General features: G+C 40.5%; 12 protein-coding genes across 20 annotated transcripts; 6 read left to right on the forward strand and 6 right to left on the reverse strand.

Annotated features, from left to right (window-relative positions):
* Positions 1 to 12,131: 12,131 nt before the first annotated feature.
* Positions 12,132 to 17,002, forward strand: LOC122640991 (protochlorophyllide reductase, chloroplastic). Its single transcript, XM_043834303.1, has 6 exons — positions 12,132 to 12,143; positions 14,625 to 14,698; positions 14,801 to 14,899; positions 15,453 to 15,990; positions 16,211 to 16,569; positions 16,653 to 17,002. Exons 2-6 carry the CDS (start codon positions 14,645 to 14,647, stop codon positions 16,806 to 16,808), a joined length of 1,206 nt encoding a protein of 401 aa, XP_043690238.1. The 5' UTR covers positions 12,132 to 12,143; positions 14,625 to 14,644; the 3' UTR covers positions 16,809 to 17,002.
* A 6,713-nt stretch (positions 17,003 to 23,715) lies between these two features.
* On the reverse strand, positions 23,716 to 24,555 carry LOC122638651. Its single transcript, XM_043831506.1, has one exon. It carries the CDS (start codon positions 24,553 to 24,555, stop codon positions 23,716 to 23,718), a length of 840 nt encoding a protein of 279 aa, XP_043687441.1.
* A 7,397-nt stretch (positions 24,556 to 31,952) lies between these two features.
* Positions 31,953 to 39,640, forward strand: LOC122640990 (probable polyol transporter 4). 4 transcript variants are annotated; one of them, XR_006329792.1, is made up of 3 exons: positions 31,953 to 32,219; positions 32,669 to 34,125; positions 39,386 to 39,640. XR_006329792.1 is itself a non-coding variant. In XM_043834300.1 (2 exons), the coding sequence occupies exons 1-2, from the start codon at positions 31,994 to 31,996 to the stop codon at positions 39,293 to 39,295; spliced, it is 1,590 nt and encodes a 529-aa protein (XP_043690235.1). In that variant the 5' UTR covers positions 31,953 to 31,993; the 3' UTR covers positions 39,296 to 39,640. The 4 variants fall into 4 exon arrangements, 3 of the variants coding, with proteins under 3 accessions (XP_043690235.1, XP_043690234.1, XP_043690236.1); XM_043834300.1 differs by lacking the exon at positions 32,669 to 34,125 and having other exon boundaries at positions 37,932 to 39,640; XM_043834299.1 differs by lacking the exon at positions 39,386 to 39,640 and having other exon boundaries at positions 32,669 to 34,382.
* Positions 39,641 to 50,251: 10,611 nt separating this feature from the next.
* LOC122640623 (probable polyol transporter 4) lies at positions 50,252 to 53,110 on the forward strand. The gene is made up of 2 exons (XM_043833837.1): positions 50,252 to 50,725; positions 51,343 to 53,110. The coding sequence occupies exons 1-2, from the start codon at positions 50,509 to 50,511 to the stop codon at positions 52,701 to 52,703; spliced, it is 1,578 nt and encodes a 525-aa protein (XP_043689772.1). The 5' UTR covers positions 50,252 to 50,508; the 3' UTR covers positions 52,704 to 53,110.
* Positions 53,111 to 54,728: 1,618 nt separating this feature from the next.
* On the reverse strand, positions 54,729 to 56,308 carry LOC122640624 (lactosylceramide 4-alpha-galactosyltransferase). Its single transcript, XM_043833838.1, has one exon. The coding sequence runs from the start codon at positions 56,163 to 56,165 to the stop codon at positions 54,798 to 54,800; it is 1,368 nt and encodes a 455-aa protein (XP_043689773.1). The 5' UTR covers positions 56,166 to 56,308; the 3' UTR covers positions 54,729 to 54,797.
* Positions 56,309 to 82,712: 26,404 nt separating this feature from the next.
* On the forward strand, positions 82,713 to 98,568 carry LOC122638559 (bifunctional epoxide hydrolase 2-like). 3 transcript variants are annotated; one of them, XM_043831407.1, is made up of 6 exons: positions 82,713 to 82,791; positions 82,891 to 83,105; positions 83,627 to 83,791; positions 83,999 to 84,234; positions 84,925 to 84,989; positions 98,269 to 98,568. In XM_043831407.1, exons 1-6 carry the CDS (start codon positions 82,722 to 82,724, stop codon positions 98,451 to 98,453), a joined length of 936 nt encoding a protein of 311 aa, XP_043687342.1. In that variant the 5' UTR covers positions 82,713 to 82,721; the 3' UTR covers positions 98,454 to 98,568. The 3 variants fall into 3 exon arrangements, with proteins under 3 accessions (XP_043687342.1, XP_043687343.1, XP_043687344.1); XM_043831408.1 differs by having other exon boundaries at positions 84,925 to 85,001; positions 98,308 to 98,567; XM_043831409.1 differs by lacking the exon at positions 98,269 to 98,568 and adding an exon at positions 95,814 to 96,002 and having other exon boundaries at positions 84,925 to 85,129.
* Positions 98,569 to 103,743: 5,175 nt separating this feature from the next.
* Positions 103,744 to 105,500, forward strand: LOC122638558 (bifunctional epoxide hydrolase 2-like). The gene is made up of 5 exons (XM_043831406.1): positions 103,744 to 103,849; positions 103,945 to 104,159; positions 104,352 to 104,519; positions 104,748 to 104,983; positions 105,158 to 105,500. The coding sequence occupies exons 1-5, from the start codon at positions 103,780 to 103,782 to the stop codon at positions 105,417 to 105,419; spliced, it is 951 nt and encodes a 316-aa protein (XP_043687341.1). The 5' UTR covers positions 103,744 to 103,779; the 3' UTR covers positions 105,420 to 105,500.
* Positions 105,501 to 106,741: 1,241 nt separating this feature from the next.
* On the reverse strand, positions 106,742 to 109,527 carry LOC122640788 (lanC-like protein GCL2). Its single transcript, XM_043834036.1, has 6 exons — positions 109,297 to 109,527; positions 109,018 to 109,196; positions 108,824 to 108,935; positions 108,613 to 108,729; positions 108,204 to 108,518; positions 106,742 to 107,342 (listed from the first exon to the last, which is right to left on the reverse strand). Exons 1-6 carry the CDS (start codon positions 109,459 to 109,461, stop codon positions 107,004 to 107,006), a joined length of 1,227 nt encoding a protein of 408 aa, XP_043689971.1. The 5' UTR covers positions 109,462 to 109,527; the 3' UTR covers positions 106,742 to 107,003.
* A 1,827-nt stretch (positions 109,528 to 111,354) lies between these two features.
* Positions 111,355 to 131,515, reverse strand: LOC122640077 (wings apart-like protein 2). Its single transcript, XM_043833198.1, has 13 exons — positions 130,716 to 131,515; positions 127,830 to 127,929; positions 121,997 to 122,336; positions 120,931 to 121,043; positions 119,041 to 119,169; positions 118,848 to 118,941; positions 116,641 to 116,751; positions 114,722 to 115,311; positions 113,653 to 113,921; positions 112,597 to 112,750; positions 112,301 to 112,398; positions 112,149 to 112,230; positions 111,355 to 111,747 (listed from the first exon to the last, which is right to left on the reverse strand). The coding sequence occupies exons 1-13, from the start codon at positions 131,267 to 131,269 to the stop codon at positions 111,664 to 111,666; spliced, it is 2,718 nt and encodes a 905-aa protein (XP_043689133.1). The 5' UTR covers positions 131,270 to 131,515; the 3' UTR covers positions 111,355 to 111,663.
* Positions 131,516 to 159,716: 28,201 nt separating this feature from the next.
* LOC122639457 (cold-responsive protein kinase 1-like) lies at positions 159,717 to 175,494 on the forward strand. Of its 2 annotated transcripts, none has more exons than XM_043832323.1 (6): positions 159,717 to 159,883; positions 160,709 to 160,824; positions 169,087 to 169,297; positions 169,385 to 169,622; positions 174,315 to 174,465; positions 175,090 to 175,494. In XM_043832323.1, the coding sequence occupies exons 1-6, from the start codon at positions 159,802 to 159,804 to the stop codon at positions 175,426 to 175,428; spliced, it is 1,137 nt and encodes a 378-aa protein (XP_043688258.1). In that variant the 5' UTR covers positions 159,717 to 159,801; the 3' UTR covers positions 175,429 to 175,494. The 2 variants fall into 2 exon arrangements, with proteins under 2 accessions (XP_043688258.1, XP_043688259.1); XM_043832324.1 differs by having other exon boundaries at positions 159,718 to 159,883; positions 160,712 to 160,824.
* Positions 161,606 to 213,818, reverse strand: LOC122639456 (RNA polymerase II C-terminal domain phosphatase-like 1). Of its 2 annotated transcripts, XM_043832322.1 has the most exons (18): positions 213,006 to 213,818; positions 211,508 to 211,984; positions 210,638 to 210,848; positions 210,267 to 210,424; positions 210,079 to 210,149; positions 209,792 to 209,897; positions 208,773 to 208,856; positions 207,925 to 208,470; positions 207,756 to 207,819; positions 197,170 to 197,303; positions 197,018 to 197,071; positions 194,862 to 194,958; positions 193,681 to 193,916; positions 193,485 to 193,571; positions 187,395 to 187,460; positions 187,230 to 187,303; positions 185,111 to 185,231; positions 161,606 to 161,630 (listed from the first exon to the last, which is right to left on the reverse strand). In XM_043832322.1, exons 1-17 carry the CDS (start codon positions 213,258 to 213,260, stop codon positions 185,126 to 185,128), a joined length of 2,826 nt encoding a protein of 941 aa, XP_043688257.1. In that variant the 5' UTR covers positions 213,261 to 213,818; the 3' UTR covers positions 161,606 to 161,630; positions 185,111 to 185,125. The 2 variants fall into 2 exon arrangements, with proteins under 2 accessions (XP_043688257.1, XP_043688256.1); XM_043832321.1 differs by lacking the exon at positions 161,606 to 161,630 and having other exon boundaries at positions 184,602 to 185,231.
* On the reverse strand, positions 177,204 to 182,173 carry LOC122639458 (clathrin light chain 2-like). 2 transcript variants are annotated; one of them, XM_043832327.1, is made up of 4 exons: positions 181,550 to 182,173; positions 178,136 to 178,289; positions 177,732 to 178,049; positions 177,204 to 177,686 (listed from the first exon to the last, which is right to left on the reverse strand). In XM_043832327.1, the coding sequence occupies exons 1-4, from the start codon at positions 182,017 to 182,019 to the stop codon at positions 177,504 to 177,506; spliced, it is 1,125 nt and encodes a 374-aa protein (XP_043688262.1). In that variant the 5' UTR covers positions 182,020 to 182,173; the 3' UTR covers positions 177,204 to 177,503. The 2 variants fall into 2 exon arrangements, with proteins under 2 accessions (XP_043688262.1, XP_043688261.1); XM_043832326.1 differs by having other exon boundaries at positions 177,204 to 177,695.
* Positions 213,819 to 220,880: the final 7,062 nt, after the last annotated feature.

Here is a 220,880-nt window from a genome sequence, read left to right on the forward strand (position 1 = left end):
TCCTTGCTTACTGCCACAGAGAAGAGATTAGGGTCTTTGTTATGTGCTTAATGGAATTCATTTTAGTGTATGAGCGATAGTTACTATGTGATATGTTAAAGGGCTTGATTTAACGTGTTTCATTAGCTTTAGAGTTTTTGGCATGTTGGTCAAGTACCAAATATTCGGTATCAGAGCCAGACACCACCTCACAGGTTCGAGTCACGGAAATAGCTATCTGAAGTAGAGTGAAAGCCATCAAGAAAGGGCTATCTGCCGCCAAACAAAAATCCTGGAGCAGTCTCTACCTAGAGTGAGCCGTCGTCATGACCCACTCTAGTGTATGGGTGCTAAATTGGTCCCATTTAGTATGAGATAGATTAAAGGGCTAGATTTAATACGTTCCGTCAGATCTGGAGCTTTTGGCGTATTGGTTAAATACCCAATTTGGATCTTCTACTGCCGAGCTACCCGACAAGATCGTGCTAGCCAAGACATAGCGAGATGGGAAATGACCTCCTTACCCCTACCTCCTTACTGTGTCTTGGCAGCACCATCCTATTGGGTAGCTCGACAATAGAGGATCTAGATCCATTAAATACCTAATAGATCGACTAGGGTAGAACTCATCCAAACTAATTTTTAATTTTGACATATTGATCAAGTACCTAACAGATTGGGGTAGAACTCATCCAAGCTAATCTTTAAAGAAAAAGTGTTCAAGTACCTATAAATTTTCACATCGAGCTTCGACTATTATTGGCATCTTTCGCATATCCCCTCCATGCGAGAGCCCGGATTCTCATGCATACTCTAGTTTTGTTAAAATCTTTACATTACTATAACCTTGATTTTAATATCACTTGTTAGGGATTTAGGTATCTCATCTTCAAAAACTAACCGGTACGGAAAGGGTATTCAATTATCTATAGATTTTTCACATCGTGTATCTCACATGCGATGTGAAATTATTTTTGCCTTTTTGCGCAGAACCCCAACACCTTACACATTGTAGGACATTCCTACAGGTTGAGTAATAGAGGAAATCTCCACCTCAAATCCCTTGTGGCAGCCATGTGTGGAGCTCTACCTAAGATAATGCCCATTTGTTCAATAATAGAGAGAGAGAGAGAGAGGTACGTGTACTGCTACGGTCTATGGCGGGGGGTCAGAAAACTGAGAATCTACTTTCATGGCAGCTTCATTTAGTGCGGTGCAACAAGACAAAAGGGTAGAGAGAGAAAGAGACAGATGCTGCCTGAGATAGTGACTATAGAGAGAGAGAGAGTTTAAGACAGGGAGAGGTCGGTTACTGGTGGGGGCCATAATGTGGGGCCTTAACTGTAAAGGACAGTTGTCCATCACGTGATGGCTTTTTGGTGGGAGATGATTTGGATTGGGGCACTCTCCACTTCCTCTCTATATACCCTAACTGTAGAGGACTATTATATATTTATGGGGCTATAAATATATCCGATTTGATTTTATAGGGTTGGATATAATTGTTAGCAGTAGTAGTAGTAGGAGTGGCTGTGATCATCCTTTAACACGTGATGCCATGTTCTAAAGAGAATTTATGAGTTGACACCACACGTGTTCTTGTTGGGTTTTTGGTTTTCTTTTTTCCATTTTTTTTATCCTCTTTTTTGCATGGGACCACAATTACAACTACGCTAACCCCTCTTACGTTACGTTAGGCAATGGAATTCCTTGACATGATTAACGTGGTCTGCTTTTCGTCTCTCTTTAGAGGGTTTTCTAATAGAAGAATACACCAATGAAATGTGATGGAATGGTATTAAGAGAAGAGAGAGATAGAAAAGATGTTAGTGTACGTATCCTCCCATGCCGTCCATTGATGTTGTCCACTAGATTATTATTGTCTGTGCAAACAATGTGTCTATTTCTCTCCCATTTTTTATTAAGGAGAAAGTTCTAAAATTTTTTCACCATCGTGAATGAATCAAGAGATATAAATCTTTTTTTTCTATTATTGTACATAAAGTTCAACACTACTCTTAGAGTCCCATTCGACCAAAATAAAGATAGGGAGAAACACAATCCATCCTCTAACTAATATTTAGATTTTGTTTATAGGGTAATCTTTGGTGCCTAGAGGTGTAACCTTCGCTATGAAATGATTTCTCTATCTCTTATTGATTGAATCAATAGGAAGTTCTCATTGGCTCTCGCCTACCTGCGTAGACTCTACTACCAGGCAGGAAACACCATCCCTGTCGTTAATTAGTTGGAACGGTCCTCTAAGGATACTCTGTTCGTTTAGGTATCAATTATAAAATATAAATTAGGAAGCTATGTTTGAAAGGCAAGATAAGAAAGAAAAAAAGAGAGAGAGAGAGAGAAGAAAGAAATAAATAAAAATGGAAATTTCGAACCTTGGTTTGTAGGGAGAGGGAGAGGGAGAGGGGGAGGGGAAGAGGAGGAAGTGGCCAGGTTTGATTATGTGTAGAATTAATGAGTTTTACCGACATAAAGACTAAATTGTACTTGAGGAGTAAATACAATTAATACTAATTAAAATATCGATCTGTGCTGTATACAGATATAGAGATAGCCCTGTGAGTAGCATGACCCATGCATGCATGCATGAGAAAGGTTGTATTAATATTTACTAACGTACGTACGAGTTCTGAAGCCATTACATTCCACACCACAGATTAGGTTCTCAACTGTTTCTTACTATATATGTCGTCCTTTGAACAATGGGCACATTTTAAAAGATAGAACCCCCCCCCCCCCCCAACCCTCCCTCTCTTGTCATTTCCCTTTCACAACTTTCTCTTTCCCTCCTTGTGTTGAGGACACTTCAAGACATGAATAAGAGAGAGAGAGAGAGAGAGAGAGAGAGATTTCTTTGCTAATAACTAGAAGTCTTCTTTGCCTTGGTCAAATTACAATTTCTAAGCTCTATATGGCAATGTTTTTGTTTCAAAATACTGTTTCTAAGTCAAAAACAATTCTTCGTGTTTTTGTGATTTTGGAGTAATTCTATATCAACAAATGTTATATGAAACATATATGGATTGCATATTAAGAGAATAATTTGTTCTATTCTGTGGCGGTGGTGACAATGAAGGTGGAGGTGGAGATGGTGGTGGTGGTGGTGTTGCTTTCACTTTGTGTTTCTGTTTTTTTCGGAGCTCGTTTTTGTTGTTTCTCAAAATTGTCAAATCTGTTTTTTTTTTTTTTTTAACCGGTTCAATCTAAAAAAAATTGAACCAGATGACACATACAGGTTTTGTTCTATTTCTGTTCCAAAAAATACAAAAATAACAGAAACAGTTTTTTTTTTTTTAACATTGCCATGCAAACCCCATAATCCATTTTTCATTCTCATATAAAATTTAATTGATGTTTAAGCATACTTTCATAATTTCAATCTAGACAGCTTATGTCCTAAACGACAAAGGGAAATTCTTAGTAGGAATGATTACTCGTGTCATAATTTGATCTCTATGGCCTAACAAAAATTTATGACCCTACCAAGCTGCTGCTTGACAAATATATATATTGTGGTCATAAATGTAGACAACCTTACTTCGGTGGGCTTAGAAAAGAGATTTTTAAAATCTTTTGGGGTAAAAATTGGTAATCAGGCCATGAAGGGGCATTAATCCTTTTTTTTGTAATTTTAAAGATTCGGGTTAGGGACAGTTTACTTCCACCGACGGTGTAGGAGAATCCCTTCATCACGGGATGTCGATGGCATTAGGATAAGTATGGAGGACCAATGAAAGATAGTTTCGATCATTCGTCAAATAAAGAGAATAATGATATGACGATTAGATCTGTGGTTTACTTTCACTATTGGTGAAGGAAAATCTTCTTCCTTAGAATACATATACAACCATCATGGTCTAAGTTAATTTGTGATTATAAAAGAAGTAGACGGTTCCCCACACTGCCGATGTAAGAAGAATCTCTCATGCCACATCAGTAATGGTGTGCAAGATGTTATCGTCAATAAAGATTCACAATGGGTAACAAAGATAGAGAAAATAAATATAAAAAAATATTATGAAAAGGAAAATATTAAGTGAACAGCGAGGGCCAAGGGGAAGGGTTTTTTAGTGTAAGAAAGAATCTGCATACTACATCAATGAGGGTGTGGAGAATGACATCATTCATATGAGTTTACATACGGTTCACATGATCAAAATAAGAGAAAAGAGAATGTGTCAGTGTGGATCCCACTATATATTTATTGTATGAGAGATATATTAGAATTGCACAAGGGCGGCAAATGCTTCCTTTTCCAAGTTAAAAGTATTAAAGAAAGTCCAATAAGATCGGCTAGGTAGGTAAAGTTTCTCTAGAGAAAATTTCCACATTCATATTGCCGCCTACCCCTATTATGTTCTAAAACGAGAGGCAACTCACCCACAGATCCCAAAGACAAAGAAAGAATGTCAAAAAAGGTAGAAGGAATGAAAGAATGAAGAGACTAAATTTAATGAACCACCAATCAAGTAGTATAAAATTAAACCATACACTTATATACTAATATTCATATATTAATATTAATATATATATATATAAAATTAATAATGGATTATATTATACCAAGTGGTTTAATTAAGATAAAGAACTTAATTTGAAAATGTCTAAGAAAGGGAAGGAAGAGACCTAATCTGTACTCCAACTGATGTGTGTGTGGAACACATGAAGTGGGAAAGAACAAAGATACGAGAGCTAGGGACTCCTTATTTGAGTAATCTAGAAATAATAATCAAATCAATAATTAAATATTAAAGGAAGGCATGCTAATGGCTATGGGCCATGAAACAAGTAGAGAGGTAGCTTCTTCTGCTCCTCCTGAGTGAGCACCACCCTTGATTGGACCACTTATTGATGATGACTGACTCTGCATTAATAATAAAAGGGTGAGAGTTCCTTGAAAGGCAGCATGGCCCTTGCACCAGTGCAGGGATCAATGGGAGCGTACCCGAAAGCATCAACATGGGTGGGATTTTTGCGCAGGAATCATATTGTTTCTCAATGTTTTTTTGTTCCTTAATATTAATTAGAGAGAAGGTTCTCTGGATAAGTGTCATTACGAGGAGCGCACAGATGAGAGAGACAATGGTCTCCGACATAGGAAGGAGAGAGGTCATTTCATATGATAGAGAGAGAGTTTACTAGTGTACTCTTTGCATAGTCATTTTTGTATTAATAATTAGGAAAATTGTTTTCTATATGGGAACGTGGCATACACTAATGCTCCCATCTATCTAAATCTCAAATCTCTCATCTCTCATCCCCTTATGAAATCACATCTTTGCCCCTATTAGGGCAGGTGAGAGATAGGCTCTAGGAGTGGTGGCATAGGCTACGTTTCCGGACTGAAGACATCTTCCCTGATAATTATTTGGGTAGAGAATAGATACATTATCGGCCAGTGTGGGATAACATCTTCGATGCCAAACTAAGTCAACAAGAATACGAGAAAGGTGCCCACATTGTTCATATACAGAGGAATCCATATGTCAAAAAAGAGAGAGGGTGTCAGAGAATGTGAGAGAATGTATAATACTAGTAGTTTCGCCATCATTAAGTCTAATTATTTTTTAGATTGATTCAATTCTAGTCCTTTTCATCAAACAAAGAAAAAGGTGTATAGGTTTAATCCCACATCGGGTGTGTGTTGTGTATATCTGCCATTCTACGATCTCAAAAGTCGATTAATCTTTTGAGATTGATGTGTGGTTTGTGTGATTACATTTTCATCAAAAAAAAAAAAAAACAAACCTCTAACCCTTAGATTTTGAATATATATATTTTTTTAAGGTAAAGTGAATGGGTCCTTTTTTTTTTTTTTTTTTTTTCTGATGAGAAGGGCCCCTTAAATAATTCATGAAGATAGACCAAATTTTGTAATGTAATGTGAATGGGGGTCCTTTAAATAAATAATGAATAAGATAGGACCTACCAATGCTGACACATTTTCACCTGGCAAACACAGGTACACTGCGCTGTCAATAACACAAATGGGTTGGTGGAGGGTGTTTTGGTAACTACAGATAACCCTTTAAAAAGACATTCATAGATTCCCCAAATTGGAGGGGTGGGGGCCGGTGGGGGTGACATGTGGAATAATGGTTAGTGGATAGTGGGCACAAGGCACCTCAGCTCAGACAGATTCCTTGGTAACCCAACCCAAGAGGAGAGGTCCACACCTACTATGATCAATAATTGCACGGTCCAGATCTTCTAGTTTTTATGGGTATTGGATGATGATGAAGAACATAAATGGTAAGTGGGTGGGCCCTTTTTAAGGAGTGATTGATGGAAGGTGAATGAAGGGAGAGTTGGAGTAAGGAAGAAGCAAAGAATTATTTAAGAGGTTTAATCACTAATAAGTCACCTAAGTACATATAAATGTATATTTAATACTTCATTAACTGCTAAAATTATTAAATAATAATAATAAGTGAAAGCTTTATGTCACGTTGGTGGACGTATGTTAATATCTCATGCACCACTAAAACCATTGACGAGACCTTCCCATGCACTACTGTAACATACAAAAGACAGAGAAATGACAGAATAAAAATATTATATGTCACTCTCCATGGCTGCTTTTAACTTCCTTAACGACGAAGAAGGAAGGAATGCTAAAGAAGGAATTGAAGTTGAGGGACAGTAAAAGCATAATGAAGAAGAGTTTGATTGAAATGATATCATCTCTCTTGTTTTGCTCATGTACGAAGGCATAACAAAGAACGTACCAAAAGGAAAGAAGGATGGATAACCAAACCTCTCTTAAGATCCAAAGTATCCAAACCTCTTTTTTTAAAATTTTTAAGGTTGTGGGCGTCATAAAGACCCTACCCAACCTACTACTTTCTTGTTTCTATACTCAAAGGTCCTTAGGCTAACTACAAGCTAAGGGGAAGGCTAAGATGAGCCAACAGCTTATAATTAACGAGTGGGGGAGGGGTGTCTTTTTAGCACAATATGCAATCCAGGAGGATTGATCCCTTGACCTCATGGTTTTAGTGTATGGTATCGGAACAACTATCGATAATCTGCAAAATTGATATAATACTGATACGGTATCAGCCTGGATCGACTGTATCGAACAAAATTACCTTTGAATCTCCTTAAAAATGATTTTTTTGACCATTTTACCCCTTTGTTCGTACCTTACTATTGATACGGTATTGGCACGGTATCAATATCGATGACTAGCAAAATCGATACGTATCACCTGATACAGGCGATACAATACCGATACTAAGAACCATACTTGACATCCTGGGGGCATGCATTCAACTGGAAAGCCACCAACCTACTTCGTTGATTACTAAAGAGTTTTGATGTATACCCATATAAGAAGGAAGTGTGTTGAGAGAGTAAATATTTTTTGGGCAAGAAAATGTTGTTTGGACCTCTAGAGTCTGCACTCATGTGCTACCTAATGGGAGTGTGCGCACAAGCATCGACCTAGGCGGGATTTTCGTTTTTACATGAGGACAAGGTGGTATTTTCCAAGGGAGCAAGACGATATTGTGTCTAGGCGCAGGACGACAGGAGCCATGCGGAAAATAATCCTCTCCAATTCCCTAGAAGTGTGCAGTGCGGTAGTTTAGGGTGGAGATGTCGACACCTGGCAGCTCGGACATCAAAGATGTCGAGCTCGAGAAGGGAAAAAAAAGGGAAATCAATGAGCTCGGACCATTGGATGTTCAAGATGCCAAGTGTCAACATTTCTAAACTACCGCACTGCACACTTTAGAGAATTGGAAAGGATTAAAATCCAGAACCATGCTGGCCATGCGACTAGGTAGTGTTATTTTTTCAAGTTTTTTAATTACTATCTTGCCCATTGTTTTATGATAAAATTATGAAAAGAGAAGAAGGTTAATTTAGGAAGAAAATGGATAATATATATATATGGGTTGATGATTTGCTAGGTGGATTAAACCATCGTCCCACATGTTTGCTCATATTCTAACAACAATGTCCCAACATTCCATTAATTTGTCGTTGGAATTATAATTTTTTTATTAATAATAAAGATTCCTATGGAGCCTTATGCCTTTATGGGTTATGGTACAGACCAAGAGACAGAATCTTGGTCTTTTATGTAGAGGGTCATGATTCTAATAATGGAGGAGATGACTGATGAGTTTCTTCCAAAGCTGGAGCTGGGAACATTTTCATTTTAGTTAAAGCTCATTAAAGCATGGTTTCAGGGTGGAAAATTATCCTCTCCAATTTCCTATCCCGGCAGTGCGGTAGTGCTAGTGTGGATGTTCGACACGTGGCAGCTCAAATATTTAATGGTCTGAACTCATTGATTATGTTGAGCTCAGACCGTTGGATGTCCGAGCTGTCACGTGTCGAACATCCATTGCCGCACTGTCGGGCTATAGGGAATTGGAGAGGATAATAATCCGTTTGAGGGTTGAGTATGTTTTCCAAAAACAAAAAAGGGATTAGTTCAACTCATTCCTCCTCCCCCACCCCCCCCCCAAATCGGATGTTAGAAATCCCTAGTCTCCCCCCTTAGCCGGCCTCTCTTCCTGGAGCTAGGACGCGGCCTTGGCTGCCCTCTTTGGTTGTCACCTTTAGTGGTCTATGGGTCCTTGGTTGGATTTGATAAAAATAAAAAAAAATAAAAAAAAAAAAAATAAAAAATAAAAAAAAAATAAAAAAAACTAGATATTCAATATAATTTTTAAGTTGGGAAAAGATTTCTTATGCTGCCAGTAGAGAAGGAATCAACACACCGCATCAATGGTTGTCTTGAAAAATGTATCATTTGATAGGATCCACATATTTGGAGGAAGAGAGAAAATCATAAGAAAAAGAAAAAACTATATGGGAGGGGAATTGCACTCTGACAACGAGGGGAAATTTTTTTCAAATTTTAAATTTTATTTGAAATGGGCTTGGCCCATTGGGTTGGGCTACACTCCCACGTCTGATATGAATAGGGAAAGTGAGGGATTTATAGGTATTTGAGCACTCTCTTTTTAACGCTAGTTTTTTAAGATGAATTCTACCCAAGTCTCCAACTAGTGATATCAGAGTCAAGGTTGTGATAGGACCAAACTTGGAGCAATGTTGTGATCATTTTCCCTTTTAAAGATGGGAGGGTTAAGGGGGTTTAATAATTAATATCTTTTCACAACAACAAGCATATAACTGGAGGGGCTCAAAGCAACAAATGACATGGTTCCGACCCATTTGGGAATCCAAGAGGAGGACTGTAGCCCGACCCAATCGACCAAGCCCATTTCAAATAAAATTTAAAAATACCCATTTGGGAACTCACGTGGGGGACTCTTATTTTAAATACTTCGAAAAAAAGCAAAACGTGATTTTTTCCGACTTTTATTTTAAAAGCGTGGATTCAGGAAGAATTATTCGGTTCAACTAAATAATTCGCGAATAATTCGTGAACTTAAATAATTAGGTGTGGGACTATTTTTTCCGCCTTCCATATGAAACTTCCGTATCCTTGGCACATAGTTTGTAAAAGGATTTGTCTCAACTAATTAGTTGGTCCTCACAGTGGGGTTCCAGAAGGGAGAAGAAAAACGTGAGATATTAAAGATTCTATATTTCATTTTGGGTGCGTCTATTTGTAACCAAGAAGACTTTGTAACCGGACTTTCTTTATCCCTCAACTTAATGTGTTTTCCCTTGGATTGAGGGACAAATACTGTAATTTCACACTTAGTTGTTAAACCTCGTTTTTTTAAGCTCTTCCTCCCCGATTATATCGTCGACGTGAAAACCCTCTCAACTCGCTGTGAGAACATTGTTGCAGAACTTAAAATTGTGAAACTCTAGGGAGAGAGTGAGGAGTGTGAAAGATAGACATACAGAGAAGAAATTACTCTCTTCTGAAGCAAGCCTTTAATGGTGGAAATGTGATTCATGTTGGCCAACTAGTGATAGAAAGTCAAAACAGGGGAAGAAAAAGAGACAATTTGATGGATTCCTTGATCTTCATTTTGGGTGTGCTCCTTCAAAAAGTGAACTAAACGTATGCAAAATTGAAAAAATAAAAATAAAAAAAGCTGAGCTTTAGCGGATATCTCCACTTGTTATCTGCGTGAGTGAGATTGGGTTTTGAGGAGTATGGTCTGGATCATCTTTGGTCGGTTAAAAAATGAAGGAAAAACTTGACAATAAAGAAAAAAAACTTATGGATTTTTATATTCAATAGCAGAGGTTGCAAGAGTTACGATGTCAATTTAGTTGTGATTTTTCCTAATTTAACTTCTTCTTTAGAAAGTGAGACGAAGATCTGTTTTTGAATGCAAATCAACTGGGTGGGGGAGAAGGGGGCATAGAGTTAAGGGGGAGGGTAGGGTAGGGTCGGGGACGGGGAGTTGCGATGGGAGCGCGGAGGAGTTTGTACAATATTTCGAGAAAATATCAAAGCTGAAGAGAGAAGTGGAATGGAAATCAATTCAAACGCGTACGAAACGGTGATGCAACCCAGACACGATACAACTGTGAAGAATCATAAAGACAGGGACAATGAATAGAACTATGGTAATGGGAGTTGCCCGGTCACCACCATGTCGTTCTTCTCGTTCTAAGTATCAGGGGTTATCAGTTGTTTCATCTTGTACGAAACCGATAAGTTGCAGGTGACAACGGGTTTAGGATGGGCGTAGGAAGCCGTAGGAAGCCGTAGGAGAGCAGAGAGGGGTAGGAGGGAGGGACGGAGGGAGAGAGGAAGCCAGCCGAACTGCAGAACCCCGGGAAGGGAGGGGCCAGAGCTGGAGCTGGAGATGGAGAAGAAAATTTACAAAAAACGCCCTATCTTAAAACGTTGGTGAATGGTGTGGGGGTGGGTAAATATGTCCGATTACTGTGTTGTAATCGGATCGGTTACAAACTGCTTTACCCTTTCATTTTATCTTATTTATTTTGCTTTCACAGTTATAATTGTAGATCTGAATGGGTGATATGAGGAGTGTTGAAGGGATGGATAGTTTTTGCTATGGTGGTTGTGTTTAGAAGAAAGCAGCCTTCAATGTGAAAGAAAGAACCACAAGGCAAATTTGCGGGGAATCCACTAAAATCAACTTTTCTCAAGTTTTGCCTAAAATTTGAGATTTACAACAAGAATCAAAGAAAAAAATATCACTTGAAGTAATATGTTACCTCACAAGCATCAACTAGATGATGTGTCCTCGCCCCCCCCCCCCCACAAAAAAAAAAAAAAAAAAAAAAACCTCCCAATAGCTTGGAGAAACAATCAAAAGCATAAACACCAATTTTGATTTTCCAGTTAAATCAAGTGCGTGGGAGAATAGAAAATGGCCTCAAGAATGACCCAAATGTTAGAGAAAACTCTTGTAGAAATTTTACACTACTTTTTCTCCTAGATAATTTGAAAACCCTTGAGTTTACTTCTCAAAAAGGCTTGTCTGTCTCTCGATTCCCCAAACCTGTATATTTCTCTTGGGAAAGAGATCACTGTCTGGTCCTCTAGAGCTTGCATGCACACTGGCCAATGGGAACGTGAATGCAAGCATCAACCTGGGCAGGATTTCCACCTTTCCATGGGGTAGTGCGGTTTTTTTATTTTTTTGCATATTTCTGTGTCAAGGCACAGCAACCATGCGACCAAGTAGCGTTCTTTTCCCCATTTTGCTTTTAGAAAACTCTACTTAACTCCTGTAAAAAGTGACTCTTGGTCTTGTACAACCAATTAAAGAAAAGTGGGCTGACCCTCAAATGGGGCTGGATTCCACATGGACTAGCTTAAAAAGGTTGAAAATAATAGAACAAATGCCCAAGCCCATCTGGGTATTGTTGAAAATATTTGTGTTCTTTCCATATTGTTTCTGCTGCTCTGTATTATTAGTTAGGGAGTTATAGTGGGTGAAGTTCTTAGCTGCCATTGTTGTGATTTCAAGCTTACTAGTGTGCTTCATCTCTACTAAAAGCACAGGTTCATGTGTGGTGAACAATCCAATGTGCTTCCCTAGCGATTATGCAAACTCAATAACTCATGTTAGGCCCAAACTAGTCATATTGACCACCCACTCTGCCATTCAGCCCATTAGGCTGGGCCTAGAGCCCAGAGGCCCACTCCTTTATTAAATCATTGGTGTTTATTTTTGGTCAAGGGCCAAAGGCCTCAATGGTGGTGATGTTTTCAAATTCTTGTCCTTCAAAGGTTGTGTTAAAGTTGAGGGGGAAATTTGCAGGAAAGTGAAGCTTGTTGGAGGGTCCAACCCAAAATCTTGAAAGTATTAAGTGAAATAAGATCCTCAAGTGCACGACGGCACCAAGGATTTAAACAAACCAATGTGAGACTATAGCTCTCTAACTCCAAAGTCCAAGTCTCAGGAAAATTATCGCCTCAAGTACCAGGGGCGGTCCAGTGCGCATCGTGCTGTGCAGCATTATCGATGTGTGCACAGTAGGCCCCACTGTGCACACATGGATCGTGCTACGCCGCACGATGAGCACAGGATGCCCCTAGTACTGGGGGCGATAAAGATCCCCAAGTCCCAACATACTCGATGAGGGTCTTAGCTGATTGTAACAAGGACTTTAGTTAAAATCCATTGGCCTACAGATAGAGGGGGTAAAATATAATATGGGAGTGTTTCCTCTAGGGACGCCACTAGGAAACACCCAATGACTACCCTTAAAAAAAAATTTTCATGGGGTAGAGAGGTCAGTTCAGGGGATGGGAGGAGAGAGATAAACACAAGGGGGCGTTAGCATAGGCTACACTCCCGAACAAAAATCTTTTTTTCCATATAATTTATCTTTCCTATTCCTAGAGAGAGAGAGAGAGAAATCAATGAGATTCCAATCTAAGAGTCGAGAAGGCCTTGAAACATGACTTACCTCTTCAAACATTCAAGGTTCTTTTGTAAATGGAAACGGGTATAGATGTCAAAATCTAGCATGAACCAGTTAAACCAGTCCGAACCAAACCGATATAACCCAATACCATACCAAAACTTAAAAAAAATATATCTTTTTAATAATTTTGCATACATATAGGACTAGGGATGTAAATGAATAGCCGAAATCCGTTTCCGAATTCGTGTCCGTATCCGTTTAGCACTATCCGAATCCGTCCGAAAGCTAAACGGATACGGATACGGATAGGCTATAGCTATCCGAAAAGTTATATTTACATGTAAACGGATAAAATATCCGATCCGTATCCGTGTCCGTATCCGTTTAGCACTATCCGAATCCGTCCGAAAGCTAATCGGATGCGGATGCGGATATAGCACTATCCGAGCCGAATCCGATCCGTTTACATCCCTATATAGGACCTGCATGATAACACTTCTATTTTTGGGCCATAATTCTATTCCAAAAATGATTTCTGTTATTGGGCCAAATTTTTGGGCAAAAAAACACGTTTGGTAACACATAATAATTTCTATTTCTAGGCCCAAAGGGAAACATAAACGCGTTTGTTATGCACAATCATTTCTATTTCTAGAACTTCTATAAAATTAAAAAAATGTCACTAAATACCCAATAATTTGGTGGAGGTGGGGGTGATGGTGGTGGTGGCGGTGGAGGTAGTGGTGGAGGTAGTGACGGTAGTGGTGGAGGTAGTGACGGCGTCGATGGTGGTGGTTGAAGTTGCATTAGAGGTGGTGTTTTAATTTGAACATGAAATTACTTCTTTGCCCATCAAATTAAGCATGAACTCATTAAAGAACAACTCCCCCCTCTTATTTATTCCTTGTGTGTCTAGGACAGAGAAGCTTCAAATTGAAGCTTTTTTTTTTCTATTTTTCAGCAACTTTTTTGTCCCAGTTTATTCCCAGGAACAAAAAAATGAACCGATGTTGCCAAACAGATTTCTCTTATTTTTTTGTTCCCAAGAATTAAAAACAAAGAAATAGAGAAACAAAAGTGTTATCATGTTGGCCCATATACGTCAAACGAAAAACCGGACCAATGCTGAAATTACCAAACCATAATTGTTTAATTCACCTTATTATTTGCGAATACAAGGAATATACCAAAACGGTCTTGCTGAATCGACAATAAAGTGTCATGGAATGCCAAGTCAGAAAGAAGAACAAGATGATTGTAAGTATATAAGAGGGTCCACGTTGGCAACCTCTTGTTATCAAGATTTTGCTGACATGGAACGACTAGATAATCTAATCACATCACATGATATCTCTCTCTATCTCTCCCTCCCTCGCTGTCCGTTGTCTAGTTGGGCCAATAATTATGGGACGCCCCACGCTGCATCGTATCTCTTCGGGCGTTGAGCCCAGAAAAAGAGGCCCACCATTTATAATATCTTTCTCTAAAGTCTCAACCGTTCCGACCAAAGTAATCCAAAGAAGAAGAAAGCAAAAAAATCTCAGAAGGAAATCCGAAACACAAAATCTGATTGGGTGGAAGAAGCCGACGTGGAGGTTCTCCGGCGATAATTACCTTATCCTCCCCTTCCCCCACGGTCCACCATATCCCTCTCTGCAAATTGCAGAGCAACCTTCAGACTTGATTTGTTTGCTCATATATCTATCCTATCTGCTCTCCCGTGCCTTAACGGTTCCACCTCCTTCAAATCTTTCCTGTATAAATACATAAATTCAATTTGCAGCTCCTCATTCCCTCATCTCACTCTCACCGTCTCAAGGTCGACACAGAACTACTGATAGGATCGCCCATGGCTCTCCAGGCTGCTTCTTTCCTTCCCTCTGCTTTCTCTGTCAACAAAGAGGTCTGCTAACTAATTCCTGGGTACCCTTTATCTTTAATTCTTCTTTTGCATTCTACTAATTCATCTGGGTTCTTTTTGTTCTTTTTTGATGAATGTTTGCAGGGCAAGTCCAATGTATCTCTGAAGGACACGGGTTTCTTTGGGATTTCACTCTCTGACCATCTCAAATCTGATTTCAAGCCTCAATCCATAAGAACAAAGGTACCACATTTCAATTTCTTTTCTGCTTTTCTTGTACTTGTATGCAATTGCTTCTGGTTTCAGAAATTAAAAAGTTAAGCCCCACAATGGGGAAAGATGGAACTTGTTTCTTACTGTTGGGAATCTTCAAATGTAAAGGAACAGTGGTTTTAAAATTTATAAGAAAAATAATTGGTGGCTGGAAAAGCAAAATTCATAAAGTGACAACCATCATATGAGATGAATCTGTTATTTAAGTTGTGAATTCAGATTTTAGACTATCCATTAAAGGGGGGGAAAGAGTGAATTCAGACTCTGGAATGGGCCATAGTTGTAGTGAATATATGAACCTCAGATACAGTCTCAAAGTATGAAAACCTACCTCATTAGAAGGAGAGAATTCATGAATGTAACGAGGAAAGAATGGCTGTTTAATCCTCAGGTGTTAGAGTTTAGTTATGCCCAGAGCTTGCATCACTAGAACACAAGAGTATTTTGGTATTGCCTAATTGTGTTCCTTGCATCACTTGGCTTTGGTTTGTCTATCCATGATATCAATGAAATTAACTTGCAGAGGGAATTCAATCAAAACAAGCAATCAGTTGGAGCTGTCAGAGCTCAGACGGCAGTAACAACTCCGGCAATAAACAGGGCCACACCAGAAGGGAAGAAAACCTTGAGAAAGGGGAGTGTGATAGTCACTGGAGCCTCATCAGGTTTGGGTCTTGCCACAGCCAAGGCTTTGGCAGAAACAGGGAAATGGCATGTAATTATGGCCTGCAGGGACTTCCTCAAGGCTGAGAGAGCTGCAAAATCAGCCGGCATTACTAAGGAGAATTATACCATCATGCACCTGGATCTTGCCTCCCTTGACAGTGTCCGACAGTTTGTTGATAACTTCAGGAGATCAGGGAGGCCACTTGATGTATTGGTCTGCAATGCTGCTGTCTACCTACCCACTGCGAAGGAGCCTACATTCACCGCGGAAGGTTTTGAGCTGAGTGTGGGAATTAACCACCTTGGACACTTCCTCCTATCTCGATTGCTGCTGGATGACCTGAAGGGGTCAGATTACCCGTCAAAGCGTCTCATAATTGTTGGTTCAATTACAGGTACTAACTTTCACAGTCATAAGTGTTGGGACTTGGGTAGAACTCATCCTTAAAAACTATCCATTAAAGAGAGGGTGCCCAAGTCCTTGGTTATTCACATTCGATGTGGGATTTTATTGCTTTTGCATGGAACCAAAAACCAAAGACCCAAGACCCTCTACGACATCCCTAGTTAAACAAAGACACTGATTGTGATTTCTGTACTTCGTTGTGATTTTAGGAAACACAAACACCTTGGCTGGGAATGTACCTCCAAAGGCTAACCTTGGGGACCTCAGGGGACTTGCTGGAGGTTTGAATGGCCTCAACACCTCAGCTATGATTGATGGAGGAGATTTTGATGGGGCCAAAGCCTACAAGGACAGCAAGGTCTGCAACATGCTTACCATGCAGGAGTTCCACAGGCGTTTCCATGAGGAGACCGGCATTACCTTTGCATCCCTCTACCCTGGTTGCATTGCTACAACAGGCTTGTTTAGGGAACACATTCCCATGTTTAGGCTTCTCTTTCCTCCCTTCCAGAAGTACATCACAAAAGGCTATGTCTCTGAAGAGGAAGCTGGCAAGAGACTTGCACAGGTCAGTAAAAGATCTATACTCACTGTAACAATCATAAGTTCAAGAGCATCAATCTTAAACTCAATTTTTGGTTTCTTATTCAGGTTGTGAGTGATCCAAGCCTGACCAAGTCAGGAGTCTACTGGAGCTGGAACAAGGACTCAGCTTCCTTTGAGAACCAGCTGTCCCAAGAAGCCAGTGATGTAGAGAAGGCAAGGAAGGTGTGGGAGGTCAGCGAGAAGCTTGTTGGTTTGGCTTGAATGAACAACCGGGGATGAGGTTTCTCTTACTGGTGGATCTTCGCCTTGAAAGGGGGACCAAGAAACATTTAGCTCCAGATGATTATGCTCACCATGAATGTCTGTGTGCTCTTGTATGCAAAATTCCTCTTTGTTGAAGTAGAAAATTTTGAATTGCCTGGAGACAATAAAATCACTCGGTTCCTTTTACAAAATTCTTAACAATCTTGGACAGCATGAACTGGAAATGTGTATTAGCTCCATAATCATGTTTGGAATTAATATAGTGGATGCTTGAGATCCTAGTCAAGTAGGCTGATTCCGATTCGATTCTACCTGGATCAGCCAGAATTGGCACACCAATTCCCTTTTTTTTAATTGGAGATCTCCGCAAGGCTGCATGGCCATGCACCAATGAGGGGGCCAATGAGACCGCATGTAGGGGACCTGGCTTTCCTCCACCCATGGAGGGAGCTGGAGGATCCAGCCCAGCCAAAACATGGGGTTTGGTCATTTCAAAGGGGGGTCCTGCCTGTGAAATGACCCAAACTCCCCTATTTTGGCTGGGTTACATCCTCCAGCTCCCGCCACAGTTGGAGGAGAGCGGTGGGATTTTTCATTTCACGGGAGGTGAGAGATGTAATAGCAACACATACATCTTCACATAAGAAATATAATTAAACTACATAATGAAATGAATTTAAATCCAAGTAAAAGGTGAAGAGACGTTATATAAGATGAAGAACCGGAATATTGGGGTGGAGAGCATGCACAACTCAAAAGAAGAGCTAATTCTCTCATTGAAAACCTCAAATTCAAGTTTCAGTATTAGGGACTAATTTGGTTAACAAAAAAGTATATTCAAAGTGGGTCCCACACGACTAAAATATAATCTTTTCCGAATTACGTGTGTATATAAACTCATTTTCAAACCAATTTTAAGTAGAAAGATATTCAATACGAAAATCAATTTAATTGGAAACTTAAATGGATTTTAAAGACTTTTAAATATATTTTAACCTAATCAATCCTATAAGAGCATTTTTATGATTTTACTAAATTGATTCCTGACATCTTCAAGATTACAAGAAACCTCTCAAATTACAAAATCGAACTTTCCCATAATTCCCAAACACTCGTTCATCATTATTATGAGAGTTATTGAGAGTGACAAATGAAGTGTCTACACTTGTAGATTGCAGAATGGGGCAAACCCCTAATTTTGTTTGCAGATACAAACGGTTGAGTGTGGTAAGGTAGAGATTGATAGAGAAATTGTATTTGTTTTGTTGGGCTTTCGTAATTTTTTTATTGGGTTTTTTCATGGATGTTGTTGCAAAGAATGTGATTGATTCAAATGACCACCCTTCTCCAAAAGCTGCTGCTCTTGTTGGTGATGTTACCCCAAATTTCTTTTATTCTGAATTCTGATTCTAAAGTTGAGTTTCAGAGCAATGCATGTAAGCCTCATCATCCCTCTAACTGCTTCAGAGTTCCTCCCTCCCTTTCTGTATTGTATTAGGCCTGTGCATTTAAAGAATGTCAATGTGTAGGGAAAGGGGATGAGGTGGTCAGGAAAATGAAAAATACTGGTCCATGCATATGATTAAAAAACACAAGTTCTTGCCATTGCAAGTTGCAACCCTCCTCTTCCAAGTTATTGCTAGAGTCACCCAATGAGGAAGGCCTAACCAAATCAAACAAAAAAAATAGGGGGAGAAAAGATCATGGGAGGCAGGGAGGGTCAGAGGGAGCATTTTCCGGCGATGCTGTGGACTATGAGAAAGGGGGAGGTGGTGGTGGAGACGGAGGATGTAGAGGGTACTTTCAGAATGGCGATGGATCGTGGGAGATGCTACAATTGTGGCAATGAATGATTGAGATATCTTTTGCTCTATTCGACGGTCAATAAGGTGTTAGTGTGTAAGATTCTATTACACTCAGTTAGTGTGTGTATCATTTTCCCTAATGTATGATACATTATTTTTTTCATTACCAACTATGCCCTCTACAAGACGAAAAACCATGCATCCCCTATTGTTTGAAAGAGAATTCCAATCAAATAAGGGCAAGAGATCGTTGTTTGGTATTTTAGTCCGTACATCAGCATAGGGCGAATGAGAACATGCACAACAACATCAACATAGGTAAGATATTTTCATGGATGGTGGGGAGATAATTTCACACTCTTCTGTCAAGCTGTAGGGACCACGCGACCAAGTAGTGTTCTTTTTCCTAATAAATAAATAATATTTCTATTATATAAAAAAGGATAATAGTATTTAACCTTGAAAACCCAAGCTTGTTGGTAGGCAATTGTTACATAACTGTTGATGAAAAAACTCCCAAACACTCACACGTGGGACTCCGCACGAGGTGCGAATAGCGCAGGCGTGCCAGGACCTTTGCGCAGGTCCAAACGAGGCTGAAAACAGCCCAATCTGACTCCTTGCCAGGCTAGTAGGTCTCCCTCCTGCCTGAGTAGCTCTAAGGTCTTTTGGGTTAAGCCAACCACACTTAAGCATGAAATACTACAGCCTTATGAATGAAATAAACAACTATACTACAAAGAAGAATAACAAGACTGAAACAGGAATCACATTAGCCAATCATACCCGATACAAGCATAGGCCTTGCGCGCGTAGCCTTGCAGCCTTCAGCATGCGGCTGTACATTCCCTCAATCTCGAAATGCTAAGCTAGTAGAAAAAAAACGTAAATGGCAAATGAAGAAAGCAAAAAAAAAAGAAGTGCGAGATGTGTGTCTGGTTCTTGTGTGTACTTTTCAGATCTGCCTCCATCCTTATAAAGGACAGGCACCGACGGTTACCAATCTGCCAACCATTCCCCCCTAGGCCCTTCTCTTCAGCCCATATCTCTCAGGCTCCAACCGGGAACTGCCATGTGGATCACCACGCCCCAACCGCTGCAGAAATGGTGGGTCCCACCTCTAGCTCCATCGCCTTCATTCCTCATGGAATGCAGACCTGCGTTGGATGACTTCTACCCCCTGGCATGTGGCTTAGCCCCCCAACTGCTAGATCGTGGTTGCGCTGTTGTGCCTCCTTTGGCCCAATGATGATGGCTTGGCCCTGGTCCACGCCTGGCCCACTCGCATCAAAACCAATTAATTTGGGCCGCAAACAATGCCCCTCACAATCCTCCTAGGCGATGCCACGTGGCTCAAGCTCAGGAAGGGTTGTGACAGAAACGGCAGCCTAACTGAGCTGCCCTGTTGCGCGAAAACCCCGACGTCGTTCCATCTCCTCGGGCCGTTAGGGTTTTTAAAATTCAAACCCTGGCGCCATCATGATGGCATAAATTCCAGCCCCTCATAAATTGTCGCTACTTCTCGAGAGCCCTCCATTCTCCCTCTTCTGCTCTTAACCAGCTCCTTACCACCTTTGCCATCTCGTCCTGCTCTTCCTTCCCAATACGATGGCCAAGAAGAAAACCCCAACGCCGATGGATGAAGCGGAAGAACTCCTTGCATAGAAACGGTCACTTTTGTTGTCCTCCGTCATGATCGACATCCAGATTCCCTGTTTCGAGCCTACTGTCTTTAGGTTGGGTCCAGCCTTCATTTCCCATCCCCACGGTATCTCAGGTTTTCCAAAAAATGACTGGGAGCAACTGCTCTCTCAAACCCCTGAACCCTTGCACCTCAAGGACAAAGCTTTCTCGCGCCTGTGGCCCCATCACCTCCCAGACTGGAAGACCTGGTAGATAGGGTTGCCTGTGACCAGTCTAAGCTATTGAATAAGCTTGGAATTTCCCATGCCGTCCAACTTTCTACCACTCCGGTATCCCCTTACCGTCCTCTGCTTTAGGTTGCGCTCCAATTCTGGTCGCGGTCCACTAATACCTTCCATTTTCATTTCGGGATGCTAGCTCCCACGCTCCTGGATGTCGAGGCACTTACTGGCCTGAAGGCTGTGGGCGAGGAATTCAATGGCTCCTCGCGCGGTCTGCTTGATGCCAGCAAGCATGAGATCAAACATGGCCTTGAATTTTCCAAGTCCGCCAGTTACTCCTTTTACCTTCAGACTTACTGGCAGACCCGTGGCTCCGTCGAGACCAGGGAACTCACCACTTTCTTTCTAGTATGGATTTGCCGCTATGTCCTCTGCGTCCGGTCCAACAAAATTGCGAAGACCTGTCTCTGCCTGGCCAATGCCCTAGGGCAAGGTCGTGTGATTGACCTGGCCTCCATAGTCCTGGCTGCCCTTTTTTGTGCCTGTAATGATGTCATTGAGTCCGATTTCAATTATGGTGGTGGCCCGTTCTGGTTCCTCCAGATGTGGCTTCTCACCCACTTTGTGGAGATGTATACCATCACTTCACCACTCCCGGTCTGTCCTGTGGCGGCTACCTGTTCGCCTCATACCCTCATCTTGACCTGAAGTCCCTTCACGAGTATTATGAGTTCTTTTGTTCCTTTGAGCCCGACTCTGGCGACAGCTCCTTCCTCCCTTATCGTACAGGGGAGGCTATTCCAGAATGGCTCCGGCTGGCCATCGAGTGCCCTTCCTCTGAGCCAGACCTGTGGGCCAAATTCCTTGTCTGTCGGGACCTCCACGTCGGGCTGACCTTAGAGCCTTCGGGCAACAACTCATGTGGCTTTGAGACGTACAATCCTCATTTTTGTGCGCGCCAGTTTGGTCATCGCCAGGCCATTCCTTGCCCGAATTACTATTCGTTTACCAACTACGAGCTAGATCGAATGGTTTATTCTTTCGTGGCCGAACTCCATCAAGCATTGTCCATGAACAACCTTGTCCTATATCGGTTCCGTTTGCAATCCTTTGCCAAAGCCCCAATGGTGACCAAAGACTTCACCGCCTGGTGGTACGCATACTTCACCTCCCTGGCGCCTCTTCGGTCATGCCTTAAAAGCAGCAGGTGTCCCCCTTTGGCCTCTGACGCAGGTCATCAATCTGCTGCCCCCAAGCAAAAGAAAGCCATGGTCTCCAAACATGCCGCTGGTAAGTACATGTCCTATCCTATTTCTTCTTTATAGCCTGAGAAACTTCTAGACTAACCCTTCTTTTGCCACAGCAAAATCTGTGGCTCATTCATCCTCCTCAGGCCAGTCCAATCGGAGTGACGAGGGTTCCTCTCTGGAGACCGCGGAAGGTTCTGAAACTGTGGAAGAAGAGAATGAGGAGGACGAAGAAGAAGAGCCTCCTCCATCGAGCAAGAAACCAAAAATGGTCAGTCCATCAAAGGTTGCCCCGCGTCAGGTCTCCCTTCCAAGCATGTTCCAGATGGGTCAGCCTACGGGTGCCCTCCCCCAATCTTCAACAGCCTCTCCCTCAGCTGCTCCCCTCTCTGTCAAGGATCGCACCCGATCAAGCACTCACCCTAAACTGGTTACCCAAGGCCAACCTGTCTAGGTTGTTGTTGCCAGCTCCTCCACGTCCGGATCCTCCTCCTCGCAAGATAAATCCAAAGGTAATCCTGAGGGAGACGACGAAATGGAGGAAGTGGGGGCCGACGAGGAAGAGGATGGCGACGACGATGTCGCCAGGTACGACGAGGCTAAACCAAGCGGGTCTAAAACTCCCCTGTATGACCGAAAGTCTTCTTCCCCCTGGGGTCAAGTTCTTCCTGAGATAACCCCCACGGTATGTGTTTCTACATTCGTGCTTCATCCCTTTGCGCTTTGCCGATGCTGATCTACCCCCTGCCTCAGGTTCCTGGCATAGAAGCCTTTCTGGCAGACCTGAGCTCCTCCAAAGAAGATCAAGAGACCGACGTCGCCTCAGTCTCCGAACCCAATGAAGCTCAAGTAACCGAAGCGAAGGCACTTCTTCGCTCCTTCTATAGTTCCACCTTTCATGAGGCCGTGAAAAGCACTAGTCTGACGCCGATAGCAACAGCTCTTCTAACCCTACTGTCCCTGCCAGACCTTCCAGCCTCGGTCCGTGAATGGCTGGATGAGGCAGTGGCTTTTATGTTTGACGTGACCACCTCAGCCCCTCTTGTCCTCCAAAAAGTTCAGGATTTTGACGCCCTTCTCAAGGAGATCGATACTGCGAACGTGCGCTATCGAAAGCTGAAGAATGATCTGAAGGCCCTGGTTGATGAGGTCAAGGAGGGACAGGGTAAGCTTGCTCAGCTGGACAAAAACATACAAGAAATGGAAGCCCGCCTGGAAACTCTTCGGGCGGAGAAGATTGCCTTGGGCGAGACTATCAAGCAAAAGCTCATCGACTCTGAAACCCTGTCTGTCGAGACATCAACAGCCCTGGCCCTAGCTAAGGAATAAAGAGCACTGAGGCCGAGCCATGAAGCAAGCCTGGCTGTTGCCAAAGAGCGTCTAAACGTGATGGACCAGAAATGGCATGAACTCCAGGGCAACATTCTTCATAACTTTTTGAGTTAGGCCTGTGTGCCCACCCCCCCCCCCTCTTTCTGTTTTGTTTAGAAAAATAGTGATACTCCTTGGTTCTTCCATTTTGGTGGAGGCGTCCTTGGTTCTTCCATTTTGGTGGAGGCGGCCTGCTTAAGCCGTCTCATTTTCGTATTTTGCTAGTAAAGCCTATTCTCTTTTGCCCACAGCTCTATTTGGAAGAAACTTGCCCCTCTCCGATTTCACCCTAAGTCCCACATCGTGGGATGGTATGCTTTTAAGAACTTTCCATTGATAGGTCTGACATGGACGCTCCCTTCCATGTCTTACAATCTGTACGCCCTGTCTTTGAGCACTTAACAGATTGTAAATGGTCCTTCCCATGTAGGGGACCACTTTCCCAACCGGGGATCCTTCGTCCCAATGGGGAGTACAGTCTTTAGGACAACATCTCCTTCTTGGAAGTGCTTCAGTTTGACCGTTCTATTATATATGGCTACGATCTTCCTCTTCTGGACCTGCATCCTGTCCAGAGTAGCCAAATACTCTTCCTCCAAGTCATCAAGCTCGGTCATCATGGCCTCTTGGTAGGCTGTTGGCGAGAGTCCCTGTTGGAACGCCACCTTGCTGACCTTATGCTTACCTCCACTGGCAATACCGCGTCATGACCATAGGTTAGGGCAAAAAGTGTGGTGGCGGTGTTGGTCTGTTGAGATGTCCTGAACACCCACAGGACCTCTGAGAGCATGTCTACCCACTGTCTTGGGTTATCGTCGACTACCTTCGATAGGCACCCCTTAAGGATCTTGTTGCTCGCTTCGGCCTGCCCGTTGCCTTGTGCATAGTATGGGGTAGAGTGAGTAAACATTATCCCTAGCCCAGTCATAAATGCGACCACTTCATCCCCTACGAACACACTCCCATTATCACAAGTGACAGTCTTTGGGAGGTCGAATCCGTGGATGATATGGCACTTTAAGAACCGGATTAGTTCGGTCTGATTGACTCCCTTCATTGGCACGGCCTCCACCCACTTGGTGAAGTAATCCGTTGCCACAATGATGAAGCAATGCCCCCGTGTTGCTGGCGGCGAGATTTTCCTGATCAGGTCCATAGCCCATCCTCTAAATGGCCATGGTTTCACTACAGGGTTGAATTCTGCCGCTGGAAGGCGTTGCACCGGTCCATGGGTCTGACATGCCCAACAACCTTTAGCATATTTGACATAATCTGACATTACTGTTGGCCAATGGTAACCATGACGCCTGATTAACCACCTCATCTTGGGACCCGCTTGGTGAGCTCCGCAGATGCCCTCATGTACCTCGGCCATTACCAGCGTGGCCTCATTCAAGCTGACGCATTTCAGGAACAAATCATCCTTCCCTTTCTTATACAAGTCCTCGCCGATCATTATGTAACCTGTCGCCCTATCACGAATCTGCCTGTCGAAGCTTGGCCCTGGGTTGCTCAAATATTGGTTAATGGGTGTGCGCCAGTCAGGCTAGGCGTCTCTTAATAGCGAAGGTACTTTCCATATTATTGTCAAGCAGGCCAATTCCCAATGCGGCTTGGGCCAGCCCATTCGTAGCCCATTCGCCTGCCCTTTAACAGCCTTCTGGGGTACGTATTGTAGGGTGAATTCTGTCAGGGCGAGTGTCCACTTCCCCACTCTTCCCCTTGAGATCGGGCGTGTGAGCATGTGCTTGATGATATTAGTCTGGCAAACTACGTCCACCGTGGCTGGCAAGAGGTAATACCTAAGCTTGCTGCACGAAACGAACAGCGCCAAGCAGAGCTTCTCTATGGCGGGGTATTTTTGCTCAACCTCTGTGAGGACCCGACTAAGGTAGAACACTACCTGTTCCTTTCCAACCTCATTGTCTTGTGCTAGCAAACTCCCAATCGATCCCACTGTTGCAGAAATATATAACTTCAGAGGCACTCCCTGCCTTGGCGGCATCAGGATCGGTGGTTGAGTCAAGTAAGCCTTGATCTGGTCGAAGGCTTCCTGGTGAGACCTCCCCCATCTGAAGTTTTCTTTCGCTTTCAGCCTTAGCAGTGGAGAAAAGATCTTTGTTCATCCTGCGGAATTTATGATGAAGCGCCGTAGGAAATTGACCTGCCCCAGGAATTTCTACAACTTCTTCTTGTTCAAAGGTGGCTTGGCCTCCTGAATGGCTCTGGCCTTATTCTTGTCAACCTCGATTCCCATCTGATGGACCAAGAACCTGAGGAAGTTCCCAGCCGCCACCCTGAAAGCACACTTTAACGGGTTCATCTTCAGCCCGTGAGTCCTCATCCTTAAGAGAACCCTCCTCAGGTGGTCAAGGTGCTCACGCTCAAGCTTCGATTTGTCCACCACATCATCGATGTAAACTTCCATGAAGGTGCCAATCATGTCGTGGAAGATTGTGTTCATGCCTCTCTGGTAGGTAGCACCGACGTTTTTAAGACCGAATGGCATAACCTACCACTCATACGTCCCAAGCGCCCCTGGGCAACGAAAAGCTATTTTCAGGACATCCTCTTCCGTAATGAAGATCTGATTGTATCTGGCATGACCATCTATGAAGGACATAATCCGGTTCTTTGCGGCCGCATCCACCAGTATATCGGCAACAGGCATTGGGTATTTGTCCTTCAGCGTGCCCTTGTTTAGATCCCTGAAGTCCACGCACACCCTTAACTTCCAGTTCTTCTTCATGACGGGGACGATGTTGGACACCCATTCCACATACCTGACGGTTTGGATGAATCCTGCTTTTAATAACCATTCAATCTCGTCCTTCACTTTTAAGACGACATCCGGTGACATTCGCCTAGGCAGTTGTTTCATCGGCATATAGTTTTCTTTGATGGGTAACCAGTGTTCTACCAAGGCTCTGTCTAGACCAGGCATCTCAGAATAGTCCCAAGCAAAACAATGTTTAAATTCCTTAAGTAAACTTATAATTTCATCCTTGAATTCGGATGAGAGTAGACCACTAATATAAATAGGCCGGTGGTCTTCGGCCTCTCCTAACTCTACTTTTATTAAGGGATCTTAGACTTTGGCTAACGTCTCTTCCATCTTTGGTGGCGCAGGAGGCAAATCCTGCAGCCCTATCTCTGGCATGCTTAGCGCGTATTCTTTAGCTGACGCTTCCCCGACCAAGTTTGTCTCTTGGGACACCCTCTGCTCCAGGCTTGCAATTGCCAGCCGGCACATTATGTCCTTCACAACTGTGCGGCCTGACATCAGAAATAATCTTCGTCAGTCTTCCTCCGCCGCTCCCCCAGGTTCGACAGGGCTAGCTAAGGGCTCTTTTAGTCAGAACACCTCCTCCAGAATGGTGGACAAAGTGACCAATGAGGTCGGCCTTCCATGCTCATCAGTCCCCATGAACCGGATCTGGCCGATGCACCCATCATATAGGACGGGCTCTGTGTGGCTGGCATCGACCATGAACGGCTTGTTGTCAACCATTACTAGCTCAATCTTTCCCCCTTCTCGCCACAGGATAAGAATCTGATGCAGCTATGAGGGAATATAAGAGTTGGCGTGTATCCAATCCCGTCCCAGTAGGGTGTTGTAATTGGCTACTGCGTTCATGACGAAGAATGCCGTTAGTGATGCATGATTTCTAACCTTTAGGTCGATCCAGAGAACCCCCTTTGACCTGGTTGTGCCTCCCAGGAAATTGGTGACTGAAACGTCGATGGGCAAGAGATCTGTCTCATCTTTGCCAAGGCGCCTCATCATTCTGGAAGGGAGGATATTCACGGCCACTCCATTATCTATCAGTACTCTGGTCACAGGTTTGCCATCCATATGGGATTGGATGTACAGTGGCTTCAGGTGCCGCGTCATCTCTCGAGTTGGCTCTCCAAAGATGTCGACCATCTTTCCTCGCCGCACTGGAGTGTCGAACGTATATTCGGTCTGTCTTGTGATGATCGTTTTAATACTGTCCCCTGTGTCCTATCGATCTGTCTGTCCGCCAGCCATTTCCTCATCCCCTAGGACTAACTCTATGCCCAATACCCCAGGGGGTGACTCCCCTTCGTCCACATCACCTTCGAGCTCAGTTGCCTTCCCTGGTTGTTACTGAAACGTCCTGGGCAGGACATAAACCATTGAGATCTGTACCTGAGTAGGGACTGTTCCAAACATTATTTCGACCAGCTCGCCGAAATCCACGTCTGGGGAGTGTATGGGATTATCCAGGCCTTCATTGCTATCTCCTAGGCTGGCCCCAGTGACAACATCTCCGAACATGTCCGAGTCGTTGTCTTCGATCTTGTAGTCCAAAACTTTTGGCTCCAAGAGCTGACGATCTATCGGCTCTATCTCTGACTCCCTCTTCGCCTGGCACCCTGTCATACAACCTTGCCTGTGGAGGTTTGCATCTGGCTCATCCCACCCCTGGTAGGCCGAACTTTGGTGACTTCCGTTTGCTTGCCCCTGTTGGTGGCATCTTTGGGCCGCCCTTTTCCTCTGCCGCCTCCTTTTTCGAGCCCGAGTCATACGACTTGGACCAGCGTCGGCTGGAAACTTCGATGTTTGGCAACTCTCCATTCTTCGTCTTCAACCTTGGGCAAGACCATCCTGGGCTTGTGTTCCTCTGGACCAAGTAGGCTACTTCTAGCGGGGCTGGTCTTTAGGTAGCCTGTTCCATACTGCTCATAAGTCAAGCGTCTTTGTATGGACAATCTCCTGAGCCGGTCCTTAGCTGACGGCCTGGAATGACTGTCCAGCTGCTGGGATGTTTGGACTCTTCGCTGCTCCGGAGGTAGTCCGTTTCCAACCTTCTCTTTTGGGGATGGCTGCCTACTTTGCCCATGCACAACCTCCTCCATTGATGGCCGTGGCATCTCTCATAGCTTCCTGACTGGTTGGCTGCACTCGGGACACACGTCATGATGACGCCTCGGTGCTTCTTTTAACTTAGGTGTAACTCCCCCTCGTTCCCACCAGCCTCTCAATCCTCCGTGTGGGTCGAACTCGTAATGGGGCTTAGTGTAGCGGTGTTTGCCCCTCCTGTATCGCCTCTAGGGTTCTTCTAATTTCTCAGGCCGTACCGGGACATTACTGGACCGCCCCATCACTGGTGCCTTGGGCGGCTCTGGTGGCGCCCATGGCGCTACCCCCACTCCTTTCGATGCGTTGTGCCTGTTCTCACTGTCACAACTAGCCAGCCCGCGATAGGGAGGAGCCAGCAGGTTTAAGCGTGACTCTGATGGGCGTGTTGACTAGCTCGACCTGACTGGACTGGCCTCTAGTCCGATGCTCAAGGGTGGTGTTGCACCTCTTCTCGGCCCGGCCATCCTGGAGAAATCGGCACTGATCATGTTGACTGGAAATGGGTCTTCGTCCACCACCATGACCCCCTTTTCCTTTGCAGGAAACTGCAGGCGCCCAGCCGTGATAGCTTTCTGCAAGGCATTGCGTAAAACCACACAATTAGTTGTTGTATGAGTTCGGGTGTTATGCCAGTTACAGTACTTTTGGTCCTTCAGTTCATGACTAGGAGGTATCTGGTGCCCTGGAGGCAGTTTAATCTGCTTGTCCTTAAGCAGCTGGTCGAAGATTAACTCAGCCTTGGAAATTTCAAAGGAGTAATTTACTTTTGGGTCGTAGATCCTTTGAGGTGCGGCCTTTGATTCAGCCTATTTAGCTTGGACGCTGGGCCTTACCAAGGCCTTGCATACATATGGCTTCCCCTCCGAGATCTCTGCCGCATCGATCTCAATTTCCATGTAGTCCACTTGCTTTTGGTCACCAGTACCCCGTAATGGGAATGCCCGACCAGCAGAATCTTTATAACATGTTTCGATTGAGGCCGCTTGACGCTGGACCTCCTCTTTCAGCAACTGCTCGTAAGGCACGGCCTGAAGTACCAACTGCCCCAAGTCAGGGAAGTACTGGCCAACAAACCATTTTCGGAGCTCAAAGTTGAGCCCTCCCAAGGCCATCTTTGTGTATTCGACCTCAGGCAGAGGATTAGGGCACTTATATTTCGCCGTCTTGAAATGGGTAATGAACCCTTCTATGGTCTCTCCTGGCTCTTGGGTCATCTTAGCCAAGTCAGCTATTGTGACCTCAAGTTCAGTCCGATAGAACTGGGTATGGAATAACTCCTCCATCTCCTGCCAACTTTGGACTAATTTGGCAGGTAGGTTAAAGTACCAGGTAAAGGCTACCCCTGTAAGGGAATTGGGGAACAGCCTGAGCTTTGCTGCTTCGATTCCTCCCAAATTTCCACATTGTACCATGAAACGGGCTATGTGTTCAATGGTGGAGACCTTGTCTTCTCCAAAGAACTTGGAAAAATTTCGGGATTTTGGGATTCCTATTAAGGTCCACCATATCAAAATACTCCGGGTAAGGTTTCTGGTAAATGGGTCGTGGCGTGGTCCTGTAAAAGGGGTTGATGCTTTCTTGAATGATCTTAGTCAACTCCCCTCGATCAATTGTCACGGGTGTCCCTTGGGCAACGGGGTGCCCTGTCGCATCGGGTGGCCATGGATTACCATGGAAAGTCTACCCCGGATGAGGATTCGCGGGAAACTCTGGTCTCTGGTCATACCTAGGAAAGCCCTCTCTGGGACCCAACCCCGTAGGCCGATGTCCCGCGATCCTGGGTGCGGATACCCTCCTATAGGGATCGCGTTTGCCCCTGAGACCGCGGCATTGTGGGACCCTGGATTAGGTCTGATGCTGCTGGCCTGGGTGCCACCCCTAATGGATGACCACTGCAGGCCTGTTGGGATGGGGGCGACAGGCATGTTGGTAGTGCTACCTGCCTGGAGGTTCCCAACAGGATTGGCGGCGCCAAGCTGAACCGCCGGATACAAAGGGTTGGTGAAAGTCATTGCCTGAAGACCGTCTCAGGGTCGGTCCCCTATAACAGGGTTCTGCCTCTAGCTTCCGTCGTATGCGGTCTGAGCCGACTGGACGCCTCGGCCTGTCTCAAGCCCTCTCCCTTCGGCCATCAGGAAGTCGGGGTCAAGCTGTACTGCCACGACATGTGGTCTTGCCCCTGGCGTTACTTGCTGCCGAAGGGCAACCAAGGTCTCGCGGAACTCATCACACTGGCTCTGCTGACTAGCCACAGACTTATCTACCGCGGCCATCATGTGTCGTAGGTCATCAGGGATCGGTTTGAAAACATCCACTAACTGTTGTATCCTACTGGCCAAAGGGTTAACCACATCGCGGACCACAACGGCCAGCTATTGTGCAGAGTCATGGCTGGCATTACTGCCGTGTGACCTGCACGGGTCATCTTCGGCCTGATCGACGAACTTGGCCGCTGTGGGGTTTTCCATCCCTTCGTCATCATTATTTCTCTATGAGTACGAGGTCGTCTGGGGCCTCTTTTTTGTCTGACCATATCAATGGTTGGCTTATGAGGGTCCCACCGGGCGTGCCAAAATGTGTTGGTGAAAAAACTCCCAAACACTCACACATGGGACTCCGCACGGTGTGCGAATAGCGCGGGCGTGGGAGGACCTTTGTGCAGGTCCAAATGAGGCTGAAAACAGCCCAATCTGACTCCTTGCCAGGCTAGTAGGTCTCCCTCCTGCCTGAGTAGCTCTAAGGTCTTTTGGGTTAAGCCAACCACGCTTAGGCACGAAATACTACAGCCTTATGAATGAAATAAACAACTATACTACAAAGAAGAATAACAAGACTGAAACAGGAATCATATTAGCCAATCATACCCGATACAAGCATAGGCCTTGCGCGCGCAGCCTTTCAGCCTTCAGCATGCAGTTGTACATCCCTTAATCTCGAAATGCTAAGCTAGTAGAAAAAAAACGTAAATGGCAAATGAAGAAAGCAAAAAATAAAGAAGTGTGAGATGTGTGTCTGGTTCTTGTGTGTACTTTTCAAATCTGCCTCCATCCTTATAAGGACGGGCATCGACGGTTACCAGCCTGCCAACCGTTCCCCCCTAGGCCCTTCTCTTCAGCCCATATCTCTCAGGGTCCAACCGGGAACTGCCATGTGGATCACCACGCCCCAACCGCTACAAAAATTGTGGGTCCCACCTCCAACTCCATCGCCTTCATTCCTCACAGAACGTAGACCTGCGCTGGATGACTTCTATCCCCCTGGCACGTGGCTCAGCCCCCCAACTGCTAGATCGTGGTTGCGCTGCTGTGCTTCCTTTGGCCCAACGACGATGGCCTGGCCCACTCGCATCGGAACCAATTAATTTGGGCCGCAAACAATAACACAAGACGATATTGATACTGGTGAATCTGTTGAGTTTTTGTGCATGGCAGGGTTTGAAGAATCGAATAATTATGTCTATCAAAATTTTTGTTTATAGTTTTTTTTTTTCTCTCTTTTTCTCAACATCGAAACATATTGTAAAGAAAGGATGAAGAAAATAACAAGTGCCGACCCAAGTGGCCAATGACACTACACTGACGTGCTTTTCGTTTTTTCACGGGTCACATCAGACGTTGAAGATTGAAGAAAAAGAAAAGATGAAGAAAAATTGCCAACAAGACATGGATGGTGGACCCAACCATGACCATGTGATCGCCGATTTCGACGATATGCGAATTATACGGCTGAGATACAGCTATGGGTGACCACCACGCGCTCAGACATTAAGGACTGAGGATTGAATCATCCCGCTTGGAGACTCGTCTTGGAATGCTCTTATACAGTCAGACTGAGCTTCCATTAAAGGGTCAAACCTCATACAGAGTACGGACAAGTTTCTCTCCCTCAACTTCCAGGGTTTCTTTTCCTCAAAGGGCTTTTGTTCGGGAAATGGTAACTCCACATTAACATGCTCTGCTCTCTGAATAACTCTCTCTTCTTCTTGTAGAGTGGGACAATTGTAGAGATGGGGTTGGTGGGTCACCCAGGAGATGCAGATGCAGATGGAGATGGCTTCTCTGACCTTTCCTCCGGTAATAAGCACAAATACAAGAAGATGGATTCGGAACTAACAGAGGATGATGACCTCTCACATCACCACCATCGTCAAAAGAGTGAGAGCCACAGTACCCAGAAATACGTAATCGCCTGTGCCACTTTCGCTTCTCTCAACACTGTACTTATCGGCTACGGTAAGTCTTTTTCCCCCCCTTTCTCGGTTTCTCCTTCTCTGTTTCATAGTCTGTTCTATACTGGTTTTTTTTTTTTCTAATCCGTTGTGCATTTGTAAGAAATCCAACATTGCTCTGTATGCTGCGTTTTCCTTTTATCAGAGAATATCGACATCACTGGTTATGTTTGTAACAATCTAAAATTCAGATCTTTTATGATCAGAGGACCCATTACTGTAGAAGTGCCTGGATCCCAACCATTAACCCCCCAAACACAACCCTCGATGAGAGAAGGTGGTGAAACCCCAATTGGGGTGAAATGTCACTATAACAGCTTGTGTAGTCTAAATAGTTGAATTGGTTTTTTGAAGCATCCTTCATACCAATTTCCTATACTGATTGTTGTGCAGTTTCTCGAATTGGTAGAATTTTTTTAACTTCTGATTTAGTATGGGCCTTATTATATGCAGATTTGGGTGTCATGAGTGGAGCACTCATATTTATTTTGGAAGATCTTAAGATAACAGAACTGCAAGAAGGAGTTCTTGTTGGTTGTTTGAGTGTCATCTCGTTATTGGGTAGTTTAGCAGGTGGAAGGACCTCGGATGCTATTGGTAGGAAATGGACAATGGCTTTGGCAGCCATTGTCTTCCAAACAGGTGTTGGTATAATGGCACTTGCTAATTCTTTTAGAGTATTGATGGTTGGAAGACTTCTGACAGGGGTGGGGATAGGATTTGGAGCTATGATTGCTCCTGTTTACATTGCTGAGATATCACCCACCATTACTAGAGGATTTCTTACCTCATTCCCTGAGATTTTCATAAATGTAGGAATCCTTCTCGGCTACATATCTAACTATGCATTTTCGGGTCTTCCTGCACATATAAGTTGGAGAGTAATGCTTGGTGTCGGAATCATTCCCTCAGTTTTTATGGGATTCGCTCTTTTGATCATCCCTGAGTCACCCAGGTGGTTGGTAATGCAGAAGCGGGTTGAAGAAGCAAGATCGGTGCTAATGAAGACAAATGAAAATGAGAAGGAGGTGGAGGAGAGACTATCAGAGATACAACAAGCAGCCGGGACTTCTAAATCAGAGAATTACGAAAAGAAACCTGTATGGCGTGAACTGTTGGCCCCTTCTCCGTCAATTCGGCGAATGCTGATCACTGGGTTTGGAATCCAATGTTTCCAGCAACTTGTGGGAATTGATACAATCCTGTATTACTGCCCCACGATCTTCAGAGAATCTGGGATTCAGGACAACAGCACACTTCTTGCTGTGATTGTTCTTGTTGGAGTTATCAAGACTGCAGTCATCTTAGTGGCTACTTTTCTCATTGACGAAATGGGTAGGAAACCATTAATGTACATCAGCACTGTAGGGATGACCGCTTGTTTGTTCACTTTGGGCCTTTCTCTATCTCTGCTAGAGCATGGACATGCTGCGGTCATACTCACAATCCTGTCAGTTTGTGGTTATGTGTCTTTCTTCTCTGTTGGAATGGGCCCAGTTTGCTGGGTATTGACATCTGAAATTTTCCCATTGAGGCTGCGTGCTCAAGCAGTTGCACTTGGGACCATGGGGAATAGAGTTATAAGTGGCCTGATTGCAATGTCATTCCTCTCTGTATCTCGTGCCATTACAGTGGGAGGAACATTTTTCATCTTTTCTCTGCTTTCCGCGTTCGCTATTGCATTTGTTTATGCATTTGTTCCTGAAACAATGGGGAAATCTCTAGAGCAGATTGAGTTACTATTTGAGGATGAGGGAGCACTGAAAGGTTGTGAAGTGGAGCTTGGAGATGTAGAGCATCTTGTGCCAAAAGAATGATGTGTTTCGCAAGTTGGTTGGTTTGATTGACAGAAGTCTTCTACCTCTGCAACTTGCTTGAAATAGAATATGAATCCTTTTAATGCTCTAAGAGCCTTTCATATCTCCAAGGGGGATCTTTGTCTGCCTTCTACTGGTGTAGTATATCTCCGGCAGAAATGTTATCACCTACAAGAGATGCAGTGGCAACCAAGATGGGGCAATCAGAAGTGTTCCTGAACTTATCACAACTTGAGGCGTATGGCTCTTCCTCTTGGATTGATATACCTCTTAGAGCTATTAGTACTTGAGTTCTGAGTACTTATTCTTTCCTTGGAAAATTGAAATCATTGATTATTTGATTTGGTCTTTATGCTGCTACTGCTAATTGCCTTTATTTAATAGGTTCTTCTACTTCAATTGTAATGTTCCTTGTTGGTTCTTCAACAAGAAATAATCAAAATTGTCAGTCTTCTGTAAGATATTTGATATTTTGATGTAATAAATCTAAGATGTTGTTTCAGGTTCTGTTATGGTTCAGTGTTGTTTGATGAAACCCTATCCAGGCTGAAGAGAGGGTATGAACAAAGCACCCATGTGGGCTGGATTGACCACCTCAGCACTCAGTGGTATATACAGACCTTGTATCAATACATGGCTTCTTCATTGATTGGAAATATGTCAATGTTAATTCCCCAATTCAAATATTCAAACCATATTTCTGCCTGCCACATATGGAAATTTCCCTCTGTATTTTTTACCATGTAGCCCTTGTTCACCCTTCTTCAAACTGTTTGACTTCTTCAATATTTTTCAAAGTTCTATTTGAGTTGAAACATACCACATGAAGGTAAGAGACTTGGAACAGGTCAGTAAAAGATCTAGAGTCACTGTAACAATCATAAATTCAAGAGTATCAATCTTACTTTGGTTTGGTATTGCAAGAAGGTAAGCAATTAAACTTAATTTTTGGTTTCTTGTTCAGGTTGTGAGCGATCCAAGCCTGACCAAGTCAGGAGTCTGCTGGAGGTGGAACAAGGACTCAGCTTCCTTTGAGAACCAGCTGTCCCTAGAAGCCAGTGATGTATGTAGAGAAGGCAAGGACGGTGTGGGAGGTCAACGAGAAGCTTGTTGGTTTGGCTTGAATGAACATCCGGGGATTAGGTTTCTCTTATTGACAGATTTTCACCTTGGAAGTGGGGATCAAGAAACATTTAGCTCCAGATGATTGTGCTCACCATGAATGTCTGTGCTTTTGTATGCAAAATTCCTCTTTGTAGATGTAGAAAATTTTGAATTGCCTGGAGACAATAAAATCACTCAGTTACTTTTACAAAAGTTTTAACAGTCTTAGACTACTACAGCTTGAGCTGCGAAAGGGTATTAGCTCCATAATCATCTGTGAAATTATCTATCCATGGAGATTAAATTATTGACATGAAGACAGGTTAGAATAGGATCTGAAACCAGGAGGAGCAAATAGGAGATCAAACAGATGCAAGTATAACATGATGAAGGCAACACTAAAGAACCATTTACATTTCAAATAGGAAGAGAAATTAGCCTAAAGAGAGTTAAAATGAGATTGGAAGAGAGCCAAGAGAGATTCATTTGTCCAGGATTATGTACGGACCCTAAAAACCCTGACAACCCAAATGTGCTTGGTAAAAGAACATCACCAGAGACCATTTTACAATCCAACTCTTGGTAGGTAAACCATTATAAAATAATCTCCAACCAAAAACTTTAAACATGGTTGAGCAGCTTCCAAAAGAAAGACCACCATCTTTTAAAATCACAAGAAACAACTATCAACCCAAAATCTCTCAAACCATTACAAATTGAAGCAATAGAGACAGGAGGAAATAAACTATAAACAAGATTAACATTCCACTGTGAACTACAGATCAGATCTGAAATGACAGTATAAGCACTATGACAAGCAGAAGATTGAGGAACAAATGAAGCCACACTAGGAATCCAGGGATTAGTTCAGATGTTGGTACTCCTACCATTACCAATCAAATAAGTAAGGGCAAGAATCATTGTCTAGTATTGTACAGGGTCCAATGAGATCGCACGCAACAGTATCAATATGAGTAAGATATTTGATTTTATGGAAAGTGAGGTATTAATTTCACCCACTCTTGTATATCAAGTTGGAGGGACCACGCGACTAGGTAAGTAAATACTATTTCTATTATTAAAAAAAATAAAGGATAATAGTATTTAACCTTGAAATCCTGGGCTTGTTGGCAGGCAATTGTTATGTAACAGAAGACAATATTGATGTTGATTGCAGAGTTATAGCTGTGTAATGAAATTGGATGTATCAGATGAGTTTTTTGTGCATGGCGGGGATTGAAGAATCAGAATCAATCATTGTGTCATCATAATTTTTATTTTATTACTTTTTTTTTCTCAACATCCAAACATATTATAAATTTTTTTAATTTTTTGTTTTTTGACAAAAGGTTTCGAACACCGCCGTGCATGTTGCACAACCATGACTGTAACCATTGAATGGAAATAATATGTACAAGATCATGTCCATCCAATAATTGCAAATACAATTGTGCACCATTCATGATCATATACAAAATCTCTTCCTTTTTTTCATGTCTACGAAAGATGATTTGGATATAACAAGTGACACCCAAACTGGCCAATGCCAAGTATAGATTGTATAGTTCTTCTCTAATGACAATGACGTTTAACATTATAGTTAATCTCACACCACTCATGGAATATAGGAACCATGTTTGGGGTGTGAGAACAACATCCCATGGATGGTGTGAGATCGAGTGGTTAAACTTCATTAGAGAGGATCTACGTGCATTTTTTTGTTTAAATCTTTGGTGCAATACATTTAACTTAAAAAACAAGGAATAAGGAGGTTCACGGTTCACATCAGCCGTGGAAGATAGAAGAAATAGAAAACAAAAGATGTGGATGGTGGACCCCACCATGACCATATGTATCGTCCCATTTTCTGTGAGAATTATACGGCTGAGATACTGTAATGAGTGACCGCCACGCGCTCAGTCGTTGACTCATTAAGGACTACTACTGAGGAATCATACTTCTTGGAACCTTGGAATGCTCTTTATACAGTCAAACAGATAGAGCTTCTCTCCCTCAACTTCCAAAGGATTTTATTTTGTCTGGAAATGGTAAGGGTTAAATTCACATTAACAAGCTCTGAAGCTCTGCTGCTCTGCTGCTCTGCTCTCTTGACTCTGTGATATGCAACACTCTTAACTCTGTCTTCTTCTTGTAGAGAAGGACTGTTGCAAAGATTGGGTTGGTGGCTCACCCAGGTGATGGAGTTGGAGATGGAGATGGAGATGGAGATGGCTTCTCTGACCTTTCCTCCTGTAGGAAACACAAATACAAGATCGAAAGCATTAATACCCAGAAATACGTAGTCGCCTGTGCCACTTTCGCTTCTCTCAACACTGTACTAATCGGCTACGGTATAGTATTTTCTTCCCTTTCTCCTTCTCTGTTTCATAGTCTTCTCTATCTTGTTTTTTTTGAATCCGTTGTGCATTTGTAAGAAATCCAACATTGCTTTCTGTGTGCTGTGTTTTGCTTTATCAGAAAATATTGGCATCACTAACCATTTTTTTGTAACAAGCTAAAATTCATATCCTTTATGATCAGAGTACCCATTACTGTAGAAGTGGCTGAATCACAACCCCTCGATAACGGAAAGAAATAGTATAAAAGGATTTTCCGTCTACGGGGGTGAACCCTCAATTGGGGTGAAATGTCACTGTAACAGCTTGTGTAGTCTAAATAGTTGAATTGGTTCTTTCAACCATCCTTCATACCAATTTCCTATATTGATTGTTGTGCTGTTTCTCGAATTCGTAGAATTTTAATTTCTGGTTTAGTCTGGACCTTCTTATATGCAGATTTGGGTGTCATGAGTGGAGCACTCATATTTATTCTGGAAGATCTTAAGATAACAGAACTGCAAGAAGGAGTTCTTGTTGGGTGTTTGAGTGTCATCTCGTTATTGGGCAGTTTAGCAGGTGGAAGAACCTCGGATGCTATTGGAAGGAAATGGACAATGGCTTTTGCAGCCATTGTCTTCCAAACAGGTGTTGGTATAATGGCACTTGCTAGTTCTTTTAGAGTATTGATGGCAGGAAGACTCCTGACGGGGGTGGGGATAGGATTTGGAGCTATGATTGCTCCTGTTTACATTGCTGAGATATCGCCCACCATTAATAGAGGATTTCTTACCTCCTTCCCTGAGATTTTCGTAAATGTAGGAATCCTTCTCGGTTACATATCTAACTATGCATTTTCGGGTCTTCCGGCACATATAAGTTGGAGAGTAATGCTTGGTGTCGGAATCATTCCCTCAATTTTTATGGGATTCGCTCTTTTGATTATCCCTGAGTCACCTAGGTGGTTGGTAATGCAGAAGCGGTTTGAAGAAGCAAGATCAGTACTAATGAAGACAAATAAGAATGAGAAAGAGGTGGAGGAGAGACTGGCAGAAATACAACAAGCAGCTGGGATTTCTAATTCAGAGAAGTACGAAGAGAAACCCGTGTGGCGTGAACTGTTGGCCCCTTCTCCTTCAATTCGGCGAATGCTGATCACTGGGTTTGGAATCCAATGTTTCCAACAACTTGTGGGAATTGAAACAACCCTGTATTACTGCCCCACAATCTTCAGAGAAGCTGGGATTCAGGACAACAGCACACTTCTTGCTGCAACTGTTCTTGTTGGAGTTATCAAGACTGCATTCATCCTAGTGGCTACTTTTCTCATTGATGGAATGGGTAGGAAGCCATTAATGTACATCAGCACTGTAGGTATGACTGCTTGTTTGTTCACTTTGGGCCTTTCTCTATCTCTGGTAAGTCATGGACATGCTGTGGCCATACTCACAATCCTGTCAGTTTGTGGGGATGTGGCTTTCTTCTCTGTGGGTATGGGCCCGGTTTGCTGGGTATTGATATCTGAAATCTTCCCATTGAGGCTGCGTGCTCAAGCAGTTGCACTTGGGGCCGTGGGGAATAGAGTTATCAGTGGCCTGATTGCAATGTCATTCCTCTCTGTATCTCGTGCCATTACAGTGGGAGGAACATTTTTCATCTTTTCTCTGCTCTCCGCGTTCTCTATTGCATTTGTTTATGCATTTGTTCCTGAAACAATGGGGAAATCTCTAGAGCAGATTGAGTTACTATTTGAGGGTGAGCGAGCACTGAAAGATTGTGAACTGGAGCTTGGAGATGTAGAGCATCTTGTGCCAAAAGAATGATGTGTTTCGCAGGTTGGTTTGACGGACACAAGTCTTCTAGCTGTGCAACTTGCTTGAAATAGAATATGAATCCTTTTAATGCTGTAAGAGGCCTTCATATCTCCAAGGGAAATCTTTGTCTGCCTTCTACTGGTATACTATATCTCCGGCAGAAATGTTATCACATGCGAGAGATGCACTGGCAACCAAGATGGGAGTGTTCCTGAACTTATTCACTACTTAGGCGTATGGCTCTTCCTCTTTGATTGATATACCTCTTAGAGCTATTAGTACTTGAGTTCTGAGTACTTATTCTTCCTTGGAAAATTGAAATCATTGATTATTTGATTTGGTCTTTATGCTTCTTCTGCTAATTGCGTTTATTTAATAGGTTCTTCTACTTCAATTGTAATGTTCCTTGTTGGTTCTGCAACAAGAAAGAATCAAAATTGTCTGTCATCTGTAAGATATTTGATATTTTGATGTAATAAATATAAGATGTTGTTTCATGTTCTGTTATGGTTCAGTGTTGTTCGATGAAACCTTTTCCAGGCTGAAGAGAAGGTATGAACAAAGCACCCATGTGGACTGGATTGACCATATCAGCACTCAGTTGTATATAAAGACTTTGTATCAATACATGGTTTCTTCATTGATTGGAAATATGTCAATGTTAATTGCCCAATTCAAATATTCAAACCATACTTCTGCCTGCCAAATATGGAAATTTTCCTAGGTATTTTTGTCCATCTAGCCCTTGTTCACCCTTCTTCAAAGTGTTTTACTTCTTCAATTTTTTTTCAAAGTTCCATTTGAGTTGAAACATACCACATGAATCAAGGGTGGTGCCAGGCATGATCAGAATTAAGCCACCCATAGCTAATGATTGTGCTGCAAATGAATTGTAGTAATTTTTGTAGAGTGCTAGTAGTGGTTGGTAATTGCTTTAGCTAATAATTCCAGTGCAAATCTTATTTGTTATACTGACTTTGAGGTGGTCACATGCACAAGCACTGTGCATTTTCCTTTCATTTTTTGGTCTATTTTTTATTATTTTTCTATTGGAATCTACATGTGAGTTTTCCCTCTCTCCTCAACCCCACCCAAAATTCTCTCTCCTACTGATAAACATTGACTCCCTCCATGTCTCTCCCCACTTCACTTGCATGCACTCTCTTCTCTGTTTCGGTCTCCATCATTGCTATCTGTCTCTTGGCTCCATTACTAATCCAGACATCATAGTGTGAGAGACTGAAGAGGAAAGTTATCTTTTTTTTGGGTTTCATATAAATCTAACCTGCCTAAGACTTTGATCTGTGATTGAGTGAAAGGAAATCGATGGTACAGAGCCGAGCCAAATCAGATCGAAGATTATGAAAGCTGGAAAAGAAACAGATAAGGTTTAAATGATCCAACAATCACAGCAACGACGGATCTGGATAATACTTCTTGGACGTGCTTTCCGATCTGGTGGGGTTTAGAAGACACTTTCTGGTGCTTTAAAATGAGAGTTGGATTAGAATATAGTGCAGTCTGTTTTCTATCAGAATTTGATGGTACATATTTTTCTTTTCCCTTATTTTATTTTCCTAATGAAGACTGATTCCGAACCAAGAAAATCCAGTAGGAAATTAGCTTAAACAGGATCACACTTGGAGAAAAATTGTAAGTCAAGACTGGGGGTTCAGAATGGGCTCAAATTCTGGTCGAGTGCTCTTTCCTAAAAGAGAAACAGTCCTGAAGAACTTCGTAAAGGTCTGTTCACAGAATAAGAAGTTCCAGCTGTGTCCTAGTGCTATTACGAAACCAGGTAGAAGAACTAGATAGAGACAGTAACCAGAATTCTTAAGAAACTGAATCAAAATTCCAAAGAAAATAAGAACAGAAACTCAGGATTCAGATTTAAACCACATCGGAGCAATATGTATGGCATGTGAAACAAAATCAGAAAAATAAGTGAAAACAGGGTCTTCACAAGTAGTAGAAGAATGCATAAATATGAGCTGTTTGAATAAGATAAGAAGAATAGGAAGATAGATAGAAGGGATAATAGAGCAGAAATCCACCTGCAGTGGTTTTGGAATCCTTCAAAACCCATGAAGAGAATCCACTCTTCAACATAAGGAATCCACCAAGCACACAACTGAATCCACAGCAGTGAAAATTCAGGGGAAAAAAAAAAGAAGAAAAAACTGAACTGATGTTACTTCAAATGGATGGGATGGCTTAAAGGCTTTACATATATTTATAGTAATGAGTAAATCCTGAATCATGATTGGCTTCTGAAACGTAAAGTCAATCCTGTTCAGAAAAGAAAACAAAAAACATAAACCAGATCTGACTCTTTCTCTTCCAATGGACCAGCCATGGAAGAGACCTAAATTGACCTGAAAACTTAATAATAAGGAAAATATAAACCAAATAGTACTGGAAAAATTTTAAGCCTAATCCAGTTTGGCTAATGATACACAAGAACAATTAAAAAAGGAAAATAAAACTGATGGACATGATTTGGATGTATCATAAGATTCTGGAAGTGACCAGAAATCTAGAATCTGTAATAATCTGAAACTGCAGGCTGTCATTGCTATCAGATGTAGGAACCTGATCTGATCTGGTTTTCTTCCTCCTCTGGTAGTGCTGCTGGCCACTTGTAATAGGAATTGGCTAGAGGGTTTCCTAGACAGATTCAAACATTGGTTAGTAGTATCCGGGTGTGACTGGTGTGAATCCAGCCAACACATTGCTGCGGGAAGCCTGGGTGCCATTGCTCTTGTTATTGTCTACTGTAAGGTACTGTTTGCAATTGCTTCCATATTCTGATCTGCAGTTCTTCAGTCGTATTCTTACTAGGATTATTAGATTTTCAGAGTTTTATATTGCTGACCTCAGTTCTGATGAACTGTTTTGTCGACAATATTTCCTTTGAGATCCTGTTTTCAGTTTTCAAAGAGGCCTATATCAAGTAGCATCGCTTTAGAGGTTTGACGTTTGAATTTGATGTAGCTTTCTTGCTTGACTGTTTGATCTGAAATTAACATTACTTACTGGTCTTCTGTTGGATTATACGAATCTGTGATCTGTCCTTTAATCTGAGCTCTATAATTTGACATATTTGCCTCTCTCCTATTGTCATTAGGAATCCTATATACCTTCTGATCCAGCCACTGGATCAAGCTGATATTCTCAGCATAGTTAATACCCCTTTAGAGTAGAACTCGACCGGACTTTCAGCCTGATCTGATCCTATGATTTCATCCTATTTATTTTCTCCTTAATCTGGAATTTATTGTCTCTGTTTTCAATTTTACTACTGTCTTAACTCTAATTCAGTATTACATTAACTTCTCTCTTAGTTCCACTTCTTATTATTCCTCTTCACTTACCCACCCCTTATCTAGGCACAAAAAGAAACAAATGTTTATTCTTTCTCTACTCTCCTGGCAAGGGTCGGTGGGGAAAATGGTAGTAGTGACAGAATTTGATGTGATTCAATTGAAGTTCTGAACTCAGAGTAAGTTCCTCTCTCTCTACCTACCTACCTACCTATATGTATTTTTCTTTTAGGGTTTGCATTATGTGATTCTATAATGACAGGAATCCTAATAGGCAAAAGACCTGATTGTGGATCTCTGTAAGCTTGATATCTTAGTTGAAGCTATGCAAAAGTGAGCATGGATTGGGTTTTGCTTCTTTTATTTGGGTGTGGGATTACTGCTGCTACTTGACACCACACTTGTACACAAACTATTAGTTTGTTTGTGTTTTTTTTTTTGTCCTTTGGGGCTCGGGGGCGGGCTAGCTGCTTTTATGTCATTTGTATCTTGTGTCATGTGCACACAAGTCTTCTTTGTTCCTTCATGAGTTTCAACTCAAATCTCACAATATTGGTTAAGCTGCATCCCTTCTAGAACTCTCTATCACTGTATATGGTGATGATGATCACCTACTACTACCATTATCGATTTGGGGGAGTAGATCGGCATGCGGGCACCGTGAGATGGTATCCCCATGCCCAGCCAATGGGGACACAGGAAGGGGGCACCTCATGGTTTATCTACTAGGGCCCACATGTCAGGGAGGAGAGAAAATGTGCGAGGATAGTACATGCCGGTACTATCCAGACTGTGTCTCACCGAATTTGCATCTAAATTGATTGCAAGATTAGCAAAGAAACAATCCAGACTGTGTCTCACACTTGATCCAAAAGATGGCACTCTTAATTTTAGACTACCCAATTTTCTGTAATTTATGTATTACTATCAACTCCCATTTATCTCACAATCTTTTCATCTCGACACTCTAATAGAATCTCACCACTTTTTTTCATTTTCAGCTCCATGAAACCTTGAATGCCGTGGAAACATGAGTTCCTTGATTTGTATACAAAATGTAAAAGTGAACTGTTGAACAAAGAAGCAAGATATAGTTAAACAGGGGCAATTCACAATATTGTAATTAGAAAAACCATTTATATATCTATTAAATTTTCTTTATTAACCCCAATTCATCATTCAGAATTCTTTTTGCATAAGATTAGTTTCAGTTTAAATGCTTATATATGTGGAAAGGTATTAAACTGCATAAAAACATAACTCAAACCTCTCCACTCCATTCTTACCCAGTGTGAGGTGTGTACAATGATTCATTTTATTGCTTTGGAGGTCTTTTTTTAACCTTCCAGTAATGTTTTGAACCATTTCAAATGGCCAAGAGTAATCTTGCAAAATGACCAAAATACCCCTAGAAGGTTAATCGGGTCAAAAAGCTAATCAAAACAATCTTGAAATTAGTTCAAACTTTATGATTAGATGACTTTTATTGTTAAAATCATTATATTAAAAAATAATTTGTAAACGATTTGATTTGATTACTATTTTATAAAAAATATTTTATTTTTGACCTCGTGAGACTCGTTATTAAGCAGATTTTTCTTCTAATATTTGGCTAAAATGGTTTCTAATTTTCATAATCATGAAGGTTGCTAGAAGGCCAAAGAAGGACAAAGACTAGGAAAAAGCACGGCAACGACCCAAAGAACTCACACCAACCTCTCTGTCTCTCCCTTACCGTGTTTAGCAGATTCTTCCATCGACTCTGTCAAATAGGAGTGGCAGGGTTTTTATGTCATTTTGTATGAACATTTATATCAATTTGACCGCATTTAATGTCAGTCTTGCACAGTGCACAACCGTGCATGAAAACTCTTGCCATCGATCACTGCCAATATCGATACCGATATGTATCAACTGTAGCGGCTGGATTCCAGATCACAACACCCTTTTTTTTTTTTAACAAAAATCATATGTATACCATATTAGCAGATCCATACAGGTCAGGTATTAAAATTGGTCAAGGCCAATACCATTATGAATCGACCGATACGATCGATCCAGTGTTGATTCCTAAAACTGTGTTGTAGTTTAAAGATATTTATTACTAGAAATGCTATGCAAATAGAAAAATCGATTTAATTAGGTGGAACGAGGTGCCTAACACATTCCCTTGTTGCAATCTGACTGAAACCTGATCTCATGGTTTAATCGGTTCATATGGAGTCATGCACGTTTAATGTGATTTTAAACCCTAATCTGAGTAGTGACTTGCTCTTCTTTCTCTCACAAGAGAAGAGTAGTCTCTTGATGACAATTTATTATTCTCACACTCACTTGACTTTTATACAATAGTATGATATGATATATAAGATTTAGTTCAGGTTCGGTTGGGTTTAACCCAAAACACGGTTTAACTTGACCCAAAGTTGGAAATCTATACTCTAGTTCAACTTGTGGTTAAGAAGCCCAGTCTAGGTCATGGTTTGAGGAATTCGGATTGGATCGGCCTATTTGTATTGGTATCGGTCGATCAATACGGAACAAGGGTAAAAATGTTAAAAAAAATAATAAAAAATTCTGATAGTTTTTGAAGAATACAGGGATAAATCTGTCTATCCAGATTGATACAAATTGATATCGATCGAGACTGATATTGCTTACTAAATCCCTAGTCTAAGCCTTAAAATTTTCAAGGCCAATACCAATATTGATTACTAAAACCCTCGTGTAGGCCCTAAAGTTTTCAAGTAGGCTTAAGGCAAGCTCGGCTTAGGCTTGCCGGGTCAAACTTGCAACTGTAGTACTATTACAGTAAATGACTTTTTTGTTTTTTGTATGTGAAAATAACTTATGGGAAAATGTTCTTTGTGGGGGTGTAGACCACGTCCAAACATAATAGAGTTAAAATGATCACCCCACCCCTATGAAAGGTGAAATTTTTGCCCTCGGGATACCAGCATGCACTCTCTTTGGTTGCCACGCATATGTGGGCCCTGCACTCCGTGACGAAGAACGCTCTCCCATAACCTATATTGCTGAAATAGAAAGGTTTACAGATCTGGGAAGGGAAGCCCTAATACGACTCTCCTTTAATTGAAAATATGTCAAAGTCTGTGGTCCGATTCAAGCTGTCAAACCATATTTCCTGCCTGCCATTCATGACCTTTCATTTGTGTTTTTGACCATTTTACCCTTGTTCTGTTGCCTTTCTTCAAAGTGTGGACATAGTTTTCTTCCACCCATGGAGGACACGGTTCAGATTTTGGTATATTCTAAAATATCATCTCGATACTCATTCCCGTCCTCTCCAGCCCCTCGGTGAATAGAATCCCATTTACCATGGGTGGAGGGAAACTAGATCCTTTTATAAAATTCAATTTTCTATGTGACAGACTCCTTTGAGTTTAATATACCTCATGAATTGTAGTAATTTTATTAGAATGGTAGTCGTAAGTAATTGCATGGGCTGATAGATATGCTACAAATAAATTGTAGTTATTGCTTGTAAATAACTGCTATGATGGAAAATGGATAGGAATCACATGTGAATAGGAGGAAAGGGTAGAGAGTGGCACTTGAATGCATGAATCATAAAGGGTACCAGCATAAATGATAACAACATTTTACCAAAGTAGTAGTTGAGGTGACTTTATTTTCTGTAGGGATTAGTTCTAGACTTCTAGTTGTTCATGAACTAATGAGCTGTGTGAAGCATGGGAATTTATATAATTTTCTGGGAAATAGAACGCAACCCGGTCATGCGCCTTGTGTGACTCCTACACCTAGACACACAAGGCACTTTGACCACCTGGAATTTTCACCTTGGTATGGGGCTAAGGCAGTCATTTCTAGGCGATCAAGACTCCTTGTGTGTTTAGGCGTAAAAGTCACGCAAGTTGCACAACAGGATAGCATTCTTTTTGCCTAAGTTTTTTAAAATATTAATTAGTAATTAATTATTCATGTAGTGTTGTTTTCTGTTAACAATGACTATTTAACCAAAAAATTAATTGTTGATTCGAGTATCGTATTACTGTTATTTTTATTGTAAAGCACTAGGTATGCTATTTTTTTATATCATAAATAATCCATGAATGGCTACATGTAATGGTTTCTTCCAAAAGATATTATGTAATAATTATAATATATTATAAAAGTAACATATATTTTTTTGTTATTTATGTGTATTTCTATTTATCTAATGCAATAAATTGATCACTTGAACTAAAATGTAATGCTTATATCAAAATAAACATGTTATATAATTCTTGACTTTATCATTTACATACTAAAAATTAAATTAATAAAATTAAAACTTAATTATCTAATTAATATCTACAAAGTAAAAAATTTCGAAATATAATTTGATTCCATTGGAAGAACATATTGAGAAGCACTTCAAAATAGGGAAACTTAAAGGTGAATACTAGAGCATAAACAACAATCTTAATACTTGATCAATAGATCTATTTGGGAGCATTAGTCTAATTAATCTTCTATGTGAAACAAGTATTACTCTTCTGCAAAAAAAAATGAAGTTTATGATCTTAGTAATTTGGATCACATTTCAAACATTCTTGTAGAATCACAAAGCAAAATTATTGAACGTATACAACTTACAAATATAATATATCTAAAAGAACCAATTAAATAATCAAGAAAGCTATTTGTTGAACACCTTCTTTAAACTCTAATAAAACCCATTTGATTTAGATTGGTTAAAGTTGACTTAGTTTTTTTTTTTAATAGAACTTTTCAAGTCCCAAAAAACACCACAAAATTTAAAATAAAATGGGATAAATTTTATAGTTGTCTATATTATTCCTCTTGATAGAAATGAATAGATTAATAAGGCGTGAGTTGTGATAATTGTAAGTCAAGCTTGGTACTAAGTTATGTAACATTTTGATTTAACGATGTCACATAATGATAATTTTACATGTGAAAAAAATGACACAATATTTTTTTTTTTTTCGCTCTCAAATAATCAAGGATAATGAGATACAGATTTTGATTGAGAGACGAAAATATTTGAAAATATGAATAAATAAGAAAAAGAAGACCAAAATATAAAGAAGCACAAACTCATTTCAAGGTTTTTTTTCTAAGCCATTAGTCCTTGCATTTTCTAATTAGAATGTTGCCTTGATGAGTATGTCAAGGAACTAGAGAACTCTTTTACAGACAAAAAGTGTGGAAGTTTGATTTCTTATTTACACTTCACTAATGATTAAAAAAATAGTCTAGAAGAGTAAATGCTATATGATTCAAGTACCAATGATAAATATACTATATTATATTTATATTTTTAATTTGTGAGGGAAAAAAAAAATGGAGGAGACCACCCTCCTCACTTACTTTATATGAGTGTAGAGACAGAGAAATGGTGGATTTTCATAAAATAAATTTTAATAATAAATTGTATATAATTTCATTGAAAATTATTACTTAGAAGATATTAAAGATTTTATACCTGTTGGTTTTCTAAATCATAATGAAATTTTAAGGTTTTGGCAATCATTATAGACTGTTTATTATATTAATTTATGAAGAGTATTGATTTTTCCATTCTAATTGTTTAATTGGTGGGTCACATAATGGCCTAGCCATGTAAAAAATTCCAAGCTTCAACATTCTTTTACAAGGAGAATAGATATTCTTATCCAAAAAAATAAAAAAGAATAGACATTGACATGAAAGATTAACAACAAAAGGTAAGCACCAACTTCCCCAGACCTATAAAATATTGAGGTTGAGAAGATGAAAAATAAACATTCAAATGTTTAAGATCATGGGTGGAAGACTAAGCTGCCTTTTGTATGATTTTTTGGAATGCAGTATCGACCTAGAATGCATATCGAACATAGATATCGAAGTTATCAGGGCTTTTTGGGCTGTAAATATAACCTTATCTTCTTTTTTATTACAATATTTTAAAGATATCCAAACATCCTGTGTTCGATTAGCCAAACCTGAAACTTTATGGGGTTAGGCTTGGTTCTTTAGAAGTCCAAAATGTTGTTATTCTTTTAGGCTATGTTTGGTTGCAAATGAAATGAAGAGGAAGGGAAGTGAAAATTTTAAAACACAGAACAAGAAACTTTAGTAATCATTTACCCTTTGCGATTGTATAAATTAGTTAAATTTTTTGCTATATTTAATAATGATATATTTTATATATAATTATTTTACTTTTCCAAAAAGAAATTTAATAACCAAATATACCTCTCACATGAATTTTTTTTTTACTGTTTTCTCTTTTTTTACTTGATCATAAGGGTGATGATATTATTCTTCACACTATCATTCGACGTAGAATATTCCACAAAACCCCCCTCCCCCCAATCATTATCCCCTCTAATTTGCTATTCGCTCCAATTCCTCCAATTCCTCACATAGGAGCAGAAATGACCACCCTACTCGCCATAATTCGAGAATTCGCGAGATCTCGTCGAGTTTTTCGATTTTTGAAAAAGCCAAGACGATACTGTCTGCGAGTCTCAAAAGTGCAATATCTCGATGAGATCTCGGATTTCGGTTAGGGTCTCTGTTTCGACCCATTTTTTAACCCACCTACCACTTAAATATCTCATATAATTCAACCAAACTCGACATATCTTGACGAGATCTCGGATCTCGGGTTGACCCATGAAAATGACCCATCTATGATGTATTTATCTAACTCGACGAAAAACAAAAAAATGCACCAACTCAGCTTATTCAAAAGCCGAATTGATACCAAGTCCAAAAGTTTTAGTATCTTGCTACACGCTGCCCGAACATACTAGGGTGGTTGGAGGAAATTGGAGCGGAGCGGACGGCGAATTGAAGGTGATCATTATTCCTTCGGTGATAATTATTCCTCCCCCTAGACAACACTGTCGGCAAGAAACCGTTGCCCTTTATTTCATATGAAGTAAGTAAAAAACAATCACCCACGCGAGGATGGAAATTTCATCCTTCTAAAAGTGTAAAACTGCTGCCTCTTTTGCGTATTTTTTTAGCCCTACCATTTATGGTACACTTGTAAATCCACCGTACAAGGGAGAACGGACATTCATTCTCCCACTGGTGTGGAGTCGTAGATATTTCCCCAGAAAACACTAGACAAGAGAAGGCTCTGCTGTCAAAGTTGAAGAAAGAAAGGAAAAATGGCAGAGAAAAGTATGACTCCGTATTCGTCGCCGTATTGCAATGCATCAATCCATGAAGGATTTGTGATTCATTGCTCCAACCAATCAGATGCTTTCCTGAAAATGGAAATTATCTCAGTGAAAATCGACGAATCCCATAAGAAATGGGAGGAAAAAAAATTGTAAGAATCTGTTCATACCATCCTCCATTACTGCTTCTGCAAATCTGATTTGCTCAAAAAACACCCAAAAATCACAGACGGAGTCAACACGGAAAGGAACTCTCTACTTGTCTGCTTAGTGCTTACTTCAGAATTTTGTCTTTATTTTTCATTTCTTAGAAAATTTCAATATTTTACTTGTCAACGCTGCCTCGGTTCAGTAGTTCCCCATTTCTGAAATCTGAATAAGTTTTTATAAGAAAATATATGGAGATCATGTCAAGGGCCTCAAGGCAAGACCTGGCCTAGTCAGGGGGAATTTTTAGGAACAGGGTTGCTTCCGAGTTAAAAAATACTTGAGACCCACTTGGTCTCAGGTTTGAAGTAAAGTAGCTATCCCTGGGACCCATGAGCCAGCGAATCTGCACGACGACATAGACATGGTCTTCTCTACGGCTTTCCCTTAGATCTGGAGCTCAAGTTTCTGTTCTGAGATTCAATTCAAGAGCTGAGACGCCCAGGAAAGCAAAATAAAAATCTGGGCTTTTTCCTCTCTCTGTTTCCTTTTTCTTTTCATCTTCTTTGTGTATACAGAACATAGAGAGATGGGATTCGTGGGACTTCAAGAAAACGGGGATGGAGATGGGTTCTCTAACCTTCCCTTGGGAACCAAAAACAAATACAGGAGGATGGATTCGGAGCTTACAGAAGACGAAGACGCCTCACATCTTCATCATCAACAGGTTGGGACTAACAATACGAAGAGATACGTTTTCGCCTGTGCAGTCTTCGCCTCTCTCAACTCTGTGCTTCTGGGCTACGGTGAGTTCCCCCTCTTTAATCTGCTGTTCTTTTCTGTAATACCCCACCTGGCAATACATGGGCTCTATTACTTTTTTTTTCCCTGATAGAGAAAACTCACATCTAAATAGCCGTTCTTTTCTGTGTCTCGTATTGCCACACAAAGTTGTCGGTTTCGTCATCTCTCATACTGAAAATGAAAGGGAACAAATTTGTTTTTGTGGTTGCTGAATTTAGGGGCTCATGTCACTAATATGGCTATATTCTGTGAACCAAGATCTTGGCCAGTTCCGATTATGTTTGTTTAAGAAGAGCACACTTGCCTGAAATTTGGTGTTCTGGAATGTAACATCAGCTTAAGCAAGAACTCCCATTTCTGTAACAATGCAGAGTCGATTGATATTGTCTTCTCATTTGCATTTCATATATTTATATTATTTTCATGGTTTTCATTATTTAACATTGAAGTTGGCATAGCTAGATGAAAGGTTTAATTGGGAAGAATACCACACAACAGCTTATGTATTTTGATCAGCTGATGATGTTGCAAACAATCCAGATGTCAATTTTCAATATTTCCAGCGTTTAATTTTAGAATGAATGTGAAGTCTGAGGCTTTTGGTCTTTATGACCTGCAGATGTGGGTGTTATGAGTGGAGCCATCCTATTCATTCAGGAAGATCTGAAGATAACAGAGGTGCAAGAAGAAGTTCTTGTTGGCTGCTTGAGCATCATCTCACTTTTCGGCAGTTTAGTTGGTGGTAGAACCTCAGATGCCATTGGTAGAAAATGGACAATGGCCTTTGCAGCTATTATATTCCAAGCAGGTGCAGCTATAATGACGCTTGCTCCTTCTTTTAAAGTACTGATGATAGGAAGACTCTTAGCCGGGATAGGGATTGGTTTCGGAGTCATGATTGCCCCTGTTTACATTGCTGAGATATCACCCACCATTGCCAGAGGTTCTTTCACTTCCTTCCCTGAGATTTTCATCAACTTTGGAATCCTTTTAGGTTACGTCTCAAACTATGCATTTTCTGGTCTTTCGCCGCACATAAGCTGGAGAATAATGCTTGCCGTTGGAATCCTGCCCTCGGTCTTTATTGGATTTGCTCTGTTCGTCATACCTGAGTCACCCAGGTGGTTGGCGATGCAGAACCGGATTGAAGAAGCAAGGATGGTCCTTCTGAAGACAATTGAAAATGAGGGAGAGGTGGAACAGAGACTCCAAGAGATACAGCAAGCAGCTGGGACTACTAATGCAGATAAGTCTGAAGAGAAAGCTGTGTGGCGTGAACTCCTAAGCCCTTCACCTGCAGTTCGCCGCATGATGATAACTGGGTTTGGGATTCAATGTTTCCAGCAGATCACAGGTATAGATGCAACTGTATATTACAGCCCCACAATCTTAAAAGCAGCTGGAATTGAGGACAAAACCATGCTTCTTGCTGCAACTGTTGCTGTTGGATTTTCCAAGACTATTTTCATTTTGGTTGCCATTTTACTCATTGACAAAGTGGGGAGAAAACCACTGCTATATGTGAGCACAATTGGGATGACTGTGTGTTTATTTGGATTAAGTCTTACTCTATCTTTAACGAGGGGTGGAGTAGCCATTCCATTGTCAATTTTAGCTGTCTGTGGGAATGTTGCTTTCTTTTCAGTTGGAATTGGCCCTATTTGCTGGGTTTTGACGTCTGAAATCTTCCCTCTCAAATTGCGCGCTCAAGCAGGAGCACTTGGAGCTGTGGGGAATAGGGTGAGCAGCGGCCTAGTTGCCATGTCCTTCCTGTCCCTCTCTCGTGCTATTACAGTGGCAGGAACCTTCTTCATCTTTTTCCTGATTTCGGCTCTCTCCGTCGCCTTTGTTTATTTTTTTGTACCTGAAACAAAGGGGAAGTCTCTGGAGGAGATTGAGTTGCTTTTTCAGAATGTGGGAGGATTGCAAGGTGGTGAGGTGGAGCTTGGAGATGTTGAGCATCTAGTACAAAAACAATGACTGCCTTGTGGGCCAGTGTGATGAACCGAAATCTTCTAGCATGTCTTTCAACTCTACAATTAGCTTGAAGGAAGATAAGGAGCCTTCCCATGGTCACAGAGTAGGCATGCTTCAGTTGGAAATCTTGCTGGTTTCCACTGAACAGAGTTGCTCATTGAATCCTAGCTGCCATTCATGAGTTATACAGCTTCAAAAAGTCCTCTTTCAAAATCCATTCAACCAAGAGGGAAATTATCTGTTATTTTGGGGTTATTATCTAGTCAGAAGCCTTCCTAAACTTATTGAAAGCCTGCTGCAACCAGCCCCTCATGTAAGGTTATAACTGAGAAAATATTAGAAGTTGATTTTAGCTCTAGAGTGCATTTTCTTTCTTCAGGAAATAGCAACAATTGATTTGGCCTTTGTCCTGCTTCTGCTACCATTTTAAAAAAGAAAAGTATTATTTTTCCTTGTCTTTAAATGCAATGTTCCTTTGGGTGGTGTATACAACAGTCAGATTTGAGCTACAATAGATGACAGTACCTGCAAAATCTCTAACATAGTGAACTATTGTATATTTTTTCTTGTTTTGTTCTTCAATATTATTTAATGAGCCTCAATATACTATTGTTAAAGAAAAGAAAATCCAGGCATTGGGGTTTGAATGTTTTGGGTAGCAAGCTGTGTTTGGTAACCATTTTCTCCCCCCCCTCCTCTCTAAATGAATATTCTTCTGTATCTTAGTATTTTTTTATCTACCACCTTGCTCTTTGGTACAAAGATACAAATGCTTGATTAAAATTTTACCAAATGGCATAAAATTATCAGTTATCATTTACATTCATTAGAGGAATAAACTCCACCCTATATATCATAAAAAAGAAGTTAAATGAATATCACCCAGATAGGGATATTAAAATGGCTTATTCGGACCCTCTTACATGCTAGTTTGACAAAAGACTAGTTAAAATTGGATGTGTTGCCATGAGTATACCTGTCTACTAAATGATTTGGAGTATCTGCAATGATTCAAGAGGTACTCCAAATGCCATGGTGGTGCTAATTTTCCTTGAGATATCCTGACTTTGCATTGTTGTCTTAGTACCCTTCAGTACTACTTGAAAATACAATTTTTTTAAATTATATAGTTGGAGTAAGATTAGAGATGAATCACAAACACCCATCCTTGAGAAGGATTGTAACAAAAAACAGCAGCTACCAAAGACTTGACTGCTTGGTAGGGACTGCGCCGATTCATATATGAAAGACATTGTTGGGAAACAAGATCCTAGTACCCCCTCAGTATTTTACTCGATTCAACCAAAACTTGTTGAGTTTGGTAATTTTCCCACCCCCGCATTTCTTGTTCTTAAACAATAGTAATAGTTTATAACTACTTAAATGTATAGCAACTCGTCTTTCTCGTCGGCCTAAAAGACCTCTATACGCAGTTTTGTGATTCTCTTATTATTTTTTGAAAGTTTCCAATTTTTTTTTGTTTTTTAATGTATAATTATTGTATTTAAATTAATCAAAAAATTTGTATTCAAAAAATGAAAAACATGATTCATCCTGACCAAGTTTGACTTGCCCAAATCACCATGTTTTGTTCAGGACGAGTCTGAGTCGAAAAATCTAGCTATCCAACAATGATGAAGATGACATTTAACAGGAATTCAAACAAAGTAGAGATTACTCAATGTGAGCAGGTACTGACATTTACAAGCTTAAGCGTCAAGAGGACCAAGGATCTGAATCTATAAGTTTCAAACATGAAAAATCACAACTAATTTCAACTCACTTTCCTTACCAACAAAAAGTGCGAGAAATAATCCAAGGAATTGGGTTAAAGTGAAGCAAAATTTCAGAGATGCAGTTGTTAAATTCCTATACATTCTTTATTGTATTTTGTACTGGGACAGTGATTGAACTTGGAAAAGAGAAACCAAATTCTCTACACTGTAGAGCAACAATTAAAGGAAAAAGATTTTCTTTTCCCCATCCACGTTCTTTTTTCATTTGAGAATTGAAACAGGGAGAATCAAACAGAATAATGGGAGAAGAGAAATGGGTTGACGAGATCGATCACATTGCCTCATCCCTCTCCTTTAACACCTATGAAGCTAACCTTGTGGTATTGCAGAAGATGCAGTAATCCAACATTATATGACCAATGACACTACCTTCTTCAACCTTCAGCTTTCTACTGTGTTTGTTCCACAGGTGAACTGCCATGCTCTGCCTGCGAATGTATCTAAGCTTTGCAGATACCCATTTTGAATGTACATCATCTTCAGAACTTTGAAAAAGGCTCTGTACTCTACTCCATTCAACTGGATAAAATGCCGGCGGAGGCAAAACAGTGAAGTTAAATCCTGGTTGTCCAGTCATTCTTGAAACAACCCTTGAAACCAGGTAAGGGCCATTGTGACCCCATTTACTTCCATCAAAGGTGAGTGCGAATTCCTCTATGAATTTGAGGAGGAGTGGATGCTTTCTGTCAAATATTAAAACAGCATTATTCAATCGACTCCAGTTTCCAGTTTGAAGGTTAAGTGTCTGTGCTCCGATGACATTTCTTAAATTGGAGAAACTCTTCAAGATAATAACATCAGTGTCGATGTAAACGCCACCAAATTTGTACAGGACAGCCAGTCTAAGCAAATTTGATAAGTTCTGACCCAGAGAAACCTGCCCAGGATCAATTTTTCCATTCTTTAACCGATCGAACCAAGCTTCTGCAGGAGTATTCTTGAATATATAATCGAAATTGGGGGGAATTGCAGTCACCCTGAAGCCTTTCTCCAAGAATGGTTTTAGCATTGGAACTCCTCTTCTCGAGTCCATGGAATTCGAAAGTATGAGCAAACAAGCATTTGGGTGTGACTTAAAAAGGCTCTCTATGCTAATCAACTCTCTGGGACCAAATGATTCCAAAGAAGAAGAAATCCAAGTCATGAAAAAACGAACCTTGCAAGGAGAAGCGGAAGAATTCAAAGATGAGGTGTGAAAGAATTTCTTTACTCTCGTGGAAAATTGCATCGACATGGCGGTGGGCTGCAGAATCATGAACTGGGTCTTCCTCCTTTTGAACGCTCTAGGCCTGTGGGGTTTAGAAGAATTTAATGGAAGCACCGATGACTCCAATTCCTGCCGAAGGGGCAAATGGGTCTTCATTTTAGAACGTGGGATTTCCTCCTTGACTACAGATATGTTAGAAGAAGAAGAAAAGTTTCGTGCTGCTCTTTCGAGTACGTTTTCAGGCGAGAAACTATCGGATTCCAGAGGGATTTGGGGTGAAATACGAACCTGGACACTCAAATTGCTGGCACCACTATAGAACATAAGGACAAGGAGAAAGAAAACAAGAAAAGAGGTTGGGATACAGCAAAGGAAAGCGGAAAGAGAAGTCTTTATTTGATGGAAATGTAGTGGAAGTGAAGAAGGCCCAGAAGGGTCGGTGATGTCTTCATCTATCGCCATTGCGTCTAATTTTTCCTAATTGAGGAGTTTCATACTCCTGTTCCTTTCTTCTTCTTCAGAAATCAGAAATGCCGAGAAGCTCGAAGCTCATTTCAATGGCGGACGCGGCCAAATAGTAGCAACAAAGAAATTATTAGTTAATTTTCATGGAGTCTGAGTTGGATTGATTTAAGAGAGAAAGAGATGAAATGGGAAATGGCTTGGGAGTTGCTGGGTCGGCTTCTTTTGGATCGGCTATTCCTTTGATAAGTAGATAAGTCATGTATTGGTAACGACATGCACATGATTGTGTTTGTTGGCATTTGGCAACCGCATCCCCAACACAATTTGTCAATTTATGTGGTTCTGTCACACTCACACCTCTATGTGATGGAGAAGAAGATCCCCACCAAAATCTCCCCAAATCCAATCAAAGTTCTAACCATTTTGTGAAATTTTCAATCATTTATACTGCTTATTTTAGGTTAAAATGTTGTGGTATCCATAGTTGGAAAATTGGGTTTTGACTGAGGTGAGTTGCTCGAGTTGAGTCAATATTTTGGAAAATTGGGTTAAGAGTCGTGTAGATTTGGTCAAAGTAAAAAATGATGAAACTCAGTAATAAATCGTCTGAGTTAAATAGGATTCAGTATTTTTACTCGAGTCATGACAAACTCAGCGAGTTTAGTCACTTTTAAGAAAAAATCATAAAATTGGTTCACTTAGAAATTGAGTTGAGTGAAATAGTAAATCTACATTCTAAAACAGAAAGAAACCCCCTACTCACTCCATTCTCTTATTCAATGGTATAAACTCAAAATGCCTTGAGATGTGATTCCTTTTGACATTTTTTTTATTTTCTTATAGTTATTTGATTTTATATTAATTTGTATATATATATATTGCATTAAAAATAAGAAAAAAATGTGATTTGCCTTGATCGAGTTTGACAAGACTGAGACACCAAGTTTTTCTCAAAATGAGTCACGAAAAATTGTAAACTAGAAATCAAGATCCGAATTGGTCTAAGTTGATTATGAGCTGGATCAGTCCTGGCTGATTCTATTTTGAATTACATCAGAATAGACTAGAATCAGTGGACTTCGAGAGAAAACCCCCTAAACCCTAGTTTCCATACAAGATTGATCCGATCCAGATTGGTTGGAATTGGGATCAGCCTTGGTAGATTCTGATCCAAGTCGACCCGAATCGCCTGATTTGGTCCGAATAGACCAAGTTTAATCTCCTTTGGATATGACTATTAGGAACCTTTGTATGATTGGAAAGATGAATATTCCTGATTATTTAAAGATGAGGATTCCATTTCTAAAACATGATATATAACTTAATCAGTCAAGCATCTGTTCTTCACTTATAAAAAGAAAGGGAAAGAGAAGCTTGAATGGTTTCAAGGTCAATGTCGGTGGTTAGAATATTTTAATGGTAAACAAAGATAAAATATACATACAGTAATGCTCATCTCTCTTTTGTTATACACTTGAAAAAATGGCATTTGTTTTTTTACAAATTAAGAGGTTTACAACTACCAAAGAGAAATTAGTTTTTTTAAATAATTATTAGTTCCAAAAACATGACAAAATGTATTGTAGAATTATAATCATTACAGCAATGGTCAATAAAGTGGTGTGGAAGACAACTCATTGTTCAATTGGTTAGTGTCTTGTTTGTAGAGTGTAAGCTCCCACGAGATCATGGGTATCATTCCATCATCTTTTACTACTAAGCTCCCATATGCGTTTGCTTTGAGAACTCTCTCTATTTTTTTCCCCTAAACCATGCCATGGAGTTTTGAAACTCATCTTATTGTTTAAACAAACATGTTATGGATACCATGGTATAAAATCTTGCGATAAATCGTCATATTTCGTAAATCTTGACATGTCTGAGATACGAAACACTTTCGAAACCAAAAAATACAATATCTCGTCGATATATCGTGAGATATCGACGATATATCGTGGATCTCACGATATATCGCGAGATATTGAAAAAGTGACAAATAGTGTCACACTAAGGCCCCTTTTATACCATATTTATGAGCTCTTGGTCGATATTTCCCAGAAGCTCTTAAAATCAATTTTCTCTCTTCTTCCTCATTTTTTGCTTTTCTTCCTCCCTTCTAAGCCTCATCCAAGCATTGTTGAAGCTCCTTGTCGCCGGGAAGACGTCGAAGGGTCATCTAAGCTCATCATCCAAGCCTATTTTCATTATTTAAGGTAAATTCTATTTCTCTAAAACTATTTTTTTTAAAAATACTTTGTACAAATGTTATTAGATGTTGATGATATTAATATATATTAGACATCACGAAATTTTTTTCCCATATGTATTTTTTTTATTTTTTTTCTGGTTTTAAAAATTCATTTTCCTACAACTAAAATAGGAAATAATTAGGGATAATATGACTTAGATGGTAATGAATTAAATATATGTTAGACACCAATGGCCGATCTACGGCTTCACAGTGTCGGATTTATTTTTCTGCTCTTAAATAATTCTTTTAATTTTCAAAAATTAAGAAAAATATATAAAAAATTAAAAAAATAGAAATAAATAAGGAAAAAAATGAGTTTTAAGTTTAAAAAATACTGAAAAAATATGAAGGTTATTTCTATATGTTTTGAGATGCATTACCTGTATATTATGTTTACTAATTTTTGATTGTGTTGTGTTAGGTCAATACTTATATTAACATTATATATAAAAAATTGGTTTTAATTATGTGAAAAATATAAGGGTTATGGGAAAAATATTAAATAACTATACAAGTGTATTAGTAATCTAAAAGTGTCAATTGAAGTGCATCTACATTAAGTTTTTTAATTATTTGTGTTACTTACATTGCAGTAAACAAGTATCATTATGGCGGATCGTGATAAACAACATGCGAAGGGCAAGTAAAAGATGGGGGAAAGTAGTCAACAAAGGGGGCGAAGGGAACAAAGAGAACAGAGGGAACAAGAGAGACCAACCAGCCAGCATAGGGGTGACATTGCATGGTTACATGGTACTCCCATTGATGGGGATAAGAGAAAATCTATATGTAACTATTGTCACATGCAATTTATGGGAGGTGGGTCCAGTAGACTTAAACAACATCTGACTGGAGGATCTAAAGATGTTGTAGGTTGTCATATGGTCCCTACTGAAGTAGTCAGGGAGATTGGTGATAGTTTGAGGGCAAGAAAGAAGAGGAAGGCTGACAAGCAAAGGATAAGAGAACAACTTAAGGATACAGTGAGGAGTTCGATGGGAGGAGGAAGACGATACAATGATGATGATGATGATGATGACTCCTCGATGATGATGATGACATTGCGATCGATGACATACAAACAAGCGAGGAGGCTAGGGATTTTAGGCGAACTGTTTCAAGGAGTAGAGTAAGTTTTCAAGATGATCGCAGAGACAAAGAGTAGGGGGTAGTGGAGGAGTGGCGATTCTGGAGGTCCTAGTACTTTGAATCCTTTTAAAAGATCACAAAGTGTGAGGGCAGCCCCAACACCTCTACCAGTACCAGTACCACCATTAACATCTGATCCTAAATTGCATAAGAAGAAAGGAAGCAGTCAACCCAGAATCAAAGGAGTATGGAAGGGGATGAAGGGATTGGTTAAAGAATCAATAGCTAAGTGGATGCTATACCATACCATCCCAGCAAACACTGCACAAGGCCCCCATTATGATACCATGATAGATACCATTGCAGAGGTTGGCCCAGGATTCAAGGGCCCCACCCCATATGAGGTAATGAATGTTTATCTACCTCAACAAAAGAGTGAGATTGATGAGTACATTAGTGAGATGAGGATTATGTGGGAGACATATGGGATGACTATAATGACAGATGGATGGACTGGGCCTACAAGAAAGTCCATCATCAATTTCATGGTTTATTGTGATGGGAGGACAGTGTTCCTCAAATCTGTGGATGCATCCAAAGAGATAAAGGATGCAAAATATATTTACAGATTGTTAAAGGAAGTAGTGGGAAAAGATGTGGGTATTGAGAATGTTGTCCAGATTGTAATGGACAATGGAAGTAACTTCAAGCTGGCCGGTGAGAAGATGATGAACAATAGTAAGTACCGGCTCTTCTAGACTCCTTGTGCAGCCCATTGCATTAACTTAATGCTAAAAGATATGGGAAAGTTAAAGTTGGTGAAGACTGTGGTTGAAAGTGCAAGACAAGTCACCAACTTTGTATACAACCACTCCTATGCACTCAATCTATTGAGAAAAAAATATGGGGGTGACTTGGTTAGGCCTGGCATCACAAGATTTGCCACCAACTACATTGCCCTCAAAAGCATTGAGACAAAGAAGGCCGGGCTGAGAAGCATGTTTGCTTCTGAGGAGTAGTTTGAATGGAAGGGTTCCAAGACTGCAAATGGGAGGGAAGCACAAGCAACGATGTCATCTGAGGACTTCTGGACCAAACTAAGCAAAGTGGTGAAAGTTTTAGAGCCAGTAGTTAAAGTTCTACATGTTGCTGACTCCGCTCTGAAGGGCCCAACCATGTCAGTCCTATATGCTGCAATAGACTTGATGAAAGATAGTGTCTATAGTGTGACTCCTCGCAGTAGCAAACACTTCTTAGATATCATAAATGCTCGCTGGGAGAATTAACTTATGCATCCACTGCATAAGGTTGGTGAGTAAATTTATTTTATGTTTACTAATTCATAGTATTATTATTTACTAATTACCTATGCATTTGACAATACCTCTATTCTATATGTCATATTTCAGCATACTACTTGAACCCTAAGTATCAATATAACAATAAGCTTGGGTTGGAAACTCAACTTATTGATGCTGTGAAACAAGTAGTGAAGAAGTTGGAGCCAGATGGTGCACTACAAGTAATTTGCAATAATGAGGTGAGTTCATTTGAAAACTCAACTTATTGATGCTTTCAAATAAGTAGTGAAGAAGTACTTACTAATTTTTCACATGGGTGTAGATCAAGGTATTTAGGGATGCATTGGGAAGTTTTGGAACTGAGGCTACGATACAAGGCAGAGCACGTGGTGATGCTGGTAATTCTTTTAAGTTTTAAATTACATATGTATTGAAATTTAAAAGTTGAAAGTTGAAACAACATTTGACACATGTCTTTTTTGTTGTAAATTTGTAATGCAGCTGAATGGTGGGTGTTGTATGGGGAATCGACTGAAAACTTAAGAAGAATAGCAATTAAAGTCCTTGTCCAAACATGTTCTGCATCTGGTTGTGAGAGGAACTGGAGTACCTTTGCACTCATCCACTCCAAGAGCCACAACAGATTGGGGTCTCAACGTTTATCTGACATGGTGTATGTGCACTACAACTTGAGGCTGAAACTGCAACACATACGCATGGGACATGAGGAACAGAGGGGCACCATTGATCTAGCTGACATCTTTCAAGTTGACTCAGACGATGAGGACCCTATTGTGGATTGGGTGAGGGATAGAGGTGAGCCAGTGTTGGATGAGGAGGGAGGTAGGTCCGACCCCATGATAGCTTCTGAGATTGGTGCTGATGTGGACGAGTATATGGCTGACGAGGGTCAGATACATGCAAGGGAAGCCTCACCTATACCATTCCAGCCCACTGGTGGCAATGTTGCTGATGATGAAGACTGGTATAAGTCCTCAAATGATGATGATGGTGATGATGGTGATGCTAGTGGTGGTGATGGTGATGCTGGTGGTGGTAATGCTGGTGGTGGTGATGTTGGTGGTGGTGATGCTGGTGAAGAATTTGACGGCATTCTAGAGCGTTATGTGGTAGGCCAGGAGGCCCAGGATACGACACCTGTAGAGCCACTCTGATTCACTGGAGAGACACAGTTTGATCATGCCACACAAGATACGGACCACGGAGCACGTGCCCCTGCACCCCCACCCTCGAGAGGCCCCCTACATACATACAACAGGAAGCGTAGGGGTCGACAAACACAGTTGTAACCTGATCACATGGACATTGATAACCTATCTAGCTCTATTGGTGGTTTGAGTATGGGTGATAGGGAGGGAGGACCGACTGGACATTGGCGTGCCCCATCTTTTGACGCACATACCACTCCATTGGCATCGGATTATGGTGCATCACAACCTTACGGTGGATATGGATATGGATCATCATCATATGGGCAGTTTAGTAGGGTAGGGGACTATGACTACCAGTCCCAGTCCCAGGGACATACTGGATCATCTTTTGTAGATAACATCTTTGCATACCCTAGCGGACCTAGCTACCAACCTCACCTGTCACGCCCCTATTCCAGACAAGGAATATAATATCATATAAAGGGTGACTAGGACGACGCGTGTCATCCTACTAAACCGCCCGGATCACTGACACAGTGTCCCAACGCACAGTCATATCCAATATTAACACAATATAATATCAGAATGCAGAAAAGAGGAATATTACATTCCAAGGATCAGTAGTATTGCGGAAGCGTATAAATCGAATAGTTACAAGATGTTCAAAGCTAGATGATAAATACAGTAATTAGTTACATTTCCAATGATCATCTAATAACTATCAAAAATGGTATTACAGTAAGTATTTCACCATAGGCCTTAGCCTCAAAAGTAATCAAAAAGGGATCGAGTCCCGAATATCCTCACGGCCCGTAGGCACAATCATCGCAAGGACACCCGTCGCCATGTTCCTCAAACACGGCCTCCGGTTCCTCCTCACCGATCTCATCGTATCCCGAGGGCTGAACTCCAAGTCCCGCGAGATATCCTTCACCTGCACCATAATCTAAAAAAATGTGCGCACGAGGGGTTAGCTCCAGGCCGAGCGTGAGGGGATGGGAATGCACAAACACGCAATTCACATAGTCCAATGATGCATGCACATGTTAAGTTCATTTTTCCACCTAACAAACAACTAAGTCAATGGCATATGCTATCGTGACAACTCGGGAGACACGTGGGTCACTTAACTTATCGCCACAATGAAACCTCAATTGTCACGTGGGACCTACGCCGATCGAAGCCTCCAAGACCACTCAGTGGCAGACCCCTGATAACCAATACTACCATGACTGGCCTCTCCCACCTCCACAGAATCCGGTGTACTGATTACCCAACACCTAAACCCCTGTTGGTAAGGGTCGTAGCATAAGGGTGTGAAATCCTAGCCACAATATACTACATGCAAGTCCTATCGTCCCGAGAGGTAATCCGGGCGCATCAACTTTTCATCTGGTTTAGTGCCCGGTTACCAGCACGGCACGGCGCATACAGTTCAACATGACATTCAACATAATTTCTTCATAAATGTTTATAGAGTTCGGGGTTCCGGCACCGGTACCCACCGGCACCGAGACCCATCAAGATACAACATTACCAATCAACATTATAACAAATAGATATAAAATTATGCAATATGCGCAAACATGCTTATTAATTATAATGAGTACATAATATATAATGCAATAATAATAACAAGCCCATACAACCAAACCCACTCACAACGTATACGCCAAGCACCCAGTTTATCAGTTGTCGCCTCGATCAAGCAATAAGCCACAAAAGTGAATATTTTAACCTATACAAAGAGTGGAATAAGGTTAAACGAGCGAAAGGAACGGATCCCCAAAAGATCTCCCATAAACACTTAAGTATAAGGTTTCAGAGACGAAGTGGTTGCAGGAGTGGTTTCATGCCCAAATTCTGCAACCACATGTAAATCCTAGGAAACCGGGACAGTTTTAGTCAAGGTCGGATGCAGATGTGGTTTCAGAAAAACTGAATCCAAGTGTAAATCCGACCTTCACAGAATCCTTCTCGGGAAGGTAGTTTCAGGGGGGTTTCTTGCAGGTCTGAAATCACATGTAACCCTCACACCTTCAGGTCCAAAATCCGAAGGATTCCCCTCCAAGGACCCCATTTCAAGTGGTTTTTAAGGCACAAGGACTTCTAGAAAACTCTATCCTAAGCTCCTTAGGGTCCAACCTTAAATCTCCCAAATGGCAATGAGAACCCTCACATTAGAGCTCATAATGGAGTGAACTAACTCCACCATAGCTTGGCTTTAAAGCTCCATCTACTCCCTAGGTTCCAAGAGAGATCTAGGTCAATCCCTCCCATTACCCAACCCCTTTTTGAAATCCAAAATAGACGAAGGAAGAAGCTTACCTACCCCCAAGATGAGAGCTCCACGATTTCTGGCCCAAGAGATGGGGTCTCCACCTTCCTCCAAGCCTCTCTCTCCTTCCTCTTTCTCTTCCTCTCCTCTTTCTCTCCTCTTTCTCTCCTCCACGATTTAGGGTAGAAGAGGATGTTGAAGAAGAAGTGATGTTCTCTCCCCCTCCTCCTCTCTTTTATAATAAATGGGTCTATGGGTACCCTTAGTCAAATGGGTCATGAGGCCTAATGGGTCAACCCATTAGTCCTATGTGGGTAAGTGGATGGAATAACCCATCATTGGGCCAATAGGTTAAATGGGCCTGCCCACAACCTTAATTAAGGAAAAGCCCATTCTTAGATGGGCTCATATGAGATGGGTATAAGTCCCCAATGTACTTCCTAAAGGTACGCGGGACCCGAACTTAAATTATTCCCTTCTCTCATGAAATAGCTCGAGCGGTTCAAGCCCGGACCCGCACTTCGAGGTTACCAAGGGAAGAATAATTAATAAGACTTGAGGCTAGAACTTACTTTTCCCCCTGTCATGGTTTATTACCCATGACCCCGAACAGCTTCGCCACGGCAACGCTAAGCTCATCACCGAACGAAATATCCAGCTGAGGTGACGGTCCAGGATGCTCTCTCCTGAACTCCTCGCTTCCCGGGCTGGTACTTGGAGGGTAGTCGACGAAGTCGCCGTCCACGAACTTTCCCCACTGGCGGTTGAGGAATCTTTCCTCCACAGGCAAACCCGTGCTGTGGTCAACGATTTTGTAGCTAGGTTTGACCATCATGGAGAACAGGTCACCAGCATACATGGCAGCGGTATCTACACGTCACGAGAAGAAATGATATTTAATTATATCCCGGGGTACGGGTATAACATCCCCCCCCACCTTATAAGAAATTTCGTCCTCGAAATTTGACGTACCTTGTAAATAGGCAAGAAAAGGGTATTTTGCCCGCATTTCTACCTCTGCCTCCCAAGAAGCTTCCTCTTCCGGATGGTTGCACCATTTTATCTTCACATAATGAATGGGCGGTTGCGAAGATGAACAACCTTCTGTCCAAAATCTTTTAGCGACTCTTTATAGGACATGTCGGCCGCAAGTTACGGTGGTTCATGCGTCAATACATGGCTTGGATCATGGACATACTTCCTCAACATAGACACGTGGAAGACGTCGTGCACACCTTCTAAAGATGGAGGGAGTGCTAACCGATATGCCACCGGTCCAATCCGTGCAAGGATCTCAAAAGGTCCTATAAATCTCGGACTCGGCTTGCCCTTCTTGTGAAACGCATCACCCCTTTGGAGGGTGATACCTTAAGGAACACTTTATCGCCAACAGTGAACTCAAGGTCCTTCCTTCTCAAGTCCGCATAACCCTTGCTCTGGATGAGCCGCCTTGATCCGCTCACGAATCAAGTCCACCTTCTCGCATGTTGCCTGAATCAACTCGGGTCCAAGAATACGCCGTTCACCTACTTCGTCCCAATATAACGGTGTCCGACACTTCTTCCCATATCGAGCCTCAAACGGTGCCATGCCTATAGTAGCCTGGTAATCGTTATTGTAAGCAAACTCAATAAGTGAGAGATGCTCGTCCCGTGCCTTGCATATCAATGGCACAAGCTCGGAGCATATCTTCTAATGTCCGAATAGTCCTCTCCGATTGTCCGTCGGTTTGATGGTGGAAGGCTGTACTAAAACTCAACAGTGTACCCATTGCCTTCGAAACCCTCCCAGAACTTAGATGTAAATCGGGATCCCGATCGGAGATGATCTTGCGACAGAACTCCGTGTAGACGAACTACATTATCAATGTACAAGTGAGCCAGCTTGTCCATCGAATAGGTAATCTTCATGGGGATGAAGTGAGCCGTCTTTGTCAATCTGTCAACGACAACCCATATGGTATCGACACCTCTAGGCGTGCGGGGCAACCCGGTGACAAAATCCATGGTAACATGCTCCCACTTCCACTCTGGAACAGGCAATGACCGTAAGAGGCCATGAGGTCTTGTCGTCCGCCTTCACTGCGACAAGTAAGACATTTTGCCACATACTCAGCCACATCCCTCTTCATTCCACTCCACCAAGAATATTCCTTGAGATCTCTATACATCTTCGTACTACCTGGATGAATAGAATAGGGAGAGTCATGGGCCTCGCTAACACTTCCTTCCTCAACTGAGGGTTACTAGGAACACATAGCCGTTGTCTGAACATGAGAACACCACTCTCTGTTAAAGTAAAATCCAGTTCCCGCTGCGTGTCCCCCTTGATAGCCTCGATAACCTTTTGAACCTCCTCATCAGAAGCCTGGGCTGATTGAATTCGCCCTACCAGTGTGGATTGTATTGATAAAGCTGATAGAGATAAGGTAACACCATCAACCAGTAATTCCAGGTCCATCCTTCTAGCTTCCTCGATGAGTTTCTCACTGGCTGCTAGTGATGCCAGTGACAAGGACTGAGATTTCCGGCTCAGCGCATCCGCTACTACATTTGCCTTGCCTGGGTGGTAATGGATAGTACAATCATAATCTTTCAACAACTCCAACCACCGTCGCTGCCTCATATTGAGCTCCTTTTGTGTAAAGAAGTATTTGAGGCTCTTGTGATCACTGTATATTTCGCTCTTCTCACCATATAAATAATGTCTCCGGATCTTGAGCAAAAACCACATGCAAGCTCCAAATCATGGGTCGGGTAGTTCTTCTCATAGTCCTTCAATTGCCGAGAAGCATAGGCCACTACCTTCCCATCTTGCATTAGAACACAACCCAAACCCATTTTAGATGCATCATGTAGACTACCATCCCTCCAGTACCATTAGGAATGGTAAGTACTTGGAGCGGAAACCAACCTCGCTTGAGCTCTTGGAAGCTCTTTTCACATGCTATCGACCACTCGAACTTCACTCCCTTCCGGTCGATCGTGTCATAGGAGCGGAGAGCCTTGAGAAGTTCTCAATAAATCTCTGTAATATCCAGCTAGTCCCAGGAAACTACGAATGTCCGCCACATTCTTGGGTATCGCCAATCAACTATCGACTTCACCTTGCCAGGGTCAACCTCTATACCCTTACCAGAAACAAGGTGTCCCGAAATGCCACTGTTGTAGCCAAAACTCACACTTACCGAATTTGGCGTACAATCGCTTCTCCCTTAGGCGTTGCAATACTAGGCGGAGATGGTCCGCATGCTCCTCGTCGCTCTTGGAATAGACCAAGATGTCATCAATGAAGACAATGACATACTTGTCTAGAACATCGTGGAACACCCGGTTCATCAACTCCATAAAAGCGGCCGGGGCATTGGTCAGCCCGAAGGACATGACCAAGAACTCATAATGACCATAGCGAGATCTCGAATCTTTGTCTTGCGATATCACTATTTCGATCTTCAATCGATGGTACCCGACCGGAGATCAATTTTCGAGAACACCTTCGCACCTGTAGTTGATCGAATAGATCATCGATCCTAGGCAAAGGATACCGGTTCTTGATTGTCAATTTGTTGAGCTCACGGTAGTCAATGCACAGACACATACTACCGTCCTTCTTTTTCACAAACAACACAGTGCTCCCCAAGGAGATACACGGTCTAATGAAACCCTTCTTCAACAGGTCATTCAACTGCTCTTGTAGCTCCTTTAGCTCAGTTGGGGCCATCCTGTAAGGTGCCTTGGATACTGGGGCTGCACCAGGAATCAGATCTATCATGAACTCTGTCTCGCGATCTGGTGGCAACCGCGTTAGATCCTCAGGAAAGACATCTGGAAAGTCTTTCACCACGTACAACTCTTCCAAAGGCCTGCCTTTGGCTTCAGTGTCTATCACAGATGCTAGATAACACTGACATCCCTCTGCCAACAACTTCTGTACTTGGAGGGCAGAGATGATAACTTTCTTGGGTCTCTCCCGCTTAGTACCCATAAACACAAACTCTTCACCTTCAGCTGGTTTGAATAGAACCTTCCTCTCTGAACAGATTAGACTGGCTTTGTGAGTTGATAGCCAATCCATTCCCAAAATCACATCAAAGTCTTTCATATCCAGCAGTACTAAGCTTGCTTCGAGTCCGTGACCACCCACACATACCGGGCAAGGATCACAAACCGAGTTAAGTTCAACCTTGCTACCCGTTGGTGTACTGACTATCAGTTTCTGGGCCATTAGCTTTGGTTCAATGGACATCTTCTTAGCAAAACTAGGGGACACAAAAGAGTGTGATGCCCCCGAATCAAATAAAGCATAAGCAGGCTGAGAGCAAACAAGAACGACACCTGACAAGCAACAGACAACCAATCATAGAAACAAAAGCTATTATATGCACATCTTAAGAGTAGAGTGCATTACCTGTAATAACACTGGGATCGGCCTGGGCCTCTTCATTTGTCACAGAATACACCCGACCTTGAGATCTATGGGCCGGAGCAGAAGAAGAGAACGCACAATCGCTTGGCTTGGGGTGCCTTCGTAGCCGCACTGGAGGACCTATCATCCGCGGATGAGGACAGTCTCGAACCATATGCCCGGACTCCTTGCAATTGTAACATATGAGAGTCTGGGAACCATAGTGAGGAGTTGATGTAGGCCTGGGTGCTTGCACCGCATCTGACCTCCGGGACTGGACCGGAAAAGTAGTAGTGTAAGATCCTCTCTTTTGGAATTTTGTGGATCCCCTAGGTTCATGAGAGGTCATGGGCCTTTTACCAGCCTGAATGGCCCTGTAATTCTCTCTCTGCTGGTCCTCAATCACCTTAGCGGCCTGGACCGTCTCAGCATAAGTACGGTACTTGTGTAGCACCACAGAAGTACTAATGCTAGGTCTAAGCCCCTTCTCAAACTTTCTAGCCTTCACATTCTCGGCCTTCATGTGTCCGGGCGAAGTAAAACGACTCCTCAAAAGCTTTTGGTACTCAAGGACCGATTTGGATCCTTGAAAGAAGCTCATAAACTCAGACTCCTTCCTATCACGGAAGTTTTGAGGGAAGAAATTTTTGAAGAATACTTCCTTGAATTGAGCCCAAGTTGCCTCTCGGGTGAGTTGCCCAAAAATGGTCTTTAGAGGAGAGCCACCACGCATCGAATCACCCCGGAGCTGGTAGGTAGCACACCGGATCTTGTCCGTGTCATTGCACTGTATCACTTCAAAGATTCTCTCAAGATCCCTTATAAATGTTGCCGGGAAAAAGGAATCATGGGCCATCTTGTAGAAGGTTGGAGGACGATGTTTCTGAAATCTCTCCGATAACCTAGCAGCATCCACCCAAGCCGGAGTCACCGCTTGGACCGAAGGAGCCACAGAAGTGGAAGGTAGAATAGGTGCTGGCACCTCTTGTGTCAAAGGAATTCGGCAGTGGCTTGAGCCAGGAGGAACACTAGGTACAGCAGAACCCACGGGCAGGTGGGGAGGATTGACTTGCACAGGAGGAGGCACTGGCTGCCTTTCCCTAACAAAGGCTTGGAACATAGCAGTCATGTTTTGCATAAATTGGCGCTGCTCTTGTTGCGCCTCCCTATGCTCTCGTTCCATGGATTGCAACCTATTGCTCAACAACGCGGCGACATCCGCATTATTACTAATTGGCGGTGCTACCGGTAGAACCGTATTCGAAGCCTCACCGGCCTCTTCCCTAGCAGGAGAACGGTTGGCATTTGACCGTGTATTAACCATGGTTCACACCTGGTTACAGTCAACACCCACAGTTATAGGCACAATTGCAATATTAAGCAAACCAATCAAAAAATCGATTTGCAAAGGTAAACATAGGTTACACGAGGGGTAAGGGAAGCAATAATGAGGGTAATAAACATTAGAAACAAGTTGGTTAAGCAAAACAGGGTCAAAAAAACCCTTTCTGGCCGGGTCGGATTTACATGCGGTTTCACTAGGCTGCATCCGAGTGTAAATCCGACCTTCACAGGACCAAAGGCTGGTCTCGGGAATCCGCGGATTCACAGTCGGATTCAAAATCTTGCATCCGAGTGTAAAACCGCATGGCCCAAAAACAGAATTTCTCACTCGAACTCTCTTTCAAAACCCAAATTTCTTTTTCCAAACACTCCCTACGCTCTGGAGAACCCAAAACCGCACTCGTTCCTTGCTCCCTCTCCCTTCTAGGTGGATTTTTGGCACTCAATCCACGCACAACAGCTCCGATCGAGTTCAGGTATGCCCTCTTCCCTCTCTATCGATCTATCTCTTTCTCCTTTCGACTTCTATTATGGAGAAACCCCAAAATCCATTTCGGGTTTACAAGATTTGGGTTTTTTTGTTTTCTCCTAGCTATTTAGATGGATTTTTGTCCATCCTACCTTCGTTTCCCTTCATATGCAACCTAGTTGGGGCATTTCCCCCAATCTTGCACCATCACCAAGGGTTTGGGTTGGATTTTGGAGAAATCCCCAAACCCTAACCGAAATTCTATGTCTTTTTGCCCAATTCAAGTTCGGTTTTGCTAGGTAGGCTTGGTGTATATAATTTGGGGTTGTCTCAAGCCATTACTTATTTATTTCTTGCAAATTGGAACTTCAAGAATCACATCTGAATTTTCTTTTAGAGATTCAAGCATTATTTACCACAATTTAGCTCCATATATTGCTTGAACTAGGTATTTAGTATAAACTTCATGTGTTAGGTGTACTATGGCCATGTATGTATATTGTTTACCATGTCATTCAACTTCCAAACACAAAACTGAAAATTTCCTCTTTGGATCTCTTAGTATATTTCTTATCAAATCAGTCCAACTTTGTTTGAACTAATTGCTTGTATGATATAATGCTTCTCCAAGCATAATGTGGCCATGTACATTTATCCTCTATGAGTGCATCTACATGTTGGCCATGCATCAAGGTCTAGGTTCTAATTCCTTGTTTCTTTTCATTGTATATCTTCTTAGGCCTTAATATCCAAGCATTAACTTAATATATTTCTGTATTCTCGGCCTTCTTTGGTTGCAGGTTAGGGAATCTAAATGGCTCCTAGAACAAGGCGTGCACGGGCCGAACAAGCTGCCCCAGTTGCTTTGGATACGCAATGGTTCCAAGACCTAGAGAAACAGGAGATGTACCAAGACCACTTTCGCTTTAAGAATATCTTGGAGGGAAGAGATGTGGTACTGGAAGACCTCAAGGCCTACAAGGTAGGGCCGAGATTTGAAGCACTGGGGTGGTCCAACCTCCTCAACCTTCCAGAGCCATTCTATCCCAAGCTCGTTCGTCACTTCTACGCCAACCTGCACACCGAGAACCTAGGCACACGAGATTACCGGATCCTCTCTTATGTCAAGGGAGTCACCATATCCTTCACAGGGGCACAGTTGGCAGGCATCCTCAATGTAGCTATCTGGGGAGAGAAGACCTATTGCGCACCATGGAAGAATCCCTACTCCTTTCTCAGGAGAGAGGCATACAGGGAGTTATACAGGGAGCTTACACGTGGGGCATTCGAGAAGAAAGTGCCTGAGACTTCTTTTGCCAATTCTCCCAGGATACTGAGTCGGATTGTGCAGCACAACATCGTGCCTATAGCCGGTCACCGCACCATGCCTTCCATCTTCGTAGGCTATGTGGCCTATCACCTCTACAAAGGTATCCCCATCTGCCTGCCCTACATTATCATGCGGACCATGGATCATGCGGGGCGAAATCCCAGGAGGAACTTAGATTTACCCTATGGGAGGTTGCTCACTACTATTTTCCAGCATTTTGGAGTTGACTTGAGTGAGGAGGATCAAGACTTAACCGAAGATCCACCTCTAGATCGTAACGCAGTGGCGAGGATGCGAATTGCGATGGATGCATATAGTGATGGGGAGCCATTGGTCCCAGCAGAGGGTCACGGGCCTGAGCCTCAGGTACAGGAGCCTCCTCCTCAGCCGGCTGTGCATGCGGCCTCTTCATCCGGCACTGCTCCTAGTGGGTCTGACATCGACAGGATTCTTGCAACTCTGGGCCAGATGAGCACCAGCATGGCTCAGGGGTTTGAAGGAGTGAACACTAGGCTCGATGCATCAGACAGACGCATGGAGAGCCTCGAGCAGCAGATGGAGGACTTGCACTCCTACCTCCATGATGAGGGCACAGAGGACGAGCCCAGTAGTGATGATGAGATGGAGCAGTAGACCTCCTGTCCATTCCCACCATGCTCTCAATGGACCCCTAGCTTTTTGTCTTACCATGCAGCAAATTTATTTTTCTTTTTCTTGGTTGTAAGAATTCGAAGTCTACAGTTCAGCTGAATTTTGTTGTAATCACTCATTTGGCTTATGGAAATGTATTAACAGCTGAACCTAAGGAATATATCTATAAATATATACACATGTCTTTTCCTTCCACTGTTGTGCCTATTATTTGCTATTGTCTTCGGCTTTCTCCCTAAGCTAGCCTTCTCCCTAGCATTCACACACATTCAATTATGCATTGTTAGAAGCTTTTATTTTAGCAACCTATTGTGTAGAGTAAATCACAATTCCGCTAGACTGTGGCTGGTGCAGAGCATCTCGCTCTGATACCACGCTGTCACGCCCCTATTCCAGACAAGGAATATAATATCATATAAAGGGTGACTAGGACGACGCGTGTCATCCTACTAAACCGCCCGGATCACTGACACAGTGTCCCAACGCACAGTCATATCCAATATTAACACAATATAATATCAGAATGCAGAAAAGAGGAATATTACATTCCAAGGATCAGTAGTATTGCGGAAGCGTATAAATCGAATAGTTACAAGATGTTCAAAGCTAGATGATAAATACAGTAATTAGTTACATTTCCAATGATCATCTAATAACTATCAAAAATGGTATTACAGTAAGTATTTCACCATAGGCCTTAGCCTCAAAAGTAATCAAAAAGGGATCGAGTCCCGAATATCCTCACGGCCCGTAGGCACAATCATCGCAAGGACACCCGTCGCCATGTTCCTCAAACACGGCCTCCGGTTCCTCCTCACCGATCTCATCGTATCCCGAGGGCTGAACTCCAAGTCCCGCGAGATATCCGTCACCTGCACCATAATCTAAAAAAATGTGCGCACGAGGGGGTTAGCTCCACTGAGCCAGTGAGGGGATGGGAATGCACAAACACGCAATTCACATAGTCCAATGATGCATGCACATGTTAAGTTCATTTTTCCACCTAACAAACAACTAAGTCAATGGCATATGCTACTGTGACAACTCGGGAGACACTGTGGGTCACTTAACTTATCGCCACAATGAAACCTCAATTGTCACGTGGGACCTACGCCGATCGAAGCCTCCAAGACCACTCAGTGGCGACCCGATAACCAATACTACTATGATGGCCTCTCCCACCTCCACGAATCCGGTGTCGATTACCCAACACCTAAACCCCTGTTGGTAAGGGTCGTAGCATAAGGGTGTGAAATCCTAGCCACAATATACTACATGCAAGTCCTATCGTCCCGAGAGGTAATCCGGCGCATCAACTTTTCATCCGGTTTAGTGCCGGTTACACAAGACGGCACGGCGCATACAGATTCAACATGACATTCAACATAATTTCTTCATAAATGTTTATAGAGTTCGGGGTTCCGGCACCGAGACCCATCAAGATACAACATTACCAATCAACATTATAACAAATAGATATAAAATTATGCAATATGCGCAAACATGCTTATTAATTATAATGAGTACATAATATATAATGCAATAATAATAACAAGCCCATACAACCAAACCCACTCACAACGTATACGCCAAGCACCCAGTTTATCAGTTGTCGCCTCGATCAAGCAATAAGCCACAAAAGTGAATATTTTAACCTATACAAAGAGTGGAATAAGGTTAAACGAGCGAAAGGAACGGATCCCCAAAAGATCTCCCACAAACACTTAAGTATAAGGTTTCGAGACGAAGTGGTTGCAGGAGTGGTTTCATGCCCAAATTTCGCAACCACATGTAAATCCTAGGAAACGGGACGTTTTAGTCAAGGTCGGATGCGGATGTGGTTTCGAAAAACTGAATCCAAGTGTAAATCCGACCTTCACGTAATCCTTCTCGGGAAGGTAGTTTCGGGGGGTTTCTTGCGGTCCGAAATCACATGTAACCCTCACACCTTCAGGTCCAAAATCCGAAGGATTCCCTCCAAGGACCCCATTTCAAGTGGTTTTTAAGGCACAAGGACTTCTAGAAAACTCTATCCTAAGCTCCTTAGGGTCCAACCTTAAATCTCCCAAATGGCAATGAGAACCCTCACATTAGAGCTCATAATGGAGTGAACTAACTCCACCATAGCTTGGCTTTAAAGCTCCATCTACTCCCTAGGTTCCAAGAGAGATCTAGGTCAATCCCTCCCATTACCCAACCCCTTTTTGAAATCCAAAATAGACGAAGGAAGAAGCTTACCTACCCCCAAGATGAGAGCTCCACGATTTCTGGCCCAAGAGATGGGGTCTCCACCTTCCTCCAAGCCTCTCTCTCCTTCCTCTTTCTCTTCCTCTCCTCTTTCTCTCCTCTTTCTCTCCTCCACGATTTAGGGTAGAAGAGGATGTTGAAGAAGAAGTGATGTTCTCTCCCCCTCCTCCTCTCTTTTATAATAAATGGGTCTATGGGTACCCTTAGTCAAATGGGTCATGAGGCCTAATGGGTCAACCCATTAGTCCTATGTGGGTAAGTGGATGGAATAACCCATCATTGGGCCAATAGGTTAAATGGGCCTGCCCACAACCTTAATTAAGGAAAAGCCCATTCTTAGATGGGCTCATATGAGATGGGTATAAGTCCCCAATGTACTTCCTAAAGGCACGCGGGACCCGAACTTAAATTATTCCCTTCTCTCATGAAATAGCTCGAGCGGTTCAAGCCCGGACCCGCACTTCGAGGTTACCAAGGGAAGAATAATTAATAAGACTTGAGGCTAGAACTTACTTTTCCCCCTGTCATGGTTTATTACCCATGACCCCGAACAGCTTCGCCACGGCAACGCTAAGCTCATCACCGAACGAAATATCCAGCTGAGGTGACGGTCCAGGATGCTCTCTCCTGAACTCCTCGCTTCCCGGGCTGGTACTTGGAGGGTAGTCGACGAAGTCGCCGTCCACGAACTTTCCCCACTGGCGGTTGAGGAATCTTTCCTCCACAGGCAAACCCGTGCTGTGGTCAACGATTTTGTAGCTAGGTTTGACCATCATGGAGAACAGGTCACCAGCATACATGGCAGCGGTATCTACACGTCACGAGAAGAAATGATATTTAATTATATCCCGGGGTACGGGTATAACATCACCAGCCATACATGCAGCCAATGCCATCGCCTCTTACGCCGGCGCCAACATCATATCACAGTGGATCATCTTCTTCACGGACTGGATCGATTGGTAACCCTAGTTTATATCCTAGGATAGGTTACCTACAGTATGTTGATGATTCCATTTACGTGACACTTGTAGATGACTACACTCGTTTCTTCTCTGATTCTATACCGTGGTCCACATATGTCCTTCAAATAGAGAGCAATGGACGTCGACTCCAGCGAGGCATGAGTGGGATTGATCCAGGGAGGCACATCAACTACTATTAGCAGTTTAGCACTTGTAATTTGTAACTTAAGTTGTGATTTCATTAATCTATGTGTATTTAACTATTTATACATTAGGGTCGGCGACCGTATGTCAATCAAGGGTGCAAGCCCAAACACCAATTGGAATTCACATTTTTACAATTTTATGGTTTAAATGTGTTTATTAAGCTTAAATAAGGCTGCCCATGAAGTTTCAGGCCTAGATATGGCCAAATACCCCCCGAGATGGACCCCAGAAATATTATAGAAAAAATACAATATTTCGATCATATTTCGCGATATATCGCGAGATATAGTTCTATGATGGATACAATAATGGTAGGGTAGGCATTCAGGAACTTTTGAATATGTTAGGTGTATCTTATAGTTAAATCAAATTCTATATATTCCACCAAAGAAAATATATCAATATGATTTTAATTATTCACTCCGATCTAACCATGAAAAACATTCTAATTGTATGGTTGTGATGCTTGCGTTTGTGGGGGGAAGCGATTGCTGTTAGATTTCCTAACTTCTATTTGCGTTGATGATTTGACTCATGTTACTATCTTCTCAGACTATCAATTGCTAGTTAAGTGTCTCTCTCCTCTGATCTTTATCGTCTCCATTTATCTGCCCCCTCCATTTTCTTCATTACATCTAATAGGGGGCGGAAATGACCACCCTACCCCTTGCCCGAACACACTATCTGGATGGGGTCCATTCCCCCCTATTAGATGTAATGGAGGAAATGGAGGGGTAGATAAATAGAGACGCTAATTTTCCCTCTCTCCTCCCATCTAGTATAACCATTATAGTTTTGGATATTTTGTTGTTTTCTCCATGAAATTTTGCAAATGTTTTGGTTCACTCTATTTCAAAATGTGGGCAAAAAGATTTTAGGGATTTGTCCTTACAGCGAAGCTTCTCAATATTGTAAAGTAGAGGCAATATTGTAGCTTAATATATCTCCTTTTGTAGAGGCAATATTGTAGCTTAATATATCTCCTTTTGTAGAGGCTTTAATCAAAAACATGCATGAGCCAAGCTAAGCCAAATGATGTTGAGTCGAGCCGAGTCGAGCTGAGCCAATCCAAACCGATCTGTAGAAAGGGTTGACCATTGACATTTTAAAATCTTGAAAAGAGAAGTGGCTAACTGCTTCAACGTAATTTCGGAATGTTTAAGTTCAATAATAAATAGTAAAACGGTATCTTTTCATAAACGAATTTCAGGTAAACACGTGGCAAAGAAAACCTATCTTTCAGTGCTGTTTGTGACCACCCAATTGTCCGTACTTCCTCTACATTGACCGATATACCCTCGTATACATTTAATTGAGACAGTGTTTCCATCAAGGTTTTAAAACACGGAATCCATCATTTGCTTTACCAAAAAACCCAAAAACAGAATCCATCATTTGCAACTCTGATCTGGATCGGATCAGAATCCATCCGATTTGGTGCTCAAAAACCCTAGGATTGATCCTTACATTCAAAACAAGAAAATTTTAAGGTTTTTAGGTGTGAATCAGTCGTGTCAGATTGGTGGAAATCGAGATTGGTCATGTGTTTTTGGATTATGGAGGGAAGAGCATTGACCCTACCCAATCATGGCGTCCCAGGAAAAGGTTTCGTCGTGTAGGAAATCGAAGTGATAAGGGAGGAGAGTAAGGCTGTCAATTGGTTTGTTTCAAGATATAATATGTAAAATTTGAAATCAAATTGGAACCGAATAAGATCTCTTTCTAACCAAATGGTTTAATTCGGAATTCATTCTATTCTAAATTAGTTTCTCGTATTTGATTCTAACCGGGTTTTTTTGTTTTTTGTTTTTTTTTTCATTTCCCATAATTCCTCAAATAAAGTAGGGTCTTTAGCTTGCCAATTGAAAGCCATTTTAAACAAAAATCGAACCATTTTTGTTAGTTAGATTTGGTTCCATTTTAAACAGTCAATTTCAGTCTTAAATTGACACCCTTAGAGGAGAGAGCATCAATGTGAGACCTACATAGTTAGGATGTGAGAAGGCATGAAAATACATCCCAACATTGTCGGCATGACAATCTTTTTCCCTTACAAATTACTTCTTAAAGTCGCGACGAAAGAGGTCAAGAACCGAATATATAAACAAAGGAGGATTAGTCGATTAGTGTGTGATTTAAGGGTTGTTGGAGTGCTAAATTGTTGTGCATAATGAACTAAGACAAGTTATGGATGGGAGAGATCAGTGCTGTGTGTGTGTGTGTGTGTTTATTGTGCATTGTTTACAGTTTGGTCGTTGGGCAATGCAGCAAGTGTGAGCTAAGTTTGAGTTGTGTGTGACATCTTTCTCTCATCTTTCTTCTTTTGCTTCTTTAATTATGCCATGCTCACTAAACCTTAATTAATAACAAGCCAAGCCAAGGCAATTCAACCAAGTATGAATTTCTATTATAGGGTTTGTAATATCATTCTCACTATCATTAATTAATAAAATAGCCAGAATAAATGTAAGCCCTCTAAAGAAATCTCTTGCTTTAAAAAAAATTAAGGAAATAAAGTGTTCAACATTCAAGAGAGAAATAAAAAATTAAAAGATAAAGCAAATAAATAAAAAGTCTTTTCAGATGACACTACGCCTAGTGAAGTATAAAGATTCACTGTTTGTTATTTCGTATTACTTGAGTTAATTCATATGATAGAGGACACCTCGTATATTTGCAATACATGAGTTAGTTCATATGATAGAGGACATCTCGTATATCTCAATGGCCAAATTTTAATCCAAAGAATGTAAGCAAGGAAAGTTGTTCAAACTCTAATATAATTCAAAGTATGAGTCCAATTATCAAAATGTCATCAAATGGAGATGAATATAAAATACAAAACATAACATCTTTTTTAATTTTAACTATTTCCTCTACTCATTCTAAGCTGAATTTATACCCAATGAGATCATGCTTGCCTGATCCTCTATCACACGGACAAACAAATGTTGTGTCATATGGCAAATAGTGAAGCATTATACTTATACTTCACTGGGCATAATGACATGGAAGAAAACCAAAAAAATATTTATATATATATACTCTTGAGCAATAAAAACATTTCGTCTGAGAATTTGAAATCAACCTAGAATGCATTCTAAGAATACATACCAAACACAGCCTAAATGAAAACATATAATTTAATATATCTTGTGAATTTTAAAAGCTAAAAAATATATTTTGGTGAGATTTCCCTCCTACATAACTCAAAATAGATTCCAGATTGCTCACTCACATGTCTTAAGGACCAACCCAATTAATAAGTGGGGTTGGCATGTGACTGTCTTTAATTTTGTCTTTTGTTTAAGGTGGTGCATTTTGGATTAAAAAAAGACTGGACAACCAGTACATGGGTGGAGTGTCAACCTCAAGGGTCAAGGACTCTTAAGGCAGCCCACAAATAGTCCAATGAGGGATGAGGCCTATAATTATCTACCATGTGATCTTAAATTTAATAATATTATTAGGTATATGGATCTTACCTAATAATATTAGGCATTAATCTAACAACCCAGAACTCGAGCCCAACTCTAAGTTCACTTAACTCAGCCCAGGCCCAATCCAACTCGGCCCAGTCTTAATTGTCCTTGATTGGGCCAGATTAGCCCTAATTGACCCTGGCAGCTCCTATATATTATCATTTGGATGAGAGAGAGAGAGAAACATAGACAAGTTGACGCAGGACAATGTATATTAAAAAGGAAAAGCCAATAATGCATATTAAAAATTTGGGAGAAAGTTCTCTCTCCCGGGAGTGTGGCCTACGCCAACACTCCCATGAGTCTATCTCTCTCCTCCCCATATGAAAAGACATCCCTACCCCCTTGTTTTGAGGAGGAGAGAGATAGACATATGAGAGTGCTGATGTAGGCCACACTCCCAAACAGAAAACTACTTCCCTAAAAAAAAAATTTTTTTAAAAAAAGAAGTAAAGATAGACGCTGGTGGTGTAATTAAAAAAAGGGGTCTAGGTGGTGAATGGAGACTTTTAAAAACCCAAAGTAGTATGACATTTTATATGTTAATATAATACATTTATTGTATACTTAAGGTCGGGTTGGGCCGGGCCAAAGTCAGCCCAGGCCCTGTTCAGATCTGAAAATCCCAGCCCAAGCCCACTCTACGGGCTGAAAATCTTAACTCAGGCCCTGTTTGGGCTCAGGGCTAGCTTGGGCTGGCCGGGCTTTTTTGACACAAAGTGAATTTATCAATGTGGCAAACAGTATGTTTTGTTCAGTTTTAAACTGGTCTATTGAATCAAAATCATAATTGATAATTGTCGGTTCGATCGGTTTTGATTTTTTATTTGTTTCTCTTATTAATGCTTTCTTAATGGCTTTTTTTTTTTTTTTTTTTTTTCTGATTAATTATTTCTCATTGGTTTATATAAAAGGAAAATGCTTTCTATGCCTAAGGCACACATTGTGCCTTTCTCACATCTTGTTTTTTTTTAATTATTTTTTCGTTTTCCTTTAATAAATAAATATATAAATTTCTTTCTTTGCTCCCTGTACGCCCCCCTCCTCCAAAAAAAGAAAAGAAAAGGACTTCTGGGCTTTCTTCTACACTTATTCGATCAACCTATTGCATCTTCCCTCATCTCTCTATCGAACTAGGTAGAAAAGAGAAGAAGACGACGAAGAACAACGACAATGATCTAATATTTCAGTTTTTGTTCCTAACTGCAGGTTGATGGGATGGGATGGGATGAGTGGTTCGGTTTTTGGTTAGGTTTTAGAAGAAGAAGAGCAAAATAATATCAATCTATCCTATCATGGGTATATTTATCTTATCAAGGGTATATTGGTCATAAAATGTCTAAAACATTCCTATTTGTTTACAACTATCGGGAACAATTAACAGAGTGGGTTTATTTGTTCATTATTTTGAAAAGCATGGATGGTATGCATAAATATTCAAAACTCACAGAGTGAATTTGTAACTAGGCCTTACCTCAGGGGAGGTAGTACATGTAAATTTTTCCAAAAAAAAATGAAAAGAGATGATTGCTGCCTAGGCCTATAGAGTGGCGTGATTCCGGCCTTTTCATGGGGGCAGCATGGTATTTTTACACATTTCAATGTCTAGGTGCAAGAGCCATGTGGGTCAGGTAACGTTATTTTCCCTCTAAGAAAACAAACATATAAAAAAAGGGAGAGAGAAGAAGAAAAGTAGGAATGTAAGCATGGATTTAATTATCGTTATCGGAATCGCCGTTTGTCATAACATTCGGATTGGCTCGTATCGACCTGGATCAATTGGTTTTGCTTCTACTTTTCATAAAACAAAAAAAACAAAAAAACATATTTTAGTATCTCTTTACCCTTGGTCTGTATCGATTCACTGATTTGGGAATGGTTAGGATCTCTGTCAATAACATCTGGATTGGCTCGTATCGGCCTGGATCGGTTAGTTTTACCCCTACTTTTCATACACAAAAAAAAAAAAAATATATATATATTCTATTATCTTTTTAAACTTAATCCGTACCGATTTACCGGTCTGGGATTGGTTAGGAATCGGTATTGGCCTTTAACGATACGAATATGAATTGGTCGATCCGACCAATCCGTTAAGAATTCCTCAAACCATGATCATAAAAGAGAATAGGTAATCAATCGGTTACATCCAACTAGGAGGGTCAAATGTATGCAGCCTTACCCAGTTACCCCTGTTTCCAGAGATGTTGTTTCCAGGACTTGAACCTGTGACCAAGGGTTCAGCAAGTGAGCACTTGACTAACATGCCAAGCACGACCTGCTATTCAAAGGCGTATGAAACTCATAAACCACCTATTTGTTATTAAAAGTCTAAGTGTGTGGGAATTTTTTTAAGAAGTAGTACGTGGAGTGTTTTGAGCATGGTTTAAGGTATCCATATCAGATCGTCTGATACGATTGATACTGCACCGTTTTAAAAGTGGCCGATAACGTATCAGTTAAGTGGTATGGAAGAGATATCAATAATTAAAACAACGGAAAAAGTTCTCTGTCCGGGAGTGTGGCCTACGCCAGCACTTCCATGAGTCTATCTCTCTCCTCCCCATGTGAAAAGACACCTCTGCCCTCTTGTTTTAAGGAGGAGAGAGATAGACACATGGGAGTGCTGGCGTAGGCCACACTCCCGTACAGAAAACTGCTTCCCTTAAAACAATATATTGGGGGAAGTTTTCATACACGGTCGTATCCCCTCTCACAAAGAGCTGGAAAAGTCATAAACCGCCACCCATTAATTAATGCCTTGAAACTCCCACCCTCTTACACACGGCTTACGCAACCGTATATAAAAAATTTCCCCCCAGTATATTTTAAGAAAAACTAAGGGTAAATTTGTTCGATAAAACCAATTGGTACTTATATCGTATCAATATCATATCAATTTTGAAAGTGATAGATACCCGATCCATTACCAAACATTAAAAGTCTGAAACCATGGGTTGGAGATTGCGTCTTCGAAAGAAGTTTTTCCTACTGTTTCACGTTTGTAATTTGGATCCTCGGCCTCCAGGCAGCGACGCTAGCGTGTGGTCTCACACAGGCAGGGTGTAGGGTGTAGACCCCACCTGAGCAGGGTGCTCGGGCAGTGGATGGAGCGGTCATTTCACTCCTGCCTGTGTGGAAGCACACTGGCCGTGCGGCTGCCAGGACGCAGGGGATCAGGGTCCGTGGTTCCTATCCAACCTTGTCGAAATATCTCAAGGCCACCTTCATTTTTCTTTACTCTATATCAGACTCCAGTGACCAAGCTCGTAACTGATCATGACCTGATCGAGTAGAAGCATCTCTCTTCGCTCGCTCGCAGTGTTGGTTACTCGCTAGTTGCTTGCTCAAATTGAAAGCTCAATGGATCAAATAGAGCACAAGTACATTGATGTAAGAGGGCTCAAGCTTCACCTAGCCGAGATCGGAAATGGTCGGAATTCCATGGGCGTTTTCATTTACCTTCATCCGTCTTACTATCTTCTTCTTTTTTTTTTTTCTGTTTTTCCTCCCTAATTACTCCCTCTTGCAGGCTCCTCAGTGGTGGTGTTCTTGCATGGATTCCCGGAGATATGGTATTCATGGAGGCACCAGATGATCGCCGCCGCCAATGCCGGATTCCGGGCAATAGCACCCGATTTCAGAGGCTATGGTCTCTCCCAGCAGCCCCTCGAACCCGAGAAGGCCTCATTCAAGGATCTTCTTGAAGATCTCCTTGTCATTCTCGACTTCTTCTCCATTCCAAAGGTATAATTAAATTATTCTTTAGTTGTGATATACCAATCCAATTCTCCAAGTCAATTCTGTTCGGTTTAATTTTCAATTTTCATTTCTGGGTTTGCGCTTGGGCTCATTTCAGTTAGTTTTATACATATCTGTAACATCTCAAAAAAAATAAATAAATAAAATTCTGAGTAATTTCATTAATTACTCTGCTTGTCCTGATCTTCTAACTAGTTAGCTTCTTCTTCATATCATCAATTCTTGATAAGAAGTTCCTGTAAAAGATTTTGGTGTTTTCAGAACTCCCTAGATGAAGCTTTTACCTAGGTTAATTAGCCTTTGGAAGTCAATTAATCTACTTGTTCATCATAACTTGTAGCTTTGGAAATAGAATCTCAATCTTTGAAAATAAGAATAGACATTCTGGATTCTGTCATTTGTATTTAAACTGTACACATACACACATGCATTTCATTTCTTAGACTAAAATAAAAATTGATATACAATTTCCCACCATGTCTGTCTCCTTAAAACTATGAGTGCAGGTTTTCATTGTTGGGAAAGATTTTGGATTCCGTCCTGCTTACCAATTCGCACTTCTTCACCCAGAGAGGGTGTCAGGAGTGGTTACTTTGGGGGTTCCATACATTCCCTCTCCTGTATCATTATTTGGTGACCTTCCTGAAGGCTTCTACATTTTGAGATGGCAGGTAATGTGTTCTTGTTCTTGCCATTTAGTACTTCTCTGTCACAGAGATCACTTCATATTCAATCCAAAATGTTTGTGTGAAATTTTCCTTGCTGTAGCGCACAGAACATTTGAATACAAGTATTGATCACTAATTCTGATTCAGAGATCCTTGAGGAATTCATTTATTTGAAGAAAATGTTAATTGCTGTATCTGTGATCATTTTAGAAACCTGGACGAGCTGAAGCAGATTTTGGTCGATTCGATGTTAAGACAGTGATACGGAACGTCTACATTCTCTTCTCAGGAAGCGAACTACCAATAGCTGCTGAGGATCAAGAGATAATGGACCTGGTGGTTCCTTCTTCTCCTCTACCAACATGGTTCACTGAGGAAGATCTTGCTGTCTATGCCTCATTATATGAAAAATCTGGATTCTGTACTCCATTGCAAGTCCCGTATAGGTAAAAGGAACTCTCCTATCTTTCAAATTAATTTAATAAGGACAAATGAATACATATAAGCTCCCCAAAGGGGAAGAAGGAACAGAAAAAGGTAAAGAACAAGATAACAGAAACCATCCTCAAGAGGAAGATCCTATGAGAGAGCAACAAGCCTATTTTTGGGGGGTGTCCAAGCAAGATTCAACAAAATGTGATCAAGCTTATTCCAGACATTAGAGGAGATAGTATCCTAAATTTGCTGATAAGATCTAGATTTACTGGTTTATCTTCTCAAATTCCTCTCTATCCAAATATGATTGATAGTTGCACAGAAGGCAAGCTTGCCCATTAAATCACAACAAGACTTCCCACTGAATCTTCTACTAACCCATCTCCAGTCCCCTTCAAAATCAAGGGGCCTTCTCCTAGTTGGCTAGCATCTGCTGAGCATTCCTCCCTAAATATGAGAGAAAAAGGCGGGACATTTGCTATGCTGGAGAAAAGACTGTTGGGAGAGTTTGAGTTAGGGCTCTCCACACTACAAAGTTGTGGTGCGGGATATGACCTTTCAACCAGACAATATCATGCCAGGGGACGATGGGTGCTTGGAATCGCACTAAATTCCAAGCCAAATAGACATAGGACTCTTTTTTTTTTTTTTTTTTTTGTGATAACCATGCACTTGTATACTTAAGCTAAGGCTTTATGCAGGACCTTACAAGAAGAGTTGAGCTTGGCTGATGCAAGAGTCCAAGTTCCTGCATTGCTGATCATGGGTGGAAAGGACTATGTCCTAAAATTCCCTGGACTGGAGGACTACATAAGGAGTGGAAAAGTGAAAGACTATGTCCCTGATTTGGAGATCACATTCTTGCCCGAAGGAACACATTTCGTTCAGGAACAATTTCCAGACCAGGTGAATCAGCTCGTCCTAACCTTCCTCAAGAAGCATGCTCCCTAAACTTCTCAGTAATGTTTGTAGAAGATTATTGAATGATATATCTCATGGATGCTTGAAATATGTAATAATTAGATTTGAACAAAAAATGAAATTATTCAGGACATATCCAACAATGTACTGGTTACTCCCCCTGCCCTCATCAAAAGCAATCCTTTTCTCAAGGAATCGTCATGTACACGGGTTGTACAAATCGGGTTACAACCGTGCCTGAATCAATTATGGTTCCGAGTTGTACTTGGACCACTTATTCGTTGCCGATATTCAAGAGTTGTCCTTATACGATGAGAGCTGTGGTTTGGTTCTTTACAACGAGGTTGGATAGGTAGGTGAAATGCTGCGTCCTTGGCAGTCAAGTGGATGACCGTGTCAGTCCATGACTCATGACTCGGTTTTGGGTGGATAGAATGGCGAGCATTTTCCGTAGAGATGCAAACGGAACGAATACGGTTGGGATATTGATTGAATTTAGATATTCCCAGATGTGGATACGGATGCAAATGGAATTTGGATTTTTAACTATCCAGTTACATCACTGACTTGTGTAATCTAGACTGTTCTTCCTCCGAGCACTCTCACTTCATGTGTCTTGGTAATCTTAGTCTCATGATTCTCATTTCCTCATTCTCTAGAACTTGTTGAATCTTCAAAAACCTTCAAGATCATTAGTACTTAAGTTTTAATTATTTGTTGAATACCTATTTGAATTGGAAAATTGTTTTTTGGGTTATCTGAATTCGAGTCTGAATACCCTTAATGCTTAAAATGATACAAATACCCTTAAATGAATACATATGCGAATTGAATTCCTATTGTCGAATTTCCGTTTACATCCCAAATTTTCCATAGATGTGGCGAAAAGGAAGCTCGGAGTGGTTGAAAGGGGTGAAAAGGCATGGCTCATTGGCTTTGGCTATTGAGATATCCTCTAGTTCCCTACCCGGCCTAGTTTCTCAGTTCCTCTAATTGGGGGGGGGGGGGGGAAGGGGGTGGACCCCACCCGAGCAGAGTGTTTGGGCAGGGGTAGGGTGGTCATTCTCGTCCCCCCTTGTTAGAGGAATTGGGGAACTGGGTTGGGCAGGGAACGGGAGGAGATAATTTTCCAATAAATAGGGAGAAGAAGAGGAATGCTAGATTATCACCTCAATTTGCCTGCCCGTTAATTTCCTCAATTCCCTCTAATAGAGATACATTCACGTTGATCTCATAGCCATTATTGGGATTCTCCCCTCTTTGATGGATGGAGAGTGTATGGTGGCTGCTTCAGAAATAGATGTAGAGTAATTGCCCAAAAAAGAAATCTTCAAGCTTTGGTCTTCTCGATCAGAAGATAAAGAGTATTACTGATCAGAAGAGCATAATAGAGTCTAATTATATATACACTTATTGTCATCCTCCAAATATTTATAAGATCGAATTCACAACTGAGCATGAAGCTACCTATTCACACAAAAGTAACTCTGACTCATGTCTTCAAAACTATGTACTAAACATCTCACTGCAGAAACAATGCAATACCATCTCTTTGCTTAGTTATTTTGGTGCCTTGGATTGTAGACTCAGCACTTTTTGAACATCATCAAAATGCCTCTGTGATTTGCAGTTGAATTTAGGGAAATAGAACGCTACCAGGTTGTGCGCTTTGTGTGGCTCCCATGCCTAGACACACAAGGCGCCACCTTGACCGCCTGAGATTTTCGCCTTTGCATGGGGACCAGACAGTCATTATTTTCAAATGGTCAAGGTGCCATATGTGTTGCACATAAGGATGTAAACGGATCGAATTCGGTTGGATAGTGGTATTTTTATATTCGTATCCGATTATATTCGCTCGGATTCAGATAGTATCCTATTAGTTTTAGGACGGATTCGAATAGTGATTTTTTTAATATTGATTCTCCTAAATGGATATGAAGTTAGATCGAATACAGATTTTTGACTATCCGTTGACATTTTTACTGTTTTGCTGATGAGGGTTAGGATTGAGACTTGAGAGTTCAATGACTACTCTTTCTTCTACTCTTCTTTGGCTTCTCTATTCTTCTTTGGCTTTGATTTTCTTACCTTTTTACTTTTTACTTTATCTTGTATTTATTTTAAGGGTAAAGTACACGTACCCCCCTATAATGCACCCAATATTCCTCGTACCCCCTGAGCTTCTGATAAGTCCATGTATCACCCATCAATATTCCACGTACCACCTCTGCTTTACCCCCCCTAATGCCATTTAAGTCCACACCAAGTATTAAATGCTAAAAGATTACCAAACTACCCTTTCTTTTATCTTTTCTAAAATCTGAAAAGACCTAATTGCCCTGACCTATTTGCTAAAATTTGAAAAGATCAAAATGCCATCATCTTCCCCAAATCATCATCTTCTTTTACATACCCACCACCACCACCGCTTTAGAATAGATATGCAAATACCACCACCTCTCTCTGTTATTTTTAGTTTGGAAAAGACTATTTTACCTTTGTGCTAAAACATTAGATAAAAAATTACAATACTACCCTTTTCATCATCTTCAACTTAAAACACCCATATCTATCTTTCTCCTCCACCGCCACTAGCACTACTGCTGCCGTCTCCTCCACTGCCTTTGTTCTGAGTGTTTATAGTGTTGTTCAAACGGCAGAGCTGCAAGCATAGTGGAATCATTCTTACAGTAACAAATGATGTATCTATACCACCGAATATAATCTGCAAATCTAATCGATCGCCCACCTTGCCCTATTTGCACCACTAGACATATGAATGCAATAATGAACGGGTTACATTTCAAGAATGGGGATGAAGCTCGGTTGGACAATTTGATGATTTGAACAAAAATCACCCACAAGGCCGCAATGTCTGTGAATGTTGAGTTTCCATTGGACTTGGGAATTGTGAGGAAGAGAGAGAGATGGGTATTTGATTTCTACCAGTCCCACCGTGTTGATCGCCCCTCTTTGTGGTTGTTTTTCAATTCCTAAAATTCTTCTTTCTTTGTTTATTTTTTTTTGTTTTCTCCATTTTTTCCTTTCGTTTTTCCTCCAATCATGCCTAGATTTCGTAAGCGATTAAAACTCAATTAATCCCAATTTTTTCACTTTTGCCCAAATGAAATTGAATTTAATCCATTCTAGAGACCAGATGTCCGATTCCCAGAAATTAGGTTAACCCACCCAACCTCTGTTCACTTTCTATGACGTAACCATAGCTAACTAATTATCACCCCAAATGTTTATTGGGTTCTCGGCATCTACTGAAACTTCTGCAGAGGCACCGAGAGTTCTGGCTTGGAGCTTCAGTGATGAAGGAAGCGCTAAAGACATACAGACGGCCAAATTATCGGTAGGTGCAGCTTTAAATGAATAGAGGGATTGAAAGAGCGGGAAGTTGCAGTAAAGGGGCGGGATTGCAAAGGGGTGCTGTTGATACAGTGATACTACTGCTACCGCTCACAGGGCTTCACGGTGGGATGGTGATGGTGTTAATGGTGGGTGGTGGTGGTGGTGGTGGGTATGTAAAAGAAGATGATGATTTGGGAAAGATAGAGGGCATTTTGATCTTTTCAAATTTTAACAAATAGGTCAGGACAATTAGGCATTTTCAAATTTTAAAAAAGATAAAAGAAAGGGTAGTTTGATCATCTTTTAGCATTTAATACCTGATGTGGACTTAAATGACATTAGGAGGGTAAAGCAAGGGTGGTACGTGGATTTATCAAAAGCTTAGGAGGATACGAGGAATATTGGGTGCATTATAAGGAGTACGTATACTTTATCCTATTTTAATAGATATGTGATTCCATGTATCAAAATGCAGGAAACAATATATATAAACTAATAGAAAATCTAAAAAAAGAATCACATTATTTTTATTTATATAATTATAAAAATAAGAAAATAAAATCCTAGCTTAATCGGATAGATGGACACAAAGATATATTTCAAACATTTGCTAAATAAAATTGAATAATAATCGATCGGATAGGGGGATTATCATATTCATATCCGATTAGTTTCGAACGGATTTGAATTCTCTTAAACGGATACAAACATGGATCGAATATGGATTTTCGAATATTCGTTAACATCCTTAGTTGCGCACGACCAGATAGCGTTCTTTCTTCATAATTATTAGTAATACTGAAAAAGAAAATTAACAATTAACGCTTCCAGATTTGAAAAAATATATATTTGATTGCAACTCCCAAGTCTAATTTGCAAAACAAGGAATATTCTCAAAAAGAAATGAAAAAGGCAATAATCAAGTGAAATGCAAAGCATGAAAGCACAAACACTTGAGCTGAAGTTTAGCTCAAGAATTTTTTTTGTTCTTTAATCAAATCTTCAAGGGATACTTCAGTCCACTCATGGCCCTCTACTGGAATGGAATTGGGTTACCATAAAGTGGGAAGGCACACCGGCACCGGCGCATACAAAGGGGGATTAGAAGTGTATATAGTGAGCATCAGGTGTTCCCTTTTAATTTTGAGTTAATATCAATGAAATTTTATTTTTTCTTTCCCCGAATTATCAAACGACTACCAGTAAAGCCCCCCGTGCACGACTCTGCATGCTTCTTGTTAAGTTGTTATATTATTTTCAAATAATGGTTTTTAGTCAAAGTTTCAAAAAAATGCTTTTTACACCTTCCCTCCTTTTGTCTCTTTTTACACTTTCATTCTATTTTTTTATTTGAATTTGTTGTGTACTTTTGTGCAAGAAGCAACTTGAAGCTCAAGAATAGTCTCACATTGATTTTGGGAGAGGAACTTGAGTGGTTTATATATATGATTGGTTTATTGAGGATGTGAGCCCCTTGGAGAGATAGTCACCCTTCTCTCACATGTGTGAGGGGTTTCTGAGATGCTTTTGAATCGTACACGCCGTAGCCACAGTGGCTTGCAACTCAATTGGTGAAAAGGGCTGTGGCCGTGGCCGTTTATCACCTCCAATTTGCTGCCCACTCCAATTCCTCTAATAGGGGGAGTGGACCCCACCTTGGGCAGCCTTAGGCAGTTTGTTCAGGTAGGGGATAGGATGGTCATTTCCACCCCCTATGTGAGGAATTGGAGGAATTGAAGCGGGCAGCGAATTTGAGGGGATAACGATTCATCACTCACATTGATATTTCTTGTTACTTTCCTTTATGGATACATGTAATCCGGAAATCATACCAAACCCGACTATAGTCTTATACAAATCGATAAAAAAAACTAGGCCAACACAAAACTGAAAACTTCCTCAACGGTTTGGTTTTGGGTTGGCCCAATTATGAACCAAAACCGATTAAGATTAATCGAACCTACTGATTGACATCGTTAGTGGGAGGCTGTGGTACATATAATAAGGGAGGGAGGATGAAGGAGAGAGAAAATGTAAAGAAAAAACAATAAACATATCAATGTGATTGAGTTTCTTTGAGCACACCACTTGAAGGATCTTTTCCCATTAACAGAAATAAATTAAGGTTCATATTACTTGAAGGATCTTTTCCCATTAATAGAAATCAATTAAGGTCCATATTAGATATGCGCTTAATAAAGTAACCCCAAGGGGTCAGCACTATTGGCGAAAGGGGTCATGAGTTCAAACCATCTTAGGGCCTATCCCTCCGTCCCCTATTAAAGCTCTCTAATTTCCAAAAAAAAAAGTACGCCCATACATACCATGCACCATGGATCCAAAATAGGTTTTTTGGCTCAATGGGCAATGTCGATCTAAACATAAATGGTTCAATAAAATGGGTCTACAATAAAATTTTGTGCATGAGCTTTCTTTATTCAAATCCTTCTATACTAATTTTTTATTTTATTTTATTTTAAGTCCAACATAAAAAACCATTACACAATCACAGAGAAGAAAAGAAGAGAAAAGAAAAGCGTCTGTCAGCTGGTCTCACGGCTGCACAGATATATATTAACTGAACTAGTTCGTAAGAAACATAATGGAGAGACTTACCTCTCCGTGAAGGATCAAAGGATTGTCTAAAGCAATAAACACCTGCAATTTATTCATGAACGATCAATGAAACCGGTTGTGGAAGTGACGAAGATTCACAACAACGATCACAAAGAGTCTGTCTATAATATTTTCCAAGAAACAGAAATAGGCACGCCTCCATGATTTCTTCACAATCAAGCTACCACAAACTCCCCAAAATCCCACGATGAAACCCAATGCCATGCCACTGTAGAACCATATCTTTTCTTCTTCATCATCGTTGCCGTTAGAAACCCCCTCATCTTGGGGTGTTTCATCACCATCATCATCACCGGGGCACTTGTTTGAAAGCGGTGGACCACAAAGTTGTGGATTACCAAAGTAATTGGATGATTCACTGAGCGTTTGAAGTTGGTTCCCAGAAGGTATTCTCCCTGACAAGTTGTTATGGGAGAGATTCAAGTGACTCAAGAAATTTAAGGATGACATGCTTTGTGGAATCTCCCCAGAAAGTTGGTTCCCTGAGAGATCAAGGCTTTCTAATAATTTCATGTTCCCAATATTCTTTGGGATTTTCCCAGTTAGATGATTTATCGACAAATTCAAAAGAACCATTGTTGAAAGCATTGTTATCCCTGTTGGTATGTTTCCTGATAAATTATTGTTTGAAAGGTCCACAACCTTAATTTACCATTTCAAGAATCCAACCTTGGTATGCAAGTTCTCTTCCTTTTGCAACAATACTCATGGTTTCATGATTTTCAACAGGCCCTATTATCTCTCGATCAATAAAACCACTCAAATTGCCTAAACATGTTGGAATGAATCCTGAAATTTTGTTTTGAGCTAGAACCAAGATGCGAAGATAGGTAAGATTACATACCTGTTGAGGAATTTTTCCAGTGAATGAGTTTGCCCGTAGATTTAGCATCGTCAGATGCAGTAGGTTCTCTCCAATCCATGTTGGTAAGATTCCGGAGAAGTTATTATTGCCAAGGTCAAGACTAACCAAAGATGTGCAATATTTTAGAGATGACGGAAGCTCCCCATAAAGACGGTTGTTGCTCAATATCAATCTTTCAAGGGAAGGCAGAAAACCTATCGAACTTGGAATTTTACCAGATAAGTTGTTGTTCGATAGATATAGAAATCCCAAACTTTGCATAACCTTCCAATCAATAGACGACAGTTCTCCAGATAAATGATTGTTTGAAAGATCTAATTCAAACAACAATGGCATTGTTTGACCAAAGTTGGAAGGAATTGGCCCTGAAAATAAATTTTGTCCGAGGAATAGGGAGGACAAATTAGTAGAAGAACATAGAGAAGGGAGAGGACCTTCTAAGTGGTTTGAGCTCAAGTCCACTTGGTAGGTGTCCTGTCTAACAATGCTTGCTGGCATGGTACCACGCAGTCTGTTTCTGGAGAGATCCAAATATTGGAAGGAGAACGACTTCCAAAACCATCCTGGTATGGTGTCTGAAATACTGACATTCCTGAGGGTTAAATCGGTAAGTAGATTTTGACTTCTAAGCCATTGTGGAAAATTAACCATTGGAAAGTCGAACAATTCCAAATAATCAAGTTTAAAAGGAGGAACCCATTCTTCTGCTTGTTCTCACATCAAAAACCAAATTGTTGTTTCTAGACATTGAAGATATTGATAATTTTTTCAAATTTGTGAGTTTTGTAAAATGATGTTCCGAAGTTGAACCCTCCCAGTAATTCCATGATATATCCAAAGAGACCAAATTTGAGAGTTGTCGCCCGAAGCTTTCAGGAATGGGCCCACTTATTTGATTATCAGAGAGATCCAAATAGACCAAATTTGAGAGTTGTCGTCTGAAGCTTTCATGAGGAATGGGCCCACTTATTTGATTAGAAGAGAGATCCAATTGTTTCAAGGACAAGAAGCGTCCAATTGATATAGGCAAATGCCCACTTAGCCCACTATAACTCCAAACTAAAATCTCCAGGCTCTTGTTAATTACTACCGAATCCAGACAAACCATCTACAAATGCACCCACATCACCACCACCACCACCAACGTAGTTGGATGACAAATCTAGCCTACGCAACTTCCATAGACTTCCTACCAGCAACTGCTGGGCTCTTCCAGATGCAGCATCTCCACCTCCAATACTGTGAATACTACTAATGTTGTTGGAATAAGAGAAGTTAAGGATGAGTTGATTTGAGTTAAGATCAAGATCTTCAAGGCTGCTAATATTTAACAACCAATGTGGTAGAAAGGAATTATTAAAGTAGTTCCCAGAGAGATCAAGCACCGAAAGGGATGTAAAATTAACAACAATTGATGATGGAAGGGTATCAGAAGAAGAAGGAAGTGTTTGGAGTTGGCAATAAGACAACTTTAACTCTCGAAGCAAAGAAAGCTTATTAAAAGCTTGGAACCAATCATCTGCTGCATTGCTAAGGTTGACGTATCCCATATCGAGGTACTCCAAAGAAGAGAGACCGGAGATCCAGTCCAAGTTGTCTACACGCAAAACCTTATAATAACTCTCACTAAAGGAATCGAAGTCATTACCCAAAGAAGAAAGATCTAGATGATGCAAGGTAGATAGGTTTCCCAGGTGAGGAGGAACTGTGCCAACAAATAATGAATGAGAGAGATTGAGGTACCTCAACTTCTTGAATGAACCAAGAAAGTTTGGGATTTGAATTCCCCCAAAATCATTCGAGCTCAAATCCATGTATTTCAACTGTTTCAAGTTTAGCAAAGAAGGGTTTATCTCACCGCTCAAGCGTGACCTCATGAACGCTTCAGTAGCAGTATTATCATCATCAAAAGGATATTGAGATGGGTTGTGGAGGTTGAGGTGGATCACATGTCCAGTTCTGTTACTGCAACGTACCCCTCTCCATCTGCAACAATCTTCTTCATCGCCAGTTGTCCAAGAAGAGAGCCGGCAAGCATGATCTTGATTGATACCTTCTTTGAACTTGAGGAGTGCCTTCCTCTCCATCTCTTTGCAACGCACGTTGTTGGGGGGATCTCCATTATTAATAATAGGATTGCACGAACTGAACCCCACCTGTAAGAATATAAAAAGCAGCAGCAAAAGAAGAATGGACTTATTGCTGCTGCTGCTACTACTGCAATCCATCATGAATTCATAACTCACTCACTCACTCACCAAAATCAAGAAAACTAATTAAAAGTTGTTAGTTTCACTAGCTTTTTTTTTTTTTTGGTTTTCTTCTTTCCAGCCCAAATCATACGGGTCTTCTCTGTTAGTCCAAGTCTTCCAACTACTACTATTCTAAATTCCAACTAGTCAAATTCATAGAATTCCTATTTGCAATCAGAAGATATTTCACTAGTTTTTGTTTTTTTTTGTTTTTTTCCAACCCAAATCTTACGGATCTTCTCTGTGAGCCCAGCCAAATTGGACTATTTGCCATTTTGTTTACCGGTCTCTTTCATTCATTTATTGAATGGGCAAATTTTCAACCAAAAGAAAAAAACATTTGAAGTAGAAGTCATCCTATTAAAAACATAACCTCCTGCGAGTGGGGAGGGGGGGAGGTTTGAAAATCGTTTAGGGTTTTTTCGATTTTTCAATTTTCAATCTAAACGATTTGAAGAATATGCGAGCAATTTGATCACTTTATTCTTTAATTCTGATGAATTTTTATCATAAAGGTATTTTTGGTCATTAGAAGTAGAAGTCATGCTATTAAAAACCTCAAATTCGATTTGAAACTGAATAGTTTTGTCTTTAATCCTTATCTCCAATTCTTAGACGTTAAACCCCAAGTGGTACGTAAGTCAGCAAGGGACCCCACACCTCAAGTAGAAGTCTAGAGTTGGACTATTCTCCACTCCACCCCTTGGGGTTAGCCTACGCAGCTTCCATAGATCTAGTTCCTCTCCAACAACCTGCCCCACTTCCCTGCCTCCCTCCTATTATATACAAACGGAAAAAATTTTGCTACTATCCTTGTAGTAAGAACAAGGCTAGCAGTCAAGGAAATGGAATAAATCATTTTCCCTTTGGGTTCATAAATATCCTCTTAGGTATTAATATTTTCTAAAACACTCCTTAAGATCTCATATCTTTGACTGCCAGCTAGCCTTGGACCAGGGACATTCCTACTTCTTGTATAGCAACAAAATTTTGTTCGACACAAACAAAGGTGGATCCCACCTGGGCAAAATATTCAGTACTAATACCATATCAATATCATATCGGTTTTGGATGTGATCGATACCCAACCCAATACCATGCACTAATAGTCAAAACCCTTGGGTTGCACTAATAGTCTAAAACCATGGTCTGGAGATTGCTTCAATTCATCTGTTGAAAGTTTGTTAGGTTTCTATCCCACCTTATCAAAATACATCAAGGACACCTTCATTTTTCTTTACTATATATATCCCCTGTTACACTCCGTTCAGACCCCAGTGACCAAGCTCGTAACTGATCATGACCTGATCGAGTAGAAGCATCTCTCTCTCTCTCTCTCTCACTCGCAGTGTTGGTTACTGGGTAGTTGCTTGCTTAAACTGAATGCTTAATGGATCAGATAGAGCACAAGTACATTGATGTAAGAGGGCTTAAGCTTCACCTCGCCGAGATCGGAAACGGTCGGTCTTCCTTAGCGTTTGCATTTACCTTCATTCCTGTTACTATCTTCGTTTTTTGTTTTCTGTTTTTTCTCCATAATTACTCCCTCTTGCAGGCTCCTCAGTGGTAGTGTTCTTGCATGGATTCCCAGAGATATGGTATTCATGGAGGCACCAGATGATCGCCGCCGCCAATGCCGGATTCCGGGCAATAGCACCCGATTTCAGAGGCTATGGCCTGTCTCAGCAGCCCCTCGAACCCGAGAAAGCCACATTCAAAGATCTTCGTGAAGATCTCCTCGTCATTCTCGACTTATTCTCCATTCCCAAGGTATAATTAATTATTCTTTAGTTTGTGATATACCAATCCAATTCTCCAATTCAATTCTGTTCGGTTTAATTTTCAATTTTCATTCCCCAACCCCCTCCCCAAAAAAAAATATCTGAGTAATTTCATGAATACATCTCTTAGGCCTCTGTCGTACTCTGTTTGTCCTGTAAATGAACTTAAATTGCACATTCATGGAATCAGAGGATTTGAAAATTTGATGTGATTTAGCAATTTCACAAACCTATAAAAAATAAAAAGTTGTTTGTTCCATGGGCTTTCTGGAAATATAGAGGGAGTGGAAAAGAAAAGAAGCTAAAAACAATCTGGGTTTCACATAGAAGCACAAGCTTTATGTAGGTAAGTCTACACCTTTGAATAACTTGAAGAGAATCATCAGCAGTAAGTAGTCTGTGTCTGTGTCTGGGTGTTTTAGTTTTCATCTGATCTTCTAACTAGTTAGCTTCTTCTTCTTCTTCATATCATCAATCCTTGAAAAGAAGTTCCTGTAAAAGAGCTTGGGGTTTTCAAAATTCCCTAGATGAAGCTTTTACCTAGGTTAATTAGCCTTTGGAAGGCACTTAAACTACTAGTTCAACATAACTCGTAGCTTTGGAAATAGAATCTAAACCTTTGAAGATAAGAATAGACATTGTAGATTCTGTCATTTGTGTTTAAACTGTACACATACACACTTGCATTTCATTTCTTAGACTAAAATAAAAATCGATATGCAATTTCCCACCATGTCTGTCTCCTTAAACTATGAGTGCAGGTTTTCATTGTTGCGAAAGATTTTGGAGCTCGTCCTGCGTACCAATTCGCAATTCTTCACCCAGAGAGGGTGTCGGGAATGGTAACTTTGGGGGCGCCATACGTTCCCTCTCCTGTATCATTATTTGGTGACCTTCCTGAAGGCTTCTACATTTTTAGATGGCAGGTAATGTGGTGTTGTTCTTGCCATTTAGTGCTTCTCTGTCACAAAGATCACTTCATATTCGATCTAAAAAATGTTTGTGTGAAATTTTCCATTGACTAGCGCACAGAACATTTGAATACAAGTATATATTGATCACTAATTCTAGTTCAGAGATCCAACATCTCTCAGGTTAATTGAGGTTTTCATTTATTTGAAGAAAATGTTAATTCTTGTATCTGTGATCATTTTAGAAACCTGGACGAGCCGAAGCAGATTTTGGTCGATTCGATATTAAGACAGTGGTACGGAACATCTACATTCTCTTCTCAGGAAGCGAAATACCAATAGCTTCTGAAGATCAGGAGATAATGGACCTGGTGGATCCTTCTTCTCCTCTACCAACTTGGTTCACTGAGGAAGATCTTGCTGTCTATGCCTCTTTGTATGAAAAATCTGGATTCCGTACTCCATTGCAAGTCCCTTATAGGTAAAAGGAGCTCTCCCATCTTTTTTCAACTTTCTACCATTGTTTCTTTTGCATCCTCAAAACCCACTTCAATGAGGACAAATGAATACATATAATCTCTCCAAAGGGAAAGAAGGAATGGAAAAAGGAAAAAAAAAACAAAACAAAACAAAACAAGAGATCAGAAACCACCCTAAAGGGGTATTTCTTTGATCCTAAGAGAGAGCAACATGCCTATATTTGGGGGTGTCCAAGCAAGATTCAACATAATGTGATCAAGCTTGCCGCACACATCAAAGGAGATAACGTCCTAGATCTAGATTTCCTGGTCTATCTTCTCAAATTTCTCTCTATTCAAATATGATAGATAGTTGCACAAAAGGCAAGCTTGCCCACTGAGTCTCCATTCCCTTCCAAAATCAAGGGGCCTTCTCCTAACTGGCCAGCATCTACTAAGCATTTGCTATGCTGGAGAAAAGACTGTTGGGAGAGTTTTGAGTTGGATCTCTCCACACTACGAAGTTGTGGTGTGGGATATGACCTTTAAACCAGACAACACCATTCCAAGGGACGATGAGTGCTCAGAATCGCACCAAATTCCAAGCCAAGGAAGAAAAGAACACTCTAGAACATGATCGACACTCCTCTTTGGCCTCAATCAAACTAGAAGATCTAATATAGCCATCTTACTAGAACACAACAAGACATAGCTCGCTATAGACATAGGATAACTTTTTTATTTTTTGGTGATAACCATGCACTTGTATGCTTAAGCTAAGGCATTATGTAGGAGGACCTTACAAGAAAAATTCAGCTTGACTGATGCAAGAGTTCAAGTTCCTGCATTGCTGATCCAAGGTGGAAAGGACTTTGCCCTAAAATTTTCAGGACGGGAGGACTACATAAGGAGCGGAAAGGTGAAAGACTATGTCCCTGATTTGGAGATCACATTCTTGCCCGAAGGAACACATTTCGTTCAGGAACAATTTCCAGACCAAGTGAATCAGCTCGTCCTAACCTTCCTCAAGAAGCATGCTTCCTAAACTTCTCAGTAATGTTTGTAGAAGATTATTGACTGATATATCTCATGGATGCTTGAAATATGTAATAATTAGATTTGAACAAAAAATGGAATTATTCAGGACATATCCAACAATGTACTGGTTACTCTCCTCCCCTCATCAAAAGCAATCCTTTTCTTAAGGAATCGTCATGTACACGGGTTGTACAAATCGGGTTATAATCGTGCCTGAATCAATTATGGGTTCCGAGTCTGACTTGGATCGAACAGTTGTTCGGTTCCTCTAATAGGGGGTCAGAAATGACGGCCTAACCCCCTGCCCGAACACATGGTCCGAGTGAGGTTAAGCTGTCATTTCCACCTTCCTATGAGAATAACTGGACAACTGTACCGGACAAGGAACCGGACAGGATAAAAGTTCTCACTTAGTTGCACATATTCAAGACTTTCCTTATGCGATGATAGCTGGGTTTTTCTTCTTTGCAACGAAGTTGGGTAGGTAGGTGAAACACACTTGGATGACCATGTCTTGGGTGGATAGAATGGCAAGCATTCGCCGTAGTCGAATACAGTGCAGATGTGATGGTATTCAGATATTCCCTGACTAGATATGAATATCTTAAATAGATACGAATGCAAATCGAATTTGGATTTTCAACCTTACCTTCTTTCGCCTCGATAGATTAGAAATTCACTCTCAATCCATGTTTTCTTAGTTGTCTTAGTCACATGATTCTCATTTCCTCATTCTCTAGAAGTGGTTGAATCTTCAAAAATCTTCAAGATCATTAGTTAATTTTTTATTATGAGTTGGATTTCTATTCCGATGGAATAATTTTTTTCCTCGATTATCCGAATTCGTATACCCATAAACAAATACAAATGCAAATTGAATTTGGATTTTCAAATATCCGTTTAACAAATTTGTCGTCTCTCTACTTCTCTCTCTTCATAAATGGGTTGCACTGTGATATTCCCCACTCTGCTGAGGGAAGAAGAAAAGATACTACGGTTTTTTTTTTTTTTTTTGGGTAACTGTTACGATGGTTATTGAGGTGAGAGGAATCTGGGGGTTTCAACCGGTCCATTTCTAACGGATTTTATTCGGTCCTGCACATTGAGGCACAAAACTAGAACCAATCGATTACATAATCATCCTACAAAGCCAAAACTATTATATTAGTTCATTATTAGGTTGGTCGGTTACCAATTTTTAATCAGTCCTTATTCGATGAGTTAAATTATATTTTTATGCAGTTTAATCAATCAATCCTTAATTGGTTGATTAATAGGTCTTAATAGATCAGGTTTTGGGCGGTTTAATTAAGGATGTCAAAATGGAACTGAAACCGAATATCGGAATCGAAATTGACTATTTACGATTGAATCGAACTGCACCGTAGAAAAATGATCTAGTTTTGACTTTATAGGTTCTCTTTCCGGTTCGGTTTTGATTTTCACTGCAAAACTGTGATTCTAAACCGAATAAGAAACTGGAAAAATCGAATAGAAACCGATAACTCTTACTCTAATACTAACTCATGCATCACTTGGATTAATTAATAACATATAATTAATTTAATAAATAAAATTATTGCATCAACATGAAACATAAAATAAGTAAAATGTCAAGGGTTAACTATATATTATATTTGTTTAAGTATGAATTGAAAATCCTACTTTTTAATAGAAAAAATAGTTTGTTCATTATGTGAGAGAGGAGAGGAAAAAAAAACAAAGAATAGGAAAAGAAAAAGATAGGTGAAGAAGGGAAGTTTTTTTATTTTTATCACATAGGCATAGGAAATATGATGAATGAGGGAGGAGAGAATGGGAAAACATAGGAATATAAAGACCTTGAAAATCAAGGTTATCTTCATTACTGATTCCCAAAACGATACTACACAAACCGCGTGTAAATCGGTTGTGAATCGGATAACAAAAACCGAATAGAAACCGATAAAACTGGACCGTATACAAAATGATTCTGATTTTGGCTGATTCCTATCTGGTTCAGTTTTGATTTTACCTTATCAAAATGTAAACCACACCACAACCAAACCAAATAACCAGAACCACACCGTTTGATACCCTTAGGCTTAATTAATCAATCTTAATTATTCGGTGTATCAAGTTAATTGGATTGGATCAAAACCGATCATTGGTCGAGTAATCTAAATATTATATCTATTAAAATGGAAATTAAATTATTTATCAAACAATCAATTCGATTTCATTTTTATTGGGTTGGACCCTCCATGTAAGGAAACTCGAAGAAGATCCATTTTTTGACAGAGAAGATAAGTGTTTCAAGTAAATATGTAGACATAATTAAAGATAGGGAAAAAGTTCTCTGTCCGAGAGTGTGGCCTACGCCAGCATTCCCATGAGTCTATCTCTCCTCCCCATGTGAAAAGACACCTCTGCCCCATTGTTTTGAGGAGAGAGATAGACACATGGGCATGCTAGCGTAGGCCACACTCCCATACAGAAAATTACTTCCCTTAAAGATATGTATGAATGTGTGGTAACTAGTGTAAGAATTGTGGGTGTTCAAGGTAGTGAATCTCAACAACAATTGGATTACATCACAGATCAACTTTAAACCATTGTTTGTCTGCGTTTTTCATGGATGTTAACAGGAGTTATTCAGGATGAGTTTTTGGTGTTTGCATTTTGTTGATAATATTGTTTTGTTGGAGGAGACAAAAGCAGGGATTGACGTCAAGTAGATAAGCAAAACGAAAACAGAGTATAGAGTGTGTAACTTTAGTTATACTATGACGGATAATGAGGTGGTGAAATTGATGAGAGGGAGATTCCCCAAACTGATTATTTTATGTATTTGAGCTCAATCATAAATAAAAAAGATGATATAGAAGATGATGTTTCACAAAGAATTAAAAAAAGAACGAATGAAGTGAGCTAATGCATCTGGAGTGTTGTGTGATGACATATTCCTTTAAAACTTAAAGGAGAGTTTTATAGGACAGTCGTACGACCGGCTATGACGTATGATGCAGAATGTTGGACAATTAAAAAGCATCATATAGATAAATTCAGTGTAACAGAGATGAGGATGTTAATATGGATGAGTGGCAAAACTACAAAAGATTAAGGAATGATCATATTAAAACTAATTTGGAAGTAGCTTTGATACATGATAAGCTACGAGAAAGTGATTTGAGGTGGCATGGTCATGGTCAACGGAAGCCTTTAGATGCTCCAATACAGTGGTGTGATTTGACTCAGATTGAAGGAACTAAAAGAACCAAAAGCCACCTGAAATGTCCCTACGAGAAGTGAGGAAAGACTTGCATAACTTAGGCCTTGTATCAAGTATAACCTCAAATAAAGCTAATTAGAGGCCAAGGATCCATGCAGCGGACCTCATTTAGTTGAAATAAGGTTGAATTATTGTTGTAAAGTTGAGTATTACAAAACTATCCAAAATATTATCCCTCCCTCTCTCTCACATACTCTTTTTTTTTTTTGTCCCTCACTTTCCTCTTCCTCCCCTCTTCCATTCACCACATGTGCAACTTCCCTGGCTCTGCAGCCAATGTTGGTTGGTATTCAGTGCTCGTCATCCCCATCCGAAGTTTAGCAGAGTCCCTCCAAGCATATCCTACGTATCCCTGAGAAGCAATTCTTTAGTAGGGAACATTCTAAAGCTGATTTCGATGTGCAAAGCTTGTAAAGTTTGGATCTTAGTAGCAATTTTTTCACAGGTTAGGTAGCTTTCAATCTTCTTAGACAAAAAATCTGAGCCATTTCAACTTATGGTCAAAACCAATTTCTAGGGGAAATCCTCAAAATACGAACCTCCAACGATTGATTAGAAAACTTTTGATGTTTCACAAAATGATTCAAGTTGAGAGATCCCACCAAGCTTCAAGAATTACATAAGCCTAAAGATTTTGGATGCAAGTTTTAACCAACTCAATGAGAGTATACCGGCTACAATCGGAGAATTGAAGAAACTCTCTGTTCGTATGTTAGTTAAGCAGCAGTAGAATTCAAGGCACGATAAGCATTGAATTGCTACAGATTCTGGATTTGCACAAGCTTGTCTTGACGGGTGAAATCCTTGACGAGCTAAGCACTTGTAAATTTTTTCTTGAGCTGTTAGTCTTGTCTGTAAACTGTTAGGTACTTGATCGATATGCCAAAAGCTTCGAATCTGGTGAACGTGTTAATCAAGACCTTCAACATATCCCATATTAGGCTGATCCAATTTAATACCCATACACTAGGCTAAACCCCATTAAGCACATAACATAAACCCAATCAAATCTACGTATCTTAGTTTCTTTGAAGCAAACTTGACATGTCAATCCAAATTAGAATTACTTTGCCTCGAAAGGCACAGAAGAGTTTGAAAACTATTGAGAGGCGTGAATGGATACTTCCTGCAAAGTTCATGGTGGAAAAACAGAGCACAAAGAATTCAGCCACAGAGATAAAGATGGATGAACCTCCAACAAAGATCACATGTCTAAAATTCCGGCGCAAGGGCATCAATCTGGGTCCATTGGAATTCACCGCCAAAACGAGATCCACAAGTCTGTTTCCAACATCCAAGCTTCCAAACAAGCACTTACGATTATAGGATATATAGGCTCAAAGAAATTTGTGAAACGAGATGATTCATTCATGCCTCCATTCAACCCAAAAATCTATTCAATGTTGAGAAATATTTTGCCTTCAATAAATTTGATATGTCAAGCTCATTTTCTAAGGAACTTTTGGGGAATGGCTTAAAGGCATTGGTGGTGGATGAAGTGAGGGAGTATAGGGGAAGGTAAACTGCATATGGGGGGAGGCATGGTTTTAGTGTACGGTATCGGAATGGGTATCATCAGTAAACTGCAAAATCGATACGATACTGATAAAGTATCGATCTGGATCGGTTGTATCGAACAAAATTATCTCTGTATTTCATTAAAAAAATAAGATTTTTGACCATTTTATCCCTTGTCCGTACCGTGCTACCGATACAGTATCCGTAACGATGATTAGCAAAACCGGTACATACGAAACCAATACTTAGAACCATGGGGGGAGGGGAGGGAGAGGAAAGTGAGGGTGAAAATGTAAAGAAACTGTATGTGGGTGGAGGGAAAACTAGGAAATATTGTGTGGGTAATTTGGGAAAGAAAAACCCAATTTTGAGTAATCTTGTAATTTTCCCAAATCCTCATTGATTCTTCTCCTATATATCCGTTGCACTCGGTCCAGATATGACCATGTTCGTAACGGATGATGAGCTAAGTAGAAGCGTTTCTCTCTCTCTCTCTCTCTCTCTCTCTCTCTCTCTCTCTCTTTTGCAGTGTTGGTTACTCGCAATGGATCAGATAGAGCACAAGTACATTGATGTAAGAGGGCTCAAGCTTCACCTCGCCGAGATCGGAAACGGTTGGAATTCCATTCTTTTTCGTTTACCTTCATTCCTCCCCTAATTCCTGCTCTTTTTGCTGAAGCGTGAGTATATCTTTATATGCAAGTTGCAGGCCCTTCAGTAGTGGTGTTTTTGCATGGATTCCCAGAGATATGGTATTCATGGAGACACCAGATGATCGCCGTCGCCAATGCTGGATTCCGAGCAATAGCACCGGATTTCAGAGGTTATGGCCTCTCCCAGCAGCCCCGCGAACCCGAGAAGGCCTCGTTCAAGGATCTTCTTGAAGATCTACTCGCCATTCTCGACTTCTTCTCCATTCCCAAGGTATATTTATTCTATAATTAGTTGCGGTTTAACATTCCATCTCACTCCTGTTAATTTAATTTTCAATTTTAATTTCTGGGTTGTGGGTAGTAATTTCGTGAATTCCTTTCTTTAGGCTTCCATGGTACTCTGCTTGCCCTGTAAATCAATTTTATTGCACATTCATGGAGTCCGAATCTATTATCTGTGCAGGTTTTCATTGTTGGGAAAGATTTTGGAGCCCGTCCTGCTTACTTGTTCGCAGTTCTCCACCCAGAGAGGGTGTCAGGAGTAGTAACGTTAGGCGTGCCATATGTACCCTCTGGTCCATCTGCATCATTTACTGACCTTCCTGAAGGCTTCTACATTTTGAGATGGCAGGTAATGTGTTGTTCTTGCCATTTAGTGCTTCTCCGTCACAGAGATCACTTCATATTCGATTTAAAAAATGTTTGTGTGAAATTTTCCATGGACTAAGCACACAGAACATTTGAATACAAGTATATATTGATCACTAATTCTGGTTCAGAGATCCAACATCTATCAGGTTAATTGAGGTTTTCATTTATTTGAAGAAAATGTTAATTCCTGTATCTATGATCATTTTAGAAACCTGGACGAGCCGAAGCAGATTTTGGTCGATTCGATGTTAAGAGAGTGGTACGGAACATCTACACTCTCTTCTCACAAAGCGAACTACCAATAGCTGCTGAGGATCAGGAGATAATGGACCTGGTGGATCCTTCTTCTCCTTTACCAACATGGTTCACTGAGGAAGATCTTGCAGTCTATGCCTCTTTATATGAAAAATCTGGATTTCGTACTCCATTGCAAGTCCCTTATAGGTAAAAGGAGCTCTCCCATCTTTTTCAACGTTCTACCATTGTTTCTGTTGCATACGCAAAACCCACTTTAAAGATCACCACTCGCCCTTGGTCTTCTTGACAATAGGACTACTTTTTTATTTTTTTTTGGGTAATAACCATGTAGTTGTATACTTAAGCTAAGGATTTATGCAGGACCTTACAAGAAAAGTTGAGCTTGACTGACACAAGAGTCCAAGTTCCTGCACTGCTGATCATGGGTGGAAAGGACTATGTCCTCAAATTCCCAAGACTGGAGGACTACATAAGGAGCGGAAAGGTGAAAGACCATGTCCCTGATTTGGAGATCACATTCTTGCCCGAAGGAACACATTTCGTTCAGGAGCAATTTCCAGACCAGGTGAATCAGCTCGTCCTAACCTTCCTCAGGAAGCATGCTTGCTCAACTTCTCAGTGATGTTAGTTGAAGATTGACTAACACCTCATGGATGCTTGAAATATGTAATAATTAAGTTTGAACAAAAATGGAAATTTTCAGGACATATCCAACAATGTACTGGTTACTCCCTCATCAAAAGCAATCATTTTCTCATTTTTCAGTTTTCAATCAGAATCAAAAGGAATCCATTTCTTCCTCAAATTCTGGGGGATCATTTACCCCATATCAAGAAGCTTTAAGGGTGAAAGAATATGTTTCTTATTTGGAGACCACATTCTTCCTTGAACCTACCCATTTCATTCTCAGGAACAATTCCCAGACCAGGTAGATCAGTTGATCGTTCGTAAAGATCAAAATAAATTTTACATGTCTCAAAAACAAAAGGGCTTCATGTCCAATGTGTCTGATGGGAACCTTGATTCATTACTTGAGCAAAGATGAATAAGATGAAAAATAATGTTCACTGGCATTTTCAAGTTGGTCAATTTGTTGTTAGTTCCTAAAGTCCTCATTCAGAGTTCAAATCCAATATTTCACCCACTACCAATGGAGATGTTTGATGGTTAAGTTGCACTGCATCTCCCACACATTGATGGTTCTTAATGATATACTGCCCAATGCAATGGTGACATGGGACCTTTTAACCAGTAGGAAGCAATGTTCAAAATTTTGGTCGAAATGGTCGAAATTTGGCAAAGTATTTCAGTTTCAATAGACCTCGAAACAAAATTATATATGAAATACAAAGAATACAATAATTGGTTGAAATGATTGAAATGTCAAAATTTTGGTCATCACATTCCTCCTTATAAAATACTGAATAGAGATTATTAAAATGCTTCAAATTCGTTCAAAAACTTGCTAATCTTTGGAGATCCAAACTACTCTCAAACTCATCTAATCTCCTATGACATTTGCCAAAACTGTTTTTGGTTGAAACTTCAAGAAAGAAGTGTCTCTATAACTTATCTTGGTTCAATTTTTTTGCTAGTATTGAGTAATGTTTGAATGCTTACACAAGAAGAATAGGGTGCAAAATCTAACCACCACTTTCAGTGTTCTTTTTTCTCCATCTAATCATTAATACAAGTTTGTTTATTGCTTAAATAAGCATCCTCTAAAGTTTCATTCCAAAATTCTCAGTATTTCCTCTTATTTCCCAAAATTTTACACAATTTTGATCATTTGAACAGAATTCACCCATTTTGACAAAATATTTCATTTATAAAGGTAAAAAATACCTATCTTGTTGAAATCTCAAACCTTAGTACGAAGACATGACATACGAGATCATAGCTGGGAAGAACTGTGACAAGGCTGAGGTAACCAAGCACCCTATAATACTAACTGTTAGCAATAGAATGAATGAACATGAAATTTTGAAGCATTAAACAGGGAAACTTCTGGGGCATTATCATTTTTACTGGTCGTGGGTAAGAGTGAGATATCTAGTATTAGACATTTAGACCCATAACATACACCAGTAACATATACCAGCAACATCAATGTACAAAACTTTGGTATTTCTTTACACCTATCTAGTAAGTTCCATCTAGAGATTCTCAAACTTGTAATTCCAGTTCTCCAAAGAAAGGAGGGTTTTCAGAGCTCATAAGCCGGGAACCTGGCCTTAGAGGGTTCTATCATGTCCAGTAAGAGATAGGCCATACCTCCAATCCCTTCAAACAGTGAGTAGGGGCGATCACCTCCATGCATCTTCCCCTCCGATATAAGCTTCTGAGCACTGTCTAGTAGAAAGCAAGCAAAGGCTTTGGCCCTGTACAGAAACTCCACTTTACCCGTCAATCGGTAGAGCGAGAGGAATGTGTATGCATTCCCGCTCACGCCATGGCAAATCCCGACCCGCTTAAGCAAACCTCTGTTCCAAACCACTTCTCCACCATCGCCAGCTGCTCTTAAAAACTCCTCACCTCCAAAAACCTGACCAACATGACATTAGACTGTGAGCAAACACAACTAGGAACACCAGAGTGCCTAGTTTCTATGAGCCAAAAAAGACCAAAACCTTTGGCAGATAATATAGTTCTAAATCTCGTTTCGGTAAATGACATTAGACTTTGAGCAAACACAACTAGGAAAACCAGAGTGTCTAGTTTCTATGAGCCCAAAAAAAAGACCAAAACCTTTGGCAGATAATATAGTTCAAAATCTTGTTCGGTAAATCGTTAACCGAAATGAACGAAATGCTAAAATTTTGCCGAAACAGCATATTTTTTCAGTGAGTTTTGCTTGGCCATTTCGCAGGTGGGAACGAGATGTGCAAGAAAACTTGCAAGAATCCCAGGCAAGACCCACAGGGACACCCTCTTCAGCTGACTTCGAATCATTGAAAAGCAAATGGTAGAAAAACCGAAATGACAGAAATTTTGACAAAATAATGCACTTTTTGTGACCGAAATGATTGAAAGTTTGGCAAAATACTGTTGATTCTGGATTTTGCCTTCTGTTTCGTCTGGCCATGTCGAAATTAGCATATTTCTGCTAGTTTTTGAACTATGGCAGATAACTACTCACTACAGTCAATGAAAGCAAAGGAAAAGCAGACTAAAAAGAAACTCGAATAAGGCATCAACTGACAATGTGGACAAAAATCTGGGACCTATGCATAGCCATTCCTTGGGATCTCTTTCACAATATAGAATTGTGACTCTTCAGACAATGCAAAGCATAGTTTAAAAGGATCTAAGGAATTTACACTAGCATTTCTCAGCTGAACCATTGTATCTTAATCTTTTGGAAATTGGAATTGTAAAAATAAAAAGGGAAAAAGATGAAAATTACCTCAGCAGCTTTAGCAAGTGTGAGGGTAACCCCAGGGGCACCGTGACACCAATGGACGAGACGATCCGAATCACTACCCTCACTCGAGGGGTAATTCCCGCTTGGGTAGCGATTCTTAATCATGTAGCGAAGAGTACCCTTGACATTCTCAACTTCATCTGGTTTGAGTTGCATATGCATCAATACATGCATAATACCAGCTAATCCATGGGCAGCACCCCAGTACTCCTTGCCATGCCATTCATACATCAAAGGTGAGTTACCCTCTTTGGATAATCTTCTTCCGTTCTCAATAATCTTACTCACCACTACACCCTACAAGATTTGTAACATAGGTTTAAATCTCCATTAACCTCCAGTCTCCACTGCAAAAAGGGATAACTAAATCAGAAAGGGAAACAACTCCTACAGTGTAGCTGGGAGGAATCGTCCCTTCACCAATGTGTTTGTTCAAGAACGCACAAGCCCATAAAAACCCAGCTCTCCCATACAACAACTCGTCCGGGACATCTTTAGGAAGCTTAATCTGTTCACGACATAGGGAACCAAAAACTAATTAATCAGTCTCCATGATAACACAAAACAAGTTCACACACAAAAGAATACATTTAAAAAATTACCTCCTTAAATTGGGTTATATAGTAATTAAGCAACCGTTCATCGCCTGCCTGCCTCGCTGCAGCAGCACCGAGAGCGCACACACCGGCTCGCCCACATATAAATGTCACAACACTAGCATCACCACAGACGATATAAGAACCCAACAGAGCTGAACTGTGGAGATAGCAGAGGAAGAGAGAAAGAGAGAGAGTACTTAGAACCACGAGAAGCAGAATCGCAAGCCTTAACAATATCAGAGCAGAGGTTGAGATCGTTCCGGTTGTTAGTGACTTGGAAGGCTTTGAAGAGCAAGAAAGCAGTCCCAAGAGCACCCGTATAGAATGAGAAATCCTTAACGCGTCTTCCCCTAAGTCCCCATGTCTCCATAACGATCTGAAATCAATAAAAAAGAAATAAAGCATAAACACCTACTTGATCTCTCTCTACATTCAAGGAAGTGGAGATTTTCACTTTGGTTTTTGAAGTTGAGTACCGTTTCCTTGAGATCCAAAGCCGTTTGCTTAAATCTCTCAGCGAGAATTGGGTAAGGAAGAGAGAGGAGCTTTACAAGAGAATCTCCGACACCTTCCACGGCTGTCTCCTCAGTAGCTTCTGGGACGAAATCCGGCATTTCATTGTGGAAGAAACGGTCCGCCATCTCTCAATTCTCAGATAGTTTCTGGACTACACAGTCACTCTGATCGATCGAGCTCTCACCGAAAGCAGCATTCGGACCTGATTTCAGGTTCTTAAGTTCTTTACTATTTTAATTTTAATCTATCCAGTTACTCAAATTACGAATGTACCCTCCAAGTCAATCATATTCCCACGTTGACGCCACTTCACTACGTGCACCACCACACCACACGTGATATTGAACGGTGTTGGACACTTGGATTGGCGAAGTGAAGTCGGGAACGGTGTTGGACACTTGGATTGGCCTCGGATAGTTCTGGCCCATGGGTTGAAAGTTTGAATTCGAATGATCCAATAGCTTTCCAACCCGATCAGACTTGGAGCATTGTCCAAATACCTGGAGCCCGTTTCAATTCCGACCCAACGATCAGCCCGTGGGTAATTTTGGAAATTCAACAGTCAGAGATACCATATGGTGAAATGCAAGTGGTGGGGTCTAAAAGTTAACCCTAGGGTCGTAGAATTGGTCATATGCAAAATGAGAATTCCATTATCCAAATCTGGGATAGGTTCTCAAAACTTTTATTTTCTAAGGTGAAACTTGGTTAGATCTCACCAACCAATAATATACTGAGCGAGCTTCAGATGAAAAGCCTGGGAATTATTTGGACGGATCCAGAATCGGTTTTTTAAAATAGAAACGTTAGCCATCCAGAGCCTTTTTTTTATAGAATGTAAATATTAAGACCATACCGATTGAACCGAATAAAATTGATCGACCAAACTCCTCTCATCTGTTTGGTATTGATTTTGATTTTTAGAAACTGTCAAAAAACTGAAACCGTCCCGCTTGGACCAAAACCAAAATACCTATAAAAGAAACCAATAAAACCGATCAATTGAATTTTTTTTTCTTTTTATACTTCTTCTCTTATAAACGAAAAAACCGAATTCGGAAAATAGGCTAAGAAGTTATAGTTAAAAGAAATCGGTTTGGCTTTTTCTGGCTGAACCCTTTAGTGATTGAGTTTCAATCGTATATGCAAAAAAAACCAGGGAAGAAACCAAACCAAACCGACCATTTGACACCCTTAATTTTTGATAACCTAAATGACTGGATTTAGTTGGGGTGTGTCGGTCCAACAATCCGAGTGTTCCACTGACATATATACGTTAGACTTATGTGTGCAACCAGGCAGTATGATCCTGAACAGGGATTTAAGAATCCAAAATCGGATCAGTGAATCAGCCGTATCACCCTATAAATTTCCTTTTTCTTTATGTGAGAACCGATTCTAGGGTTCTAGGAGATTGATTCCAGCCGATACTGATCTGATCCGGATCTTAATCACCACAGCGATTCCACGTTTTAAAACCCTGGTCCCAAAGGAAGATGATGGGATGGCCGGTTAGGAGAAGATGGGAACTCGGTAGAAATCAGAGTTTCAGGGGGGAAGACAAAATAAATAGCATAAGGTGGAGGAGGAAGACGAGGAAGACATAATAAATAGCCTTCAGGCTACTCAAACCATAAACTCAATTCATTCTTGAAATTTGCCTCCAACGATGAGGAATTACATCATATATAAAGAGAAATAAAAGACTACTAAAAATAAAGACTAATTCTTTAACTATGACTAATAAAAAAAAAAATTCTTTAACTAGGAAACTAAGAACAATAGGGATACTAATTATCCTGTGACTAACTTATAAAATAAACAGAATAAAATAAACTAAAAGACAATATTTCTCCAAATAACATAAATTCCAAAAACTCAATCTCTACCTGGTTCATCTCCATCTGGATAGCCAACTGGTTTTGGGTTGGTCCAAGGTAATGTATTTGCATCAGAAGAAAGTGAAAATTATAATGTCAATGCCATGAAAGAGGAAACGGAAACACATTGAAGACAGTAGAACAAGAACAACAATTGAAATTCTGATATTATTTAGTTAGTATACAACCATTCAGCAGTAGGAGTGTAACACCACCCGCACATAGAGCTGGCAAATAATGTAGAAAAGAAAGAAGGGGACCCTCCCCCCCCAAAAAAAAAAAAAAAAAAAAAAGAGAATTCATCAACCAGAATACAACCTGTTTCAAAATCCAAGATATTGTTCCACAGCCACCCCAAATAACCACAGAGCATCATGTTAGTAAACAAACAGTTAGTCCGAAACTTTGAGGAAGAGATGAGTGAGACTATACAAAATCTCTACGTTCTCAAGGCCCCCTACAAGATTCTATTACTTCGCTCACTACTTTGTGGGTTTCCGGTGAGATCATATTCAACGTCAGATGAAATGCCTGCAGAAGGAAAAGGAAGAGTGTGCAGCAAAATATCATCACGTCCATCTCTATTGAATTAGACAACAAACATCATGAAAAGTGACACTATCAAAAAATAGAATTAACATTCAAATTTTGTATATGAAATGGTTAGATTCGCGAAATCAGACTAGGTCTCAGATAATGGCCAATCCTAATTGGTAGCCTACAACTTCAATAAAAATCAACAAAGAGATGGCTCACTCTTTACACTAGTAACTACAAAATACTGTCTTCCATTAGTTTTTCTGGTGGTGGGAAACACAAGAACGAAGAAAAATAACATCCTCATGAAGCCTCCCCCCCCCCCCCGCCCCCCCAAAAAATGACAATTCCTTACTCTACCCATCAGAAGGCCCAACTAATAATAGGATACTTACCACGAATCTTTCCAATACAGGAACAAGAACTTCCAAATTGTGATCTGGGAGACAGCTAGCAATAGCTTCACGTGCACTCCAACTGTCAGCAGTCAAACTGTTAATAACCTTCTTGAGAGTAATCTACAAGTGAAAGTAGAGGAAGGGCAAACCTTGCAGTTGAAAGGAAAGCAAGAAGGAGAGCTGCATAAGCCTCTATAATCATCTTCTCGGCCTCACGCTCACCTTGCAGCACAGCAGCCTCATCATCCTGTCTCGATGTGAACACAGGTACAAATTTCAGAACGTAAACTAGATTAAACCAATGAACCCAGAAACAATTTTCCCCCAATTTTCTACAGGCACCAATCCCATTACACTCTTCTATACATGGAGCACTAGATGACTACCAGGAAATGATCCCAAACCAGCCAGTTCATTTTGCTAATAAACTGCACAACTGACTTACCCAGGGCGATACTTTTCCATCTCCAACTGCCTCACCAGCTCCTTGGTTGGCCAAAAAGATGGTGCACAGTAGTTGAATTACATCCCTGCAACCCTCCTTCCCTTTTGATCCTCTTGAGCCAGGTAATGCAATACTGGCTGCCACTAGCCGTGATCTGCAGCATCACTAACCATAAGTTCTACAAGCTAACAGCGGGGTATTCCCTTCTCATAAACCAACATGCTATGAGATTGAAAACATGGGCAGCTTAAATTATCTGGGTATAAGAGATTATAATTATATAGGTCTATCAACTACTGCCTAGTGCCTGTGTGTAGTAACCATTGGGTAAGCTCGGTCAGATGGGAGGAACCATCCCTCCCATGTCCCAAGTCCCAACCATGCCATATTTGTTGAGTGCTTGCAGGGGGAGTTGGCATGCATCTTCGGAAAGGGCACATGGAAAATCTCAAATGCCAGAATGTAAGCATCTGACAGCAATTCTTTATGACATCCAGATAAAAAGTGTGTACAATTAGCATACACAAGGATCATTCAAGCACGGGATCGAAACATAAAACAAGGTTAGATTGCCTAGGGATCAACAAATTGATTTTAAGAAATCTAAAATTGCTGCAACAATATGCCAGCTAAGTCTTTAACAAAACAAAATTTCATCATTTAGAAAATTCATGAGAAATCTAGCTGAAAATAATTCTTTTGTTATTTGTTAATCAAAATAATATCTGAAATTCCAAAAAATCCAAAATTGGAAATTTATTTTTCATATTTATATAATTTTAAAGAATGGGAGCAGATAAAATGGGGGAAATTAACTGAACCAGACGAGCAGATGGAACCATAACTTAAACATGGAGAACATTCAACATAGGAAAGGAGAAAAAAACAGAGTGGAAACAGAAAATATTTTTTCAAATCATTAATTTTTCCTTCAAAATAGCAATCTCAGGAATTTCCTATGAAAGATAAAACCTTGGCTACTTATTTTATCTATGCGATGACAGTTTTAGGACAGAAGCTGAAGCTAAATAATCAATAGAAGGAACAAACTATAACCTGTTGTGACTGTCCTTCTCAACCAAGTTCACAAGCAAGCCCAAAATAGCAACAAGAAAATCTAACTCTTGATCTGTAAGATGTCTGTCATCCGGACGATCGAGTTCAATAGATGATAAGACATTCTCTTCAAGCTGGCTGTGGGGAGATAAGCATGAGCTAAATGACGGGAAGTGGCAAATAATCAAATCAGACATGGTTTCTAGTCCTCCACAAGCAGCTATCTGTTGACATCCTACAGGATTGTCATTCGTCAAATTCATTAGAACCTGCCAAGATATAAAAATGAAAAAACATTGGAACCTTGCTCTGTTGGTGCTGGTACATATGTAGCAAATCATGTCCAAATTAAAAAAGTACAACAGTAGGAAAACTTCGCTCAACTTGACCTAGTCACCAAGTTGATTCATAGTTTCATCACAGCTGAGGCCAAGAGTCAAGAAAACTAGGTCCCCCTTTAGAAATTGTGCCAAGTCACACGCAATTCTATATGGAATCACAGCTGAGTCACACAGAGTTACATGATTTGGATCAAGTCAAGGAGGGATATTACTAGAGACCCAACAAAAATAATCATAAAAAGCTCTAAAACCAAGACTCAAAATTTTATCTTCTTATGGTCCTTCAGCTTTTCCTATTAAGGAAAGGAAAAAATAAATAAAATCTGCCTCATTACATCCTTTCACTCTATCCATTAACAATGACGGAAAAGAAGGGGGGGGGGGGGAATCTCTCTTACCATCTCTTATTGTGTGTCCATATAAAAGAGAACAAAAAAAAGTAACAAACCCTGTATTTCTCTTGTAACACCAATGGTTCTAAATTTGGTCATGAGCATTAAACAGAAGTTAGGCTAGATAGAAACCTACACTAGGTCTTCATATGGAAAGCGGAAACAGCATGCACAAATGCAGCTGGGACCCACTCCTACCCAGGATAGGGAGAAATTCGCATGATCCAAAATATCCAGTTTAGTACAGAGACATCTGTGGAAGAGAAGAAACAACAAAAGACAAGGAAACCCCACCCCCCCCCCAAAAAAAAAAAAAGAAACATCGGACTTTGGTACCTTAACAGCAGTAAGAAGACAGTCATCAAGAAGTTCAGAGTTTTCCTTTCCAGCTGAAGATGAACAGGAGGGTTCACAGGAATAATGATTTTCTGAATTACTTGATTCAAGGTGACTTGTTCTCAATAGGGGTTCACATCCCTCCTCAGGCTCTCTAATTGCCAACCTACTTTTCCTAGTTGGGGGTACTTTTTTTCTCTTAGATAATAAATCCCATGTGGTGGGTTCCCATTCATCTTCATCAAATGCAAACGGATCTTGACTGTCTTCTTGACTTCCATATTTAATGTCTTCAGTGACATTAGGTCTTTTGCTTGAACCTGCATTCATCTTCGATCCATCAGCATTTCCAACAATTCCACCATGTGAATTCTTTAATCTCCCAATGAGAGAACCTGAAGTGAATGAATTTTCTCCCTTCTTTACCGAACATGCAGTAGTGGCCTCAAAACTTGACACAGACACCCTTGATTGGGAACTGGATGACAACCTTTGACGTTTTTGAGGTACTTTGAAGCCTTTTATGTCAGTTGCACGCTCTGTGTTACAACATCCTATAGAAGAATAAGCTAAACTACCATTTCGGTCATCTGCAGATTTAGGAAGAAAGTGTCATGATCAAAACCATTCGCCATAGAGTTTGCAATTTAAGATGAAAATATAACTACTCTGAGATCTAGATTTGTAATGAGTACAGTGAGTGACTATTTATTACGAATCCACTGCATGATCTGTATTCATTTATGATGATGATATAAAACAACAACAAACAGAAAATAATTAAGGTAACAATTTACTAAATCTCCTTCCTATAAAAATAATTAGTTATGACTCTAAAGAGAAGCAAAATAATCATCTGCAGCTCCCTTTTCAATGATTCTGTTAATTAGTGTCAACTAATACATTTCCCATTTTAACTATTAAATATATTTGTTAAAGTTGTGGTGATATTTTAATATTAATGGTGGCATCTATAATTTATGTTAGTGTTTAGGCTTATGTTTATGAGACATGCTATTAGAAAGTGTGGTGGTGTTTAAGTTAAGTGATAGTAAGGGTATTTGTGTCATTGTAATAGATTAGGGTTATAATTAATAAATGCTACTATTCGTGGTTGGACAATCAAGCCAAACCATGAACCACTTTTCTCTCTACTTGATCTGTCTCTCGGTTTACTTCTTCCTTCTCTTCTCTTCTCTTCTTCTTTCTTTCTCCTCCTCTTCTTCTTCTTCATAGATTCTGGTTGGTGATTTCTGATTTTGTTATAAAATTCATATTGGTTGCATTAGAAGAGATGGATTTACTGCAAGTAAGCTTGCTTTCTTTCGAGTCTTAATTAATTATTTTCAACGTGGAGACTGGAGAGGTTCAACTAATTAGTTTTTTTAATTGCCTAGTATTGTTAACAATACCCGTAACAATAAAGTGATTCCTTGACCAGTACAAACAAGAAAGCCATTTCCTGTCAAGAAGCCTTAGCCACATTGAGGACTGATCTGTTCCTTGATTTTTCATACATATCTAGGATGCAAGATTTTCCGGTGACTTGACTCTGACCAGATTTAAGTGTTGCCCTTCATATGTGCAACTTTATTAATAAAAGAAAGATAATTAGTTTTAATACGGGATAAAAAAAATATATAAATAGATTTCACAACTAGGTGCCAGTTTGGGTAACCACAACCATATTACTGAATGCTATGAAACCCGGAAAACATATAAATAGGAAAATATAATTCCCTGCATAAGGTAAATCTTTAATCTCCAAAAGGTAGTTTAAGCAAATCTCTTCATGAAAATGTGAATGCTTCAGTAACTGATAACATACTACAGCTTAGAGGTTCTAATATTCAATAAAAGAAAAAAAATAAAAAGAGGAGTTATCCCCAGAAATTAAGGAGAAAATTTGATGGCAGTACCTTTTTCGTCTTCCTTCAAAGAAATTTCAGAAGCACGATCCATCCCTTCAGAAAAAGAATGATGTTTTTCATCATTGGAATGGGTGGATGAGCTGTGAAGCAAAGAGAGACCTGGAAACCAAAGAAATACATCATTGGTAGGCAAAAAGGAAGTACTTATTTGGGGAACATTCTCAGACTTGATAAGCCACAACCCATAAATGTATCATTCTCTAAGGCACTCTTTCAATGAGAAAATATTCCTGGAAAATGAAGTTTTAATTATAAAATTTATTTTGCATGACTTTTTCACTGTTGTCCTTTTTCTTTAATTATAAAATTTATTTTGCATGACTTTTTCACTTTTGTCCTTTTTCTTTACAGTAGGACAGGAAGCATATTGGCATAGTTAGGATAAAATATCTGACCATATGATGCAGGTAGTGTCCTCCATGGATGGTAATTTTCTAAACAGCACTAGAAAAATCAAATAAAAGTTCTATTTCTGAGAATTTTCTGCAACTAGAACCTTTGCTTCTAGAAGATCATATACAAGGTATATGAATTAGAGATAGGAATATCAAACCATTGGAATCTATCCAAAATTTCTATTCCTTTTAAAACGACCTGATGCAATACAAGTCTACCGTAGGAGGAGAAAGAACCAGGCTAACTGATTTTTGACCTGGGTTTTGGTTCTGTTTTGTACCAGGTTCTGGTATGGACCAGAACTAGTACTTATCTCATGTGTGGGCCATGTGGGGCCATAGATGTGACTAGAAGATCTTTATATGCTGCTGTAATAGTCTGTAGAGGCTATGTTAGCAAGTTTCTATTTTGTATTGGAAGTTGTTCTAATTTAAGTTGGTAGATCTTTAGTAGTTGCTGTTTTGGGAACTTTCTATTCTATTGTTACTTAGTTGTCAAGGATATCTCATTACATTGAGAGTTTCCTATTTTGGATGTAGCAATCACTTTTTATAAAGGGAGTGTCAGAATGACACCTCTATAGGTGTATTGAGAACTTGACAACAACAACAACAACAAACTCAGTCTTATCCCAACTTAATGGGGTCGGCTACATGGATCCAATCAAACAAATTAGGTAAAATTGAGGTCTAGACAAAAATAAGGGAAACAAGAGATGTACAAGAGTGATGGGAAATGAGATGAGAAGTTCCCAAAAGTTCTTTAAGTTGAGGGTATTCGAATATAATTTGAAAGTGACATCATTATGTTATTATCATGCTCATTTATCAAGTACACATGTGAAATGGCAATATTTACCCGCATTGAAAAAATTGTATGCTATACTAAAAGGGCAAAAAACATAAGGTTACAAATTATTTGACACCTTGAGGGGTGTCAATAAGAAAATCCCTTTCATAAATAAAAAGAGAGAGAGACCAGCATCAAATGGTTTGGCTATATTTGGTGTCTTTTTCAATGGAGCAGCAGCTCTTGTGGTGAAACAAGTGCAACCCAAGGTGGTGAAGCCTTACCTAGGTTGGTGGCAAAGCCAAGCCATATCCTTCTCTCATCTTCTTTCTTTCTCTTTCTTCTTCTTCTTCCATACTGTTCTGTCATATTCCAGGAACCATCTTTTCTTCTATCATGGTTATTAGTAGTTAATCTCTATCCCTCTTTGTCTCTTACTATTACTTTAATACAGCTAGTTGTTAGTCACTTTTCAGCAGGATTTTATTAAATCCCCCACCTCCCACTGTGGTTTCTGTTTTTTACCCTATTCTAACTGTGGCTTTGTCATACTGTTTCTTCCAATCCAACCATCCAATAGGGCTCAAACTTTAATCAAATATTCTGCCGTATGAGTTCTTTCTTCGAAATGAACTGGAGGTCCATCTGACATCTGGTTTGTGAGTTATCATTGTTTTTTTTCTGTTTCTAAATTCCATCTACTGTTCCAGCAGATCCGACCAGTGGATCAGCCTGATATTTGGAGGGCTTAAATAAACTGTTTAGAGGACTATTCGATTCTATTTCACCTTCATCCAACCATTAGATTCTATCATAACTTTTATATTCTGTCTCCCTGTGATTCTGTCCTGTGTGGTTGTTGTCGAGTAATCTGACCCACAGGTAACTGGTCTTCATCACGACTCCTCTAAGATATTCCCATTGAAATAAATAGAGCCTAAGGAGAAAAGGAAAAAAAAAAAACACTCACGCTCAAAACATATAAAGGGAAGTGCAGCATATTCAGTTACCTGAAAGAATTTTAATGACACTTAGAATGAGTCCTGCAAAAGAAAGCAGGGATCCATCCCGGTCCAAGTTTCTGTCCACCCCAAGTAAATGATTCTGTTACAAAGCATACATGAAAGATAAAAAACGTTATAAGCATCTAATGAGACCAAAGTCCCACATCTCACCCACACTGAAAACGCATTCAACATTTACCTGATTATCCTTGCTCAGGAAAGTTGCATTCTCCATGATCTTCAAACATTTTAAGAGGAACACCAAATTTTGCAGAGCCACATCATCTTTTAACTCCCAAATAGAGGACAAACTAGATGGCGACCATCCCTGCAAACAAACTTATTGGTATGAAAAAATATCTAGAAGCAGTATCAAGTAAATAATGTAAATTGCTAAACAAACACCAACATCTAAAAGTAGAACACATGGCATCCTTCATCAACAAATGAATTGCAATTAATATCGACATTATAACCGATGCAACACAACAGTAATAACCAATGCACCAACTTATCATCCCTCTGAAACATCATTCCCTAGAGGTGATGAAAAGATCCAGTGATCAAGTTAAAATAGTTCCAGCCAATGGATCAGAGAACTACTGGAAGATGTCAAAGAATATGAGCCTAAGTCTCTAAACCAGTACAATCAAACCACGAGAACTGTCAAGCTGTCCCAACTCCCAATAATGGTCGTACTAACCCTGCACTGCTTCAAAAACCACTGACTTGGTAAGAAACCATCCAGAGGGATGAAAGACCCGTCAAACTAGACACTTGGGGCATAGACCCATGCTCATCATAATAAAAGGATGAAACTTTAAATTGACTAGAAACCTCTCATTTGGAACAAAGCAACCTCACACACCAGCCCACAAGCCCATTTGACATTATGGTGAACTGCATGATTGGAACCATCAGACTGTCTAATTAATAGCCAAAATAGCCCGACCTTCACTTTGACACTTTGTGTTACAAACAGTATCTCCAAACTAAAAAAAAAAAATAAGCAAACAAAACTTTTCCAGCTCTCTTAGCTATCTTGGCTCAGGGTGTTGAGATATAAGAGCACTAAAAATACACTAAAGGTGCATCGATGTAAGAAAAAGAACAAGAACATATATGCCAGCTATTGAGATATAACTATAAGAGCACTACAATACACTAAAGGTGCACCTACGTAAGAAAGAGAACAAAATGCCATGTTAAGCTACACAATAAGCTCCATTACTAAAGATATAGAGTGATAAAAACCAATGAAAAAAGATAGAGAGCAGATTTGAGACATACAAAAAAAATTCATTGAAGCCATCCATATTTGAACTGGTCAAAAATGTATTAAGTGCGTACCAAGCAGGACATTCAAGAAAACTGGCTATCCTCCCGCTTATTTCTTGGTCACCATCAGTAATTTTGGCAGAAATGCCTTTTTTATGGTTCAATTTGATCTTTATATTTAAGCACAAAGCCAAGCATGGACGTTCAGGAAAAAATTGGATTTCCTCCTGGTTTTTTTCTTGGTCATGCCAGTAATTTGGGCAGCTACAACTTCTTTTTGGTTCAATTTCCAATTTTAGAAGACAAATCTAACCTGATCCCAGATTAACCCATTTCTGAAACTATTTGAGCTAGGGAATGAAAAAGAAATGCTCGAGAATATAAATATGCTGCCAAACTCATCTGAAAATGTAAAGCATGACTTTTCATTAGTAGTCACAAGATTCTTTAATTTCGTTATCCTCCAACCATTGGATCACTTCTCAGGGGAAAAATACAATATGACATTCTCAACAAAAATGAATGATTTAGACTGTCATAAGTAACTCATTCACCCCAGTTTCTTAATAAAGGCTCATGGATGATCACAATAAGGCAATAAAATGCATTTGTAATCGAAACTGCCAGTATTATAATGCTTCAGCAAGTTACTATCATGATTATTTTAGCATTAAAGCCTTAAATCATTTATTTATTCCATTTTGACTGTGACGTATCATAATGCTCATGACAACAACAACAACTCAGCCTTATGCCAACTAAATGGGGTCGGCTATCATAATGCTCATGAAATAAACATAAAAGGTCAGACCTCCATAATGGAATGGCAATTTGCTGCCACATCAACCACAGCATCTAGTCCTCCAACTTCTCGAAATTTTTCCTTGAAATTTCCTCCAATCCTTCTCACGGTGCCAGAGGTGTCTGAAGGAATAAAAACACAGAGAGCCCATGAGCAACCATTAAAAGGGTAAGGAGATCATATGTTAATATAAAACACGATCCTCTGAAATTAGTACTCTATTTTCTCCACTCTTATCTTTGAACAAAATCAAAATAAAAACAATAAAAAAAGCCTCTGAGCTCTAAGAAGTGATCAACTTAAGCAGCTCACAGAAAGCATCTTGCAGAATTGGAGCCCAGAAATTTGTCTTGAAAATAAAGAACTCTTTGACCATATGGATGAATACTCGTATAAACTTAAACAGTTGAGTTACAACATGAATAATTAAAGGAGTGCAGCACCCAATTCAGGATGCCTCATGATACATGCTCAGCGACAAACAGTGGTGACCTGCTGACTGCAGACTATCCTTCAGTAACAGGTGTTCTTAGGAATATAATACAAGAAATGAAAAGAATATGGTATAACCTACACTGAACAATCAAAGAAAACCTAAGGTACATCATAAAATCAAAAGAAGGGAAACCAACGAAAACATAACAAGCTGATAGGAAAAACTAAAAGATGTGGTTCATTAGTGGATCAGAAGAGAAACAAATGAAAATGATAATCCGGCTAAACAAACAAAGATTCCTCAATCAAAACCCTGAAATTTTATCGTTTTTTATTGAATGATGAGGGAAAAAAGAATAGATTCAAAAGAATGTCATTAAGGATTTTTATCAATCTACATTAAGAGAGGAGTCCATCTCATCTTCAAACATATCCATTTACCAGTCATAGACCTGAACCAAAAGGATTCTACAAACGTTGATACATTTAATGTTGACTAGGAGATTGATCCAATCATCAATCAAAGTTCTCTGGCCAATCAGTAGTATATCTTGAGACATGAAACAATTACAATGACAATATTGACAAAGAAACACTTCAGGCTCCCAAAAAGAACAAAGGAGAAAAGATGTTGGAGTACCTTCAAGAGAAACAGCAGATAAGCATGCTTTCTCCATTGTCAGCAGAGCTATCCATTTTGGGCTCAACTCTGGCCTGCCCATCCCATCATTGTCCACATTGCTTACTTTTATCTCCTTGCAACTCAAAAGAAGCTCATGAACTTTCAAAATGATAGCATTGGAAGTAGAATCTAATATTTTTGCGGCATTTCTCAAAGCACCAGGATCCTTATGTAACGATAGAAGCTTAGAACCAATTGTTGGTGCTTTTTCTACTGTGGTATCAGCAATAGGTGGTTTCAATAATTTAAGCAGAAAATGAATGCAAATTGGTGAATCCAAAAGGTGATCATCTTGACCCTGAAATGCCAAAATTTCAAAAACTTCAGGAATTTAACTGAGAAAAAATGACATGTCTGAACATGTTTGCTACTCAACTGTCTTATCTAATTAATTGTGGTTATATCAGGCTACCAAAATGAAATTCCAGACGTTCAGAAAAAAAGTGAAAAACTAGGACATGCAATCAAAGAGTCCCATGCAACAAAGTGCTTAAAATATCAGAATATGAAGTCCAGAATAAAAAAAGAAACCATCCACAAAAAGCATCATAAAAAGATCCATAAATGGAGAATGGAGAGTTTGGAAAAGGAAAAAAGCTCAAACATTCTATAACAAACCATCAACCAACCCAAATGATATATTCAGCAACAGATGCCAAAATGCCAACAAAAAAACTGGAGGATAAAAATGCAAAATGTAAAAAACCTAAGACCTCCAACCAGTAACTTGAGAGAGAAGAGAACAGAGAAAAGAGAGAATAATAACTTGTTTTAATTGATAGGTAAGCCCCTCTATTTATAATAGAGGGGAAAGTTACAAGAGACTAAAATAGGCGATGTGGGACTAAAACCCACATAGCCGACTTACACTTAATAACATAAAAAATAAACTAACCCCAAAGGGACCAGAATACCCGTGGGGGTATTCTGGATTACATATTCCAACAAAACATCCTCAACTCAATAATGAATGTAGTTCCATTACAACCAACCTTCTGACAAAACCACCAAAAAGACTTAATGCAGTTTAGTTGTGATGCATCAAGTTTACTGTATAAATCATATTCAACATACTGCTGTTTTTAAAGATTTGAAACCTCCAAATTCTCTTTCTGAATAGACATAAAACAATTAAGAAAAGCAAGTTGTACAGAGGGAGCATCAAACAAACTAATTATATTTGCTTAGCTTAAGTTGCACTCCTGATCAAAGCCCACAAGTCATGATAAACAACAAAATTACCAGATATTTTCAGTGAAAATGAGGAAGATAGCCGAGATTGGCATGTCCTCAATACAACAAAGCCTTATCCCAAGTAAATGGGGTCGGCTACATGGATCCTTTAAAAAACAAAGTAGAGAAAACTGAGGTCCTTACAAAGGGGAAGGAAAGTAAGAGAAACTTTAAAAAAAATGGGATAAGAAAGGTAAGTAATGGAAAATGAGAGATGAAAGTAAGAGGAAAGAGGATAGCCTAGGAATTCAGGAAGATCTCAATTACATGGTGTCGATAACAGGGATCCTTGCCCTCCAATAGGCTCTATCGGAGGTCATACTTGGCACAAGACCTAGACCATGCATGTCATTCTTCACAACCTCACCAATGGTCATTTTAGGCCTGCCCCTAGCTCTTTTAGCTCCTTCATCGACATCAGATCACTTCTCCTTATTGAGGCATCCCTAGGCCTCTGTTGCACATGGCCAAACCACCTCAGGCGACATTCTCGGAGCTCGTCATTGATCGAGGCAACTCCCACATCAGCTCTAATACGTTCGTTCCTCACTTTATTCTTCCTAGTTTTGCCGCACATACATTTTAACATACTCATCTCTGCAACACATAGTTTCGTTATATGGCACTTCTTAACTGCCCAACATTCCGACCCATACATCATAGCCGGTCGGACAACAATCCTGTAGAACTTTCCTTTAAGCTTTAAAGGAACATATCGGTCACACAGAACTCCGGTCGCACCTCTCCACTTCATCCATCCTACTTTAATTCTTTGTGAAACATCATCTATGTCACCTTCTTTGTGTATGATAGAGCCCAGATATCTAAAATAGTCACTTGGTGGTATCTCTCTCTCCTCGATTTTCACCATGTCATCATCCATCATAGTGTGACAAAAGTTGCACATCATATGAGAAAGAAAGACCCCTTTAAATATGATAAAGAAAGCAATTGTGTTGGCAAACCAACAAACCCTCAATCATGAAATCTCAAACCCTACCCTTGGTTTTTTTGATTCACTCTAACACATACAGCACATGGATATAGTAACATATGCAGCACATCAATAACGGCAAATGGATGCTAATGAAAGCTCATTAACATGTATTAGTTTTCTCTCATGATCTTGTTCATATATGATACTTATACAGAAGAACCAATAAAAATTAAAACAGCATCTAGGTATATATTTTTAATTGATAGGATGATCAACAAGGCAAAATGGGCTTATGCGCATGCCTTGTCACCAGGTATATACCTAAGTACTGAAGCAAGTTCCTAGAAAGGCTTTTCCCAGGCATATGTTGCCTAGACTACCCATAGTTGATTCGGCGATGGGGAAAATACAGTATGGGACATGTAGGGGATAATTTGGCTTGGACTTGGAATAAAATGGTTGAAAGATAGGTCAAAAGAGTTAAAGGTGTAAAAAAATGTTGGGGAAAGTTTCTACAGCTACTATGCATTTGTATTTGAAGAATTCAGGATAAAACTACAGAAAGAGGTTCATGCAAACCTGGCTCACCAACAATAACTCAATTTTGACCCCATGGCATGTTCCCTACATATGGTAGTGTTTATTCCACAACTCTGGCTTGCTTAACCACCTTACATCTTTATGTAATCTGGAGGAAGATTATTCCAATTTCAATTTATCTAAAATAGAAGTGAAGGCCTTTATTATCTTTACATGGGTGAATAAATAAAACCCTAGTGAAAAAATCCTCATACTTTTTGTCATGTTGCTCACTCACACACACAACGAAAAGTATATCAGATGTAAAGGAGGAGAAAAAAAAGAAAACCCAGAAAAAGATCCCATAATATAGCAGTAAGAAATAGGGATAGCCAAAGAAAAAAGTAAAAAATGGCATGATTAATCAGTCAAAAGCCTTTGTTCTTTTCTGGGCCCAGAAAAGTTCTCCTTAATTGAAATTTCTAATGGAAAGATGATTTCTGCTAAATTGCACAGGAGCATAGATCAGCACATCTCAGTACACACACACGCGCAAACAGAGAGAGGAGATGAGAAGGGGCAGCAATTATTCATTGTCTCAAGTTGCAAAGAGAATGCAAGAAGAGAAAAGAGAAAGAGAGCAATGCCGCAGTAGTCACATTCACGCACAAACACAAGAGAAAGACAGCAGCAATTACTCACCATCTCAAGTTGCAGAGAGAATGACAGAAGGGATATGTGGAATAGAGAACAGCACAATGGCTTACACACACACACACACAGAGAGAAGGGGAAAAGGAGTAGGGTGCATACATTTTTCCACTGTCTTTATCATCTTTGCATCATACCTGCAGTGGCTGGTAAGATCTGAAGGCAATTTTCAGAGGGAGAAGGGAAAGGTCTGGGACTTAGAGCAATACAAATGAGATTTGCATTCTGCAGTAGACCCACTCAGAGAGTTGGTGGGAGAAAAGGAAGAGGCTGTGAGGACAAAAGGTTCTCCCCCCGTTTCTTCCCCTTGTTGTTCTCTTTTTAATAGGATTTTTTTCAAAACATTTTATAGTTTAAAATACACATTTTACCGATTCTTTGACAAAGAAACAAATATGGGCTCTTTTCCCCAAAAATCTGGTAATACGCAAATAAACTACCTAGCCGCATGATCTCCTTGGCCGTGCCCAGCAGATGATGCCTTGAGAACATAGAAATAGTAAAAAATGAAAGGGGAAATCCAACACCTCATACAAAACCATCCAAGAATAGGTTATACCTTGAAAAAAATCAAAAATAGGGGGGGGGGGGGGGGAAATCGTCCAATCAAACCTAAAACATACCGATTAAGCTCTTTAAATTCTTTAATTCCCATCGGAAGTACTCTCACTCCACATTGGGGCAATAAACCATTGTAAATAACCATTCCAACGAATATTCTCAACTCTTCATGTGCAAAACATTATATATTTGTATTCTTGAAATTTTTTCTGTTAATTATTTGGAGTTTGGGTTTGCCAATAATCAATGTTGGAGTGAGCTCAATATGATAGGTGAAATGCTCCCTCTTCCAAAAAGTAGGATGTGAATCAACCATAACCCTTATGCTTTTTCCTGTTTGATGAAGAGTTTGTTCTTTCCATATTTTTCATGATGGTAAAGCTGTAGAGATTTAGTTTAAATATAATTGACTCTTCCATGTGGGATTATGAGTGTATTACTTGCGACATGGTTGGTTTGATCTGGGTGGATTTGGTTCATTATTAAACCAGTTCTTTGACTCAAATTGAACTTATGTGAGTGAGGATTTGGGGTTCCGTAGGATCAGGAATTTTGGGCCAGTTGGTATCTTACAGCTTCTTGTCCAGCAAGGCAGCAATTTTATCTCCAGCTACAAGTTTCCTGTATTTTAGGAAACTGAAACTGCCATCTTTATTTCCCACGTATGGAGCAATTTTATCTCCAGCTCCTTAAAATCAGCCCGTGGGCCCAATATGGGGAAGATATGGCTTTATGATATGGAAGTTACACAGATCCTATCTTTTAGGATCTGTCATAACCATGGAAGCTGTTTTATAGAATTATCACATAAGGATATTTTCTTATATGATGACAGCACTTGTGGGCCCAGTTGAAGACAGATTTGGCAAGATTCAATGAGGCTTATCTTCAGCCCGATATGTTATTTGCGTGGAAAATTTATGGTGGGGCCAGCTTGGGGATATTTATGGGTTACTTCTGATTTTTAGGATCTGATTAAATTGTAGACGTGGGCTGAGTGGGAAACAAAGCTCCACAGAAGTATTCTCAAGGCTCCATCAGTCCCTCCTTCACCAACTATGAAATTTTGTATCATCCAAGAATTTCTTAAAGAGCCAATTAATCAAATCAAAAGAGGACAAACAACAATTACTGAAAAAGCTTCGTAGGAATTAAAATTGCAAAGAATAGAACACCAAACTACTGAGCAAGGATCGAGATCTCGGTTTCAGAACTGGTTTCGGTCAGGCCCAAAACTGAGATGTGTCAGATCTCGTATCGAAGTTTTGACACTAGGCTTTGACCCTGGGCCTCCCTGGGTTTCGCTTCAGCCAGGCCCGAAACTGAGACAACTAGGAGATTTCGGTCAGTTTCAACCGAGATTTAGTTCCAAGCTAGTGCGTATGCAAGAAAAGGAAAGATAAGGTGATGCATTTTTGTCCTATTGGGATTTAATAACAGGAGTTCATTTAAAAAAAGTTGAGGAAAGCCAGGACAGCCCACAGAATTTCCAGATTTTATGCAAATAGTTGATTAGGAAAACACATGAAATCTTTAGGCGATAAAGTCTTCCCATATTCTCAAATGGTCCAGACCCTTCTTTTCCTCAAAGCAAGCAGTTTTGGGAGGGGAAAAAACATACTAATATGAATGGAATTGCAGCTAATATGTGGAGGCAGCAAGCATTCTTCTCTGAGCAAATCATGAAGTCCTTCCAACATCAACAGTTACAGAATGGGAAACTACACGGTTAGGAGGTTGAGCATTTTGGCATTCTATTGAAAGAAAAAAATATTGCATTCCATAATATGACACAAAGAAATTTCCAGTGCAAATTTTCAATTAACTTACATCACTTGCCAAAATGTAGAAAAGAGCAGCAGCAGCCAGAGTGCTGGGGGAATCATCAAATTTGATGCCCAGAATAGAATCAATAATTGTCTTCGCGGTCCTGAAAATATGGTATTATGAGAGTTAAAGTATGCGTGCAGTAGACCTTAGCTACACTTCCAAGCAGGAAGAATACATCTATGTAGTATACATATATCTATTAGAGAGTAAATCACAAAGAGGAAAAAGAGGAAAATCGAGCTACTACTAAAAATAGTTGATCTGCAAATGGTACACATGATGCATGTCAAAGTTTATTGAGCCCACACTTCAACAAATACCACCCAGTAGACTGCATGCAGAACTTTTCACACAATCAGGTAATCATCAGTCAAAAACTTCCATCTCTCAGTCTTGGGTGCTCAGCAATGGGGGAAACAGAACAGCTAACAGTCCAGAAATAAACGAATTGTTCTGGTTATTAGAGTAAATCGATCGGTTAATCTCTTGATTCTCTTTCACCCATCAGACCAGCTCAGTTGGAATTTTACCAGCAGAGAGTTGTGTGGACAATATTTGAAAGTATATAAGAGAAGAAAGGTAATAAATGAAAATTGGTGAGGGCAGTATTTGTTTCTTGAGTTGTGTCTACACCTGTGGTGCTTCCTAGGACCAGAGAGTTTGGAACTTGATATAATCTGGAAACCCCAGGTTGTTCATACCAGGTAGGAAAAGAAAAACATACACTAGTCCACTAACACAAACAAGCATTACCACGGCCATACCTCTCTATGAGGACCAGTCTTTTGTTAACTCACAGGAACTAATGTTTAATTTTTTTTCACTGTGATTATTAATCCCCTCATTCAATTTGCACAATCAGTCCTCATTCGGGCAGTCACTGGGCTTCAACATACAAGACCAAGACGGGTGCTACCAATAGGTTCCTTTAAATCCCTCTATTTCTAATTTTATCCATGCTAGTCTCGCCAATATATATATATATAGAACGTGATTGGCCTTATAGTTGTCTTAATAATTCCACTCACTTTAATGAACAAACAGAACTGCAAAAGGCCCTCTCCAGTTCATACACCACACTTTAATCCTAAGGACAATCTCTCATCCTTATGGATGATCAGACAAACAGAATGGTTGCTTTGGGTATATCTTCGTCACAAAACTATGCTCCCATGCCTGCTCCCATTTTAAAATAAAATGAGGTAAAATATTGTATAGTAGTTTAGATCATCTTCAAACTTCCTGTTTCTAAAATGTCTCCTTATGGTTCAGATTTAGGATTTAACCCCTACCTAACCACATGCCATCAAGCAAAACCATATCATCCCAAACACCATACACCATAGCCCTTCCTACTGCATTTTCCTAGTCAACTCATCCATAAAGCAAAGCAATTGAATCACAATGCTGACCCCTAGTAAACCGACCATCATGCAAAACCACATAATCCCAAACAATGTACACTGTAGCACCTCCTCCGCATTTCCCTAGTCGACTCGTTCATAACTAATGCAAAGAAATGGAATAACAATGCTCACCCCTAGACCCTAGTAAACCAATTATTATTCAAAAACCAACCGTCTTTCTATTACCAACATCTTTTTTCTTCTCTTTGAACATTTCCAATAACTTCTTAGAAAAATGGCATCAATACTTGGCTAGTATTATCAAAGCACAAACAGATGAATAATTAAATGAATCCACTACAGGCCATTCCTTTGCACCTAATATTGTTTCATCAAGAATGTGTCTTTGAGCACCTGTGGCTGGGCTTCACTATTTGAGCAAATAAAGCAAAAGTTCTATCCATTCAACTACTATAGCCCTAGGGGCTTTGATGCAGCCTCGTTGCAAGCTACAGATCGGGAGAGTCAAGAACACACTCTACCAAGTATGTAACTGAGAACACGAACACTGTAGTCAAAACTCTATGTAACTCTTCAAGGACATGGGAAGACTGCAACTCTTCAATGATGCAACATAACTTCCTAGGGTTACGGGGTAAAACACTTCAAGGTTCCGATAAACAACTAAACGGTGGAATAAAATTCTATTTTATTCTCCCTTCAATGAGCACAACTCTTACAATTTATAAGAAAAATTAAACCCTATTGTCTCAAGCCTACTATGATAATCTAACGACTGAGATTGAAATGCGAAACAAAAGGAAAGAAAGCACAAGGTAACCCTAATAGAGATGGGATCCTTGGCACATTATTGTCATTAAAATTAACTAAAATAAGCTTAGAAAAATATCACAAAAATTAGCTCAACAAAAGAACCCCCAAAACCGGGAACTACACTTCCCCATCTTGGCGAGATTTTGTGATCAAATCCCCTTAGTGGCGACATCCCCTTAGTGCTCCTAGTCAACACTTTTTCCAAATATGAACAAGGCCAATCGTTAGCCAATAGCAATGACAGTATCTTTATTTTCTTTTTTTGCTAATCAATTATATATGTAGATAACATTCAATTAGAAGCCTCTCCCCCCCCCCCCCCCAAATAATTACAGTCTTGGTGTCTTTCTTTTCCCTCCATCCATTCTACTGGTCCATGTTCGCAATGACGGATCAATGATTAGAAGGGAATGCACATAATAGTGTAATTATGTGTAGAACACATGTTCACTGGACACATTCTCGAATATTGTTGACTAGAAAATTGACCGTTAACACCCTCCACAAAAACATATATATTTGGTGGGAGAAAGAAAAAATACATCAATAAAGAACATAAGAGATATAAACTTGAGCGCCGATTTTGCTGGTGTTTCAAGAAAAAATTGAGAATGATTATGGAAATACACACTACACAATTCAACATATTGTCCAATCTAGATAAAGTTCGCAAATTTATGGGAGAAAAAAATACATAATGACCTACCCCTGAGCTCTTAGAAGCCGCCGTTGTTGTGCAGTGGAGCAGATGGATAACAGAGACAGTAAGCTTGCACGCCGTATACGTGATGGCTGGCCCTTCCGGAGCCCATCCAACGCAAAATTCACCTCATCTACGTGCTCCATCATCTCCCCGAATTCTTGCGCTTCCATCAAGGTAGAAGTAGCAGGTACAGAAATCGACCGAACCCCCATAGAAATCGACGACTTGTTTTTCTTAATTTCTTCTGATTTGCGAGCTATATTTACCTGCTTCTTTGACTCACGAACGATACCATTTCCCTGCGACGAGGAATCGCCAGCCGGTGGTCGCGGAGGTAGGGCGGAGAACGAACCTTGAGACGAATTCAAAGGGTAAACATCCGAATCGAAAGACCAAGGAGACGAGTCTTGAGATGAGAACGCAAAGCTACAAATTTCTTGCGAATTTTCTTGCGAGTGAGGATCCCTGAAGCTATCTTCGAGACCTCCATCGAATCCCGAGTCTGAGTAGCTTCGACTGATGCAGCGATTCCGACGAGCGTAGGTTCGAACAATCATCTTCTTATCTTCACCAAATCTTCAATATTGGACAAAAGAACGAAAACCCTTCTAGGGCAAAATTCTTCTAAACCAGCTAGAGGTTGGTGAGAAGAAACCAGTATCAACTGAATAGGAGCTACACGAGCTCCATGCTCTGGGTCGTACCTTCGAAGGAAAGATCAAGAACTGATCATCCAGAGCATAAAGAAGCCATGAAAGAAAAAGGTTTTGTTTTTCAAACAATCAAACTCTCTATCCGTTTTTTCTTTTGCCCTTTTTTTTTCCTTTTAAATTTCGAGCGTTTTTTTTTTTTTTTTGGTTCCCCTTTTCTTTTCTCTCTCTTGGCCTATACTGTCATGAGGCGATGAACCAGTACTAACCTTCAAGTTCTTCGTGTGGATGCGGTTTCTCTCCAGTCACTTGAAAAGTACCGGTAAAACAAAAGAGGGAAGCAACCGGTTCCAACGCCCAACGGTTCGGACAGTCATTTTCTTTTTTTCAAGTACTTGCCAATAACTGGAGAAGATATGTAGCCTTCGTGTGTACGAAGTAAGGATCTTTTGGTCAGGAAAGAAATTACTGTTTGAGATCCACATGATTCTGGGTTGATCATGATCACAACTGCCACGTGTCTCATCTTTGTGTTTTGGGTCCCATCACTGCATGTCATGGGCCCATGAGAAAACTATTTTTGACCGTTGAGATTGTACACTAAAATATATGGTCGTTCCGGTTTAGTTGATATTTTTGTGAAATTACATAAATATCTTTTGAGTAGAAAATAATTGGAAAAATTACGCAAAAATATGTTTGAGTTTACGAAATTATCAATCTTTTTTTTTTTTTTTGGGTTGAAATACGAAATTATCAATCTAAACTTAAATAGTACAAAACTACTCAAATCAGTGCCCCTGTGGCCCACCTTCACCCACCTATATTTTCTGGCATTTTTATCATTGGCTTCCCTCTCTCACCCTCATTCATCAACCCCCCGCGCATGGCCACCACCAGAGATCAGACCGATCACCCTCACAAAACACCAGTTCTCCAGTTAGAATTCCCTTTTCTATCCTTTCTTAGCATAAAATAGAGTAACCGCTTGAATAAGGGTTAGAGCGAGTAGGGGTGCAAGTTTGGCCTGATGGCCCGAGCCCGTCCCCGTCTTGGTCTATCCTGAGCCCGAAAAGGGCCTGGGTTGATATATTATGATCTTAAGAGCAGGTCAAGATTAGGAATTTCTAGCCCTGAGTCAGGATCAGGGTTGAGGCCGCGGGCTAAACCCGACCCAACACGGTCCAACCCTGTTTTCTTTTTCAAGTTTTTTTCTTTTTTTATTTTCCTTCTTCTTCTTCTTCTTCTTCCTTCCCTTCTTTCTTCCTTCTTCCTTCTTCCTTCTTCCTTCTTCCTCGTCCTCTTCTCATTTTATTTTTTTCTTCCTCTTCTTCCCAGTCTAGCCAGCCCATGCATCTCCCTTCCCCCAATGGTCAGGGTCAGCTTGGCTCAACCCTGCGGGCAGGTTAGGGTTGGATTTTTTTGGCATGAAGTCAGGTTTGCGTTGGGTTGGGTCTGGGCCCAGCTAAGGGGACTCAGTTGCTCAGGGTTGGGCTCGAGTTTTAAAAGGCCCAGCCCAAGGGCAAACCTACTTAGAGGTGCTTTCCCGTTGACAGTAGATAAGAGATATAGGTAAATCAAGGGTAAATTTATCAAAAAAACGTATCTGAGTTAGAGAAAGATATTGTTTTGGATAGTTTTGTAGTGCCATCTTTATAGTTTGGTTAAACAAAAGATTGTGGGGGTAGTTTGGTAAGCCCAACCCCCTTTTTAGTAACCTTGCAAATTTCCCAAAATAATTTGTTAAATATCTCTATTTAGGCCAAGATTAATTAGAATTTGTTGAAGAATCAAAAGGTAAGATACAGAAGTATGCATTTGTTAAACCTCGTTTGAAGAGATGTGAAGTGAATCAAAACTTTCTATTTTTCTCGTTAGATTTTAGAGAAAAACCCCCATCAATCCATGATACCTGTATATTTTACTTCATTCAATATTCATGGTAAAACTAGTACAATCTCAATGGATTGGATTCTTCTTATCAAAAATTACCAAAAAAAAAAAAACGATTCTTATTATAAAAAATTACGCCTTAAAATTATTTTATTATATAGTTTCACATAAGTCCACTTCCAAGTACAAAAATTATAAAATCTCAGTCTCTGATTAACCTGGTGTTGCGGGTGAAAACCTTCGATGCCCGGTTCGCCCACGGAAGAGTTTGCAAAAATCAAGCGATGAGCACAAGAGAACCGGAGTGGCTCCGGCCAAGGACTCTCCGACGCTCAAGTCAGGTTTCCAATGCAACAGCATAACTGCGTAGTGAAAAGCAAGATGAACAATAAAGCTCCATACCTGAGTATTTATAGAGGGAGATGAGGCGGTTAGAGGAGTCCAAGTATGGTATGAGTCCTTGTTTGGTAAGGCTCTTCCCCGCGGAGCGGAGTGGAGAGTTTCTTTAGGGGGCCGGAATCTTGTTAAGGTAAGAGTCCTAATGGGAGTGTGATTCGGTATCGTGATGAGATCGTGACTCGATTTTTATCCCGTGATTCTCGGGTGGTGCTGACGTGGCGTCGTGATCTCCGATGGGGCGTTATAGTAGCCTTCGTGGAGAGCTCGGCCTCAGAGTTCGACTTAGGAGCTTGGCCTTGGCCTGTATGACCTGAGGGTCATCATTAGTTGTGTGAGCTTGGTCGCGCTATGGTGCTCCAATAGAGACCGACCTGCGTAGGCTCGGACCCTGGGGTCGACGGGCATGCTGCTCTGCCACGATGGGGGATCAGTTCAGCCCAAGAGTTATAAATAGGCGACTCCACCCTGTTCATTCTTCACTGTTCCAAGTTATTGACTTCTCGGCAAGCTCGGATTTCTCAGCTCTGCAACGCTCGGTGCTTTCTGGTTCTTGATCAGCTCGGCTTTTGCTTCTTTCATGTTCAGCTCGTCTTCAACTCTTCTTCAACCAGTAAGTCCTCTCCGCCCAGCATGTCAGTTGGTAGTAGTCACATGGGCGAACTGCTCGTCAGGGCCGCAGAGGGCGCGAGTCTGAGCTGAGAGCTCCCCGTTCGTAGACTTGTTGGGCTCGACTTCGGACGAGCCCGATGTAGTGGAGCCTCGTTAGGTCGAGGTTACCGAGCCTCCGTTGCCCCTGGAGTCCAGCCTCGTGGCCCAACCAATTGCCGGGGACCGAGCCGAGAGCTCTGGATCGTCCTTGTCCGATGATGAGGAGTCAAGTGAGGGCAATTCTTCAGAAGTGGGGGTTGGTTTGGTCAACTCGTCCACTGACGCCATTGAGCTCGAAGAAGGGAGTGTCGGCACCGTTTTGAGCACGATCACGGATGCCGACCTCAACTATCTCAGGACAACCTATGCCATCCCCGAGAACATCCAGCTCCGAGTTCCTAACCCAGGGGAGATGGCCTGCAACATCAGGCCCAGCGAGGTGGCTTTGTACGAGATGCCTTTCAAGTACACGTTCAGGCTCCCCATCCTCGGCCTGGTGGACCAGATCTTGGACCACTTCCACCTGTCCGTAGGTCAGCTGGTGCCGAACTCTTGGTTGGCTATGTACGGCTTCTACGCCCTATTTTACGAGATGGGCCGAGGTGCAAGCATGGCGCTTTTCTCTCGGTTCTTTTTCTTGAAGAAGTCTCTAGAGAAGGGGTGGTACTATTTCAGCCGCCGATCTGGGAAGAGTGCAGCCCTGGGCGGCCATAAGTTTTTGGTCGGTACACCGAGCTTCAATAAGCATTGGAAGCCTCATTTTTTCTTTGCTTCCATTCCAAACAGCCCTCTCCGAGCCGAGTGGAAGGAGATCAACTTGAACTACGTCAACAGGGTACTGCCCCTGACCGAGAAGGAGCTGACCTCGCTTGACTTGCTCCCCCAGCATCCACCCCTCGATGTCCTCCAGCTTCAGGACGAGGGGTTCCTTCAAAGGTGGCATATGACCCCTGGTAGGAGCCCGGGCCGGGCCCATTTTTGTCGCCCTAGCTGACCACTTTACTTAGTCTTCTTTTCTTTTTTGGTTTGTTTCTGACGTTTTGTTTTTCTTGCAGTGGTCGGCCATATTCCCCCAATGGATTCAGCTCGGTTAAGGGCCGAGACCATTGCGGACCGAAGGAAGAAAAACGCCGAGAAGAAGTCCCGGGGCGAGTCCTCCAAGGCTTCCAAGGGCAAGGCTGCGCTGCCAAGCCCGTCAGACGTCGTGGTCAGCCTTGAGGCCAAGAAGAGTACGGACCCAGTGGGGTCTCCAAGGAAAGGAGCCCGCCGAGAGATACCAAGAGTCAGAAGCTCTCGGTCAATCTGACGAGTGGTGGTCTTCCGCCCATGGCCTCACCCCCCAACATCTCCCGATATGTCTTGGGGAGGGCCTCGGCCAGCAACGTTTTGGTGAGGCCGACCTGGCTCCTCTTCCCAGGGGACTTGGCATTGATGTCGGCCGCGCATGCCAAGGAATGGCTGGACGCAGGTCGACTATCGGTCGACAGGGAGAAACTCGAGGTGCTGTCCGACCCCGAGCTCCTCTCCACCTTGTTTCAGGACTTTAATATGGTAAATTTCCTGTTCGACTCTTGTAACTAAATCTAACTTGTGTAACCCGACCTGACTTTTGTTTTAATGCTTTCTTGTAGGGCTTCGCTAAGGCAGTGGAGACCATGCTTCATTTTGAGCGGCTGTTGACCGAGAGTCACTCTCTCGGCATCTAGTGTAAAAAGGCTTACCAGGATGCTCAGGATGCCATTCAGAGGCGTCAGGAGACTCAAGAGAAGCTCACTGCCACCGAGGCTGAGGTGAAGAGCTCTAGGGCCAAGGTGACCAAGCAGAAGGAGAAGGTCAAGGCTCTGTAGGCTCAGCTCGATGAGGTGAGGGAGAAAGCCAAGGAGGACCTGGCTCTGGTTAGGGACGAGGCGATCAACGACTACCTCCAATCGAAGGAGTACACTGACGTGTGCCATGAGATCAGGAAGCCTCCTTATGCCGATGGTTATGGGGCAGGCCGAGCTGATCTCTTGGCCGAGATCAAGGCGACCTACCCCGATCTCAATCTCTCACGCTTTGACGATGATGCGACCACTTTTGCTGAGGAGTTGGGAGATGAGGAGGGCGCCGAGATCACGCAGGCTCTGCCAACTCAGGACCCTACGCAGGCCGACCCCCTCGCCCTCGACGCTGAGGCCCAAGACCTCCTTGTCGAGCATACTACCATGGAGGTCGTCGAGGTCGCTTCTAAGTCTGCTACCGAGGAGATTGAGATGTAATTATTATTGGGTTTTTTTTTTTTTTTTGCGGGCTGAACTGCCCACTTTGTAACAATGCCGAGCAATCGGCTTATACTGACTGAAAATCTCTTTTTCTCAAAATTTGTACAAGTGTTTTAGCTCGGCAATTTTAGCCTGCTTTTCCTTGTGTATGTTATTCCACTAGATGTTGTGGCCGAGTTGACGACCCGTTCTGTTAGTCGAGCTTAATGACTTGGCTATTTTTTAGCCATACTTTACTGGGTCGTCAGTTCGGGCATGCCATGTACGAGGTCAGGATGACTTTTACCTTGGTTAATTAATTTACTATTCCCAGTGGTCAGATTAGATCGGCTACCATATAAGCGGTTGCGTGGCCGAGCAGCCTCCCTAGCTGAGCGTAATGCCTTAGCTTAGTTTTTGACTTTGATCAGCTCGGCCGTGGGGAGAGTTTGCTTCTGTTGGTTTAGACGTCAGCCAGTCTTTGTGGGCTGGTCTTAAGACTTGGTTGCCGACCTATGAGGGTCGATCTTTGAGGTCGGCCAAGTCTATGAGGATCGATCTTATGACTTGGTTGCCGACCTATGAGGGTCAGTCTTTGAGGTTGGTCAGGTCTATGAGGACCGGTCTTATGACTTGGTTGCCGACCTATGAGGGTCGGTCATTGAGGTCGGCCAGGTCTATGAGGATCGGTCTCATGGCTTTGATTTTGGAGCTTGTAAAAACGTCAAGTGGTGGAGAAAGACTTTGTTTTATTGAATCAAACGTCGGGGCCGAAGTCGAATACAAATATGCTCGTCATAAACCTTGCCGAGCAGGATACTTAAGGAAATTACTGAAAAAAAATTTTCAAATTTTCCGAGTTCCATGGTCTCAGTACCTTCTTGCCACCCGGAGTCTGCAAGCGATACGTCCTTGGGCGAATTTGCTTGGAGACTATGTACAGGCCTTCCCAATTTGGTGTTAACTTTCCTTGCTGCCTTGGCTGGGATGCGCTGAGTTTTCTAAGGACGAGGACCCCTTGATGAAAGTGCTGCTCTTTTACTCTTGAGTCATAGTACTTTGCCGTCCTCTGTTGGTATGCCGTGTTTCGGAGTAGGGCATTTTCTTGAACTTCGTCGAAGAAGTCAAGGTTGGCTCTCAGCCCATCTTCATAGGTCTTCTCATCGAAGTTGAGCACTCGATATGACGATGCCATAACTTCGACCGGGGTGAGGGCTTCGGTTCCATAAGCGAGGCGAAAAGGGCTCTCCCCGATTGGTGTTCTTACCGTCATCCTATATGCCCATAGGACACTTGGGAGTTCTTCCACCCATCTTCCTTTGGCCTCATCTAACCTTCTCTTAATGCCGGCGAGTAATGTTCGGTTGGACACTTCTACTTGTCCATTTGCTTGTGGATGAGCTACCAAGAAGGGTCAAAAGTCGATGTAGAAGTGCTCGCAGAACTTTCGGAAGGTCGGATTGTTGAATTGCGTGCCATTATCTGTGATGAGGACCTTTGGTAGTCCGAACCGGTAGATGACCTTATCTCGAAAAAACTTCTCCATGTTCTTCTCGGTGATGGTTGCCAGGGGTTCGGCCTCGACCCACTTAGTGAAGTAATCGATCGCCACCACCACGTACTTCCTGTTCCCCGACGCGGGGGTAAAATCTCTGAGAATATCCATCCTCCACATAGTGAAAGGGATTGGGCTCAGCATTGAGGTCAGCTTTGTTGCTAGTCGGCTCAAAATTGGTGCAAATAGCTGGCACTTCTCGCACGTCTTCACATACCTCATGGCCTCTTCCTGCATTCTTGGTCAATAGAATCCTTGCCATAGTATCTTGTATGCCCGAGTTTGACCACCCATGTGACTCCCGCATATTCCCTCATGTACCTCAGCCAAGGTGTACTCGGCTCCCTTTGGTCCAAGGCATCGAAGAAGAGTTGCCGAGATTGCTCTTTTGTAGAGCACTCCGTCAATCATGGTGTACTTGGCCGCTTGGATCTTGACCTTACTTGCTTCGTCTCGGTTCTCCGGGAGCTGGTCATTCTCCAAGTAGTTGACAATGGGGTCCAACCAGGTCGGCCCGTCCTCTTCAATGTGCTTTACACTTTTTTCTTGCAAGGAGGGCTTCTCCAAGATCTCTATGTACACTGATCGGCTCAGATATTGGAGGTCGGCCTCAGCCAACTTTGACAGGGAGTCAGCCTCGGCATTCTCTTTTCTTGGTATTCAGGTCATCTCAAAGTGTTCGAGTTCGAAGATCAGATCCTGTGCTCGGCTCAAGTAAGCTATCATCCTTTTGTCTTTCCCCTCGTAGTCTCCGTTGACCACGAGTTGGGAGTCCCCTCGCCCCTTCACCCGCTTTATGCCAATTGCCTTGCTGACTCGAAGTCTAGCTAGGAGGGCTTCATACTCGATCTCATTGTTTGAGGCGGGGAACTTGAACCTTAGGGCATATTGAATCCGAAACCCCTCGAGGCTCACCAGGATTAGGCCAGCTCCACTTCCTCCGAAATTGCTCTAGCCGTCGACATTCATGGTCCAGGTCGGGTCAGTTTCAGCTTTTGTATTGGCATCTTCTGCTGTCTTCTCTTCCTCGACCCCGAGGTCCGGCATTGTGCACTCGACGATGAAGTTCGCCAGGGCTTGCCCCTTGATCACGGTCCATGGGCTATAGCTTATATCATACTCACTCAGCTCAACCGCCCAAGTGATCAGCCGTCCTGAAACGTCGAGCTTGTGCAATATCTTCTTAAGAGCCTGGTCGATCAGCACCAAAATTGGATGAGCTTGAAAGTGTGGCCTTAGCTTTCTTGCGGCCGTGATAAGGGCGAAAGCTATCTTCTCGAACTTGGAGTATCTCGTCTCGGCGTCGACAAGAACATGGCTGATGTAGTATATAAGCTTCTGAGTTCGTCCTTCTTCCCTAACCAACACCGCGCTGACTGCCACTAGGGTGGCAGCTAAGTAAATTTGAAGTTCCTCCTTTAGCTCGAGTCGGCTAAGAAGAGGCGGGTTCTCCAAGTATTTCTTCAGCTCTTCAAAAGCTTGTTGGTATTCGTCGGACCAGACAAAGTCCTTCGGGTTCCAGATGTTCTTGAGGGCCTTGAAGAATGGCAGACACTTATCGTCCGATCTCGACATGAATCGTGCCAACGCCACCACTCGCCCGTTTAGCCTTTGTTCTTCTCGGATTGTCCTTGGAGGGCTCGTCTCTTGGATGGCCTTTATTTTTGTCGGATTGGCTTCGATGCCTTTGACAGAGACCATGAAGCCGAGGAACATTTTTGAGGTCATGCCGAATGCACACTTGGTGGGGTTCAGCTTCATTTGGTTCTTCCTTAATACGTCAAAGGCTTCTTCCAGGTCGGCCAAGTGGTGCTCGGCCTTCAAGCTCTTCACTAACATGTCGTCCACGTAGACTTCCATGTTTCTTCCAATCTGCTCGTGGAATATATAGTTCACAAGCCGCTGGTATATCGCTTTGGCCTTTTTCGATCCGAACGGCATGACCTTGTAGCAAAAATTTTCTTGGTCAGTTCGGAATGGCGTGTATGGCTCATCCTCCTCGTGCATCATGATTTGGTTATAGCCGAAATATGCGTCCATGAAGCTCAGCATCTCGTGAACTATCGTGGTGTCGATCAAGAGGTCGATCCGAGGTAGCAGGTACTCATCTTTTGGACTAGCCTTGTTGAGGTCGGTGTAGTCGATACACATTCTCCACTTCCCATTCGGCTTGGGGACCATGACGATGTTAGCCAACCAGGTCAAGAATTTTTCTTCTCGGATGAACCCTGATCAGTGGAGCTTCTCCACCTCTTCCTTGATTGCGGCTTGTCGATCAAGGGCATAGTTCCTTCTCTTCTACTGGATCGGCTTTCGGCTCGGATCCATGTGGAGTTGGTGCTCAGCTATATGCCTTGGTATGCCCGGCATGTCGGTAACCGACCAGGCGAAGACATCGGCGTTCGCCTCTAAGAAATTTCTGAGCTGATTCCTTTGATCCTCGCTCAGCAATGATCCGAGCTGGACCACCTTTATTAGGTCTTCCTCGTTGAGGGGGAATGGGGTCAGGTCTTCCATGGGTCGTCCTCTCCTTTCAATGAGCTCATCCCGTTGATCCTCAGGGAGGTGCTCGATGCACATTGCCATTCCTTGGACATTGCCTTTGTTTTGCTTGACAAAAGTAACATAGCACTCCCATGCGTTCTTCTGGTCACCTTGGACTTCGTCAATGCCGTTCTCGGTAGGGAACTTCATCTTCAAGTGCGTCGGTGAGATGATGGCTTGGAGAGTGGTCAATGATGGGCAGCTGAGTATGGCGTTGAAAGCCACTACCGACCGTACTACCATAAATTTGACCTGGATCGTCGCCTGGTATGGAGCTTGTCCGACCGTGACCAACAAGTCGATTGAGCCCTTGATGGTCGTGGCAGCTCCCGAGAACCCGTGAAGTGAGGTACCCTCCGGCTTGAGCGCTTCGTCGTCGAAGCCAAATTGTCGATACGCGTCTAGCAACATAAGGTCCACGGATGCGCCAGTATCGACCAATACCTAATGGACGGGTCTTTTCACAATCTCTACCTACACCACTAAAGCATCGTCATGAGGCAAACTTATACCTTCGAGGTCAGCCTAGGTGAAGGAGATCGTCGCCGCTGGCTTGAGCTTCTTGGTGGGCATCTCAACGACTCCGACGAACCGTGCTTTTGCCTTGGCCTTTTGAGTAGACTCTTGTCCGGGCCCTCCGAAGATAGTGTATATGGGAGCTCCCTTGTCACTGCTAGGCCCGGATCCGTCCTCTTTCTTCTCAGCTCAGGCTTTATCTTCGTCTCGCTCGACTCGCCTATTTTTGGGCCTCGGTTCGGCTCTCCTTTGATCGCGATCTTTGGGTCGCTGACCTCCACGTTCTTCCCGGCCTCCCTTGACATATCGCTTCAGGTGCCCCGCTTTTATCAGCTCTTCGATTTCTCTTTTCAGCTAATAGCAATCCTCGGTGTCGTGACCAGTGTGCTTGTGGAATTGAAAATACTTGTTGGGATTCCAAGATGACCCGGCTTGCATCGGTCGAGGCCGACGGATGTACCCGCCATCCTGTATTTGCATCAAAATCTCCTTGCACGAGGTATTCAGTGGGGTATAATGGGGACTCTGAGCTCGGTCTGATCTCTCGGCTGGGCGATCCGTCCTGGGCCGCTTGTCCTCCTTGCGGTCATCACTCGTCGGCCTCTTCTTATCGACTCGGCCTTCGTTTTCCTTCCGGGTTTAGAGCACCTCAGCCATATTTACAAATTCATTACAGCTCTCCAAGAGCTCGGCTAGGTTTTTGGTCGGCTTCCGGGCCAAGTACTTGATGAGGTCCACGTCGGTGAGCCCGTTGCTCATCGCAGTATGGGCCGTGGCCTCATCCAAATCCTTGATGTCTAAGGATTCCTTGTTGAAGCGGGAGACGAATGCTCGGATCGACTCATCAGACCTTTGCTTCAAGCTGAGGAGGTTGATCGTCGTCTTCTTGTGTTTTATACTACTCTGGAAGCGCGTGACGAAGGCTCGACAGAGCTGAGCGAAGCTTGTTATGGAGTTCGGCGGCAACCAGGAGAACCATGAGGTCGCAGCGCCCTTGAGGGATGCAGGGAAAGCCCGACAAGTAACAATCTCGGTTCCCCCATACATGATCATCATCGCATTAAAGTAGTTGATATGATCCGTCGGGTCAGTCGTCCCGTCATACCGGTCGAAGGGAGGAGGTTTGAACCTGATCGACAGTGGCACGGTCATGATCTCAGGAGGATAAGGGTGTCGCCCGACTAGTGAATAGGCGTTCGGGGTTGCCTATTTTTTCAATCCCTCCACCTGCTCGGCCAAGTCTCGTAACCACCTTTCCAACTCGGTTTCAGGTGCTCGGTCGTTAGGCTCATCCACCCAGTACAAATTGTCTTGTTGGCTCGGCCTAAGTCGGCCATTTCGTTCTTCAGCTCGAGGTCAGTATGCTCGGTTGTCCCGTTGTGGTCGGCCATTCTGGTCAGCTCAGTCTGCACCATCCCTCCTTATTCTTCTTTCCACCTGGAAATTGGACCCACGAGGGCTCCTCTGTTGCTCTTCTCGGGAAACGGGCTTTGACGCCGAGGGCTATGGCGAGATCCTTCTCCTTGTCTGGCCACACGTCTCCCATTTGGCTCATTCCCCTGTTCTCGGATTCCCCTCGGCTGCCCATCTTCTCCGAGCCGACCAAAAAATACCGACCTTCTCACCACCGAGCCCGCTGGTACGATTTCTTTCCCTGTCCCCCGGCTTCAATGATGCTCTTGTTCATCCCGTCGAGCGCCTCTACTAGGGCGTGGAGGAGGAGTCTTCTGACGAGACGGGCGTGATGATGCGGCCCGGCTAGGCTTGGCCCGATGCCAACCACCATTCTGTTGTAAGTTTCCCTCTACGCGCGTCAGGGCTGGAGGGGACGTGACCAGTGGCTAGCCCATCAGCCCACCCCGGGCCATCTGGTTCATGAAAGTACGGAGCTTCTCGTTGGTTTGGAGCATCTGCAGCTGCAAGTCCATAACTTGTCGGTTATTTACCGGGGCTCCAGGGTCCAAATTCTCCGGTAAGGGCGGCGGCGCTGGTAGGCCTAGCCCGTTCAAGTTTGGCTTGACCTGTGCCCGATCAGCCGCTGCTATGTGTAGCATACTTCCGCCATTCCCACCCTCTGGCGGGGGAATGGGATTGACAACGGCGCCTGTGCTGGGCTACGCACCCCTTGCCCAAGGGGGTCTTTCGGTCACTCCCTGCCGCGAGGCTTCAGGGGGCGGTGATTGCCTCGCCTGCACAACGGGCTGTAGCTCATCCCCACGGGAAGTCGAGCCATGCTGCCCTGATCTCGTGTGCACCATTGTTATTGCTCTTGAAGTTGGTAGAAATGACGATGGCTTGTTGATGTCGTTCCCACAGACGACGCCAAATCTGTTGCGGGTGAAAACCTCCGATGCCCGGTTCGCCCACGGAAGAGCCTGCAAAAACCAAGCGATGAGCACAAGAGAGCCGGTGTGGCTCCGGCCAAGGACTCTCCGACGCTCAAGTCAGGTTTCTAATGCAACAGCGTAACTGCATAGTGAAAAGCAAAATGAGCAATAAAGCTCCATACCTAAGTATTTATAGAGGGAGATGAGGCGGTTGGAGGAGTCCTGGTATGGTAAGAGTCCTTGTTTGGTAAGGCTCTTCCCCGCGGAGCGGAGTGGAGAGTTTCTTTCGGGGTCAGACTCTTGTTAAGGTAAGAGTCCTAATGGGAGTGTGATTCGGTATCGTGATGAGATCATGACTCGATTCTTATCCCGTGATTCTGGGGTGGTGCTGATGTGGCATCGTGATCTCCGGTGGGGCGTTATGGTAGCCTTCGTGGAGAGCTCGGCCTTGGAGCTCGACCTCAGAGCTCGGCTTAGGAGCTCGGCCTCGGCCTGTATGACCTGAGGGTCATCATTAGTTGTGTGAGCTTGGCCGCGCTATGGTGCTCCAATCGAGACCGACTTGCGTAGGCTCAGACTGTGGGGTTGGCGGGCATGCTGCTCAGCCGCGATGGGGGATCTTTGGGTAGGTACTGGTCTGCCGTGCTGTGCGGCCAGAGATCGGCCGAAGAGCTCGGCCTGCTAGGTCGGCCTCGCTGAACCGGCATGAGTTCGGCTCAGCGTCTGGTTGACTTGGATGTGTTCGACGAGCTCGGCCAAGCAGTAAGGCTTGTCAAAGATCGGGTCTGCCCGGTCTTTCGCTGAGCTCGGTTCGATTCTTGGAATGACCTCGGCTCAGCCATGTGGCAGCTTCTGATTGGTGGGGTGTTTTATGCCTTATCACCTAGTCACCTTAATTAGCTATTCTCAAGTAGTCTTGCATATTTATATATTCAACATTTCAACCATAAGGTGATGGTTTTAGTGCATTTTATAAAAGGGTGCAACCTTCTTGTTACTAGAGTGGTGAAAAATTAAAATGTAACATTGTTTTAATTACCCTTTTTATTCTCACAATTTTATTTTGTTTTTTCGAGAAGAATTCTCAAAGATTAGTTAACGTAGTATTTAATGTATGAGTAAAAAAAGTTTTCAAAAAATTGAAAGTGGTTTATGCAGTCGTTAATGCAATATTTATGTGAAATAACAAGATTTATCCTTGGTCGATTGGTTCGGTTTCGATCTGGTTGAATCGGTTTCGATTGGTCAATGAGTGAGTCCAAAACCACACTGTTAAGGAACTTTGATTTTCAATCTTTTTTAATTTTGGTTTGATATGTTGTGGTTTTCCAATATCGGGTTAATACTTAATACTGGTTTAAATTGGTTTGTTTTTTGGACTTGAACCACAATGAAATCTTATATTCATAACCTGTAGTAAAGAAAGATTCAATAGTTTTCTTTGATAAAAATAGGTAGTTGAAAAACATATACATATTAGCGCAAACCTAATCATATCTGAAGTTGACAGACCATACAGAATTAAGTGAGGTATACTAGAGTAGTTACACATAAGTTAATGTCCAAAATAACCCAAACCCCTATCAAGCTGGTCTGGTAAACATCATCAGGACCATATCATTGGAATAAGCCCTTTGATAATTCACGCGGTATAGATTTCAATCATCGAAAAAATATGGTGACTGGTCTAAAATGTTCCCTTAATTGAAATATGTGTATTTACTATTTAGTAATCTTATCCATAGAGGATTGAACCAAATCGTGGTCACAGTACATCATTATACAAGTAAACCATTTGTATGGGCTAATCTGTAGTCGGTGTTTCCCTTTAGCATCTAAATTCAATTTTCAATGAAAACTCAAACAATAGAGAGAGTAACTTGGAGTAGAGAAATTGCATGATATTTTTGTGAAATCTTAAGATGACAGAGATATTGTCTAACATTTTTCAGAAGATAAATTTAGATATTTTATAATTGGACATGATTTCTAACACTGTTGGCCTAGAGTTCTCCTGAGTTGGGATAAATTGCTTGTTAATAAAGGAAGAAATGGTCATCTTTCATCCTTCAATGAGCACGATCGAGTACAAATTCTATCAAGGGGTATGTGTTTATTAAATAATATTATTTATACTAGATTTTTTATCAATTTTATTTGGCCCAAATATCAATCGGTTTGATGCGGTCCAATTTTCAGTTGGTTTCGTCATACCCCAATCAAAAACACTACTATAAAAATGGTTCAATTTGATATTTGTTGGGGGTAAAAGAGCATATTTCTAGTTGGGATGGCCAACTAAGGTTATTTGGGTGGCACCTAGATCCTTTTTTTTTTTATTTTTAAAATTATAGAATGGCACCTTAGACTCGTTGATTTTATGTGGAAGTCAAATGGGCTAAAATTGGTGGATAGGTAGATCATACGCTAGACTACATATATTAAGTTTTCAGTCTAAATGGAATTTGCCAAGTGACAAAAATAATGCATGGAAAAAAATTAAAACTGCCAAGAAAAAGGGTGCATATGCTGGAAATAATCCTCTCCAATTTCCTAAAGCTGTGCAGTGCGGCAATGCTAGGGGGAGATGTCGACACGTGGTAGCTCGGGCATACAACGGTCCCAGCTCATTGACTTATATGACTTATGTTGAGTTCGGACCGTTGGATGTCCGAGCTACCAGGTGTCGACATTTCCACCTAGCACTATCACACTGCACAACTTTAGGAACTGGAGAGGATTAAAATCTGCATACGCTATAAAAGGGTGCATAGACCTTGGGGTGTCAAAAGTTGGTCTACATCAGTAGGTCCGATATGAACTGATTGGTTAAAGCTTGAGATTGGTATGACTGATGACTAAATGTGTCGAGTTCAAGCACTGATTGATTAATAATCTATCATTCCCAGTGTAAGGTAGTAGCACAATTAGGGGTGTCAATTGGTCGGAGATCAAACCTAGTCCCCACCAATTTTGAAACCCCGCACCATTTCCACCCGTTTAGAATCAGGTTTCGTAGGTTAGAGCATGGACACAAATTCTATTTGGTAAGTCAATTACCGATCCGTAATTAGGCTTTAAACGGGTTAATCGATTAATTGGGCTATAAAATGGTCCTTAAATGGTCTGGATGGGCTTAAATGGGCTAATCGGGCTATAAACGATTAGTTATTGGTCGGTCACAGTACTCGGTCAGTTCTAATCAGGCAACCATCGGGTCACTACCTTGCTCAAGGAATGCCCGATTATTAATCAATCGATGCTTGAACCCAGCTTCAACCGGTCAGATTCAAGCCGAACATTGTGACTGACCAATTACCAACTATATGATTTATAGCCCGATTGTACCCCGTTTAAGGCAAGTTTAGGACCTTTTATAGCTTGATTAATAGATTAACCCGTTTAAAGCTTGATTATCATTCAATTACCTTGAGCCTAATTATGAACTAGTACCTAACCGATCAATAAAAATATGTCCAGGCCCTAGCTTACGAGGCTTGACTACCTAAATAGGAAGAAACCTTACTAGGCCTTAAATTGGTGGAGACCGATTAGGCCCAACCGGTTGACACCCCTACATAGACCTACATGGAAAAGTATATCCAATACATAATTGAACCTTTTTTCTTTTTGGGTAATCTATATAATTCAACTTGTGTATAAAATTAGACATGTCATTCATTTCCTAGACATCCAACAATAAAAATGGTTATTTACCAAAAAAAAAGAAACACTAAAAATGTCACATCATCTTTTTTTCTTTTATTTTTTGGAGACAGGAGGGGTATTCGGCTTTAGGCCGACTAAATCCCCCCTAGGCTCGTATATGACCCCCGCGCCATGCACGAACCAGGACCTTCTGGGCCCTAGTGAGCCTCAAGCGGGTGGCCCCAAGAAATTATGCAGCAGCAAAGGTTTGATCACAAGACCTCGTTTCCTGAGGCGGAGTCTCATGTCCCCTCCAAGCCAGCTGCGCTAACCCCTTTTACTGTGTGTATGACCTAGCCATCTATTTGTCGTGGATCATTATCACCTCCAATTCTGACACCCTCCAATTCCCTCCAATCCCTCACATAGTAGCTGAAATGACCACCTACCCATTGCCTGAACACACTGCCCAAGGTGGGGTAGGGTGGTCATTTCAGCTATTAAAAAAAAAGTACAAAAATAGACTGAAAAGAGATCGTGTGCCACCAATTTCAATTCAAATCAAGCGTTTTCACCCAGTTTTTTATTCCGACTCTTCAAACGGACAAATCGGCCATATCTATATCAATATCACGAGTATGGTTTCAAGAATTGGAATTAAATCGACCAAATCTATATCGATATCAACAAAGGCTAATGTTGATTCTTAGTCGATCTTATATCAATATCTTATAACATTAGGCATTTGAATTGGTCAATAGGTGTGACAATTGGAAAGCATGTTTGAATGATAAACGAAACATGTCTTGTAGAAAGACACGGTATATCATCATTTCCTACACATATAGAGAGAAGGTTTTGCCCATTTATTTAACAGATTTTTGTAGACAATTCCATCTTTGCCTTTCTCTCTTTAGTGTTTATGTCCAGCACAATTCTTGGTCTTTTTGGGTGACCTAGTAAGTTCATCACTAATAGATAGCTTCACATTAAAGTCATATGTAATACTAAAAAAATATGACGTATCTCTTATGTAGCAATGTCCACAAATTGAAGAAAAGTGTATGAACTTTGTTAAAATTGAATTCTACCACACCCCAATTTGTTCGGATTCTGCAATACTTTGAACGGATTGAGTCATGCCAAATGATCACTTACCTTAAGGTTGTAGAAGCCCCCTATGGTATAATCGAATTTACTTACCAATTTAACCCCAAGATCCCTTAAAATGTGAGGTTATATAGTACTATTACAGACACTCACTAGGCCACCTAAGAACACCAAGAGTTGTGCTTAATTGGACATAAACAATGAAGAGAAAGAAATTAAATAGAAAAACAAATGGGAGAATGTTCTCTGTGCCGCAGCGTAGGCTGTGCCCAGGCACATGGGTCTGCCACTCAGGGGGGTAGAGTGGTCATTGCGCCCACCCCCATATCCCTGGGCGCAGCCTGCACTGGTGGCACAGAGAGCACCGCCCCAAAGCAAATATAGTATTGTTTCCAAAAAGCTGTTAAAAAAATGACAAAACCTCCTCTCTCTATATATAGAAGAGAAAGAGACACCACCAATGGGTGTCTCCAAAGGACATGCCAAAATACTGTCTTTTCCACAAAACATGTTTGTTAATTATTCAGGTATATTTTTCAATAATCATGTTTATTAGTCACTTAGATTTTATTTATTTTTAGAATATTAGTCACTTAGATGTCTATTGGGAAAAGATACAATCCTCTAATAAACCTATATAAAAAAAATCATTTTTTTAAATCATTAATTTGAAACCATTTAAGATTCCAACGGAATATAATTAATGATTAACTGAGGCACTACTCACTCTGGTCAAATTTAGAGGTACTACTTAACTAATGAATCTAATTGAAGAAGTATTCAATTCTCCAACTTTGTTTAAAAAAATCTAAAATACTTTCATTTGATCGTCCTCTTGTTGCGTACTTGCAAACTTCCAATGCAATTGGATATTCTTGAAAGGTTCTAGATGCCGCAAATCCAATCTCCACAAATTCAGGGTCCTAATGAGTATATGAAGGGTCCTCTTCGATGGTTCTTCGATTTTCCCAATTATCTAACTCAGGTTTTTTTTTGTCTCCAACTTTGTGATGAGCCATGAACCATTACATGTACAAACGATTTTTCCTTTACTTTGAGATTCATCAGCTGAATGTTGTAGTGACACTGCACTTACCTAAGATCTCGATGCTAGGATGTAAACGGATCGGATTCGGTTCGGATATGGATTGGAGGTGATCGAATCCGGATTTTTCCTGGCCGAATACAGATACCTCTAAACAAAATCGGATTGATTCGGATGCAGATCGAATTCAGATTTTTGACCATCCATTTACATCTTTTGTTCTGTGTAACCCGGACCTTCCTCCCCATAGCGGATACAATTCACTCTCAATCTATATCTCTTAGATCATGATTATCTTTCCTCATATTCTAAAACCTGTTGAATCTTAAAAAAACCTTCAAGATCATTATTTACTTAATTTTTTTATTATTAAGTATTCAGATTTTTTACCGAATGATTTTTTATTGGAAAATTCGAATTTTTTTCCGGATATCTGTAAACGAATACTTATGTCCCTAAACGGATATGGATTCGGATTTTTGGTTATCCATTTACATCCCTACTCAGCGCTTCTCTCGTCTGGCCCATGGTTTGAGGAATTGATATCATACCGGTTGGATCGATAGAATCGTATCGGTATCGATGGAGACTGATATCGATCCTGTATTGGTGGATCAATACGAAGTCTACGAACAGAGATAAAATTGTAAAAACAAAAAAAAAAAAATCAAAGGAAATAGGGGTATATCTATCCAATCTGGATTGATACGGGCCGGTATCGACCAAGATCAATATTGATTACTAAATCCATGGTTTGGCCCCATAGTGGGAGATGTGGTCAAAAACTGAAAGGACAACGTGCGTCGTCGTCCGATACGCCAACCTGCACAAAAGAAAAGATAACACAAGAGGTGAACCAGAGCTGGCCCCAATGTAATGCTCTAATGCCTAAGTTAGTTTCTGGCACAACCAATCAAAGGGGACAGATAGGTTTGAAAAGAAATGTAGAACCACAACCAGTCAAAGGGGACAGATATGTTTGAAAAGAAATGTAGAACCAAACCAGGGTCCTTTGACTGTAATCGAGTCGCGTCCAGAGTTGGTTCTAAGATGTGGGGTCGGGTTTTTTTCTCCCTCATTACCAAGTGTCTTAATCTGATTTTTATAGGCGACTGGAAAGAAATGCCATGATGTGACATAATGGGACTTTGAACCCACATGCGACCCAAGATTAGTAGGCTTATGTAAGCAGATATTAAATGAGAGGAAGCTTGTCAGAGGATAATTAACCCTTTCAGTGGGCATCTTATCTCTTTAAACACACATTCATTAAATGCAACCGATTTATAGTGTGACTTGATACATTGAGATGGGATGTAATGGGAATGTGGATTATGGAGGTTCGTTCCCCGTCTCCCAATGTCGAATGATTGACGACCTACGCCGTCCTAATGTGTGTGTCAGATGCAGTTTTTACATGTTATGAAATAGTGGGCTGGCCACTCTGGTTTCCAAAGACTTCTATGAACCAATATTAAACTCTGCTTCTTCATGAAACGACTTCAAGATTTGCCACATGTCATCCATCCGTGGAGCTATCTTTTAGTGACACATTCGTGGGTCTTGCCAAAAAATAGAAAAATCGACTTTTATCTAAAGAGGCAAAGATATCAATACTATGTAGACGGTTTCTATGTTGTTTTAAAAGATGACATGGTTAAAAAGACCAAATCAACCCCCAATGAGGCAATTGTTCTTCCTTCAGTCCTTTATTCCTTGTGAAAGAAGTTTTTTCCTATGTTTGTAAATATCCAATCCAAAAGCTCGGAATGATAGGTGGAGGGACTCATAGATATAATGTAGGACTTCCTCTCAGGTGTAGGCACGATATAACTGCGTACACTAGCACGAATGGACAAAGGTAAGTTTGAAAATATTTATAGCAGGACTAGAGAAAACTCGTTCAAATACCATGTAAATTTTCATCACAAAAGCTCAAACTATTGAGTGGAGGGACTCACAAAGGGAATGGAGCATGGTTTAAAAACCCAAAATCAACATCCAAATCGGAATCGGTTAGGAACAGTGAGAAATTGGCCAAAATATGCCTTAAACCTAGTTTTTGTTCAAGGATCGGTTGATCTAGATCGGCCAATATTGAGATCAGCCTTGGCCGATTCCAAATCCAATTCTTAAAATCCTCCGATGGAAGACCTAAGGGGTAACCGATGAGAATGCTAAAAATCAAACGAGGTATTACAATGGAGATGAATGTTTAAAATTTTCAGGTAATGCATCCATCCATCTATGGTTAAAAGGGGCAATTTCCCTTCACTCATGGTGAACAGAGAATCCCTTGCCTATGGGTTTAGGTGTCTTGAGATGGGTATTAGAAACAATCTTAGGAGGGTATTATTGACTTTTGTATAGTAAGATAATCTATTCCACTAGTGGAGGAAAACTTTCTCTTAATTAAAACAATCGACCAAATTATCCTCATATATGGTGTAAGTGCATAACTAATCTCTTTGCAATTTGACATTCTTCGTTGGAAAGTGTCCACAACCGGTTTAGTTCATCCGTTGATCGTGTCTTTTACTAATTTTTTTTGAATCCTTATAGATGTCATTATACACAGTAAAGTATAATGTTTCACTATTTACCATTTCAAAGTACATGGTTTAGTCCATGTGATAAAGAACCCCACATACATCTCAATGACTAAATTTTAATCCAAAATAAGCAAAGAAAGTTGTTTAAATTCTTATTGAATGTTTTAGTAAAATTACCAAAATATCATCAAATAGAGATGATTATAAAATACAAAATGAAATCTTTTCTAATTTTAGCTATTCACTCTACTTGTTTTAAATTGAAATTATACCAACAAAATCTTTATCTAGTCTTCTATCACATAGACTAACCCATGTATTGTCCCGTGACAAATAGTGATGCATGTTGAAAGACATACTACCACGAAGGAAGAAAGAGAAATAGAAAATGTGAAAACATTTCTTCCTTTGACCGCGTAGAATACTAAAAGTCTAGAAATGTAGAATGGCAATGCGCAAGTGTGATGTGGTGAGAAGTGTGAACTAGTTTTATCAAAAAAAAAAAAAAAGAGTGTGAACAAGTTACCTCCTTTGAGCCTGAAATTATTGACTTTTGAATGGTTTTTTAATGTTTGACTTGGGCTGCCAAATAAGACGTTATTACACAAATCATTATTATTGAGATTACAATGTCTAATGATGATCCATCCATCCATCCATTATAGCCTTTTAGAAGGCGGAGGAGTGATTTGAGTGCAACATAGAATTTTGATAGAAGGGGCGCGTCGCACCAACTCCTACCACAAGACAACAACTAACTCAATGCTGTGGAAAAACGATAACGGGTAAATTTCACGGACACCCCCTATAAGTATTTAATATGTCACAACGTGCCAAATTTGGTTAAATTGGCAACTTTCCTCCTGATGTTAAACAAGGTTACCATCCAAAATTAAAATATCGATTTTACCCTTTTAATAAAAATTACTAAGATTCCATCATCTTCCCAAATCGAACTTCCTCATCACCACCACTCTCTCTGACCGCCACTGATTTCACACAGTACAGAAGCCCATAAACATGAAAGTATGGCACGGTGAGCAGTAGCACCGCTGCCGACGCTCTCCGCCACCACTGATTTCACTCTATCCGAATGGACTTATTCGAGCACAAAGGTGAGAAAGGGCTTACTATATAAGATTATACTGCACCCAAAAATGGCACAAATTTTGTAGTAACAGGTATACTTTCTCCCCTAATTTTATAAAGGATCCCAAACACAGTATCTAGAATATTCCATACTACCAACCTAATTACCAAGGAAAAAGTAATGTCTCCGCAGAGAATGTATCAGATGCCATTTTCGTTCCAAGTAGCAGTCGAAGCATTACGACAATAATAATGATAATAAGTTATTTTCTTCAAATCAGATCCACCATGAACCCTCTACATTACATCATAATAGCCTACATTTCCAACAATTACTTAATGAAACAGAATTTCAGTGCTCGGAATCAAGGTCCGCTAAGAGAGTAGCACCATCGGGGAGCAGTAGCACCGCCGCCGACGCTTCTGTACTTTGTGAAATTAGTGGCGGTTGGAGAGACAGTGGTGGTGATGAGAGTTCGATTTGGGGAAGATGTGGAAGGCGGTTGAGAAGTTTAAGATCACACATATGGCGGTCGCACCACCCGTACTTGTTAGAGACAACGTTGTGAACAAGGGCTGTAATATGAGCGAAGAAGATGAAGAGAATGATTTGTATTTGGGGTTCTAACTTTAAGGGTATTATGGGAAGTTCACATGTGGTAAGGGTAATTTCATCATTATAAAAGAATTAACAGTAACTTAACTAATGGAATGGACTAAGTTGAAATATAATCATAAAATAAGGACAATCTGTGATATTTTTTCAAAGTTTGAGGTATTTGTGACCTATTGAATACTTAGAGGGGGTGTCCGTGAAATTTAGCCAAAGAAAAAAGAAGAGAAATAGGTTTTTAATAGGTGAGATCCACACCGTTTCGTCCTCCTATTTGTGTTACGTCTTGCGATCCTCCGATGGGACCCACATGTACTTGGCGGTGACGTGTACGAAAACCCTCACTTTTTTGTTTCAGACTTCGATTAATGTAAGGAAGAGAGTGACCGTATGTGTAACTTCTCTCTTCTCTCTCTCTCTCTCTCCCTCTGTCTCATCCTGTTTCCGTATGCCTGGAATGTGACTGGTGCTCTCTTGTGGTGTTCTCTCTCTTCGAATAAGTCTGTAATTTTTCTGTGGAGAATAATATATTTTTATGAATTCAATTATTTTCATGATTTTTTTTTTAAAATTCAAGAAGTAAATTTTCAATTTATGTTGGTAACCTGGAGATGATTTTAACACCATTATTTCTCAATTGAAAGATTTATTAATATTGAATTATGGAGTTTTCCCATTCATATTGGAAGGGATTTCAATAATGAAAATTGATGTGTAATTCTGTGATTGTTTTGTTTTGTTTCTTTTTTATTTATTTATTTAAGTAATTATTAGTTTTTTGTACATTTTTTTTGTTATTGTATTTTTCCATTAGTTTACACCGAGTTGGAAGAAGTTTTTTTTTATTTATCTGCATTACTGTTTTCCATATATTTTTTAAGAGGAAAAAACATTGTCCCACAACGTTCCTGCGCCCTCTCACATAGGACAATGAAATGACCACCCCACCCCTTCACTTGGATGCCATTCCAAGTACTCCCATTGGTCTTGCGCTCTGTACTGACGCAAGGCTACACAGCCTAGCAGCAAGCCCCCTTCCCATTTTTTATTGTTATGTATGCTAGCGCAAGTGCTCCCTCTTGTTGCCAACCAACCTGGAAATTCAAGCAATAATTTTCATTTTTCATGATAATCATCAAAGCAACAATACACTCAATCAAAACCTTATTCTCCTATATTTCTCTCCCCTTTAAGAGTTTGGATCCTCTCCAATGAGCGTCCAATGAGCATCCAATGACTGAGCTGATTGGGCATACATTGGGATGTGTAAAACCATCAAGCATTCAGTTCGATTCGATTTTCTAACTATTTCCAATCAATCCAATCAATTCCAGCTATAATTTGACACCCTAAAACAATCTTAAGAGAGTAGCATTTCGTGAGAAAAAAAAGCAATTGAGAGATTATTTATCTCAACAATTGACGACATTTTTTTCGTAGTTTTCAAATACAATGGGTTTTTTTTTTTTTTTTTTCATTTATGGGTTCTCATGTAATTTGATGATCTTCAAGAAAACAATGTAATTAAAACGATGGGTAGAGAAGTAAAGGTTTTTGCTCTATGTACGTTTAACTAGGTTTGATTACATTGAGACTATCATTGTATCGAATTAGTCTTTCTCCGTACATGTAAAGAGTGTGATCATAATTATATTGCAAGGGGACATAAATTGTATTATAAAAAATTTTATACGGTATCATATCGTCAAATTATGTAATTATCTTTTGTCTTATTTATTGCATGTTATATGATTATAACAATATATAAAGATAACTTACTCTTGCACCCCCAAAAAAAAAAACAGATAACTTACTCAAGTTTTAGAGTGTCAAAAAATAAATAAATTGAGTTTGACCCTTGATATGAGAGAGAGAGAGACTGCGAAGGTCAAATATGGGGACTTGCTTAAAACAAAAGGAAGGGAGCAATGATGTGTGTTTGAAACTAAAATCAAGTTGCACAAATATAAAATAATAAAAACCCTAACTTAGTATTGAAAAGAGCAAGTTGTTGAGTGGCTTGTCATGATGAATGTCATACTTCGATGAAGACTAATTCGAATCCAGATCCTCTCCAATGACATTTAACCACCATCTCCACACCCTCTGGCTGGTGGGAGATTGACTTTTGTGGTTAAATGTTATTAGAGTCGATCCGGACTCGACTAATTCTACCAAGATGGAAGTTGAGTTTTCATATATAGATGATGATCTCATCTATGTTGTTTTTTTCTCCTTTGAATTTTTTGCCAGAAAGACTATAAAGTTATTTTCATAAAGATTTATGGTATTTGTTTAGTTGTAATATGAGCTGGTGCCCGAATCATTCTCTTTTATTTTTGTAAAAAATTTATTATAGTTAGCATGTAGCAAGAATCTCATTAATGGGTAAGTATGACTTGGATTTATAAGAAATAATCGGTATCAAAATTCAACATTAAATTCAATTATTATTTTTTCCCACCTAATGCCATAACTTCCTATTAGGTAACGATCTAAATAGTTATACGTCAAATTTCAACTTCAAATTCAATTGTTTACCCTCACATCCAATACATACTCTTTCATGTATGTCCATGCACGGGTCTCCCATAATGTTTTAATTTTTTTTTTGTTATGTATCTTCTTTATTGATTAAATCTATTTAGATTGCAAGGCAACATATGAACATGGGGCCGGGCCTTAGCTTCTAATTATCCACAAAATTTCTGCCTAATTTGGCATTTAATGTGGCAAATCTAGTGCTGATTAAAGAGATTTTCCTTACAATATATGGGAATACCGAGTCCTTTATTAGTTATAAATTAACAAGATAATATTTTTATAAAAAAATTTACGATTTAGTTACTAGGGAATTAGAAGGGGATGGACGTAAAATTTTAAAACCTAGGAAAGAAAGTTTTTAATCATTACTTTACATGATTATATGATTAGCTTGAAATAATTATGTATTTAGTTACTAAAAAATTTCACTTTAATTTGCATCCAAATCAATTGAATTTGAAAAATCAAATAAAACTACATCTAAAAAGTATCATTACTAAATAGAGTATGAAATTTAAGTATGTTATTATTGGGCAACAATTTTATAATTTTCCTTTCCAAGTTTGAAAATTTATCTTTTCCATTGAAAATATGTGGATTCAATTAAAAATGATTTTTTTTACCAAAAAGAAAAAACTAAAGGGATTTTTAACTCGGTAGGAGATCAAAGAACTTTTTCTCTATTTTCTTTTCGGGAAAGAGAATGCTATCTGGGCTCATGTGGTGCGCTACCCCTGCCTAGACATAACAGTGTGTGAAATGATCGTCGTCCCCCTATAAAATTCCAATATTTTATGGGAGCATGGCGGTCATTTTGTATGCCCCTCTGTTTGGGCACAGGGGACCTGGCTCCTATCTAGTCGTGACGAGAGTTGGACGGACCAGCGCTCGAAAACCACCCCGAAACACAGGAGATGGTCATTTCACATGTGAGGCCCAGGTGAAAAAATCACCCCACCCTTGTTTTTGCTATCGTTTAGCGGGGCTGGACGCTCCAGCTCCCGCCACGGCTGGACAGAAACAAAATCCTTTTCCAGGCTCAAGGGCAGCGCACCGTAGGCGCCCAGTTAGACTTAGACTTCACACGCAAATCATATGTCGATATGACGATGGCAATCTCTAAAAGGATTCTGGTCTAACAATCTTTGCGTGTATGTCAGGGCAGCACTAAGGACTCGTGCTCGTGAGTCGTGAGACCCGTGACACGAACGGCTGGGATTTATCTCGACGTCAGTAGACTAACGGGTCCCACAGTAACAGAAAATCTAAGCCATTCGAAGCATTGACTTAATGATGATTGGTGCTTCTCGAATCTTTTATAGAAATATTGTTGTAGGTAATTTGTCTGGACTTGGCAAAGGTCCGTATCAACAAAGACGAGTCAAGACTAACAACTACCCACACAGTTGGAACCCATCGGTAGGTTCTTTTTGCTCTTGAAAATAAATTGGCGGAAGCGTCGTTTTCACATTTGAGTTCTTCCTCGTAGGTGTTTGTAGGTGAGAAGAACGCTTTTTGTACATTTTGAATGCGTGCAATGATTCGTGCACTGCGGTTTGTATACTTCGGTCCCGATTCTCGTAGAAGAAGCAGCAGAAGTTGCAGGAGAAGGAGAAGGACGTGAATGGCAAAACGAAGCTAAATTAACGATTCATTGAGTCCACTTGAACAGTTGTACATTTCCTCCTCGGCTTTCTAGGTTTTTTCTTCTTACGATCAGTTTACTTACTTTGTTTTCTCTTTTAAATTTAATTTCATGTTCAGTTTCATGGATTGATCTTTCGTTGTTTCGCTGATTAATAATATCTCTTGAATTGCGGTTCCATTTCACTATTTTTATTAGAACAAAGGATTCTAGTATTCCTGTTTTTGATGGAATCAAGAGCTAGAATTAAGCTAATGACATTTGAAATCGCTTTAATATGTGCAAATTTGGAAACAAAATTTTCTCGATTAGAGGTTCTGGTTTTCTCTTTCAATCTATTGTTGTATTCGATTTTATTTTATTTTATTTTTGGAGTGGGGGGGGGAGAAGAGGGGGGTGTTGGAGGTCATTCGAATACATGACGGGTGTTGGGTGTTTTGTGGGTTACAGTGAGAGTCGAAGGTGGTCCTCCTAAATCGTTTCTATTGCTTGTTTAATTTACTTTTTGAGTTCCTTATGAAGTGCAACAATGGGAAACTGAGTTCATGATTAAATTTTAGGAGCCATTCTAGTTTGAGATTTGATTCTACCTGAGTTGATTACTGGACTTCGTGAGTCAGTTTCTGACTTGGGAGTGACTGTATTGCTGTTAAATGCTTTACAGTTAATTCTGACCTCCCAAAGCCAATTCCACTATCCTTATCGGTATGGGGTGTCCTTTGGACCTATATTTGCATCTCTGTTTTTAGTATTGGAAGGTGGCGTAAGCCCTGCAGTACTTTCTAGCAGCAGAATGTTGGCAACAGAAGTAAAGAATTCATAAAGTGTATAACTGAGATGAGGCTGTTGAAATTTTGGATGAATGATGAGGAAACTGTAAATGATGTAATCAGAAATTCAATGCACTTAGGTGAAGTTAGAATTGATGTAATCAGAAATTCAATGCACTTTGGTTAGTTAGGAGAAGTTAGAATGGATATAATCAGAAATTGAATGCACTTGGTTTCATCTTCTGTGGCAAGGATAATTGGGGTTCTGCTCTGTTTTGAGTTTATATATATCGAGCACTAGGGTGTAGTCCTATCTCGATTAGAATATTCCTATTCTAATCGAGATAGCTAACTCCTTGGTGTCTCTCTTTATAGTTGTAATTAGAGTCAAGTCAGTCCTAGTTTATCTATGGTTAGTCTAGTCCTAGTCCTAGTACTAGTCCTATTATAATTATGCTTCTATTTTGTTGATTCTTAGTAGGGTTAGGAATCTTTGCTTGTATCTTGATTCTATATAAATAAATGCCTGTGGGGGGGGGGGGGACTGCTAGTTCGGTTCATACTCTCTAGACAGTCCTCCTTCCACCTCTCTTTCTCCCATCTCTTATTCTCTTCTCGGTTTTCCTGTTTGCATCTTTGATAACAGTTACACGCTCAAATGAGAATTAAGTGATTTGGTGCAAGAAGTGAAAGCAAATAACTAGCATTGAGGAAGTGAGGAAAGATATGATGCTTATGATTTAAGAGAGGGGTGGGAGGGGGACAGAGATGGATTCTTCTTCCCCCTATCCTCTTCTTCAGAAATGCAAAATGAATTTTAATTGCTGTAACATTAATGATCTGCATTTGGCCTTTTAAAACAATAGAGTCATGCTATTTGGCTTTCAAACAGTTGAACATGTGAGAGAAAAATTATGGCCTTTTGAGGTTTGTTTTCCTTTATTCCCAATTTATGGTTTCAAAGAAAGTTTAGACAGAATTAAATAATTTTTAAAAATTATTCTGGATTTAATGTCTTATTTGATGTGGAAAGAATATGCATTGAATTCCTCTGACTTGAGGAGAAAATTCAGTTCTCTTTTAAAGATTCAAGGTATCCTTTATTAAAAATGGTTTTAATTCTTATCTTAAGTGAGGAAAAGTCATCTCAAAAATGGACCTGTTATGGCTATCTTGTTGTCTTTGTTGTTGTTATATATGGGTCTCACAATATGAATTTGTTTCATATGGAAATTAATTTGGCAGATTGAAAGGTGTTGTTCACAATTGTAGGAGATTGAAATCAGAAATCGTACATTGACATGAGTTGTCGTTGCTTCGGTTCCTGCCGAGTAAAAAGAAAAAACGCTCATGCTCATGCCCATGCTCATCAAGATGCAAATGGTAAGAACTCTTTGGTGCATTCGTTGTCCACATTTTTATTGATTATGCATCCAATAGAAGCTATTAATGTATATACAAATTCTATCCATTAATGTGGTAGGACATCCCTACACCTTTTCATCTAAACATCCACCCTGCAAATACAGATAGCTTGAAATTTAATGCATGTCGCTTAGTGCTTCCCTTTTCTTCTCCCTTCCCCCCCTAAAAATTTTTGCTACTTGTAACGCCGCACCCGGGCTAGTGGTCTGTTTTGTTTTTTAAATCCAGTGCATGCTACATAACTAGACTACTTCTCCCTTGCATATGTAAATTCTTAGCATTTACAGACTAGTAAAAATCAATAATTCACTTTTAAAACTAATTCTGAGTTTCCCCCTGTTTTGCCATATGCTTCTTGATGATTTTTTTTGGCCGTTGGCTGCTGGAGTGAGAGCATATCTACTTTGTTTGGACTTCAGACTGCAACCTTTTGGGCGACCTTCCCCGGTTATTGGGGTTCGTTTTTTAGATAGATGCATTCAATTTATATAACATAATTCAGAAAACTGTATCTAAAGCAGTCAGCGAACAGGAGAATCTTCTTCTCATATTCTCTTGATGGGTGAAGTTCTGTTTTAGAAAAGCAATATATTTGTCACAACTTCCACAACAGCTCCTTTAGAGAATGGAAAAAAAAAAAAAAAAACAGATAATGATCCAAATTGATCAGTTAAATATATTTTCTTCTGTCCCTTCCTGATAGTGAAATCACTGCTAGAACAGAGCCATGGGGGATTATAATGACTAATCTGTTCTCATTGTTTGAGTTGTTGGGTATTTTTGCAGTGTCTTTGGGACGGAATATTAAAATCTTCTCTTTCAATGAATTGAGATCTGCGACAAACAGTTTTCATGTAAGCAGTAGGCTTGGTCGAGGAGGTTTTGGAACAGTTTACAAGGTACTTACTAGCTTGTTTAAATTTCAGTGGCAAAAGGAATTCCTATGAACATGCTTTTCATTTGTCTGTCTTCCTTCATTTATCAACATTCTTGAAAATCTTGTAAGGTAATAATGTTTGAGAATTTGATACTTGTGACAGTGTCTATGTCCTTGTACTTCAGATGTATTTGTTAAAGAAACAATTTACAAGGTACTTATAACCTTGTTTAAATTCCATTGTGGTAAAAAGAAACTAAACGAAACGCTTTCAGACTCATTATATGTCCATATTTTTCATTACTGAACATTGTGAAAATTTTTGAAAGCTAACAATATTCAGACTATGTTATTTCTGAGGGTTTGTCTTCCCTGTACTTTGGGATGTATTTGTTGTAGAAACAGTTTACAAGGTTTTTATGGCATAATTGCCCCTACATGGCCCAGTGTAGTAAAGCTTCTCTCCACAGTCCACCTAATTCTGCCACATGGCAGATGATGTGGTAATTTCAATGTTGGATAGACAGGTCATGTCACACCCCTATCCCGACAAGGGATAAAGTACAATATCAGGGTATGATTGGGGTGACACGCGTCATCCCACCTCACCGCCAGGATCTCGATGCAGTGGCCAACTCACAGTCATAAACCAATATTAAAATACAATAATATCAGAGTGCGAAAGATAAAGGAATATTACATTCCAAGATAGGTCAGAGTTTGCGGAAGCATAAATGAAATAATTATAAGATGTTCATTGGCTAATGATAATAAGTAACATAGTTATAAAATTCCTATGACCATCAAGTAGCTACCAAAAAGGTAAAACATAAAAGTTTATACAAAACACAAGGCTCTCAAAAATAACAAAACGGGAACGATCTCAAGTAACGGTACAGCCCGTAGGCACAATCATCATGGGCAACCATTTCCATGATCCTCAGTCACGGTCTCTGGCTCCACAGTAATCATCTGCAGCAAAATCTAAAAAGAATGTGTACACGGGGGTTAGCTCCACCGAGCTAGTGAGAGAGAAAAGGGGATGCACAATCACACAATCACAAATAGTCCATGGTGCATGCCATTATTAATTCATTTACCACCTAACACACAATGCTAAGTCAATGGGTATATGCTATTGCAATAACTCGGGAAGACACTGTGGATCCTTCCATTCTCACCACAATGCAACCTCAATTATTACTATGGAGCCCGCGTCGGTCGTAGTCATCACCACCCAGAGGCAGACCCCGATAATCATTACTACCCCTGGCCTGGCCTCTCTAACTCTCCACAGGCAGCAGGTGCTCTGGCTACCCAACACCTAAACCCCTGTTGGTAAGGGTCGTAGCATAGGGAACTGAGCCTAACCACAGATATACTACATGAATCCTATCGTGTTGAGAGGTACATCCGGGTGTGTCAACGTCCCATTCCATCTAACACCCGGGTACCAGCACAACACGGCGCATACAGCAAGAATGAGATGCAATATACAATTCCACGAATCTGGGGTTCCGGTGCGATTTCCTGGCACCGTAACCCAACACAAATCCATATCATCCTAATCAATCATCATCATCATCGAATAAGAATAAATGCAAATATGCAATCATGCTTGAATGATAATGTCACAATATAATTCATAAATGCATGAATAAGCAATAGTAAACAAGCTCAACAGTCACCCAAACCCACTCACCAATTACTTCAAATAGACTTTGTATAAGCGCAACGATTCCCGCTCAAAATCACTCCATTGCACATATGTTGGCGCCTATGGAAGTGAATAAGAGTGTGAGAGAGTGTAGGGGAGGCCTCATAGAGAAACCCTACAGTTTACATAAGTTATAAGCCTTAAAAACTACGTCGGAGGCAACGTCGGACTCAGCAGAGATCTGCCTCCGACCTTGAGTCCGACCTTCACTGCAGACTCTGGCCACATCGGAGGCAACATCGGACTCAGCCGGCTTGCCTCCGACCTTCCTGCAGGCTCAGGCCACATCGAAGGCAACATCGGACTCACACAGTCTTGCCTCCGACCTTGAGTCCGACCTTCACTGCAGACTCTGGCCACATCGGAGGCAACGTCGGACTCAGTCGGCTTGCCTCCGACCTTGAGTCCGACCTTCCTGCAGGCTCAGGCCACATCGGAGGCAACATCGGACTCACGCAGTCTTGCCTTCGACCTTGAGTCCGACCTTCCCTGCAGGCTCAGGCCACATCGAATGCAACATCGGACTCACGCAGACTCTGCCTCCGATGCAACCCAGGTGTGATTTCAAGGTCTTTAAAAGCCCAGGGTTGTCCCATTTGGTTCTCTAAGCCTCAAGGGACTAGGGAGGGGGTGTCTTGGAGTCTATTTGGGTCTTAGAAACACCCAACATCCAAAGATTTAAGGGGGTTTAAAGGATCAAAAGCTCAAAAATCCAGATTTGGGGTTTCCTTTGGTGGTTGAAGCTTTAGAATCAAATAGATTCAGCAAGAGGTCAAATAGAGGTCTTTATAGGATTGTAATACATTAATGGAGTCCCAAAAACATAGCTTAGGGTAAACCATTTGGTTCCAAGAGGAAACCCAAACTCAAGACTGAAATTAGGTGAGCCATCTAAGCTAAAAAAGAAGGACATGGAGGGCCTTCCAAGCTCAACCGAAAAGAGAAAAGAGAAGGGAGAGAGGCAAGAGGGTTCTTGGCCTACCTGATTTGAGGTACACAGGAGGTCCTCCTTGTAGATCCAAGCTCAAGCAGCCGATCCCACCTTCTTCTCTTTCTTCTCCTCCTTGCTGCCTCCTCTCTTCAAAGCTCTCCTCTCCTTTCACGATTAGGTTAGGAAAGAAAAAGAGAAAGACTAAGGAATAGTCCTACCCATCTCTCTCATATAGAAAATCACCTTTATTGGCCTATTTGGATAAGGCCTCATAAGTGTAACCTAGGGTCTATTTGGATAGGGTCAAACAACCATCCAACCCTACACAAGCTTTAAAAATCCTCACCTGGGCCCCAAGGCCCACACAAGGTCAAGTTAATAAAAAGGGGTAAGGGTAGGGTCAAACATGGCAAGACACCAATAACACCTTAGCCACATGGTCTCACCCACAAGAGTCCTTATCAGCAGCATTGGATGCAGGGTCGGAGGCAGCCAGTAACCTTGCATCCGATGCGAGTAGGAAGGTGGTTCCCACCATAAGAGGTCAGGGCCTTTGGACCACACTTCGAGGGCTTTGAGAGGGCAGTAAGCACACAACAAAATTTGGTCAACTACTTATCCCTGACACGTCAAGGTGCAACCTCCGTGATCCCGACTAGTTTCCACAGGCAAACTCGTACTGTGGTCAATAATTTTGTAGCTGGGTTTGGCCACCAGTGAGAACAACTCACCAGCATACGTGGCAGTGATAACTACATGTCACGGGGAAGAATTAATAATTAATTATACTCCAGGGGTACGGGTATAACAGGTCAAGGTCTGGCTTAGCCACATGTCATATTTCAAATTCAAATTCAACCATTTACCCTCCGTGTAATGTCCATGCACCTCCTCCGTAGTCCTGAATTTTAATACTTCATTTTGCTACTCAACAAACTCCATTTCAGCTGAAACTTCATATATGAGTAGGGGACCTTGGGGTCCTACATGCCCACAAAATTTGGGCCCACAAACATGCCTTGGGGTTAAAAAAAGGTTGGGTAATGTGGAGAAATGCCTCCCACAGCCGCGGAGGAAACTTTTTAATGCAAAGCTAGAATAGCAAGCTAACTAACCCCAAATACCCACAGTATAGCAAACCAGTCAACCAATAACAAACTCTAGTTGCAGGGTATAACCCAGGTCCAAAATCAGAATTAGAAGGTGGTCTGATTCTCTCTGCAACCAGCCAATTAATGGGGCTGGAATCAAGGTCAAGTGTAGGCCTTGGTAAGGTCAATTAAGCCTCCAAGTTGGGGCTAATTTGGGTGGCCAGGAACACAGGTAGAAATCAGTCACCAAATTAGAAGGTAGGATGTAAATAGGGTTTTGAGTGTAGAAACCAAACCAGCCAGAAGATGGCTACCGATCCTGGGTCGAGTGGAGTAGGAGATGGAGGGAGCCTGTGCTCCAAAACCCAGCCAATCCTGATGGCTAATGGCTGAGATATGAAGTAGACTCAAAATTAGAAGTTTAGATGAGATCTTGCAAACCAGCAGTAGTCTGGATCTGATGCCAGTACATCACCAAAAGTGGCTTATTTTGATGGGAATAAGTCTAGGGTTAGATTATATACATGTTGGGCCTTTGATCTCATGGGTAATATGGACCTAAAGTAGGGGTACATAGGTTGCATACGGGATTAGCTCTATATTTATTTATGGGTTTTAAATTGAACCGGTTGAACCACTGGTCCAATTTAAGTGATTTTTGTAGTTTTCTTTTAAGTGTTTAGTGGAGCTAGATTAGGACTCTGTTTTGAGTCTATTTCAGATTCCTAGTCAGCTTAAGTTACCTAATAGGTTAAGGATTGAGTTAAACCTTTCCTTTTTAGTGTAGGAGTCTTTTATATAAGGTTATAAGGGGGGTAAGTATTGGACACGAATTTTGATAATGAAAAAGCTTTTTGTTGCTCTCTTCCATTGAAGATTTGTCTTGTGTTTGATGAAGGCTGGTGGGATTGGTGTTTGATCCAATCGACACCTTACGGTGTGAAGCCCGAGTAGTTCGTTGGTGGGATTGGTGTTTGATCCAGTCGACACATTGCCGTGTGAAGCCTGGGTGGTTCTTTTGAAGCTCTACATTCAAGTTCAAGTTCAAGTTCAAAGATTCAATTTTTATTCACGTTCCTCCATCAACAAGTTGCTGCCAATAATTTTCTGCCATTACAAGTAAGTTGGAAGCATCCCCATCCTTCTTCTTCTTCTTCTAATCCTCTATACTACCAAACCCTGGCATCCCCTCCATCACTGAACAACATTCCCATAACCTAAATTCTGCCTAGCCCAAACCAACCATCAGAAAAGTCCACAAATCTGGCCGATTATCCATCATACCGATCTAAGAAAATCATTCAAGTTTGGTTTACTTCTGTCCATCCAAACCCTAGAAATCTATCTTTTCCTCTTTTCCAAAACCTGAAACCCTAACCCTAACTTGCTGCCCATTCAAGTTTACACACTTCCATCCATCAAAACATCTCAGGACCTTCACTGATAGACTTCCCTACCTTGACTTGACATGACTCTAACACCAAACCCTAACCCTAATTTAACCAAAAACCCTATTTTAACCTAGCTGAATCACCTGTTCATAACAGATCCTGGTTTACTGGCTCCTAGTTGGTCTCCTACCTATCTAGGACTACATTAAGTGGTATCAAAGCATGAATGAACATCTCAATAAATCTTAAGCAAATTGTTTCCCTTGTTTAGTGCAAAACAGATAAAGAATTATGGTACTTTGTTCTGTTGATCCAGTAGTGACTAGGTGTGCTTCTTGTGGAATTTACCCTTCTCTTTTCCCTTTGGTTGGATGAAGAATGAGGGGGCAGGAAAAGCAACCAAAGGAGACAAAATCTTCACTTTACATGGGCTTTTTGGTTGGACATAAAATCCTAGAAAGTGGAGGTATCCCTTATTTTCCTACATTTGGGAGAATAATGAGATGGAGAAAATAAGTATATTTTTCAATAACTATAAACATTGGCTTGCACTTTTCACCCAACCAAACATATGAAAGTGCGGAAGGGAAAGATAGTTTTTACACTTTCCTCTTTGCAGTCCAAACAAATGTAACCTTGGGGCTTGCTTGATAATATTTCAAACGTTCTTGCTTTGCATATCAACTAGGTTTTGGGTTGTGCGGTTTTCTCTTTTTTTTCTTTTTCAGTTTTTGAGATGCAAATAGAAGACATATGGTTTGTTTAGGTTTAATGATATAGTTTATTTATAAAAGAAATTGTGAAAATCCAAAATTTTGAAGAATTTCATTCAGGTCCAAACTCAAAAAAATTTAAAACCCTGAAAATTTTCTATATTTTTAAATTTTGACTGCAGTGGTGGAATAATATGGTGCTAATTGAAATTATAAATGATGTTTGTTGAGGTTCTGAGAATGGATTTAAACCTTGGGATCTGAGAGTGGACTGGACTCAGCCAATCCCAATCTGATCCTGAGTTTGGCCTATCCTGACCAAGTATTGATGGTAAGAGGAGCTGTTGAGACCTTCTTTTTTTTTGGGGGGGGGGTTAATGTAGCTCTAGATAGGTAAAGGTCCTACTAGAGGCCAATTATCAAGGATCCAATGACAAAGGACCAAAGGGGCTGCTGGTTCTGCAGTTCCAATAGAGCAGAATAGGAGTTTTAGGTCAAATTCTAGGGTTAAGATGAAGGGGATGTGAGATTATGATAAACAGTAAATCTGGGCAGGTGTTTAGGATGATGTTGAAGTAGGTTTAAATAAAAATTAGAATTCCAGAAAATTTAGGGTTAGGGTTTTGGGTTTAGGGTGGGAATTTTGGGATGCACTTTGGATCAAGTGTAAGGGACAGTGGAAGGGAGGTTCGAACCAATTTTGGGCTGGTTTTGATGGTTAGGGTAGGCTGTGGAAATTTTAGGGTTTGTGGAGCTTTAATGGAGAAGAGGGAATTAGGATTTGAATGACAATTTGGGGTAGCAGCCTGGGATCGAGTGGAGGGGATGCTAAGGGGAAACTGTGGTCCAAATCTGATGAGATTCTGATGAGGGATTAATGCTGGACAGGGTTAAGGGTGATTAGGGTTTATGAAATTCAAACAAAAACAAAGGGGAATCGATTGGGAGGGGGGGGGGAAGTAGAGGGTTAGAAGCAGAATTGGATCTCAAAATTACAGAGAATCCACTGGCAGAAAGCTTGGACAGCAGAGAAGGATAGAACCACCTTCAATCTTAGGGATCCTCCCGGCCGTCACGGCGCAAGGAGTCGTAGGAGATCCACCTACCCTTTCCACCTTGATAGAACTACAAGGATGCAAAATCTCTGCAGAGCAGAACAGCAGCAACAATGGCAGCAAAACACATTCACAATTTTGGGAGGCTAATCCTCTTCTGAAATTTCATTAACTTATATGAAAAGCCAAGGGCCAATGTCGATTCAGCTTTGGAATAGGATTCCTTAGCTGAAAAGACTTACAAACTATTTCCCCTTTTAAAAATCGTGGAAAGGGAGGAATTCAAATCAAAACAGCTAATTAAAAGAAGATTTCTTATTAGCCAATAGGATTTAAGTCCCTATTAGCCAATAGGAGCACTTTACTTAAATTGAACCAATTGAACCAATTGGATGCAACCAATTTGAACCGGTTCAATTGGAAACAGGAAAAATAAACTAAGTATAGAAATTTAAACAAACTGCTAAGCTATTAACTAAGAATGGGGGGGCCAAGGGCCAACCCTAGCTAACTACTCAATGGGCCCCATGTGGGAGTGGGGCTGGTTCTTCTTCGTCCTACGGATGTGGGGCTTTGATGCTGCATCAGGTAGGGGGGGTGTCCATTATTGAATTAAGGTTTGGGCTCGATTGATCCTGAATTGACTTTCCTGAGTTGCCCGATCCAATCCCGATACTTGAAACCATGGTTGTGAGAAAAGACCTATTATATGACCTAGCAGAAGTATGCCCTATATTGATAAGAGTGGAAGAGTAGGATCTATCTTCCTCACCTCAAATAGTTGAGAGAAGGCTCTGTTGAGTCATGGGCCATTTGGTTTTCAATCTCACACTTCTCAGATCATGTTCACTCATGCGCTGCTATGTCCTAAATGAATAGAGTTCTTGCATGATCCATTGGGATTTTTTTTCGAAGGTTGACAGGAAGTTAATTGGCTATGAAGTTTTGCTAATAGTTAATCCTTCTAAGTTCTACCCAGTGGTTGTGGATGCTCAATTTATCATCTACTTTGCATATTACGGGAAAATTTGATCCATACCTTTCTTGGAAGCCTTATGGGAGAACTTTGATTGTTATTACCTACCTCCTATTACTTCACCTAAATTGAATATATATGGAAAGCACTGCTGGCAGAGAATTAGAAAAGAAGACAAGTTTAGATGTTTTGACCTTTTAATCTCATTGTTCTACTTTTCCATTACCAGCAATTGGGAGCTTTATCGTGTTAGTGTTTTAAAGGGCATAGATTATTAGATTTTGCTAGTGTTCACTAACTTCGCATTTACCTTTTTACCCTGGAGATGTTGAGGCATGGAAAGATGGTTTCTGTTATTCTAATGTCTAAAATGTGTTTATTTAGTACTTTTCATTGTTACTTTTTGCTAGGGAATCCTTACGGATGGAACACAAGTTGCTGTGAAGACACTTTCTGCAGGATCAAGACAAGGGGTGAATGAATTTTTGACTGAGATCCAAACTGTCACGAATGTTAAGCATCCTAACCTAGTTGAGTTACTTGGCTGCTGCATTCAAGAAAATAACCGGATTTTGGTCTATGAATATGTTGAAAATAACAGCCTTGATCGAGCATTATTTGGTAATTTTCAATGACCAATGCAGGTGAATAAATTGTTTGATGCTTAAAGAGGAAATCTAAGGAAAATTGTTCATCTTGTTCTTGAAGGGTCTATGAGTAAAACCATTAAGCTGGACTGGAGCAGAAGATCTGCCATTTGCATTGGTACTGCCAGAGGTCTGGCATTCCTCCATGAAGAGCTGGAGCCACATATTGTGCATAGAGACATCAAAGCTAGTAATATACTTCTTGACAAGGACTTTGTCCCAAAAATTGGAGACTTTGGGATGGCTAAACTTTTCCCAGAAAATATTACTCATATTAGCACACGAATAGCAGGAACAACGTAAGTTATATTTCACATCATAAATATGTTGGCAGTTTATTTATTGGGATAATGCTCTTTGTTCTTGGCATAATATTGCACCTTTCTGCTTTCATTGAACACTAAGAAAAAGGAAGATTACTAGCCTAATTTTTGTTGAAAATTTTGATTCACTTGGTGCTCTTTCTTGACCATATATTGATTAAATACGCATACATAACCTGTAGGTCATTTGTTCTTTTTTTCATTCTTCCTCTCTTTTTTTTTAAACCTTCAGAGATCTAATAGCATGATGCATCTAAAATTTCTCAATCAGATACGATCTTTGCCTTAGATCTGTGGTGTAGTCCTCTGGAACTTCTTGTACTGGGAACTAGTTCATAGAATCAACCAAAGAAGATATGACCGTGAACCTTCCAATTCAAATGATTAAAGTTATTTTGTTGTTGATTAACTTTGTGTAAATGAGGAAACTCATAAAATTTATTATATGTGCTTTCCTTGTTGTTGGTGTAATGACCATAATACATATGCTTTATATCTATCAGGTCGTTTTGTGGTTTTTTGTAGCTTTGGTAGATTAGCACGGGTGAATTCTCTGTAAAATGTGAGTATAATGGAGAAGTTACATTCTTCCTCCCCCCATTCTTGCCTGTTGAAAGATCTTATGAATAAATAATTGAGTTTGAAAAGAAGAGAGTAAAGGGTTTGGGCAAATCCTGAAAAGGGCGAACAAAAGATACGAGTCTTTTGAAAGCTGTTCCCTCAGGTTTTTTCCAGAATGATGGAATCCTAGTCCCTAACTAGGAGAACCCAGTGGAGATTTTCCTAAAAGAAGGGAGATATCCTTGCTAGAATCAGATGAATTTGATAAATCTGTAAAACAGTAAAACTGATTTCTTACAGCAGTAAACAGCCAATTAGAAGTGACTAGTTAACCTATTTCTAACTTGAAAGACCACAATATACTCACTTAATTCCTTATCTGGTTACAGATAATGTTCAAAACTTACAAAGCATTAAAAGACTGAGTATAAATTGTTTTAACCTCAATCAACAAGCCACCTAAGGGAAATTTAGTGTCCAAATAATAAAAACCAATAAAAGAAGGCTCAACTATTGAAACTATTCTGCTAAAGGCTAAGGAGAGAAAATAAGCGCCAACGAAGTCGTATCCTGAATGGAGTCTGCTTTGATTTCTATCCTGAGTTTATGACAAGGGCTGATGTGGCATAATACATCCCACATTATCTTCATCCAGGGAAAGGGATTATGGGCAGATTATTCCTGCAATCAATTTGCTTCTACACGTTGGAAACTTTGCTGCTGCAGAATTCTTCCCAAAACTTAAAATGATTCTCATCGATTCTTTTCTCTTTGGCTACTCCAGTTTAAACAACAATATAGATTAGGAAACCAATGAAAGAGAGTGAAACTAGAGAGATAAAACCTCATCAGATATGCTGCTATATCCTCAGATTGACGCTCCAATTGATTCCCCTTTTTCTTCCTAAATTTCTCCAATTGAATGCCCTCCGTTTGGTCTCAATCAGCTGTCTTCATCCAAGAAACCTCTTGCATTTTTTGTCCAATTGACATGATCAGATTTGGCACAGATCAGATCTATCTCGGCCCCTTGTTCCTGAACCTTGATCTGATCAATCAAGTCCTATTAAAGTTACTGATTTCTCTCCTACATTACTAGGAAACACCAAAACAACAGACAAGGTTTCCTCGGAAAATATCTACACAGTTGTAAGCCACTTAAAATAGTTTTCACCACTATTGTCACAACCAACTAAGAGACCATAAGAGGAGGTATCTGGAAGGTACAAGTCTATCATTGCAACTTGATGCATATGTGTGAGTGTTGGCACTATTTTAATTGTCCATGCTATGCAGGTGCCAGTTCAGGTGTTAGATATGGGTATAAGTCTCAATATTGGACTTGCTAGGCCCCCAAGTCTTGAAGTTTTGACTTGCTCAACTAACTATAAAATCCCAAAATATTGGGCTTAATTTTTATATTCATTATTTTTTTTTAATATTACAAAATCCTAACTAATTTTTAAAATTTTTAATGTGATATATTTGTTGTTTGCAATTTGAGAACTTTCATGCTTTAAAATATTTTATTTATTATTTATAAAAAAAAAATTTCTTTTGATATCAAATTCAGACTCTGGTTAGTAAAATTGTTCCACTATTTGATATCCACACTCGTACGTCATACCCATGTCTTGTTTTGTTAACTTAAGAATCTCTATGAATTAGTTTGGTACAAATAGTAATTATAGCTCTCAATATGTTGTCATAGGGCTAATTGAACCTCCACCTTGTGGATTGGAACTAAACATGCCTTCTTAATTTCTTAGCAATCAGAAAATATGGTGTTGATGCTGTCATAACTGATGTCTTTGTCATACTGTTGCGATTCATCAACTATTGCTTTTTCCATTAATATTTCCAACTAGTTTCATCATGAGCTTGTGGGATTCTGCTTTCAAAAATAATCTTGTGCTCTTATCCTAACATTGGCTTGCCAATGCATCAAGTGCTATTTTCCATTGTCATGTAGCATGTGTCCACCTGATTTCTTCCATACTGACTGGCTCACTAAGATGGCATTATTTTGTCTTGTACTATTAAATTTTGGGGATCGGTGTAATTGTTTTGAAATGTTTTAACATTGCTTGGTTTTATGCTCTTGGATATTGGATCTCTTCATTGTGATTATTTGGAGGCCAACTCACCCCCACAAAAGAAGAGGTTATAAAACTATTTGACATTTCCACTGTGTTGAACATCAGTTCGACAACTGAGTCATACTTCATTTACTATTTGCATGGTTTGATGGATGTCAACTGCTGTATAAATCCATTGGATGAGTCAAACACAGAATTTGGATTTGTAATTTAAGTGGTTGAAGGATAAAAGAGTGCTTTTTAAAGTTCGCCTGGTTGCTTGAAGAAAGTTCATTGCATATAATAGCAGAAAGCTTGGCTTTCAACCACTTTGAATTGATGAAAAGAGAACTAGTAGTGGATTTTATGATTTAGTGGTGGTAAAAGGTGATTCTTTTTACGATTTGGTAAGGAATAGTTTGAAGAGTGTTTACTTGGCAAGTTTTGAAACCCTAAGTACTTTTATACTTTAGTCCTTTCTCTACCTTGGGTTCCCTCCATTTTTTCTGATAAGATCTGGTGTTTGCTGGTACTACTAAGGTTGCCTTTTCTTATGGAGTGAGGTGCTATCCTAAGTGACAGTTGATCACTTTTCCCAGACTGGTATTTCCAAATGTGTTTTATGTGTAAAGAAAGATGGAAGTGAGTCTTGACAGACCTTGTAATTTGTTTTGACTTTGCTTGAGGGGAGTGAAGTATGAATTGAATTCTTAGCTATCTCTGGAGTCTATTGGGTGCTCTTTAGTATAGCTGATTGATGTCATCTGCTGTCAGAATCTTAAGCCTCATGGAAGATGGTGGTGGATTCTATGAACGGACCCATTTATGGTGTCTTGGTGCATTTGGAAGTAAAGGGATTGCAGAGGCTTTTAAATCAAACTTTCAGTGGTTGTTTTGGTGATTGCAATTTTTGTTTTAGTTGATGCTCTTGAAGAGTTCCAAGGTCATAAAGTTTGCCTACTTCAATTTCAATTTCATTTTGAAAACAGTGGAGAGTAGGCTGCTTTTAGTGTCTTATTCTTCCTGTAGAGCTTGCTTTGGCTCCTAGGTGTTCCTTTGGGGTCTTCCAATATTACTTAGTGGGAAACCACATACAAAACCTCTTTTTAATACAATAATTTCTTCTCCTGTCACAAAGGAAATATTAAAATTAAAAAAAAAAGGGTAAACTATGCAGATGGAAGAAGTTCCATTGTCTGTTGTAGTCAAGGATACTTCACCTCAGATAGTGGCGCTTTGTTATCATTTATAGATTTGTCATATAGAGAATCAATTGGCACAACGGTTAAGTTGCAAAATTTGGAAACAGCCTCTCCTGCGAAGCAAGGGATAAGGCTGCGTACATTTGCCCCTCCCAGACGCTGCAGTAGCAGGAGCCTCACGCACTGGGATGCTCTTTTTTAGAATCACTTATCCTTGGTGATAAATGATGAGGAATTTCTCCTCATCAAGTTTGTAAAAAAAACTTAGGTTTTAGACTTCACAGGCAACCACACAAAAGGTAATGTCAGAGAACAACATGATGAGATTGACTTGCTGAGCATCAATAGATGTTAGTGTACCTAAATGAAGTGGAAATTTTTTTTACAAGCCAACTGGTCATCATATTTTTGACTGCCAGGTACCTTTGTAAGCATGCTCTTCTTAGGATATAGTCACTGGAGAATTTTGGTTCATTTTTTGAGGAAATAGTTGGTATTTCCTTGAGCTGTCATCTTCTCCTGATGTCATGGAACTGTGAAAAACTTGTGTGTTGTGCTCCACAGAGTAACCTTGTTGTGCTCCACAGAGTACAACAAATGATTAGGCCTTCATTGCAACCATCTAAATGATTAGGCTTACTGCAAAATTCTGCTCAATCAGATGCTGTCTGAAACCATTGTAGCATTTTTCTTAGACTTGGTGCACATAGAGTCTTACTATTTTGTGCATTGAAATTTACAGTGTCCCATGCCCTCGTTCTGTATTGTTTTTTTTTCCCTCTAATTTGCTATGGTTCTGACACATAGTGTGATATTATTCCATGTAGTGGTTATTTGGCACCAGAGTATGCAAGGCATGGTCAGTTAACCAAGAAAGCTGATGTATATAGCTTTGGGGTCGTCGTGCTTGAAATTATAAGTGGTAGAAGCAGTGCAAAGGCAAAAAGGGGAGAAACGCAGAAATTTCTTCTCGAATGGGTGGGTCAACTTCCCTTTGTAAATTTTGTCAATCATCTCAACAGTAGCATCAAAAGTCTGAAGCCATTTCCCCTCGTCATTGCTTTGGGCAATCATCTTTTGCATAAAAAATTTTGAGTTTTAGTTGTTCATTTTTGATTAACTGGTGAACTTTCAGCTGCCAAACTTTCTGTTTACCAATTGACTTTTTCTTTTAATAATAATCCATATACTCTTCTTGCATATGTATTTACAAAAAGCATTGATTGGATTTCACAGACAATTTCAATATTTTTACCTGCTTAGGTTATTCTGTTCAGTTTTTTCCCCCGTCAAGCCTCTTCTGCAGTCAGCTATTAAGTTCTGTTTTGTCCCCTATGTTCAGTCAGTTGGGTAAAGAGACCGAAAAATAAAGCAATTATTTGCTCAGCCAATAGAGCTCTCATTGAAAGGCAAAAATATCTCTTCCTATTGGCTCTTGTTGATGGACTATGATGTGAACCTTTTTGTTGGAATTTAAGTCCATTTTATGTAATGAAAAAAGAAACTCGGAACTTATTCATGATCTAAATAATTCATCTTTACTGTTCTTTATTTCCTGCCCATATTTTTTTTTCTGTGATGTCTAATGTTATGCATTGACAGATCTGGGAACTCTATGAGGGAGGACAATTATTGGAGCTAGTTGATCCAGGGGTTGGAGAATACTCTGAGGAAGAAGTCCTTAGGTACATCAAGGTAGCCCTTTTTTGCACCCAAGCAGCAGCTAGCAGAAGGCCTACAATGACGCAAGTTGTTGATATGCTCTCTAGATCCATCCGGCTCAATGAGAAGGAACTGACTCCCCCAGGTTTCTTTCGCGAATCAGGAGGGCTCAGTGGCTACCTGCCTTCTTCATCAAATAAAGAATCAATTGACTCTACTACTACTACTACCCGACTGGACAGCTCTCCTTCCAGCATCACTGAGGTGGATCCTAGATGATTGAGTTATCGCCTTAAACCGGCGCAAAATATTTTTGGAGAACATATTTTTTCTATATATATATATTTTTTTTTTGGGAGAGGGGACCCTGGAAAGGAGTAGGCACTTGTATTTTATTTTAGGTGTTGTGAGTATATTTGTATTTGTAGTGTGTGGGATGGAGGGGTAGGGATGGAGTTTCATGTGTTTTTATTTGGGTTTCAAATTAGTTCGGTTTTAGGTTCCCCAAAAAGAATGGAAAACGAACAATGGAAAACTCTCCTTCAGTGGAAATGCAACACCTCCCTCTCTCCCTCTGAGAGCGTTCTTCTACCCCATATAACATTACTAGGAAGCCTGCCATCAAGCACTCATCATGAATTAATGGAATACTTTTCAACATGGGTCATAGCTTTACTGACTCTAAATTCTTACTCTAGCACGACTTAATTTGGTCCATCAATGGTGTAATTAGTGACCATTCCTTTTAGTGTTAGTTAGCTTTGTCCCCTCAAAAAGGACTTTTTTATGTAATATTGTGTTAGTTTCAGTGCTGAAAGACTGAAGGGGTTTTTTTTTTTTTGGTGATATGTAGGACCCAAGGAGAGTAGGACTGAAGGATAGAAAAGGTGAAACCGCACCAACAGTTGGACCTAAGGATCACCTGATACCTGCTGTAGATGTACCACCAGTTAATGCATCATCCCTTGATGTTTAACAGAAAATAATGTAAGGAGGAAACTGTTAACACCCAGGAGAAGCATCATCCCTTCAGTGCATGATTCATCAAAACCACTGACTGGTAAAATCTAAAAGAATTGAACCCAGTCACAGGAAATACATTCTTTTCCTGAACTGTATGCAATGATGATGGTGATGATGGACACTATAGATTGGTAAAAATAAATTAATCTGCGTTTTCTCAAGATGCTTCGAATTAACTATGATGGACTACGATCCTCTGGGAAATGATCTGTGAAAACTGATTGTGTAACTGCAGTTGCTTCTATTTCCTCAACTGAAGTGGCTTGAGCAACTCTGGTGCGACTGTGAATCACTACATCCTTAAATCTGCCACTCATGTAGCGCTTCATCTGTATTCACATTTAACCATTTAGTGGTGGGATCCAACTATTAATATCAGCTTGGCTTGGCACTGAATTGAGAATTTTGAATGCTGTTGCTGTTCTCAGTTAAAAAAGAAAATTTTATCAATCCATGCCTTCAACATTTAGCATAAAAATTATTCCTGCATAGAAAAAACAAACTTGTCCGGAGTCCAAATTCGGTCACTCCATTACCCATCCTTCAAAGGGCTGAATGGTTACAGGAATTGCTTAAAAGTAGAACTGAAAATCACAGTGCCATAATAAATTAACAGTTGAAGAATAGTTGTTCGAGAATTGAGATCTTGAAATTGTTCACCACAGAAGCCACAACTGAACCCAAGTCATGTGAATCTATTGGCAAACCCTGCATGAATTGTACACTAAACATGCATCTCTCCAAACAGAACATGAAATTTTAACTGTTACCCATACTCGTGAGTTTCCAAACTGTTGTCTCACAAAAAATGAACTAGTCATTGTTAACAAGGACGATCTGATTATAAATGGCATTAATCAATCCGCTATGTCTTTACCACCCAAAAAAAACAAACACCTGCTATGTGGAACAACTAGGTGCACTATCTAGGAAAATTGCTCTTCCCCAGTCCCTTCACATCCCAACCCCGCGCCCCCCCCCCTCCCCCCCCCAAAAAAAATAAAATTATATTCCAACCTCTAGAAAATGAGTTCCTGTTCCAATAGTCAGATTCCAAAACATAATAGAAAAAGTACAAAGATTAAAAAAAAAAGAGGTAAAATTCAATCTCATATTCCCACAAAAAAAATCCTGAAGATAACAAAAGATAGCTTTACAGTTCAGACGGCCCAAACTGCAAAATCATTAAGTGATCTACCTAGCTTGTTTATTCTAGTAATGAATGGCGTGGTCAAACATAGTAAGCAATAGAAGATTTAATTCATGTAAAAATAAAACTATAAGAAAATTTAAGGAAAAAAGGCAGAAAATCCCATCTTATGCCATCACAATCATGCATGGATGGCTGGCTCGGACTCGGGCTCTGTGGCAGGCTGGTCCTCAGTTACAGCAGGAGCCTCCTGAGCGGATGAGTCTGGGGTACCATTAATGGTGATGTCTTTAGCAGCAGTCGTGTCTCCTGCTGCTGCTGGTTCCGCTGCAGTTGGTGAAGCAACTTTTCCACCATTGGCTTCCTTACCATCCTTGGCATCCTTGGCATCCTTGGCTTCCTTACTAACCTTGGCATCCTTGGCTTCCTTACCATCCTTACCATCCTTGGCTTCCTTACCATCCTTCGCAGGTGCAGGTGGGGGAGGTATCATGTGAGGTGGAGGTGTGTGCTTCAGCTTCAGGAGTATCTGCCGCATCCTTGAAAGATCAGTGGGTTTCCCAGGCTTTGGACCTTGGATGACCACAATTGATGGTTTCTTTTCTTGATCTTTCTTTCCTCTCCTTTTCTCAATATTGGGGACCTCGTGAGGGATGAGCTCTGCTATTGCTTTCCAGTACTGCTTGTCTGCTTCTTTGTGGAACTTCTCTTGATTAGCCAAGTAAAGCTGTCAAATACACATTTTCATCTTAATAAAAATGAATGTGGGTTCCAAAAACAGAAAATGGGAGAAAATTCCTTCAGCAGTTCTACCTTCTCTCTTTCTCTATTATTAGCTTTGTTGGTTTCACAGTTAAGTATCCTTTTTTCATAGAAAGCCCGCTTATATTCTTCAGCTTCCTCAATAATCTGGGCCCGCATTTCCTTCTCCCTCTTCTCCTTCTCCTCGAGATGAATGGCATTTTGGCTGACACCAATTGAAACACAAAATTCACCACCATTAATGGGTATCCATACAAACCCAAAGATATAAACATTTAATTGACGAGATAAATAATAATGTGGGCCTAGAGCAACGAAACAAAACAATACAAGCAACATATTTAAATGAGGATTGGGTTTCAAAAAACTGAGTTTGAAATCGGTTGATTACATATTATTTTTTAGGGCTGATGTTCTCTGTGCCGCAGCGCAGCCTGCACCTAGACACATGGGCCTGCCATTCAGGGGGGCAGGGTGGCCATTTTGCCCATCCCCATGTGTTTGGGCACAGCCTGCGCCCCCGGCACAGAGAACATTTGGCCTATTTTTTATTTCTATTTTCCTTCCTTTGTTCTTCGTTTTGAAAAAAGAGTTTCGTGAAACTAAAATCCAAAGGAAAGGAGGTTCATGGCTAAGGGTAAAGATGTCAGAGTCATGTTTGTTTCGGAATGTATCAATTGTGCTGAAAACAATGTTTATAAAGAAAAAGAATCACCACGGAGATTACCAGATATGCTACTCAAAAGAATCAACAAAATAAACCTAGTGGATTGGAATGTATTTCATCATGATCAAAGGACTTTCACAAGAATTTTGGAGTGGCCACCATGTGCAATGGCGAATTTTAAAAAATTTATGTAGTATTCCGGATCAAAGATAGCCCTAAAGTTATAAAGGTCATCAATTAAATCAGGACCAAGACTATCTAAGACATAAAAACATTTCAACTGCACAAGAAATGCAAACAAACTCGACAAAAGTACCTCTAGCACGGTGGCATCCTATAATCAAATTGTAGAAGAAATGCTGAGAAACACACAATCTTAAAAGGCACATCCTACACTTGGTGGCGAACCCAATTCTGATTATGCCCGATTTCCAAGCCCCTCTTTGAATCGGCCATGAATGCACTTGAATCTTCATTTTTTTCGTTCTTTTAGTCAGTAAAATAACAGAAAATCAATGAAACTTACCATATATATATATATATATATAGTTTCTTTGGATTGATGCAGTTCTAAGATGTTTGATGGCTGAATGAGGAGATGGTGATTAGGTTTTCATGGTACTGAATAAAATTTGATGAGGAGTTGCATGCTTAGTTATTACAATGATGAATAAAGTTCAGTGTATTGAGCTGGATGTACCTAGGAAAACTCAGGGGTTTCCAAGGCATAACATGCACAAACACAGAAGTCTCCATGGAAGCAGCAAATTCTTTCATGATCCCCAAAAGGAAGCCGGGGGGGGGGGGGGCGGGGGGAGGTGAGATATGAAATGCATCCTTATGCACATAGGCTGGGCACTGAGCTCTACTTAGCACCACCACCCCCACCATCCCCAGGGGTAAATAAATCCTATTTGGATCAGGACTTGGGATTGAAAACCCATACCTGTATTCTGAATCAAACCATAAAGAATGAAGTACTGAATCACACCAACATTGGTTTGAACCAACAAGAAACAAGGGCCTGATCTCAAGACCTAATACCACAAATGGTCAAATGGTCAAATGGATCCAAACTCCTGACCATAACAGTAATCTTACTTTCCAGGTTGGAGAAAATAAACAAACAACCACCTGACCCAACCAACCATCACTGTGCAACTATTATCCCCTTCAACGCTTCATGGTTCCATGACCTGAGGAAGCTCTCAGATAGGGCATGCTTAATAATTACAGGTCCAAATCGGACTTTGTGCCTTAAGATTGTGCCCTAAGATTAAGCCCCTGCCTTTGTCTATGGCTGTTATTGATCCCCCTCAGAACAATGGACAGGAAATTTGTTAGGTCATTTATCGGGAAGTCCAATTTTTTGTCATCACCAAGAAGGAACAGGGAAAAGGTATAGGGCTCGCTGTCAAATGAGAAATTAATAAGTGTGCATCTGTCAAAGGAGCGGAGCCAATTTGGTTGGCTCTACTCCAGATGGATTCTAGCAGTGGAGCTGTGCCTAGGACATCCAAATGAGGGAGATGACGACCCAAGTAGTAAACCCCTCAACTTTCAGTTTCCTCCCCCCCCCCCCCCCTTCTCCTTTCTCTTCTCTCCCTCATGTGGAGTGGGATTGGGATTGAGGATCAGAATATAAAAACAGGTGGACCAAGAAAAAAAAACTGATTTCTCAAGAGGGAACAGATCAATTGTCTGTGGAGCCCACATGGGTTAGTTTTCCAGTTCTGATTTTATTTTGGGAGTAATCATGCGTCATAATTGGGGGCGCAGCTGACAGAGTTATGGACTTGTGGGTTTCCTTTTTTTCATGAGATATTCAGAATCAACAATAATGATGGTCCTAGGAGTATTTCTTGTATTTTATAATTTATGTTCCAAAGCTAGCCTTGTCATTTACAATGTGCCTAAGGGCTCGACAACCAGCTTACTATGTTCTTTAGCAATTGGAGTTAACTACAGAAGGTTGTTGTTCACTACATCTATATTTGCATTCGAATATAGAAAATTTTTGCAATATTCATGCTCTTACTGTGTGGGATCATGGTGAGAAGAAGGATTACAACTCGACAACATTAGTAGAGCTCCAGGATAGATCCCTGAGGAATCTTTTTTCTATTATCCTCTTTCCATTAATAATTTTCTGCAAACTGCTAACAGCCTAACCTATTCCTCAGAAAACCCCTTCTTGAGCCAAGAAAATTTCTAACGGCAGCTCAACCAAGTGAAAATGAAATTTCAGAGTCAGCTGAGCATCCACCTTTACGAAATAAAAGAACATACTATATTTATCTTTATGGAAGAATATGTATCAGATCAGTAGAATATAGTTGGAATAACTAAAATATCTGGTCATTGTGATAATTATCAACCAGTAACTTTCTGAAGATTTTAACTAAAATATCTTTCTTTCATCACTTTCTACCGTTGCTTTTCCCATTCAATTGAGGAAACTGGTGTTTTAACATTACCATATGACCAGAATAATACATATAAATGCATTCACAGAATATAAAAAATTAGATTCAACAACCAAGTATCCGGATTCACAAACAGAAAATTATAAATAACAGCATTGGCAAAAACCTAAACCCTGAAACCATAACAAAAGGAACAGGAACGGATCTAACCGTGTACGCAAGCAAAACGCAGATAATAACAAAGGGAGAACAAACCGAGAAATGAAAAAAGTCAATACACATCTCAATTCCCTGAATTTTCAACGGATCAGCACAATTGAGATCTAAAATTATAGACAAAAGGCAAACGAATCAAACAATACGAAACCTCACCGGCGCCATTCGCGAAGAGCAGAGCCTTCTTCTTGCATTTGTTCCGGAGGAGGAAGCATGGGCCCGTCAGATGTGAATAAACCATCATCGTCAGCACCAATGTCGTAAGGCTTCCCATTCCCGTTCGATTGGGGCATTCCAGAGAAGGGAGAAGACGAGTAATCAGGATTTGGATCTTCATAGCCGTAGATTTCAGGAGAAGGTGGGATGGCTTCCATGGAATGAGAGACGTGATGAACTGAAACCTCTTCTTCAGCAAGGAAACCATCATGATAACCAGATGAAGGTGGAGGTTCTTCAATTACATCTTCCACCTTGCCTTCTTCCTCTGCAGCGAAATTCGAGTAAGATTCGTAACGCTGGGACGGCAACCGAGGATCATAACCAATGTATCCATCATCGTCGAAGGGACGAGTCGAGTTCCTCGCCACCTCATCTCCGTCGTTGCTGAATGTATCAAACGACGACATTTCTGCGTCTTCTCTGCCTCTCTCTCTCTTAATAGTTGTTCTCTCTATACCTGGTTAATAACGAAATTTGCTCTTTTCCACTGTGATTCTTCCTCTGCAGATCGATCGATCGATAGAAAACTGATTGGGGAGAGACTTCTCAAGTCTCTCTGTTCTTGCTTCTCAAATCTGTCGGGAAAATGAGATGAAAGAGTACGCGGCACTGGCAGATATGTATAGAAGAGAAGGGAGATCTGATTTGGTAAAACCATATATCAATCAGAAAGACCGAAATACCCCTCTCTTTTTTTTTTAGTTTCAAAGTACCGATTATTAACTTTAACCATTAATTAATGGGGTCGGTTTTGACTTTTGATACACGGCAGCGTAAACATGTAAATGGGGCATGCAAATGGTTTGAGGAATCGGTATCGGATCGGTTGAAATCGGTATCGATGGAGACCGATACTGATCCCTGTTCGATTCTGTATCGGTGGATCGGAATGGACAAGGATAAAAATGTTAAAAAATAGTAAATTTTCAAAGAAAATATGAGTAAATCTGTCCGATCTGGACTGATATTGACTGATCTAGATCGGTATCAGCCGAGACCGATTACTAAAACGATGGCCATGCATGATTTGAGGCATCGGTCACGGATCAATCGATCCCGTATCAGTCATCCAATCCGAATTGATACGGCAGATCTGTATCAGTACCGGCGGTGATGAATACTGAAAGCTAAATCCAGGCTAATTTTCAATTTTGTGTTACTAATAAATCATTGACATCAGTCCAAAATAATCGACTTTAAGATGAAGGGCCCAAAATCGGTATATAGATTTGGGCCCACAATACTAGTCTTTTTAGATTTTAAGGTAAGAATTAAGACTTACAACTATATGGGATGAAAGTGGACCACTGGACCCCACGAGTATGATTCCCATGGTTTGAGGCATCAGTATCGTATCGTTCATATCAGGCGATACATACCAATTTTGCAAGTAACCAATCAAGATATTGTGTCGATACCATATTGCATTTGGTATGATTTTTTAGACTGCATTACTAACATGCATACCAGACGCAGCCTAAATATGAGGTAAACTGGCTCCTTCATGTTGTTAAAAGAGAACATTAAGGAAAGGACGAAGTTTCCTTCCACCCTTGCTGAAGAGAGAGTCTCTTAACCAAATCATTTGTTGGCTTTCATATGAGACTTTAAGAATAGTGAATGACATTTTGAACCTTTGACTGGTTAGTGGAAGAGTACTTGTGAAGAGTATACACAATTCCACATGGTGTACAGGAAAACTTTCATCTCAAGGAAAGTTTTCTATGTGATCAGATTAACTTCAAATACTCATACCACATACGATAAAAATCCTCTGCAGTACCGCTGGGTGTGGGGTGCACATCCCGCATGGCCTCTGTTGTGCCGCCGGATGTGCACCCCACACCCGGCGGTACTGCAGAAGATCCTGGTCCTACCAAATACCCTCATGTATTACCATGCCTCCCACACATGCCCATGTAACCTTTGTGTAATCTGATAAATTTCTGGGTCGGCGTTCTCTGTGGGGGATTGTAACCCCTGCATGCACACAGGTCCAATAAGAGTGCATGCGTCAGCATCATGGGGATGGGATTTCCATATTACATCAGCAACGTGGCAGTCATTCCCCCCTCTGTGTTTGAACGTGGACAGTACACTCCCAACAGAGAAAGCCGCAATATAAGCTAGGACAGGGCAAATATTTTAACCACTTAGAGAAACTCTTCCTCTCACACCCCTCCTCCAAAAGAAAGCCCATTCATTACCAAATAGTAGGGCTAAGAGTGTTTTGCAACACCAAATCAGGAGATTGAATTGGGCAGAATCAGTCCCAAAAACCCTGATATCTGCCCTCAGATCTGAAAACTCACCAATTCTAGGATTCCTTCGCATGAATCAGCATATGGAATCAGTCAGAATTGGTCATGGCAGGATCCAAATTGGCCGATTCACCGATTCGTTCCCCAATTTTTGATACCGTGGTCCCAGAAGGATATGCTGGCAAAGCCAAATACCCTTCTCCACACTCTTTTTTTTGGAGAGGGAGGGGGGTAGGGGGGAAGGCGTTTTTGAGAATAAAATCTAACAGATTTATGGGCTATTTAGAGAATTAGGAAAGTACTAAAACATGTATAATGAGATGAAATTAGAAATCAAATTGTGGATCATCCAACTTGATTAGGAGCAACAAAAAAAAATCCTCACAAGGTGGGAGACACGTCTGATAAGGCAAAAAATTATAATGTTTAAAACTGGCCTACCAATACCAACAGCAACATCAATCTTAGATCTCCAGAGCACCTGTTGCAGGAATCATGATCAAGAATGTCAGGGCACAGAACTGTGATCGTGGTTACATATTCTGCTTTGCCTCTGATAAGTAAAACTGTTGACTTTACCTCTAAATATAATATAGTGAGTTCAAGCGGAGGTAATAGAGCACAGGGACTTCAACTTACTACATGCGTATATCTGTGTCCTGCTCTGGCTTCCCTTGTACCTCCACAGCAATATCCTACTCAACTTACAAAAATGGACAAAAGCTGTGTCAAATGGCATTCCATCCTTTCTTTCATGAAATACACATCATATTCAGTAAAATTGAAAATCTTAACCCAAGTCAGCTCTCTGCCAGACTGACCCCATGGCATTTGAGATATATGTCAAGACCTGCACAAAAAAGGATTGGGGATCTGCAACTCAATCATATTTTACACTGAGCGGCCAGCACTTCCTGAGCCTGAGGAGAAAAGCTAACATCTCAACTGTTAAAATACCATCTCCACCCAACCCCACAAAAACAATTGATGCCAAGATCCTGAGAAAAAAAATGTACAACTCAGAACTGCAGTAAACACAGAAATGTCCGATTTGAAACTCCACGTCTCCATCCCGTTGCTTTGCAAAGACTTGACAAGGCGAACAAAATCAGCACCATTCCAATCAGTACTTGGAACCATGTCTCAAAAGTAATTGCAGGTTGGTAGTTGATAACAGCTCTGGAAATCGATCTTGACCGTCCTGAGCTTTCTGCAATGTATTGCTAACAAAAAAAAGATGGTGCGCTTGTTGTCAAGGAACAGGAGGGGTGTTCTTCGCATATCTTGCAGAAGGTATCCGCTGCAATACTCGTGATAACTCTGGCTTCAATCGTTTACTTGGGGTTGATTGTGATGATCTGAAGGAACATAGATATACTTGGTGAACAAGCGAATAACGAGAATAGAAAACATAAAAACAGGGAGTATCTGATCAAAGTTTTGAATAACATTAATGAGAACTAAAGCATATTTAGAAAAAAAGGAGGTTATAAAGGGACAAGTTTTACTCTTCTTTTAATTTGTTGCTGTGCTGTTAAATAACAGGCACATGGGGCTACAGAATCTGAACAAGCAAATGAGGGGGTACAGGCGTACAGCAACAAATTTTTTCAATGATTACCTATCTAATCTAAGTGCATCCCTTGACAGTCATGGCCCATCAAATACCCTTCCCACCTGGCCTAAAAAAAAAAAATTTTTTTAAAAAGGCAAAACAAAAGCAAAAGCACACAATTCAAGCAGGTAATGGCAAATTTTACACAGGGGTGCAGCAAACATTCCATGAGGCTCTGTTTGGTTGCAAGGGATATAGGAAAGGGAAGTGAAGAGAAGTGAAGGGAAGTTTTTTTCCCTTTTCAGTGATTTGGTTGCAAGGGAAGTGAAGTGATATTAATTTAGCAGAGCACCTACCAAGCTTCAGAGCACCGAGATCTGAACATGCCTTAATTACAGCCAAAAGGGTGAACCCATTGGGTTCGATGCCGAGTTCGGACATTTTCCAAAACAATTCAAGCGATTCCAAGGGCTTTCTAGGACGAATGTACCCTGAAATGATAGATGTCCAAGATTTGCATCTTTAACAAACAAATTATCAAACACTTTCCGGGTCCATATTTGTTTTGCTTACTTTGATCAAATTTTTTGAGAATATGAAAGTTGAAAACTGGAATTCATTTTCGGTCTTCTCTGTATGTTGTTGCAGTTGTCCAAATGGTCAACAGAGGGTATCTTCACTGATCTAATGGTCAATGGCCAAAGGAAAATCATCATCACCAATCTCAAGTTCACTGAACACTCTTTCCTTAAAATTAGGTAATCTTTCGCAATTGTATTAGGCTTGACAAGTCTGGTCATGGATATGAACCCTCAAACATCCGACTTCTCTAAGGATTCCAATTCCCAATTCGTCCGCACCTTGAATCTCGGTTAACTACTTGCAGCCATGTTACAGCATCGCTCATCTTTGCAGAATGGGAATATGTATGGATGCACTACTAATTTGGTAAAGCCTATAAAGCAGGAGCAAATGACAGGAGATCTGGGATTTTGTGTTTAGTGATGGGCCATTCCCAGAGGGCATCATGTATCCATCGTTCTCTTCTTAAAAAGGTAAGGCACGAATTTGAATACTGGTACTCATTTGATTTGCGAATTTTCTGGAAAGGACCTCATACAGAACCATCTCACGTTCTGCATCTATAATCACACGATCCTTCTGCCCAAACACCATTGGCCTCGTGGTTTCAGATGCAATGGGCACATCATGCTCAACTCTCAGATGATGTCCAAGTCAACTGGAAATTTCATGACATTACGGTAAGCAATTGAGGATTTCTCTGCTGATCCGACATGGTTCTCGCAGGCCGGTGCTAGGACAGAATGGATGATGTGAACTTTGTCTTTGAGACGACCAAGGCTGCAATTTTGAGACATTCTCAAAAGAGAACAGGTCCTCTCCGTTGGATTTGCTTCCGAACTTCTCCCGAGAAAGAGAGCCATTGCAGAGCAGAGACGGTTTTGATTTTATTTTACATTTCAGTAGGAAAATAAAAAGGGGAATGTTAACCTAGAAGTGAATTTTGTTTTGCAGGTAAAATGCAATCCCCTAGCAACCAAACAAGTAAAATTACTTGCCCTGGAAAATAAATTCCACCTTACATTAAAAAAAATATGCATTTCCCTTGCAACCAAAAGTTTAAGTGAAAAATACTAAAAAGGGATTTCAGGGTGAGATTAGTCTCCAGATGTCTAAACACAGATCTTGGACTTGCCCATAAGAGTAGGGAACTTGCACACAAGGAAAGAAACAGTAACCATTAAAAAAAATAAAACCAGCTAGAGATGAAATCACTCACCTTGGAGAGCCTGGACGTTTCTGAGTATACTGACCAAGCATTGATTTCAGACTCGTAAGGGCCTCTTCAGCAGCCTAATGAAAGGGCAACCCAAGTGTTCAGACTAAATGCATATGCAAAAAATGGAGGAACAAGACGAAGAGGACAATGAAGGGAATGCAATACCTGCAGTTTAGCTTCATCCCATGTTGACCCAATTCCCTTCCCAAAGACTTGGCCTCCAATTTCGACCTAAAACATATTCCCCAACCAGAATTATTCATTTTTCCAACCAGATAGCTTTATATTCAGAAAGCAATTCACTTAGTCCATGGGAAGTATTAGCTTCAATCAAGCATAAACCTTAGGTACCATTCAAGCATATGCATATAGAGATCACTAATGAATTAATCAAGTTAGATGGCTGTCTAGAAGTCATAAATATTGGGAATCATATAGATCCCTTATCATCAAATGCATTTGCTTTCTCTCAGACTGCTAAACAACATTATTTTGGCTCTCAATTTTTCAGTAATAACAGATGTCAAATTGCCCATCCATACGCCTTTGAGATGTAGCTCATCCAAGAGATGGCCCACTAGCTGAAAGGTCTACATTTAGAAGAATAGAGGCACACAAAATTGTTTTTACCACAGTTACAATATGCATTCCCTTTTTCAGTACAAGGAATACAAGAATAGGAGAGACAACCAAGAAGTTTAAACTTGAAAACGTCAACCGAATCAATAAAATCTTAGGTTCAAATTCAAGTAGAGGGAGTGCTCAATCAAATTTGTTCTGTACATGTGATCTTGGATATTTTAAAATAATTGTAGAGGATAACAATGTCCAGATTCATTGTATGTAGGCTAAGGGCTGTGACTGTTATGACTCAACCCAAGCCATCATACCTTATTTGTATTTTGTAACCTTTATTCTCAATATAAATAAGAGCAGCCTCTGCCATATCTGACAAGCCAAAACATTCTCTTTCTTTTCTTTCAACTTGGTATCAGAGCGTCCAATCCTTTTTGGGATTTTTCACCACCGCTGAGGCTTCGGCCTCAAGGTTCAGCATGGTTGACTGAACATGTTTTAATGCATGTTGGACCATGCTAACCATCCAACCATTCTGATTCTTACATGCCTTTCTAGGGCTACAGCCGCTGCCCTGCTTCTCACCGCCACCGCCATCCTAGCGGTTCGTTTTTCTCTCACCTAGGGCTTAGTAGAAGCCCTAGCGCTGTCCACCAGCCTCCGCCACCTGCCTGGCCGCCAGCCCTACCGCTGGTTACCGCCCCCTGGCGACAACCCTAGGGGTACCGCTGGCCCTCATCGGTCCTCCCAGGGGCTTATTTTTTCTTCTGCCGGCTCTCCAAGACCTTGCATGCCTGCGTCGAGGATTCCTAGGGCTCCGCCTGCCCCTGCCAGTGCTTTCCTGCTCCTCCTAGAGACCCGATAGCCCCTGCTGGTGCTTCCCTGGGTCATTGCCACCTCCTGCCAGCTCCACAGCACCTCGCGAGTCTTCTGCCAGCCCTTCGAAGCACCTCGCTGACTTCCTATTGGCCTCTTGGGGATCTGATAGCCCCTGTCAGCCCTTCCTAGTGTTCTGCTTGCTATTTTTTGCCCATTCTGTGAGCATCACTGCTGCCTTAATCCATGGTTCTTTGAGGATGGCATTCTTTCATCGACTGTGAGGTATTTCTTTCCACCCTTATTGTGAATTTATGCCTGGCAATATGACAGAAGGTTCCAGAACGTCTTTTGGTTCTGGGAGTAGCAACTTGGGTCGCCCTCCTGCTCCTCATCATCCCCATTCTCTCCAGCTAGGACTGTAGGACACACAAAATTGAATGGATCGAACTACCTTGCATGGTCACGTGCTTGCCTCCTTACCATTTGTGGTAACCACTTTTTAGGGTATATTACTGGTAACACACCCATGCCCATTGAAGCTTCGGCTAAGAAAATTGGTTAGCTAATGATGCATTGATCATATAGTTCCTATTGAACTCCAAGGAGCCTACCATTAGTTCCAGTTTTGCTCTCCTTAATTCAGCTAAGGAGTTATGGGATGTAATGAAGCATAATTATGGTCAAGCCAATAACTATGCACAAATCTATGAGATTCGTTGCTAGGTTTGCAACACTACACAAAGAATTATTTGTGTCTGCTTATTACTCTGCTCTCACTACATTATGGCAGCAGTTTCTATCACCCTGGTTCCCATGACTAGCCCTATTGATGCAGCCATGTTCCAAAGAACGTGAAATGGAACGGGTATATGATTTCCGCACCAGTCTCAACACAGAATATGATCAGATTCGCATTCAGGTCTTGAACAAGAGCACATTCCCTACACTTCTTGACGCTTATAATATGATTCAGCATGAGGATCGTCGCCGTTCTGTTATGATACCTTCTGCTGTCCCTACTTGGTCTGCCCTTGTCACTACTCCACAGCCCTCTTTATCTGTGGATACTGCTGGTACTGTTAGCAAGACTGGTCCTACTCGTGACCCTGTGAAATGTGATGTGGTCGTCCTAGTCACACTAGGGAGACCTACTGGAAACTTCATGGCCGCCCTAAAGGGGGTGGGAAAGGAGGAAAATCTGATTCTACTCATCCCCAAGCTCATTTGATCGAGACTATTGAGGCTCCTACTGGTACTTCCTCTCTGTCTGCAAAACAACCTATGACTCAGCTCCAACATATGATGACTCAGCTTGGTTCTGCATCTTCTACCACGGCACTCTCTACCACGTCTGCCTCTCATTTAGCCCAGTCATGTATTTTTCTCGCTTCATCTAAATCCGGTTCCTCCTGGCTCCTTGATTCTGGAGCATCAAACCATATGACTAGTACTTCGAATCTTTTCCATACCTACTTTCCTTATTCTGGTATGGACAAGGTCCAGGTTGCTGATGGTTCCCTTTCCTCCATTTCTGGTAAAGGCACTATTACTTGTTCTCCTACCATATCTTTATCGTTTGTTCTCCATGTCGCTAATTTATGTGCTAACTTGCTTTCCAATTCTCGTCTCACTACTTAACTTAATTGTTGTGTTCACTTTTATTCTACTCATTGTATTTTTTCAAGACCTAGTGACGAGGGCAACGATTGGATATGGTCTCTATTACTTGGAACAAGGTTCTCCAACTCCCTCTCCACCGGTCTCAACTAATACACTTACCCGTGCAAAAAGCTATCTTACTTAGCTCCAGTAGTGGCATCATCGTCTGGGACATCCATCTTATCATGTTTTGCGTCATTTATTTCCTTCCTTAGTTAAAAATTGTTCTTTGGATGATTTACAATGTGATGTTTGTGAATTTTCCAAACATACCAAGTCTTCTTATTTTCCTAGTGAAAATAGAAGTTTGATTCCCTTTTCTATTATACATTCATATTTATGGGATCCTTCTAAAGTTGTTGCTAGGGGTGGTTTAAGTGGATTATTACATTTATTGACAATTGTACCCGCTTAACCTGGGTTTATCCTCTTCGGACATAATCCGAGGCTTTTCTAGTTTCCAATCCTTTCACAATATGATTTGCATTATGATTAATGTCAAAGTCTAGATCTTACGTAGTGACAATGGCACTGAATACATTGGTGGATTCTTCCTCCACTACCTTGACTCTCATGGCATTATTTCTCAAACTTCCTATGTTCGGACACCGGAACAAAATGGAATCCCATAACGGAAAAACATTCATCTTCTTGATGTTATTCGGGCTTTGATGTTTACCAATCATGTCCCTAAATTCTATTGGGTGGATGTGATTCTTACTACTGCTTTTTTATAAATCGGGCTCCTAGTGTCATTCACTTCAAGACCAAATCCTATTACCAGTCATCTCTTCAGGGGTCAGCCAACTTCTGGACCCTTCCCTTGCCTCTCACCTTCCTCCCAAGGAATTCGGTTGTGTCTATTTTGTACACAACTCTTCCCCCTCTCGTTCCAAGTTGGATCCTCGGGCAATACGATGCATCTTCTTAGAGTACTCCACCTCCCAAAAGGGGTACTGGTGTTACCATTCCCCCACTTGGAAGCTTTTTGTTACCATGGATGTCACATTTCATGAGACCGAATCTGATTACCAGTTATTTCTTCAGGAGGAGCATCTAGTAGAGGAAAAGATTCCTTCTACTTCTACTACCCCTTTGTGATTGATATTGTTCGCCTTCAAGGGGAGAAGCCCACTCCAAGTAACAAGGACGTCATCACTTACACTCAAAGGAAAGAAAAGCCTGCCCCTATTTTGCCATCTCCATATATGACACCTGAGCTAGATCCAACACAAGGTAATAGTCTCTCCCCAGGTAATAATTCCTCTCCTCCTTCTGATGCTGACCTTCCCATTGGTATTAGGAAAGGTGTCAGATCATGTACCTTGCACCCTATTTCCAATTTTGTCCTATAAGTAGTCATTATCTCCTTATCGTGCCTTTGGTTCTTTGTTATCATCAGTATCTATCCCACAGAGCTGGAAAGAAGTTATCTCAAACCCGAAATGGAAAGATGTTGTGGTAGAAGAAATGCATGCCTTAAAGAAGAATGATACTTGGGAGCTGGTTCCTTGTCCTGAAGGGAGAAAACCAGTAGGATGCAAATGGGTTTTTACCATCAAACAAAAGGCATATGGTACTATTGAAAGGTACAAGGCCAGATGGTTTACCAAGGGATTTACACAAACCTACGGTAATAACTACCAAGAGACCTTTGCTCCTGTTGCTAAAATGAACTCAGTTTGAGTGTTATTATCTTGTGTTGCAACCTTGGATGGAACCTTCAGCAACTTGATGTCAAAAATGCCTATCTAAATGGGGATTTGGAAGAAGTCTAAATGGACATCCCACCTTGTTATAGTTCAGACTCCACAGTTGGTAAAGTATGTAGACTCCGGAATTCTATTTATGGCGTCAAACAATCCTCAGGCTTGGTTTGGCTGCTTCCAAAAGGCTCTGCTGAAGTTTGGGTACAAACAGAGTCAAGCTGACCACACCTTGTTTGTCAAACACAAGGAAAAGAAAATCATTGCCCTTATTGTTTATGTAGATGACATAGTTATAACGGGCAACGATGATGCATAGATCTCATTGAAGACTCAATTAGCAGCAAAATTTGAAACTAAAGATCTTGGACAGCTCATATACTTCTTAGGGATTGAAGTTGCCTGCTCTATAAAAGGCATTTTCATTTCCCAAAGGAAGTATGTTCTGGATGTTCTTGAAGAAACAGGTATGTTGGGATGTAAGTCTACTACTTCTCCCATTGAGGTAAATCATCATCTTAGCTGTACAAGAGGTGACCCAGTTGACAAGGAAAGATATCAATGCCTTGTAGGAAGACTGATATACCTATCTCACACTAGACCAAACATTTCCTTGTGGGAATTGTTAGCCGATTTCTTCATGATCCAAAGGTTCCTCACCTTGAGGCTGAATACCGAATCCTTCAATACTTAAAGTCTGCTCTAGGGAAAGATCTTCTATTCTCTAATAACAGCAGCTTGAAGTTAGAAGCCTTCACTAATGCTGGTTGGGCAGGGTCCATAGATGATCGGCGTTCCACCCTTGGATATTGTACCTTCCTAGGAGGAAATTTGGTCACATGGCGTAGCAAGAAACAGTCAATTATATCCAGGTCAAGTGCAGAAGCTGAATACCAGGCCATGGCACAAGGAATTAGTGGCTGGTTAAAAATTCATCTCAAAGATCTAGGTGTGACTTCTGAAGACCCTATGAGGCTCTACTGCAATCAGCATTGCCCATAATCCAGTTCAACACGAACAAACTAAACATATTGAGCTGGATTGACATTTCATTAAGGAGAAGCTTGAAGAAGACCTGATCTGCATACCTTTTGTCACTACTGAAAACAAATTGTCAGATGTATTCACCAAATGTTTGACTTCTAAGTCATTCCATCCTGTTGTATTCAAGTTGGGCATGAGGGGGAGTGTTGAGTATAACTATGTCCAGATTCATTATATGTAGGGCAAGGGCTGTGACTGCGTTATGACTCAGCCCTAGCCATCATAACTTATTTGTAACCATTATTCTCAACATAAATAAGAGCGGCCTCTGACATATCTGACAAGCCAAATCATTCTCTCTTTCTTTTCTTTCAACAATAATAAATTGGTAATCATTTTACCAAAGTTGAAAAAGAAAATATTCCAACCAAATAACTAGTCTATTTGAACATCACAAGAAATAAGTAATTCTATATTTAATGTCAAAAACAACATAATGGAAAATGCAAACCTGAGCATATGCTTCGCCTTTCTGCATTGAACTTATTGAAAGTGGAGGCTGAGGTTGAAAAACTAGATTAAACCCCTCCATCACACACTGAAAAATAAATTCCTTCATGTCATTGATCAACAAACTGCAAACCTGACACAATATGGATAGGAATAGACAGAGAAATTTGAACAGAAACAAGCAATTGGTATCTCACTAATTCTTTAAGGGCAGCAACAGATCCCATAGATTTTTTAGATCCGTCTGTCCTTGGGTCTAGAATCCTGGATGGCTCTGATGTAGTTGAAAATGCAATAGATTCTTCCTTGGAGAATGGCAGATACCCAGAAGAATTTGTATCATCTACAAAGCCATTCTCATTTGTATGCGGAAGCTTGTTCAAATCCCCATGTACCAAGCTAGGGTCAGGCTTGACATGTGAGAGATATTTATCTGCAAAAGAATTCTATCAGAAAAAATGTAGATATCTAAGAGGCACAATTTTTCAAAAAAAAAAACTCTACCTTCTATTGGACAAGCAAAAAGAGGAAGCAAATAAAAAAGGGCGTACCCAGTGCATGAGGCTCCCGCCATTGCGGGGTCTGGGGAGGGTCATAATGTACGCAGCCTTACCCCCTGCTTTCGCAGAGAGGCTGTTTCCAGACTCGAATCCATGACCATTTGTCACAATGGAGCAACCTTTACCGTTGCACCAAGACCCAGTGGCCCACCATCAAAAAGAAGCAAATATAAAACAAAAATACGTGTAAAAAATTCCATCCCTAATAGCAGTATATGAAGATAATCTGGAAAATTCAGGACATGGCACATTAGATATGCCTGATAAGCCCAATATACTGAACACAGAAAGTTCAAATATGTACATAGGAATGGAGCAGCACTAATCATGTTGACTCACTGCTGAGTGTACTTCATATAAGCTGGCAAAATGTAAATAGAAGTATAGAACTAGGGCAGATTTTTTATTTTTAATGGAGTAGAAAGAAATATAAATAAAACGAAGATAGCACAGCTTTATACATCCTTCTCTCCTTATCCTCACATCCCTTGGGTGGATGGACCATAAGGTATTAGTGATGTACTGGACACATCAAAAGGATAGACAATAAGTCATAATTTCAAAAGAAGGTAAGTTGGAGCCAACAAGCCTTGTTGTGAGAGGCTTTCAAAATCCACGAGACACTGAATATGATGAAAGCTAGAGGGAAATTAATGCATACAGAAAAGCTTTTTTTTTTTTTTGGGGGGGGGGGTGTGATAGGTAACAGTAACAAGACAAGCCTTGCATTGCAATGTGCAAGTACATATCAAAATAAAAAGAATTTCAGTGCCATCGGCAAACACTAACAAATACAAGACAAGGTAGGTTATTCTTACTGGCCAAATTCCTAAGAGAGCTCTCGGCAGCCTGCTGCTGAGCCTCCTTCCTTGTCTTACCAATTCCTTCACCAATTTTTTCCCCAGTAAACCAGACCTACAAAAGCAAAGACATTATTATTACTATTAATATTATTTTGGACAAGGCAAAAACACATTAATTGATTGGGGCCTTGATTAATTGCTCTCATACAAGCACAAGTAAATCATGTCTTGAACCAAACATGTTCAGATCCAACAAACAATTGCCTATAGGTATTATGTACATGAGTTTCCACAACAATGTGAAATACACATATAGAGAGCTATCCCCAGAACAATGCATAATAATAATTATGATTCTAATATATCAAAAAGAAAAGAGAAAGAATCAAAATAAGGAATATCATCTCCTTGGAGTAAAAGAACTTGATTAACAAATGGGGAAAAAATAACCAGTGAATCTAAATCTCTTTTATAGGGAAAATCTGTACAATTAGTACTATTACCTACTATAAGAGCAAAAGGGGCTAAGAAGGGTTTTTGTAAGGTACTCAGTAAAACAAAACCATGGATTTCTCTGAATACAGAAATAAAACAATTCAATAAAACTTAATATCAAACCTATCAAAATATCTTTGATGGTTGAAAAGGAATAAGGGAAAGAAGAAATACAAGATGGCGGTCGCTGCCAAAAAGGAAATTGTGAAATGAATGGATGCGATCATCCTTCAGGCTAAGTTCTGAGTTCTGACCAATGAAATCTTCTAAATTGGAACTGTCATATAGCACCATATGCCCACTTCACCTGCCCACAGATGCTAATATTTTACATTGTATCTGGACCTTACAGGAAAACAATCTACTAATGGGTTCCTAGGTTCAGCAACAAATAACCACAGAAAACCACCCACAAGGTAGAAACAGAACTCAGATGATCATGAAACTAAGGTCGAACAGCACCCTAGTATAGGTGAACAATCCCTCAGAGTATGGCAGTAACTCAATGGACAGGTTAGGACATATGAGCCATCAGCCACGTATTGAAATTAGCAAATAATCTCAGAAATCAGTAAGTTGCTAATATCCAGCAAACTAACCAGTTGATTGAGCTCAAATCTAGGTCAATGGTAAGGGTACTAACAGAGTAAGAGTAGAAGAACACGTCAAAATCCCTTGGAGAATTGATGGTTAGATGAGGAGATAATAACACAGGTTTGAAATTAGAAACTAAGGACAGATCTAGCAACTTACATACTTGTAGTAGAGCCAGCCATTGAATGAGGCTGAGATCAAGGTCGACGGAAGGGTTCCAATGGGAGAAAACTCTCAAATACCACAGTGGTCTGTTGGACAGGATATGAGTTACCATGGATGGCAGCAGCAGCAGAAAACTCCAGGTAACAGCAACCACAGGACTTGAAACAAACAATGGATAGCTCTGAGAATTATCTTAACCAAGTCTATTGTGTAGATCAGCAACCAGTATCTCAGTAATGGCACCAAACAGCAATAGTGGGTCAACCGACAGGTTGGTTATAGAGGCAGGAAACCAGGGAAATTAGAAAGAAGAAAGGAAGAGAGAGGAGGGAAGGAATAGGGGATATGACCAAGGCCTCTCACCTATGGCCTTGGTCAGTATCTCACTAACCATAATGGAATCTCACCACTCAACTGTCTCTCGCAGCAACTAGGGCAAAAAAAGCCAATCATTCTTCATTCAATAAATCGTGGGGGTATAGGCACTAAGGCCCTTACAATATATAGATGGTTGTAGGCTTGTAGCAACCTCAAGAAAAAAAAATAGAAAGTTAGAAAAAGAGGCCCACAAATGTTAGTGGTTGCCTTGTGCAATAAAAAACTGCATAAAATAGAAATATACAAGTAATAGCCAAGTAGTAACTACTAAAACTCAAATTATTAACGAATTTAACAAATAGAAACTACTTAATCATCCCCCACAATTCTGGTTTTCAGTGAACCAGTAACACCCAGACCATGGGCTTGGTATGGCCTGAACCAAAAGGCCCAGTTGAAGAACCATGGGCCTTAGTATAGGCCTGGTTCTTAAGCATACGACTATTCTGTTTGTTGTAGTGCTTGTATACATCATCTATGTTAAAAAAAAAATTTTGAAGAATTGAAAACATTTCTCTTAAATCAATATGCTAAGATACCTCAATGGAGAATTGCAGTTCTGTGCTAGCAACCAAAGCAGGTCTGAACTCCACCTACAAGTAAGCAAAAGGAACAGCGGTAACATAAGAAAGATCCAACTGAATAAAGCATTCAATCTCTAGCTTTATTACATCAGAACCTTTTTTAATACCTTGCTTCCACATTTTGTTGCAATTTCTTGTAGGGCCACTGCAGGACTTTCTGAATATGGTGGTGTACCACGTCCAGAATCAAAATGAAGATCCCTCTTGGCAGAAGGAGATCTACCCAAAGGCACCTCTTCACCTATACAATGGAACTTTGATAAGATTAGACAAGATCGTACACAAAAACTAAAGAAATCATCATCAGTCTTTACTTCTTTTTTTCTTTTCTGTGGAGTATGGGATTGTGCTAAAGAAGTTATCAATTATTAACAAAATGCAGAACAGAAGTACATGAGGAACACAAAATATGGCTTAACATATTTCAATTAGAATTATAAAACACCATTAAGATATCAAAATATTGATGCCTCTACTGGAGGAAATCTTCTGACAAGATTTTCTCCAGGGCATTAAAACAATTTTCTGTCCTCAATCCCCTGCCCCCCCCCCCCCCACCCCCAACAGGAAAAAAAAAACCCCCAAAAAAAAGAAAAGGTGGGAGAGGAAGCAAGACAGTAGCAACTATACTATGATCTACCACTTAAATTGCCAGCTCTTTTCTAAAGTCAAGTGTATAATTCCATAAAGAAGAGTAGGTGTATAGATAGAAAGGGACGACACTAGACAAAACTCCTAGCTCTATGCACAAAGGAACAAAACTCATGACACTATTTTAGAAAAAGAAAGATATATTTTTCTTGGTTAATGCAACCAGCTTCAAGGCTTCAAAACTATCATTGAGAGATCAAAGTCTTGATGCTTCCGTAGAAAACTATAAGCAGACAAGATTTTCTCTGGAGAGTTGGAAAATTTGTCTATTTAGGTAATTGCCTCAGCCTCCCCTCCACACACACCCCCAAGGGGAAGCAGAACAGTATCAACAACACCATGATCTTCTACTTAAGTTCCCAACTCTTTTCTACAGTTTAATTCAGTAAAATACAGTAGGCATATGAAAGAAAGGGCCAACAGATGGGGGGGCAATCCTTTTTCCCCAGTTGTGAAATTTCTAGTAAGGCTCCATTGTTTCTGTAGTTGTAGGCGTCCAGGCGCCTTGGTCACCTTAGTGGTGTCACCTTAAGTCCAGACTCCCTCCAACGCCTTGGGTCACCTAGACACCATGACAATTATGGTTGTTTCCATGTAAAAAGGCTGAAAATGTTCTGTAAAATAAGATTTTCCTCAAAAAAACATTGAAAGTATTAAAAAAAAAAATACATGAAGGAAATTTTTTATGTAAAATATCCTTTGCACGAAAAATTTTACAACGAAACAAACAGTAAGGAACAAAACTCATGGTTCAACAATAATAAAAAAAAAACAAAACAAAACTAACGGTTCCATTTTAAGGGGGGGAAAAGGATCTTCTTGGTCGTTGCAACAAGAGATTTTTTTCCAAGGCTAGCAGCTCACTCCTAGTTCATATCAAAACATGTATCCAACTGGGTTCGAAAGAATGTGATTGAATGGAAATCTGAACTACCATATTTACCAGAAGTTCCAGAACCCATTTTTATTGTTGTGTTTTTTCCTACTTAAATTAGAACTGAATTTGCTTAAGGTTGCCTGAACATTTTTTGTCACTACAGTTCTGGATACTGCTTTCTCCATCATAAAGTGCCAAAGAAAAAGGCACGACAAATTACCAAAGCATCAGTCAACTTGACAACTCAACAGTCGTAATAGTGATGGTAAAGCTGAACCAGAGAATTACTTGGAATACGCTATATATTTAAGGAAACGGCCTCTCCATGAAGCGGGGGTAAGGCTGCATACATCTGCCCCTCCCTATTGCAGAGCCTCGTGCACTGCGTACTGATGCGAAACCCGGCTCATAATGTACCCAATTGGGTTCGCTTATGGGCCAACTCAAGTAACCCGCAGTGCCACAACTGAAAGAAATGGCAATATTGAAAATATTCTATAGTTGCAAGGGGGAGTGGCGGGATTGTAAATAATCAGCATTTTAAAGGTTTAATTAGGAAGGCAAAGAAGAAAGGAAGTAAAAGGAATTATCTTTTATTATGAGATGGTGAATACTGCTGAGAAGGAGATCCCACAAAGTGACTATTTTAGATATTTGGGCTCAATCATACATAAAGAAGGTGATATAGAGGACGATGTTGCCCAAAGGATTAAAATAGGATGATTGAAGTGGAGATATGTGTCTGGGGTGCTATGTCATCGGCATATTTCTTTAAATCTTACAGGAAAATCTTATAGGACTGTCATTCGACCGGCTATGACGTATGGTGCAGAATGTTGGGCAGTTAAGAAACACCATATAGATAAGCTAAGTGTTGCAGAGATGAGGATGTTGAGATGGATGTGTGGCAAAACTAGGAAAGACCAAAAGATAAAAGGAATGATTAGTATTAGAGCTGATTTGGGAGTTGCCCCAATTCAAGATAAGCTCCGAGAGAATCGTCTAAGGTGGCATGGTCATGTTCAACGGAAGCCTTTGGATGCTATAGTTCAGAGGAGTGACTTGATTCAGATTGAAGGTACTAAAAGAGCTAGGGGCAGGCCTAAAATGACCCTGGGAGAAGTGGTGAGGAAAGACATGCATAGCTTAGGTCTTGTTTCAAGTATGACCTTAAATAGAGCTGATTGGAGGGCAAAGATCCATGTAGCTGATCCCATTTAGTTAGAATAATGCTGAGTTGTGTCAATATTGCTGGCTATGTTTTTTCCTTTCTACCTCTATTAATCTTTTGTCGTTGCAAGTTCCAAGTAGCTGACCCCATTTAGTTGGGAATTTGGGATAAGGCTGAGTTGTTGTCGTTGTTGTATGTAGGGACAAACTTGAAAACAAAACAAATTAAGGGATAGGAGGGGTTAATGACAATATGGAAGAGTAAAATTGGAAAGTGAGGGAATAAATTAATATAAAGAAGGATCATGAGAAGAAGTGATTATCTCCTTCCTTCGAACTCAACCAGAACCCAGCAGAAAGAGGAACTAGTTGCAGGCTCAAGAACTACTTCACGAGGAACCCAATCAACCTGAAACAGAGGGCGAAGAATCGCAACCTGTCTCTAATAAGCAATATCAATCTCAACAGATGGTAACTGACGTTCAAATATTCTGTAACCCTTGACCTGGCGGACAGATTCAGGGACTCCCTAGTTGCAGGCCTGATTCTCAAGGTTGGAGGAAATCTAGGGTCTGATTTTCTGGGGTTTGATTCTCTGTAGTATGAGGAACAAACAAACTAGATCTGAGAAGGAAAAGGGATAGAACAGAGGAGATCGTTACAGTCTTTGCAGGCTGCTGTTACCGCAACAATAGAATAGGGAAGAATGAAATAAAGGAAATTGCAGGGGAAAGTGATGCAGATCGATGGCAGAAATCTGCCTAGATTTTTTTCTTCATCGAACCAGTATTTTGCAGCCTAAATATTTCTAGAATATATGCCATTGATTAGCCCTACTTGGGAGATAACCAACAGCTTTTTCTTGGGCCCCACAGACAGCTTGCATGGTGAAGAAGTTGGAGATAAATTAGGGATCGACCAGTTTCCTTTTGGGAAGAGACTAGCCATATCGGCTAACCTATTTGAGAATAAATTCCTAATATTTTGGTGGGCCTCATGGCCTTTGCATGGAGGAGATTTTAGAGGAATATCGCAGCTTGAAATCACCCCTATAATTTAGGGAAATTATGGGTCTTGTGTGGGATTTTATTATTTTAAAATTAGTTTCTATTTTATAGGTTTTATTAATTAGTTTCTCACTTAGATTAGGATTGGATTGTTTTATTAGAAATACATGTATGTGGTTAAGCAGAAGAGGACAGAGATTGAAGAGAAAAGAGTTATAATTGAAGCTGTGAGAGGTGGCAACGGTGAGAGACCGTGGGTGAGAGGATGATGGGCTAAGAGAGCTGATCCTTTCCCCCCCTTCTATATCCCTTTATGCTTCTTTTCCTTATCCTTTATGTTCTCCTTCATAAATAAACAGAAAAATAGCAATAAAAAAAGAGTTTGAGTTATTCAATTTTGTTCCTTTTACGGTATTGAACCTGCTGATCTCCTACTGGTTTCCCTGGTTCGAAGTCGACTTTTGCATTAGAAAGGGAGAGAATGAAGAGTCACGCTGTGAAGGAAATAGAAGAAGAAGATAAGAGAGACTGCACAAAGGGGGAGGGGAGTTCACACAATCAGCCACGCAAGCTTCAACCCAAACACTCAACTCATCTTTTCATTACCAAAATCTACTCCCATCGTTGGGTTACACATTTATAAAACCCAAAAAACAAAGACTCCTAATTACTTCCTAAAACTTATACGCAATCAAAGCGGAGAAATTCTGAGTTCATGCCACGACGATCTATATGGAAGGACAGTTTTGTTGATGCTTTCCTGTTGAGAATGCAGAAGAAAAGAAGATGGAAAAACTCCTGTTCGTTGACTTCCATTGATGAAAAGAAAGCAAGCATTACTTTTTATAAACCTCATAGGGTATCAATGCTATTTGGCAATGATCAAATTTACCTTTTCCATTCAAGGAAAACTTGATAGTATAGAGCATGCAGGACAATTCCACCAGAACAATCATCAACAAGACTAACAAAAATAGAAATTCAATAAAACTCAAATTGGAAATAACTCTACATGTCTAATAGCTACCCAAAATAAAAGAGTACATATCTTTTCCAAATTTTTTTTAAAAAAAGGGCGTACCCAGTGCACGAGGCTCCCGCCACTTTGGGGTCTAGGGAGGGTCATAATGTAAGCAGTCTTACCCCTACTTTCGCAGAGAGGTTGTTTCCAGACTCGAACCCGAGACCACTTGGTCACAATGGAACAACCTTACCATTGCACCAAGGCCCGCCCTCTATATTTTCCCAATAAAATAAATCCTAAATATCCTATTGAACCAGAACAAGGTTGGGACCGCTTCATCTTGGTATGGGTTCCCAAATGGATTCAGCCCGGTCCAAAGAACTTCTCCTGCATAAATTCCCTTGGTGTTGATAAAAACTCAACCACAAGTTTTGTAAAACGGGTGAATCAGCACCAATCGATCGGCATAAATCCTTGGCTGTATGAAATCATCAATTAAACCATGATCGAACAATATAAAATCTGTGACACAAAGTTTGTTGTTGAAGTAGTGACTTCGAAATATAAAATCGACCGGTTCACTCAAGAGATCAACCGGTTTATTCTATTCCACAAGTTGATCTTCAACGACCATCGGCACCATCTCACCTTCCATCATTGGTGGCTCATCTTCTGTCTCTTCCATCTTTGCTCAACGACTGAGATCAAGTTGTCGAAGAACAGTCCATACAATCAGATGTGAGCAGTTATTGGTTCTTGATTTCCCTGCATTTTCGCCGAATTTCCATGCATAGTCGCTGAGTTTCATCAAGCTTCTCTCGCATTAGTTGAATTTGTTAACGGATCTCCAGTAAGCAAGGTTTAAAATCTCGTTTTGTTTCGGTGTTTCGGTCTGACTGAAATTTCGTCGAAATATGGTATTTTTTTTATGAGTTTTGCTTGGCCATTTGTGAGCGTAAAATGCCGAAATAACCTAAATTTGCAAAACGAGATGACCGAGATTTCCAAAAATTTTGAAATATTGCATTTTTTCAATTCGAACTTGTGTTTCGTTTCGACTCGACCAAAATATTCGAGATTTCAACCGAGACGAAACGAGTTTTTGAACTATGCCAGTAAGAGAGTTAAATCCATCAACCAGGTTTGCTCTGATACCAATTGATGCGAAACCCGGTTCAAAAAATACCCGATTGGGTTCTTATGGGCCCATCCAAGTAACCCACGGTGCCACAACTGAAAGAAATGGAAATATTGTAAATATTTTATAATTGCAAGGGGAGTGGCAGGATTGCAAATAATCAGAATTTCGAAGGCTTAATTAGGAAGGCAAAGAAGAAAGGATGTAAAGGGAATTATCCTTTATTATGTAGGGACAAACTTGGAAACAACATAAATTAAAGGATAGAAGGGGTTAATGACAATATGGAAGGGTAAAATTGGAAAGTGAGGGAATAAATTAATAGAAAGAAGGATCGTGGGATGGGGGTAATTATCTCCTCCCTTCAAACTCAACCAGAACCCAGCCAAAAGAGGAACTAGTTGCAGGCTCAAGAACTAATTCACGAGGAACCCAATCAACCTGAAACTGAGGGCGCAGAATCGCAACCTCCGTCTCTAATAAGCAATATCAATCTCAAAAGATGGTTAACTGAAGTTTAAATATTCTGTTACCCCTGACCTGGCGGACAGATTCAGGGACTTCCTAGAGCAGGTCTGATTCTCAAGGTTGGAGGAACTTTAGGGTCTGATTTTCTAGGGTTTGATTCTCTCTAGTATGAGGAACAAACAAACTAGATCTGAGAAGGAAAAGGGAAAGAACAGGGGAGATCGATACACTCTTTGCAGGCTCTTGTCACCGCAAGAATAGGATAGGGAAGAAACGAAATAAAGGAAATTGCAGGGGAAAGGGAGAGGAGGAAGAAGAGGGGTCACACTGTGAAGGAAATAGAAGAAGAAGAAGATAAGAGAGACTGCACAGAAGAGGGGGGGGGAAGTTCACACAATCAGCCATGCAGGCTTCAACCCAAACACTCAACTCATCTTTTCATTATCAAAATCTACTCCCATCGTTGGGTTACACGTATATTAATAAAACCCAAAAATCAAAGACTTCTAATTACTTCCTAAAACTTAGACTAACAAAAATAGAAACTCAATAAAACTAAAGTTGAAAATTTTCTCTACATGTATAATAGCTACTCAAAATAGAAGATTACATATCTTTTCCAAATAAAATAAATCCTAAATACCCTATTGAACCAGAACAAGGTTGGGACCCGGTTTATCTTGGTATGGATTCCCAAATGGATTCAACCCAGTCCAAAGAACTTCTCCTGCATCAGGTATGCCCTTTTTACTCTAGATATTTAAGGGTAGAATACAAAAGCAAGGTGTAGTGAACTGAAGATAAAGCATAGATTCCTCATTTCAAATAGATGGGATGGGGCAAAAAATAACTTAAATTGAGGGTTCACAAGTTTCTCATGATCCTAAAGTTTTAAGATAATTAGTGAAGAAAACTCTAGTTATGAATGCAAGTATTCCAAGAGTTGGGAAAATTTCACACCATGGGGAAATCCGTCCTTTGGTTATAAGTCCATGATGCTACACCTGTGAGAAAGAAGCATGAATCCCTCGCATGGAACTTATATGTTGCCTTGATACCAAGACAAATATATGATTGTTTCTACCGCATTCTACAATCAATTGAGATATTAATTTCAAGGTTCTTAAGGGTATTAATGGTGCTAATCATATTTAAACATGGGGTAGTTACAGTGACTGTTTGTCATACAAGGGGGCTTTTAGTAATTCATTACCCATGCAATGGAACTAGAAACTTGGAAGTCACATTTCGGTGCAAAACAGGAGGCTGGGTTCGACAATAGGTGCCAATACTACTTTTAGTCATTTGATTAAAAACATGATATGAAATTGACCTGGGATCCACCCCACCCCCTTTTAATGGGTATTCAAATCGAACTGGGAACTTGGAAATTTCATTTCTGTGCAAGACAGGAGGCTGGGTATGGTAATAGATCCGCCATGTGGTGCAGGGCTGGTTAGGAGAAGAGGGGAAGCTGGGAAAAATCAGAGTTGCAGGGGGAGAGAGAAGAAATCGCATAAAAAGGGGGGAGAGAGTGCACACGCACCAGCCCACAGGCTTCAACCAAACTCAAACTTCAATTCATTCTATTCAATCTGCCCAACGAATTGGATTACAAGCATATTTATATAAAAAGAAATTAAGTGTCCTAATTGAAGTCTAAAACAGAATTAAAATTTATTTCCTAATTAGACTAAATAAGACTCAAATGGCTACCCAAATTAAAAGACTGCATATATTTCCCAAATAAAATAATTTCTAAATATCCTACTAAATCTAAAAACCCATGGACCCGGATCGTCTTCATATAGGTCCTCCAACGGGTTTAACCCGGTCCTAGAAATTGCTCCTGCATCAACTCTCCCGGCGTTGATAAAACTCGACCACGAGTTCTAAAAAATGAAAGGATCAACACCACTCGATCAGCATCCACAATCAACAGCTTTGATGGGGCGATGATCCAGCGCATCTCACGATCAACCGTCACAATCTCTTGATGGTCAATAGGAAATGACATCTCTTCGATGGTAATCTGATCGTGGGGTTTCACAACTGAAATTGGACAGTCGATCAATTCTTCAACTGCAACCTTGATCGAACCGTTCACTTCTGCTTGATCAACGTTTGCATTGTCCTCTTTGTCTATCACCACTGACTCGTCCTCTGAGGCTTCGAGCACGCTGCACACTTTATCACAGAAGCGGTTGGTATTATCTGTAAGCTCTCGAAAACACATTCGAAAATCCAATTGAAGATCCCGAAAATCTGATTTGATATCGGACAATCCATCCTGATATTTCTTTGCGAAACGCTCCAAAAGAGATTACAATTAATGGTCAAATGCCATCGTAAATAGAAATCTACTTGGAACGAAATAAAATTAAACAGGATGAGGTGATAAAAGACAATGACGGGTATTATGGGAAACTTAAAAAAAAACATAATGGAACCATGAGAGGGAGGGGCATACTTGGAAGAACAAGAAAATTTTATAAGGAATAAGGTGGGGGGCAGGGGTACTATGGGAAATAGGAGAAAATTAAAAAGATTAAATAAATATAAGGTTTGAAAAGTGAGACGTTAAATGGGTGGGGATAATTCTGGAAAATCCAGGAGATAAAAAGAGAGACTTATCGTTTGGAGGCAGAGATGTGATGAACTCAGTCTTCTACAGGCAAACAAACTGCAGCGAATGGAGGAGTTCGAGTTTAACGTGGATTCTGGGCTTCGACTTCAGCAAGGAGAATGCAATCTCGAAGGAGGTGGAGTCGACGACTGCGGCGAGGAACCAGGTACGAGTATATATATCATAGTTATCAAGGCGACGCCATGGCGTACAGGCTCCTTGGACGCCTAGCCGGTCACCTTGCCGCCATGGTGGTGTCGCCTTGCCTTTCGACCCTCTAAAATGCCATGGTCGACTTCCCGCCTTGATATATATATATATATATATATATATATATATATATATATATATATATATATATATATATATATATATATTTTCACTGTTACAGTGTGTAAGAAGGGAAAGGGAAGGTTGGTCACTGGAAGTCTGGAACTGAAAGGAGAATTTTGGGGTTTCAATGAAAGATGGGATGGGGTTAGGGTTTCAAAGGTAGAGTAATAAAGAGATGATTTCTGTGGGTATGAAAAGGTTGGTGTCAGAAAGGTTGCAGCAGTAAGGGAAAGAGATATGGTTACCGTTGTTACCGTAGAACAGTAATGGGAAGGGAGGGAAAGAGATTATGGGGAGGAGGATGGATCCTTCGGCTCTGATACCAATTTGGTGGTGGGCCGGTTAGGAGAAGATGGGAAGCTGGGAAAAATCAGAGTTGCATGGGGGAGAGAGAAGAATCGCATAAGAAGAAGGGGGAAGAGTGCACACGCACCAGCCCACAGGCTTCAACCAAACTCAAACTTCAATTCATTCTATTCAATCTGCCCAACGAATTGGGTTACAAGCATATTTATATAAAAAGAAATTAAGTGTCCTAATTGAAGTCTAAAACAGAATTAAAATCTACTTCCTAATTAGACTAATAAAAATAGACTAGATAAAACTCAAATTGCTACCCAAATTAAAAGATTACATATATTTCCCAAATAAAATAATTCCTAAATAGCCTACTAAATCTAAAAACCCATGGACCCGGTTCGTCTTCATATGGGTCCTCCAACGGGTGTAACCCAGTCCAAGAAATTGCTCCTGCATCACCATGCCTTGCCAGAAGAAAAAAAATTCCAAAGTACTGATTCTGACAAAAGGTCCATGAAATCATGCATGGTAACTAGTTAACATCATTTATTACACATCATAGTAGCGTCTAGGCTACCCTAGGTGTTGGAGGGGGGAAAAATAAGGCGACACCAATAAGGAGCCTAAGCAACCAAGGTGCCCTTCCAGCAAACGACGCCTTGACAACTATGTCACACACACAAAAATATAAAAAGGGAATGATAATTTGTTTTATGCATCCAAAAGGAAAGCATGCTATTCTGGATGATCTCAACTGACTATAGACAGTGGTGGCCACAAGGTCAACCACCATACAAATCACAGGACAATAAAGGTCAAGACTTCAATGCATCAAATTTCCACCCAAGTGTGACAGTTAGTAAACATCTCAAATACAGCATTGTTATGTAACAGGCACATGATCAGCCCACTAAGCAAAAGTATAACAAAGAATTTGAAATTGACAGTTAAAAACTCATAGCAAATGGAATACAAGACAACAATGAACAAGTAATAAAATAAGCTACACAATATGAAACCAAAAATCAACCCATGAAACCTCCAAAAGTTAATAGCAACAAGAGCCACAAAAAAGAATCAGATATGGTTAAATTCTGAATGCAACGTCCAAATTTAGCCACCATTTCTAGTGAGCAATTATATTGTAATCACAGCTTACCTAATAATGATTGAAAACTTGATACTGATCGGTTTAACCTCAACTTTTCATCTCCATTATGTCCCTGCATATGACCAGTCCATCAGATCATTGTGCTTAATCAACCACAATTTTTCACATTATGTTTCAGCAGCAAAGTCAAGAGTATAAGGTCAAACTAGAAAAATACCTCTTTAGGCAATCTTTGGTTTTCATTAAGAGTTCTATCAGAAGAAATAGAACCCTCCACTCCATGTATGAAAGAAGGATGATGAGATCTCCGCTTATCAAAATGCATTGCTTCTGATTCTAAAGAAAATTCCTTGGGTACTGCTCGGTTCAGTTGTCTAGGGCTCATCTCTTCTTCCAATGGAAACCAGCTTCCACGTGATTGGACAGGTGGGACTGAAACTTGTAGAGAAGGTCTTATTGGAAATGCCGGTTCACTTGAGGTATGGTCTCTTGTGTCTTGCCCATGCTGCAATATAAGAAGTCTCCTCCTTGTATCAGGATCTAATTCTGATTCTGGGACCTCGCCTTCTTCTCTAGCAGGAGAACTTTGCAATGTAGATTCTGAAAGGCCCACATGAACCAATGAGGCTGCTTGAGCAAACTGCTTATTAGTTAAAGAAATTGGTCCTTGAGAAATTGGCTGTGAAATTGAAACAGATGAAGACGTCACTGCATGTTGGGAAGGGGCAAGCCTTGGGTCCAGGGAAGATGCTTGAATTGCATCCTGAATGCTCAAATAGAATTCAAACTTTCATCAGTATCATCATATTTAAATGCAAACTTGGACACCGATTTTCTTGATTGAAAAAATGAAGTCCAATCTACAGAATAACAAAGGAAGATCATTTGGCCTAAAAGCCGGACATTTCTCTCCAAAAAGAACACATGCATAATAGAAGGAGAACATATTTCAAGGATCTAGATCATATATTAGCCTCAGTATATTTCCAATACAGAGATATCTTTTCACATAACCCCCATAAGCAAATATACAAGGACATCGATAGAAACAATAATATAAATAACCTTTAGTCTTCTTTCAACTTCAACATCGGACATTCCCTCAAAACAAAGGGGATCTTTGTTTCCATTTGAAGCAGAAGCATCATCCTGAACAGCAATTCATCGGAGGGTGTCAGTTACTTGATACACTAACAAGATATCTGAAATAAAAGTTTGATAAACAGTCTTCCAAGTTAACATTCCAGAACCAGCATCCCAAATTTGACCTGGGATTAGCCAGCATTCCCTTGGTCAAGTGACTTGAAATAATACAGGTCCAACTTTTTTGTCAGGGTCGCAAGTCATATAGAGTCAGTCATATTCATATGAATAAAACAACATATGCTGAGATATAGAGAGAGCAAGGCTCATATAATGAGACCTAATCACATTCAAAGAATCCAGCAAGGAAAAAATTCTGTAGAAAGTCTATGGACCATGGCCATGTTTTCCTCTGACTATAGGTCAAATAATGAGACATGCAACTCAACTCAACTAAACTAAGCCTTATCCCAACTAAATGGGGTCAGCAACATGGATCCTTGTTCAAAACCATATTAGACATCAACCCTAATCCATGCATGTCTTTTGACTCTTTTCTCACCATTTCTCCCAAAGTCGTTTTAGGCCTGCCCTCACTTTTTTTTTTTTTGGACACATAGAGTCCTTTATTGCAAAGAAACAAAAGATATGAACATACAAAGAGGGCAGCCCCACTAAATTCTAAAGGCCATGCCCCAAGAATCAAAGAGGGCCCCAAAGCACAAAGAACCAGAATCAAAAGGGGAAGAGAGACAACCTCGCGAAGAAAAATACACTCAATGAGAAGCAGAAGGAATATTGAGACATTATAAGAAGGGAGACAGCCCCACTATTTTAGTCAAATAATGAGACATAATGGAGTGAATAGAATTATTCAATCAGGTCAATGTTTTCTAATGTATTCGTAGGTGCAACCCACTTCTTAGATGATTCCTTTTATATTGTCCAGCACAGTGCTTTTGTTTTGAGAGAGAGAGAGATCAAACTCTATCACGGTTTACCTCTGAGATCAAATAGTTGCTCACATCAGGAGCAGAAGGAATATCTGTCATGTCATCTTCATAGCGAACATCAAGAATCTTTTGTAGAAGACCCTCATCAAACTCTCTGTCAAAATTAAGTTAAGCAAGATAATGTCATGCCACAGGAATTCTGCAATTCCACATCAAGGGGGTTTAGGACTTCCATAGTTGGGTATAAAGATGACAAATGATGGATGCAAAGGTTGGTAGGCTGTCACACCCAATAATGACAAACAATATAATTGAAATGGCTTTTATTTTCTTACTTGAAAAAACCACCTCTAACATTACAAGCAACATTTCTTGCAACACATAGGACTGGAACTGCATTGTTTGCCTGCAAGTGGAATTGTAATGATAAGTAGCAGTTTCTTTTGAGAAAGAGTAAACAAAACTTCATGTTTATAGATTGAGAATAATGCAGTTGTAAAGTTTGTAGAGGAATCTGGTATACTTCAGCTTGAGGAGCATAGTATGGAGCAAATGCAGGAACAACGTGCACCCGAGGTTGATCTTTCTCATTCCACACTTTCAAGCGATCATCAATCACCAATGCCATTCTAGGATGGCAGATTCCATCTTGAAACACATTGAGCAGAGACTTCCTTAAACCTATTAAAACACACAAACGGAACAAGGGTAATTTAGAAGGTAAGAGTACACTTGAAAGCTCAACAATAGATAAAGAGTAAAAGTGGCATTGTCTACACTCTACAGAGCTCAGATCACAAGGTGAAACTTCATTAGACTTTCCCATTAGCACATGCAAGCCACAGATGAGAAGCAACCATGCAACTAAAGAAGAATACTTTGTTCACGACTTACCAGACTTGACACAGACTATGCGATTCAACAGTTCTATCGAGTTTATTAAATTTGATTCTGGATCAAGAAGCCTCCACATTTCTAGGGCATAATCTCTTTCAGCCATTGTGCAGACATAAACCTCAAAACGTTTGCGACCTCTTGCAGTTAAGTAGCTTCGGAGATCCTCCCATGCAGGTCTCAGCCTTACAAGTACACTTGTATCACGAATCTGTAAGGAAGGAAAATCCATTTTATTACCCGCACATGAGTTAAGATCTGGACAAACATTTGTATAAGATGTAACACATATCACAAGAAAGTTAATTAGTAAGGTTATATTTCGAATATGCTGTTTGCAAGCTTAATAATCAAGCTAATACAAATCCAGGATATGAGTTTCATTAGGTAAGTGATAAATATTCCAATTGATGAACCTAGTAGCTAAATACTAAAATAGACCCTTTTGGACAAACAAGTAGAGGGACCTTTATTTTTCCTTATGCCAGGGGAAGGGGACAAAAACAACAGCTGATCACTGAACAGGTACAACCATCTGAATTAAATCAATTTTTGGCACAAAAATATCACATTAGTGAACCATCAACTGTACAGTGCAGATAACCATGCGGACATTCCCAATTTATTGTGAAGCGTCTAAAGCATTGTTTTTATAGAGCATGAAAGTAGGACACCAAGAAACAATGCTTGATTTACAAAACGAAATTCAGACAAAATATTCCCTTAGTCAAAAATATATCTCCACCAAATGCAGCCTGCATGTGTGCTGATGTTTGTGTTTATGTTATTGTGTGTCAGTGGGGTTAGTAATGCGCATTTCTGCAATTAAATTATGGGCCTTCCATTGAATTGGAATTGAAAAGTACATACCACTGGATTGATGCGAGTCAGAATAATATTCTTATCCTGCAGCCTTATAAGTGGCCGAACAATTGACGGATGGTTGTCGGACAAAGCTGGAACAACCTCGGATTGAACTTTAATTACCTTCCCATTATCAATAACCTGATCATTTTCAGCATACTGCTTCAAAATTATCTTGTCATCTTGATACCGCTTGACCTCTGCTAACATACCAGAAATGCGTTGTGGGTCCACCTCTGTGTTTATTTTCCGCTGTAAGGCATCAATACGGTCCTCAAATGAGCGCATTGTATTTGCAACTATTAGTGTCTCATCGAGATCAAATACAATGCCCAAACATCTAAGGTTCAGCATGACGAGGCAAGAATTATAAAGTCCAGGTGCAACCTTGAAACCCCAAAAACATGAATACTGTTCATCTTTATTCTTTGAAGACATGGCCACCAAATGGAGCTCCTCTTCCCCAAGAGGCATAACTGCAGTCTGTAAGCGCAGATGAACCCAGCACCATCAAAAACTATGTAAGCAAGAAGATGCATCATGGTTTTGAAAAAGAAAAAACATAGAATGGAAGGTTACAAAACAAGCATCATTGGTATAGATGACATATTGTAGACCATGAATGTTAAAAATGAAAGAAAGATCCATGGTATATCTAGACGTTAAACGTTTCTAAACCTTACCTAAGAGAATATATCCATAATTACCACATTAAGTGTTTATTCGATAACTGTACATGTCTTTTATATGATGAGGCAATGTCCATAACATCTTAGTTAACCAATTCTATCGGAAAAAGTAGCATCAGATCAGGCAACATTATCCAGTACCTGCTATAATAATTTATGTTAGGTTTCAAGGGTCCGGATGATGTTCATTGCATACAATTAGCTTAAACATGCTCCCAGCCATTTTTAAAACATAATTTGAAGAATGAATGAAGATAACTGAACCTTCATCAATAATGCATGATCAAGTCTAGAAATTTAAATTGAGGATGCTGCAAGTTGTCTGTTAGCATCAAGATGGGGAAATTGGAGAGTGATTTAACTTAACCAACAAAAAAAAAGGAGGGGGAGGGGGAACCATCCCTCTACCTACACCACAATCCTAACAGCATTTATAAGAAAGTACTGGACACCACACATTATCTTCTTAGCATCTGTAGGACTCCACATATCATACTACTTTTAATTCTAGAAACGACTATACTTTTGCAAGTGAAGTTCTCAGACGGATGGAATACGTTCCCCTTCAGGCATGTCCTGGCAGAGTTCAGCAGTTCATACAAAGTCCAAAAGATGGTGGAGAGAGAAAAAAATTAAATGCATAGAAACAGCAAAGCTAGAAGCAACTACTTAATTTACTAGAACTGTCAAGACTCATATGTCACTTGGAGGGTTTACTGTTCCAGTGAAGTTCAGAATCCTGTCGGGTTTGTAGGAAGTTAAATTACAGCAATTTTCTTCCGATGAGCTGATTTTCACTTTGAGTTTGGCGGTACCTTGTTCTCTCTGAAACAAGAGGTGTGCAAAGACAACAACGGCGAATCTCCCGACAGCGCCTTCGACTCCATTTTGAGGCAAATGCCACAGGGGGCGATAGTGTGAAGAACTGCGAGTGGTGGACACCTCTCACTCGGCTGTGAGAAGTGAGCGATTCTGATTTCCTTGTTCATCATGTCGATTTTCTGGTTCTGAGGGTAAATCTCTGCTTCTCCGAGTAGAGAATTGCCCTGATAAACCACCGATTTGAACATTTTAAGGCAGACCCAGAAAGAATAACTGCTCCAAAATCAAAAGTCCTGCTTGGATTAAACAAATCGATGCTGAGATTTCCCTTTCAACGGTTGTCCAGTAAAAAATGAAGTCCTGGTTTCATCATTAGAGGAGAAATACAGATTCTTTCAGGAGTCCAGATAGGGTTTTGTTGCCCATCGGAAAAAAAAAATATGGGGAACGTCAAGGATGCTTTAGATTTGCTTTGATTTCATCTGAGGTGAATTTCGGTTTTCATGCATTTTTCCGCTGATCTAAGAGCCGATCTCACCAAGTTTTATCGATTACACCCAAAAAAATTCTGTTTTTCTTTGTTTTGTGTCTTCTGTTCCTGAGATTTTAGGTCTGAGAAGACGATCAGCAGCGATACAGATCGATCAATCGGCCGGAAATTAATGTTCGAACCAGTCTCTGATTTTAGGGTTCGATGAGAAGCGGAAAGAAAAAATGAAAACCCTAGTAAGTCCAAACCATTCCAAAGTACACCACCATAACAGGGAAAAGGGTCCAAAGGAAATAAAAATTCTCCACCCAAAAATATTAGCCCAAACGCCCCAAACTCGTCAGTTTCTTCTTTAATTTTCTTTTCGTTAATTTAATGAATGAATAGTTGCGTTCGTCTATCCTGGTCAGCAATACACCCGCCTATCATATGCTAATCATGTGATTACTCTCTTATAAAATTCAAATCAGTCAAAATCTTTTCTTTCCTTCCACCCTAATACACCCAATAACACCACACACATCTTCCACCCCCATCTAGGGATGTAAACGGATTGGATTCAGCTCGGATAGTGCTATATTTGCATCCGCATCCGCATTTGATTAGTTTTTGGATGGATTCGGATAGTGCTAAACGGATTCGGATCAGATATTTTATCTATTTACATGTAAATATAGCTTTTTGGATAGCTATAGCCTATCTGTATCCGCATCCATTTAGCTCTTGAATAGATTCGAATAGTGCTAAACAGATACGAAAACAGATTTTGACTATTCATTTACACCCCTACCCCCACCCCCCACCCCACCAAAACAAAATTACTGTTTTAGAGAATCTAAGGGCCAATCATCAAATTATATGCATTAATAAAGTGGGGAAAAAGATCTATACTTGGGGGTATTACTTATGTCTCTCAGGGCACCGTGAGCTGACACCTCAGCCCCTAGGTAGATACTCAGGCGTGCTCACCCATTGGCCCAGATGCTTGTGTAGAACTATGCGACCAAGTAGAGATCTCTTTCCCATATAAATTATACCGTTTTAGAATATTTTAATGACCATCAAGAAACTATAAATTTTACGTATAAATGAAGCTTTAAAGAAGATGAAAATCGATAAAACATTATGTCCACATGGTATTCCAATAAAGGTATGGAAGAGTTTAAGAATTACTGGAATGACTAAGCTAATTAAGTTGCAATACAATATTGAGCACAAGAAAAATGTCAGATCTATGAACAGAGACGAATGCTTTTTGTATCAATTTATTTATAAAAAATAAAAGGTGATATTCATAATTACAATAACTAAGAAGGAATAAAACTTATGAGTCGTAATATGATATCGTGGAAGAGAATAATCAAAACCAGCCTAAGACAAAGCTAATATTTTGGAAAATCAATATAGTGTTATGTCACGAAGATCAACAATGGAAACTAAGATAGTTTTTATTGACTTAGAAAAATTTATGATAGAATCTCTCGATAGTTAATTTGGCAAGTGTTCTAGATTATAAGTGTTTCGAATAAATATGTATAATGTTCTAACGACTAGTGTAAAAATCTTGGGGAGCAGAGTAGTTATTCAATTAGAAGGATCGGCTCTAAGTCCATATTTGTTTATGCTAAATATAAATGCGTTAACTAAAGATGTTTAGTAGCGTATCTCTTAATATATACATTTTGTTTTGTTTTGGTGGATGAAACAAAAGCAATAATAAATGCCAAATTGGAATTATGGAGATCAACTTTGGAATCATAAGGTTTTAATATTAGGAAAAACAAGTTATCTGTGGGGGGAGTATACCGGCCACGTCAAGACACAAACAAGGCGAAATGACCACCCCACCCCTATGATGCCAACACTTGCACTCTCATTGGGCCCTGCGCGTGAAGGGGCCACGTTCCCCCACAGAGAACATCAACACTTGAGATTATTATAACAAAGATAGAGTATGGTGAGTAACTTTAGTAACAATGGGACTGAAGGTGGGGTGGTGAAATGAATGATAAGAAGTTAACTCAAAGTGAAAATTTTAGATATCTCAATCATAAATAAAGAAGGAGAAACAAAGGATGATGTTGCATAAAGAATTAGAACAAGGTAGGTGATAAAGAAGATGGGTGCATCCGGAGTGTTGTGTGGTTGACTCATTCCTTTAAAACTTAAAAGATTTTTTTTACATGACACTTATATGACTAGCAATATTGTATGGAGATAAATGTTGGGAAGTGAAGAAACAACATTTAAACAAAGAATTGAAATAAGGAGTTAAGATCACAATTATAGGGATGGATAGCAGATCAAAGGAATAGCCTGGATCGGATCGGTATCGGTGGAAGGTCATCCTGTATCGGTGGATCGGTAGGGACCAAGGGTAAAAGATTAAAACAACACAACCATTTTTTAAATGAAAATCAGGGGTAAATCTGTACAAGCCATATCGATACGAGGAGATCTATATCAGTATCTGCCGAGACTGATCTTGTATCTAATACTGATTCCTAAAGGTTGGTTGAGATGGATGAGTGGTAAAACAATTAAAATAAGAAATGAACAAATTAGAGCTACTTCAGGAGTAGCACTAATACATGATAAATTGCGAGAAAGATGTTTAAGGTGGCATGGGTATGTGTAACAGGCTTGTGAATGCTCTAGTACAGGGGTGATTTGTTTTAGATTGAAGGAGCTAAAAGAGACAAGGGTATGTCTAAATTTTAAAATGATTTTACGAGAAGTGTTTGAGGAAAGATATGCATAGTTGAGGACTAGTAACAATTATGACTTTGAACAGAGTTGATAGGAGAAAAATGATACATGTAATTGACCCCCATTTAGTTGGGACTAAGGTAAGTTGAATTGAGTTGAGGGCCAACCAAATGGATGTACTGATGAATTAAGAAACGAAAGTCAAATATGACGAGTAGAGAGTACATATATTTTTAACAAACAAATGGATTAAAGGGTGGATCATTTAATTAGTCATTTTGATTTTTGGATAGGAAAGAAATCCCTTTGAAAATGCTTCAGGTCAATTTTGTTATTTTTTTGTATAAAATTTGTTGTATAATTTATCTTGATAGTATAACCAATATTTGTCATTTGTCATATTTTCTCAATAGCCTCTATTTGTGTAAACTATCATGATGGAAGAAAAATAAACCAAAAGAAGAAGAAAGAAACAAATACACAAAGATTATGTGGTTTGGGCATAGGCCTACATCCACGGATTGAATGGTGATCGATGAACTATATATGTTCTCAGTATGGTACAAAAACCTAACTATGTATCCTATAAAAGTACGTACTGTACGTTTTTTGTTCAATTTTTTAGACTCCTAAAATACCCCTGACATCCCTCCCCAAAACAAAAAAATGACCGTACCCATCCCCGAGTCCGGATCCTCTATTTCTGTCTGCCCCTACTTCCGTGTGCGCCCTACACACAATGGGGCATGCAAAGACCGCCTTACCCCTGCCCAAGCGCCTTGCCCGAGCAGGGTAAGGCGGTCTTTGCGCGCCTCGTTGTGTGTAGGGCGCACACGGAAGTAGGGGCAGGCAGAAGTAAAGGATGTCGATTCATCCATCCCTTGTGTCCCGGAAGGAGGGACAGGCGGAAGTAGAGGATGTTGATTCATCCATCCCCTGTGTCCCTCTCTCACAAGTTCTCTTTCCCGCTAAAAGACGCATCCCCACACAAAATCAGAATTAATAGTAACTACTTCCCCTCTCGGACGTATCTCCCCGGTCTCTCAAACACTCACGCCTCTCCCCCAAAAGACTCTTCTTCTCTCTTTGGATCTGCAGCGTCTGCTACCTGGAAATACCCGTCAGCTCTCATTCATCTCCTGGCAACGTCCGCCTCATAGTGTGGTCAAAATAAATATGGACGGTGCAAGGTTAGGTAGTCCTGGCTTGGTTGCTAAGAGGCGTGTCTCGAGAGTCGAGAGGTTTGCCATGTTCAAAGACCCCCTCCCCAAGACCCTGATTCCCTCTTTGCCAATGGGCCCTTCCAATCCCTCACACCGTCTCACTCAGTCCCTTACACCCTCTTACAGTCCTACATAGTCAATCGTGAGTGGTGGACTCTGCAACTTAGACAGCAGAGAAGCGAGGAAAAGGTCAGGAGTCATAAAACTTCTCTCCATCTCAAATCCTTTTCTTTTTCTGGTTTTTTGATGCAGTTAGACACTGGTTTAATTAGGATTATCTTTCTATTTTATGATCTTTTCTACGATTGGGATATGAATTTTCGGAGAATTGAATGAAGAAATTGGTTTATGCTTGTGTGTAACTGGGTGCTCTCTCGCTCTCTTACTCTTTCCTCTTCTTGATCGAGCCAGTCTTATTCCATCCTTCTAGGTTTGATCTCTATTGTAATTCTTATAATTCATTTTTTTCTTCTCTCACTATTTGTCTTCCTTTGTGTATGCCATTGATGCTCTGTTCTAGGCGATACTATCAAATTTAGGAGAAAACTTTGCTGAACCAGTAACCCCAAACGATTGACCTATAATTCGGGTCGAAGGCAGACTACCCTTAGGCGATTCAAACCCTATAACCTTGGCCTCTAATGCTTCTCCCACTATGAGAATCAAAACCATACTCATATCTGGTTTCTGAGTTACCGCCTTAAATTTCAGGAAGAACAATGTTTAGTTGAGTGAGATATCTTACTCGAAACCAGTATAGGTCTCTTCTGGTTCCTTGTTCTAAGTGAGAAAGAAGAAGATATATTCTTCCTATTTACCCTTAAGCCCCTTTCTCTTGTTATTACATAAAAACCCCTGGTTTTGAAATTGTATTTTCTTTTAAACCCCTTACCACAACAATTTTCAGAATTATCCTTGTCCCCTAATTTTTGTTACTAAGGTAAGGCTTAAATACAGATCCACCCATGTGTTTTGGATATTTACATGTACCTCTCTTGCTTTCCAAAATAATTAGTAGCCTACATTGTTAGTTGTCCTCGTTAGTTGCAAACGGGAAGAGTGTTTTAGTCATTTCATGACCAATATACCCTTGATATGGTAAAAATTTCCTTACTCATCATCATCTTCTTCTTCGCATGCTTTACCCCTGCAACATCGCCCCTTCTCCTTCTGCTCCTTCGCAATGGTGACGAACACCATTACCCCACCTCCTCTTCTTCCTCCCAATGCAGCCCCACCCCCATCCTTTGCAACCCCGATGCCAAAGGTCCCGTGAGAATGAGTAACCAAAGCTTTCTCAACTCTCTCTCTTTAGTTGAAGGAGAGAAGCAACAATGGTGATATTGTCATCAAAAGGAATTGAAGAAGACGGAGGAGCCAATCTGATGACAAAGGTGGTGGAAGAAAAAGAAGAGGAGGAGGGTGTCTTGGTTCCTCCCTCGAAATTCTCTATGGTTGAGAGAGGGATCTACAGATCTGGTTCCCCCAATCAATCATTCTTGAGAAAGATGAACCAACATCTCTATTCTCCTATATCCAACTGTTGAAATGACCAGCAAGTACTGTCATGTGGCAAAATGAACTGTTGGTGTGGAAAACCAAAAGCATTGTTGTGCTTGCAACTTGCTCTCCTAAAATTAAACCTTAGAATTTGTAAATGATGACTCATAATTTGAAAATGAAAACAGAGAATTAAACGAAGAATTTGATATAAAGCAGTAAAGAATAGTAAAAAGAAATTGGAATTATAAACTGAAATAAAATCTATGCACAAAATCATACCTAACGATAGGACAAATGAAAAAGGCCTTCAAGCATAGGTTTAATAGAACCACCATGAAACAAGCTCAAGTTGAAGGAGGAGAGGAAGAAAGTAGTAGTACTAAAGCAGAAAGAAAGTTGTGGCATAAAAATGCTAGACATCCATGATGTGACACTCGAATTTCCACCAATAAAGCCTTTTGCGCCTTTACCAAAGTAGCCAATGCTCAATCCATTATTGAAAACTACTAAGGTAATGTGTCTGCAACCCTATATATTGACCCAGGACTTCTAGTTCAGCCAATGGTTTACTCTTTCTTTTTCTCCGTTTTTCTTTACATAAAAAATAGGTTCAAACATAAAATCAGGTCGTCGGAAGCCATTGGTGAGTTGTTTCAGCTCAGCGGCAAGAATGGTGGTCGCCTCAGAGGTGTAGTAGCAGCGACAGGTTAAGGGTTTCTCCTTTCGGTTTGTTATTGCTCCACAAAGCAAGTAATGGAATAAATAGGTTTATTTTAGCATGAAGGGTAATTTGGTTAACAAATGAACAATTCTAACATTTCCAGTCCCAGGTTAACGGAGTGGGTTTACTTACTTATTACTTTGGAAAGCAGGGGAGTACGTGTAAATATCTAAAACACATGGGTGATCTGTAATTAAGCCTTACCTCATGGGAGGCACATGTAAATTTCCCAAGAAAAAATAGCAGTTACTTCATTCAAAATGCATTAGAATAGGTAAAAATGATTGTTTGGAAATAGAACAAATAGGACAATGCTTATCAAAAAATAGTCTTATATAACTAGTTTGAGGAAAATGAGAAGGATTCTCCAAATGCCAATGCCACATATGCCACATATCAAAGGTAGTGGTAGTGTTGAAAACAAAGGGAGGATGTTGCCACATAAATAATAAAAATAGAGACCAACATACTTTCTACCATTTCCAAGCACTGCTTGGTGTTGAGATATTGAAAACATAAAATATATATATATATATATATTACGTCACACTAACGTAGGCATCCTTTTCCCTTTCGGGTTGCCCGGAATGCCCATTGGCTAGGATCCATATACCCGGAATCCAGGGTGTGAAAGGCTGGATTATTTCTTGGGCCTCTGCGGGCGGCCCAAGTTTCTTCTTGTGGACTTGGCTGATGAAGTGGAGAACTGTTGTGTTACTTCTTCGGGCTCACTGTTGGGATCTTGGGCGTATTCTCCTTGGTGGAGATGTGGCCCAATGGATCCTACACTAGAATGGAAATTAGGAACATAAAGCACATCACGAATGACACAATCAATAATTCGATTCATTTTTAAGTAGGCCTTGCTCTAGCCTCTTTATGAGTAATTACTTCATTGGTAGCTTAACACATACACACTTTACCTGCTCATGAATTCCTATTACAAGACATTTTTTTGGTAACAATAAGCTTTATTGATAATCATGTGAGGGGCTTTGGGTTCCAAACAAAACTTGGAGCCAAGGGGTGGAAATGGGCCAATCAGTCATACACATGATAGACAGGGCCCTCCTGGCCAGGGTATCTGCAATAACATTTAGATACCGTGGAATAAAAGAAAACAAAACAACAGTAAAGGAATTACAAAGGCGTTTAGCATCATCTAAGACAACAGTTGCTTCTAAAGGAGGGTACATGAGAGTTCTTTGGAGGTATTGAACTG

This window comes from Telopea speciosissima, chromosome 9 (genome assembly GCF_018873765.1).
Source record: "Telopea speciosissima isolate NSW1024214 ecotype Mountain lineage chromosome 9, Tspe_v1, whole genome shotgun sequence".
Taxonomy (NCBI): Eukaryota; Viridiplantae; Streptophyta; class Magnoliopsida; order Proteales; family Proteaceae; genus Telopea; species Telopea speciosissima.

What these genes read in the sequence shown, in the direction of transcription:
- LOC122640991 (XM_043834303.1), top strand. Translation starts at nt 14,645, where the DNA reads ATGGCTCTCCAGGCTGCTTCTTTCCTTCCCTCTGCTTTCTCTGTCAAC. An exon ending in CTCAATCCATAAGAACAAAG is followed by an intron (nt 14,900 to 15,452) that starts GTACCACATTTC and finishes ATTAACTTGCAG; the next exon opens with AGGGAATTCAATCAAAACAA. An exon ending in CTGGCAAGAGACTTGCACAG is followed by an intron (nt 16,570 to 16,652) that starts GTCAGTAAAAGA and finishes TTTCTTATTCAG; the next exon opens with GTTGTGAGTGATCCAAGCCT.
- LOC122638651 (XM_043831506.1), bottom strand. Translation starts at nt 24,555, where the DNA reads ATGATCGGCGAGGACTTGTATAAGAAAGGGAAGGATGATTTGTTCCTG.
- LOC122640990 (XM_043834300.1), top strand. Translation starts at nt 31,994, where the DNA reads ATGGGGTTGGTGGGTCACCCAGGAGATGCAGATGCAGATGGAGATGGC. An exon ending in CACTGTACTTATCGGCTACG is followed by an intron (nt 32,220 to 37,931) that starts GTAAGTCTTTTT and finishes TCTTATATGCAG; the next exon opens with ATTTGGGTGTCATGAGTGGA.
- LOC122640623 (XM_043833837.1), top strand. Translation starts at nt 50,509, where the DNA reads ATGGGATTCGTGGGACTTCAAGAAAACGGGGATGGAGATGGGTTCTCT. An exon ending in CTCTGTGCTTCTGGGCTACG is followed by an intron (nt 50,726 to 51,342) that starts GTGAGTTCCCCC and finishes TATGACCTGCAG; the next exon opens with ATGTGGGTGTTATGAGTGGA.
- LOC122640624 (XM_043833838.1), bottom strand. Translation starts at nt 56,165, where the DNA reads ATGGCGATAGATGAAGACATCACCGACCCTTCTGGGCCTTCTTCACTT.
- LOC122638559 (XM_043831407.1), top strand. Translation starts at nt 82,722, where the DNA reads ATGGATCAAATAGAGCACAAGTACATTGATGTAAGAGGGCTCAAGCTT. An exon ending in CCTAGCCGAGATCGGAAATG is followed by an intron (nt 82,792 to 82,890) that starts GTCGGAATTCCA and finishes TCCCTCTTGCAG; the next exon opens with GCTCCTCAGTGGTGGTGTTC. An exon ending in ACTTCTTCTCCATTCCAAAG is followed by an intron (nt 83,106 to 83,626) that starts GTATAATTAAAT and finishes CTATGAGTGCAG; the next exon opens with GTTTTCATTGTTGGGAAAGA.
- LOC122638558 (XM_043831406.1), top strand. Translation starts at nt 103,780, where the DNA reads ATGGATCAGATAGAGCACAAGTACATTGATGTAAGAGGGCTCAAGCTT. An exon ending in ACTTCTTCTCCATTCCCAAG is followed by an intron (nt 104,160 to 104,351) that starts GTATATTTATTC and finishes TTATCTGTGCAG; the next exon opens with GTTTTCATTGTTGGGAAAGA. An exon ending in TCTACATTTTGAGATGGCAG is followed by an intron (nt 104,520 to 104,747) that starts GTAATGTGTTGT and finishes TGATCATTTTAG; the next exon opens with AAACCTGGACGAGCCGAAGC.
- LOC122640788 (XM_043834036.1), bottom strand. Translation starts at nt 109,461, where the DNA reads ATGGCGGACCGTTTCTTCCACAATGAAATGCCGGATTTCGTCCCAGAA. An exon ending in TCTGCTTCTCGTGGTTCTAA is followed by an intron (nt 108,936 to 109,017) that starts GTACTCTCTCTC and finishes TGGTGATGCTAG; the next exon opens with TGTTGTGACATTTATATGTG. An exon ending in ATATAACCCAATTTAAGGAG is followed by an intron (nt 108,730 to 108,823) that starts GTAATTTTTTAA and finishes TGTCGTGAACAG; the next exon opens with ATTAAGCTTCCTAAAGATGT.
- LOC122640077 (XM_043833198.1), bottom strand. Translation starts at nt 131,269, where the DNA reads ATGATTGTTCGAACCTACGCTCGTCGGAATCGCTGCATCAGTCGAAGC. An exon ending in ATTGCCATTCCATTATGGAG is followed by an intron (nt 119,170 to 120,930) that starts GTCTGACCTTTT and finishes GTTTGTTTGCAG; the next exon opens with GGATGGTCGCCATCTAGTTT. An exon ending in GCTTTCCTTTCAACTGCAAG is followed by an intron (nt 112,231 to 112,300) that starts GTTTGCCCTTCC and finishes GACTGCTGACAG; the next exon opens with TTGGAGTGCACGTGAAGCTA.
- LOC122639457 (XM_043832323.1), top strand. Translation starts at nt 159,802, where the DNA reads ATGAGTTGTCGTTGCTTCGGTTCCTGCCGAGTAAAAAGAAAAAACGCT. An exon ending in TGCTCATCAAGATGCAAATG is followed by an intron (nt 159,884 to 160,708) that starts GTAAGAACTCTT and finishes TGGGTATTTTTG; the next exon opens with CAGTGTCTTTGGGACGGAAT. An exon ending in CCTTGATCGAGCATTATTTG is followed by an intron (nt 169,298 to 169,384) that starts GTAATTTTCAAT and finishes TTGTTCTTGAAG; the next exon opens with GGTCTATGAGTAAAACCATT.
- LOC122639458 (XM_043832326.1), bottom strand. Translation starts at nt 182,019, where the DNA reads ATGTCGTCGTTTGATACATTCAGCAACGACGGAGATGAGGTGGCGAGG. An exon ending in GCTCTTCGCGAATGGCGCCG is followed by an intron (nt 178,290 to 181,549) that starts GTGAGGTTTCGT and finishes AATTGGTGTCAG; the next exon opens with CCAAAATGCCATTCATCTCG. An exon ending in AGGAAGCCAAGGATGCCAAG is followed by an intron (nt 177,696 to 177,731) that starts GTTAGTAAGGAA and finishes AAGGATGCCAAG; the next exon opens with GATGGTAAGGAAGCCAATGG.
- LOC122639456 (XM_043832322.1), bottom strand. Translation starts at nt 213,260, where the DNA reads ATGTTCAAATCGGTGGTTTATCAGGGCAATTCTCTACTCGGAGAAGCA. An exon ending in CATAGTCTGTGTCAAGTCTG is followed by an intron (nt 210,425 to 210,637) that starts GTAAGTCGTGAA and finishes GTGTTTTAATAG; the next exon opens with GTTTAAGGAAGTCTCTGCTC. An exon ending in CTCTCTTAGGAATTTGGCCA is followed by an intron (nt 193,917 to 194,861) that starts GTAAGAATAACC and finishes ATTCTTTTGCAG; the next exon opens with ATAAATATCTCTCACATGTC.